General features: G+C 46.8%; 1 protein-coding gene across 1 annotated transcript; it reads right to left on the reverse strand.

Moving 5' to 3' along the window:
* Window positions 1-44,908: 44,908 nt before the first annotated feature.
* PLXNA3 (plexin A3) lies at window positions 44,909-178,250 on the reverse strand. Its single transcript, XM_063433160.1, has 32 exons — window positions 178,124-178,250; window positions 150,402-151,654; window positions 121,758-121,940; window positions 99,080-99,208; window positions 98,731-98,831; window positions 90,462-90,585; window positions 90,017-90,170; window positions 87,491-87,590; window positions 85,288-85,402; window positions 80,225-80,425; window positions 71,362-71,455; window positions 68,793-68,983; window positions 67,260-67,405; window positions 64,002-64,122; window positions 62,472-62,608; window positions 62,226-62,396; window positions 60,013-60,106; window positions 59,107-59,349; window positions 58,301-58,444; window positions 57,679-57,913; window positions 56,282-56,424; window positions 52,560-52,816; window positions 52,334-52,400; window positions 52,081-52,227; window positions 51,848-52,007; window positions 51,651-51,754; window positions 51,474-51,570; window positions 48,552-48,742; window positions 48,287-48,456; window positions 47,985-48,197; window positions 47,140-47,290; window positions 44,909-46,685 (listed from the first exon to the last, which is right to left on the reverse strand). Exons 2-32 carry the CDS (start codon window positions 151,545-151,547, stop codon window positions 46,590-46,592), a joined length of 5,625 nt encoding a protein of 1,874 aa, XP_063289230.1. The 5' UTR covers window positions 151,548-151,654; window positions 178,124-178,250; the 3' UTR covers window positions 44,909-46,589.
* Window positions 178,251-288,358: the final 110,108 nt, after the last annotated feature.

Genomic DNA, 288,358 nt, shown 5'->3' on the forward strand with positions numbered 1-288,358 from the left:
TCCTGGCGGTGAGTGGAGTGGACGGCCGCCGCTCCACTATCCTGCCTACCGGAGCCCGACAGACAAGCGGCACACCTGTGCAGGCCCGGTCCCGGCCCCCCCCCCCCCCCCTCTGGACCGGTGGGGGTGATCCCGGTCCCAACTTTAAGGCAAGTCATCCGAGGCACAGCAGCGCTGCCAATAAGATCTGCGGCCCATATCCCTCACCTAAGATGGCAGACGCCACGTGTGCTAACGGCACTGTGAGGGCCGGCAACTACACAGCACTGGCAACACAAAGCGCCCACAGACACAAGCTAGCCTACTACCCGCAACACCTGGAGGTTAAATCACATCAAGGGGCCCTGGCACGACATCAGCCTTCTGAGACGCATAACTGTATCTCTGCACCAACCCCAGGGCAGGCCCAAAAATGGCGAGAGAGACAAGGGCACAGCAAACCAGTACCCGCAGCAAAACGAACACTAAAGGCAAAAGGCCAGCAAAACTTACCCCTCGGATATGCAGGAGTGCCGGTCTCCCACATGAAGCACCACACGTCCCCTCACAGCCAACACAGGCGAAGATGCCCGTCACTACGACGTGCGGTCCGCGGTGGGGCCTCGCAAAGCCCCCTGAGGGAGGCAGCAAAGCAGAGACCCAAGAAGCCACACCGCTCCACTACCTTGCAACCATCTCACCAGCGACAGGTCCAGAAGCGACGGACTACTCCTTTAAGCCGCGACGTGGCGCGGGACGAAGTGTCCCTGAGCATACACGGGGCATTTGTTTCCGGACAGTACACACATGGAAGCGGAGCGCCCAACCAAGGCATCGGCTGACTCCCCGACTATAGTGGCTGGCTGTCATCCAAGCCACATCGGCCTGGGACTCTCGCCTGAGATGCAACAGATCCAGGGGCACACAAGTGACAACCGTTCTGTTATATGGTTTCATTTTTCCTTTAAAATATTATGTGCTGACAACCTGCCTTACTTCGCTCACTCTAACACCCATATTACGCTGCCCAAGACCTCATACTACTTACGGTACTCACTTACATAACCCACACCCTAGCATGCAGTCTAAACGTGGAACCTTAGCCTACATTATTACCACAGACAGTAAGAAAAGCCTGTATCCTCTGACTACGTTTTGCCTCTCCACTGTCTTTTCATCCTATCGTTACAAACAAAAAATTGTGCTGTATATCTGAACGTCCATAATGCTTGTACTTACTCTGATTGTCACGGCTATTGTGGCTAAACAAGTCTAATGTTATACCATGCACAACAAAAAAAAAGAATAATAAAAAAAAAAGAAATAACATTTAACAGTATAGCCACGCGTATCTTTAGCTGTTGTGCCTCATTTAGCGTGCTAGAGCCTGTAGCAATGCGTTATATATTATGCATGAGAGGTACTTGCATTTGCCTGGGTTTGCAATTATAACGTTCAACTTGAGCGTGGAATGGCCGATATAGGCCGGGGAACGCTCCTGGGTGGGCATCAGAATATTACAATGCAGTTCTATACGGTTCCCTGGGGTCCCCCAGGCTTAAGTCCCTCTTTGGGATTGCCTGCAGAAAGCTGATCGTTTTCCCGGTGTGGTGTAGCGTGCTGCGGCCGGTCTTCCGGTCGTGGACCCAGGTATGCAGTGCTCTTTAGATTCTTCAGCCGATGCCTCGTTGGGGCTGTGCTGGTACCTGCCACGGTTGCCCATGCTGTCGCAGTTCAATGCGGTGGTTCTGTGGACGTGATGGATGTCGCTTGGGTGAGTCAGTAGGCTGGGGTAGAGTTGCCCTTATAGTAGAGGGAGCCTGAGGTGTGCCCATGCTGCATCTTATTTGTGTTCGCAGTTTCGCCGCCCTGTATGGGTGAGCTGTTTGTTTGTCTCTCCGTTGTTTTGGGCCTCCCCTGGGGTGCCGTTTGTCGCTGCGGGTCAGGCGGTGGACGGCTTGGCGGGTGTCTTGAGGTGGGTGTTAGCAGAGCCCCTTGTCTCAAACTGTGCTCAAGCTTGAGCCAGAAGTTTGTGAATATTAGTTCCAAGCTGGACACAGGGGCTTGTTGTACCCCATGTCTGCTCGTAAACCGCGTGGTCGCCGCCATCTTGGGTGGGTCTCGCTAACCTCCGATATGTTCCACGTTTGTTTCTGCCATAGCTGGTAGTACTCCCAGTGGTGGACCGGCAGCACTTCTGAATCTACGGCTTCACAAATTCACGTATGTGACGGACCGCCTGGCAACCCAACTGGGTGCCTCCGCCAATCTCTGCTTCCTAGTCACCTTGAGTACTATAAGCACCGCACCGGACACCATAGCCAGTATAGTAATCCAAAGAGCAATCCCATTAGTAGGGATTATAGCTGTTCCCTACAATCACGAGACGATGCTACGTGTTGAAGGTGAAGTGGACGGACTTAAATGGTGCCACCCCTGGCCTTTTATGGCGATCCCCATGCAAGGGGCACTCCCATATGGACCTTGTGGGGAACTATGTTACAAAGTCAAAGACCAATAATAACAGTGTTACAATGCATGACACTCCCACACACCGTACACAGTCCCTCCCTTCTGCCTGGGAGATAATTGAGTTAATACAGTATCTGACTCAATTATGTCCAGGCAGAAAAGACATTATTATAAAGCCCCCAAAGTACCCCAAAACACATAACATCCCCACAAATGTTGCATCCCCTGATAGCCCTGATCTGGGTGACCAACAGATTAAAAAATCACCAAGATCAGTTCAGGAATTTCCTGGAAGTCATTTATTTGACCGACTGCAGGTATCATCCCATGCCCAAAACCGTTCCAGAGAATCAGGGCTTGCGATCGGTCTAGTTCAGTAGTTTGAAAATGAACAACCTACCAAACAGAGTCAATAGTCTTACCCTGGAGCTTGTTGCCTTCATCCGGACGAATGATTTTACCGAACAGTACCCTTCTAAGTTGTATAGAATCGAACGCAGGCGATGATGGAAGTCCAGCGGTGTTCGGGAGCTTCTGTGTCCAATTTCAGTTCCATTCATGCTTAAACACCGCTACCTGCGTTCATGCGAGCAAGATGGCCGCCACCTCGTGGTTGTCCATAGGAATTGTGGCCACTCAGACGAACGATTAGAACACTGCGGTGAGAAACGTTCCAGGTTAATAGGTGTTAACAAGCTCCAGGGTGGTCTCTGGTTCGTGCGGTTGTTCGGGAGTTCGAAGTGCTGCTTCGGGGTTCGAAGTGTAGACGTACAAGTCCAAAAGGCACAAACAGTGATTTTAACCAAGGTTTATCCCAGGGGCCAAAGTCACAGGGTAGGAGGCTGGCAAACAGGCCCCTCCAGGAACCAGTGGCGAAGTTACTTACGCCACAGTGTTTTTTTTTCCCTGGTCCAGCAGCTGTAATCCATAGATTTTTTCGCGAATGCTGTGAGGAAGTGAGGTCACACGCGATTACGTCGCTTCCTCCCAGCGCTCTTTGTAGACAGCCGCGCAGGAGGAAAGAAAGAGGAGCTCCCAGGACCAGGTAAGTGCATTAAAAATGAGGGAGGGGGTGAATTCTTTATCATGGACTCACTAATAGTGATTCCATGATAAAGATTTCACCCCTCTATTAAAGTTATTTTCTCTCCCGGACCGTAACATTATTGTCCATCTAAAATTTGCGCATTTTCAAAATTTGCCCCCTTAAAACTTACCCCCTGCGAATTTCCGAGGTATTACTGTAGTTAATAGTTAAATATATATGTAGAATAGGTGTGTGTATATATCTGAAGGCCTGGCCTGTAGTTGTGGGAGGGGCTTGGTTCCCCTTTAAAAGGGCTGCCAATCCACTCCCACCTTACCGTTGCTGGTCTGGCGAGTCTGAAACGTTTTACTTCCGGTTCAGATCGCCATCTTGGCTTTTCTTTACCTGTTTCCTCAAGGTCTCCTGGTCCGGTGCTTCCCTGGGTCTCCTTCCTGTCACCGGCGTCCGCACAGCCTGTTCCATTACTCACAACCACGGGGAAAAAACGTAAGTCAGGCCCGCCGTAAAGCAACCGCCGCAAACTTCCTAGCTTTACACAGCGGAGCCCTGTTCGTTTGAACCAACGTTCGGTTCTTTTTCTTTTTCGCACAAATATACTGTTCGGCTAAAAAATCCTTTATCTACTCGCATTGCTCACATTTCTTAAATCTAACTAACGATATCATTCGGTTATATAAATATTGAATTGCCGTTCGGTTTACGATTTACACTTAGGATGTATCCATTCGTATGTTTCAATACTCTATCTAGTTCTCTCGGGGATTACAACAACTCACCAAATAAGTACGAATTTCAAACGGTACGCCAACAGATTTTGCCCCTACTGGTTACAAACGTTATTACAGTCACTTATAAAATTCTACTAATATAAATGGTTAAACATGGATGATGTGTCCTGATTTTCCTGACCTTTTTTTCACAGGTTCATACCAGGGGTTCATACTAGGAATTGTGATTTCTGACACCTGTGTTAATTGTATTTACTTTATAGGTTGGTTGGAATTTAATTATGTTTCAATTTTGAAGGCCAACAATACACATTAAAATAGGTAAATGTGTAAATGTACTCTTTTGTTATTATACGTGGGACGGCAGCTTTTACAAGCATGGAAGCCGTCATCTTTTCGTTTAAATCTACCCTCTGCAGAGTGTCGGGTAGGTTCTTGTTTTAGGGCCCACGATCTGGCCAAACTACTACATTACAGTCAGACGTTTATATATCAAATCTCATGTCCACAGGTAAACATCTCAATACTTTTTCAGTCGCTGGTTACCTCTACTTTGACAACTCGGCCTGACTCACATATCAGGTAGTACGCCAGAACCCATTACTTTCTATGTTCTGAGTGGTACTGGTCCTATGTTACGTGACCCAATTAGGTATTAAATTTTCTGGTCTTAATCCATAGGCTAGTGGTCTCCCCAAGACCAACACCCCCATCCTCATACTCGGAGGAATACGTCCCTCGGGCCAAATCATAGCTAGCCGTTTCGCGTAGTTGCATAGAGAGGGCCTCACCTATCACTCCCATTCTATCTAATGCTTTAAACTGTCACCGAGAGGCCAACACCCCGCCACAACGTTCGGTGGCCTCATACTCTCCCCTCGGGCCCACGCATACGTAGTGCCTCTCAAGCTACTTGGCAATTAGTAGGGACTCATCTGTCACTATCACAAAGCATAATTGTTTCGCCGCTTGGTATTTAGCTAGCCTTACCAGTACCCACCTATTCATTACAGAGTGATTGATTCAAGCTACCTTATATTTTTCAGTTATGTCAAATACTCCTGATATCCCTGAGGAACTCTCGCTACCCTGCACGCCTGCTAGGCCTGGTACCCCTGTTCCTGGAACAGACGTTAATAGTCCTTTGTCACTCAGATCATGGACCATCCCATGTCTCACTGCAGAACTTAGAAGACGCTGCATCCCTTTCCCTGCTACTGCTAGGAAGGCGGAGTTGTTCAGACTTTTAAACACTACCACTGACAACTCTGATGCAGGGGAAGGCCCAAGTGCCACACAATTGCCAGCATTTCACACCATGATGACCTCTCTTATGTCATCCATCAGCACAATTAGTGATAGACTGGAAAAATTGGAAGCAAGTGGTGCTAAACAGACCACTACAAATCCAATTGTCGCCACTCAACCTCTTGCTGATATTATGCCTGGTAATTCATTGGAATCCATATCAATTATCGAAGCTATTAATCCTTCGCACATGGTCCCATCTCATCTCAAAAAGGACATTCTGGAAGGCAAGGATGTAAACCTGGTTTCATTGCTGATAGCCTCTCAGGATGTCCTAGAGAATAGGACCTTTGCATATGGGGATATATCAGTAGTGCTAAGGGCAAGAGACCTGAGGCTGAACAAAAAATTGACCCTCTCTGAATACGAACTAGGTTTTGGGATCTATAGGGATGTTTACTGCTCAGTATATCCGGGAAAAGAGCAGAGGTGGATGCATACATGCACAAGATGGTGGACCTGGGGCACAAATACGGTGGTACCGCTTTTTATGATTACCACCGTTCCTTTTCTGCAAAGGTGGCTCAGTTCAATTTAAGCATTAATTGGAGTAAATTGGACACCGAGTTATTCTGCTGGCATTTTGCAGGCCTCAGGCCTCCAGCTTGTGCACTTTGTGCATCTACAGCACATCACACAAATTTCTGCCCAAACACAGCAGGAATTGAACAAAATCAAACTACCTCTAACTTTCCTAAATCTGCTAGAGGATTAAAAGACAAACTGGGTAGGGATATTGTATTTCTTGGTAAATCTCAGGTTTGCAACAACTTTAATGCGGGGGATTGTGGTTTCAGTTCTTGCAGGCTGATGCATGTATGTTCCCACTGTTTCAGGGCCCATGCCCGAATAAAGCGTTCCCCAAACCGTATCACACGTGTGTGAACATCACATTATTGACCTCGCTATTACAGCTACATCCATCACATCATTTCATTGACTATATTATCACGGGAATGACTGAAGGGTTTCACACCAGGTTGGTCCATCTACCCTCCGGTACACTGGAATGCAGCAATCTAAAATCCACGTTAGACGATCCACAGTTGGTAAACACTCTTATCACGACCAAGGTGAAACAATGGTTTCTGTTGGGGCCATTCTTTTCCCCACCCTTCACATCTTGGAGAACCAATCCCATAGGGGTGGTCAGAGGGAAGACCTCACTTAAACCCAGACTGATAATTGATTTATCTGCACCACATTCCTCCACTGTCCCCCAGCCTTAACTCTCTAATACCCTCCGAAGAATTTTCACTTCACTTCGCCACTATCGACCATGCCATAGGGACCATTCTTCAAGCTGGCACAGGGGCATGGCTAAGTAAAACCGACGTGATAAACGCTTTTAAATTACTACCCATGCACCTTTTCCTATGGCATCTACACGGCATTAAATGGCAGGGGATGTATTATTTCTTCACCCGTCAAACTTTTGGCTCCAAAAGCAGCCAACGTATTTTTGACACGTTTGCAGAAGCTTTATGTTGGTTGTTACTTAATGTGTGTAAGTGCCCTTCGGTTATTCACTATCTGGACGATTTCCTCACGATTGAGAATAACACACTCCCACCCAGTAGTTTGAAACACATGTTGACTTTGTTTGAATCCCTCACTATTCCTGTCTCCCCTCACAAAACTTTGGGTCCAGATACTAACATGCAATTTTTGGGGATCCAACTAGACACGATACACATGCAAGCTAGTCTCCCTCAGGACAAGATTGAGCGTACCCTGGCAAGTATTGAACATTGTGTAAACCAAAAAAGAAGATTCGGGATATGGCTATGTAAATCTACAGAAGAAACATAAAACAAAACAGTGTGATATTGTTATAAAATACAATACTTCATGCGCAGCAATCTTTTGCACTCACAAGATATAGACGATAAAAGCGCTCTTAGGGTGCCTCCCCCTAGCTGGTATTTCTTATCACCTCTGGATCCTTGTTTCACCAAAAGACATCCACAGGTCAGGGTTCAGCAATAAAAAATTTATTCAAATAAAAAGTGTAGTCACCATATTCAGCATAGGATATAAATAACAAAAAGTTGTCCTACACGTTTCGTTCTGTAAGAACTTCCTCAGGGATCACAATTAAAAACAATAATAATGTATCAGTGTACAATACACAAATAAACATATCCTATACATCCTATAAGTATTGAACATTACCTGCTACAAGGTCATTGCAATCGCAAAGAACTTCAATCACTGCTAGGGTCGCTCAATTTTGCCATGAGGATCATGCCCCAAGGTAGATCCATTATATCCCACCTGCTATCTTTGTTCCCACTATTCACCTCAGACACCTCACGTATCACATTAGATGTACACGCAACCTCGGACTTACGCATGTGGGGGCATTTTCTCACCTCTTGGAACGGGTGAACCATGTTTATACCACCCCCCTCCTACACTTCACCTACACTTTGGACAGATGCCGCAGCTAATACAGGCTTTGCGGCCATCTGGGGTGATCAATGGCTTTGGGGCCCTTGGCCAACTGAAGTCAAATCACTACCCAAATTCTCTGATACCTCGGCTTTATTCGAGTTGTACCCCATTGTGGCAGCAGCCATTGCTTGGGGACCATATTGGTCTGGCCACATGGTCAGGTGCTTCTCAGATAATATGGCCACAGCAGCCACTAGTCAATTCTTTATAACATGTAAACACATCCTGGGGTACACAAACACCTCGGCTGTGTCAGGGTATTTATATCGGCAGACATTTTGTGCTATTATAGAAATTAAAAATGTATGTTCTGAAGTCACAATGAACAGACCAGACTCCATTTTGTTATTTTCAAACTAACAAAAGACACAAGATTTCTATCCCTTCTGTAAAACTGACCGCTTTGCCCGAGCTGAATGGAATGTGTAGTATAAACAACCTAGAGATAAGACATGAAGACAGGGGATGGACAGACTGTCTAAATGGTAATGGAATAGAATAAATTCTAAACCCAGACATAGGTGACAGAGAAGATTAAATAATTAATTTTACTTTCTATATGTACAAAGTCCCATTGTAAGTTTTGAGTTCATTTTTAGTTCACAAACTGTCATATTAGGAATTACTACAGTAAATGGAGACACATGAGAAAGACCCTTTGAAGTGAAAGGATAAAATAAAATATAGTAACCATAAAGATAACGTAAATGACGTCGAAATAGCCACCAGGGGGCCGGGGCCGGACTGCCGAGCTGGCTGGTCGCACACAGGACCAGCTCCTGCAACTTATAATGGAAACACACACAAACCTAAAGATTTTCGACCCCAAACTGACCGGCAACGGCGGCCCCCACCGGGCGGAGTATCCTGGAACCAGGGTGAGGCTGGCCTGATAGGCTTCAGTCCCCTGGTAGAGAAAGCCGACATGACTCCATTGAGGCCTACCCCGGTGGCGAGCGGGGCGGACGGCCGCCGCCCTGCAGCACACCGTCCAGCACTCGGAGTCAGACCCACGGGGACACCGGCCCCGTACCCCACCCCCTATGGACCGGGGGGGTGATCCCGGTCTACACAAACTCGAGGCCCGACCACTACAGCCGATCGGCAGGAAGCTCGACCTGAGACCGCATGGGGAGCAACAAAATGGCCGCCGCACCTAACATAAGCACTAGGCCCAAATCAAGATGGCCGCCAGAACTGGGCCCGCCCGCACACGAATCGGACAACCTGCGCCCACGACTCTGGATGAAGCTACAAATGAGCAAACAACCTCCTGCCCAGCAGTACCTACCTGCCGACGAACAAGGCATGGAGCGGCCCCAACTGTGTGTCCCTCAGTGATACCGCGGAGGTGCAGACGCAGACGGATGCCGCGATCTGAGCATCAGCCACGACGGCACAGCCCCCAAACCGGCCGCCTCTCACCTGAGCCGCGGGTTACCCGGGAGGGTCCCTGTCGGCGAGCATCCAGCAGAGCTGAACACGTGAGCCGGAAAGCCCACACGCTGCTGACCCAACGACCGATTAGGATCGGCCTCAGAGGGGCGCTGCATCGGAGCGGATGGCGGCTGCGGATCGTTGGAGCGATCTGCTCAAATATTCTGGACTCAGGTTACGCGGGTTACTCAGTGATCCTCTAAGAACAGCGGCTGAAAGAACTAAAGGCAATCTTTAATAATCTTTAGATCGTAGTCTGTAATCCAATCATATGCTGTGTTAGCGGTAGTCAGATCTATCAACCCCAGAGGCACCAACAGCCTGATATTTCACTCGTGATTCACTAGCCTCTGAGTTTAAATATAGCTGCAGTTGTTACACCAAGCTAGCTACCACTATAATTTAAAAATTGTGCAGTATAACGGACAGGCATAAAGCAACCTTGTCAACAACACCTATGGCATTAAGCCTCTTATTTTACTACACTTCTGTCAGTATATAGTTAGCTCTCACTATTCCTTCTGGTACCGGGCGACAACGCTTTGCATAGACTCTATGCGGCATAGGCTGAGCGCCACAAGCGAACTCACAAACGACCTAATGCAACCAGGGTATAAGCCAGTTATATCTCTTACCAGCGTGATCATTGATTTAAAAGCCTGATCTAAAGCCTGATTTAAAAGCCTGATTTACAAGCCTGATTTATAAGCCTGTTTTATAGGCCTGTTTCTAAGCCTGTTTTCTAAGCCTGATTTATATGCCTGTCATCTAAGCCTGTTTTATACGCCTGCTTTTCATGCATATTTCGTCTTTACAACTAACAAAAAAAGTGCATAGTCTATTTACCCCATACTGTAACTAATGTCTTGAAACCTGCATATGGACTGCCGTTGGGGTACCATATGTATGCCTGTGACTATTATACGCACTACAAAAATAAAGAATAAAAAAAAAAAAAAAAAAATAGCCACCAGGAAAAGTTAACTCTTTCCTGGATAGGTATGTTTAGTGGGATGAGACTGCCACCTACAGTCCAAATACTAAATTTATTATTTAGAAGGAACCACACCCACAGTGTTGTGATTGGTTTATTAGCCAGTGACGAACAGAGAAAACTTTCCCTTTAAAAAGTTAAGAGAAAGGGGAGATTTGGCATTCAAGCATTCAAGATCCAGGCATTAAGAGATCGATCAAGGCAGAGCCAGGAGGGGTAATGCAGAGAAAGAGACCCATGACAAACAAGTTCCTGAAGCTACCTGAGAATATCTGATGAGAAAATATCTACTTAACTGGTAAATATACTGGCTTCCATTAATTAATTTAAATTAATTAATATTTTCTAGTAGCATGATATATGACTGGATAAATCACGTTCAGATTTCCATATTTAGAAATCTTAGTAATAAGAAATACATTATTAAACTTTTTACTCTGCAGGTAAAAACGATGATTTTGTATTTATGTGACATATCACAAGTTAGCATATCGTGACATTTATCCAGCTGTATTGATTTGCTCTAAAATAAGATAAAATATCTGTTAGACAAATTAATTAAAATATCAGCTTATAGGGGGCGGGGCCGGACCGCCGAGCTGGACGGTCGCAAGGGAGACCAGCTCCTGCAACTTAGGTCCAGATAAGCCTAAAAAGACAAGATTACTGACGAAAAACCAACCGGCAACGGTGACCCTCAGTGGGTAGAGGGCTCTGGATCCAGGGTGAGGCTGGCTCTAAGGGCTTCAGTCCCCTGGAGGAAGATTCCTCACTGACATTTTCGAGGCCTACTCCGGCGGTGAGCGGGGCGGACGGCCGCTGCCCCGCTATCCTGCCAAACAGCGCTAAACCATATGTCAGCCCGCGGGGAATCGGCTCCGTACCCCCCCCCTTTGGACCGGGGGGGTGATCCCGGTCCCCACCCTCAAGACCGAACCACCGCGAAGCAACTCCGGTGCAACAACAGGGCCACCAAGACCCGTAAGCCAGGCACCAAAATCAAGATGGCGGAGGCCATGCGAGATGGCGCCGAAACCAGAGCCCCTACAAGCTACACACCTGCACTGGCAGAAACCGTTAACAATAGAGGCACAGATCCTAACTGCAGCCATCCGCCTGCACCCTCAGACCTCATCAAACTACCCACCTCCACCACGACTGAACTCACAGAGGCATCCCGCGGGGTCCCGGCGCTTCCTTCATCCTCCGGGCAGGGTCACAAGACGGCTCACAGATACATCGGCTGCTCGCAGCCTCTAACTCATCACGAGGGGAAGCAGAACACTCACCTACACCCCTGCTGGGGAGGATACCCCCTCTGGTGGTAAGCATACGGCAGAGAGCTCGCCCAACACCCAGCAACTGGCAGCAAACCGGGCACCCTGGCACAACAACTATGTGGTGGCTGAAGGGGCTACCTTTCACTCATTTCCAGAGGGACATTATATTCTGTCTCCAGCGCTCTCACCCGCTAGACCCCTGTGCCTCTATCGATTGGGAGAACGGTTCCCTGGTGGTATGTCTACCCCTAAGCTGACTTATAAATCGATCTATAATCCTGAGCACTCACCATGTCAGGTTAATTAGTCTGTCAAGATTGTTTTCGGTTTAATTACCATTACATGAGAATGAGCATACTAGCACCTGTATACCATAACACTAAAAAAAAAGCTTAGTGTAACTTGTGTGTTTCACCTATGACTCAATACACTAACTAACGTCAAGCTACTGTTACTACACAACAGAAAAATCAATATTGCTAAACCAGCATGTACCCAGCTTGATTCTGCTATTATTACCATATAAAATATGTGCGTACCTTCTGAATGCTATATAACAGTTCACACTCTTATATGTTCACATTGTCTATGTATGCTGTTGTGTCATTACTGTCATATGATTGTAACTCATGCACAACAAAAATAAAGAATTAAAAAAAAAAAAAAATATCAGCTTATAGAACAGATAGATTTCTTCTCATTGGATGAATTCAAGGAAATGACTAATGACTGATGACTGGTTAAATGTTATTTTATTTAAAATTACATAAGAATAGATCTTAATTACTTAGGAGGTCTAGCCAGCAATGAAAGGGTTACTCTGTCAGCTAAGTTTTTATGGCTTTACGCTGCAGCTCTAAGGAATTGTCGTCTCTCCGTGAAACTTTTTCTTTGTCTCTGTGAAAGAAAGTCGTAAAGCCTGTCCTGACGGCCTAATGCTGTAGATTCTAAACTACGTTAGTCATTAGGAGAGGTTTTTATATTACCATATCGTATTGCATACTCATGTTATACTGAATTTCCATTGATTATTGTCATGCATGTTACTCATTATTATTATTTAAATTGTTAAAAATAAACTATTTTTACAACAATTTGTGATTTATTATATGATATACATTTCACTTACAACGATAACGATCTTTGGGATCTGAGAATTAAAATAGTGGGTAATTCTCATCTGTTTAATATTATTATCCCATAAATATCCCCACAGCTGATCACTTGTCTCGGTTTCGTTTCCAGGCTTTCTTCTCAACACTACCCAACGCTTCCAGACGAGCGACACCTGCACCTCTATTCCAAGACATGATCATGGATTAAAGACTTTGTTAGATCACGCACGTCACATTTCTCATCTGGCACTCTCAGTAAACAGACACCATAACCACCGTAGACTCCTTCAGAGAGCAAGACAGGAACAAGCTCTTACAAGAACTTAGTAGTGATATAGCAAGAGAGTATGCAGAGCATAGCAATCCCTTGTAGCAGATTCCCCCAATAAGAGACGGCACTCCAAATTGAGGGTGAAGTAGAACTGTTTAATGGAAGCAAGCACTCACAATTTATACAATTCCTCAGGCCAGAGGCACACCCCCTGGACCTGGTGGAACACTGGCACACAAAGGACACAAACCAATCAAAACAATACAACAATGTCTGACACACCCAGTCATTACAGCAAAATTTTCCCCTCTGCCTGTGATATAATTACTGAACACAATGGGCTAACGTAATTATCACAGGCAGGAAAATACACAGTTTTACACAATATTCATAACTCTAAAAGTATACATCACATTCACATTACTTACATTTTAGGAATCAGCATACTCCAAATACAAACATAAGTCAAAATCATACAAATTGGTCCAGTGGTTCAAAAGTTAGTTGGAAGTCCCCTTTTGACCAACTGCAAGCATGGCTTGGGTGTGGTAAGCCAATTATCTCCAGCATACAGAAAAAATCTCTATTCACAACAACAGTAAAAATACATAATTCCTATTATACTGAACAGAACCCCCAAATTCCTATCCCCAGATAGCTTGTGTGACGAAGTGCCCTTCGCCACTTGGGCCTGGAGAGGACTGCTTGCCAGCCTCTTGCCATGTGATCATGGTCCCTGGGAGATTGGGCCCTTTAAAAACAGTATTCGGCCCTAACAGAGTGCATGTCACTCATTCTGGCCCTTTAAATACAGTGGGGCCATTCGGTACTTGCCCTGTATGAGCAGTGATACCCCCAGATAGCTATGCCATGGAGCCTATTTGATGTGGAATTATTAAAAATCTTTATTGTACTTGTATTGAATTATTGTACTAACTCCATTTTAACTTTATACTGTGACTTCGTCCTCCATTTTGTCCTCCTAACTTGACTTCTTCAATCCTCCATTTTGTCCTCATGACTTAACTTGTTCATTTTAAAACTACATTACGTGACTGAACTTCTCAACCCAATTAATACAGTAGACAAAGACCGTGTTTCCTTCAAGGACAAGTACCAGGAGGTGCTGGCTACTCCTTAAGACTTGCTGGCTACTCCTTAGAGCTTGTAAGATAGTACAGTTTGAAGGCCACAGAACACAGTAGTAATGAAATGTTCTATTCATAAGAGACCTTGCACCTGGACATAAAGCCTGATATCATTGACCGTGTAAAATGACGCTTAGGACCCCCTTGTCCCCCACCCGTGTCCAGAATAATCCCACCTCTGATGGGTGGGCACGGGACTAACCTCTTTATTTTACGAACCAATAGGTAAGACACTAACCCCGTCACTTAACAATTAATCCAATTGATGATGTTTATTTGCTGATATTCTAATAATCAATGATGACGCAAAATGCCTCTTAAAAGGGCCTGCGCGCCCGCTTTTTACTCACTTGCCAATAAACTTTCTCGAAGTTATTTTAACCTGAACCTCGTGTGTCAGACTTAATTACTTCAGCGTATATACGCAATTTAATTTTATTGATTTGGACAGGAACAGATAGACATTTGAACATTTTGGTTTACTTTCAAAAAGTACCATAACAACTTGGCGCCCAACGTGGGGCATCGGGCTATGTCCGGCCGGCGAGCCGTCCTAAGGAAGACAAGGGTGGACGGAGGAATCCAGGGGGAAGGAAGGGAGACTGATCACCTCCAAGTACACGGTAGAGACTTCTGCAGAGCCACCGGTATGTTCCGGCCCCTTTGATTGACCCGTCCACGTGTCTGTGACTGCTTTCCGGGAGGACATCAAAGACAGGTAATATCTTGCCCGGTGTCTCGTTACTCATTTGTTTACCTGCATTTTAGTCTATCTGTTGCCTGGGTGTGTTTGAATTGTATGCCTGTTTCCCCATTTTGAGATAAAGGGGGGGTGGACCTGCAGGGGATTTGCCTGGGGTTCTGTCTTGCTTGTTTTCCCCTTTTTGGGATAAAGGGGGGTGGACCTGAGGGGACTTGCCTGGGTCTTCAGTGTGTCTGTCTGTTTGTATTTTACCCCTTTTGGGATAAAGGGGGGTTGACCCGTGGATGTGTTCCTGGGGGGTCTTCTGTTGCCTGTTTTACCTCTTTTAGGAACCACGGTGCTGTGGTTGTAAGGAAAAAGAGGGGTTGACCCGTGGATATGTTCCTGGGGGGTCTTCTTTGCCTGTTTACTTCTTTTAGGAGCCTCGTGGCTGTGGCTGTAAGGAAAAAGAAGTTTTGTGGAACTGTGGGATCTGTGTAGAATCACAGTTTCCCTGTGATCCCGTTTTGTGTCACTTTGATAGCCTAGCTAGCTTCACTGTGCGCGTTCGGACTATCCAGCTCTGGTTGAGTTGGGGACGTCCTGACCCGGACCATCCAGCTCTAGTTGAGTTGGGGACGTCCTGACCCGGACCCTTCGGCTCTAGTTGAGCTGAGGGCCCACCGATTATTTAATTGTGGTAGGAGACTTAGCCTTGTGGCAGGGGACTTTGTTTCCTGGGGGAATTCAGGCAGGTATTGCTTGTTTTTCGCATCACGTAGTAGTGAGACTTATAAAGTGGGATTTATAGGGGCACTACGGGAGTGAGGATAGACGTGGCCACATTCTTGTGGACTGCAGAGTAGAGGGAGGCTGGAAAGGATTTTGGACCGGTGTTAGCTGTTATCCTTGGCCGCTGGTAGTGAGACTTATGAAAGTCGTTCTCCGAGCGGGGACACTACGAGGTTGAGAAAGGTGACTTTGGAGTAAGCACATGTAGAAGGAAAGGGATTATTGTTGATTTTATTTGAACTGTAATGCATGCACTGTATTTCAATTGTATTGTTGTCTTGTCTGTTTTATTAGGAGTCTCATGAACTCCTGTGTCTGTCTCTAAGGATTTTTCCTTGCCTTTCATCTTTTCTAAACTTCCTATATTATTATACTATCCACTCCCATTTCTCTTGAAAGAGAAGTGATTGGTCACACACTTCTCACCTCGCTCCAATCCGTGTCTACCACCCCGGGTAGGCGGATTCAGTGACTAGTCTACGTTTTGGGAAGACGCACCTGAGAAAATCCCACGATTCTCGGGTGGCAGTCGAGCATTGTAGACGTTCTTGTTCAGTTTTCCTTCTCTCTCCCTATATCTAGGACGCTGGTATAGGGGTAAAGGGATTATGGGACAGGATTTAAGCAAGCCCAGTAAGGGCTGGTTAGCATGTGATTTAGTCGAAGACAGAGAGGGTGAGGAAATGGTTAAAGGTGTTGAAAAGATTGCAAAAGTATGTAGAATTGCTGTACCGACATGTGGAAGATTGCAACCAGAAAGTTGGCGTAGGTTACTGACAGAAAAGAAAGGCAAACTTACAGATAATGGTTTATTAAAGACTGCTGAAGCATGGTATAGAGTAGCGAAGGCTATTCAGCTAGAAGGTTGGGTTGAGGAAGAGATAAATCACAAAGGTGTGAAATTGTTTGTGTATCATAATAATTGTGTTGCTGGGGTCTATCCTCAGCCAGCGCCCAAAACCGGCGCCCAGGGAATGTCTATCCCCAAGGTTCAGTCAGCAACTAGTGATAGCCAGCTGACTATGTTCCCCACTCCCAATACCCATCCCATCACCTCCCCTGTCTGCCCGGTCTTGAATTCTGATGGATCTTTCTTTTCCCCTGCCCCATCTTTAACATTCCCATCATCCTCATCCATCCCTACGCTACCTGCTATACCTTCCCCTAACATTTCATCTGCCATTCCTGCCCTACACTCTCTCTCTGTTCATGACCCCCTCCTCTCTTCTTCCACCCAACTAACCACCTCCTCCGCCCTTGCCCCGGCTCCTCCCTCTACACCCACCCCTACCAATCCCTCTCCGTTCCCTCCCATCTCCACCCCAGCTCAATACCCCACCTCCTTCCCCTCCCCAGCCTGGCCCTACCCCTTCCCATATCCCATGGCCCTGCCCTATCCCGGATATCCACTCCCCACTCCCCAAGCCACGCCCCAGGTTCCGGTCATGCCCAGTCCGGCACAGTCTGCCCCGGATGTGCCCTCTTCCAACATGGCCGCCACTTCTTCCCTTAACCCTAATGTAGTACCTTCTCCGGCCACCAATATGGCGGCCCCCAGTTCGGCCCTGATGCCGGTAATTCCCGGTGACTACCTATCCCCAGGTTATGACTCGCTAGCCACCCCTGCATCTAGGGCTCGTTCCCAACCACCGATCCTTTCACCTCATTCAGGCCCTGCACCACGCAAAAGAGCCAATATCATAGAATTCGATGATGACGAGATGGACAGGGTGTCCCACGTCTCATCGGAACTTGCCGCGGGAGCCCCAACTCATCGTTCTATCGATGACCCCTTTGGCCACAAGGGTCGGGGAGAACAGGCCCCTCCTAAATATGTTGCTTTTAACCCCACTCAAGCTAGTGCTCTAATGAAATCACTCCCTGACCCAGAAAAACAGCCTATGCCCTTCTACCGAGGGATAGTTCAAATTCAAAAAACTTATTCCGCAGCATGGCGTGATCTACTGAGCATTTGTGCTATAAAAGCAGGGGATGCGTATTGGCCAAGCATGGCCCGACACCTCAGTACAGATCTGCTCAGCAGTGATGTTGATTACCCCTCTGGAGTAACTTTTTGCACCCAATTAAGAGAATGGGCTAAGGACAAACTTGCGGATCAGGCTGCTGGCCTTACTGATGTTATTCAAGATAAAGGAGAATCAGTGGAAAGGTTTCATGCAAGACTGTATCAAATGTTCACAGATTTGGGGTTTGATCTTACAGATAAGATTCATTCACAAATGCTGTCAGGTGCGTTTGTCCAAGGTGTTAAAGACTCTATACGCAAAGGAATCATTGCTGCACGTCCTGAATACAAGGTTGTTCCCTTGGATACCCTGCTTTTAGTTGCTAGAGGTCTGGAATCTGTTCAGACCCCAAGAAGACCCAATCCAGCTCCACTCATGGTGGCCCGCGCTACCCCCATCACCTCTGGCACCAAGGGTGCCAGGTTAGAGGATGTAACTTGTTTTAATTGTGGGGCTCAGGGACACTACAGAAGTGATTGTCCGGAACCTAAAAAGGAACCCGGGGCACCCAGAAAGTTCTCTAAGCCTGCCCCAGGCCCCAAGACCGAGAAAAAGATTCCAATTATTGAAGAACCAGATGATTAGGAAACTGGCAAGCCTGTGTCTGTAACCCCTATAATGGCAGCGTCTATAGGGGATAAGGGAGGGCCACTTGCCACAGTGACTTTGCCCATTGAAGACCATCCTACTACATTTCTAGTTGACACAGGTGCAGCCCGTAGTGTTCTACGAGAACAAGACCTGCCAGACCCATCCTTCCTGTCCAGTATTGATGTCTCTTGTGTTGGAGTGGATGGCCAGCCAAGACGTAGCCCTTTAACAACTCCACTACGAGTTGGCTCTAGCCTGCTTGCTCGCTTTGTAGTATCCTCCACATGCCCCATTAACCTGTTAGGTGCTGATGTTCTCTCACGTCTGCAAGCATCCATCACCTTTACCCCGGATGGGCAGGTAGAAATGTTTACACCTCTGTCTGTATCAGACACTTCAGCCCTATGCTCTTTGCCTCTGATGCTGCATTTAGAAAAGCCCCGTGAGGAGGCAGCAGAATTAAGGTCCAATTTCCCAGAGGAATTAAAAACACAGGTGCCCGCTAAGTTATGGTCCTCAGGCCCAGAGGACATAGGTCACCTAAATGTTCCCCCTGTGGTGGTAAAGCTTATTTCAGGAGCTAAGTTACCAAGGGAACCACAATATCCATTAAAACCAGCACAGTCTGCTGCAATTTCTGTCCACATCAAGGCACTCTTGGAGAAGGGTGCCCTTGTCAAATGTAAATCTGAATGCAACACCCCGTTATTTCCTGTGAAAAAGAAAACTCCAAAGGGTGAGCCGGAAAAATACAGGATGGTCCAGGATCTCCGTGCCGTTAATGAAGCTACCGTCCTGGACACCCCTCTTGTACCAAATCCTCACACTCTGCTCTCTGGAGTCCCACCATCTGCAAAATTCTTCACAGTTATTGACCTGGCTAATGCCTTTTTCAGTGTCCCACTGGACCCATCCTGTCAATACCTGTTTGCTTTCACTCATGAGATGCAGCAGTATACCTGGACTGTCATGCCCCAAGGGGCACAAAATTCCCCAAGTCAATTTGCAAAGGCCATGGGCACCATCCTTGACCCATGGCAAGCTGAGCACCCAGAAGTTGTCCTGCTTCAGTATGTGGATGATCTACTGCTGTGTGGAGATGATATTCCCACTACTGAAAGGTGTTCAATCAGTCTTCTTTCCTATTTGGCAGAACAGGGATGCAAAGCTTCACTCATCAAGCTACAATTCTGTCAATCTTCAGTGATCTTCCTTGGACATTGCCTATCTCAAGGTACCAGACATCTTACTCGGGACCGGGTAAGAGCTGTTCTGGACATTCCACCTCCAAGGACTTCAAAGTCTCTTCATGCCTTCCTAGGCCTCATTTCCTACTGCAGAGCATGGATCCCAGAAGCCTCTCTGCTTATGCAACCTCTCTATGACGCTCTTAAGTCTGACCCGTTTTGTCTGACCAATGACGCTCTGGACAATTTCGACGCTTTAAAACGTGCCATTGCTTCAGCTCCTGCCTTGGGCCTACCTGACTACTCCAAACCTTTCAAATTATTCGTCTCTGAAAGACAAGGCCATGCTACAGGAGTCCTCACCCAAACTAATGACTCAAGAGGCCGCCAGAGGCCTATTGGATATTTCTCATGTCAACTGGACATTGTGGCCAGAGGGACTCCTTCCTGTCTCAGGGCTGTTTTTGCTGCAAGAGAACTCATAGAAAGAACCTCAGACCTGGTCCTTGGCCACCCTCTGGTTGTTTTGGCCCCTCATGACATTTCTGCCATCATCAACCAAGTCCAGCTCAAGCACGTGTCTCCAGCCAGACATCTGCGCTTACAGTGTCATCTTCTTTTGCCTGACAACATTTCCATACAAAGATGTCAAGTGCTTAATCCGTCCACTCTTCTTCCACTCCCTGAGGGGGGTATCTATTATGGATTTATCACGGATGAAACCTACATTCACCTGCTCTGTGGATGTATCAAGAAAGTCATGCATCCACATTTGACATTTTATGAAGGCGAAAAACCTCTCTGTGAGGGCCCAGATCACGCCTTCTGTACCATGTGGTACAAACCGAACATTACTCCTGAACCTTGCTATGAAGATGAGCTTTACCACCGGACCGATGTAAAGCTTACTGCACAAGACTTCTATTGTGACTCTGACGGCAATAGTATGGTCTTGATCCAGCTACCTCAACAACTTAACTACCTTTACCGTCATTGGGATACTGCTATCCCACATATTCCTGTTACCAAGTTGAAGACAAGGTCATGGAATGATCTTGGGCCCATGGCAAAACTATGGGCCACCATGAATGAAGAACAGCTACAGGAAAGTGGTATTGTCAAATACCCAACAACTGACCTCCTAGAAGCATGGCCACGCCATTTCCTGGAAAAGGAATTTCAAGATCTGGTCATAAAGAATGATTATGACCCAGAAACACCTCATGACTGTTTTGAACAGATGAAAATGGAAACAGTGCACTTACCAACTGTGCATGAGAACCCATTACCAGATCCGGATTTTACCCTGTTTGTGGACGGATCGAGATATGCCGATGAAGGTGGAACATATCACACAGGATATGCCGTAACCACAACAGATGAAGTCATTAAATCATCATCCTTACCGCCAGCAATGTCTGCGCAAGAAGCTGAATTACAGGCTCTGACTTCAGCATGCAAAATTTCCGAAGGAAAACGTGCCAACATCTATACAGATTCAAGATATGCCCTGGGTGTGGCACATGACTTCGGCCTAATTTGGAAGACTAGAGGATTTCTTACCACCGCCGGTACACCAGTCAAACACAGCACTGCAATCAAGGAGCTAATGGATGCCCTCCTACTCCCCAAAGAAGTGGCCGTTTTGAAAGTTAAGGCCCATGGGAAATTGGATACAGATGAAGCAAAGGGCAACCATTTGGCTGATCAAGCTGCTAAGTTAGCGGCCAGGGATCTGCAGGAAGTGGATGAAGAAGTGTCCGGACAAGAAGAAGAAGAAGAAGAAGAAGTCCCTATTTTTGCCCTGCAAACTCTTCCTACTGATTTGCGAATTTTACAAGAACAGCAAGCTGCAGTCACTCCTGAGGAAATCCAGAAATGGAAAAAGAAAGGAGCTGTCCAAAAGGACGGAATATATTACAACAACTTCAAATTTTGTCTTCCCAGAAATTTGTATCCAGCAGTTGTCCAATGGGCACATGGGCCTGCACACCTGTCAAAAGAATTGATGGCCGCCCTCATACAGAAGTATTATGAAGCACCCGGAATCACAACATTGATCAATAGCTTCTGCAAGGCCTGTGTCATTTGTGCAAAATGCAATCCAGGAAGACCAATTAAGGTGCCTGCGAAACACCTGGCAAAGCCCATGTACCCCTTCCAACGAATTCAAATTGACCACATCCAAATGCCCAAGAGTGGGCCCCATGAATATGCACTAGTCATAGTGGACATGTTCTCAGGATGGCCAGAGGCATACCCAGTGGCCAATATCACTGCAAAAACAACCGCAAAGCGCCTACTTACAGATATTGTATGTAGATTCGGACTCCCAGAGGTTATTGAGAGTGATCAAGGCCCAGCCTTTACAGCAACTGTGACTAAAGAAATTTGGACTGCTCTAGGGGTGACTCTAGCCTTCCATACCCCTTACCACCCACAAAGTAGTGGTAAAGTGGAGCGCATGAATGGCACTCTAAAAACCAGAATGTTAAAAATGTCACAAGAAACAAAGATGCCCTGGCCAGAAAGCCTACCAATAGCTCTATTCAGTGTTAGGCACACACCTAGAGGGAAGCATTCACTGTCCCCATATGAGGTTCTATTTGGGACAGCACCCAGACTAGGTTGTTATTATCCGCAGCAGTTGCAACTCCAATCAGATGTTTTAGTAGACTATGTAACTGAACTTGCAAATGTCCTAAACAAAATACATGCCCAAGTTTTCTCTTCAATTCCAGATCCCGAATTGGATACAGGTTCCCATAACCTACTCCCCGGAGATTGGGTCCTGGTTAAGAAGTTTGTGCGGAAAAATACCCTAGAACCGAGATTTGACGGTCCATTCCAAGTTCTCCTGATTACCGCAACCTCCGTCAAATTGGCCGGTAGGCCAAATTGGATCCACGCTTCCCACTGCAAGAAATCTCCTGCCCCAGAGGAAGCGAATATCGCACAAACATGTATCTCTGGTACATCTTCTCCTTAATTAGCCTTATGAAGGCCCAGCAAGTAGCCATTACCAAAGACATTAGTGGGTACACCTTCTGGTATAATTCATCATGCACCCAGGTGGCTACTTATACCTTTGACTACTGTGATATTGTAGAATGCCCATTTCCCACACCACAAATCCAGAGCATCTATAGAGATATCCCTCATTCGAAAGACCCATATGTTTGTGTAGTTGACAAACAATGGGGGCACAATTGTGACCATTGGGGGGCGGCGGGATGGAATGCCGGGCCTGCCTGGGGTTACAAACCAAAAAGTGCCGTAGCTAAAGTAGATGATCATGGTAGATCGCTTCTCCAGAGAATGACTTTAAGAAAGCCTGGAGGGAGTACACCAATGAAATTAATTCTTAATATTGAGCATCCAAGCCCAACAGATGCAGACCAATATGTGATGGGAATGTATTGGAAAAAGGGTTCCTATAAAAAGTTAGGGCATTTCTACCTAAAAGATATGTGCAACTCTTCTGAGTGGCAAGGGGCCACCCATATGGTCCCTAACCCATTAAAACCTCATATCCAGACCTTTCAAGACATGATGGCCATTGCTAACCCCACTTTTGAAGATACTTTTGAAGATACCATGGCCGCTGAAACAGGTTTTAATGATGTAAATTTATGGTTAGAATGGATGAAATGGATGAAATATAATGCTAATAAGCATAATAGAACCGCATGTTACTCAATGCACATCTTGTTGCATGTATGGATGCCTGGATGTACCCGTCCATGGTCCATACCTCTGTGATGGTTGTGTGCGAGTGGCTTCTCTGGAAGCTCAGATTGGAGATCTTGAGAGGCAAATCGCAACTTTGAGGGAGATCGACAATCTTGAGAGGAGTCTGCTGCTGACTGAGCAGAGTTTAGTGGGGACAGGTAGTGGAGAGGGAGGAGATATGACAGATGGGGAACAGGCATGTAGCTGGGTGACAGTGGGGCGAGGAAGCAGGGGGGGAGGGAAGAGGAAAGGGCTAGCTAGTCCTGATTTGGTGCAACCTAGCAGGTTTGCCCGTTTGAGGGAAGATGTTGGGAGCATCAGCTCAGGAGTAGCTGTATTAGAGGAAGCTGTTACTTCTAACAGCCGAGGTGACAGCCCCTCTAGTACGGGTGGGGATCAAAATGTAAGGAAGGCAAGACAGGTTGTGGTGGTAGGGGACTCTATCATTAGGAGAGCAGATAGGGCAATCTGCCACTCTGATCGGCTCAACCGGACAGTTTGCTGTCTCCCGGGTGCTCGGGTCCGGCATGTTGCTGACAGAGTGGATGGATTATTGGGAGGGGCTGGGGATGACCCAGCGGTCATGGTCCATATTGGTACCAATGACAAAGTAAGAGGAAGATGGAAGGTCCTAAAGAATGATTTCAGGGAATTAGGTAGCAAACTCAAGAAAAGGACCTCCAAGGTGGTATTCTCCGAGATATTACCTGTGCCACGTGCTACAGTGGAAAGGCAGCGGGAGATTAGAGAGGTTAATGCGTGGCTGAAGTCTTGGTGCAGGAAGGAGGGTTTTGGGTTTTTAGAGCACTGGGCCGACTTTGCGATTGGGTACAACCTATATAGTAGGGATGGATTGCACCTAAACGGAAGGGGGTCTGCAGTGCTGGGGGATAGGATGGCTAGAAGGTTGGAGGAGATTTTAAACTAGTAGTAGGGGGGGAGGGTCATAGCAATCTACAAAATGGAGATAGGACAGAAAGGAGATGGGCTTTAGAACAGTATAAGGAGGGTGGAGACGGGGGGAGGGGCAAGCTCAGAACAGAGAAGCTATGTAATGTTGGTAATTCACAAAATAAACAAGAGACGCATGATATTAAATGTATGCTTACTAATGCAAGGAGCCTAAATAACAAAATGGGGGAACTAGAGGCATTAGCATACACTAAACAATATGATATAATAGGCATAACTGAAACATGGTGGGATGAGACACATGACTGGGCAGTTAACTTAAATGGGTACACATTATTTAGGAAGGATAGGAAAAACAAGAAGGGTGGTGGGGTATGTTTGTATGTCAACCATGATTTAAAGCCAAATCTTAAGCAAATTGAATGCGATGAGGAAAATGTGGAAGCTTTATGGGTAAATATCTGCTTGGGGGAAAAGAAGGGAAACCAACTATTGGTTGGGATATGTTATAAACCACCTAATGTTAATATTGACGAGGAACAACAGCTGTTTGAGCAAATTGAGAAAGCTGCAAATCTTGGTAACACTTTAATTATTGGAGATTTTAATTACCCAGACATAAATTGGGACATAGGGACTAGTAGCTCAGCAAAGGGAATTAGGTTTTTAAACTTGTTAAATGACCACTTCATGTCACAACTTGTACAAGCACCAACTAGAATGGACGCTTGTCTGGACCTGGTTTTAACAAACAACGTTGATCTTTTGACCAACATTCAAGTAGGTGAGCACTTGGGAAATAGTGATCACAATATAGTGTCCTTTGAAATAAACTCAAAAAAACAAAAGCACATGGGGTATACTAAAACATATAATTTTAAAAAGGCCAATTTCAATAAGATAAGGGAAGCTTTACAATATATTGACTGGCATAAACTCTTTAGTGAAAAGAACACTGAGGATAAATGGATCATCTTCCAACAAATATTAGAAAGGTACATTTCTCAGTATGTACCATTGGGAAATAAGTATAAAAGAAACAAATTAAAACCAATGTGGCTTAGTAGAGAAGTAAAACAAGAGATTAAAAATAAGAAAAGGGCATTTAAAGCATTTAAATCAGACAAATCAGATGCATCTTATAAAAGATATAAGAAAGCAAATAATGCGTGCAAAAAGGCAATTAAACTTGCTAAACTTCAAAATGAAAAAATGATAGCTAAAGAGAGCAAAACCAACCCCAAAGCATTTTTTAAGTACATAAATTCCAAAAAACCCAAAAATGAAAGTATAGGTACACTTAAAACTGAAACGGGGGTGTTGGTTAATGAAGACCAAGAAAAGGCAGGAATTCTAAATAACTATTTCTCCTCCGTATATATTAAAGAAGAACCCATGGCAATAGATGTGCAAATGATTGCTACTAAAAACTTGCAGAATAATTGTAATTGGTTAACTCAAGACAATGTGCTGCAGCAACTAAAGAAAGTTAATATAAACAAAGCTCCAGGGCCTGACGGTATCCATCCACGTGTACTTAAGGAACTAAGTGTAGAAATAAGTGAACCTCTGTTTTTAATCTTTCAAGATTCTTTTCTTTCAGGAAGTGTTCCGGAGGATTGGAGGAAGGCAGATGTGGTTCCTATATTCAAAAAGGGTTCAAAATCCTTGCCTGGAAATTATAGACCTGTGAGCTTAACTTCTGTGGCTGGTAAAATATTTGAAAGGTTATTAAGGGATAATATTCAAGAATTCCTTGAGAAGAATATGGTTATCAGCAAAAATCAGCACGGTTTTATGAAGCACAGGTCGTGTCAAACTAACTTGATTGCTTTCTACGAAGAAGTAAGTAGAAGTATAGATCAGGGTGTTGCAGTGGATGTGATCTATTTGGATTTTGCCAAGGCATTTGATACAGTTCCACACAAAAGATTAGTGTTCAAACTCAAGGAAATCGGTCTCGATGAAAATGCTTGTTCTTGGGTAGAACATTGGCTTAAAAACAGAATACAAAGAGTTGTTGTTAATGGTAAATTTTCAAGCTGGACAGAGGTGGCAAGTGGTGTCCCTCAGGGGTCTGTTCTGGGACCCCTTCTATTTAACATTTTTATAAATGATCTTGAAGACAGCATTGAAAGTCATGTTTCAGTGTTTGCAGATGACACAAAACTTTGTAAAATAATACAATGTGAGCAAGATATTACTTTGCTGCAGAAGGATTTAGATAGACTGGGGGACTGGGCACTCAAATGGCAGATGAAATTTAATGTTGAAAAATGCAAAGTTATGCACTTCGGCGTAAAGAATACACAAGCAACGTATACCCTTAATGGAAGCGAATTAGGGATAACAACACACGAAAAGGACTTGGGAATTGTTATAGACAACAAACTATGCAACAATGTGCAATGTCAATCAGCAGTGGCCAAGGCCAGTAAGGTATTGTCATGCATGAAAAAGGGCATTCATTCTCGGGACGAGAATATCATTTTGCCTCTCTATAAATCACTGGTAAGACCACATATTGAATATGCTGTGCAATTTTGTGCACCTGTTCTAAAGAAGGATATCATGGCACTAGAAAAAGTGCAGAGGCGGGCTACAAAATTAATAAAAGGAATGGAACATATCAGCTATGAAGAAAGGTTAACAAATTTAAACCTATTTAGTTTAGAAAAACGTCGCCTGAGAGGGGATATGATAACATTATACAAATATATTCGGGGCCAATACAAACCATTGTGTGGAAATCTATTCACAAACCGGACTTTACATAGGACACGAGGCCATGCGTTTAGACTGGAAGAAAGAAGATTTCGTCTAAGGCAAAGGAAAGGTTTTTTTACTGTAAGAACAATCAGGATGTGGAATTCTCTGCCTGAAGAAGTGGTTTTATCAGAGTCCATACAGATGTTCAAACAGCTACTAGATGCATACTTGCAAAGACAGAATATTCAAGGATATAATCTTTCAATGTAGGGTAATAACTGCTTGATTCAAGGATAAATCTGACTGCCATTCTGGGGTCAAGAAGGAATTTTTTGTCCTAGCTTGTTGCAAAATTGTGCTTCAAACTGGGTTTTTTTCTTTTTTTTTTTTTTTTTTTTTCTTTTCTTTTGGATCAACAGCAAAAAACAGGTGTGAGGAAGGCTGAACTTGATGGACGCAAGTCTCTTTTCAGCTATCTAACTATGTAATCTATGTTATGTGTGTGGAGGTGCCCGGCCTCACCTGGGTACCGTACCTTTAATCCTACCCGTAGATATAGAAGAATGTGTTTTAAGCCTTTTTGCCTACCACTATAATTTTAACAGGTCCATATGTATTGCATGGACAAAGGAGTATCCTCTTCTAGCCAAAGATGTCAAACCCCCTGATGGTATTACCGTATATAAAGGTAATTACACTTGCTATGCCATGTACGATGGTATTGGTAAATTTGTAGGTAACTTTTCCAAAGGCTATTGTGCTACATACAGAACTGTCCCTGTACGTTTGCTGCAACATCACACTAGGTCACTAGGGGACATTTATTGGTTGTGTGGGGATTTACAGCTAAGATCCAGAATGGACACGGAATGGTGGGGAGAGTGTACGTTGACTAAGGCCATTATGCCTATACATATTATTTCTGACACACACCTCAACACCCATGAGTTCAGCCACACTAAGGTTAAACGTGACGCCCCAGTGAAAGGAAGTTTTGATCCTCATGTATACATTGATGCCATTGGAGTGCCCAGGGGGGTGCCCAATGAGTTTAAAGCTAGGGATGAAGTTGCTGCAGGATTTGAATCAATTTTTACCATAGTTACCGCAAACAAGAATCTAAATTGGATAAATTACATTTATTATAATCAACAGCGTTTTGTCAATTACACCAGAGACGCCCTCCAGGGGTTGGCCGAACAGTTGCAGGCCACATCCCAAATGACTTTCCAGAATAGAATGGCCCTAGATATGATCTTAGCCGAAAAAGGAGGGGTTTGTAAGATTTTGCCCGACACTATGACATGTTGTACCTACATCCCAGAAAACACAGGCCCTAATGGTAAAGTCACACTAGCTATAGAAAAGTTAAATGACCTGTCTGAAGAGTTAAAAAGGAATTCTGGGATAAAGGATCCCTGGGAAAGATGGTTTGGTTGGATGACAGGATGGCAAAAGGCTTTAATGCAGATTGGTATGGCTATACTAATTTTTCTTTTTATCTTTGCTCTTCTCTTTTGTTGTGTCCTCCCATGTCTGAGAAAATCCCTCATGAAGACTGTTGACCAAGCAACACCCACTTTGACCCATCTCGAAGTTGATGACCAAGAATTCCAAGACATCAACTCACCCTGTCTGCCGCTGCAAATTATCCCCTTTGTTGATAAAGTGCAGGAATTCTAGGAAGGGACTAGCTCAGGGACAGCATCTGTCAGTGAATGGTAAAGGCCCCATGCGGAGAAGTGGTGGGTTAGCTGCCATGGGATACCCTTGGGTGTGAAGCGTTCGAGAGCCATACTGACGGATGGTTAGCCTATTAGGGTCAGATCTAGGGACAGCCTTGCACTTTGCATTAACACCTAGCTAGCGGCCACGGGGTTTCTGTGCCTTTGGGTTAACACGTCTTCTGATACTAACATAATAAAGTTTATCTCTTAGAATCTAACATTTCATAGGGGGGACTGATGTGGAATTATTAAAAATCTTTATTGTACTTGTATTGAATTATTGTACTAACTCCATTTTAACTTTATACTGTGACTTCGTCCTCCATTTTGTCCTCCTAACTTGACTTCTTCAATCCTCCATTTTGTCCTCATGACTTAACTTGTTCATTTTAAAACTACATTACGTGACTGAACTTCTCAACCCAATTAATACAGTAGACAAAGACCGTGTTTCCTTCAAGGACAAGTACCAGGAGCTGGCTACTCCTTAAGACTTGCTGGCTACTCCTTAGAGCTTGTAAGATAGTACAGTTTGAAGGCCACAGAACACAGTAGTAATGAAATGTTCTATTCATAAGAGACCTTGCACCTGGACATAAAGCCTGATATCATTGACCGTGTAAAATGACGCTTAGGACCCCCTTGTCCCCCACCCGTGTCCAGAATAATCCCACCTCTGATGGGTGGGCACGGGACTAACCTCTTTATTTTACGAACCAATAGGTAAGACACTAACCCCGTCACTTAACAATTAATCCAATTGATGATGTTTATTTGCTGATATTCTAATAATCAATGATGACGCAAAATGCCTCTTAAAAGGGCCTGCGCGCCCGCTTTTTACTCACTTGCCAATAAACTTTCTCGAAGTTATTTTAACCTGAACCTCGTGTGTCAGACTTAATTACTTCAGCGTATATACGCAATTTAATTTTATTGATTTGGACAGGAACAGATAGACATTTGAACATTTTGGTTTACTTTCAAAAAGTACCATAACATATTCATATAATGAAAGACTATGGGAAAGACTTTGGCTCCATGGCAATTAAACTGTATTTGTGTGGTCTGCGTGCCATTCACCTAATAATGTGCACGCAGACCTGAGCTATATGAGGATATGTTACATGTCTGTGTTTAATGTATAAAAAGTAACTTTGTGTATTTTAAAGTGTTTTACTGTCTTTGTGTAACCATGTGCTCAATGGAGTCTGCCTCTATCCCTGGATAATTGGATTACTTCCCCCCCTTGTCTCCAGGATAGAGGCCTCTGTGAAACCTGTGTGAGCCAGATTTTGCCATGCTGCCAGGGGTTTCAAAATATACTTTACTAACTTTTGAACCCCTGGTCTGATTCATGCCATTTTTAATATGTTGTTCCCCTGAATGGATTGATTGTGGATATGTAATTTTATGTGAATGTGATGTATGGTTTTAAAGTTACCGAGTATGTGTGGAAACGGTATTTTTACTGTATGTAATAATTATGTTAATTGCTTATCTGAGGGGAGGGGATGTGTGGGTTGTACTGTTACTTGATTGGTTGTTTTATGCCTCCCCCTGGGTGTGTCCTGTATCAGCACAACTGTAATAAAAAGCAGGTTGGGTGTTCCAGACCTGAGACCACTGCTTGACCCTCAACACGGAGCCTTGTCTCGCTCTTGGGGGGATTCACTGTATGCTGTTGGAGATTGATTGCTAGGAGTGTAAGCCGATGTCTGCTTTTCCTGTTCGTCTGCTAGCAGCTATTCGTGAGGTTCCTCTTTGGAGTGCTATTTTGTATCCAGTTCGGGAGTTTGGTGTTCTGCAGTAGCTGTGCCTGTCTCTCAGAAAGGGGCATATCGCCTAAATGGACTTAAACCCCTTGTCTGCTGAAACGGTCCGTTACAATTGGAGCCTTGTCTCGTTCTTGGGGGGGATTCACTGTATGCTGCTGGAGATTGATTGCTAGGAGTGTAAGCTGATGTCTGCTTTTCCTGTTCGTCTGCTAGCAGCTATTCGTGAGGTTCCAGTTTGGAGTGCTATTTTGTATCCAGTTCGGGAGTTTGGTGTTCTGCAGTAGCTGTGCCTGCCTCTCAGAAAGGGGCATATCGCCTAAACGGATTTTAACCCCTTGTCTGCTGAAACGGTCCGTTACAGCTTGGATCTGAGTGCTCACTATATCCGAACAGCGCTCAGATCCCACAAACAGAATAAAATCGCCATGGGGTTAAAGTTTAGCAAGGGCCATACACAGTCCAATAGAAGTCCATAAGCCCCAAGACTGTTTTTAAAGTGTCCAATCTCCCTGGGGCCATAGTCCCAAGGCATGAGGCTGGCAATCAGTCCCCTCCAAAAACTAGTGGCGAGGTCCCTTTCGCCACATATCTCCCCTTTGCGGGGTAGACTAACCTTCTGTCGGTCAGTGCCTGAGTTAGTCTGACAACCCACCCACAATAACCAAGTACAAGAAGAGCCCCCCCCCACAAAAAATGGGTACACATGGGTACTTGGGGGGCAGAGGCCAGCTGCACTCTGCCCCGGTGTCAGCGCATCTGCTGGGGCACCTTGGTTAGGCCTTGGCCATGGGAGGGGAAATAGTACTTACCGCCTCCTCCTGGTATCCCTGGGAGGGTAGTTGGGGATCTGGATTGGCTGTCCATAATCCCTGCAGGTCAGGCACAGAGACCACGGTCCCATCTGCACCTTCTGGGAGATTAGTGTCTCCCCTTTGTATGGTAAACTGCCGCTTGGGAGAGGGGACGACATGCTCCTCTCCCTGAAGCACATGCGGCCGCTGGGGAGGGAGACCGACCGTCTCCACTCCCAATAAATTATCCTGCTGCTGGGGAGAGAGACCGAATGTCTCTGCTCCCTGTAACTCTCTTGGCTGCTGGGGGTAGAGACCGACTGTCTCTTCTCCCAAAGATACACACTGCCGCTGGGGAGGAAGGACGACACCTTCGGCTCCCTGGGCTGCACACTGCCGCTGGGGAGTGTGACCGCTTGTCTCCACTCCCTGTAACTCACTTGGCTGCTGGGGAGAGAGACCGACTGTCTCTTCTCCCAAAGATACACACTGCCGCTGGGGAGGAAGGATAACACCTTCAGCTCCATGGGATTCGCACTGCCGCTGGGGAGCAAGTCCAGTTGTCTCCACTCCCTGTAACTCACTTGGCTGCTGGGGAGAGAGACCGACTGTCTCCTCTCCCAAAGATACACACTGCCGCTGGGGAGGAAGGACGACACCTCAGCTCCCTGGGATTCGCACTGCCGCTGGGGAGTGAGACCGATTGTCTCCACTCCCTGTAACACACTTGGCTGCTGGGGAGAGAGACCGACTATCTCCTCTCCCAAGGATACACACTGCCGCTGGGGAGGGGGACCGCCTGTCCCTACTCCTGGTAACATTTGCGGTGGCTGGACGGTCTGCCCAGCATCCCTGGAGGACCGGTAGTGAGACCTCGGTCCCATCTCCACTTGCAGGCTGGGGGTCTTCCCGGGACCAATCTATGAGGTCCTGGTACCTCTGCTCCAGGTTCCATTCCTCGGTGACCAGATTGATCAGGTCTGCATCTAGGTCGGTAGCTCTAGGGAGATCCAGCATGTATTCATGGTAATAATGTATGTCCCAAAAACATGACTCGGTAGTACTCCCAAATTCTGGGTTGTCAAATATGTCCCAGAATAGGCCAGGGCCATTCTAATCCTCGCCCTCAGGGTTTTCGTACTCCGCAATCTCGGGAACACGCTGAACCGCATACCACAGTAGCGCCTGGTACGCATCGTCGAGCCGCAGTTCCTGCCACACTAGCAGCTCTAGGTTCTCCACCCATAACCCCAGGGGCTGCCTCCCCAGGAGAGGCATCCGCAGTGCCACTCTTGTCTATAGTCGTTGTTCCCTGCTGGGGAGACGCTCACCTCGCCAATGCTGTAGATCCTCCAGAGCTTCGTTCCACAGCTCTTGTCTGGCGGTATCTCTGTAAGCCAACCTGGCCTTCTCCGATACCGGTCCATAGTCCAGGACCATGAGGTTCTGCAACTTCCAGTGAAATGCTTCCTCCACTTCGAACGCTGTGCAAGGACTAGCTGGTTCCATATCGTGGTAGGTAGGGATGCTGCGCAGAGGCTAACATTGCCCTCAATAGACTTTCATACGATACCGGTGTCTCCAAGATGCTGCTTCTCGCACTAGGACGCCATCCCACTGCTGCCACCAATGTAAGGATCACCTGGCACCCCGACTGGGTACCTCCGTTGAAGGATGCTCCTAGCGCTTCCTGAGGGCTCCAAGTACTCCAGCCGACACCATAACCACCGTAGACTCCTTCAGAGAGCAAGACAGGAACAAGCTCTTACAAGAGCTTAGTAGTGATATAGCAAGAGAGTATGACTAGCATAGCAATCATTGTAGCAGAAAGAGAGAAAAGAGGCTGTCCCTAAATAATGTGTAAGAAAATAAATAAGTAAATGAAAAGTATTTTATTTTATTCGGTAAGACTAAAAACACACACAATTACTGACAAAGTTGCTAGTCACTACTGTCCCAATAATGGATACCTGGGGCAGACACGGTGGCTGCAACTAGACAAACTACGTAAAAAATAGATACAAACGGGAAGACAGTAAACAAAACGTAAATAGACAGAGACAGGGCAAGAACCACACAGAAGTTTGGTAAATAAGTCCCCACCCCAAGGATGGTACAATGCACGCGATACTATTGCCCTGGATTAGTTAACTGGCAAGATCGTAGGGTATGAGTGCAGTGTAACAAAAGTATCAAACAAAGTTCACAATAATGGCTACAATGTGCCAAAAGTGCCCCTTTTGAATAAGGGATTCGTGTAATTAACTAGAGGATCGTTGAAAGGTGCTATTGTTGGGCCCGGTGATTTATGTGCTGGGAGTTGTGAAATTGACTTTGTGAGTTCGTCTAGAGAGAAGGGTCGTGTCAGGGGTGCTAGATCGTCTTCTGTCAATTTGGGTAGGTTTAGATTAGACAGGAATTTGTCTATTTTATCTGGAGCTGGCATTACCACATTAGGGTCGTGTTTAAGGTTGTATAATTCGCCGTAGTATTGAGCGAATTGGTCTACAATGTTTTGGGGGTTTGTTATTTTTGTATCCTTGGGGTCATTGAGGAAGGCGATCCTGGAGGCGACATCTCTTCAGTTGCGATGCCAAAATAGCACCAGCTTTGTTGCCACTCGTGAAAAAATTGTGTTTAAGTTTCCTGAGTAAGTATGTTGTTTTAGCTAGTTCAATGTTGTTTAGTTTTTTTGGAGAGCTAAGAGTTTCGTTTTTGTGATAGGGTTTGGATCTCTTTTGTTTGAATGTGTTAGGGTTCGGATTTCTTCCAAGGGTTCGGCATATTCTGCCATCCTCTGTTTTTTAGCGTGGCTGGCATGTTTTATAAAGCTGCCTCTTATGAACGCCTTATGTGCCAGCCAGATTTGTTCGATCGCAGAGTCAGCGGTCATGTTTTCAGTAATATAGTTTTGTAAGTCTTTTGTTATCTGGGAGACTATCGATGGGACTGTTAAAAAAGACTCATTAAGTCTCCAGGAGCCTGATCCCTTATTGGCAAATGCTTCTCTAATGCTGAGCGTGATGGGAGCATGGTCGGACCACGTCAGTACCCCAATTGTTGCTCCATCTATTTGGGCCATCGATGTGGCGGGGATGAGGAATCTATCTATCCAATCTCATCGATTGCACTCCAGTTGGCTGACGTCTCACTCCAATTAGCTCTTGGAGATGTCATTAGTCTAGGGGTTCACATACTTTTTCCACCTGCACTGTGAATGTTTACATGGTGTGTTCAATAAAAACATGGCAACATTTCATTCTTTGTGTGTTATTAGTTTAACCCCTTAAGGACACATGACATGTGTGACATGTCATGATTCCCTTTTATTCCAGAAGTTTGGTCCTTAAGGGGTTAAGCAGACTGTGATTGTCTATTGTTGTGACTTAGATGATGATCAGATCACATTTTATGACCAATTTGTGCAGAAATCCATATCATTCCAAAGGGTTCACATACTTTTTCTTGCATCTGTATTGTATACATTATGTATGCCAGGTATACTATCTATATGATTTATACAGGGTATAGAGAGTGTGCGGTGTATACCACGTATATATTGTGTACATTATCTATGCCAGGTATACTATCTATATGATTTATACAGGGTATAGAGAGTGTGCGGTGTATACCACGTATATATTGTGTACATTATCTATGCCAGGTATACTATCTATATGATTTATACAGGGTATAGAGAGTGTGCGGTGTATACCACGTATATATTGTGTACATTATCTATGCCAGGTATACTATCTATATGATTTATACAGGGTATAGAGTGTGTGCTTTAAAAGCGAGATCGGGCCCCTTCTACACTGAAGAGAGATATGCAGACCGAGCCGTGTGGAAAGGGGGGAGGGGGCTTGCGTCCATCAAGTTCAGCCTTCCTCACATATGCTTTTGCTGTTGATCCAAAAGAAGGCAAAAAACCCAGTCTGAAGCGCTTCCAATTTTCAACAAACTAGGAAAAAATTCCTTTTAGACCCCAAAATGGCAGTCAGATGTATCCTTGGATCAAGCATCTATTACCCCACTAATTAGAAATTGTATCCCTGTATGTTATGTTTTTGCAAGTATTTATCCAATTGCAATTTAAACATCTGTATAGACTCTGATAAAACCACCTCTTCCGGCAGAGAATTCCATATCCTTATTGCTCTTACTGTAAAAAAACCTTTTCTTTGCCTTAGATGAAATCTCCTTTCTTCAAGCCTAAATGTGTGACCTCGTGTCCTATGTATAGCCCTGTTTATGAATAGATTTCCAGATAATGGTTTGTAATGGCCCCGAATATATTTGTATAATGTTATCATATCCCCTCTCAGGCGCCGTTTTTCCAAACTAAAGAGATTTAAATTTTGTAACCTTTCTACAGAACTAAAATGCTCCATTCCTTTTATCTATTTTGTAGCTCGTCTCTGCACTTTTTCTAGTGCCATGATATCTTTCTTTAGAACAGGTGCCCAAAATTGCACGGCATAGTCAAGGTGTGGTCTTACCAGCGATTTATAAAGAGGCAAAATTACATTTTCATCTCAAAAATTTATGCCCCTATTTATACATGACAAAACCTTACTGGCCTTATCAACGGCAGATTGACATTGCATATTGCTACCTAATTTGTTGTTTATAACAATTCCCAAATCCTTCTCGTGTGTGGTTATCCCTAGTTCACTACCATTTAGGGTGTAAGTTGCTTGTGCATTCTTAACCCCGAAGTGCATAACTTTGCATTTTTCTACGTTAAATTTCATCTTCCATTTTAGTGCCCAGTCCCCCAATCTATCCAAATCCCTCTGCAGCAAGGCAATATCCTGCTCACATTTTATTACTTTACAAAGTTTTGTGTCATCTGCAAACACTGATACATGGCTTTCAATGCCCATTTCAAGATCATTTATAAATATGTTAAATAGAAGCAGTCCCAAAACAGAACCCTGAGGGACACCACTTACCACTTTTGTCCAGCTTGAAAATTTACCATTTAGGACAACTCGTTGTACTCTATCCTTAAGCCAATGTTCTACCTAAGAACAAGAATATTCATCTAGACCAATTTCTTTTAGTTTGAAGACTAACCTATTGTGAGGAACCGTGTCAAATGCCTTGGCAAAATCCAAGTAGATCACATCCACTGCAACACCCTGATCTATATTTCTACTTACTTCTTCGTAGAATGCAATTAGGTTAGTTTGACATGACCTATGTTTCATAAAACCATGCTGATTATTGCTAATAACAGTTCTTCCCAATGAATTCCTGAATATTATCCCTTAATAGCCGTTCAAATAATTTCCCAGTCACAGAAGTTAAGCTCACAGGTCTTTAATTTCCAGGCAAGGATTTTGAAACCTTTTTAAGTATAGGAACAACATCTGCCTTCCTCCAATCCTCCGGTACAATACCTGAAACAAAAGAATCTTGAAAAATTAAATACAGAGGTTCACTTATTTCCCCACTTAGCTCCTTAAGTCCTCGTGGGTGAATACCGTCAGGCCCCGGAGCTTTATTTACATAATTTTTTTTTAATAGCTGTATCACCTTGTCTCGAGTTATCCAATCACAAGTTATCTGCAAGTTTGTGTAGATACAAATATCCATTTTGCTATCTATCCTAGCTGTTCATATAAGGGTTAATTTAAACAAAGAAGACATTTGGCATTTCATCTTCTATTCTCGGAAATAGGATTTATATAAAATCCTAGTTACGGGAAAAGTACTGATTTCGAAATGTTCTTGTTAATTGTGCAAGATATCAGTATTTGTAAATATCTGGTTTTAACGAAATATGTGATGCGTTATATGACGAAAGATTATAACTAGAAACAGCGGTTTATAACTTGTGAAAAACAAATGATGTCACTAATGCTCAAGGCCCCCACCGACATGAGAATGGGGTATAAATGCATATGACTGTATAATAAACTTTGAATTGGTTATAGAACACATCTCTTGTCTTCTTGGCTGATTCCCAGGATCCTGTCTATCACAGAGGGTGTGGCTCTAGCAAAATATCCATCTAACTAAGAGAGTTTCGTGTATAGCTGATTTTAACAGTTTGTTGCAGCAATCATTTGCATATCTCTTGCCATAGGATCCTCATTAATAAATACTGAAGAAAAAAAGTTATTTAAAATGTCTGCCTTTTCCTAATCTTCATTGACTAACAGACCCATCTCTGTTTTCAGTGTAGCTACACTTTCATTTTTTGTTTTTTTTAGAATTAATGTACTTGAAAAACATTTTGGGGTTGGTTTTGATTCTTTAGCTATCAATTTCTCATTTTCTAGTTTAGCCACTTTAATTGCCTTTTTTCAAGTATTATTGGCTTCCTTATATCTTCTATAGGATGCCTCTGATTTGTCCGATTTAAATGCTTTAAATGCCCTTTTCTTATTTTGAATCTCTTGTTTTACTTCTCCACTAAGCCACATTGGTTTTAATTTGTTTCTTTTATATTTATTGCCCAATGGTACATACTGTGAAACTTACCTTTCTAATATTTGTTTGAATAGTTTCCATTTATCCTCAGTGTTTTTATCACTAAGGAGTTTATGCCAGTCGATATGTTGTAGAGCTGCCCTAATCTTATTAAAATTGGCTTTTTTAAAATTATACGTTTTAGTATACCCCACGTGCTTATGCTTTTTTGAGTTTATTTCAAAAGTTACCATATTGTGATCACTATTTCCCAAATGCTCCCCTACTTGAATGTTGGTTAAAAGATTAACATTGTTTGTTATGAGATCCAGACAAGCGTCCTTTCTAGTTGGTCCTTGTACCAGTTGTGACATAAAGGTGTCATTTAACACATTCAAAAACCCGATTCCCCTAGCTGAAGTACTAGTCACTCTATCCCAATTTATGTCTGGGTAATTAAAATCTCCAATAATTAATGTGTTCCCCCGATTTGCAGCTTCACCAATTTGCTCTAACAGCAGTTCTTCCTCATTAATATTTACATTTGGGGGTTTATAACATATCCCAACCAATAACTGATTTCCCGTGGTTTTCCCCAAGCAGATATCTACCCATAAAGCTTCCACATTTTCCTCGTCACACTCCACATGCCTAAGATTTGACTTTAACTCATGGCTGACATATAAACATACCCCACCACCCTTCTTGTTTTTCCTATCCCTCCTAAATAACGTGTACCCATTTAAGTTAACTGCCCAGTCATGTTTCTCATCCCACCATGTTTCTGTTATGCCTATTATATCGTATTGTTTAGTGTATGCTATTGCCTCTAGTTCCCCCATTTTGTTATATAGGCTCCTTGCATTAGTAAGCATACATTTAATATCATGCGTCACTTGTACTTTTTGTGAATGATCAATATATGTGTGTGTTTGTATGAATGTATCTGCATGTGTGGCATTGTTTGTATCAGTGTATCTGCATGTGTGGCAGTGTTTGTATCAGTGTGCCTGTAGATCTGTATGTGTCAGTATTCTGTATCTGTGCATCTGTATATGTGTCTGTACATCTGTAAGTCAGTGTGTGTGTCTGTGTATCGTAATTTCTGTGTATCTGTATGCGTGTCAGTGTTTGTATCGGTGTGTATGTGCTTCTGTGTCAGTATCTGCATGATTGTCAGTGTGTGTCAGTTTTTGTATCTACATGATTGTCAGTGTGTGTGTGTCTGTATGTGTCAGTTTTTGTATCTACATGCTTGTCAGTGTGTGTGTCTGTATGTGTCAGTGTTTGCATCTGCATGATTGTCAGTGTGTGTCTGTATGTGTGTCAGTTTTTGCATCTGCATGATTGTCAGTGTGTGTGTGTCTGTATGTGTGTCAGTTTTTGCATCTGCATGATTGTCAGTGTGTGTGTGTGTCTCTTTTGAGCAGGGCCCTCTTCAACCTATTGTTCCTGTCAGTTTTTGTAATTGTCTTATTTATTGTTAAATTCCCCCCTTTGATATTGTAAAGCGCTACGGAATATGCTGGCGCAATATAAATACCAGTAATAATAATTGTGACAGACCCATCCGTATGGACTAAAAATACTGTGTTCGTCTGTTTTGCCATTTGCATGTATTCCCCGTTCGTATGCCTGATTAAGGGAATGCATTTGTTTCCCGACCGCAACTACCGAACGGACGGCCACCCAGGAGAGAAGTGTGCTGCTCGTTAACCTATTGATCCCAATTAGAACGTTGAGGTTAACCGCAGCCACTTCTCAATTAAGACCGAAGACAGGGTGGTCGTCGTTCGTATGTCGACCACGAGGTGGCGGACATTTTCACTATGCGAAAGCCCAGCGGTGTTCGACAGTTATTTCCTGGAACTCAAAACGGACACTTTTTCAACCGAACACCGCTGAAGCCATCGACCTCCCCTTCTCAAATCGACAGAGGTATACGAACGCCGGCCGTTCGGGAGCTTTAACAGCACGAATGGACTTGAACCCAGATAGCCGTCCCATGGAGTCAATCGCACACCGAAGGACTATAACCGACTTTGACTCCATGGCGATTGAACTATGCGTATGGGATCTGAGCGCTATTCGTCAATAATATGCACTCAGATCCAGGCTATCTGGGGATGTGTTATACGAATGCAATATGTTCGGCAGTTATAAAGTTATAGATTTTAATGTGTTTTATAACTTTGAGTTAAAATGCCTTCCCAATTATCTCCCGAGCAGAGGGGAGGAAACTGTGATGCATGCTGGGAATATTGGGGGGGATGTATGTCTGAAATGTCCCCATGCCCTTCTGTTATTCCAGTCTCCCATTTGGTCCCCTAGGGGAGTGTCCACCAGGTGGGAGACCTGCATAAATACAGGCAGGTAGCCCACAGTAAAGCCAGTTCGTGTTTTACCCTCATAATGGAGCTTGGTCTCGTTATTGGGGGGATTTTATTACCGGCGACTAGAGACTGCTTATGGGGATTATATGCCGCTTAGGACCTATTGCCGTTCGGCTGGAAGTGGCGATTCGTATGATTGGAGCTCAAGAAGGGAGAAAGCCGTACAGGTACCGTTCGAGAGTTTGGAGGATTCCCTAACTAGCGGTTCGCATGGTTATACTGCATACGCTACCGACTACAGTATTGTGACCGGAGAACATCCACTAAATGGCGGTTTGGGCATTTATTACTGGAGGTACCGTAACAATAATAATGAGTCTATCAATATCCTGTTGCTTTAACCCTGTGCACACTGTGTGTAATAAGGAGTCTCGGTATCCTGCTGCTTTAAAGGGACACTCCAGGCACCCACACCACTTCTGCCCATTGGAGTGGTCTGGGTGCCATCTCCCACTACTCCTAACCCTGCAAGTGTAATTCAATAATTACCTTTCAGGGTTAACTCCACCTCTAGTGGCTGTCTACTAGACAGTCACTAGAGGGCACTTCCTGCATCATAGCACAGAAAATCTGTGCTAGAGGGTCGCTGGACGTCCTCACGCTGTGTGGGGACCTCCAGCGTCGCTCAATTCAATTTTCAATGCTTTCCTATGTGGAGCACTAATGCGCATGCGCGGCAATGCCTCGCCCACCGGCCGACGATCACTGGGAGGAGCGGCGGTGGAGGAGGAAGCAGCGACGAGGGACATGCCGCTGCCTCTGGTAAGTAACTGAAGGGGTTTTCACCCCTTCAGCAACCAGGGATTGGGGGGTGGGAGGGAGAGGGGACCTGCAGTGCCAGGAAAACGGATTGTTTTCCTGGCACTGGAGTTTCCCTTTAACCCTGTGTACACTGTGTGTAATAAGGAGTCTCTCAGTATCCTGCTGCTATAACCCTATGCACACTGTGTGTAATACGGAATCTATCAGTATGCTGCTGCTTTAACCCTGTGTGCACTGTGTGTAATAAGGAGTCTCTCAGTATGCTGCTGCTATAACCCTATGCACACTGTGTGTAATACGGAATCTATCAGTATCTTGCTGCTTTAACCCTGTTGGTAATAAGGAGTCTATCAGTATCCTACTGCATTAACCCTGTGCACACTGTGTGTAATAAGGAGTCTATCAGTATCCTGCTGCTTTAACCCTGTGTACACTGTGTGTAATAAGGAGTATCAGTATCCTGCTGCTTTAACCCTGTGCACACTGTGTGTAATAAGGAGTCTATCCGTATTCTACTGTTTTAACCCTGTGTACACTGTGTGTAATAAGGAGTCTATCCGTATTCTACTGTTTTAACCCTGTGTACACTGTGCGTAATAAGGAGTCTATCCGTATTCTACTGTTTTAACCCTGTGTACACTGCGTGTAATAAGGAGTCTATCAGTATCCTGCTGCTTTAACCCTGTGCACACTGTGTGTAATAAGGAGTCTATCAGTATCCTGCTGCTTTAACCCTGTGTACACTGTGTGTAATAAGGAGTATCAGTATCCTGCTGCTTTAACCCTGTGCACACTGTGTGTAATAAGGAGTCTATCCGTATTCTACTGTTTTAACCCTGTGTACACTGCGTGTAATAAGGAGTCTATCAGTATCCTGCTGCTTTAACACTGTGCACACTGTGTGTAATAAGGAATCTATCAGTATCCTGCTGCTTTAACCCTGTGCACACTGTGTGTAATAAGGAATCTATCAGTATCCTGCTGCTTTAACCCTGTGCACACTGTGTGTAATAAGGAGTCTATCAGTATCACAATGCTTTAACCCTGTGTACACTGTGTGTAATAAGGAGTCTATCCGTATTCTACTGTTTTAACCCTGTGTACACTGTGCGTAATAAGGAGTCTATCAGTATCACAATGCTTTAACCCTGTGCACACTGTGTGTAATAAGGAGTCTATCAGTATCCTGCTGCTTTAACCCTGTGCACACTGTGTGTAATAAGGAATCTATCAGTATCCTGCTGCTTTAACCCTGTGCACACTGTGTGTAATAAGGAGTCTATCAGTATCACAATGCTTTAACCCTGTGCACACTGTGTGTAATAAGGAGTCTATCAGTATCCTGCTGCTTTAACCCTGTGTACAATACGTGCTGAGAGCTAATTGAGTAGCGGACATGTTTTATACCTGCAGCAATATTTAATACCAGATGAGAGACGGGAGAGCTGGAGCAATATACAGAGACATGTACAGTGCGATTTTGTATTATGCTCAGCACTGTGTAATGCATATGTATCTCTTTATTGTACATTCAGAATTACTCAATTCTGTGAATTGTACAAGGACTACCATTAGGGGTTGAGCAGACAGAGCCGGGTCAGGAGACCGCTACACCTCACCATGTTAAAAGAACACTCCAGGTACCATAAGCACATTTCAAGGTAACCTCAATAAGGCGGCCAGAGGTAGAAGCCATCCAAGAATCCATGGCAGGTTGTCACACAACTCACATGTACCAGCTGACCTCATCTCCCTAATCATTCCCAGAACTGCAGCAATCCTAGCTCCCCCTTCTGCTAATCAAACTGCCCTCATACCCCGCATCATCTGAGCCACTAGTGTGACAACCTAAGCAGCCCACCACATGACCCACCTGCCACACCAAGAAGCCCACCACATGACCCACCTGCCACACCAAGAAGCCCACCACATGACCCACCTGCCACACCAAGAAGCCCACCACATGACCCACCTGCCACACCAAGGAGCCCACCTTTCATTCCAAGAAGCCCACCATGCGGCACACCTCCCGCACCAAGAAGCCCACCACGGGGCCTACCTTCCATTCCAAGAAGCCAATGACGCCGCCCACCTGCCATTCCAAAAAGTCCACCACTCGGCCCACCTGCCATTCCAAGAAGCCCACCACGGGGCCTACCTTCCATTCCAAGAAGCCAGCGACGCGGCCCACCTGCCATTCCAAGAAGCCCACCAGCCAGTATAATCAAACTTTTTTTTTCTGGGCACAACTTGTGTTTTAACACTAGATGGCAGGATAACACTACACAATACAGAACCCACATTAAACTAATGGTTTTTTATTCAAGAATAAATTGATCTTTTAGATAGCTACCGCGCCTGTTATTTGCGGACAGACACCACAGTCCTGGACCCCCATTTGCCATTTTCCTGAAAGGGTCACTGTAGGCACTGTAACCATTTTATCGCATTGAAGTGGTTATACTCGGACATTTTTCTTTAAATGAACAGAAACTAACTTGAATTAAGAATCATTTATTTTGCAAAAGAACATGATGAAATAAAAGCCATGCTCACAGTAGTGGATCCTGTCACCCTGGACATAAAGTGCTAACCCTGCGTGTCACGTGTCACTTGTATCTGCAGGGATGTGGCAGGTCCTACGGAGTGAAATATGTCGCTAAGGCACCTAAACCGCTTGGTATGGTCGAGACTGTAACCCCTGACGCTGGACAAGATCACATTGTAGTGTAACCAATCACATTTTGTTCCAGCAGAAAAGGTGTTAAGATATGTTGACTTGTTCTTTGCGAAAATGCGAAAATGAGTAAAACCCTCTGATAGTGAAAGGGTTAAGCAGTATAATGAAGGGGATGGGCAGAGAACACACAGTGGCACAAATTTACAAAATAAGTACACAAATATATGTATTTACATATTTACAGAGTCACCCTGTGGGAGCTGCAAGATTTACTTGTCCCTGTGAGAGGGATTGTCAGAGACACACACACACACACACACACACACACACACACAGTGTAATTCAGCCACAGTTAGCCAAAATCACACAGTTCTATGGAATGTTTATAGTTTGGCAGTCAGAAACCAACCGTCCTCCCCAGGAGCAGGGATATGAACATTAGTGGTAAAACCTACAGCTAGCGTGTGCATGTGAATCCAAAAGTGGGCATAGCATTTCACAGACAACGTGTGAGCATCGACTACGCAGCGCGAGCGTCCGACTCCCGGAGTGAGAACAGAGTACGCAGCGCGAGCGCCCGACTCCCGGAGTGAGAACAGAGTACGCAGCGCGAGCGCCCGACTCCCGGAGTGAGAACAGAGTACGCAGCGCGAGCGCCCGACTCCCGGAGTGAGAACAGAGTACGCAGCGCGAGCGCCCGACTCCCGGAGTGAGAACAGAGTACGCAGCGCGAGCACCCGACTCCCGGAGTGAGAACAGAGTACGCAGCGCGAGCGTCCGACACCCGGAGTGAGAACAGAGTACGCAGCGCGAGCGCCCGACTCCCGGAGTGAGAACAGAGTACGCAGCGCGAGCGCCCGTCTCCCGGAGTGAGAACAGAGTACGCAGCGCGAGCGTCCGTCTCCCGGAGTGAGAACAGAGTACGCAGCGCGAGCGCCCGACTCCCGGAGTGAGAACAGAGTACGCAGCGCGAGTGCCCGACTCCCGGAGTGAGAACAGAGTACGCAGCGCGAGCGCCCGACTCCCGGAGTGAGAACAGAGTACGCAGCGCGAGCGCCCGACTCCCGGAGTGAGAACAGAGTACGCAGCGTGAGCGTCCGACTCCCGGAGTGAGAACAGAGTACGCAGCGCGAGCGCCCGACTCCCGGAGTGAGAACAGAGTACGCAGCGCGAGCGCCCGACTCCCGGAGTGAGAACAGAGTACGCAGCGCGAGCGCCCGACTCCCGGAGTGAGAACAGAGTACGCAGCGCGAGCGTCCGACTCCCGGAGTGAGAACAGAGTACGCAGCGCGAGCGCCCGACTCCCGGAGTGAGAACAGAGTACGCAGCGCGAGCGCCCGACTCCCGGAGTGAGAACAGAGTACGCAGCGCGAGCGCCCGACTCCCGGAGTGAGAACAGAGTACGCAGCGCGAGCGTCCGACTCCCGGAGTGAGAACAGAGTACGCAGCGCGAGCGTCCGACTCCCGGAGTGAGAACAGAGTACGCAACGCGAGCGCCCGACTCCCGGAGTGAGAACAGAGTACGCAACGCGAGCACCCGACTCCAGCAGTGAGAACAGAGTACGCAGCGCGAGCGTCCGACTCCACATGTTAGAAAATCAGATGGGATACTGCATGCATGTGTGTATGCACATGTGGAGAAATCGCACATAGAATAATATGTGACTGCACACGTTAGTAAAGATACAGTGCATACATGCGAGATAAATCGAGCATTGGGATGTTATGTGTCTGGTTAGCATGTGAAGTCACATGTGGGTTAGTGTATACACATACCAAAAACACGAGACGGCACTTGTGGAGCTAGCAAAGAAAAACCGATAGCGTGTGATGTCTCGTGTGGGGTTTATGTGTACAATAACAGATGGCGTGTGATTTACGTGTACAATGACAGAGAGCGTGTGATTTACGTGTACAATGACAGAGAGCGTGTGATTTAAGTGTACAATGACAGAGAGCGTGTGATTTACGTGTACAATGACAGAGAGCGTGTGATTTACGTGTACAATGACAGAGAGCGTGTGATTTACGTGTACAATGACAGAGAGCGTGTGATGTCTCGTATGGGGCTAGCATATAAAGTTATTGCTTTTACTATAGGCTTTGGTTTGTGTATGATGAAACAGCCAGCACAGCCTCTCCAGACACCAGAGAAAGTCACACCAAACCCTGTACACACGGCAAGCAGCCACGTAGTACCTGGCACTAGCCAACACACTAAATCAGGCATCATCAATGGACAGAACGGGGGAAACACATGGAGGACACGCCAGCTGCAGCTCGATATGTAAAAAACAATCAAATGTGTGTGTTTGCGTGTTTACAAAATGAAATGACCTGCAACAACCTTCCACGCACACACATTACAGATTAGAACATAACACACGCACACATAAATATATATGGAAAATACCGCACAGTCTGCAGCAAAGGGACAAAAATAAGTTAAATAAATAAAATAAAAACCAAGGTCTAGATACCAGAACCTGGAACACGCATTTAACCCTTTGATTCCCAGTGTGAGCTGCAATCTATAGCTTTATGAATTATTGTGTGTGGGGGCAGGGGTGTATTAAAAAAAATTAAAACATTAGCCACTCGCCCCAATCACCCTAAATGAGCACTAATATTGCATGGCACAAAATTGGAATAAACCAGCCATTTTAGCACAGGACATACAAGGGCCCCCCCCTATCTACCACAAAGTCTAATCACGGGAGACCCTCACCACAGCTACTAACAGGAAATGTCAGGCTGCCTCCCAACGATAGGATCGGACTGGGAACGAAAATGTCACAAGAGCAGCAGGAGCTGGGGTAACAATAGTGCAGTCAGATAGTGGGACATCCCTCTGGATTCTATGGCTTTACAAATACATGGGCAGGGGGCCTAGCGGATGGGGTTATGGCAGGGATCCCAGACACTAAGCACAAGGCACCTCGTGCAGAGCTGCGGCCGCTACCAAACCCTGGGATAGTGTAAGAGTCTGGCATCGATAATTCCATGAAGTCTCTGTGCCACCGCATGGCACGCTCCCCTCTCCTGGTAATGCAACAGTAGTTCAGACAACAAATCAGCTGCTACCGATACGCTTTTGGCTCATCTTGGGGTCCTTGGGAAATGAGGTTGGACCAAGAGAATAAGGGGTGCAACAGCCTCTTCCACCTCAGCTGTTACTTGATACCATGTTAATAACTTGCTCCAGCTTCTGGCGCAGTTTGTGTTTCCGGCAGTAGGAATCTCGGTCCATTGCAGTTAGAATCTGAAAAGACAGCAAAGTAGACAGAGCTACACACCAGACGCCAACATTTAATCTTTCAATTCTCAAAGTCACACCAGCTTTATTTTAACTATTAGCCAGTCTCTCTACACACCCTTACACAACCATAGTTACTATAGGAACTGCTGCCGCTGAGGGCAGTGGGGTAGCTATGGGAAGGGCTGCCGCTGAGGGCAGGGGGGTTAGCTATGGGAAGGGCTGCGGCTGAGGGCAGCTATGGGAAGGGCTGCGGCTGAGGGCAGCGGGGTAGCTATGGGAACGGCTGCCGCTGAATGCAGTGGGGTAGCTATAGAAGTGCCTCAGTAAGGGAGCAAACATTCACATTTTTCTCAGGATTATTCCTTATTTTACATTTTTATAGTAAGTGTGGTTTTAGGAAGGACATTCTCCACCGCCCCACATGTGCTAAGAACATATTAGAAGCAGTGGTACTGACCTCTTCCCGGTACTTATTCACATAGAAGTAGAGTTCACTGAGTGCACTCAATGAGTTGAACTCGTTGGAATGCAGTCTGGATTGCTCCACAAGGTAGGCATCCATGTCCTGGTCACTGATGGCCGCCATCTTGCCGATGTCTCTGTAATACCTGAAAAAACAGGAGAAACGCAGGGAAAGTGGGATTGGATTGCTGCTCCATCGCTGACCAGAGAGCCCAATCTTAGCTGGATAACCAGACTTCCATACGGAGATGCCAACCGTCATTGCTCATTTAACGGATTATTCACCATATTTGGATGTTTACTAGAATCTGATTTAGAACCAAAAAAACGGCAAACTAAATCACTATTTTCCTCACAAACTAAAAAGAGGAAAAAATAAAATAAAAAGAATACAGTAATTATAGACAGATAAATCCCAGAAAATTGAAGATTCTGTATCGGATCTCCTTTAAAAACATCTAAACATTTCCAAAAAGCGGCTGACTGAAGACTGATGGCGGGATCTGAATAAAAAAGTCTGCGGTTACTAGTAACACGGAAATATGGCCTAGCCACCCTCTCAACTTCATTCTGGGTGAGTGGACAAAATACTCCTCTGGCACCTGTGTCTACAGGAGAGCTCTTCAATAGCTTTGACCGATATTTCTGTGCCTGTACTTTGTACATTGGAGAGATTCTACTTCACCATAACATACGGCTGGCTGTATCTCCTGAGAAATCATTGACTCGCTGAGGGGGAGCAATATGGCTACACCCGAGGCATAGTGAGCATGGTAGAAGCTTTTACAGCTGGTAAATTGACTATTCTAATCTGCAAGAACTTTCTCCAGAAACACTCACCTCTCCACCCAGGTCTTGTAGTTGGGGATGTCCTTGGCATAGAGCAGTTTGTTGCTTGGAGAGTCTTTTCCCAGTCGATGCTCAGAAGTGGAACAGGAATCCATAAAGGTCTGAGCCACCACGGACAGACACGCATCCGTGATACTGCTCTTGTGAATGTCAAAGACAAACTGTGGATTCTTAATAACATTTACCCAGAAGCGCAATGGGAGGCTGTGGAATGAAAAGCAAATTCACAGTGAACATATAAATCTCTTTCTCCAGAACACAGTGTGTCCACCTCAATGCATTTCACCTCTTACCAGTTACTTTTCCAAGTGTGTCTGACATCTGGATCTGAAATCTGCCGGAGATCCGCTTGTTCATCTAAGAAGTCAAACATGTATTTGATGGCAAGTGGAAGGGCGCTGCCTCTGTGTGCTGTGCTAAACACAGTCTCAAAAAGATCATCCACAAACTTCTGGAGTGTCCCCTGCGGATGAAAAGAGTCTGTGAAAAGTCTCTGTCCGTTGCTCTGCTAGCAACAAAACAACAAGCTACACAGTCCCAGAGGTGGGAATGGCTCACCTTAGTGGCCAACAAGCGAGTCAGATAGATCTCAGACACCATTTTGCTTCCCCGGTCACCCTCCTTGTGATCAGTGTGGTCGTGATTCTTCACCAGATGCCACAGTTTGGTCCCAGTTTCCTGATCGGGTGTGATCATAGGGGCACGCGAGCGCAGGCTGTCCGGGCTGCTCGATGTTCTCAGAAGGCTCTCTGAGATGGAAAATAGATCATTTATTCACCCAACCAGCTCGGTTACAGAAGATATTACTACATATTGATAAACCCATACACATTCGCACACATATCACACACATCCATCCAAGCTGCAGAATCCGCTATAATGGAGTGAAACAGGTTTGTTTTAACCCGTAAATAAAATGAAACAAGTCAGCACACACACTTTACTGAATGGGCTTAGCTTAAAGGGACACTATAGCCACCAGAACTACAGCTTATTGTATAGTATACAGCTTATTGTACAGTATCCAGCATAATGTACGCTATACAGTTTATTGTATGGTATACAGCTTATTGTATAGTATACAGCTTATTGTACAGTATCCAGCATAATGTACGCTATACAGTTTATTGTATGGTATACAGCTTATTACATTTGTTCTGGTGAGTAGAATCATTACCTTCAGACTTTTTGCTGTAAACACGGTCTTTTCAGAGAACATGCAGTGTTTACATTACAGCCAGGGGCGTATTAGCCGCGAGGCAAACAAGGCATTTGCCTTGGGCGGCATTTTCCAGGGGGCGGCAAAAAACGCCGCCCCCAAATGCCCAAGGCAAATGTCTTGTTAGCCTTGCGGCTAACAGACATGCCGGGCTGGTTGCTGGTTGCTGGGCGGCCGGCGAGGGAGCTCTTCCCCTGAGCTCTCTGCTCAGCTCCCTCGCGCGCCGCCCGCAGAGTGAGACTGGGAGCCGGAATATGACGTCATATTCCGGCTCCGCCTCCCAGCCTCACTCTGCGGGCGGCGCGCGAGGGAGCTGAGCAGAGAGCTCAGGGGAAGAGCTCCCTCGCCGGCCGCCCAGCCTGCCCGCCAGTGCCGTCTTGCAGCCACTGGACCACCAGGGAATGGGAGAACCCCCCCACCCCCAGCATTCCCAAAGGTAGGGAGGCAGGGGGGGGAGAGGCGGGGGGGAGAGGGGGGGGAGTAAAAAAAAAAAAAAAATGTGTTAATGTGAGTGTGTGTGTCTCTGACTGTGTGTGTCTGATAGTGTGTATGTGTGTGTCTGATAGTGTGTATGTGTGTGTCTGTTAGTGTGTGTGTGTGTGTGTGTCTGTTAGTGTGTGTGTGTGTGTGTGTCTGTTAGTGTGTGTGTGTGTCTGTTAGTGTGTGTGTGTGTCTGTTAGTGTGTGTGTGTGTGTGTGTCTGTTAGTGTGTGTGTGTGTCTGTTAGTGTGTGTGTGTCTGACTGTGTGTGTCTGTTAGTGTGTGTGTCTGTTAGTGTGTGTGTGTGTCCGACTGTGTGTGTTTGTTAGTGTGTGTGTCTCACTGTGTGTGTCTGTTAGTGTGTGTGTGTGTGTCCGACTGTGTGTGTTTGTTAGTGTGTGTGTCAGACTGTGTGTGTTTGTTAGTGTGTGTGTCTGTTAGTGTGTGTGTGTCCGACTGTGTGTGTTTGTTAGTGCGTGTGTTTGTTAGTGTGTGTGTCTGACTGTGTGTGTTTGTTAGTGTGTGTGTGTTTGTTAGTGTGTGTCCGACTGTGTGTGTGTGTGTCCGACTGTGTGTGTTTGTTAGTGTGTGTGTGTCCGACTGTGTGTGTTTGTTAGTGTGTGTGTCCCCGACTGTGTGTGTTTGTTAGTGTGTGTGTGTCCGACTGTGTGTGTTTGTTAGTGTGTGTGTGTCCGACTGTGTGTGTCTGTTAGTGTGTGTGTGTCCGACTTTGTGTGTTCGACTGTGTGTGTTTGTTAGTGTGTGTGTGTGTCCGACTGTGTGTGTGTTAGCTAGTGTATGCGTATCTCTCAGTGAATGTGTGTGTATTTAGAAGGCGGGGCAGGGGGGAAGGGTTGGGAGGGGGTGGCGCGGGGGGAGGGGGGGTGTCTGAGTTTTGTCCTGCCTAGGGCAGCACAAAACCAAGATACACCACTGATTACAGCCTAGTGATAACGTCACTGGTCACTCCTCAAATAGCTGTTAGAGGTGCTTCCTGGGGCAGTGCTGCATTGTGTAACGGGCATTAAGTGTCTCCACCCTCTGCATGGAAACACTGCACTTTCCCAATAGAGATGCAGTGATTCAATGTATCTCTATGAGGAGATGCTGATTGGCCAGGGCTGTGTTTGAATCATGCTGGCTCTGCCCCTAATCTGCCTCCATGACAAGCTCAGCAAGTCCTATGGGAAAGCATTGTGATTGGATCAGGGCACAACTTCTGATGATGTCAACCAAGCAGGCAGGTCAGAGAGCAAGATTTTATTATATTTATGGGGGTAAGGGGGGCTATGTGGTAATTTTAACACTATAGGGTCAGGAATACATGTTGGTGTTCAATTTAATGCCTGTTTGTGTTCCTGATCCCAAAGTGTTCCTTTAAGCTCTCGGTGTCTACAGCTTGGCTCTCTCCTCTGGAAGTTATGTCTTTACAAAGGACGATAGGTAACAAAAAACGTGGAATTATCTGCCAAAAAAGGTAGTTTTACCAGATCCTGCACACACTGAACATTAGAGGTTTCAATAGATACAGTTAACAGCTTGACAAGGCGAAATCAGGCTGACATTTTGGAGTTAAGAAGCATTTTTCCCCGGTTGGTGGCCAATTACAAAATTGTAATTTTGTCCTTTTGGATCAATACCAGTAATATTTGAATAACTAGGTTTAGACGGTTTAGATGACAACGGACTCTTGACACCATAACCACAACCAGACAGTCTGCTCCAGGTGAGTGACGTAGAGCAGTAGCTGGGATTATTTTCAAGACAGAGTGGATTACTTACCATACCGGCTGAGAGAACGTGTGAAGGTGAAGGAGTTTGTGATGTTATAGGCAGACACCTGTTTGGGAATTAATGCCACAGTGGAACCATCTGTCACCTAAGAACGGAAGGGGAACGGATGAGTGGCTGCGGGATGGTGGGATAGAAATAGTTGTTTAGTGGCCAGATGATTGGTACCTGATAATGTGCAAGCGTGTTTAACCTTTTCCAGTCACATTCTATCTTTGTTGTAACATCCTCATCTTGCAGGATAATGCGTGTAATCCGCCCTTGACGCCACTCTGCAGTGAAGGCAAAATTAGAAAAAAATAAGTCGTAAGCTTTCTGAATTCCGGGTCAGCCGTTCTTCGTGCCACGGCACTGCTCCTCCTTACCTAAATCCATGTCTTCGGCTTTCGGTCTCTGGGTGTATGGGATCCCCTTGTAGACAGCATCAAGCAGCTTGTCTTTGGTCTGTGTGATGGTATCACAATTGATAACTTTAACTGGAATCTCCGTGCCACCATCACTGTCTGGACAGATGCAGCTCAGGGTCTGGAACAGAAACATGTTTGGGTTACACCAATATCACGGAGGGGTAAATGATTGTGGGCAGAATTAAACTCACTAGCACTTTGTAGTCAATCTGTTGTCGAATCAACTTGTCTTCGCTCAGAGAGTATCGAGCCTCGCCGGTGATGGCATCTATAGGTCCTTTCTCCATCTGTTGCTTGATGGCACAGAAGAGCATGAAGAGAGGCTCTCCGGCACATTCCTACAAGATACAGCAATCATTCATCAGCAGGCACAGTTAGTACATCGCAATCTGGGGCAATTGTTCAGCCCAAGTATATGGCCAGCATCCTCCCATCGCCACTCACCTTGAGGAACTTGTACAAGAGGAACGTGAACCAGTTGGTTAACATCTTCTCTGCGACAGACTCGGTCCTAAAGAGACACAAGTGTTGTTCAGGGTCCTAATACAAAAAATTACTCTCAAGCTACAATCAGCCTGAGTAACTAAAAAGAACCACGTGAGTGGATTATCACTCCACTACCGGAGAACCTCCTGTCCTGGTCCTGTGTCTGAGAAGAGCGGCCTCTCACCTGCGCAGCAGAAGCTTTGGATGGTTCTTGCTCTCCAAGTTTTTCTCAATCAGGTCACTTAGCAGTTGTTTAAGCAACACCGTGGCGTACTCCATTCGTCCTTGCAAGGTCACCATGGTGAGGGATGCCACATTTCCACGATCCCGCATTGAAAAGCTGCGCTGACTCTCAAGTGTATGAATAAATGTCAGAAGGAAAGTCTTGTTATTCAGGAGCTGCCCAAAGAGTCGGAGCGCCTTCTCTACATTGGGAGGAATCTGGAACAGGTGGAGGATGCAAACACATTAACATATGACCAGAGACAAGGAAGTGAGGAACCTTTACAGGGAGGGAGGGCATGGTGGAATTACAAGAAGTTTGACAGGAGGCTTTATATTTTGCATAATCTCTCTTTACTAGCTCCACAGCGGCAAATAAACACATAGAAAAAATAACCAATCTAGGTGGAAGGTTGCTTGATGGCACAGAAGAGCATGAAGAGAGGCTCTCCGGCACATTCCTACAAGATACAGCAATCATTCATCAGCAGGCACATTTAGTACATCGCAATCTGGTCATGGTGGTCGTTTTTTCCAATGCTTGGCGACGCTATCTAGGTTTCCTGTGACACGATCAACCTCGGCTCTTCACCGGATACCTCAGCTTGAATTCTTGGGGTCTTTGTTAAACTACAGAAACCAGTGTTTAACTTTGTGTGGGGAAAGCGAGGCATTATCTTCCTGGAAAATCTCCTTCGGGTAGATTCAGGGAACTGAAGACTTTGTCAACACCCACGATTCTCTGAGTTCGGATTGGAACTGTCGTATTTCGTAGTGGATGAGCCGCTTTTTAGGATTCGTAAGCAACTCCGCGCCTTGCACACGGAAGCTCCCCCTCTTCAAAGGTCTCCCCTATCCTCAAGGAATATTCACACGGTCTTCCACTGCAACACAGTGACCCTACATGTTGCATACCTAGAATTCTTTGGGCAATACTTCACTGTCTGTAGACTGCTAAAGAAGTACTCCATCTGTTACATCCTACTACGGATGGACAGAGCGTCGTCAGTCCGGTATACCATTTGCCTGGATGGAACCAACTCCCGCATTCTGTCAGACATCATGAAAGGCATCTTCGATTCCTGCCTTCCTCACAGAACCCCGAGGTCGGACTGTCTCCCGGGGAGACTCATATCAGAGGGACCACCAGAATGCACGACGGTGATCTCACTCCGGGCAACTGGGCGTCCCTGGGGGACGTATGTTTTCCCCTTCTTGCAAAGTTTGAAAAAATTCTCCATCATCTCGTTGTTCAGCGAATAACACCGCCTTGGCCGTCCCTGTCAGAATCCTGTCCTGACAAACAAGACTTTTGTTCCTTTTATTTCTAGTCCTTTAAAACAAGTTCCTGCTCTGATTAATTTCTACCACTAGTTACCTCACTTGCCTCTAGTTCTGAATACTCAGTTTCTTATCTTTGATGACTTTAGCTACAAAAGGCTACACCCAACTAACCTCATGGCCTTTACACTGAAGTTGGTTAATTATCTGAAACACTTCATATCCTGGCTCCTGTGAACCTGCTCCACCCTTACGTATACTTCAAACCAGCCTGTCACTGTTACCAGCCTGCCTTTGATACAACCCTACCTGGAAATTACAGACATTCTTTATTATTTAAAAAAAATGGAAAGAGAAAAATCAGCGCTAGATTGCCACACAAGAAAATAATAGTAAGGCTGCAATCCTTAAAGGGGAGTCCCCTATAATCCCCTAATGGTAAGAAATGATACAAAACAGAACAAAATAAGGTTGCACCTAAAATATACAGTAAAACATAAGAGTGTATATAAAAAGTAATATAAAATACAAATTAATATCAAATATTAAATGAAATATAAATGGATAATTGGCAATAGTCCAAAACACTTATAAGTCCGTAATGGTAGATGCTGGATTGCAAGTACACAATTGTGAAGACACACCTCATTTTACGCCTCAGGATCCCTGTTTTTATACATGGCATCTACCATTACGGACTTATGATAAGTGTTTTGGACTATTGCCAATTATCCATTTATATTTCATTTAATATTTGATATTAATTTGTATTATTTTATATTACTTTATATATACACTCTTATATGTTTTACTGTATATTTTAGGCGCAACCTTATTTTGTTCTGTTTTGTATCATTCTTTATTATTTGCAAGTAACCTGTTCTGTGGCAAGTATCCTGTTTTGTGGCATATTGCCTAAATTCTGTTTTCCCCCAAGTTTAATAATATGTCTAAAATCACTAATAAAGTACCTGAAGTCAATCCTTGCATTAGTCTCCTATCTCACCTGCTCAAGATCATGACAGTCCCACTGTGACAGAATCAACCTTGTTTCCCAAACCTTACGGAACTGACTGGTGAGGATCTCCTCCTTCTACATTCATATACTGCTATTTCTCTCGGGCCCGAAGGGTACCCACATCTTCTATTCCTAGAGGGTCGGCTGCCATGGTGGACTGGACTCTTTTTGGGGTTCTTGGCAGATCGGCGGATTATCGCAGGCTGCTGGGGACCTCTTGGGCCCCAAAGACGTGATGATGCTGCCTCTCCATCTGGGTGTTCCCGGTCTAATTGGTGCTTGGAATTGTACCTTGATCCATTATGTGGTGATTGGGATGGCTCAACGGCCCGTGTCCCGGTCTGAGGACTCCCAATGGACTAGGATCCTCTTTTTTATCAACTACCCAGTGACATTCACCTCCGGCTTATGGGATGTGGAGGTCGTTCTCCATTTTCTCTATGGGACAGGGCATCTGCTGACGAACTTTCATGCTTGATCTGGTGTGGCTTTTCATCAGGTACCGGATGTTCGGGCGTTCGACTGAGAGGTTTCTCCAGTAACCCCGACGTGCTAGGTCTCTCGTCGCACTTTAGAATTCTTCCTTAGTTTTATATTCTTTTCTCGTTAAAAATGCAAAATACAAAGCCTCCAGTCATGTTGTAAAATTGAAGATTATGCTAGCTTTCATGTACTAATAGTCTTAATTTTAGTAATGACAGGAGGCGAGTATTTTCCCTCCCTGCTTCGCTAACCCACCCTTTCTGTTAGTTTTCTTTGTATCTATCACGGGTCTAAGGTAGGTTTCACTCAGGTTTTGTGCTTACATTGATTATTGTATTTCCAATAATCTGGAATTCTCATTGGAGTTTTACATAATAGTTATTAAAATTTTATATCGTAATTAACAATATTCTTCTATGGGATGATGTATACGGTATGTTACATGTTCATGACTTTGTGCCTAAACCTGTCACACATTTTCTTTTCACTATGTTTCGTCTCTGAAGGCATTTAGTTGTTCGTGTGAAACTCTCTGGAATTTTAATCCTTCGGATTTGATTCGTCCCGAACACATTTTCGTTGTTTGTGTGGAATTCACGGGGCAGTTTGCGCCTTCGGATGTTGGATTTATGAGTTATTGTTATTGCTTGTTATATGTTTACTTCTTCTTGATGTCGCTTTCTGAAAGAAGAAATGATGAGGTCACGTTGCCTTACGCACATCCTGCTCTCCTGTGATTGGTTCTTTTTTCTATGTGTTTCTTTACTGCTGTATGGAGCTAGTAAGGAGAGATTATGCAAAATTAAGTAAAATTAAGATTAGTACACTACAGCTAGCATAATCTTCAATTATCATTAAAATGCACACAGCCACTGCTCAAAAACCATCTGAGAACAACGTACATCCAATTCCTTCAGTACAGGGTGGTCTTCAATCCCAGGGAACAACACTCGCATTGCGTACGTTTTGTAATCTAGAAATGGGATCTTCACTCCATCCATATTATTAGTCAACTCGTTAATGTCCGTCTGTAGCTCAGCGAACGCTAGGGACACAACAACAACAACAATTAGTGAGAATAAAGTCCATCACTCTATAGCTCAAAACATACTCTGTACTTAAAGCTCTGCGCCATTCCCCGCCAGGGGAGGGTAACGCTCTGCGCCATTGCCCCGCCAGGGGAGGGTAACACTCTGCGCCATTCCCCCGCCAGGGGAGGGTAACGCTCTGCGCCATTGCCCCGCCAGGGGAGGGTAACGCTCTGCGCCATTGCCCCGCCAGGGGAGGGTAACGCTCTGCGCCATTGCCCCGCCAGGGGAGGGTAACGCTCTGCGCCATTCCCCGCCAGGGGAGGGTAACGCTCTGCGCCATTGCCCCGCCAGGGGAGGGTAACGCTCTGCGCCATTGCCCCGCCAGGGGAGGGTAACGCTCTGCGCCATTGCCCCGCCAGGGGAGGGTAACGCTCTGCGCCATTGCCCCGCCAGGGGAGGGTAACGCTCTGCGCCATTGCCCCGCCAGGGGAGGGTAACGCTCTGCGCCATTGCCCCGCCAGGGGAGGGTAACGCTCTGCGCCATTGCCCCGCCAGGGGAGGATAAAGCTCTGCGCCATTCCCCGCCAGGGGAGGGTAACGCTCTGCGCCATTCCCAGCCAGGGGAGGATAAAGCTCTGCGCCATTCCCAGCCGGGGGGGGGATAAAGCTCTGCGCCATTCCCAGCCGGGGGGGATAAAGCTCTGCGCCATTCCCAGCCAGGGGGGATAAAGCTCTGCGCCATTCCCAGCCAGGGGGGGATAAAGCTCTGCGCCATTCCCAGCCACGGGGGGATAAAGCTCTGCGCCATTCCCAGCCACGGGGGGATAAAGCTCTGCGCCATTCCCAGCCAGGGGGGATAACGCTCTGCGCCATTCCCAGCCAGGGGAGGATAACGCTCTGCGCCATTCCCAGCCAGGGGAGGATAAAGCTCTGCGCCATTCCCAGCCAGGGGAGGATAAAGCTCTGCGCCATTCCCAGCCAGGGGAGGATAAAGCTCTGCGCCATTCCCAGCCAGGGGAGGATAAAGCTCTGCGCCATTCCCAGCCAGGGGAGGATAAAGCTCTGCGCCATTCCCAGCCAGGGGGGGATAAAGCTCTGCGCCATTCCCAGCCAGGGGGGATAAAGCTCTGCGCCATTCCCAGCCAGGGGAGGATAAAGCTCTGCGCCATTCCCAGCCAGGGGGGGGATAAAGATCTGCGCCATTCCCAGCCAGGGAATTCTGGATCCTCAGGAAATGACCCAAATCCACAGATCTGCCGGAATCTCACCTTCCTTACACTCCAACGCCACTCGCGACTCCAGGTTATCCATCTGCATTTGAAGTCTTTTTAATGTGCGGTCAGCATCTCGTGTTTTCCTCTTGTAAGCAATGAGCACAGCAATGATGGCGAGGAGTAGCAGACCTCCCCCAGCGCCAATTCCCACAATGGCTGGCAGGGTGAGAGAGCTGTCTGCGTAGATCCGCAGATTACCAGGCGAGAACTCCATACCGCCCACGAGGATCTGGACAAAAGAGGCAGAAACCACACAAACAAGAGGGTTAAAGCCAAGTGTAGGGAGAGGTTAAAGAAACATTTGTGGCACCATGACAACTTCATTGAAATACCATCAGGTATTAAACTGCTAAAAACTGCTGAGAAAATACATCCTTTTCTCACGGTCATCATTTATATTGTGCCAACATGTTCAGCGGTTATGGTGTCCAAGTGTTCCTTTATGGTAAATGTTGGAGGTCGTCATGGTTATTCTCTAAGGTGAGACTTCAAAATACATTTTAAATTAAGGCCAGAGAAGCCGAACTGGGAGCGTAGCCCAATTAGAGAATGTCACTTTATTGAATAGCCCTGTTATTATGTTGACATGGGGGGGCACATGAATCGGACTACTTACGATGACACGGTGCTCTCCCGTCTGGCTCGGAGAGTCACACACAAGCTGGGTGTCAGATATACTGAAAGGGCACGGCACGTCCCCTATAAGCACAGTGTAATTCAGTTTTCCGCCTCCGGGAGCAGCAGGCTGTAGATTTTTCCCCTGTAAGAACCAGATGGAATAACGGGCTTTAAAGAGTTCATTTTGCATGCGCAGAGACGAGAGAGGAGAACATTCTGGGCACCGAGACATCTTAAAGGACAACTGTCAAACTTATTTTTTATTAAAGTTCAAAATGTTTGATGATAATAAAATGATTCTGCGGCTGTGTGAACCTGCAGCTGCTGGCAAGTTAGACTGAGCGGCAAACCGTAAAGCCTGACACAACATGGCCGCTCAGCCAGATAAAAATTATTACAAAAATAGTGACTGTTAAAGTGCACGTGGCAGGGTTTGAATTACCGTAATTCTCTCAATGTTCAATCAGTAATTGGCTGTAGGGCGGGGATATGTCAGCAGCTAAGCTCACACTGATCTCTTATTGGCTGAGCCGAGTACGTACTAAGGAGTACGCCTAATAAGGAAGCTGTTTTGTGATAAGGGGGCAAGGCTGAGGGGGCGGAGATACCCAGAAAAAAAACCAAAAAAAGATTTAAGCAGGGAGAAAGTACAGTGTGAATATGGTTACCAAAACGTAAGAAATGCCTTTAACCCCTTAAGGACACATGACGTGTGTGACATGTCATGATTCCCTTTTATTCCAGAAGCTTGGTCCTTAAGGGGTTAATTTGGGTGGGTGCCCAGATTGTGATTTAAATACACACCTTGAGAATAACGTGGGACCCCGGCTTAATCTCCAGTGTCCCACTAGGCCCAAATGACTCCAGGCTGGGGTTGGGATAATAAGTAAATGAGCTGAAGTTAAGGATTCTCAGACTTCTCACATTATCCAGAATAAACCCAAACTCGTCTGGCGGCACGCCCTGCTCTGCTGTGAGGACATCACTTGGAAGAACAATCCCAGGAGCTTTGCACAGCATCAACGTGTCATTCATGATACGGCAGGTCTGGAAATTAGACAAAACAGGAAATAATGTCGGACGCTGGGGAGGAAACATGATGCGATAAACCACGTGCCACAGAAAACGTGGTCTGGCAGTCCCCAGCCACCTCCAGCTAGCCACGGTCTGGCAGTCCCCAGCCACCTCCAGCTAGCCACGGTCTGGCAGTCCCCAGCCACCTCCAGCTAGCCACGGTCTGGCAGTCCCCAGCCACCTCCAGCTAACCACGGTCTGGCAGTCCCCAGCCACCTCCAGCTAACCACGGTCTGGCAGTCCCCAGCCACCTCTAGCTAACCACGGTCTGGCAGTCCCCAGCCACCTCCAGCTAACCACGGTCTGGCAGTCCCCAGCCACCTCTAGCTAACCACGGTCTGGCAGTCCCCAGCCACCTCTAGCTAACCACGGTCTGGCAGTCCCCAGCCACCTCCAGCTAACCACGGTCTGGCAGTCCCCAGCCACCTCTAGCTAACCACGGTCTGGCAGTACCCAGCCACCTCCAGCTAGCCACAGTCTGGCAGTCCCCAGCCACCTCCAGCTAGCCACGGTCTGGCAGTCCCCATCCACCTGCAGCTAGCCACGGTCTGGCAATCCCCATCCACCTCTAGCTAGCCGTGGTCTGACAATCCCGATCTATATTACAGTATTATAGGACAGTCTTAGGACACTCACATTAACTGTTTCAATCCCAGAATACTTTGCTCGCACACGTGGCTCCTGGATCGTCATTAGGTGAGTTCCTGTTACAGTTATTTTTGTGCTGCCGCTAGAATAAGAACAAATAAATATGATGAGTATCATAATTCAAATAATCCGCCCATCCCCCTTGCAGAGAATGAGGGGGAGCGATATAACCTAGATAATCCACCCCACAGAGAATCGAGGGAGCGATATAACCTAGATAATCCCCCCACAGAGAATCGAGGGAGCGATATAACCTAGATAATCCCCCCCACAGAGAATTGAGGGAGCGATATAACCTAGATAATCCCACCCACAGAGAATCGAGGGAGCAATATAACCTAGATAATCCCCCCACAGAGAATCGAGGGAGCAATATAACCTAGATAATCCCCCCACAGAGAATCGAGGGAGCAATATAACCTAGATAATCCCCCCGCAGAGAATCGAGGGAGTGATATAACCTAGATAATCCCCCTTGCAGAGAATGAGGGGGAGCGATATAACCTAGATAATCCCCCCCACAGAGAATTGAGGGAGCGATATAACCTAGATAATCCCCCCCACAGAGAATTGAGGGAGCGATATAACCTAGATAATCCCCCCACAGAGAATCGAGGGAGCAATATAACCTAGATAATCCCCCCACAGAGAATCGAGGGAGCAATATAACCTAGATAATCCCCCCACAGAGAATCGAGGGAGCAATATAACCTAGATAATCCCCCCGCAGAGAATCGAGGGAGTGATATAACCTAGATAATCCCCCTTGCAGAGAATGAGGGGGAGCGATATAACCTAGATAATCCCCCCACAGAGAATTGAGGGAGCGATATAACCTAGATAATCCCCCCCACAGAGAATTGAGGGAGCGATATAACCTAGATAATCCCCCCACAGAGAATCGAGGGAGCAATATAACCTAGATAATCCCCCCACAGAGAATCGAGGGAGCAATATAACCTAGATAATCCCCCCGCAGAGAATCGAGGGAGTGATATAACCTAGATAATCCCCCTTGCAGAGAATGAGGGGGAGCGATATAACCTAGATAATCCCCCCACAGAGAATTGAGGGAGCGATATAACCTAGATAATCCCCCCACAGAGAATAGAGGGGGCAATATAACCTAGATAATCCCCCCACAGAGAATCGAGGGGGCAATATAACCTAGATAATCCCCCCACAGAGAATCGAGGGAGCGATATAACCTAGATAATCCCCCCACAGAGAATCGAGGGAGCAATATAACAGATAATCCCCCACAGAGAATCGAGTGAGTGATATAACCTAGATAATCCCCCTTGCAGAGAATGAGGGGGAGCGATATAACCTAGATAATCCCCCCACAGAGAATTGAGGGAGCGATATAACCTAGATAATCCCCCCACAGAGAATAGAGGGGGCAATATAACCTAGATAATCCCCCCACAGAGAATCGAGGGGGCAATATAACCTAGATAATCCCCCCACAGAGAATCGAGGGAGCGATATAACCTAGATAATCCCCCCACAGAGAATCGAGGGAGCAATATAACAGATAATCCCCCACAGAGAATCGAGGGAGCGATATAACCTAGATAATCCCCACACAGAGAATCGAGGGAGCGATATAACCTAGATAATCCCCCCACAGAGAATCGAGGGAGCAATATAACCTAGATAATCCCCCCACAGAGAATCGAGGGAGCGATATAACCTAGATAATCCCCCCACAGAGAATCGAGGGAGTGATATAACCTAGATAATCCCCCCACAGAGAATCGAGGGAGCGATATAACCTAGATAATCCCCCCACAGAGAATCGAGGGAGCGATATAACCTAGATAATCCCCCCACAGAGAATCGAGGGAGTGATATAACCTAGATAATCCCACCACAGAGAATCGAGGGAGCAATATAACCTAGATAATCCCCCCACAGAGAATCGAGGGAGCGATATAATCTAGATAATCCCCCATCTACCTGCAGAGAATGAGGGGGAGCAATATAACCTAGATAATCCCCCCCCATCCCCCCGCAGAGAATGAGCGGGAGCAATATAACCTAGATAATCCCCTATTTCCTCAAAGAGAAACATGTACAGTAGTACACAAATAATCCCTGCTCTGAATGAGGGGTGCAATGTAACCCCCCAAAAACCCATCTCACTGCAGAGACAGGGGAAGTATTATAACAAGGATTTTCCACAATAACCCACTAACTTGAAGATGCTCCAGGTGGGTTCTAGGCGAGAAATGGTCGGATCCTCTGTGTACAGGTAAGTGACGTTTGGGTTTCCCACATTGGCCTTGTCAATCCTCAGAGTAATGGAGGCCAGACTCGGGCCCTGAGAAGAGGCTGGTGAGGTGCAAATTATCTCCTGCGAATTCCTCCTGTGTCACAAACATCACGGGTGAATATCAGCACACAGACACTATGGGACAGAGACTGCACACACAATCACTCACCTGACAAACTGGCATTCTGAGTCTCTGAGCAGAACGGATACAAAGCTTCCAGCATCGAGATTGTGGCCACTGATAGTGATACGAGTGCCACCTGATGCCGGGCCTCTTAAAGGGCTCACACCATGGAAACTTGGAAGCTGGAAGGGGGGACAGAAAGATGCATTGTGATACATGTAGCATTGCCTCTGTATCTAAAACGAGCTTCAGCTGTGCCCCCCCGACTCACGCACACAGCTGTGCCCTCACCGACTCACGCGCACAGCCGTGTCCCCCTCACCGACTCACGCGCACAGCCGTGAACCCCCCCACAGACTCACGCGCACAGCCGTGAACCCCCCCACAGACTCACGCGCACAGCCGTGTCCCCCCCACAGACTCACGCGCACAGCCGTGTCCCCCCCCACAGACTCACGCGCACAGCCGTGTCCCCCCCACAGACTCACGCGCACAGCCGTGTCCCCCCCACAGACTCACGCGCACAGCCGTGTCCCCCCCACAGACTCACGCGCACAGCCGTGTCCCCCCCACAGACTCACGCGCACAGCCGTGTCCCCCCCACAGACTCACGCGCACAGCCGTGTCCCCCCCACAGACTCACGCGCACAGCCGTGTCCCCCCCACAGACTCACGCGCACAGCCGTGTCCCCCCCACAGACTCACGCGCACAGCCGTGTCCCCCCCACAGACTCACGCGCACAGCCGTGTCCCCCCCACAGACTCACGCGCACAGCCGTGTCCCCCCCACAGACTCACGCGCACAGCCGTGTCCCCCCCACAGACTCACGCGCACAGCCGTGTCCCCCCCACAGACTCACGCGCACAGCCGTGTCCCCCCCACAGACTCACGCGCACAGCCGTGTCCCCCCCACAGACTCACGCGCACAGCCGTGTCCCCCCCACAGACTCACGCGCACAGCCGTGTCCCCCCCACAGACTCACGCGCACAGCCGTGTCCCCCCCACAGACTCACGCGCACAGCCGTGTCCCCCCCACAGACTCACGCGCACAGCCGTGTCCCCCCCACAGACTCACGCGCACAGCCGTGTCCCCCCCACAGACTCACGCGCACAGCCGTGTCCCCCCCACAGACTCACGCGCACAGCCGTGTCCCCCCCACAGACTCACGCGCACAGCCGTGTCCCCCCCACAGACTCACGCGCACAGCCGTGTCCCCCCCACAGACTCACGCGCACAGCCGTGTCCCCCCCACAGACTCACGCGCACAGCCGTGTCCCCCCCACAGACTCACGCGCACAGCCGTGTCCCCCCCACAGACTCACGCGCACAGCCGTGTCCCCCCCACAGACTCACGCGCACAGCCGTGTCCCCCCCACAGACTCACGCGCACAGCCGTGTCCCCCCACAGACTCACGCGCACAGCCGTGTCCCCCCCACAGACTCACGCGCACAGCCGTACCACCCACAGACTCACGCAGGAAGGGGGGGCACATTCAACCAGAAGCTGTGTGTTCTTTGCGTGTGCTGGTTCTGATTCCTCCCCATTGGCACACGACATGGACGATACCTTACCACAAACGTATAAAGCTGGTCTGACTGGGTTCTATAATCCGCACTGCAGTCTCCAATACATAACTCCACCACGCCTGGAGCGGGATTGGGAACCAAAGACTCCTCCATCTCACAAACTATCCTGAAAGGCAAAAAGTAGACTGGATTGAGGTCACACAGCCACCAATCCAAGCACCATGTATACCAACATACAGTTACCAATCCCAGCACCCTGTATACCAAAATACAGCCACCAATCCCAGCACCCTGTATACTAACACACGGCCACCAATCCCAGCACCCGGTATACCAACATACAGCCACCAACCCCAACACCCTGTATACCAACATACAGCCACCAACCCCAGCACCCTGTATACCAACATACAGCCACCAACCCCAACACCCTGTATACCAACATACAGCCACCAATCCCAACACCCTGTATACCAACATACAGCCACCAACCCCAGCACCCTGTATACCAACATACAGCCACCAACCCCAGCACCCTGTATACCAACATACAGCCACCAACCCCAGCACCCTGTATACCAACATACAGCCACCAATCCCAGCACCCTGTATACCAACATGCAGCCACCAATCCCAGCACCCTGTATACCAACATACAGCCACCAATACCAACATACAGCCACCAATCCCAGCACCCTGTATACCAACATACAGCCACCAATCCCAGCACCCTGTATACCAACATACAGCCACCAACCCCAGCCCCCTGTATACCAACATACAGCCGCCAACCCCAGCACCCTGTATAACAACATACAGCCACCAATCCCAGCACCCTGTATACCAACATACAGCCACCAACCCCAGCACCCTGTATACCAACATACAGCCACCAATCCCAACACCCTGTATACCAACATACAGCCACCAATCCCAGCACCCTGTATACCAACATACAGCCACCAACCCCAGCACCCTGTATACCTACATACAGCCACCAATCCCAGCACCCTGTATACCAACATACAGCCACCAACCCCAGCACCCTGTATACCAACATACAGCCACCAATCCCAGCACCCTGTATACCAACATACAGCCACCAATCCCAGCACCCTGTATACCAACATACAGCCACCAACCCCAGCACCCTGTATACCAACATACAGCCACCAATCCCAGCACCCTGTATACCAACATACAGTCACCAATCCCAGCACCCTGTATACCAACATACAGCCACCAATCCCAGCACTCTGTATACCAACATACAGCCACCATTCCCAACACCCTGTATACCAACATACAGCCACCAACCCCAGCACCCTGTATACGTACATACAGCCACCAACCCCAGCACCCTGTATACTAACATACAGCCACCAACACCAGCTCCCTGTATACCAACATACAGCCACCATTCCCAACACCCTGTATACCAACATACAGCCACCAATCCCAACACCCTGTATACCAACACACAGCCACCAATCCCAACACCCTGTATACTAACATACAGCCACCAACCCCAGCACCCTGTATACCAACATACAGCCACCAATCCCAGCACCCGGTATACCAACATACAGCCACCAATCCCAGCACCCTGTATACCAACATACAGCCACCAACCCCAGCACCCTGTATACCAATATACGGCCACCAATCCCAACACCCTGTATACTAACATACAGCCACCAACCCCAGCACCCTGTATACCAACATACAGCCACCAATCCCAGCACCCTGTATACCAACATACAGCCACCAACTCCAGCACCCTGTATACCAACATACAGCCACCAACCCCAGCACCCTGTATACCAACATACAGCCACCAATCCCAACACCCTGTATACCAACATACAGCCACCAATCCCAGCACCCTGTATACCAACATACAGCCACCAACCCCAGCACCCTGTATACCAACATACAGCCACCAACCCCAGCACCCTGTATACCAACATACAGTCACCAATCCCAGCACCCTGTATACCAACATACAGTCACCAATCCCAGCACCCTGTATACCAACATACAGTAACCAATCCCAGCACCCTGTATACCAACATACAGTCACCAATCCCAGCACTATGTATACTAACATACAGCCACCATTCCCAACACCCTGTATACCAACACACAGCCACCAATCCCAACACCCTGTATACTAACATACAGCCACCAACCCCAGCACCCATGTATACCAACATACAGCCACCAATCCCAGCACCCTGTATACTAACATACAGCCACCAACTCCAGCACCCTGTATACCAACATACAGCCACCAACCCCAGCACACCAACATACAGCCACCAATCCCAACACCCTGTATACCAACGTACAGCCACCAATCCCAGCACCCTGTATACCAACATACAGCCACCAACCCCAGCACCCTGTATACCAACATACAGCCACCAATCCCAGCACCCTGTATACCAACATACAGCCACCAATCCCAGCACCCTGTATACCAACATACAGCCACCAATCCCAGCACCCTGTATACCAACATACAGTCACCAATCCCAGCACTATGTATACTAACATACAGCCACCATTCCCAACACCCTGTATACCAACATACAGCCACCAACTCCAGCACCCTGTATACCAACATACAGCCACCAATCCCAAAACCCTGTATACTAACATACAGCCACCAACACCCTGTATACCAACATACGGCCACCATTCCCACACTTAATGTTGGTGAGGAACAGCAATGACCTCATACAATGCTTTGTGTTTAACCCACGCAGGACTTTATGCATTGAGGATGATAGGCTAGCTGTGCTCACGGCACATCCATTTCATAGGTTGGAATTCATTTGAATCATTAGGTCTGCATCACTGAGCTCTTTAGAAACCCACAATCAGGTCCGTGTCAGCCACAGAGGTGAAAGGAGCACATTAATTAGGAAAGGAGATACTTAACCAGGAAACCACTAAAAACGTCCTACGAGAGGCACAATCCAGAGAGAGGAGAGACACACCACAGCAAGAGGCTCCCAATGACTGGAACGTGGGCTTAGCAGTAAAGACTGTGCACAATACAGAGGAAGGCTTGGTTTAGCAAATTGCCCCCTGCCCTTGGGGTGGGCTGACAATGCCTGGAGTTTCTACTAGTAGCAAGGGGGGAGGGCAAGCTACATGGTTTAGGGCACTATTAAGAAATTGTGTATAGTGTCTATCCAATATTGATAAAATATTGATAAAATGCACAAGATTTACCCCATACGTTTCCCTCCAACCGCACCTCAAAATAACAACATTCAACCCATGGAGACTCACCTCTCAGCGCTGATGTACTGCGATGGTACTGGCACACATTGCACCCCTGCCACCTGTACCCACACCTCCCTGGAGAGCAGGCCCAGGTTGGCTCCGGTAACGGTCACTCTGGTCCCACCCTCTCGAGGGCCCGTCAGAGGATGGACCTGAGGAGACAGAATTCAAGCTTTGGATCTGAGCTCTGTACCTTATAGTGACCCTATTACAATAATCTATACATTTGCATCTCCTGAGTCCTGCGTCAGTCTTAAACCCAATTACATGAAAGTTTAAAATGCAGCTCCGGTTAGACAGTGCATAGTGTGTGATTAAACACTGAACAAGGCTCACAGGTCTCAATTCCTGCCATACTTAAGTGTATAAAAGATTTCAGTATTCTATCAAACTACAAAATTAATCTAAGTAAATCTTATGGCATTTTTTACAATGTATAGGATTCAGAGTTAAACAGTCTAAAAGAGAAATATAACTTAAATTGGAGTGCTGAGTCTTTGTATTACCTGGGAATTTATTTAGGATTTCATTTGAATAAACTACACGTTAATCAAATGGAAACGTATGTATATCATGGTTGGGTAGAATGAGTAATTAGAGATTATACCTAAACTGCGCTCTATTCCACTGAGGAAGATCCTGAGCGAATTTCAAGAAATTTGTATGGGGATTCTAAAAATCTCGTAACCTAAAGGACGGTGGAGTTTCATTCCCAAATGGATTTATGAAACACGATGCATATGATCACGCATCTTTTGGCTTTAAACTATAAAAATCCAAATCAACAGCCTGGAGAGAGATTGAAAACACGTTTTGAATACTTAGAGCCTTGCTGGATAATATGGCTAGATACTTTAACCTTAAAAAAAAAGTTGAACGTTCAAATTAAAATGGTTATAGACCTATTTAGGTCAATGAATTATCTAAAAAGGAAAGAAAATGTAAAATCATTTCTCAGTCTTGGCACCTGTAGATACTCTCACGGGGTATCTATCGGATATAAATCTACGCAAATGGAAAGAGGCAGAATTGAAACTTCTGGGTGACTTCTATATCGGCAATAATATAAAATCCTTCCAAGAATCCAGGAAAGGAACATGCCTTTAAAGACAGAGTTCTTAACCTACCTGAAAATAAGACATCTCGAGAAATAACAAAATAGCTCTAGACCTCTTTGATAAAATATTTTCGTTAGAGGGAAACCATTTAATCTCAAAAACAAACAAGTTACTCTATAAACATAAAACTAACGGGAAATTAAACCGTATCATTAAATGGGAAGAGCAACTGGAAGTTGAATTCTCAGATGAATAATGGGTAAAAGCATTCAAGATAACCAAAAGTACAATTGAGAATATAAATATCTCTGAAAATTACATTAAGATTCTACACAGATGGTATATGGTTCCTGCAAAAGTATTTTCTCATTTTTCGAGTATCACCTGTAACTCTTGCTTGGTCTATTGCTACGTTCCCCTATATTGCTCTTCACATCCAGGAGGCCTAGAGGGGTTTTACATCACCCAGAAATGGACTTACCTCGAAGATGCGTGGGTTGGTGCATCGTGTGTTCCTCTTACTAAGATGCATCCAGTTAGATTTGGCATTTGAACAGTACTGCCGCAAGAGGCATCGTCCCTCCGATACGCACCAGCCGCACTCAAAGCGAGGGTCCGCTTTCAGGCAGAGCCCACAACTCTCCCTCTGGGCTGGACACTTGTACAACAGAGCTAAGAGGAAAAAGGAATCATGTAGTCAGTAACAGGGCTGACAAGTTTGGAGGGGCTATTTCATTCCATTTAAAATCGGGGAGGCTGAGAGTTCTAGAGTTGTGGTTTTCAGGTCAGTATAAAGGTCAGTATAAATCCTGGACCACTGGCATGAAAAGCACTGCATTAGAAGATATAGCACAGCAAGGGGCAGGGACCCAGAACAGCTTGGTGTCAAGGAAAGCACGGACCCAATAGGGCAGCCTTAAAGGAACACTACACAAAAGTGGATTCCTGACAGTGCTAAAAACACTGCCTGCCCCCTCCCCACCCCCCCATTTCCAGCGACACACTGATCACATAGAAACAAAGAATGTGACGGCAGATAACCATTCGGCCCATCTAGTCTGCCCAATTTTCTAAATACTTTCATTAGTCCCTGGCCTTATCTTATAGCTAGGATAGCCTTATGCCTATCCCACGCATGCTTAAACCCCCTCACTGTGTTAACCTCTACCACTTCAGCTGGAAGGCTATTCCATGCATCCACTACCCTCTCAGTAAAGTAATACTTCCTGATATTATTTTTAAACCTTTGCCCCTCTAATTTAAGACTATATCCTCTTGTTGTGGTAGTTTTTCTTCATTTAAATATAGTCTCCTCCTTTACTGTGTTGATTCCCTTTATGTATTTAAATGTTTCTATCATATCCCCCCTGTCTCGTCTTTCCTCCAAGCTATACATGTTAAGATCCTTTAACCTTTCCTGGTAAGTTTTATCCTGCAATCCATGAACCAGTTTAGTAGCCCTTCTCTGAACTCTCTCTAAGGTATTAATATCCTTTTGAAGATACGGTCTCCAGTACTGCGTACAATACTCCAAGTGAGGTCTCACCAGTGTTCTGTACAATGGCATGAGCACTTCCCTCTTTCTATTGCTAATACCTCTCCCTATACAACCAAGCATTCTGCTAGCATTTCCTGCTGCTCTATTACATTGTCATCAGAAATAATCACCCCTAAATCCCTTTCCTCAGATGTTGAGGTTAGGACTCTATCAAATATTTTGTACTCTGCCCTTGGGTTTTTACGTCCAAGATGCATTATCTTGCACTTATCCACATTAAATGCCAGTTGCCACAACTCTGACCATTTTTCTAGTTTACCTAAATCATTTTCCATTTGGCTTATCCCTCCTGGAACATCAACCCTGTTACATATCTTAGTATCATCAGCAAAAAGACATACCTTACCATCAATACCTTCTGCAATATCACTAATACAAATATTAGAGAATGGGTCCAAGTACAGATCCCTGAGGTACCCCCCTGGTGACAAGCCCAAGCTTCGAATATACTCCATTGACTACAACCCTCTGTTGCCTGTCACTCAGCCACTGCCTTACCCATTCAACAATATTGGAATCCAAACTCAAAGATTGCAGTTTATTGATAAGCCTTCTATGTGCAACAGTGTCAAAAGCCTTACTGAAATCTAGGTAAGCAATGTCTACTGCACCACCCTGATCTATTATTTTAGTTACCCAATCAAAAAAATCAATAAGATTAGTTTGGCATGATCTCCCTGAAGTAAACCCATGTTGTCTCTGATCTTGAAATCCATGTGTTTTTAGATGTTCAACAATCCTATCCTTTAACATGGTTTCCATCACTTTCCCCACTACTGAAGTAAGGCTTACTGGCCTCTAGTTGCCCGACTCCTCCCTATTACCTTTCTTGTGAATGGGCACAACATTCGCTAACTTCCAATCTTCTGGGACTACTCCTGTTATCAATGATTGGTTAAATAAATCTGTTAATGGTTTTGCTAGTACACCACTAAGCTCTTTTAATAGCTTTGGGTGTATTCCATCAGGTCCCATTGACTTATTTGTCTTTACTTTTGACAGTTGAAATAGAACCTCTTCCTCTGTAAACTCACATGTAATAAATAACTAATTTGTCCTTTTTACTAACTGAAGTCTCACTGTGGCTGGCCATGCCTCCATGGCTGTTATCAAATTTGACGATCTCCACCAATCCAATGCTTTCCCATGGTATAGTAGTAAGAGGCCAATGTGCATGCACGTCAAAACGTCACACTGCGCCAATCAGCATCTCATCACTGAATCCATTGAATCAAGGCATCTCTATGAGGAACGTTCAGCATCACAGTGTGCAGCACTGGGCTAGGAATCACCTCTAGTGGCTGTCTGAGTTACTGTCACAAGAGGTATTACTAGGAAGGAAAGTAGACTCTGCCTTCTCTCTGAAATGGCAGAGCTGACAATGAAAAGACTTCTGGGACAGGCTATAGGCACCAGAACGACTACATTAAGGGAGGGCCGTTAAAGAGGTAGTTAGGGAGATAGGACAGCAGCGATGGAGTCCATGTTTTACCTCTGAATGCATCAGGTTTATCGATGTGAAAATGTCCATCCCATACAATCGAGAAATCTACGGAGAGGTCAGACTCGTTCCCTTCATAGGTGTACTGCAACGCAAGAACAAAGAATTATACACAGATATATGCAACGGTATGATCAACAAAAAAACACTCACAGATACCTGCAATGGTATGATCTACACACAAACACACACACAGAGATACCTGCAACGGTATGATCTACACACAAACACACACACAGAGATACCTGCAACGGTATGATCTACACACAAACACCACACACAGATACCTGCAACGGTATGATATACAAACACCACACACCGATACCTGCAACCGTATGATCTACAAACACCACACACCGATACCTGCAACGGTATGATCTACAAACGCACACCGATACATGCAACCGTATGATCTAAAAACACACACACACACACACCTGCAACGGTATGATCTACAAACACACACAGATACATGCAACTGTATGATCTACAAACACACACAGATACCTGCAACGGTATGATCTACAAACACACACATACATGCAACCATATGATCTAAAAACACACACACAGATACCTGCAACGGTATGATCTACAAACACACACAGGTATGATCTAAAAACACACACACACAGAGATACCTGCAACGGTATGATCTACAAACACCACACACAGATACCTGCAACGGTATGATCTACAAACACACACAGATACCTGCAACGGTATGATCTACAAACACATACAGATACATGCAACCGTATGATCTAAAAACACACACACACACACAGATACCTGCAACGGTATGATCTACAAACATGCACAGATACCTGCAACTGTATCATCTACAAACACACACAGATACATGCAACTGTATGATCTACAAACACACACAGATACATGCAACGGTATGATCTACAAACACACACAGGTATGATCTACAAACACACACAGGTATGATCTACAAACACACACAGGTATGATCTACAAACACACACAGGTATGATCTACAAACACACACAGGTATGATCTACAAACACACACACACAGAGATACCTGCAAGCGTATGATCTACAAACACACACAGATAAATTGCAACGGTATGATCTAAAAACACAAACACAGAGATACCTGCAACGGTATGATATAGAAACACACACAGATATGATCTACATACATACACACATATACATGCAACAGTATGATCTAGAAACACACTGTTGTGGACAGAATATTAATTTTTGGTAAAATGTCTATTTACTCTGTGCTCATTATTTACTGTGTTAAATACAATAGAGTAACTATGTGTCCAAATCTCACTAGAAGTGAAGAATCGGATACACAGAGGTCAGTATGGTGGTTCCAGATCCACCAAATAAAGGGCTTGAACCCAAAACCTAATATAGAAAATAAAGTAATACAGTCTCAAGAAGAATGGGACTCAAAACTGGTTTTAAACAGAGTAAAAGAAAAAAAATATACATATTGTGACTCAGGAAATCAGCACTGAGTACTGGTCGTGGGAATTGGCAACATAATGAATCCCCTAACGGTTCCAAAAATTGCCGAAAAAATAAATACTTAATTTGTAATCGATAAAGAGGCACTATATATGGAACAAATACTGTGAGGCAAGGAAATAAAAAAATAGATATATATATATAGTAATCGTAAGACTATGGCCGTGTCTGTGTCTAATAGTAAGGCACAGATCCAATTAGTGATCGCACACGTACCAAAGTCAATAGGGGAGGTTAATAAGGTTAATAAGACTCAGTAAAAAAACTGACAACGAACTGGGACAGAATGGGTGGCTATAGGACCAGTAAATCAGGTTAGCATAGAAAAACCAAAGGAGAAAGAAATACTAAATTCCTCAGCAGTGAGCAACAACTGCTAAATATGGCAAAAAAGCCACCAGCTGGATATATACAGAGCTAGGCTGCCCTATTACACCTTCGGGGGGGGGGGGGGGGAAACTCAATGGGCATCAAATGTGCTGAAAACAGCAAGTAACTTGGGACTGTGCAAATAGCTAATATCCCTATTACTCCTAAGCCAAACACCTTCGGGGTGTTCTATGCTGTCCCTAGTAAAGGGTCGAGACAAAACACTCCCAATTACCCACTAGACCACATAACTTCAGCGTATTTTTTCGGCAATTTTTGGAACCTTTAGGGGATTCATTATGTTGGCAATTCCCACGACCAGTACTCCGTGCTGATTTCCTGAGTCACAATATGTATTTTTTTTTCTTTTACTCTGTTTAAAACCAGTTTTGAGTCCCATTCTTCTTGAGACTGTATTTATTACTTTATTTTTTTATTTACTGTGTTAACCTGGCTGCTAAAGTAACTGCTTCCCCTTCAACCCCTCCCCTCCTGTTCAAACTGGCTGCTAAGAGTTACCCCTCCCCTCCTGTGTTCAGTAACTGCTCCCCCTCTAACCTCCTCCCATCGAGTAACCACCCAATTTAACAAAATGGCGCTGGAATGTGGAGGAAAACTGCATGATGACAATGACATCACACCCTGTAGGCTGTGCATCAGATGAGCCACTTAACACCTAACCAATTGTTGATGTATGTAGCGGAGAGCTGATTTCCCACAGCCTAACTCCACCAGTATATCCAGAGGATGCAGGAACAAGTAGTAAATCCCAGAGAATATCCAGCACAATGTTCCTTCTCCCATTGGTCGGCACAGACTTCCACGCTGCCACCGGTGCCCTGTGGCCTTGAGTACGACTCACAGCCCCAGGGATTCCCTGTTGGCGCACGTCCCTCTCTTGGGTGGATATCCCTACGCTGGTATCCACCCGAGAGATCGCTTTCCTGAGCAGCGGCTCAGCCTAGCTTCTGGGCTCCCAGGTAGGGGTGTAAAGGTATAGACACAGGGATCGGAGACAGTGCGCGTAGGCCAGTTCAGGATGCGAATGCTCCCTCTGGTGGGTGTTCGGTGATACGAACCGGTGGCCACCCAGGGGAGGCACTCGCTGCTTGTTTCCCTTGTGGTCTGCGGCTGTCACACGTTGTCGACGAGGTGTGAACGTTCTAACCACACATTCAATATGGAGTATCGGGGTGGTCCGGCACACAGGACTCCATGCGCTGGAGCGCCCCGTGTGGTTAAAAAGCAATTTGTAGAATTCAATGCACAGCTGGCACTGTACAATTCACGCACACTCACAGCTGGCACGGTACAATTCACAATATACACAGCGGGCACTGTACAATTCACGCACACTCACAATGGGCACTGTACAATTCACAATATACACAGCGGGCACTGTACAATTAATGCACACTCACAATGGGCACTGTACAATTCATGCACACTCACAATGGGCACTGTACAATTCACAATATACACAGCGGGCACTGTACAATTCACGCACACTCACAATGGGCACTGTACTATTCTTGCACACCCACAGTTGGCCCTGTACAATTCATGCACACTCACAATGGGCACTGTACAATTCATGCACACTCACAATGGGCACTGTACAATTCATGCACACTCACAATGGGCACTGTACTATTCTTGCACACCCACAGTCGGCCCTGTACAATTCATGCACACTCACAGCCAGCACTGTACAATTCACAATACACATGGAATTATAAGAGTTATGCATATTTACAGGAGTTGATGGGTCAGACATTGTACTACTTTACTTTTCGATTTATCAGGAATCAAGGGCCACTCAGACTGTACCATAAATACAGCAAGTGGAGAGGATAGGCATAGCTATCTTGTTCATGTTCCCATAGCAACAGGAGAGACTGTTCCCCTGGCAACCTTCGACATCCCCATTTCATTCACTATATTCTCCACGCCTTCCCTGGTAGGTGATCAGGGAGGAGGGGTGTAAATAACACTCACAGAGCATTCACAGAGACATCAATTTCTCGAGTTTTAGAAAGACGCTCAAAGAAAAACGAAGGTGTGACACAAAGCAAATACTGTTCACATGGGGCCCCCAGGTTAGTGTGATATTACAGGGGCCCCCATCCCTTTCCATGCGAGCCCCAAATATTTTCTATAAGAGGATCACGGGGGCCCCATCATTTACTATACAAGGATCACAGGGCCCCCATCACTTTTTATATGTGGAAACAGGGGCCAGATCAGCAGAGAGATCATAGGTATTCTAACGCTGGACACTATAGCCCCACTCACTGAGGTATTCTAACACTGGACCCTATAGCCCCACTCACCGAGGTATTCTAACACTGGACCCTATAGCCCCACTCACCGAGGTATTCTAACACTGGACCCTATAGCCCCACTCACCGAGGTATTCTAACACTGGACACTATAGCTCCACTCACCGAGGTATTCTAACACTGGACACTATAGCCCCACTCACCGAGGTATTCTAACACTGGACACTATAGCCCCACTCACCGAGGTATTCTAACACTGGACACTATAGCCCCACTCACCGAGGTATTCTAACACTGGACCCTATAGCCCCACTCACCGAGGTATTCTAACACTGGACCCTATAGCCCCACTCACCGAGGTATTCTAACAGTGGACCCTATAGCCCCACTCACCGAGGTATTCTAACACTGGACACTATAGCCCCACTCACCGAGGTATTCTAACACTGGACCCTATAGCCCCACTCACCGAGGTATTCTAACACTGGACCCTATAGCCCCACTCACCGAGGTATTCTAACACTGGACACTATAGCCCCACTCACCGAGGTATTCTAACACTGGACACTATAGCCCCACTCACCGAGGTATTCTAACACTGGACCCTATAGCCCCACTCACCGAGGTATTCTAACACTGGACCCTATAGCCCCACTCACCGAGGTATTCTAACACTGGACACTATAGCTCCACTCACCGAGGTATTCTAACACTGGACACTATAGCCCCACTCACCGAGGTATTCTAACACTGGACACTATAGCCCCACTCACCGAGGTATTCTAACACTGGACACTATAGCCCCACTCACCGAGGTATTCTAACACTGGACCCTATAGCCCCACTCACCGAGGTATTCTAACACTGGACCCTATAGCCCCACTCACCGAGGTATTCTAACACTGGACACTATAGCCCCACTCACCGAGGTATTCTAACACTGGACCCTATAGCCCCACTCACCGAGGTATTCTAACACTGGACCCTATAGCCCCACTCACCGAGGTATTCTAACACTGGACACTATAGCCCCACTCACCGAGGTATTCTAACACTGGACACTATAGCCCCACTCACCGAGGTATTCTAACACTGGACCCTATAGCCCCACTCACCGAGGTATTCTAACACTGGACACTATAGCCCCACTCACCGAGGTATTCTAACACTGGACACTATAGCCCCACTCACCGAGGTATTCTAACACTGGACACTATAGCCCCACTCACCGAGGTATTCTAACACTGGACCCTATAGCCCCACTCACCGAGGTATTCTAACAGTGGACCCTATAGCCCCACTCACCGAGGTATTCTAACACTGGACACTATAGCCCCACTCACCGAGGTATTCTAACACTGGACACTATAGCCCCACTCACCGAGGTATTCTAACACTGGACACTATAGCCCCACTCACCGAGGTATTCTAACACTGGACACTATAGCCCCACTCACCGAGGTATTCTAACACTGGACCCTATAGCCCCACTCACCGAGGTATTCTAACAGTGGACCCTATAGCCCCACTCACCGAGGTATTCTAACACTGGACACTATAGCCCCACTCACCGAGGTATTCTAACACTGGACACTATAGCTCCACTCACCGAGGTATTCTAACACTGGACACTATAGCCCCACTCACCGAGGTATTCTAACACTGGACCCTATAGCCCCACTCACCGAGGTATTCTGACACTGGACACTATAGCCCCACTCACCGAGGTATTCTGACACTGGACACTATAGCTCCACTCACCGAGGTATTCTGACACTGGACACTATAGCCCCACTCACCGAGGTATTCTAACACTGGACACTATAGCCCCACTCACCGAGGTATTCTAACACTGGACACTATAGCCCCACTCACCGAGGTATTCTAACACTGGACACTATAGCCCCACTCACCGAGGTATTCTAACACTGGACCCTATAGCCCCACTCACCGAGGTATTCTAACACTGGACACTATAGCCCCACTCACCGAGGTATTCTGACACTGGACACTATAGCCCCACTCACCGAGGTATTCTAACACTGGACACTATAGCTCCACTCACCGAGGTATTCTAACACTGGACACTATAGCCCCACTCACCGAGGTATTCTAACACTGGACACTATAGCCCCACTCACCGAGGTATTCTAACACTGGACCCTATAGCCCCACTCACCGAGGTATTCTAACAGTGGACCCTATAGCCCCACTCACCGAGGTATTCTAACACTGGACACTATAGCCCCACTCACCGAGGTATTCTAACACTGGACACTATAGCTCCACTCACCGAGGTATTCTAACACTGGACACTATAGCCCCACTCACCGAGGTATTCTAACACTGGACCCTATAGCCCCACTCACCGAGGTATTCTAACACTGGACACTATAGCCCCACTCACCGAGGTATTCTAACACTGGACACTATAGCCCCACTCACCGAGGTATTCTAACACTGGACACTATAGCCCCACTCACCGAGGTATTCTAACACTGGACACTATAGCTCCACTCACCGAGGTATTCTGACACTGGACCCTATAGCCACACTCACCGAGGTATTCTAACACTGGACACTATAGCCCCACTCACCGAGGTATTCTGACACTGGACACTATAGCCCCACTCACCGAGGTATTCTGACACTGGACACTATAGCCCCACTCACCGAGGTATTCTAACACTGGACACTATAGCTCCACTCACCGAGGTATTCTGACACTGGACACTATAGCCCCACTCACCGAGGTATTCTGACACTGGACCCTATAGCCCCACTCACCGAGGTATTCTAACACTGGACACTATAGCCCCACTCACCGAGGTATTCTGACACTGGACACTATAGCCCCACTAACCGAGGTATTCTAACACTGGACACTATAGCCCCACTCACCGAGGTATTCTAACACTGGACACTATAGCCCCACTCACCGAGGTATTCTAACACTGGACACTATAGCTCCACTCACCGAGGTATTCTAACACTGGACACTATAGCCCCACTCACCGAGGTATTCTGACACTGGACACTGTAGCCCCACTAACCGAGGTATTCTAACACTGGACACTATAGCCCCACTCACCGAGGTATTCTAACACTGGACACTATAGCCCCACTCACCGAGGTATTCTAACACTGGACACTATAGCTCCACTCACCGAGGTATTCTAACACTGGACACTATAGCCCCACTCACCGAGGTATTCTAACACTGGACACTATAGCCCCACTCACCGAGGTATTCTGACACTGGACACTATAGCCCCACTCACCGAGGTATTCTGACACTGGACACTATAGCCCCACTCACCGAGGTATTCTAACACTGGACACTATAGCCCCACTCACCGAGGTATTCTGACACTGGACACTATAGCCCCACTAACCGAGGTATTCTAACACTGGACACTATAGCCCCACTCACCGAGGTATTCTAACACTGGACACTATAGCCCCACTCACCGAGGTATTCTAACACTGGACACTATAGCTCCACTCACCGAGGTATTCTAACACTGGACACTATAGCCCCACTCACCGAGGTATTCTAACACTGGACACTATAGCCCCACTCACCGAGGTATTCTGACACTGGACACTATAGCCCCACTAACCGAGGTATTCTAACACTGGACACTATAGCCCCACTCACAAGGTATTCTAACACTGGACCCTATAGCCCCACTCACCGAGGTATTCTAACACTGGACACTATAGCCCCACTCACCGAGGTATTCTAACACTGGACACTATAGCTCCACTCAGCGAGGTATTCTAACACTGGACACTATAGCCCCACTCACCGAGGTATTCTAACACTGGACACTATAGCCCCACTCACCGAGGTATTCTAACACTGGACACTATAGCCCCACTCACCGAGGTATTCTAACACTGGACACTATAGCCCCACTCACCGAGGTATTCTAACACTGGACACTATAGCCCCACTCACCGAGGTATTCTAACACTGGACACTATAGCCCCACTCACCGAGGTATTCTAACACTGGACACTATAGCCCCACTCACCGAGGTATTCTAACACTGGACACTATAGCCCCACTCACCGAGGTATTCTGACACTGGACACTATAGCCCCACTCACCGAGGTATTCTGACACTGGACACTATAGCCCCACTCACCGAGGTATTCTGACACTGGACACTATAGCCCCACTAACCGAGGTATTCTAACACTGGACACTATAGCCCCACTCACCGAGGTATTCTGACACTGGACACTATAGCCCCACTCACCGAGGTATTCTGACACTGGACACTATAGCCCCACTCACCGAGGTATTCTGACACTGGACACTATAGCCCCACTCACCGAGATATTCTAACACTGGACACTATAGCCCCACTCACCGAGGTATTCTGACACTGGACACTATAGCCCCACTCACCGAGGTATTCTGACACTGGACACTATAGCCCCACTCACCGAGGTATTCTGACACTGGACACTATAGCCCCACTCACCGAGGTATTCTAACACTGGACACTATAGCCCCACTCACCGAGGTATTCTAACACTGGACACTATAGCCCCACTCACCGAGGTATTCTAACACTGGACACTATAGCTCCACTCACCGAGGTATTCTGACACTGGACACTATAGCCCCACTCACCGAGGTATTCTGACACTGGACACTATAGCCCCACTCACCGAGGTATTCTGACACTGGACACTGCTGCTGTTAAACCTCACGGCTGGGACGCGTTGAAACTTGCCCTCAATATGGAAGATACACTCATAGTTCTTCTGTCCAGACTGCGGCTGTGGCAAGTTCTTGGCTTTTAGAGTGATTGGCTGGACCACCCCAACTGGGATGAGGATCTCACCTGTGGGGATGATTTCTGGGCAGCCCTGAAACACAAGGTATTAATTGAATGATGAGGTAGCTATAGCAGTTGTGAGACGTGTACTAATACTTGCTAGAGGAACACAGAATAGATTATTGAATTATTTATATCAAACAAAACCCACGACGGAGCTAGCCACTCTGCCAGGAACTGGGCGGGAAAAGGAAATCAAACCAAAGCTCAGGTTAATGGCTTAATCGCTCCAGTAGAAAGCACTATAAACTCTGCACACTTCAGGGGAGGCCGGCACCGAGCCATTAGAGGGGAGGCTGGCACAGAACCATTATAGGGGAGACCGGCATGGAATGTTACAGGGGAGGCCGGCACAGAGCCATTATAGGGGAGATCGGCATGGAATGTTACAGGGGAGGCCGGCACCGAGCCATTAGAAGGGAGGCTGGTACAGAACCATTATAGGGGAGACCGGCATGGAATGTTACAGGGGAGGCCGGCACGGAGCCATTAGAGGGGAGGCTGGCACAGAACCATTATAGGGGAGATCGGCATGGAATGTTACAGGGGAGGCCGGCACGGAGACATTATAGGGGAGATCGGCATGGAATGTTACAGGGGAGGCCGGCACCGAGCCATTATAGGGGAGATCGGCATGGAATGTTACAGGGGAGGCCGGCACAGAGCCATTATAGGGGAGATCGGCATGGAATGTTACAGGGGAGGCCGGCACAGAGCCATTATAGGGGAGATCGGCATGGAATGTTACAGGGGAGGCCGGCACGGAGCCATTATAGGGGAGATCGGCATGGAATGTTACAGGGGAGGCCGGCACGGAGACATTATAGGGGAGATCGGCATGGAATGTTACAGGGGAGGCCGGCACCGAGCCATTAGAGGGGAGGCTGGCACAGAACCATTATAGGGGAGATCGGCATGGAATGTTACAGGGGAGGCCGGCACAGAGCCATTATAGGGGAGATCGGCATGGAATGTTACAGGGGAGGCCGGCACCGAGCCATTAGAAGGGAGGCTGGTACAGAACCATTATAGGGGAGATCGGCATGGAATGTTACAGGGGAGGCCGGCACGGAGCCATTATAGGGGAGATCGGCATGGAATGTTACAGGGGAGGCCGGCACCGAGCCATTAGAAGGGAGGCTGGTACAGAACCATTATAGGGGAGACCGGCATGGAATGTTACAGGGGAGGCCGGCACGGAGACATTAGAGGGGAGGCTGGCACAGAACCATTATAGGGGAGACCGGCATGGAATGTTACAGGGGAGGCCGGCACGGAGCCATTATAGGGGAGATCGGCATGGAATGTTACAGGGGAGGCCGGCACCGAGCCATTAGAAGGGAGGCTGGTACAGAACCATTATAGGGGAGACCGGCATGGAATGTTACAGGGGAGGCCGGCACGGAGCCATTAGAAGGGAGGCTGGCACAGAACCATTATAGGGGAGACCGGCATGGAATGTTACAGGGGAGGCCGGCACGGAGCCATTAGAAGGGAGGCCGGCACGGAGCCATTATAGGGGAGATCGGCATGGAATGTTACAGGGGAGGCCGGCACCGAGCCATTAGAAGGGAGGCTGGTACAGAACCATTATAGGGGAGACCGGTATGGAATGTTACAGGGGAGGCCGGCACGGAGCCATTAGAAGGGAGGCCGGCACGGAGCCATTATAGGGGAGATCGGCATGGAATGTTACAGGGGAGGCCGGCACCGAGCCATTAGAAGGGAGGCTGGCACAGAACCATTATAGGGGAGATCGGCATGGAATGTTACAGGGGAGGCCGGCACCGAGCCATTATAGGGGAGACCGGCATGGAATGTTACAGGGGAGGCCGGCACCGAGCCATTAGAAGGGAGGCTGGCACAGAACCATTATAGGGGAGATCGGCATGGAATGTTACAGGGGAGGCCGGCACTATAGTAGCATGTTTAAGATAGCTGATACTGGGGTACAAAGCAGGAACGTCAGTTAGACTGGCTACAGCTCTTGCAGGAAGGGATCATGAAGGCTGCTTGGTTACCGAATATAGATTCTAATTGTGGGCTTTGGCTCATTAAGTACATCACACACCCCCACACAGTGTGACTTCTCACTTTCACAGTGCGCACCACAGCCATCAGTCCAACCTGCCAACAGGTACACTGGGGAGGGGGCTGGATGCACCTTAATGAAACATCAGAGGATTCACTATATACATTAAACCAACACAAAATACACAGACACATTATTATTTTATCAGGGAAATAAAATAAATGTAAAGGATATGGAAGTAACAGCTACAGGGTCAAACAGTCATGCTGTGTGGGGGAAGGGAGCATGGAGGCGTGCAAGGGTTTCAGCCCAGAGATCAAAATCCTAAACCTTCCCCACATGATACCCCCTTCCTGTGTGCAACACAAAAGGTGTGGGGATAAAGGTTCCAGTTTAGGAGGAGCGATGGGGAGAGCAATGTGTGTGAGGGTTCCAGTTTAGGAGGAGCGATGGGGAGAGGGAGGTGTGTGAGGGTTCCAGTTTAGGAGGAGCGATGGGGAGAGCAAGGTGTGTGAGGGATTCCAGTTTAGGAGGAGCGATTAGGAGAGTGAGGTGTGTGAGGGTTCCAGTTTAGGAGGAGCGATGGGGAGAGTGAGGTGTGTGAGGGATTCCAGTTTAGGAGGAGCGATGGGGAGAGGGAGGTGTGTGAGGGTTCCAGTTTAGGAGGAGCGATGGGGAGAGCAAGGTGTGTGAGGGATTCCAGTTTAGGAGGAGCGATTAGGAGAGTGAGGTGTGTGAGGGTTCCAGTTTAGGAGGAGCGATGGGGAGAGTGAGGTGTGTGAGGGTTCCAGTTTAGGAGGAGCGATGGGAGGAGCGAGGTGTGTGAGGGTTCCAGTTTAGGAGGAGCGATGGGAGGAGCGAGGTGTGTGAGGGTTCCAGTTTAGGAGGAGCGATGGGAGGAGCGAGGTGTGTGAGGGTTCCAGTTTAGGAGGAGCGATGGGGAGAGTGAGGTGTGTGAGGGTTCCAGTTTAGGAGGAGCGATGGGAGGAGCGAGGTGTGTGAGGGTTCCAGTTTAGGAGGAGCGATGGGAGGAGCGAGGTGTGTGAGGGTTCCAGTTTAGGAGGAGCGATTAGGAGAGTGAGGTGTGTGAGGGTTCCAGTTTAGGAGGAGCGATGGGGAGAGTGAGGTGTGTAAGGGGTTCCAGTTTAGGAGGAGCGATGGGGAGAGTGAGGTGTGTGAGGGTTCCAGTTTAGGAGGAGCGATGGGGAGAGTGAGGTGTGTGAGGGGTTCCAGTTTAGGAGGAGCGATGGGGAGAGGGAGGTGTGTGAGGGTTCCAGTTTAGGAGGAGCGATGGGGAGAGTGAGGTGTGTGAGGGTTCCAGTTTAGGAGGAGCGATGGGGAGAGGGAGGTGTGTGAGGGTTCCAGTTTAGGAGGAGCGATGGGGAGAGCAAGGTGTGTGAGGGATTCCAGTTTAGGAGGAGCGATGGGGAGAGAAAGGTGTGTGAGGGATTCCAGTTTAGGAGGAGCGATTAGGAGAGTGAGGTGTGTGAGGGGTTCCAGTTTAGGAGGAGCGATGGGGAGAGCAAGGTGTGTGAGGGGTTCCAGTTTAGGAGGAGCGATGGGGAGAGCAAGGTGTGTGAGGGGTTCCAGTTTAGGAGGAGCGATGGGGAGAGGGAGGTGTGTGAGGGTTCCAGTTTAGGAGGAGCGATGGGGAGAGTGAGGTGTGTGAGGGGTTCCAGTTTAGGAGGAGCGATGGGGAGAGGGAGGTGTGTGAGGGTTCCAGTTTAGGAGGAGCGATGGGGAGAGTGAGGTGTGTGAGGGTTCCAGTTTAGGAGGAGCGATGGGGAGAGGGAGGTGTGTGAGGGTTCCAGTTTAGGAGGAGCGATGGGGAGAGCAAGGTGTGTGAGGGATTCCAGTTTAGGAGGAGCGATGGGGAGAGAAAGGTGTGTGAGGGATTCCAGTTTAGGAGGAGCGATTAGGAGAGTGAGGTGTGTGAGGGGTTCCAGTTTAGGAGGAGCGATGGGGAGAGCAAGGTGTGTGAGGGGTTCCAGTTTAGGAGGAGCGATGGGGAGAGCAAGGTGTGTGAGGGGTTCCAGTTTAGGAGGAGCGATGGGGAGAGGGAGGTGTGTGAGGGTTCCAGTTTAGGAGGAGCGATGGGGAGAGTGAGGTGTGTGAGGGTTCCAGTTTAGGAGGAGCGATGGGTAGTGTGAGGTGTGTGAGGGTTCCAGTTTAGGAGGAGCGATGGGGAGAGGGAGGTGTGTGAGGGTTCCAGTTTAGGAGGAGCGATGGGGAGAGGGAGGTGTGTGAGGGTTCCAGTTTAGAAGGAGCGATGGGGAGAGTGAGGTGTGTAAGGGGTTCCAGTTTAGGAGAAGCGATGGGGAGAGTGAGGTGTGTGAGGGTTCCAGTTTAGGAGGAGCGATGGGGAGAGTGAGGTGTGTGAGGGTTCCAGTTTAGGAGGAGCGATGGGGAGAGTGAGGTGTGTGAGGGTTCCAGTTTAGGAGGAGCGATGGGGAGAGGGAGGTGTGTGAGGGTTCCAGTTCAGGAGGAGCGATGGGGAGAGGGAGGTGTGTGAGGGTTCCAGTTTAGGAGGAGCGATGGGGAGAGTGGTGTGTGTGAGGGTTCCAGTTTAGAAGGAGCGATGGGGAGAGTGAGGTGTGTAAGGGGTTCCAGTTTAGGAGAAGCGATGGGGAGAGTGAGGTGTGTAAGGGGTTCCAGTTTAGGAGAAGCGATGGGGAGAGTGAGGTGTGTGAGGGTTCCAGTTTAGGAGAAGCGATGGGGAGAGTGAGGTGTGTGATGAGTTCTAGCCCCAGGAAGTTGATTTTATTACATGACATATTTCCTAAAACCCTAAGCCAGAAAATGCATCTGGAAATGTAAACATGAAAACTAAAACCCCAAAGCTTGCAGAGGTGCATTTTTACCTCTGTGCTGTTGATGCGGCCCTCGATGAAGAAGCACTCCTCGGCATTGTGTGTGCATATGTGGCGGTATTTGCACCAGTGACAGGGATACAAGCTGCTCACACATGACAAACACCTGGAAAATGAGCAGCCACAGAAATCACAATCAGTGAGACATTATGTGACACCATTATTCCCTCACGATCAACACAAGCTCTCATTTTATCTGGATCCATCTTCCCCTCCCGGGTTAGTTTATCTGGCTCAATACCCATGTGCCCCTCTCACCTGACCCAGCACCGATGCGCCCCTCTCACCTGACCCAGCACCATGTGCCCCTCTCACCTGACCCAGCACCGATGCGCCCCTCTCACCTGACCCAGCACCGATGCGCCCCTCTCACCTGACCCAGCACCGATGCGCCCCTCTCACCTGACCCAGCACCGATGCGCCCCTCTCACCTGACCCAGCACCGATGCGCCCCTCTCACCTGACCCAGCACCGATGCGCCCCTCTCACCTGACCCAGCACCGATGCGCCCCTCTCACCTGACCCAGCACCGATGCGCCCCTCTCACCTGACCCAGCACCGATGCGCCCCTCTCACCTGACCCAGCACCGATGCGCCCCTCTCACCTGACCCAGCACCGATGCGCCCCTCTCACCTGACCCAGCACCATGTGCCCCTCTCACCTGACCCAGCACCATGTGCCCCTCTCACCAGACCCAGCACCATGTGCCCCTCTCACCAGACCCAGCACCATGTGCCCCTCTCACCAGACCCAGCACCATGTGCCCCTCTCACCAGACCCAGCACCATGTGCCCCTCTCACCAGACCCAGCACCATGTGCCCCTCTCACCAGACCCAGCACCATGTGTCGTTGTCCCCCCTCTCTCCCACCTGATCCAGCAACCATATGGCCATCTCTCTCTCTTGCCCCCATTATGGGCACTATCAACTATTACAAGTATTTAAGAAATACAACTTTTCATTCTAAAATGTGTACTTTTTGCAAACTGACAAATTGTTAGAAATGGAACATATTGATTTCCATACAATGTTTCTCTAATAAATGACCTCTTGTCCAAAATCAATGCATTAGATATTTAGATGCCATCTTGTCCTAAGCAAGTGTAACACCAAGTCAGGGCGTTATCTATGTTTAGACTAAAACATTACGTAGGTTAAGATGTTCCTATTTGGAATGACCAAGTTATGGCCTTGTATCTTTGCCAAGTTAAGGTAGGTCCTAAATTGACCCAGGTATAAATATGTGTGCTTATTAATGTTGGACACAGAGCCGATGTTCCATATTATCATGACAGAGAGGTTGACATGTTCAGGAGGGTATGTTATTCTGTTACTGATATTGCAAGCATATACTTTAATCGTATAAACTCTGCTATAAATTATTGTAATGGCTTATTAAGTTTTTATATGTCTATATTTATATTTATATTTAATAAAATATTTTAAAAGACAAAACAATCCCTGACAAAACAATATTTTGTATTCTAGCCCTGCTAAGTTCTATGCTTTAAGACATTATAGTGGTAAATACGGGAACCAGCAGCGGATACACATGACCCAGCACCCACGTACCCCGCTCTCTCGTTTCACCCAGCACCCACGTACCCCGCTCTCTCGTTTCACCCAGCACCCACGTACCCCGCTCTCTCGTTTCACCCAGCACCCACATGCCCCGCTCTCTCGTTTCACCCAGCAACCACGTGCCCCGCTCTCTCGTTTCACCCAGCAACCATGTACCCCGCTCTCTCGTTTCACCCAGCAACCACGTACCCCGCTCTCTCGTTTCACCCAGCAACCACGTAACCCGCTCTCTCGTTTCACCCAGCAACCACGTACCCCGCTCTCTCGTTTCACCCAGCACCCACGTACCTTGCTCTCTCGTTTCACCCAGGACCTACGTATCCCTCTCTCTCTCTCCTGACTTGGCAACCACGTGGCCCTTTCGGTCTAATCTGACCCAGCATGGATCTTGACCCACGTGCCACACACCACGTGGCCCAGCACCCGTGTTTGTTCATATCATGTGACGCAGAACTCATGCCTCCTTTTCACATTTGTTCTAGCACTCACGTTACTCTCTCATCTGAAACGTACCTCTCCCTCCTCCCTCACTGTATCACAGGCTCTCTATATAAGCTCACACAGACATTTCTAAATAAATTGTAGCAACACGTGCGAGGTGCAGAGACTTACGACTGGAGAATGCTGCAGTTGAAGAAAACAAAATCTGTACTGGCAAATCTCAGGCCTGTCTCCTTTGATTTGAGGTGGAGCTGGATGGTTTGCATGGAACCTGTAATATGGGCAGAAACCTACATCAACATTACACTGAATGAGAGGCAATAGCAGTGTTGGGTGCAGGAGGGGAGGCAATAGCAGTGTTGGGTGCAGGAGGGGAGGCAATAGCAGTGTTGGGTGCAGGAGGGGAGGCAGAGGGTGTTGGGTGCAGGAGGGGAGGCAGAGGGTGTTGGGTGCAGGAGGGGAGGCAGAGGGTGTTGGGTGCAGGAGGGGAGGCAGAGGGTGTTGGGTGCAGGAGGGGAGGCAGAGGGTGTTGGGTGCAGGAGGGGAGGCAGAGGGTGTTGGGTGCAGGAGGGGAGGCAGAGGGTGTTGGGTGCAGGAGGGGAGGCAGAGGGTGTTGGGTGCAGGAGGGGAGGCAGAGGGTGTTGGGTGCAGGAGGGGAGGCAGAGGGTGTTGGGTGCAGGAGGGGAGGCAGAGGGTGTTGGGTGCAGGAGGGGAGGCAGAGGGTGTTGGGTGCAGGAGGGGAGGCAGAGGGTGTTGGGTGCAGGAGGGGAGGCAGAGGGTGTTGGGTGCAGGAGGGGAGGCAGAGGGTGTTGGGTGCAGGAGGGGAGGCAGAGGGTGTTGGGTGCAGGAGGGGAGGCAGAGGGTGTTGGGTGCAGGAGGGGAGGCAGAGGGTGTTGGGTGCAGGAGGGGAGGCAGAGGGTGTTGGGTGCAGGAGGGGAGGCAGAGGGTGTTGGGTGCAGGAGGGGAGGCAGAGGGTGTTGGGTGCAGGAGGGGAGGCAGAGGGTGTTGGGTGCAGGAGGGGAGGCAGAGGGTGTTGGGTGCAGGAGGGGAGGCAGAGGGTGTTGGGTGCAGGAGGGGAGGCAGAGGGTGTTGGGTGCAGGAGGGGAGGCAGAGGGTGTTGGGTGCAGGAGGGGAGGCAGAGGGTGTTGGGTGCAGGAGGGGAGGCAGAGGGTGTTGGGTGCAGGAGGGGAGGCAGAGGGTGTTGGGTGCAGGAGGGGAGGCAGAGGGTGTTGGGTGCAGGAGGGGAGGCAGAGGGTGTTGGGTGCAGGAGGGGAGGCAGAGGGTGTTGGGTGCAGGAGGGGAGGCAGAGGGTGTTGGGTGCAGGAGGGGAGGCAGAGGGTGTTGGGTGCAGGAGGGGAGGCAGAGGGTGTTGGGTGCAGGAGGGGAGGCAGAGGGTGTTGGGTGCAGGAGGGGAGGCAGAGGGTGTTGGGTGCAGGAGGGGAGGCAGAGGGTGTTGGGTGCAGGAGGGGAGGCAGAGGGTGTTGGGTGCAGGAGGGGAGGCAGAGGGTGTTGGGTGCAGGAGGGGAGGCAGAGGGTGTTGGGTGCAGGAGGGGAGGCAGAGGGTGTTGGGTGCAGGAGGGGAGGCAGAGGGTGTTGGGTGCAGGAGGGGAGGCAGAGGGTGTTGGGTGCAGGAGGGGAGGCAGAGGGTGTTGGGTGCAGGAGGGGAGGCAGAGGGTGTTGGGTGCAGGAGGGGAGGCAGAGGGTGTTGGGTGCAGGAGGGGAGGCAGAGGGTGTTGGGTGCAGGAGGGGAGGCAGAGGGTGTTGGGTGCAGGAGGGGAGGCAGAGGGTGTTGGGTGCAGGAGGGGAGGCAGAGGGTGTTGGGTGCAGGAGGGGAGGCAGAGGGTGTTGGGTGCAGGAGGGGAGGCAGAGGGTGTTGGGTGCAGGAGGGGAGGCAGAGGGTGTTGGGTGCAGGAGGGGAGGCAGAGGGTGTTGGGTGCAGGAGGGGAGGCAGAGGGTGTTGGGTGCAGGAGGGGAGGCAGAGGGTGTTGGGTGCAGGAGGGGAGGCAGAGGGTGTTGGGTGCAGGAGGGGAGGCAGAGGGTGTTGGGTGCAGGAGGGGAGGCAGAGGGTGTTGGGTGCAGGAGGGGAGGCAGAGGGTGTTGGGTGCAGGAGGGGAGGCAGAGGGTGTTGGGTGCAGGAGGGGAGGCAGAGGGTGTTGGGTGCAGGAGGGGAGGCAGAGGGTGTTGGGTGCAGGAGGGGAGGCAGAGGGTGTTGGGTGCAGAAGGGGAGGCAGAGGGTGTTGGGTGCAGGAGGGGAGGCAGAGGGTGTTGGGTGCAGGAGGGGAGGCAGAGGGTGTTGGGTGCAGGAGGGGAGGCAGAGGGTGTTGGGTGCAGGAGGGGAGGCAGAGGGTGTTGGGTGCAGGAGGGGAGGCAGAGGGTGTTGGGTGCAGGAGGGGAGGCAGAGGGTGTTGGGTGCAGAAGGGGAGGCAGAGGGTGTTGGGTGCAGAAGGGGAGGCAGAGGGTGTTGGGTGCAGGAGGGGAGGCAGAGGGTGTTGGGTGCAGGAGGGGAGGCAGAGGGTGTTGGGTGCAGGAGGGGAGGCAGAGGGTGTTGGGTGCAGGAGGGGAGGCAGAGGGTGTTGGGTGCAGGAGGGGAGGCAGAGGGTGTTGGGTGCAGGAGGGGAGGCAGAGGGTGTTGGGTGCAGGAGGGGAGGCAGAGGGTGTTAGGTGGTGAATGAGAGATGAATTGAAGTAAATTGTTACCATGTCCATTTATTATGGTGGGAACATCACGTAGCGAGGGAGAGAAACAATGAATGCCCGACTCTCCCAGCTCGGCTTCAGTTTCAGCAATTTCCCCAAAAGAACAGATGACACCAGCGGAGAGATCAGGAACATTCAGCACAGAGAGGGTCAGCTGAGGAGAGAAGAGATCAGAAAAGAACAAATGTAATTACATAATTTTAGCAGAAACAGTGATTGTCTGAGTCAACGGACTCCATATCATCGCACTAATGTATACAGCGCCCTCCTTACAGTCACACTATATAATGTATACCGCGCCCTCCGTACTGTCACACTATATAATGTATACCGCGACCTCCTTACTGTCACACTATATAATGTATACCGCAACCTCCTTACTGTCACACTATATAATGTATACCACACCTGTCAAACTATATAATGTATAACCTATCTTCCTTACCATTAACTCTGGGACATTGACAGAAGCGTTGTTCGGTGTCACCTCCAGACGGACGCACTGATTCAAGTCACTAGTGAACCGATGAATTTCTTCCGAGCGCTCACATTCACTCTCACGGCAGCACCTTTGTAATATGATAGCAACATACCCAAAATAAACGAAATTTTCAACAAATACACAACAGAAGAGGGGAAACACGTTAGCTGCTCACAAAAAAAGATAAAAGCACAAACAGCAAAATAAATAAAAAAGAAAAAAAAGAAAAAGGCATGTATAGTGTGAAGAAACTACTCTTTGTGTTCAGTCATTTAGATTTTTCTTAGTTTGGTAGATAAAACTACCGAACACCAACCACCCCCCGAGCTCATTAACTACAAAGCAGACCGCAAATGAAGTGCTCTCTGTGTGGCCGCCGTTCGTATAACCGAACGCCACGTGGTCGTCGAGTTTCTGGAACTAAAATCGGACACTCTACTTCCTGAACGTCTGTCAACTTCACAAACACCAGCTTCCTTTCACAGACCAGCCAGGAGAGTGCTATTCAGTAGGTTTGTTGCCACGAACTAGGGGGAACACCTGTGGCGGAACCCGCCTCGCCACTGGGCATTGGAGAGGCCTGGCTGCCCGCCTCCTACCTGCTGACTATGGTCCCGGGTAAATTTGTACCTTTGAATGCAATATTCGGGCATGTGGTATTTTATATTGCTGCTACTGGCCCTTTTAGGGCCATCCGTGGACATATTATGACTTTTAGGAACAATGCCCCTTTAAGACTGTGTAGCAGATTGCATTCAGGCTGTCTTTAATATTATGTATGTTATTATGTGTTCGGTAAACTGTGTTATGTGTATGCAGCATTCGTCTGATTGTTCGGTAGAATCACTCCATTCATTATATTGAGTGAAACTACCGAACAACCAGACCACCCAGGATTAAAGTGTGCCTCCAATTACCGTTCGCAACAATGTTGCAAACGGGTAATTGGCAATGTGTGCAATGTGTGGTTTTGTCCTCTGGGTGGCCGCCATTCGGGAAACGAACACGTGGCGGCGGCCATCTTAAACTCCCGAACAGCAGTGTTTTGCCGTCGAGTGTCTGGAACTAAAATCGGACACTCGACTAGGCAAACACCGCTGAGACCTCCAGACTTCCATGAATTGGTGTATAAACTACCGAATGGCCCGCCGTTCGGTAGAAAGAACCCCACGAACAAGGGGATTTATTCGAATCCTCCCCAGGCTCCATAACCCATGCAATTCGTGTGTTTTCATTCCCTTTTCTGTGACCGACTGCAGGGCCAAAATACATGGAACTATTTTCGGATACTTTTGCCATGTGGTCGGTCAAAACTTTAACCCTCCATAATTCCCGAACCCCTGGTCCGATCTGGGTGATTTTGGGATATGTGTCTCACCCAGCTCAGGGCTACCAGGGGATGTAACATTTAAAGGGGTAACCCTATGTTTAGGGGCACATCCAGAAACCCAGGGAATTTGTGTCTGGAATAGTGGGATTATGTGTCACACTAAGAGGAGGAGATGTGTGGGAGGTAACTGGTACATTATTGGCTGTGGTACTAATTGTTGTGGATCCCTCTCTTGCACGGGAGAATGTCTTAAAAGGAGGTTGTGTGAATAAATCTGGAGTTCCTGCTTAACCCTCAAAGTGAAGTGTCGTCTCATTATTGGGGGAGGATTTATTGTATGCTGTTCCAGTTTGACTGCTAGGAGTGTAAACCTATTCGCATGTTTTTTCCTATTCTGCTGTATACAGTATTCATATGCTTGAGAGAATGTATATGTGTCTCCGGTTCGGTGATTGTGGTGTCTGCTGCAGTGCTTGGAGTCCTCAGGAAGTGCTAGGAGCATCCTTCAACGGAGGTACCCAGTCGGGGTGCCCGTCGATCCGTTACAACACCGCTACCTATGAGCCAGGTAAACCGCTTGGGGATTTATTTGTTTTTTAGACTTCCCGAAAGAGACTGACCGCATGGAATTATTTCTGGGCAGGAGCCTCGTGTTCGGTCTGCCAAGTTAAGACTTTTATAGAACTCCCGAAACCCTGAACTGATCTGGGTGATTTTTGAATATGTTGGTCCCCCAGATCAGGGCTATTAGGGGATATGACTTTTGTGGGGTTTCCATGGGGTTTGTGGTACTTTCTGTGTTTTGTGGATATGTGTGCTTTTTTTGGTTTGGAGATAATGTAGTTTAGTGCTTGACTCAATTATTTCCACAGTATAGGGGAAGTATTATATTATAGTATGTAGGAGTGTCCTGGACCTGTATTTTGTCATTGTCCCCGCTCAGGTCCAGTGGGGAATGCCCCTGGAATATGTCAAAGTAAACCCTGTACATTTGTAACTGCATATAAACCAGGCAGTTATCCTGAATAAATTCATTCCTGTTCTACCCTTCATCTAGTCTAGGCTGATGTTTGGGTATCCATTTGATTTGCTTGGTGAATATACTTGGATGCTGTATTTCATCTGAAGAACATTCTCATCAACACCCGAACTGAGAGCTACAATCACTCTAGCTGCCTCCAGCAGTTCGGGAGGAAACAGACGAACGGGTATCGGAAATACCAGTGTTCGTTAAATATAGGATCTAGCCCAGGGAGAGCGAGTGTAACATTCCATCTTTTCACTTTGTTTACATACTTCTCTCTCCCATTAATATAAAGCCCTTTCATAGCCAACCACCTACACCTGGCGAGACACACAGAGAATACCACCTACACCTGGGGTGACACGCAGAGAATACCACCTACACCTGGACTGACACGCAGAGAATACCATCTACACCTGGCGTGACACACAGAGAATACCACCTACACCTGGCGTGACACACAGAGAATACCACCTACACCTGGGGTGACACGCAGAGAATACCACCTACACCTGGACTGACACGCAGAGAATACCACCTACACCTGGACTGACACGCAGAGAATACCACCTACACCTGGACTGACACGCAGAGAATACCACTTACACCTGGCGTGACACGCAGAGAATACCACTTACACCTGGCGTGACACGCAGAGAATACCACCTACACCTGGCGTGACACGCAGAGAATACCACCTACACCTGGTGTGACACGCAGAGAATACCACCTACACCTGGGGTGACACACAGAGAATACCACCTACACCTGGACTGACACGCAGAGAATACCACCTACACCTGGCGAGACACACAGAGAATACCACCTACACCTGGACTGACACGCAGAGAATACCATCTACACCTGGCGTGACACACAGAGAATACCACCTACACCTGGGGTGACACGCAGAGAATACCACCTACACCTGGACTGACACGCAGAGAATACCATCTACACCTGGCGTGACACACAGAGAATACCACCTACACCTGGGGTGACACGCAGAGAATACCACCTACACCTGGACTGACACGCAGAGAATACCACCTACACCTGGACTGACACGCAGAGAATACCACTTACACCTGGCGTGACACGCAGAGAATACCACCTACACCTGGCGTGACACGCAGAGAATACCACCTACACCTGGTGTGACACGCAGAGAATACCACCTACACCTGGGGTGACACACAGAGAATACCACCTACACCTGGACTGACACGCAGAGAATACCATCTACACCTGGCGAGACACACAGAGAATACCACCTACACCTGGACTGACACGCAGAGAATACCATCTACACCTGGCGAGACACACAGAGAATACCACCTACACCTGGACTGACACGCAGAGAATACCATCTACACCTGGTGTGACACGCAGAGAATACCACCTACACCTGGCGTGACACGCAGAGAATACCACCTACACCTGGCGTGACACGCAGAGAATACCACCTACACCTGGCGTGACACGCAGAGAATACCACCTACACCTGGCGTGACACACAGAGAATACCATCTACACCTGGGGTGACACACAGAGAATACCATCTACACCTGGACTGACACGCAGAGGATACCACCTACACCTGGCGTGACACGCAGAGAATACCACCTACACCTGGCGTGACACACAGAGAATACCACCTACACCTGGCGAGACACACAGAGAATACCACCTACACCTGGCGTGACACGCAGAGAATACCATCTACACCTGGCGAGACACACAGAGAATACCACCTACACCTGGACTGACACGCAGAGAATACCATCTACACCTGGTGTGACACGCAGAGAATACCACCTACACCTGGCGTGACACGCAGAGAATACCACCTACACCTGGCGTGACACGCAGAGAATACCACCTACACCTGGCGTGACACACAGAGAATACCATCTACACCTGGGGTGACACGCAGAGAATACCACCTACACCTGGGGTGACACGCAGAGAATACCACCTACACCTGGCGTGACACACAGAGAATACCACCTACACCTGGGGTGACACGCAGAGAATACCACCTACACCTGGGGTGACACGCAGAGAATACCACCTACACCTGGGGTGACACGCCGAGAATACCACCTACACCTGGGGTGACACGCAGAGAATACCACCTACACCTGGGGTGACACGCAGAGAATACCACCTACACCTGGGGTGACACGCAGAGAATACCACCTACACCTGGCGTGACACGCAGAGAATACCACCTACACCTGGGGTGACACGCAGAGAATACCACCTACACCTGGGGTGACACGCAGAGAATACCACCTACACCTGGGGTGACACGCAGAGAATACCACCTACACCTGGGGTGACACGCAGAGAATACCACCTACACCTGGGGTGACACGCAGAGAATACCACCTACACCTGGGGTGACACGCAGAGAATACCACCTACACCTGGGGTGACACGCAGAGAATACCACCTACACCTGGACTGACACGCAGAGAATACCATCTACACCTGGTGTGACACGCAGAGAATACCACCTACACCTGGGGTGACACGCAGAGAATACCACCTACACCTGGGGTGACACGCAGAGAATACCACCTACACCTGGGGTGACACGCAGAGAATACCACCTACACCTGGCGTGACACGCAGAGAATACCACCTACACCTGGGGTGACACGCAGAGAATACCACCTACACCTGGACTGACACGCAGAGAATACCATCTACACCTGGGGTGACACGCAGAGAATACCACCTACACCTGGACTGACACGCAGAGAATACCATCTACACCTGGTGTGACACGCAGAGAATACCACCTACACCTGGCGTGACACGCAGAGAATACCACCTACACCTGGCGTGACACACAGAGAATACCACCTACACCTGGGGTGACACGCAGAGAATACCACCTACACCTGGGGTGACACGCAGAGAATACCACCTACACCTGGGGTGACACGCAGAGAATACCACCTACACCTGGGGTGACACGCAGAGAATACCACCTACACCTGGACTGACACGCAGAGAATACCATCTACACCTGGTGTGACACGCAGAGAATACCACCTACACCTGGCGTGACACGCAGAGAATACCACCTACACCTGGCGTGACACGCAGAGAATACCACCTACACCTGGCGTGACACACAGAGAATACCACCTACACCTGGGGTGACACGCAGAGAATACCACCTACACCTGGGGTGACACGCAGAGAATACCACCTACACCTGGACTGACACGCAGAGAATACCATCTACACCTGGGGTGACACGCAGAGAATACCACCTACACCTGGGGTGACACGCAGAGAATACCACCTACACCTGGGGTGACACGCAGAGAATACCACCAACACCTGGGGTGACACGCCGAGAATACCACCTACACCTGGGGTGACACGCAGAGAATACCACCTACACCTGGGGTGACACGCAGAGAATACCACCTACACCTGGGGTGACACGCAGAGAATACCACCTACACCTGGGGTGACACGCAGAGAATACCACCTACACCTGGTGTGACACATAGAGAATACCACCGACACCTGGCGAGACACGCAGAGAATACCACCTACACCTGGCGTGACACGCAGAGAATACCACCTACACCTGGCGTGACACGCAGAGAATACCACCTACACCTGGGGTGACACGCAGAGAATACCACCTACACCTGGGGTGACACGCAGAGAATACCACCTACACCTGGGGTGACACGCAGAGAATACCACCTACACCTGGGGTGACACGCAGAGAATACCATCTACACCTGGGGTGACACGCAGAGAATACCATCTACACCTGGGGTGACACGCAGAGAATACCACCTACACCTGGCGAGACAGAGAATACCACCTACACCTGGGGTGACACGCAGAGAATACCACCTACACCTGGCGTGACACGCAGAGAATACCACCTACACCTGGGGTGACACGCAGAGAATACCACCTACACCTGGGGTGACACGCAGAGAATACCATCTACACCTGGGGTGACACGCAGAGAATACCATCTACACCTGGGGTGACACGCAGAGAATACCACCTACACCTGGCGAGAGAGAATACCACCTACACCTGGGGTGACACGCAGAGAATACCACCTACACCTGGCGTGACACGCAGAGAATACCACCTACACCTGGGGTGACACGCAGAGAATACCACTTAAACATGGAGAAAGTCATTCACACTAAGCATTTTTGAGAGAATACTGATTGCACCCTTCTTGTGGCACAAAGTGTGACGAAAGTAACCTTGCCACGGGCTCTTGGAGGGGCCTGCTGGCCAGCCTCTTGTCAAAAGACTATGGGCCCTATAAAAACGTGTGTGATTTATGTACTTTTATCCTCCAGAAAGAAAGACAGACTGTTAGCCCTCATTCCCTGCAACGGTTTTGGGCACTGGACCATGTACAAGGTCGGTCAAAATTATGACATCCATGGAAACCCCGAACCCCTGAACCGATCTGGGTGATTTCTGGATATCCTGGTCCCCCAGATTGGGGCTATCAGAGATGTGACTTGTGGTTTCTATGTGTTTTGGGGGTTCTTTCTGGGTGTTGAAATGTATGTTTTCTGTGCCTTGAGATAATTGAGTTTAGTACAGTTCCTGTCTCATTTATCTCTCAAGCACCGAGGAGGAATTATCCTGTTTTGTGTGGGAGTGTCCTGTACCTGATAGCCAATGTAATTACAGTGTGTACTTTGTCACAGTCCCCTCTAACTTCCAGTGGGGAATGCCCCTGGAATATGTTATGGAAAACCCCTTGCATACAAGGCTGCATGTGGCTCCCATTACAATTTACAATCAACATAGAGCCTAGTCTCATGTGTGGATGGAACAGCTATATTCACTCTGGGGATTGCTATACTCCGTATACTCCATTGGATTACAACACTAGCTCTTGTAAGAGCAATCCTGCTTTACTAAGAGAGGTCTACCCACTGGAAGCTGGATCCTGGTCTTGGTCCAGGGTGGGTGGAGGACAGCAAGAAGCTGTAACGCTAGATGTGGGGTCTGCGGTGGTTATGGTGTCTGGTGGAGTGCTTAGGAGTATTCTGTGTTGCTAGAAAGCAGCAATAGGCAGAGGCACCCAGTCTGGGTGCCAGTCGGTCCGCCACACAAAGTAAATATAAAGTAGTAATTTATGGGGTGGGGTGAAAATTTTAAAGGTTCAGCACACACATACAACATAGCTTGCCTGACCTCCTTTTATGATTAGCAGTGTGTGCCCGGAGGGGCCACAAAGACCACTTTTAGAGATGCCTCTTATAAGGGACAGTCATCCACAAGGTTCCCCCTCACTCAGCTGTCTACTCAGACTGAAAAATTTCTTGGAAATCAGAAATAGACTTGTGCTCTTGTCAGAACAAATGCCAACACTGCTGACATTAGCACCTGCTCGGCACATGAGTGACAGTGGCTGAAAGGTGACAAAATGTCCACGGAATGCCGGGAAATCGTAGAAAAGCAAATAAACAGAGGGACAAACATAGCAGGCGCACAGGAAAAATCTTGAGAAAATTAGCCAGCATTGGTATAGTTAAACATGCAAAACGTAAAAAAAAGGATCCCAATTAATTATCATATCAATCATTAGAAAGATGGGACGTAATCAGCTAGCACTGCATGTTTGTCTATAGAGTGCTTTTAACATGTGTATATGAGCAAACCAGGCTGATATAGTTCACATCGGGATTGAAGATGCAGCCTGATGGCAGTTTGTAAATTACAACACCCATAATCCTTCAGCAGCCAGTGATGCCATAAGGACCTATATCTGGCCAAACATGCGAGCCTTAATATGGCCATTTCTTTAGGTTTCCTATACAGGAAACATATCTATGAATATAATGAATTGCCTTTACCTGTTGTGAAGGACGCACCAGCCGCAGTGTGGGTCTCCAGACCCCAGGCAAGAAGCACACGTCTCATATATGTGGCAATGCTCCACAGGGACACGACTCACCTGCAAGGAGCAGAGAAAATATTCCAACTGAATATAGAGACTAACTTATTTACTCAGTCACTGACTCTATCATACCCACCACCCATAGCCGTGAGACTGTCCATCGCAGTCACTGGCCCTATCATAACCATCACTCATAACCCGGAGATTGTCCATCTCAGTCACTGGCCCTATCATAACCATCACTCATAACCCAGAGACTGTCCATCTCAGTCACTAGACACCATTCTGCATGTTTCCACACTCACCTGTTTCTCGCTAAGGAGGTAAAGGGACTGCCAATCAGGACTGAACACCATGTCTCTCAGAATGGGTCTACCCCAAACCACTGGTATACTCTCATATAAAGCAGCTTCAGAGGGACTGTCGACACGGATCTGCAAAAGTAAGAAGACCGTATGAGACCAAAAGAAATGGGCACCAGAGAGGTAGGAGAATGGACAAACGAAAAGGCTGGTAACAATGTGTGTTGCTCATTGATGTCTAGACAAATCTTTAAAACCATGGTGGGCAGGATTCTATGAACTTTACTAAATATATACCTTTTTATGCTTTGTCTTTGTAGACAACAAACAGTGCAGTCAAAGTATCAAAGCCAAAAATGCATGGAAGGAAAAAGATAAAAATCGGACATTAATTTCAAGCATAGCCTCTCTTGTGTGTAGTAAGGTGTGGATGATGACAATCGAAACAGCTGTGACCAAAGTATACAATGATCTCATCACTGCTAAATCCAATGGCCACCACTCTATCCTAATTCTCCTTGACCTTTCTTCTGCTTTTGACACTGTTGATCACCAGCAGTGTCTTCTCATCCTCTGTAATCTCGGTCTATGTGATACCGCTCTTTCCTGGTGCTCCTCCTACCTCTCCCAGCGTTCATTCAGTGTTTCTTTCTCTGGCTCTGCCTCTTCTCCCCAATCCCTCTCTGTTGGTGTCTGTCCTTGGTCCCCTATTGTTCTCAATCTACACTGCCTCCCTTGGTAAACTCATCAGCTCCTTCGGCTAGGGATCGACCGATTATAGGTTTTACCAATAGAGATACCGATATTGCCGATAATACAGACCAGAACCACCGGGCTCATGACAAGTCCGGCGGTCCTGGGGGCCCGCAGCAAGCTGTTACTTACCTTCCCAGCAGCTCCCTTCAGCTCCCCAGTGTAAATCTTGCAAGTGTTACCATGGCAACGCTCGGTGCGGCACACAGGCCGCGAGATTTCCACTGGGAGGCTGAAGGGAAGGTAAGTAATAGCTTGCTGCGGGCCCCCCCACTGCACAGTACATGCCACTGGACCACCAGGGAATGCCATAGAACGGTGTTTCGTCCGGTTACTGGGGGATTCGGGATATTGCCTTCATTTCCAGCGCTTTACTTTGGATTACCTTCTATACCAGCGGAGATATTGGGATTTAACATTGCAGCTCTGCTACAGTAGCACTTTGCTTTTTGGTTATTCTCTACAATATATTTTAATGTTTTTCTAATAAAGTTTATTATTTGTATGTATTGATATTTTCTTAGCCTTGGATTTTGAGTTATTTACTCTATTTTTGTTGGGAGTTAGACTTCTGTTCTTCCTCCCAATAATATTGACTTCAGGGATTTCTTTGTCTATTTTCTTGGGTTATGCCCATTTCTGTTGCCCATTCAGTCCACCTTTGACTCCTGAGTTAGCGTAGTCATACTCTGCAGTCATTTTTCCTTTCTATATATACACACACTACACAAACACTCACTGCATTCGCTATACACACTACACAAACACTCACTGCATTCGCTATACACACTACACAAACACTCACTGCATTCACTATACACACTACACAAACACTGCATTCACTATACACACTACACAAACACTGCATTCACTATACACACACACACACACACTCACTGCATTCACTATACACACTGCATTCACTATACACACGACACAAACACACCCTGCATTCACTATACACACGATACAAACACACCCTGCATTCACTATACACACGATACAAACACACCCTGCATTCACTATACACACGACACAAACACACCCTGCATTCACTATACACACACACTACACAAACACACCCTGCATTCACTATACACACACACTACACAAACACACCCTGCATTCACTATACACACACACTACACAAACACACCCTGCATTCACTATACACACACACTACACAAACACACCCTGCATTCACTATACACACTACACAAACACACCCTGCATTCACTATACACACTACACAAACACACCCTGCATTCACTATACACACACACTACACAAACACACCCTGCATTCACTATACACACACACTACACAAACACACCCTGCATTCACTATACACACACACTACACAAACACACCCTGCATTCACTATACACACTACACAAACACACCCTGCATTCACTATACACACTACACAAACACACCCTGCATTCACTATACACACTACACAAACACACCCTGCATTCACTATACACACTACACAAACACACCCTGCATTCACTATACACACTACACAAACACACCCTGCATTCACTATACACACTACACAAACACGCCCTGCATTCACTATACACACTACACAAACACACCCTGCATTCACTATACACACTACGCAAACACACCCTGCATTCACTATACACACACACTACACAAACACACCCTGCATTCATTATACACACACACACTACACAAACACACCCTGCATTCATTATACACACACACACTACACAAACACATCCTGCATTCATTATATACACACACACACACACACACACACACACACACACACACACAGCTAGTCTGTCTAAACACACTACATGTGGCATGTATATTTTGTGCATTTACCTTTAGAAATAGGTTATTTTTTCAAAATGGTAAATGTACAGAATATCGGCAAGTTATCGGCTATCGGCCTGAAAGTTCACAGATTATTGGTATCGACTCTAATAAAACAAATATCGGTCGATCCCTACCTTCGGCTTCCAGTATCATTTCTATGTGGAGGACACACAAATGTATCTGTCCTCCCCCGATTTCTCACCACCACGCTTGACTTGTGTCTCTGACTGCCTCTCTGCTATTGCCAACTGGATGGCTGCTCATTTCCTTAAACTGAACCTGTCTAAAACAGAACTTCTGGTCTTCCCTCCCTCAAGTGTTGCTACTCCCTTGTCTGTGTCCCTGCAAATCAATGGCGCTACCAACCGCTCTACCTTTAAGGCGCCTTGGTGTTCTCTTTGACTCTGACCACTCCTTCACCCCTCACATCCAATCAATCGCCAAATTCTGCTGATTCCATCTCAAACATTGCGCACATCCGACCCTATTTAAAACCTGATATGGCAAAGATGCTTGTCCATGATATTGTCCTCTCTCGCCTTGACTACTGTAATCTGCTGCTCAGTGGTCTTATGTGCTCCCAACTTGCCCTGTTACAGTCTATAATGAATGCGGCAGCGAGTCTCATCTTTTTGTCTGCCCGCATCTCTCATGCCTACTACCCTCTTTGTCCATCCCTACATTGGCTTCCCGTAAGATATAGAGCTCAATTTAAGATCCTGACACTTGCTTTCAAATCTCTACACAATGCTGCTCCCACCTACTTATTCTCACTAATACACAAATATGTCCCGTCTAGGCCCCTACGCTCTGCCGGAGACCTACGTCTAACCTCTGCTCGTACTCCTACCTATGATGCTCACCTTAAAGACTTCTCTAGGGCTGCACCGTTCCTATGGAACGCCCTTCCCCTCTCTGTTCATAGACTTTCACCCAATCTCCATTCCTTCAAACATATCATCTAAACTGTAAACAGCTTTCCGTCCCGAGCAACCTGATTCCTCTCCTGAAACGGTCATCAAAACAAAACACTAAGCTCTCAATGAATACTATCCTAGCAACCTACTTTACTACCCTACCCTTACCTTTTGTGTCACATTACCCCACTACCTCTAGCATGTAAACTCACTGAGCAGGGCCATCAATCCCTCTGTTACTGTCACTATACCCCACTCCCTCTAGCATGTAAACTCACTGAGCAGGCCCTCAATCCCTCTGTTACTGTGTCACTATACCCCACTCCCTCTAGCATGTAAACTCACTGAGCAGGGCCCTCAATCCCTCTGTTACTGTGTCACTATACCCCACTACCTCTAACATGTAAACTCACTGAGCAGGACCCTCAATCCCTCTGTTACTGTGTCACTATACCCCACTCCGTCTAACATGTAAACTCACTGAGCAGGGCCTCAATCCCTCTGTTACTGTGTCACTATACCCCACTACCTCTAACATGTAAACTCACTGAGCAGGACCCTCAATCCCTCTGTTACTGTGTCACTATACCCCACTCCCTCTAACATGTAAGCTCACTGAGCAGGACCCTCAATCCCTCTGTTACTGTGTCACTATACCCCACTCCCTCTAACATGTAAACTCACTGAGCAGGGTTCTCAATCCCTCTGTTACTGTGTCACTATACCCCACTCCCTCTAACATGTAAACTCACTGAGCACGGCCCTCAATCCCTCTGTTACTGTGTCTCTATACCCCACTCCCTCTAACATGTAAACTCACTGAGCAGGGCCCTCAATCCCTCTGTTACTGTCACTATACCCCACTCCCTCTAACATGTAAGCTCACTGAGCAGGCCCTCAATCCCTCTGTTACTGTGTCCCTATACCCCACTCCCTCTAGCATGTAAACTCACTGAGCAGGGCCCTCAATCCCTCTGTTACGGTCACTATACCCCACTCCCTCTAACATGTAAACTCACTGAGCAGGCCCTCAATCCCTCTGTTACTGTGTCACTATACCCCACTCCATCTAACATGTAAACTCACTGAGCAGGACCCTCAATCCCTCTGTTACTGTGTCACTATACCCCACTCCATCTAACATGTAAACTCACTGAGCAGGGCCCTCAATCCCTCTGTTACTGTGTCACTACCCCACTCCCTCTAACATGTAAACTCACTGAGCAGAGCCCTCAATCCCTCTGTTACTGTGTCACTATACCCCACTCCCTCTAACATGTAAACTCACTGAGCAGGGCCCTCAATCCCTCTGTTACTGTGTCACTATACCCCACTCCCTCTAACATGTAAACTCACTGAGCAGGCCCTCAATCCCTCTGTTACTGTGTCACTATACCCCACTCCCTCTAACATGTAAACTCACTGAGCAGGGCCCTCAATCCCTCTGTTACTGTGTCACTATACCCCACTCCCTCTAACATGTAAGCTCACTGAGCAGGCCCTCAATCCCTCTGTTACTGTGTCACTATATCCCACTCCCTCTAACATGTAAACTCACTGAGCAGAGCCCTCAATCCCTCTGTTACTGTGTCACTATACCCACCTCCCTCTAACATGTAAACTCACTGTGCAGGGCCCTCAATCCCTCTGTTACTGTGTCATTATACCCCACTCCCTCTAACATGTAAACTCACTGAGCAGGTCCTCAATCCCTCTGTTACTGTCACTATACCCCACTCCCTCTAGCATGTAAACTCACTGAGCAGGCCCTCAATCCCTCTGTTACTGTCACTATACCCCACTCCCTCTAGCATGTAAACTCACTGAGCAGGGCCTCAATCCCTCTGTTACTGTGTCACTGTACCCCACTCCCTCTAACATGTAAGCTCACTGAGCAGGCCCTCAATCCCTCTGTTACTGTGTCACTATACCCCACTCCCTCTAACATGTAAACTCACTGAGCAGGCCCTCAATCCCTCTGTTACTGTCACTATACCCCACTCCCTCTAGCATGTAAACTCACTGAGCAGGCCCTCAATCCCTCTGTTACTGTCACTATACCCCACTCCCTCTAACATGTAAACTCACTGAGCAGAGCCCTCAATCCCTCTGTTACTGTGTCACTATACCCCACTCCCTCTAACATGTAAACTCACTGAGCAGGCCCTCAATCCCTCTGTTACTGTCACTATACCCCACTCCCTCTAGCATGTAAACTCACTGAGCAGGGCCCTCAATCCCTCTGTTACTGTGTCACTATACCCCACTCCCTCTAGCATGTAAACTCACTGAGCAGGGCCTCAATCCCTCTCTTACTGTGTCACTATACCCTACTCCCTCTAACATGTAAACTCACTGAGCAGGGCCCTCAATCCCTCTGTTACTGTGTCACTATACCCCACTCCCTCTAGCATGTAAACTCACTCAGCGGGGCCCTCAATCCCTCTGTTACTGTGTCACTATACCCCACTCCCTCTAGCATGTAACCTCACTGAGCAGGGCCCTCAATCCCTCTGTTACTGTGTCACTATACCCCACTCCCTCTAGCATGTAAACTCACTCAGCGGGGCCCTCAATCCCTCTGTTACTGTGTCACTATACCCCACTCCCTCTAACATGTAAACTCACTGAGCAGGGCCCTCAATCCCTCTGTTACTGTGTCACTATACCCCACTCCCTCTAACATGTAAACTCACTGAGCAGGGCCCTCAATCCCTCTGTTACTGTCACTATACCCCACTCCCACTAACATGTAAACTCACTGAGCAGGGCCTCAATCCCTCTGTTACTGTGTCACTATACCCCACTCCCTCTAACATGTAACCTCACTGAGCAGGCCCTCAATCCCTCTGTTACTGTGTCACTATACCCCACTCCCTCTAACATGTAACCTCACTGAGCAGGCCCTCAATCCCTCTGTTACTGTGTCACTATACCCCACTCCCTCTAACATGTAACCTCACTGAGCAGGGCCCTCAATCCCTCTGTTACTGTGTCACTATACCCCACTCCCTCTAACATGTAAACTCACTGAGCAGGGCCCTCAATCCCTCTGTTACTGTGTCACTATACCCCACTCCCTCTAACATGTAACCTCACTGAGCAGGGCCCTCAATCCCTCTGTTACTGCATGCTTTATGAAATGGCAGCCATTTTGTCTCCCGAATGCAGGCAGAGGTACTTGGTCGTTGAACGCCTGGAGCTAATTCCAGATAATTCCATCTCGCGAGCCCCAGTGAAATTGTACCGCCGCCTGCTCCTCTCACAGACAAGCCAGGAGAGAGCACTTTTCGGGGAAAATACGGGTTCATCTGAGGGGAGCAGCCACTGCCTCTTTCTTCCTGGAACTGTTTTGGGCTACAACCTCGTGGTCAGATAGTCAAAACTGTGCCTCAATGGCGATTCCCTTACACTGAATGGATCTGAGAGCTATTTGGACAAATTGGGTGCCCAGACCCGGGCTATTCGGGGATATAGGACATGTGGAGTGTAGTTTGAATGTGTTTATTTATTTTATGTATATTTCCCTGTAACAGAGATAATTGAATTACCAGTCTTTGACCCAATTATATCCCAGACACAGGGATGCCTGGGAGAGGTTTGTGTTCTTTTGTATGGTGACCCCATGCTGAGGTCTGTGAGTAAAAGGCAGAGTGTGTGGTACAATACAAACTCCCAGAACTCTGTCGTCCATTTACTGGGAGAGGAAAGGGCTATTCACTGCTCAACATAGTGTTCTAGCTTGTGCAGGATCCATTGGGGGAAGTCCTTGTAAGGACTATAGCTTCCAGGACTGTGTGTCGTCCAGTCTCTGGGAGGGAATAGAGCTGGTCTATCCTGGTCCAGGAAGGAGAAGCTCCAGGAGGACCCCAGTCAAGCCACATCAATTGGAGCACTGAGGTTTTCCCCTGTTCCAGATAGGAAGAGATTCTTACAGGGAGATCCGCTACAGTAAGTATTGGGAATTCATTTATTTATACTAAAACATTAATAAATAAAATAAAAAAAATTGCAACGGTCCAACCCATTTCTTCCAAAACATGGACTTCTTTATAAAATCAGTCAATAACCATGCAAAATCCCACAAACATGCAGCCCAATAGCGATTCTAAGTTTCTCCTTCCAATCCTTCTCAGATGACGGCACGCCTTCCCATCTTGTGAGGATCTGTGCACATGGTGATTGGAGTGGCTGTTTGCATTCCGTTTGCCCTCCCTTTGCTTTCCATTGCAAGCTTCCACTTTCCTGTCAATCACGTTTGTGTTCAAACTATGGTTCTTCATGCTTGCCACTTTTTGTATCATATGGTTATCGATTATAGAAATGACACAACAGCCAGTGGAAGAAAGTAAATAAATGAATAGATACAGTCCTACGCTGGAGTTGGTAGGGGTTGCAGGGTATAACGGGCATAACCCATAAGACATAATATAGAAAAGAGAAAGGCTGACAAAAGGGATTACAAACAGGTCCTCCCAATCATCGGTCTCAATACCCCTGGATGGATTTGTTCATAGTAGTGGCTAGGAATTGCCAGTATGGAACATACATACGAAAAATATGAAAAATAAAAAAAATTTATTAGTCCCTTCTAGGGAAGAAAAAACACGACAAAATATAAAGTTAAAACAAAAGCAAAAAACAGTGTATATACAGTATGTGTATATACAGACAGAGTAGGGATCCTCTGTCGAAAGCTGACCTCCCAATATACCTTGTTATCAAATAAATAAATAGATAAATTGCAACAAAGTTACAGACGCTAAGAGTAGCTATTTTAATGTATCTAGGGACAGACAGTAGTGTTGCCCTAATAGAGTTGCAATATATCAAAGTCGCTAGAGGGGGGAGGAAACAAAAGGCTCCCCTCACAAGGTATACTAAGGCGATAGAGTATTAAACAATGTATGGTTATATACGGCACTCTAAGGCTAGCCCCAGATACGGCATAGATTCCCCCTTAGTAAATGATAGAAAGTGGACCCCTGATATTGATAGCCCACTGACTATGCATAGAGGGTAGAGCTTCCTAATGTTGTATATGGAGGGTAGAGCTAAGCATCCCATGTGAGAGCCTGTAAAAAAATTTCGTTGGCTCCTAATATTATTATATCGCTTGGATGTATAGCTCAAAATGCAACAAACAGACCTAAGTCCTAATGTATAGTTCTAGTCTTGAAAGGTAAATAGAGCGATGGAAAACCCCCCCCCCATCAGATAGCCCAACAAGTAACTAAAAAAACTGGTAGATTCATGAGCTTAAACTGAAGGAAAGCTCCCTGCTTCCTCTAGGTATGAATTCCGGTAAACAGTCTGCGTAGGCAAAGTAAGGCAAGTGCTGGCTAAACATAAAATCCTAAAGTTTAGAGGCATAGACTTCCCTATTGTTACTGCTAACGTCTGTCTAGGTATGAACTCCGGTAAACAGTCTGCGTAAGCAAAATAAGGCAAGTGCTGGCTAAACATAAAATCCTAAAGTTTAGAAGCATAGACTTCCCTATTGTTACTGCTAACGTCTGTTAAACGAGCTCGGTGCTGGCTCGTACTAACTAAACACACATTCCTATCTTATTCGAGGAGAAAGCTTCCATAGTATTGAATACTTAGTAGACAGATCCCTAAATAAATCTCGGACCAAGTGGTCCCGGTACTGGCTCAACGCGCGTTTCGGCGCTTAGATTTGCGCCTTTGTCAAGAGCTTACCGGGATGAGTAAGCCCGCCGTATTTTTAAAGCACATAAGCCCGCCCCTCAAGCTACCGACGTCATCATCACGCTCGAGCGGCATTGGTCGGTGGGCGGGGACTAAATGTTTGAATGGCATAAGCAGCCGTCCGGCAAAGGGGTAACGAAAAAGTTAACCCTATGTTTGCCAGGATCCTGGATGCATGCCAGAAAAAATGTCCCAAGGGGGACAATGGTAGAAAGTATCATATTTTGAGATAAATTGAAGCCTATTACTGCAGGAAAAGTAACATAAATGCTATTAAGAGTTGGAGATGCAGAAACTCTAGATATTTAGAGGGATGAACAATTGAACAGATAAATTGAACAAATTAAAACAACTGAATAAAGTATATTCCAGAAAGTAAATAATGTATAGAGAAGATATAATTATATACTACAAATGTATATGCAAAAATTGTTAGAATGGCTTTAAAAATATAATGACAGTGAACTGTTCATATATATATGGGAGACATATCCCAAAGGGTGCCCAAAAAGGAGGGGGGGGCTGTGTCCCCAGGGGGCCAGTAATGCATGTATGTAGATATTGGATAAAGTTTTTGGACCTTTTTCGAGTTTCAGATGATGACCACATGAAGGGGTCATAAATTTGATGTAGTGGTAAAGTGAATATCATCACTCCGTTTGACTGTCCTACCCCGGATATTTGGGTATTCACAGATTTTCTGATAGTGGCCATAAGGAGGGATCACTTATAATGGGTCTATTTATTCTTAGGCCCTTCTTATCCTTTTTGTAGGGGATCCTTGTGAGATGCCGTGATGTATTTATATGAATGGTGCAAATGAGAACCCTTCATTTAAACCCCTAGGTTGTAGAGTCTTGAGCCTGTATATCCAAAAACTTTCACGTTGCCTGAGGAATCTATCGTAGTCACCCTTCCTCTTGTCCCGTTTCACCAGTTCAAGGCCACAGAAACGTAGACCATGTGATTTGCCTGAATGTTGTTCCCTTAGGTGACGAGCAATTGGCGTTTCAATAGTTAATTTGGGTGATCTAACGTGTTCCTTAATCCTTTCTTTAAAGGGGCGAAAGGTTTTGCCTACGTATTTACAGTTGCATTCGCAAGTGAGTAGATATACCAGACCTGAGGTGTTGCAGTTGAAAAAAGATGCAACATTAAAGGTCTGTTTGTTATCACTATCGGTCACTTTCTTAGAGTCTCGTTTAATATATTTGCAGGCGACACATCGCCCGCATTGGAAAGTGCCAGTGATGGGTCTATGGAGCCATGTTTTGATCCCCGAGCGTACTGGTTGGAAATGGCTGGGGACCAAGAGATCTCTTAGGTTCTTGCCTCTACGTGCCGTCATGTCTACTCTTGGACCCAAAATCTTTTTAAGATGCACATCCCCTGTTAGGAGTGGCCAGAATTTTTGTATTCCGGATTTCACTTTGTTCCAGCCAGCGTCATAGGTTGCGATCAAACGGGGGCTGGAGATGGCAGGTGGTGTAGGTTGACTCGCACTCAAGAGGGTCTCTCTCTCAGACTCCAAGGCTCGTCTATAGGCTCTCTTTAGGCACCGATTGGGGTAGCCTTTGTCCTTGAATTGTGATCTCAGGATGTCAGCCTGAGTCTTAAACTCCTGCAAAGAACTGCAATTTCTGCGTGCCCTAAGGTATTGGCCTATGGGGATGCCTTGTTTGAGGGGTTTAGGGTGAAAACTGTCCCAATATAGAAGACTGTTTGAGGCAGTTGGTTTTTTAAAAAGTGTAGTTTGAAGCAGTTGGTTTTCAATCGAGACAGTCAGATCCAGGAAATTGAGGGTTTTTCCTCCAAACTCGGAAGTAAATCTCAGATTGTGGACATTCTCATTTAGGAGGGCTACAAACTGATTGAATTCATCAATTGTGCCTTTCCAAACTATTAAGATGTCATCTATATACCTAGCCCAAAGATGTATCAGGGGGGCAAAGGGTAAAAGTCTGGTTGATTTAATGACTACTTCCTCCCACCACCCCAGGTGCAGGTTTGCATATGATGGGGCACAAGCTGTCCCCATCGCAGTGCCCTGCACCTGGTGATAGAATTTGTCATTAAAAAGAAAGTAGTTGTGCGTCAAAACAAATCTAAGTAGTTCCAATGTGAACTCAGAATGAGTAGAGAGGTTAACGCCTCTTTTTTCCAAGTAGTATTGGACATGTTGTAAGCCCCCCTCATGGGGTATGGAGGAATAAAGAGCCTCTACATCCAAGCTACATAGGTTTACAGGTTCTGGTAGAGTGAGATTAGAGAGGAGAGCCAAAGTCTGTTTTGTGTCCTGAATGAAGGATGGCAGTGACTCGACAAAAGGGCGTAAAATCTGGTCCAAATAAATACTCCCGTTTTGTGTGAGACAATCATTGCCAGAGACAATTGGGCATCCTGGTGGGTCTAGTTTTTTTTTGTGGATTTTAGGTAGGCAGTAGAAAGTCGCTATCCTAGGGTTCTTATTAAGAATGAATTCGTATTCTTCCCTGGATAGCAGACCTCTACTGCGTCCCTTATCCAAAATCCGTTTATACTCCTCCAAAAAGGAGTTTGTAGGGTCCGTAGAGAGTATTCTATAGGTTTCCCTATCATCCAGGATTTTAAGGGCCATTTTGATGTAATTAGCTGACTTTTTGATGTAATTAGCTGACATTTTGATGTAATTAGCTGACTGCTGGTTTTATGATTGTCTCCCTATCCTCTCTAAGTGATTGTAAAGCCTTCCCCTCAAGTTTGGTCAAATTCATATTGGGCTGAAAGTCGAGATCACTGTTTTTAATGCTTTCGATTTCGAATTTGACTGCTTCCAAGAAAACCTCAATATTCCTGTAGCTGCCTATGTGTGGTGTGAAACGGCTTTTTGGTTTCAGATTTGTCAGGCTCTTGCTCTTGGTGACGGTGGGATCATTTTCATCTAATAAGGACACTAGAGCCATCAGGCCATTATAGTCATCCTCAGATATACCCAGGTCTTTAGTTTTTCTTTCAATCTGTAATTGATGGTATTTACAGAGAGCCAATTTTCTCACGAACAAATGTATATCTTTGACCCATGTAAATTTGTTGTATGCTGGGGTGGGTACAAAGGAGAGGCCCTTTTTAAGGACATTCATCTCGTGAGGGGTTAAGGTTATCGATTATAGCCCCAAAACCTCCTGCTAGGCACATAAAATCAAAGATACATGCGGGAAGCAATGCCTTATATTAAAGACCCCAAATCAATATTACAAGAATTAAGTAATATTGAGGGGAGGAAGAATTATAGTTGGGCTACATTGGATGTCACAGCTCTTTTTACCGTGATCCAAAGTGATTTGGGAGTAGAAGCACTAACTATATATATATATATAATATAATTGAAAGATATCAGTATCATTGAAATATATCATAACAGCTTGAGAGAGAGTTCATTCTAGCCTCCATCTATTTTATACTGGAACACAATTTCTTTGAAGATAAATGTTATTTACAGATTACCAGTGATGTTTATGGGCACCAAGTTTGCCCCCAGCTATTTTAACATCTTCATGAGACGATCAAAAAATGTAACCTTCTAGTCGAGACTTGACTGAGAGGCGAATTTGGTGCTGTGGTGGAGATTTATTGATAATATTGTTAGGAGTGATTTTGAAGGATATTTTAGGGATGTTGGTTACCTAAATAACATGAATTAGATTAAAAGAATGGAATAAAAATACCATCAATTTTCTGTTTGTTTACGCGACACTAGCCACAACTCTCTCCATATGGCTTGCACAGTCTTTCTAAACACTTCCTGTAAAGAGAGATCTAATGTTTATACTTCCTTTATAGCACACTGTTTAATCTAAAACATTTAATCAACCGCTTTGTTAAAAGCCTTCTAGACCCTGCAGAAACCTCCTGTGTGTGATCAATTTACACAGTAGGAGAATAAACTTCTAAAGCAAGTTAATATCTGATTGAAAATGAAAAGTATTTTTCATGTAAGCTATTACAGTCACACACAGGGGAGGTGTGGCTAGGTATAAACAGAAACAAAAACACAAAGTTATTTAAGTCCTAAATCACAGAAAATTCAACCATGAGACACCAGGGACATGACCCTAAAACCGTTTCATTAGGCAAATGTTGTTTTGATGCCTATAGTGTCCCTTTCTGTTATAGTGAATTGCAGTACCTTGTCCTGTGTTTAGTTTGAAAAATTTTAGTTTGATGGGTATTGGACACGCTGAAGCTCACTGGAAAGGGGAGGACCGGTATAAAAGATTAGTGTGGCGGACCACCAAGGTATCACCTCCACGGATGCCCTTTCCCCAATAAAGGAACGCCAATAACCCAGAGGTTAAAATATCGTCTGTAACGGAGCTCCGTGTACTCCAACCAAGTACCCTCCGTTGATGGATGCTCCTAGCGCTCTCAGAGGACTCCAAGCACTGCAGACGACACCACAACCACCGCAGACTCCACAACTGCCGTAGCTTAACTGGAGCCGCGCCGTCTTCCTTCCACCCTGGATCGGCTTCTGTCCTCCAGGACCGTGTGGGGGAAGACCTCTCCTCCAGGAGAGCGTATCCGGAACAAGCTCTTAAAAGAGCTAAGTGATTAAGCTCAGGGGAATATGCAGAGCATAGCAATCTCCAGTGTGATACAGCAATTCCCTCCAATAACGAGACAAGGCTACGTTTTGAAGGGTCAAGAAGAACTGAGGACTGGGACACCCAGCCTGCTTTTTATTACAAAAAGGTACACACAGGACACTCCCAGGGGGAGGTTGAAATTAACCAATCACATACATGGTACCACCCCCACGTCTCCTCCCCTCAGATAAACACATAACATAATTATAGCATACAATAAAATACAGTTTTCACACATACACTGTAACTTTAAAACTATACATTCAATCTCCATAAAAATTACATATTCAGACTCAGCATACATCAAACATACACCCTTCCAAAAATCCCAATCAGCCAAATCCCTCCAGTGGATCAAAAGTTAGCTGGAGGTCCCTTTAGGACCGACCGCAAGCACAATTTCCTGCCCAAAACAGTTCCATAGATTTGGGCTGTGCGGCCGGTCATTTCGAACGGGACTTAGTCTCTGGAGCTGAAAAACGAAGTGAAGGAGAAGGTAAGGGTCAGCGGTGTTCGGTAAAATGTGTAGCCGATTTCAGTTCCACAGAATCTTTAGCATACACCGCTGACCGCATTCGAATGAACAAAGATGGCCGCCGCCACGTGCAATTAACCTGCAGTAACCTCACAGCCTGGGAGGTAAATTGCCTGCACAGTTTAACTTCTGGGTGGTCCGCCTGTGTGGTACTTGGTTCAGTAAGCCCTATTTACTGAACCAAGTGGGGGAAAGCCAGGGGCAAGTTATTTTACAGGTCTGGGGACATAGTCTTAAAGGGGTATTGTTCATCAAAGTCACAATATGTCCCCAGACGGTTCTTAAAGGGCCATACACACCCAATAAAAGTTCATCAGTTTTCAGGGGCACAATCTTCCAGGGGCCATAGTCATGAGGAAGGAGGCTGGCAAACATGCTTCTCCACAATCCAGGGAAGCAGGGCAATTTCTCATTTAAAGGGCCAGTTACAAATAGCGATTTGTAACATCGTCCGTGTCGTATAACCCCCCACCCATGAGCCAAGGCTTAATGCTGGGAGAAGAACTGTTTTATTCAGGCCACACACAGCCTTTTATGCAAAAGCCCCAACATGGGGTTTCTCACACAGAAATGCAGGGAAATCCTTCCCATGAGCCTCTGTGCCTGAGAGATAATTATCTAAGTAAACATTTATAATTACATTATCTCTCAAGGACAGAAAAATCTAAATTCTTAACCACTCTAACAGTACCCCCAAAAAGCCCGGATCTGAGTGAACATAATATTGAAAAAAATCACTCTGATCTGTTCAGTAGTTTTGGATCGCCATCTCGGGGAAGTTTTGACCGGTCTGCCACAAGGTCGAAGCCCAAAATAGTGCCAGGGAAGTTGTGGCAACACCCGGTCTCCATTCGTGGGGTTTTGTACGAAAACCACATAAGTTATACAAAAATGGATTAGTGTAGAATGCTCCCCTCGTTTGGTAGTACATATCTCCCGAATGCCGTCTGTGTAGGTGAACTTGAACGGCCAGCAGGTGTTCGCGGGAGTGCCTGGTCAAAATCAGTTCCAGGCACTCGACAACCAAGTGTCGCTGCCTGCGTTCGGGAGACAAGATGGCCACCATCCATTGTCCCATTCACGTGCGTTTGCTTCTATTAATTCATTCCGTTGCGGTTTTCGTATGGGATACTTAACGTTCCAAGTTCTATTTGAGGCTCTGGGGTGGTCCTCGTTTGTGAACCGAACCAAATAAACAAACAAATAAAAAACAAATATATTTCTGTGAAATGTACCGAAAGAAGTGATGGGGCTATTCCTTCACAATTAGTACAGTGGGAAACCCACCGGATTGACAAATTAAACAATTAAAGGGACACATTATTTTATATAGCGCCATCAAATTCCGCAGCGCTTTACAATGGGTCTGATCTAATTCTAATCGAATCTGATTCCCTCTGTTTTTACTACAAACTGGGAGGACCAAGGAACCCACTGCAAATGTCTCATGAAAATGTGAGTGGTACTTATGAAGATTTAGATCTACTTTATTTATAGCTAGATTGTATTTCCCTATGCGAGCTTTTATTTCTTGCAGCACTACTGGGAAGTAGTTTTACATGGTATATGAATTTTAGATATTACCACATTACTCTCCATCCACCTGTGCATGCTTCACTAGTGCGCTAGCCACTTTTTTCTGTGTTTTTTTGTAGTTTTGTGTGAAATTGTGTGGTTGATTTCACAGTGGAATTTTAGCAGCACTGCCACTTGTGTATTTCTTAGTGCCTGGGTATACAACACACTGTTGAACAGTTACCTTCCAGAGAACTTCAACTATTCAAACAAATAGAAGCCCACGAACAAGAGACGCACTTTAACCATGACCATTCACCTTTCCGTTCGGTAATTTGACGGTTTTAAATAGACCGGCCGTACAGCCCAAGCTGCTGTGCAGTAGTGGAGTTGCTTTATCCCATCCGCTGGATCCAAGTAGAGAGCAATGCAGAGCTCTTAAAAGAGCTAGTGATTATGCCGAGTAGGTTCCCTTTCAATAACGAAGACAAGGCTATGTTTTAAAGGGTCAAGAAGAACTGAATTTTAATGGCAGGTATTCTCCTTTTATGTGATGCTCCCATGCAAGGGAAACACCCGCACAATTATTACAGTAACCAATAAAACACAAGGTACAACCCACACATCTCCGAATATCTGGTATCCACTGATAGCCCTAATCTGGGTGAGCAACATATTTAGAAATCCCCCAGATCGGGCCAGGGGTTCGGGAATTATGGGGGTTTAAAGTTTTGACCGACTGCACAGGCACAGTAGCCGAAAACAGTTCCATAAGTTTTTGCCTTGCGGTTGGTCTCTGTTCATGTAATAAAAAGTCCCGAACGGCTTGCCATCCATGAATATCCTGGCGTTCGTACGAATCCCCATGATTAACTTAGTCTTTCTACCGAACGGCGGGACGTTCGGTAGTTTCGGCATGAATTTATGGAAGTCTGGAGGTCTCAGCGGTGTTTCCCTAGTCGAGTGTCCGATTTTAGTTCCAGACACTCGACGGCAAAACACCGCTGTTCGGGAGTTTAAGATGGCCGGCGCCACGTGTAAACTCCCGAAATGACGGCCAATATGAATACATTAGCCGAACAGGGAGGTAAATTGAAGCATAACTAGGCATCAGGGTGGTCCGGTGTTCGGTAGTTAATTCGGGATTTTTGAACAGTTCACATAAAATACAGATCCCGCGAACGAGCACAGAGGGGATCTGTTACACTCTGGAACGGTTTTGGGCATGAAACCATGCGTGCGGTCGGTCAAAAGAGACTTCCAGGAATTTCCTGAACCCCTGCTCTGATATGGGTGACTTTTGGATATGTTCACCCAGATCAGGGCTATCAGAGGATGGGGATATGTTATGTTTTGGGGTGTTTTCTATACTTTGTGTAAAAATGTGTTTTTTCTGCCTGGGGATAATTAAGTTAGTACATTATCTACCTTAGTTATATTACAAGTAAGAGCTGTTCCTGCTACGCTCTCCTGGAGGAGAGGTCTTTCCCACACGGTCCAGGATGTCAGCGGTTGGTCCAGGTTGGGAGGAAGACGGCGAGATTCCAGTTTTGGAGTCTGCGGTACTTGTGGGGTCTGGTGCGGTGCTTATAGTCCTTGACGTCAGCTAGGAAGCACCCGTTGATGGAGGTGCCCAGTTAGGGTTCCAGGTGATCCGTTACAGGGGATTTTACACATTACATTACATTGGCATATTTATAAGACATAATTTGTTTTGTATAAAAAAACAAAAACGTATGTATGCTTTCACAATCACAATATATAATTTATCAATTTTTATATCGATATTGGATTTAATTTTACTACATGACAGGAGGCTTTATATTTTGAATTGAAATCTCTTTACTGAACTCCAAGAGCAAACATACCTTACATTAAAACAGCCAATCAGAACAAAGGTCAGCAGGGTATATAAAGGCCTAACACAAGCTCCTCCTCTTTTTTTGCTGCTTCGGCTGTATTTGGTTCTCTCTGGTATTGTCTATTGATTGCATTGATGGTTGTTTTCTTTATTTTGTACTGCATTTATTACACTTTTGCTGTGCCCCCATCTGTCTTATTCCCCCTAGTTTATATATTTGTGTACTTTTCTCTGATTTCCTTTCAGGACCTCCTGCTCGGTTTGCTTGCATTACTGTATATTATCGGCCTGGGGGACTGGGAGGATTATGGGTGGCTGGGGTACCCTTCCTCTCATTTCTATACTTGCTTGAAGGTCCACTGGAGAGGACTCACTGGCCCTTGCGTGCGCACAGTGGGCATCTTAAATCTCCAGAGATTCCCTGCAGCCATTTTATTTTTGGTTTAGATCAGGATTCACCGTCAACCTCTAGCAAACAAGATCTCTTGAATGCATGCCAGCTATACTATAGATATTTGATTCTACTTTTCCACTATATCTACAGAAAACATATGGAGTTATTGGGGAAGGTAACAACCTCATTTTAGGTCTGGCTGTTGTGATACTAGAAGTTGCCTTGACAAACCCACACAGCCCTATCACAGACTACTCCCATATAAATACTACCCTTTCCATGGGCAAGATGATTGGCAAGACATCTTTGAGGATACCGTTATGTTAAGCTTCCAAGAGGGTGACACCCACACGAACTCTAGCATTCCAAGGAAGATGTCTTTCTGGACACTCAAAGGGTAACTATTTGAACCATGTTCAATCCAAATGCCCCCAATCTCTACTCCCAGATAAGATGGCTAATATGCCAGAATTCAACGCCACTGTGGTGGTTTTTATGAATAGGCCCAACATTACCTCAATAGTTATGCAGCCCTATGTTCAAACAGCACATAGCCGTGCTCCTATGGATTGATACAAAACTGCTCAAGTTGGGTTCTAAGGAGCTGGGATCCATGGTCAAGGGTCTTCTCTTCGGGGAGCCTTTCATTGTTGAAGTAAAAAGCATGTCACTCTTCACTACGTTGAATAAGGCGAGGACCTCTATGAGGCTATGTTCAAAGCATCACCCGAGAGGGTAGTTTTTGGGAGGGTTTGGCGGTAGTAGGGCAGTGTTGCCAGCCGCTTTTGGACATCCAGCCCCAGGACCAACCTGCCTTCATCATCCTCCTATCCTGCCGTTTCCAATCGGATCACCTCCTTCCACAGAGGATCGGATGGAGCAAGAAATCAAGCTTGCCTTTCCCCAGGTAGGTCCTGTACAGATATCCCTTTTAACTGGGCTAACTGCGGGCAGGTTGTCCCAGTGTTACAGAATTGGACAGCAATTTCCATGGATGCCTGTGTCCTCTGTGGGAAAACAATGCTACGTCATAGAATTCCATTCACCACCCAGTCAGGCGCTGCCTCAGCCTGTGCCTCCCTTACATGTTTCCAGAGCCCACAGTATCCTCACCAAAGGCACAGTTCAATTTGTATCGGACAAAGGCGGCTGTAACGGAGCTTCGAGTACCCCGGTATGGTGCCTCGGCCAACTGATGCTCCTAGTGCTCACCGAGGACTCCAAGCACTCCACCAGACACCATCAGCACCGCAGTCCCCACGTCCAGCGTTACAGCTTGGCTGGGAACTTGCCGTCTCCTATCCACCCTGGACCTACGACAAGGCTCCAGGTTCCAGTGGGTGAACCTCTCTTCCTCCAGAGAGTAAAGCAGGAATAGCTGCTAAAAGAGTTTAGTGATTATAATCCCTGGGGAGTATAGTGATATAGCAATCCCCAGGGTAGATGCAGCCTTTTCCCCCCACACATGAGACGAGACTATGTTGAGGGTAAAACAGGAACTCTTTAATGCAAAGCAAGCACTTACAATTTATACACCCATTTAACCCCCCCCCCCACCCCACCCCACCTCATACAGCCTCATTTACATACAATAGGTTACATAGAGCACTATAGTACAAGGAAGGGTGGGTTCAGACATTAGCAAGGGCTGATGGGAGATTGAGGAGAGACAAAGCAGCTAGTTTAAACTGGTCTGGCAGTGTCCCTGGGACAACGCCCTGCTGGAGAAACAAAAGGACCGGAAAAAGGGGGAGGGGAAGAGGCACATTTTCACATGGAAGTCACTTTTTAACATTTATTTTTGCAGGGACCATAGTCCCAGGGCAGGAGGCTGGCAAACAGCCCCTCCAAAAACCAGTGGCGAGGTCATTTTCACCACAGCGGCTTTTTCAGTAAAGAAGCCTACTGACCCGTCAGAAATTATGCCATCTCAATGCGTTGGTTCTTATCGCTTCCGCAGCTTTCGGCTTAGCTCACACTTTTGTCTTGTTCAGTCAGGTCGAGGACGAGCGAGTGTGTGATATTGTCAGTTTCTTGTTTTCGCCGGAGGGAGTATCGATTTCGATATGGAAACAGATTATATCTCGTTTAGCTTTTTTACCGTTTTTCCAAACGGTGCCCCCTTTTTGCATGGTTAAATTGTTGCTTCGATGGAGATGACCAGACCTAGATGAGTGGTGAACGCCTCATGTCAAACTGCACAAGCCAGTTTCAATCACTATATTGGCGAGACAGATTTGATGGCTGTTGTCGCTTGCAGGTGTGGATTCGTGGTTTGGAGTCCACTTGGTCCGCAGGGCGTCGACAGGTTTCTTGGCAGGGGCATCTTTTGCCGATGAAAATATTTACCTCCTGTCATTACTAAAATTAAGATTATAGGTACACTACGTTAACATAATCTGCAATTTATATCAATGATACAAAGTGGATTTCATTATATGTGTGTGTGTGTGTGTGTGTATATAAATATATATCAAAAAACCAAAGCATACAATGAGGCTTAAGTTATACTAGTAGTAGCAAGTCGGTTGAGGTGTGCTGAAACAGACGAATGGGATAGGGCCTGAAAAATTTGGGAATATACATATAAATATGGGAGAGGTGGGAGAGTTTCCAAAACGTAGGCTCTTGCCGCGCATGCGCATTCAGCCGAGGAGGAGAGCTTCCTGCCCGGCGCTGGAGAAAGAGGTAAGTTTAACCCCTTCCTCCCCCTAGAGCCAAGCGGGAGGGGGCACCCTCAGGACACTATAGTGCCAGGAAAACTAGTATGTTTTCCTGGCACTATAGTGGTCCTTTAAGACCATTCCCACTGAAGCACCAATAGGACTGAGAGGTTAGCATTTGCAGAATTTTGGATGGTTGTTTTTATGTATTATTTGGTCCCTGAAGAAATTGGTTGGACCTTTGTATTTTATTTTTATTTCTAAAGTGTTTTAATAAAAACCACTTCTCCAGACCGCCCCCACACCCCCAGAAAAACAGAATTAATTCCCTTACAGTACAGGCGTCAAATGGAGTGGAGTGTAAACAATGTCTGCTACGACCAGAGGAAGGAAGAAGCAGTGAGACTACGCAGCACTATGTGCTGTCTGCGAATTGAATGCATAAAGCCAGGATTTACAGCATAGGAAGATATATTCTTTATCCTTTCCCCCAGCCAAGGTGAAGGGCAAACTATAAAAACCGTTAGTAATTGCGTGCCAAGACCTCTCTGGCACTCCCCCACGCAGGCACACATCTGTCTAGCTCAGCCTTCGAATCCCTTCACCGCTTCCACCCGTTACAATACATGCCTCCCGTGCAACCTACTACCAATGCATTCACCATCAGCAAACCCCTTCCAATACATCTTGCCTCTCACAGTACACCCCACATCCCCTTTCAATACATCCCCCCCTCTTCCCACCACCCTTTCAATACATCCCCCCTCTTCCCACCACCCTTTCAATACATCCCCCCTCTTCCCACCACCCTTTCAATACATCCCCCCTCTTCCCACCACCCTTTCAATACATCCCCCCCTCTTCCCACCACCCTTTCAATACATTCCCCCCCTCTTCCCACCACCCTTTCAATACATTCCCCCCTCTTCCCACCACCCTTTCAATACATTCCCCCCTCTTCCCACCACCCTTTCAATACATTCCCCCCCTCTTCCCAACACCCTTTCAATACATTCCCCCCCTCTTCCCACCACCCTTTCAATACATCCCCCCCCTCTTCCCAACACCCTTTCAATACATTCCCCCCCTCTCCAATACATTCCCCCACTTCCCACCACCTTTTTAATACACTTCCAGCCTCTACTCACTCAGTTATAATATACATACGAGTTTCCAATCTGTTTATCTCTGCCTTTTCTCGAACCTCTGCCTTTTCATCCATCTTACAAAACATTAAAAGACCACTGTAAGCACCCAGACCACTTCAGCTCAATGAAGTGGTCTGGGTGCCGGGTCCCTCTAGTTTTAACCCTGCAGCTGAAAACATAGCCGTTGCAGAGAAGCGGCTATGTTTCACTAAGTGTTAATCCAGCCTCTAGTGGATGTCTCACTGAGCCGCTAGAGGAGCTTCCGCGATTCTCACTGTGAAATTACAGCGAGAAGACGCTGGACGTCCATAGGAAAGCATTGAGTAATGCTTTCATTTGGGCTGTTTGAATGCGCGCGCAGCTCTTGCCGCTCATGCACATTTGGATCTGACGTCGGCAGAGCAAGGAGAGTTCCCCAGCAAAGAGGAAGCCTGGCGCTGGAGAAAGGTAAGTGGCTGAAGGAGTTTTAACCCCTTCAGCCCAGCAGGAGGGGGACCTAATGACCCTATAGTACCTATAGTTTCCTGACACTATAGTGCTCCTTTAATCCAAACACCTTTCAATTAGGCTCTCATAGTCAACCACCTTCAAATCTGCCCTCCTTTTAGTTCTTGCTTCTCCAATCTGTTCCCCCACTATCACTCCATTACAAAGCTTGCATAGAATTCACTGCCACGCTACAAGAGACATTTCACAAAGGGACTTACCTTCTTAAGAGTACCAGCACGAGTACCCACAAACACCACAGAGTGCCCCTTATAATTGTAAGCTGCCACACTGGCCATGCCATCCGTCTTCTCCTCAAACAAAGCCATCCCCTCAATCACCTGCAGACCGCCGATTGGTTGGTTCAGAGCCAGGCCACAAAACCCATCGTGAATAAGGATTGGCTGAAAAAAAAACAAAAACAAAGTGGCATCAACAAGAGGGAACAGAGACAGTACCAAGCAAAGAGACATCAACAATAGAGAACAGAGACAGTCCCGAGCAACAAGACATCAACAAGAGAGAACAGAGACAATACCGAGCAACAAGACATCAGCAAGAGAGAACAGAAACTGCACTGGGCAACGAGACATCAACAAAACACAACAGACAGTCCCGAGCAACAAGACATCAACAAGAGAGAACAGAGGCAATACCGAGCAACAAGACATCAACAAGAGAGAACAGAGACAATACCGAGCAACAAGACATCAACAAGAGAGAACAGAGACAATACCGAGCAACAAGACATCAATAAGAGAGAACGGAGACAATACCAAGCAACAAGACATCATCAACAAGAGAGAACGGAGACAGTACCGAGCAACAAGACATCAACAAGAGAGAACAGAAACAGACTGAGCAACGAGACAAGAAAAAAAAAAAGCAAAAAAAAAAAAAAGCGCAAATCGGGGGCACACCCGGAACATGCATTTTCAGCAATGGTACAGTCAGAGACAAATGTTTATATAAAATACAGATTAAGGAACAGCGCACACATAAAAATACAGTTTTCAATTTGTCAAGGCTATTTAAAATCACCAATCTCCGCAAACAAATATGTGGATTCAGTTCCACCATATGGCCATATTGTGTTAAGCCCACAACTATGTCACAATACCCCAATATTGATGGGTCCTACACCAACTCCAACGTTAGAGAAAAATTAAATAGTGCTTGTAACGGCACCCCCAGGCATAAAAAAGGGGTTAAAAGCCGTTTAGTAGATCTTCCCTTCCAGAGACACAGGCACAGCTACTGTTGACACCACTACACCGAACCGGAGAAGCATATGAATGCTCTCAAACATTCGAATGCTGTAAACAGCCGAATAGGAAAAAACATACGAATAGGTTTACACTCCTAGCAGTCAAACTGGAACAGCATTCAATAAATCCCCCCAAGAACGAGACAAGGCTCCGTGTTGAGGGTCAAGCAGTGGTCAGACAGAGCTGTGGGTTTATTGTTCTTATATACACGTTAGTACCACCCACAGGGTTTTGGAAAACAACCAATAAACACGTACAATACACTCAGACACTCCCACACAAAATCCTCCCCTCTGCCTGTGATACAATTACCTTACACAATGGGTAATGTAATTATCACAGGCAGAGAAATACAGTTTTTCCACATTATTCATAACTTTAAAAGTATGCATCACATTCACATTTTACTTATCAGTTTATTATTATCCTTTGTCACCTTATGGATTTTATCAATTAGTCATCACTTGTATTGTATTATTAAATATCTTTTATTACTTGATAGACATCTCCTTATTTTTAGGCGCGCTCACACTATAGTTTTAATAAGAAAGAACAGACGGCACTGAGCAATGTAACAGAAGAAAACAAACAGCAGGAAACGGAGACATCAACAAGACTTTAAAAAGAGTGAACGTATTCAACACTGAGCAAACAGACAGCAGAGAAAGGCAGTGTTTACATTGCTGCCTACCAAGACCTCTAGTGACAGTCACTCAGATGGCCACTAGAGGGTCCTGTGTCCGTACTCTGCATGGAGGCGCTGAATGTTACCCATAGAGAACATACGTAATATCCTCCCACTGCTTTCCTATAGGAAAGCATTGGCTTAGCTGAGATCATTACGATCTCCGCTATGGAGGCAGAACAAGCAACAGTAAGGTTCATCTATGGCAGGGGTTCCCAACCCGTGGTACGTGTACCCCCAGGGGTACAATTCAGTGCCCCAGGGGGTACGCAAAATGATTTAGGTAATTGCGGCCACACGGGTTGGAAACCCGGCATTCGGGCAAATGCCCAGTTTGCTGTGATGGCACAGGATCTCCCCTGCAAACCCTAGCTGGGCCAGCGCTATCCGAGCACCGGTCCTGCTGTGTGTCTTCATGGGCCCCACCGGCCCACAGGCACTGACAGGCAGCCTGGAGAATGAGGGAGGAGCCGGGAGGCAGAAGGTTCCTCCTGCGAGTTTGGCAAATATAGCACCCCTGACACACACACACACACGCGCGCGCAGCACCCTTCACACGCAGCACCCCACACACACACACGCAGCACCACACACACACACACACACACGCAGCATCCCTCACACACACACGCAGCATCCCTCACACACACACACGCAGCATCCCTCACACACACACACGCAGCATTCCTCACACACACACACGCAGCATTCCTCACACACACACACGCAGCATTCCTCACACACACACACGCAGCATTCCTCACACACACACGCAGCATCCCTCACACATGTGTGTCAGGGTATGTATCCTTAAGTTTGTCAGAGTATGTATATATGTGTCTGTGTATCTGCATGTGTGGCAGTGTATGTATCGCTGTGCATCTACATGTGTGTCAGTGTGTGTATCTGTATGTATCTCTGTGCATCTGCACGTTTGTCTGTGTATCTGCATGGGTGTCAGGGTGTGAATCTGCGTGGCAGGGTTTGTATCTTTAAGTGTGTCAGTGTGTATCCAAGTGTGTGTATCTGCTTGTGTGTGTGTGTATCTGCATGGGTGTCAGTGTGTCAGGGTATGTGTGTCAGTGTATGTATATATGTGTGTGTATCTGCATGTGTGTCAAGGTATGTATCTGTGTCTGACACACAGATACATACCCTGACACACATACAAATACACACCCTGACACACATGCAGATGCACAGACACATAGATACATGCACTGACAAACTTAAAGATATAGACACTGAACACACAGATACACACTTTGACACACATACAGATACACAGACACACACGGGCACACATGCATATACGTAGATACATATATACAATCACTGACATACAGCCTGGGGCAGAGGGGAGAGCACGGAGAGCCGGGGGCAGAAGGGTGAGCAGGGAGAGCCGGGGGCAGAAGGGTGAGCAGGGAGAGCCGGGGGCAGAAGGGTGAGCAGGGAGAGCCGGGGGCAGAAGGGTGAGCAGGGAGAGCCGGGGGCAGAAGGGTGAGCAGGGAGAGCCGGGGGCAGAAGGGTGAGCAGGGAGAGCCGGGGGCAGAAGGGTGAGCAGGGAGAGCCGGGGGCAGAAGGGTGAGCAGGGAGAGCCGGGGGCAGAAGGGTGAGCAGGGAGAGCCGGGGGCAGAAGGGTGAGCAGGGAGAGCCGGGGGCAGAAGGGTGAGCAGGGAGAGCCGGGGGCAGAAGGGTGAGCAGGGAGAGCCGGGGGCAGAAGGGTGAGCAGGGAGAGCCGGGGGCAGAAGGGTGAGCAGGGAGAGCCGGGGGAAGAAGGGTGAGCAGGGAGAGCCGGGGGCAGAAGGGTGAGCAGGGAGAGCCGGGGGCAGAAGGGTGAGCAGGGAGAGCCGGGGGCAGAAGGGTGAGCAGGGAGAGCCGGGGGCAGAAGGGTGCCAGGGTCAGGGCCAGTATAAAGATTCCTCTAGGGGATAATCTCCGCCAGGGTCGGGGACAGTAAAGATTTAACTAGGGGGATAATCTCCGCCAGGGTCGGGGACAGTAAAGATTTAACTAGGGGGATAACCGTTGCGAAGGTTAAGGTCAGTTTGGGATTCTTCGTGTGGTTAATCTTTGTGAGATCTTTAAACAGAGACGGGAGTGCTTGGCTCCATGGTGGTCTGTTACACTTTGAAGATATATATCAGGACTGGGATCAGGGGTCGCATGTTACTACAGTAATATTCGGCTGCCAAGGAAACCAAAGTGCAGATAGGAAGGGGACGGGGGAGGGGAATTCATTCACAAAGGGTTTTACAGGAACAATATATGGCCACTTCGCTTGTTTTAAAGTGCATCTGGGACCCACCAACAACACAACATGTTTCCTTGAATTATAAAGGAAACGAAGAATAAAACATTGATACAGGGGGTGGACATAAGATGTAATCACAGATCTGGTCAGATTTCAGTCTGGTGGACATTATTCACAGATAGCGCACGGCAGTTTAAACCAACTTCATAAACTAATCGAGCAAATTAATAATTGCACGGGAATAGGTAGTTACAGGAGTGTGAGGAGCTGCAGTGTGTGTTACAGGAGGTGTGAGGAGCTGCAGTGAGTGTTACAGGAGGTGTGAGGAGCTGCAGTGAGTGTTACAGGAGTGTGAGGGGCTGCAGTGTGTGTTACAGGAGTGTGAGGAGCTGCAGTGTGTGTTACAGGAGTGTGAGGAGCTGCAGTGTGTGTTACAGGAGGTGTGAGGGGCTGCAGTGTGTGTTACAGGAGGTGTGAGGGGCTGCAGTGTGTGTTACAGGAGGTGTGAGGAGCTGCAGTGTGTGTTACAGGAGGTGTGAGGAGCTGCAGTGTGTGTTACAGGAGGTGTGAGGAGCTGCAGTGTGTGTTACAGGAGGTGTGAGGGGCTGCAGTGTGTGTTACAGGAGGTGTGAGGGGCTGCAGTGTGTGTTACAGGAGGTGTGAGGAGCTGCAGTGTGTGTTACAGGAGGTGTGAGGAGCTGCAGTGTGTGTTACAGGAGGTGTGAGGAGCTGCAGTGAGTGTTACAGGAGGTGTGAGGAGCTGCAGTGTGTGTTACAGGAGGTGTGAGGGGCTGCAGTGTGTGTTACAGGAGGTGTGAGGGGCTGCAGTGTGTGTTACAGGAGGTGTGAGGGGCTGCAGTGTGTGTTACAGGAGGTGTGAGGGGCTGCAGTGTGTGTTACAGGAGGTGTGAGGAGCTGCAGTGTGTGTTACAGGAGTGTGAGGGGCTGCAGTGAGTGTTACAGGAGGTGTGAGGAGCTGCAGTGTGTGTTACAGGAGGTGTGAGGGGCTGCAGTGTGTGTTACAGGAGGTGTGAGGAGCTGCAGTGAGTGTTACAGGAGGTGTGGGGAGCTGCAGTGAGTGTTACAGGAGGTGTGGGGAGCTGCAGTGAGTGTTACAGGAGTGTGAGGGGCTGCAGTGAGTGTTACAGGAGTGTGAGGAGCTGCAGTGTGTGTTACAGGAGGTGTGAGGAGCTGCAGTGTGTGTTACAGGAGTGTGAGGGGCTGCAGTGAGTGTTACAGGAGTGTGAGGGGCTGCAGTGAGTGTTACAGGAGTGTGAGGAGCTGCAGTGAGTGTTACAGGAGTGTGAGGAGCTGCAGTTTGTGTTACAGGAGGTGTGAGGAGCTGCAGTGTGTGTTACAGGAGTGTGAGGGGCTGCAGTGAGTGTTACAGGAGGTGTGAGGGGCTGCAGTGTGTGTTACAGGAGGTGTGAGGAGCTGCAGTGAGTGTTACAGGAGGTGTGAGGGGCTGCAGTGAGTGTTACAGGAGTGTGAGGGGCTGCAGTGAGTGTTACAGGAGTGTGAGGGGCTGCAGTGAGTGTTACAGGAGTGTGAGGAGCTGCAGTGTGTGTTACAGGAGGTGTGAGGAGCTGCAGTGTGTGTTACAGGAGGTGTGAGGGGCTGCAGTGTGTGTTACAGGAGGTGTGAGGAGCTGCAGTGAGTGTTACAGGAGGTGTGAGGAGCTGCAGTGAGTGTTACAGGAGGTGTGGGGAGCTGCAGTGAGTGTTACAGGAGTGTGAGGGGCTGCAGTGAGTGTTACAGGAGTGTGAGGGGCTGCAGTGAGTGTTACAGGAGTGTGAGGAGCTGCAGTGAGTGTTACAGGAGTGTGAGGAGCTGCAGTGTGTGTTACAGGAGGTGTGAGGAGCTGCAGTGTGTGTTACAGGAGTGTGAGGGGCTGCAGTGAGTGTTACAGGAGGTGTGAGGGGCTGCAGTGTGTGTTACAGGAGGTGTGAGGAGCTGCAGTGAGTGTTACAGGAGGTGTGAGGGGCTGCAGTGAGTGTTACAGGAGTGTGAGGGGCTGCAGTGAGTGTTACAGGAGTGTGAGGGGCTGCAGTGAGTGTTACAGGAGTGTGAGGAGCTGCAGTGTGTGTTACAGGAGGTGTGAGGAGCTGCAGTGTGTGTTACAGGAGGTGTGAGGAGCTGCAGTGTGTGTTACAGGAGGTGTGAGGAGCTGCAGTGTGTGTGTTACAGGAGGTGTGAGGAGCTGCAGTGAGTGTTACAGGAGGTGTGAGGGGCTGCAGTGTGTGTTACAGGAGGTGTGAGGAGCTGCAGTGTGTGTTACAGGAGGTGTGAGGAGCTGCAGTGAGTGTTACAGGAGGTGTGAGGAGCTGCAGTGTGTGTGTTACAGGAGGTGTGAGGAGCTGCAGTGAGTGTTACAGGAGGTGTGAGGAGCTGCAGTGAGTGTTACAGGAGGTGTGAGGAGCTGCAGTGTGTGTTACAGGAGGTGTGAGGAGCTGCAGTGAGTGTTACAGGAGGTGTGAGGAGCTGCAGTGAGTGTTACAGGAGGTGTGAGGAGCTGCAGTGTGTGTTACAGGAGGTGTGAGGAGCTGCAGTGTGTGTTACAGGAGGTGTGAGGGGCTGCAGTGTGTGTTACAGGAGGTGTGAGGAGCTGCAGTGAGTGTTACAGGAGGTGTGAGGAGCTGCAGTGAGTGTTACAGGAGGTGTGGGGAGCTGCAGTGAGTGTTACAGGAGTGTGAGGGGCTGCAGTGAGTGTTACAGGAGTGTGAGGGGCTGCAGTGAGTGTTACAGGAGTGTGAGGAGCTGCAGTGAGTGTTACAGGAGTGTGAGGAGCTGCAGTGTGTGTTACAGGAGGTGTGAGGAGCTGCAGTGTGTGTTACAGGAGTGTGAGGGGCTGCAGTGAGTGTTACAGGAGGTGTGAGGGGCTGCAGTGTGTGTTACAGGAGGTGTGAGGAGCTGCAGTGAGTGTTACAGGAGGTGTGAGGGGCTGCAGTGAGTGTTACAGGAGTGTGAGGGGCTGCAGTGAGTGTTACAGGAGTGTGAGGGGCTGCAGTGAGTGTTACAGGAGTGTGAGGAGCTGCAGTGTGTGTTACAGGAGGTGTGAGGAGCTGCAGTGTGTGTTACAGGAGGTGTGAGGAGCTGCAGTGTGTGTGTTACAGGAGGTGTGAGGAGCTGCAGTGTGTGTGTTACAGGAGGTGTGAGGAGCTGCAGTGAGTGTTACAGGAGGTGTGAGGGGCTGCAGTGTGTGTTACAGGAGGTGTGAGGAGCTGCAGTGTGTGTTACAGGAGGTGTGAGGAGCTGCAGTGAGTGTTACAGGAGGTGTGAGGAGCTGCAGTGTGTGTGTTACAGGAGGTGTGAGGAGCTGCAGTGAGTGTTACAGGAGGTGTGAGGAGCTGCAGTGAGTGTTACAGGAGGTGTGAGGAGCTGCAGTGTGTGTTACAGGAGGTGTGAGGAGCTGCAGTGAGTGTTACAGGAGGTGTGAGGAGCTGCAGTGAGTGTTACAGGAGGTGTGAGGAGCTGCAGTGAGTGTTACAGGAGGTGTGAGGAGCTGCAGTGAGTGTTACAGGAGGTGTGAGGAGCTGCAGTGAGTGTTACAGGAGGTGTGGGGAGCTGCAGTGAGTGTTACAGGAGGTGTGAGGAGCTGCAGTGAGTGTTACAGGAGGTGTGGCAAGCTGCAGTGAGTGTTACAGGAGGTGTGGCAAGCTGCAGTGAGTGTTACAGGAGGTGTGGCAAGCTGCAGTGAGTGTTACAGGAGGTGTGGCAAGCTGCAGTGAGTGTTACAGGAGGTGTGGCAAGCTGCAGTGAGTGCTACCGGAGGTGTGGGGAGCTGCAGTGAGTGCTACCGGAGGTGTGGGGAGCTGCAGTGAGTGCTACCGGGGGTGTGGGGAGCTGCAGTGAGTGCTACCGGAGGTGTGGGGAGCTGCAGTGAGTGCTACCGGAGGTGTGGGGAGCTGCAGTGAGTGTTACCGGAGGTGTGGGGACCTGCAGTGAGTGTTACCGGAGGTGTGGGGACCTGCAGTGAGTGTTACCGGAGGTGTGGGGACCTGCAGTGAGTGTTACCGGAGGTGTGGGGAGCTGCAGTGTGTGTTAACGGAGGTGTGGGGAGCTGCAGTGTGTGTTACCGGAGGTGTGAGGAGCTGCAGTGAGTGTTACAGGAGGTGTGAGGAGCTGCAGTGAGTGTTACAGGAGGTGTGAGGGGCTGCAGTGTGTGTTACAGGAGGTGTGAGGGGCTGCAGTGTGTGTTACAGGAGGTGTGAGGGGCTGCAGTGTGTGTTACAGGAGGTGTGAGGAGCTGCAGTGTGTGTTACAGGAGGTGTGAGGAGCTGCAGTGAGTGTTACAGGAGGTGTGAGGGGCTGCAGTGAGTGTTACAGGAGGTGTGAGGGGCTGCAGTGAGTGTTACAGAAGGTGTGAGGGGCTGCAGTGAGTGTTACAGGAGGTGTGAGGGGCTGCAGTGAGTGTTACAGGAGGTGCGAGGAGCTGCAGTGTGTGTTACAGGAGGTGTGGGGAGCTGCAGTGAGTGTTACAGGAGGTGTGAGGAGCTGCAGTGAGTGTTACAGGAGGTGTGGGGAGCTGCAGTGAGTGTTACAGGAGGTGTGAGGAGCTGCAGTGAGTGTTACAGGAGGTGTGGCAAGCTGCAGTGAGTGTTACAGGAGGTGTGGCAAGCTGCAGTGAGTGTTACAGGAGGTGTGGCAAGCTGCAGTGAGTGCTACCGGAGGTGTGGGGAGCTGCAGTGAGTGCTACCGGAGGTGTGGGGAGCTGCAGTGAGTGCTACCGGAGGTGTGGGGAGCTGCAGTGAGTGCTACCGGAGGTGTGGGGAGCTGCAGTGAGTGTTACCGGAGGTGTGGAGACCTGCAGTGAGTGTTACCGGAGGTGTGGGGAGCTGCAGTGTGTGTTAACGGAGGTGTGGGGAGCTGCAGTGTGTGTTACCGGAGGTGTGAGGAGCTGCAGTGTGTGTTACAGGAGGTGTGGGGAGCTGCAGTGAGTGTTACAGGAGGTGTGGCGAGCTGCAGTGAGTGTTACAGGAGGTGTGGCGAGCTGCAGTGAGTGTTACAGGAGGTGTGGCGAGCTGCAGTGAGTGTTACAGGAGGTGTGGCGAGCTGCAGTGAGTGTTACAGGAGGTGTGGCGAGCTGCAGTGAGTGTTACAGGAGGTGTGGCGAGCTGCAGTGAGTGTTACAGGAGGTGTGGCGAGCTGCAGTGAGTGTTACAGGAGGTGTGGCGAGCTGCAGTGAGTGTTACAGGAGGTGTGGCGAGCTGCAGTGAGTGTTACAGGAGGTGTGGCGAGCTGCAGTGAGTGTTACAGGAGGTGTGGCGAGCTGCAGTGAGTGTTACAGGAGGTGTGGCGAGCTGCAGTGAGTGTTACAGGAGGTGTGGCGAGCTGCAGTGAGTGTTACAGGAGGTGTGGCGAGCTGCAGTGAGTGTTACAGGAGGTGTGGCGAGCTGCAGTGAGTGTTACAGGAGGTGTGGCGAGCTGCAGTGAGTGTTACAGGAGGTGTGGCGAGCTGCAGTGAGTGTTACAGGAGGTGTGGCGAGCTGCAGTGAGTGTTACAGGAGGTGTGGCGAGCTGCAGTGAGTGTTACAGGAGGTGTGGCGAGCTGCAGTGAGTGTTACAGGAGGTGTGGCGAGCTGCAGTGAGTGTTACAGGAGGTGTGGCGAGCTGCAGTGAGTGTTACAGGAGGTGTGGCGAGCTGCAGTGAGTGTTACAGGAGGTGTGGCGAGCTGCAGTGAGTGTGCTGCTCAGGTAGTGTGGGTTATAGGACGTGTGGGGAGCTGCAGTGAGTGTGCTGCACAGGTAGTGTGTTATAGGAGGTGTGGGGGGCTGCAGTGAGGGTGCTGCTCAGGTACTGTTGGTTATAGGAGGTGCTGGGAGGTGCAGTGAGTGTGCTGCTCAGGTAGTGTGTTATAGGATGTGTGGGGGGCTGCAGTGAGTGTGCTACTCTGGTAGTGTGTGTTATAGGTGGTGTGGGGAGCTGCAGTGATCGTGCTGCTCAAGAAGTGTGTGTTACAGGAGATGTGGCGAGCTGCAGTGAGTGTGCTGCACAGGTAGTGTATGTTATAGGAGGTGTGGGAAGCTGCAGTGAAAGGGCTGCTCAGTTAGTGTGTGTTATAGGAGGGATGGGGAGCTGCAGTGAATGTGCTGCTCAGGAAGGGAGTGGGTTATAGGAGGTGTGGGGAGCTGCAGTGTGTGTTACAGGAGGTGTGGGGAGCTGCAGTGTGTGTAACAGGAGGTGTGGGGAGCTGCAGTGTGTGTTACAGGAGGTGTGGGGAGCTGCAGTGAGAGTTATAGAAGGTGTGGCGAGCTGCAGTGAGTTACAGGAGGTTTGGGGAGCTGCAGTGAGTGTGCTGGTCAGGTAGTGTGTGTTATAGGAGGGATGGGGAGCTGCAGTGAGTGTGCTGCTCAGGAAGGGAGTGTGTTATAGAAGGGATGGGGAGCTGCAGTGAATGTGCTGCTCAGGAAGGGAGTGGGTTATAGGAGGGATGGGGAGCTGCAGTGTGTGTTACAGGAGGTGTGGGGAGCTGCAGTGTGTGTGCTGCTCAGGAAGGGAGTGGGTTATAGGAGGGATGGGGAGCTGCAGTGTGTGTGCTGCTCAGGTAGTGTGTGTTACAGGAGGTGTGGGGAGCTGCAGTGAGTGTGCTGCTCAGGAAGGGAGTGGGTTATAGGAGGGATGGGGAGCTGCAGTGTGTGTTACAGGAGGTGTGGGGAGCTGCAGTGTGTGTGCTGCTCAGGAAGGGAGTGGGTTATAGGAGGGATGGGGAGCTGCAGTGTGTGTGCTGCTCAGGTAGTGTGTGTTACAGGAGGTGTGGGGAGCTGCAGTGAGTGTGCTGCTCAGGAAGGGAGTGGGTTATAGGAGGGATGGGGAGCTGCAGTGTGTGTTACAGGAGGTGTGGGGAGCTGCAGTGTGTGTGCTGCTCAGGAAGGGAGTGGGTTATAGGAGGGATGGGGAGCTGCAGTGAGTGTGCTGCTCAGGTAGTGTGTGTTATAGGAGGGATGGGGAGCTGCAGTGAGTGTGCTGCTCAGGAAGGGAGTGTGTTATAGGAGGGATGGGGAGCTGCAGTGTGTGTTACAGGAGGTGTGGGGAGCTGCAGTGTGTGTGCTGCTCAGGAAGGGAGTGGGTTATAGGAGGGATGGGGAGCTGCAGTGTGTGTGCTGCTCAGGTAGTGTGTGTTACAGGAGGTGTGGGGAGCTGCAGTGAGTGTGCTGCTCAGGAAGGGAGTGGGTTATAGGAGGGATGGGGAGCTGCAGTGTGTGTTACAGGAGGTGTGGGGAGCTGCAGTGTGTGTGCTGCTCAGGAAGGGAGTGGGTTATAGGAGGGATGGGGAGCTGCAGTGAATGTGCTGCTCAGGAAGGGAGTGGGTTATAGGAGGGATGGGGAGCTGCAGTGTGTGTGCTGCTCAGGTAGTGTGTGTTACAGGAGGTGTGGGGAGCTGCAGTGAGTGTGCTGCTCAGGAAGGGAGTGGGTTATAGGAGGGATGGGGAGCTGCAGTGAATGTGCTGCTCAGGAAGGGAGTGGGTTATAGGAGGGATGGGGAGCTGCAGTGTGTGTTACAGGAGGTGTGGGGAGCTGCAGTGTGTGTGCTGCTCAGGAAGGGAGTGGGTTATAGGAGGGATGGGGAGCTGCAGTGTGTGCTGCTCAGGTAGTGTGTGTTATAGGAGGGATGGGGAGCTGCAGTGTGTGTGCTGCTCAGGTAGTGTGTGTTACAGGAGGTGTGGGGAGCTGCAGTGAGTGTGCTGCTCAGGAAGGGAGTGGGTTATAGGAGGGATGGGGAGCTGCAGTGAATGTGCTGCTCAGGAAGGGAGTGGGTTATAGGAGGGATGGGGAGCTGCAGTGAGTGTGCTGCTCAGGTAGTGTGTGTTACAGGAGGTGTGGGGAACTGCAGTGTGCGTTACAGGAGGTGTGGGGAGCTGCATTGAGTGTGCTACTCTGGTAGTGTGGGTTATAGGAGGTTGGGGGGCCTGTAGTGAGTGTGCTACTTAGGTGGTGTGGGGAGCTGAAATGACTGTGTGGCTCAGATAGTGTTCTATATATAGTTACATAGCTGAAAAGAGACTTGCATCAATCCAGTTCAGCCTTCCTCACATATGTTGTTGCTGTTGATCCAAAAGAAGGCAAAAAACCCAGTCTGAAGCGCTTCCAATTTTGCAACAAACTAGGAAAAAATTCCTTCTTGACCCCAAAATAGCAGTCAGATGTCTCATTGGATCAAGCAGCTATTACCCCACTAATTAGAAATTATATCCTTGCATGGTATGTTTTTGCAAGTATTTATCCAATTGCAGTTTAAATATATGTATGGACTCTGATAAAACCACCTCTTCAGGCAGAGAATTCCATATCCTTATTGCTCTTGCTGTAAAAAAAAACAACCTTTTCTTTACCTTAGATGAAATCTCCTTTTTTCCAGCCTAAATGTGTGACCTCGTGTCCTATGTATAGCCCTGTTTATGAATAGATTTCCAGATAATGGTTTGTACTGGCCCCGAATATATTTGTATAATGTTATCATATCCCCTCTGAGGTTGGTCGCAGGGCAATTCCCAGTGGGTCGCGCTGACCCACACATCCAGGGCCGCCGGGGAGTCAGGTAGGCAGACTGATCAGGAGGGGGCCCGGCGGCTTGCCCTGTATGCCGCTGGGCTCCCTTTAATCAGTCTGCCCAGCAGCTCCGGTCTGCAGCTCCGCCGGGTGCAGAGCTGTAGACCGTGTCATTAAAGTCTAACGAGCACCCAGAGCGTTACAATGGCAACATTCTGGAAGCTCGCAAGACTTCTATCACACAGTCTGCACCCGCCGGAGTTGCAGAACGGAGTGTTAACCCACTGGACCACCAGGGAATTAAATAAAGGTAGGAAACAGCCCCCAGACCCTGCCCCCCTTCCCTTCTCTCCCTGTCCCCCTCCCACACTGTAACCCCTTCTCTCCCTGCCCCCCTCCCACACTGTAGCCCCTTCTCTCCCTGCCCCCCCTCCCACACTGTAATCCCTTCTCTCCCTGCCCCCCCATCCCACACTGTAACCCCTTCTCTCCCTGCCCCCCCATCCCGCACTGTAACCTCTTCTCTCCCTGCCCCCCCTCCCACACTGTAACCCCTTCTCTCCCTGCCCCCCCCCACACTGTAACCCCTTCTCTCCCTGCCCCCCCCTCCACACTGTAACCCCTTCTCTCCCTGCCCCCCCCTCCACACTGTAACCCCTTCTCTCCCTGCCCCCCCTCCCACACTGTAACCCCTTCTCTCCCTGCCCCCCCCCCCCACACTGTAACCCCTTCTCTCCCTGCCCCCTCTCCACACTGTAACCCCTTCTCCACACACACTGTAACCCCTTCTCTCCCTGCCCCCCCTCCCACACTGTAGCCCTTTCTCTCCCTGGCCCCCACACTGTAGCCCTTGCTCTCCCTGCCCCCCACACTGTAGCCCTTTCTCTCCCTGCCCCCCACACTGTAGCCCTTTCTCTCCCTGCCCCCCACACTGTAGCCCTTTCTCTCCCCTGCCCCCTACAATGTAGCCTCCCCCCCCGCCATTGTTACCCTTTCACCCCCTACCCACCCACTGTAACCCTCTCCCCCTGCCCTCACACTGCCCCCCACCCTCCCCACTGTTACCGGCACACACACTCCCTCCCACACTCACCCTCACCTGTCCCACACACTGTCACCCTCACCTCCTGTCTCTGCGTGCATGTGTATCTGTGACCTTTTGTGTCCATGTGTGTCAGCGTGTATCTGTGTACATGAGTGTCTGAATCTGTGTGTGGGAGACCAAGTGTCATTGTGTGTCTTGGTATGTGTGTGTATACACTGCACACATACTCCATACACAAAAACATGCTTAAACAGCATCCACTACACACGCACTGCAATCAAACATTACATAAAAACACACGCCTGCATTAAAACACTAAAATTATATACAAACACCCCTTCATTCAAACACTAACACTACACACAAAAAGCACACCTGCATTTAAAGTCCTACACTACATACAAACACCTCTGAATTCAGACGCAAACATTACAAACAAGTACACCACTACATTCCAATGGCAACAGTACATACAAATACACCCACACATGCACACATATACTTAATACAAAAACATGCTTACATTCAAACGCTCAAACACTGCTCACAAATATAACCCTGCAACGATGCGCAAATGGCAGATCCCCAGCTGGCATAGCATTGGTGAAGTTCTCCGACAAATGGAGATATACCTTTTGGCCACACTTGCAGTGGGGGGGGGGGGGGGGGGGGCAGAAAACATACTTGCACCAGGGCCCTCTCTACATTAGTTTCACCCCTGGGATAATCAACGTGAGGTGCCTGGATGAAAGAGCAGGACACAGCGCTTCTGATTCGGAGTCTGTGAGTAAGCAGATGTATGCAGATGTATGCCTCTAAAACTGATTGCCATGATGTGCCAAGTTTCTGCCTCTAAAACTGCCATGACAGTATCTAAAGCAGATTGCCATGGTGTGCCAATTGTATGCTTTTAAAACGGATTGCCATGGTGTGCAAGTTGTATGCCTCTGAAGCTGATTGCCAAGATGTGCCAAGTTTATGCATCTAAAAATTATTGCCATTATATGCCCAGTTTATGCCTCTAAAACGGATTGCCATGATGTACCAGTTTTATGCATCTAAAGCTGCCATAATGTTCCAATTGAATGCCTGTAAAGCCGATTGCCGTGGTGTGCCAATTGTATGCCTCTAAAACTGATTGCCGTGGTGTGCCAATTGTATGCACCTAAAGTGGATTGCCATGGTGTGCCAACTGTATGCCTCTAAAACTGATTGCCATGGTGTGCCAATTGTGTGCATCTAAAGCAGATTGCTATGGTGTGCCAATTGTATGCCTCTAAAGATGTGTGACAAACTACACTTCGCCACTGGCTTTTGGAGGGGCCTGATTGCCAGCCAGGACCATGGCCCATGTCTAAAACGTTGTCCCCAGACTGTGTAAAGGCTTGTTCGTGCCTTTTCCCCTATGTGGTTCGGTAAATGGGATTTACCTAACAAACTGTCGAACAGCCAGACCACCCGCAAGTGGAGTGTGCTGCTTGTTTACCCCCCAGAAGCTGTGGTTAACCGCAGCTAATTGACGAACGGCTGAGTGGTCGCCGTTCATATAGTCGAACACGTGGCGGCAGCCATCTTGTTTAGTCGAACGCATTCAGCGGTGTTTGGTCGTCGAGTTCCCTCGCCGCCTCGGATTAGAAATCTGCCGCCCGTCGAAGTGAAGCCCCACTGGACCCCAGGGACAGATCCACAACAGCTCTCCAGTTAGGGAGGCTGGGTGGACATTTAATAATAATTTGTGTCTGTAAGTATATGTGTGAGTGTGGGTCTGTTTGTCTGTGAGCAGAGTACTTGTAGAATAGGAGAAAGAAGGAGCAGAGTACTTGTAGAATAGGAGAAAGAAGGAGCAGAGTACTTGTAGAATAGGAGAAAGAAGGAGCAGAGTACTTGTAGAATAGGAGAAAGAAGGAGCAGAGTACTTGTAGAATAGGAGAAAGAAGGAGCAGAGTACTTGTAGAATAGGAGAAAGAAGGAGCAGAGTACTTGTAGAATAGGAGAAAGAAGGAGCAGAGTACTTGTAGAATAGGAGAAAGAAGGAGCAGAGTACTTGTAGAATAGGAGAAAGAAGGAGCAGAGTACTTGTAGAATAGGAGAAAGAAGGAGCAGAGTACTTGTAGAATAGGAGAAAGAAGGAGCAGAGTACTTGTAGAATAGGAGAAAGAAGGAGCAGAGTACTTGTAGAATAGGAGAAAGAAGGAGCAGAGTACTTGTAGAATAGGAGAAAGAAGGAGCAGAGTACTTGTAGAATAGGAGAAAGAAGGAGCAGAGTACTTGTAGAATAGGAGAAAGAAGGAGCAGAGTACTTGTAGAATAGGAGAAAGAAGGAGCAGAGTACTTGTAGAATAGGAGAAAGAAGGAGCAGAGTACTTGTAGAATAGGAGAAAGAAGGAGCAGAGTACTTGTAGAATAGGAGAAAGAAGGAGCAGAGTACTTGTAGAATAGGAGAAAGAAGGAGCAGAGTACTTGTAGAATAGGAGAAAGAAGGAGCAGAGTACTTGTAGAATAGGAGAAAGAAGGAGCAGAGTACTTGTAGAATAGGAGAAAGAAGGAGCAGAGTACTTGTAGAATAGGAGAAAGAAGGAGCAGAGTACTTGTAGAATAGGAGAAAGAAGGAGCAGAGTACTTGTAGAATAGGAGAAAGAAGGAGCAGAGTACTTGTAGAATAGGAGAAAGAAGGAGCAGAGTACTTGTAGAATAGGAGAAAGAAGGAGCAGAGTACTTGTAGAATAGGAGAAAGAAGGAGCAGAGTACTTGTAGAATAGGAGAAAGAAGGAGCAGAGTACTTGTAGAATAGGAGAAAGAAGGAGCAGAGTACTTGTAGAATAGGAGAAAGAAGGAGCAGAGTACTTGTAGAATAGGAGAAAGAAGGAGCAGAGTACTTGTAGAATAGGAGAAAGAAGGAGCAGAGTACTTGTAGAATAGGAGAAAGAAGGAGCAGAGTACTTGTAGAATAGGAGAAAGAAGGAGCAGAGTACTTGTAGAATAGGAGAAAGAAGGAGCAGAGTACTTGTAGAATAGGAGAAAGAAGGAGCAGAGTACTTGTAGAATAGGAGAAAGAAGGAGCAGAGTACTTGTAGAATAGGAGAAAGAAGGAGCAGAGTACTTGTAGAATAGGAGAAAGAAGGAGCAGAGTACTTGTAGAATAGGAGAAAGAAGGAGCAGAGTACTTGTAGAATAGGAGAAAGAAGGAGCAGAGTACTTGTAGAATAGGAGAAAGAAGGAGCAGAGTACTTGTAGAATAGGAGAAAGAAGGAGCAGAGTACTTGTAGAATAGGAGAAAGAAGGAGCAGAGTACTTGTAGAATAGGAGAAAGAAGGAGCAGAGTACTTGTAGAATAGGAGAAAGAAGGAGCAGAGTACTTGTAGAATAGGAGAAAGAAGGAGCAGAGTACTTGTAGAATAGGAGAAAGAAGGAGCAGAGTACTTGTAGAATAGGAGAAAGAAGGAGCAGAGTACTTGTAGAATAGGAGAAAGAAGGAGCAGAGTACTTGTAGAATAGGAGAAAGAAGGAGCAGAGTACTTGTAGAATAGGAGAAAGAAGGAGCAGAGTACTTGTAGAATAGGAGAAAGAAGGAGCAGAGTACTTGTAGAATAGGAGAAAGAAGGAGCAGAGTACTTGTAGAATAGGAGAAAGAAGGAGCAGAGTACTTGTAGAATAGGAGAAAGAAGGAGCAGAGTACTTGTAGAATAGGAGAAAGAAGGAGCAGAGTACTTGTAGAATAGGAGAAAGAAGGAGCAGAGTACTTGTAGAATAGGAGAAAGAAGGAGCAGAGTACTTGTAGAATAGGAGAAAGAAGGAGCAGAGTACTTGTAGAATAGGAGAAAGAAGGAGCAGAGTACTTGTAGAATAGGAGAAAGAAGGAGCAGAGTACTTGTAGAATAGGAGAAAGAAGGAGCAGAGTACTTGTAGAATAGGAGAAAGAAGGAGCAGAGTACTTGTAGAATAGGAGAAAGAAGGAGCAGAGTACTTGTAGAATAGGAGAAAGAAGGAGCAGAGTACTTGTAGAATAGGAGAAAGAAGGAGCAGAGTACTTGTAGAATAGGAGAAAGAAGGAGCAGAGTACTTGTAGAATAGGAGTGTGGCAGAACCAGCCCCGCCACTTGTGCCTGGAGAGGACTGCTTGCCAGCCTCTTGCCCTACGACTATGGCCCTGGGATGTATTGCCCTTCTAGGAACTGATTTGGGCATGTTGTATTGTATTATGCTGCTACTGGCCCATTAAGAACCAGCTGGGGACATACTGTGGAGTTACTGGGTGGCCACCATTTCATGTATCAGAGGCACATGGTGAGAACAATGGATGGTGGCCATTTTAACTCACAGACATTTTTGTGACTTTTCTACACGGTGCCATCTCGCCGGTATTTGGTACACAAAGACATCGTGCAGTAGTTTTAAACTATACAACAGGGGACACATTATACAGTAATTATTTTTCATATAGCCTGTATATGTTCTGCGGTATCTGCTTTAAACTGTATCTTCCAAACTACCGAACGGATCTCGGTGAATTTTGGATATGTGGTTCACCCAGATCCCCCGGTTCTGATGATATACTGAGATATACCCCATTTATATGGGGTTATTGCATGTTTTGGGGTCCCTGTGATATGTTTTATAAAACTGTATTTCTCTGCCTGTGATAATGAGATTACCCATTGTGTTCAGTAATCATATCACAGGCAGAGGGAAGGATTTTTTGTGGGAGTGTCTTTGTGTATTGTACAGATTGATCGGTTGTATTTAAAAATCCTGTGGGCAGTACTATGTTTGTGGATTGTGAATAAAAGAGGCTGTATGTGCCAGTACAGTCAGTTCTGCTTGACCTCAAAACGAAGTGTCGTCTCATTATTGGGGGAATTGGATTGTATGCTGATTGCCAGGAATGTAAGCTGATTGTATGCTTTTCCTGTTCAGCGGTTTAGAGCATTCATATGCTTGAGAGCATTCGTATGCTTCTCCAGTTCGGTGGTTGTGGTGTCTGCTGCAGTGCTTGGAGTCCTCAGGAAGCGCTAGTAGCATCCTTCAACGGAGCTACCCAGTCGGGGTGCCCGTCGATCCGTTACAAGGAGAAAGAAGGAAAAGGAGAGAATTGTTGTTGGCTAAGAATAGTAAGTGGGCTACCTAGCTCAGCCTTCCGACTGGGCATTGCTATAAGGAAGGTTAAAAAATAGAAAAAAAGGGAGAAGAGGAAAAAAAAAAAGTGGGGAGGGGAATTGAGGAGGGAGAGGAGGGGAGCTGATGCACAGATGAGAAATCATATTATGAGCAAACAGAGAAGTCGTCTGAATATCACCGAAAGAGGAGACCTTCGTTTGTGCCTTACGAAAATCGAACCAGATATCAAATATTTAGTCTCGCAGCATCAACCTCAAGGATCTCATTAATAACTAGTAAAGGTAATTTCAATTTACTTTATTGTTTTCTCATTAAACTTTATAAAGTTAAAAACATTATAAAAAATATATACAGGTAAGGGCTGCGCTTAGATAAAACCTTAAATAGTACAGAGAGTCCAAATAAAATCAGTACATAAAAGGAGAGAGAGTCTTATCTGACAATGTCCTTTGAAATCGTGTAGTAAGACGGTGCTTGGTCTGAAGCAGTAGTATTTCTTGTTATCTTCTCTATAGGACGTCTCATATATAAGAGATAAAAACAAATACAAAGCCACAATAGTGTAGTATGTTCGAAAGTAGAGGAATTGGAAGAATAAAACTTGATTGCCAACTCACATTTAAAAGAGCTAGAACCAGCTCGAGTATAACAGGCGTGCAGCGATATAGATCCCCGCTTCTAGGATATAAGGTGACTTTCCTTCACGTCCTTCCTCCTTCCGTGGTACGAGAGGCACTCAAATGAAAAAGAACAACCAATAGTGTTCTCTGTATGGAACTTGAAATAAAATATGTAATAAAAGTGGATACTCACAAGACAGGAGCAGATCAACTGCTCCTGATAGTTCGCGTTGGTGGTTTAATCCCCACCTAGGATACCTTGGAGTCCAACGAATAAAAGGGAATAATGCCAGGTAGCAACAATAAATATATGTGTATAAAAAGATAAATGGTACAATAAAAGTTACCAAATATACTTTAATATAAAATAACACAATATAAAAACCATAAACGCGTTTCGCCAATCGGCGTTATCAATATGGGTATCATTTCAAAGGACATTGTCAGATAAGACTCTCTCTCCTTTTATGTACTGATTTTATTTGGACTCTCTGTACTATTTAAAGTTTTATCTAAGCGCAGCCCTTTCCTGTATATATTTTTTGTGTTCTCATCCTGAGGGTTTTTGGGGGATTCCCTTATAGGGTTGCTGCTAATCTGTGTTATCTAGCGCTTACTCATTGTTCTGTTTTTAAAACATTATAAACATGCATTAAGTAGAAATAAAAAGATAAATGTACGTTCATTCATTTTTTTTTTTAAACACCCTCATTTCTAAAAAATATTCCGCACTTGCGCGAAAACTGGTGGGCGGTAAGGACATTTTTCCATCAAGAAAGATGCATTAGTGGGCGGTAGGTAGAAAAAGGTGGACTACCCCTGGTGTACAGTAACTGGGAGCGTTCAAATGTAAAACTCTGTTTTTATTGGATTGTGCATTTCAGGCCCACCTGGGCGGTAACCTTGTGGGGAAATACTGTATAAAAGAAGCAGCTGTCCCATTAAACCTTCCGTTCTACTTGAGCCTCAACTCGCAGCCTCGTCTCGTGTTTGGAGGGGACAGCTATAATCACTTCCGGGGGTTGCTAGACTCTGTATACTCCCTTAGCTTCACTGAGCTCTTGTAAGAGCTGTTCCTGCTTCGCTCTCTGAAGGAAGAGACGTTCACCCACTGGAGCCTTGTCGTAGGTCCAGGGTGGGTAGGAGACAGCGAGACCCCAACCACGCTGCGGCGGTTCGTGTGGTCTGCAGTGCTTATGGTGTCTAGGTGCGGTGCTGATGGTCCTTGGGAAGCACTAGGAGCATCAGTCGACTGAAACCCTCAGCTAGCCTGGGGCAACCATAACAAGCTGTGTTACAGAGACCCCCTCTGTCTGCTACAAGATCGCTACTTTTGTCACTACAATGGATACTTTTATAATATTGCTTATTTTGTTACCACCTGGATACTTTTCTATCCCTGTTTATACGAACGAGCCTTGTTACCCATTTGTATATATGAACAGCCGACCACCTGGCCCTTGTCGTGTGCCGCCAATTAACCCCGTCACCTCTTAAACAACCGAAAGAATTGGCAAACAGCTGACCACCCTACGTGAGGAGTGTGCCGACCATCAACCTCCCGGGAGCTGCGTTTTTTGGCTAACCGCACCCTTATTGACTGGCATCAAGGTGGTCACCGTTCGGATACAATCCCCCCCCAAACCTACGAAAGAACTGCCAAACGACGACCACCTATAGTCTGGCGTGTCTCCAATTAACTTGCGGTTTCTGTGGTTAACTGCAGTATAAATCACTTATCCCAAGGTGGTCGCCGTTCGAATGAAGAACACGAGGCGGCGCCCATCTTTTTGTCGTTGAATGCTCAGCGGGACTTGATCGTAAAACCCCTGGAACTATAATCGGCTACGGGGTTGCATGAATACCGCTAAGGTGCTGGTTGTCCCATCCGTTCGTGCAAAAACATACGAAAGACATACAAACTTTAATTTCATGACTTCCATACACCATTTGTGAGATCTGAGCGCAATTAGTATATTTTGTGCGCTCAGATCCGAGTTGTCTGCCTGGAGAAGGGTCGAATGGGATGTGTTAGTATTAAAATATAAAATGTATTTTTATGCTGTTTTCATGTGTGTAATAAAACGTGGGTATTTCATGGGCCTTGAGATAATTAGGTTAGTGTAACCGTTGGGACCAATTATCTCCAGGGCAGGGGGAAGTGTTTCCATAAAATGCACTTTACTTCTATTGCTTGGGACATTGCATTGTCCACTGTACCCTCAGGTCCAGGGGCGTTGTCCTCTGGCCTAAAAACTTGTATAAATTACTGTGCCAGAGTACCCATTAAACCAGTTAGTTTTACCCTCAACTCCCAGCCTCGACTCGTGTTGTAGGGAAAGGTGTATCCTAGTTTGCTACAGCTAGTGGGATGTTCTACATTTCCAGGAATTAATACTGTATGCTGATCGGAGCGGCGTTCTCACTCTCCAAGTTCGGAACCAGGATATCCAAGCGCTCCAACTTACAGCCAGCTTGGAGACAATTGTAACAAGCTGCTTGCCATGGTGTACACATTTTACAATATGCATTAAAAGCAAGTGGGTCTCGAAAAATTCCCGTTTTGAAAAGTGGGTCTCGGCCCATAAAAGTTTGGGAAGCCCTGATCTAGACCAATTTCTTTTAGTTTGAAGATTAACCTATTGTGAGGAACCGTATCAAATGCCTTGGCAAAATCCAAACAGATCACATCCACTGCAACACCCAGATCTATACTTCTACTTACTTCTTCGTAGAATGCAATTAGGTTAGTTTGACATGACCTATGTTTCATAAAACCATGCTAATTATTGCTAATAAAGTTCTTCCCAATAAATTCCTGAATGTTATCCCTTAATAACCCTTCAAATATTTTCCCAGTCACAGAAGTTAAGCTCACAGGTCTATAATTTCCAAACAAGGATTTTGAACCCTTTTTAAATATAGGAATGACATCTACCTTCCTTCACTCCTTCGGTACAATACCTGAAACAAAAAAAAAGCGGGTTATAGGGGGTGTGGGGAGCTGCAGTGAGTGTGCTGCTCAGGTAGTGTGGGATTTAGGAGGTTGGGGGGCTGGAGTGAGTGTGGCTTAGAGATTGGTATGGAGACGCAACATGGGACCCAGAGTGGCGCTGGGTTCTGTGGGAACCAACTAAGAAAAGCTGGTGTAACATGTTCAGACAATAGGAATAAAACAATAGCTATTTCCTTATGATCGACAGGTTTAAATGTCCAGTAGGTGTGCACCCCCCCCCCCCCCCCCCATCAGTGTACAATGGGGTTGCAGAGAAGTAAATCAGACTCGGTTTCTCTCCTACTGCACAAGTAATGCAAAATCAGAGAATGAGGTCATGGAAGCAGCTTGAATTCTCAGACGGATCCATCACGCCAGTGGTTTCTGGCAAAGAGTCCCATAGATGCCCCGTCAAACTTTACAAAGAGCACAGCAGAACACAAACCACTTACACTTCTTGCATGGTTTAAACAAGGCTCAGCCACCTTTTTACACATCAGGGCCAGATGCCATATCTGTGTATGTACGGGGATGCATACATCCATATAACTAAAATGCTATATAGTAATGTTAAGAATAGTGGTAATAAAACACAAAATAGCCCATTTCAGAATTCTAAACTTTCAACAGTTGATGGCCTCTACTAATGAGTCAAAGATCAAAAGTAAGAAAGACCCTTTTCTACTCCCCAAGTCTCTTCCCATCTTCATATCACCTTCCCCGTGTCCCCTGTCCTCTCCCGATCCAAGTCACCTTCCCCATGTCCCCTCCCGATCCATGTCACCTTTCCCCATGTCCCCTCCCGATCCATGTCACCTTTCCCCATGTCCCCTCCCGATCCATGTCACCTTTCCCCATGTCCCCCATCCTCTCCCGATCCATGTCACCTTTCCCCATGTCCCCTGTCCTCTCCCCATCCATGTCACCTTTCCCAGTGTACCCTGTCCTCTCCCCATCCATGTCACCTTTCCCTATGCCCCGTCCTCTCCCCATCCAAGTCACTTTTCTGTGCGTCTCCTGTCCTCTCCCGATCCATGTCACCTTTCCACATGTCCCTTCCTCTTTCCATCAGTGTCCCCTTCCCCCATTTCCCTTCCCATCCATGTCACTTCCTCTCCCGATCTAGGTCAGCTTTCTCCATGTCCCCTGTCCTCTCCCCATCCATGTTACCTTTCCTCATGTCTCCTGTCCTCTCCTGATCCATGTCACCGTTCCCAGTGTTCCCTGTCCTCTCCCCATTCATCTCCCCTTCCCCAGTGTCTCCTCTGTCCTCTCCCCATCCATGTCCCCTTTACCCATGCCCCCGTCCTCTCCCGATCCATGTCACCTTTCCCCATGTCCTCTCCCGATCCATGTCACCTTTCCCCATGTCCTCTCCCGATCCATGTCACCTTTCCCCATGTCCTCTCCCGATCCATGTCACCTTTCCCCATGTCCTCTCCCGATCCATGTCACCTTTCCCCATGTCCTCTCCCGATCCAGGTCACCTTTCCCCATGTCCTCTCCCGATCCAGGTCACCTTTCCCCATGTCCTCTCCCAATCCATGTCACCTTTCCCCATGTCAGCTCCCAATCCATGTCACCTTTCCCCATGTCCTCTCCCGATCCATGTCACCTTTCCCCATGTCCTCTCCCGATCCATGTCACCTTTCCCCATGTCCTCTCCCGATCCATGTCACCTTTCCCCATGTCCTCTCCCGATCCATGTCACCTTTCCCCATGTCCTCTCCCAATCCACGTCACCTTTTCCCATGTCCTCTCCCAATCCACGTCACCTTTCCCCATGTCCCGTTTCTCCAAGTCCCCTGTCCTCTCCTCATCCATGCCACCTTTCTCCAAGTCCCCTGTCCTCTCCTCATCTATGTCACCTTTCCTCATATCCACTGTCCTCTCCCATCCATTTTACCTTTCCTTATGTCCCCTGTCCTCTCCTGATCCATGTCACCTTTCCCATGTCCCTTCCTCTTCCCATCAGTGTCCCCTTTTCCCCATTTCCGTTCCCATCCATGTCACCTTTCCCTATATCCCCTGTCCTCTCCCAATCCATGTCACCTTTTCCCATTTCTCTTCCCATCCATGTCACCTTTCATCCATGTCCCTTCTGTGACAAATGCACCTTCCCACGTACGTTTGTCAGGGACTCCTGGAGGAGTGTAGAAGCCGGCCTCCTGCCTACAGACTATGGTCCAGGTCTGGGACACCATCGGGAAGTTACCCCGCCCAGCTGCCATTAACAGTTTTCCCTGGGTGCCCCTGGTTCGGCACTTTCCCTTCATGCGAATGGAACCGAACGCTGGCACTCTGGTGTCCGTTCGCATGAACCAAACCCACAATAGTCCCAGCGGTACGTAGCCGCGACCACTATGGAACTAGATTTGACAAAGACTTTGTGGGTTCCCAGTCACCTCAGCGGGACTTAGCCGCGAATGTTATGGGACGGTTTTCGGCATTAGGTGACAATGCGGTTCCCGGGCAACTTGGTTCACAGTTTTGAACCACTTTGAAACCAGCCAGCAGATCGCTTTTTGGAAAGAAGGTGCCTGAGACTAAGGGGAGCAAACGCTACCTAAGAACAAGGCGGAGCACTCCATATTGCGGCAGCAGGAACTCCAGAAAGTTAACCGGCAAAAGCACCAAGTGTGCAGCCGTTCCGAACTTTAACACGATGACGTTTCCCCTACATTGCATAGATCTTAGTGCTATTTGGATAACTTGGGCGCTCAGATCAGGGCTATTTAACAATGTATTATTTGTGTGGTTATTTTAAGTTTTTATTATGTTTTTGGGTACTTATGTTTTTATATTATTGTGTTTGCCCTTTAATGCATGTGGTGGACCGCCTGGCACCCCGACTGGGTGCTTTAGACGATCGGTGCTTCATAGTGTTCACCGAGTACTCCAAGCACTCCACAAGACATCATAACCACTGTTAACCCCACAGTCAGCGTTACAGCTTGGTTGAGGTCTCGCTGTCCTCCACCCAGCCTGAACCCAAGACCAGGATACAGCTTCCAATGGGTAGATCTTTCCCAATCCAGAGAGTAAAGCAGGATAGCTCTTACAAGAGCTAGTGATTATAATCCAAGGGAGTATAATGAGTATAGCAATCCCCAGAGTGAATATAGATGTTCCCTCCATACACGAGTCGATGCGCTCTATTGAAGGTGAAGAGGAACTGATGTCTTGGCAGCTACAACTGGCCTTATTTGCAGGTCCCCATGCAAGGTGTTTAAAATAACATATTCCAGGGGCATTCCCCACTGGACCTGCGAGGGGTCAATGACAAAGCACACCACTTAATGACATTAACTCTCAGGTCCAGGACATCCACATCAATAACACCCCATAATATACATTTAGCAACAATGTACCCTCAAGTCCAATATCCCCGAATAGCGTGGATCGGAGTGCCCAACATATCTCAAAAGTACTCAGATCCCAATAACATAGCCGCAACGCCACCAGGGTATAATTTAGACCAACCGCGTCTGCCCAGAATCGTTCCATAGAATTAGGCTGTGCGGCCGGTCTCCTTCGGGGGTATAAAACACACAAAATATACAAATGAAACAGTTCGTACATGTTCTCAATCTGTGTCCCTCGTTCGGGAGCTTGATCCCACCAAACTCCACTCTTCTCATACGAATCCAGCCGAACGGACGTAGAGATGGAAGTCCCAGCAGTGTTCGCGCCATTCGCACTCGACGACCAAAACACTGCTGTACGTGTTCGCGGATAAAGATGGCCACCGCCACGTGTTCGTCCATACGAACAACGGCCACCCAGCCGACCGTTCAGAACGTTGGGTTAATTGCGGTTACTGAGGTGACAACAAGGGTGAACGAGCAGCACACGACTCCCCTGGGTGTATACGAACAGTATAAGTCTAATCCTTTCCCATACACTGAACCAGCCAAGGAAAAAGGCACGAACAGAGCCTTTTTAAAGTACATTGGCAAAGGTGCATCACAAGGGCCATAGTCCTAAGGCAAGAGACTGGCCAGCAGGCCCCTCCAAGAGCCTTTGGCGAGGTTCTGTTCACCACATCGCAAGTATCTCCCAGGCCCAAGATTCCTGGGTGGGGCTTGTGGTGAAGACAATGGAGACCCCCTGCTGGGGTCTGTGTATAAAAAGGCTGTGTTTGGATGCATTAAACCAGTTGTACTTCCAGAGCTATGTGTCGTCTAGTTACTGGGAGGGGAAGGACTATAATCACTGCTTAACACCTTGTTCCAGCTTGTGTAGGATTCGGCAGGGCAAGTCCTTGTAAGGACTAGAGCTCCCACGACTGTGCCCCCTATCCTATAGAGCTAGTCCCCTATCCTGTTCAAAGACAGAGAGGCTCCAGGAGAACCCCAGACAAGCCACAGCGATTAGGGCAGAAACGCTGAGGTTTTTCCCTGTTCCAGCTAGGAAGCGGTCCTTGACGGAGATACCCAGCCAGGGTACAGGGAGCTCCTCTACACCTTCCTCTCCCCATCATCTTTCCCCATCCGTGTCACCTTCCCTTATGTCCCTTGTCCTCTCCATATCGATGTAATTGCCTTTTTTCCCCCCTATGAAACAGATTTCTCCAACAGTTACTTTTGAAAACACTTACATATCCTCCATTGAGTCATACAGACACATACACAGTGTTTTATAACTACAGCTTGACGGTGATTGTGTAAGGAGGCCCCCTGTCTCCCTGCCCACAGTGTTTTATACCTACAGCTATAAGGTTATGGTGTAAGGAGGCCCCCTGTCTCCCCGCAAACAGTGTATTATAACTGCAGCTATAAGGTTATGGTGTAAGGAGGTCCTCTGTCTCCCCGCACACAGTGTATTATAACTGCAGCTATAAGGTTATGGTGTAAGGAGGTCCCCTGTCTCCCCGCACACAGTGTATTATAACTGCAGCTATAAGGTTATGGAGTAAGGAGGTCCACTGAGTAGATTATATATTATAACTGTAACCATAAGGTTATGGTGTGAATGGAACGTTGAGAATGGAATTGTGAATCTATTGAGCCAGGGGTCAAGAAAATTATTTAGCTCTCTCCTCCCTGGACTACTCAAGGATTAGTGAAACAATTGTATGGTGGTGACAGTGGCATGTAGGAGGGTAGTATTGAATGAAGGACAGTGGCATGTAGGTGGGTAGTATGGAATGAAGGACAGTGGCATGTAGGTGGGCGGTACGGAATGGAGGACAGTGGCATGTAGGTGGGCGGTACGGAATAAAGGACAGTGGCATGTAGGTGGACGGTACGGAATGGAGGACAGTGTCATGTAGGTGGGCAGAACAGAATGAAGGACAGTGGCATGAAGGTGGATGGTACGGAATGGAGGACAGTGGCATGAAGGTGGGCGGTACAGAATGGAGGACAGTGGCATGAAGGTGGGTGTAGCGGAAACCCCGCTAAACTGTGTACAGACCAGATTACCCGGTAATGTGTGTGCTGTCCCAACATCCCTTTCGTGTTGTTCCCTATCCCCACCCTGTTTCATTCATTGCACTTATAAGTGATTTGTAAGTGATCTGCTCCCCGTTCGGGAGAGCTCATACGAATGGGTTCCATTCATCTCCTGAACGGGGACCACCCCAAGACCCCATTTAGAATGTTTCATTAGAACGTTCACACCTCGCTAACAAGGTGTGAAAACCACAAACCACCAGTGAAGCCTCGGCGCGTGCCGACCACTGTGTTAGATGCCCTCGGGAATGAAGGACAGTGGCATGTAGGTGGGCGGTACAAAATGAAGGACAGTGGCATGTAAGTGGGCGGTACGGAATGAAGGACAGTGGCATGTAAGTGGGCAGTACCGGAATTAAGAACAGTGGCATGTAGGTGGGCGGTATGGAATGAAGGACAATGGATGGGAATGAAATCCTGACTGCTCTTTCCTGTGGACCAATTTACAAAGTGGTTGGACATCTGATGGTTTATTCTGTTAGAACTGGATAAGCCAGTGAATATATCGCCCATATATTGAGCAGTGTGTGCACAGAACACTCTTGCAATCGCATGGGGCCTCAGAGCCATTAATATCTCTCCAGTTCTCAACACAGGGTCTGTAACAAACTACAATCATACAAGGGAATTGAATTAGCTGCTACGCATCTCGCAGAGCAAAGCTCACTCTGGATGAAGGAAAAAATTAATTTTTAATAATGTTGAACATTAAGCATGTGCCAGAGACACATAAGGGCGACCATTTTTGTAAGTTGGGCATTCAGCCACAATAACCCCTTCAGTCAATTGGGTTGAATATAAATGATCAAATTAGGGGACCATGTGCTCTCTTAACCCCTTAAGGACCAAACTTCTGGAATAAAAGGGAATCATGACATGTCACACATGTCGTGTGTCCTTAAGGGGTTAAGCATATACAAGCCCAAAGCCCTTTCTTACCGTATTGATACAGTGAAGCTCTTTGTTTAGTAGCCAAGGCAGGGACAGACGCCCCTCTCCACGGTAGCAGGATTGGATACGCTCCTTGATGCGCTTGTTAATCTGGCTGAGGGTGAAAAGGCAAAGCACAGACTCCCGGGGAGGATTTGACCGGTTTTTCTGCCCCTGTGAGAACACTGTGTACAGCACTTCCTCATCCTCCGCTATCTCCAGTTCCAGGGCCAGCTTTCGCCCCGGTCGGCTGAGGTACGCACTCTGGATGAGTCTATATTCCACCCCATCCTTCATGCAGCCAATAGGGAACTCTACATACGAGTAAAACTCCGGGTCTCCCGAACACATGCGCACAATCTTTGACGTGAAGAACTTCTCACCAGTTGCATCCAGTAATGTCTGCTGAGTGTCCAGCTGAAGCGTCAGGAAGTAGACAAATCCACCACTAACAAAGCCATACACATAATAAATATCAAAAGAGGGGTGAAGGGAAAGTGTGTCAGAGGGGACTTTGATCTGGGAGGAAACAAATTCATCTTGGTACACTAAACGAAACATCTCTGAGTTCTCCACATCTCTTACAAGCTTGCGACTAGATAAAGTGGGGAAATACTCAGACTTGCCATCAATGGATGTGCCAATGAAAAGTTTACTCTGCTCGTGATCTTGCTCGACAATAACGCCAGCCATGGAGTCAGGCTCACGGGCTCCTGACAGGTAGTGCTCCTTGCGATGATGAGGCTCACCCAATTTGAAGAGATCATCGAGTCGAAGGAACTGGCAAATTCCTTGCCATACACTTCCACAAGCAACCACACGTTGCCCTGTGTAGTCAATAAGAAGAAGTCTGTTTACATTGTCAGACAAAGAAAGCTTGTGGGCACAGGCACGAACACTTGGTGGGGGGTAGCAGCGGGTGTTATCTTCAATAGGGCCAGTCAAATGTGAACGGAGTTCTGTCAAATTGTCTGAAAGCCGGTATACTCTATTTACTGCCCCAACGTAGACATCTCCAGTGTCCCTGTGCACGGCTAGGTGAGTAAGAGATGTATCTGACACAATGAAACTGGGAAAGGAGGAGCTTGACCCCTCTCCGAATGAGCAGCACAAGAGGAAAATGAATGACGGGAATAAACTCCGAACAGGTCCCATTGCTTGTCCGATGACAACAGTCAACTTGTGGCACCAAGGGGTGAAAAATATAAAGAGATCCAAAGCTGATTCTCGTCTCCCCACATCTAGCAGTATGTTCAATGGACCTGGAAAAAGAGAGAATTTTGTTACATACAGATAGATTATTGAGTAGTTTGTCTCAGGGAGAGGCAGATGATATTCTGTGGGCTTAAGTAACAATTCCCCGTAATTCATACATTCAGGGTCATTTACCAAGGAAACAAAAGGCAAAGCTCTAAAATGGGAAAAGCCCAGAGTCCAGAGTTTGAGTAAATTTACAGGATTATAAATGTTCCCCATGGTGTACCAAAGATTCCTCAATCCAGCTTACAGAGAATTTCTTAACAAACACTACAAACCGTGCACTTAGCCAACCAGTCACATAGTACCAACCTGTATTGAATTAAATTAACCCCCTATATTACCAACAAGTAGTGCTGGTTAACCAATCCGGGAGAACCTACCTGTCACATATAGAAACATAGAATGTGACGTAAGATAAGAACCATTCGGCCCATCTAGTCTGCCCAATTTTCTAAATACTTTCATTAGTCCCTGGCCTTATGCCTATCCCACGCATGCTTAAACTCCTTTCCTGTGTTAACCTCTACCACTTCAGTTGGAAGGCTATTCCATGCATCCACTACCCTCTCAGTAAAGTAATACTTCCTGATATTTTTAAACCTTTGCCCCTCTAATTTAAGACCATGTCCTCTTGTTGTGGTTGTTTTTCTTCTTTTAAATATAGTCTCCTCCTTTACTGTGTTGATTCCCTTTTTGTATTTAAATATTTCTATCATATCCTCCCTGTCTCGTCTTTCCTCCAAGCTATACATGTTAAGATCCTTTAACCTTTCCTGGTAAGTTTTATCCTGCAATCCATGAACCAGTTTAGTAGCCCTTCTTTGAACTCTCTCTAAGGTATCAATATCCTTCTGGAGATACGGTCTCCAGTACTGCGTACAATACTCCAAGTGAGGTCTCACCAGTGTTCTGTACAATGGCATGAGCACTTGAGGTTAGGACTCTATCAAATATTCTGTACTCTGCCCTTGGGTTTTTACATCCAAGATGCATTATCTTGCACTTATCCACATTAAATGTCAGTTGCCACAACTCTGACCATTTTTCTAGTTTACGTAAATCATTTGCCATTTGGCTTACCCCTCCTGGAACATCAACCCTGTTACATATCTTAGTATCATCAGCAAAAAGACATACCTTACCAGCAAGACCTTCTGCAATATCACTAATAAAAATATTAAAGAGAATGGGTCCAAGTACAGATCCCTGAGGTACCCCACTGGTGACAAGCCCAAGCTTCGAATATACTCCATTGACTACAACCCTCTGTTGCCTGTCACTCAGCCACTGCCTTACCCATTCAACAATATTGGAATCCAAACTCAAAGATTGCAGTTTATTGATAAGCCTTCTATGTGCAACAGTGTCAAAAGCCTTACTGAAATCTAGGTAAGCAATGTCTACTGCACCACCCTGATGTATAATTTTAGTTACCCAATCAAAAAAATCAATAAGATTAGTTTGGCATGATCTCCCTGAAGTAAACCCATGTTGTCTCTGATCTTGAAATCCATGTGTTTTTAGATGTTCAACAATCCTATCCTTTAACATGGTTTCCATCACTTTCCCCACTACTGAAGTAAGGCTTACTGGCCTATAGTTGCCCGACTCCTCCCTATTACCTTTCTTGTGAATGGGCACAACATTCGCTAACTTCCAATCTTCTGGGACTACTCCTGTTAACAATGATTGGTTTAATAAATCTGTTAATGGTTTTGCTAGTACATGTTTTGTGCTGAAAACCCCCCACTCGTCTTATACTCGAGTCAATGTCTGTATTATGGCAACTTACATTGCCATAATACAGACCAGGACCGCCAGGCTCATTACAAGCCCGGCGGTCCTGTTGGGGGCTGGCAGCGAGCTGTAACTTACCTTTTCTGCAGCTCCTGTCAGCTCCATACTCATGCGTGCCGGTCAGCTCCCCTGTCAGCTCCACTGTAAGTCTCGCGAGAGCCGCGGGGTAAGAGCATTGCCACAGGTTACCGTGGCAACGCTCCGCGCGGCAGTCACACCGCGAGACTTACAGTGGAGCTGACAGGGGAGCTTACCAGAACGCAGGAGTAGGGAGCTGACAGGAGCTGCAGAAAAGGTAAGTTACAGCTCGCTGCCAGCCCCCCTCCTACACAGCCCATGCCACTGGACCACCAGGTAATGAGAGCCCCCCTCCCTGACCATGTATCAAGCAGGGAGGGGGGACGAAAATAAATAAATACAAATTTAAATAATAATATAATAAAAATATATATATATATATATATATATATATATATATAAAATTAATATTAAAATAATAATTTAAAAAAAAATAATAAAAATGCCCACCCCCCACCAAGGTTATACACTGCATACACACACACACACACTGCATTCATTATATACACAAAATAAATATTCAATTAATGTAATTTTTGGGGGATCTAATTTTATTTAGAAATTTACCAGTAGCTGCTGCATTTCCCACCCTAGTCTTATACTCGAGTCAATACGTTTTCCCAGTTTTTTGGGGTCAAATAGGGATCGCGACTTACGTTATAGTTGACTTATACTCGAGTATATACGGTAATCCTTGTTTTACTTTCCTTTTCTCATTTATGTATCTAAAAAATATTTTGTCCCCTTTTTTTACTGACTGTGCTATTTTCTCTTCTGTGTGTGCTTTGGAAGCTCTTATAACTTGCTTAGCCTCTTTCTGCCTAATATTATAGATCATTCTGTCTTCCTCACTCTGGTTTTTTTTTTTTTTATAATTACTAAATGCTAACTTATAATTTTTTACTATTTTGGCCACATCTGCGGAGTACCACAGTTGTTTCATCAACTTTTTGCTTTTACTGACAAGCCTAATGCAGTTTTCTGTTGCCTTCAGCAGTGCAACTTTTAAAGGACCACTATAGGCACCCAGACCACTTCAGCTCAATGAAGTAGTCTGGGTGCCAGGTCCATCTAGGGTTAACCCTACAGCTGTAAACATAGCAGTTTCTGAGAAACTGCTATGTTTACAGTAGGGTTAATCCAGACTAGTGGCTGTCTCATTGACAGCCGCTAGAGGCGCTTCCGTACTTCTCACTGTGAAAATCACAGCGAGAAGACGCTGACGTCGATAGGAAAGCATTGAGAAATGCTTTCCTATGGACTGATTGAATGCGCGCGGGGTTCTTGCCGTGCATGCGCATTCAGCACTGATGTCGGAAGAGGGAGGAGAGTTCCCCAGCGCCGAGGGAGCCCGGCGCTGGAGAAAGGTAAGAGTTTAACTCCTTCCTCCCCCTTCAGCATGGCGAGAGTGGAACCCTGAGGGTGGGGGGGACCTACAGACCCTATAGTGCCAGGAAAACAAGTTTGTTCTCCTGGCACTATAGTGGTCCTTTAAATAATCCAATTTCTCTTAGACTCCATTTAAATTGCTCCAGTCTGCTAATGACTCCTTTACACATATTCTAATTTTAGAAAAGTCTGTTTTCTTTAAAGTCTAAAACTTTTGTTTTTGTGTCGTGTGACTCAGTCACTGTTCTTATATTAAACCACACTGACTGATGATCACTGGATCCTAAACTTTCACCTACAGTAATATCGGATACCAAATCTCCATTTGTTAACACTAAATCTAGTATGGCCGCCTTACGAGTTGGCTCCTCAACGACTTGTTTTAGAGACAATCCCAGTAGGGAGTTTAGAATATGTGTTTTCCAATTCACATCAGGAAGATTAAAGTCACCCATGATTATAACTCTGTCACTAGGTCTGTGTTTGTGTCTGTCACTAGGTCTGTGTGTGTGTGTGTGTGTGTGTCTGTCACTAGGTCTGTGTTTGTGTCTGGCAATAGGTCTGTGTGTGTGTGTGTGTGTGTGTCAGTAGGTATGTGTGTGTGTCAGTCTGTCTGTCACTAGGTCTGTGTTTGTGTCTGGCAATAGGTCTGTGTGTGTGTGTGTGTGTGTCAGTAGGTATGTGTGTGTGTCAGTTTGTCTGTGTGCCTGTCAGTAGATCTGTGTGTGTGTCTGTCAGTAGGTCTGTCTGTGTGTGTGCCAGTATGTATGCCTGGGTATCAGTATGTCTGTGTGTGTGTGCCACTATGTCTGTCTGTGTGTGTGTCAGTATGTGTCTGTGTGTGCCAGTATGTCTGTGTGTGCCAGTATGTCTGTGTGTGCCAGTATGTCTGTGTGTGCCAGTATGTCTGTGTGTGCCTGTGAATGTATGTCAGTATGTCTCGGTATGTGTCTGTGTGTGTGTCAGCATATGTGTCTGTCAGTGTACGTGTCAGTGTCCATATGTCAGTATGTGTGTGTCAATTTGTCTGTCTATATGTGTCTGTATATCTGTGTGTCTGTATGTGTATCAGTGCGTATCTGTATGGTGTCTTTGTGTGTTTCGGTGTATCTGCATGTGTGTATATGTGTCTGTATATCTACATGTGTGCCAGTGTGTATATCTCTGTGTCTGCATGTGTTTCAGTGTGTGTGTGTGTATATATATATATATATATATCTATCTCTGTGTGTGTATATATGTGCATAAATCTCAGCATTCACACACTAACACTACATATAAATACACCCCTGCATTCAAACTCCAACACTACGTACAAACACACGTCTGTGTTACACACCAAAATTATATGTAAACACACCCCTGCATTCAAAAACCAACACTACACATAAATACATGCATGCAAGTACGCCAACACCACATACAAACATATTCCATACAAAAACCTGTTTACATTCAAACACATAAAAACAGCTTAGTGCTAAATACAAACCTTCAAACACGGGTAAATGGTAGAGCCCCAGCTGTCAATGCATTGCTGGAGTTGCACGACAGATGAGGAACTACCTTTCAATCACCCGTGCAATAGGGAGGCTCAAAAAAAATTCTTGCACCTCTCTACTTTAGGTCTGCCACTGCGTTGGGGTGGAGGACGTGACTGCACACCTAGGGAGAGGCCACAAAGAGCTTGACCACAAAGAGCCCAGAGACAGCCTCAGGGATCCTTGTGGCGGAACCAACCTCGCCACTGTGCACTGGAGAAGCCTGGTTGCTAGCCTCATGCCCTGCGACTATGGCCCTGGGGTGTATTAACCCTTTAAGAACTGTATTTGGGCACAGTGGCTTTGTATAATGCTGTTCCTGGCCCTTTAATTACTTTGGAGCCATGTTACAACTTTTAAACTGGCACTTCGGATGCAGTCGAAGTGCCGAGAGGCCGCCATAAGGGAGATGAACCCCTCTCCCCAGCTGCAGCCTAGCCCACCAAGGGGAGATGATAAGCCCCACACCCGTGCAGATGGGACCGTGGTCTCTGCACATGCCTCACAGGGGCTAGGGACGGTCGGTCCTGTCCCCCGGCAGCTGGGAGGTTCATCCAAAGGGGAGACAGCCTGTCGTGCCCTCCAGCAGCAGTACCAGGTCCAGAGTGAGGAGCCTACTACGACATTTCCTCGTGTGTTCCAACCGGGCTACTCTCTGCCCACACAGCAACCCACCGATCCTGAGCGCCAGTAACCCCCAGAGCCGAGGTGGAGTTCCTGGACATGGACAAGCTACCCACTACCCCAGGTGTAGGAGGTCAGATACCCTGTTAGTCTGGATAGTAAAGGGGAGAAATGTGGCAGAACCAACTTCGCCACTGTGCACTGGAGAAGCCTGGTTGCTAGCCTCCTGCCCTGCGACTATGGCCCTGGTGTATATTAACCCTTTAAGAACTGTATTTGGGCACAATGGATTTGTATAATGCTGTTCCTGGCCCTTTAATTACTTTGGAGCAGTGTTACAACTTTTAAACTGGCACTTCGGATGCAGTCGAAGTGCTGAAGTCGAAGTGGCCGCCATTCGACAAACCAACACATGGCGGCGGCCATTTTAACTTATTCGAATGCGGTCAGCGGTGTGTGCAGCCAAATCTATGGAACTGTTTGCGGCTACCCAATTGCTAGAACACCGCTGACCCGTACCTTCTTCAACACCGCGGCTGGAGACTAAGTCCCGTTCAGAGATACAAACACTCGTTCGAATGGGACTTAGTCGTTTTCTCGGTGTAAAATAGACCGACCGCACAGCCCAAATCCATGGAACTGTTTTGGGCATGAAAATGTGCTTGCGGTCGGTCAAAAGTGATTTATACCTATCTCCCGAACGGCTGAACGGATTCGAATGATTTTTGGGTATGTTTGTATTTGGAATGTGCTGATTAATAATATGTAACTGTTATTAATATTGGATGTATGGTTTTAGAGTTATGAAAGTTGGGTAAAAAGTATGTTTTAACTGTACGTATAATTGGGTTACCTCTCAGGCTAAGGGGAGGGAATCTGTGGGTTGTAACCATTGTGTGATTGGGTAATGCATAATTGTATGTGGGCGGCTCCATTGCAGGGGAGAATTGCATAAAAGCAGAGTGTGTGTCATTAAACCTGAATTCTACTTCACCCTCAATTTGGAGTGCCGTCTCTTATTGAGGGAATCTGCTACAAGGGATTGCTATGCTTGTCATACTCCCTTGCTAAATCACTGCTAAGCTCTTGTAAGAGCTTGTTCCTGTTTTGCTCTCTGGAGGAGTCTACAGTGGTTATGGTGTCTGCTGCAGTGCTTGGAGTCCTCAGAAAGCGCTAGGAGCATCCTTTAACGGAGGTACTAAGTCGGGGTGCCCGTCGATCCGTTACAGTCCTCTCCTGTATTGACCTCCCAGAGCCAGCTTCATGGATCCTCCCCTGTACTGACCACACAGAGCCCATTGACAGCTTCAGGGATCCTCCCCTGTACTGACCACACAGAGCCCAGATACAGCTTCAGGGATCCTCCCCTGTACGAACCTCACGGAGCCCAGAGACAGCCTCAGGGATCCTCTCCTGTACTGACTACACAGAGCCCAGAGACAGCTTTAGTGATCCTCTCCTGTACTGACCACACAGAGCCCAGATACAGCTTCAGGGATCCTCCAGGGATCCTCTCCTGTACTAACCACACAGAGCCCAGAGACAGCTTCAGGGATCCTCTCCTGTACTGACCACACAGAGCCCAGAGACAGCTTTAGGGATCCTCTCCTGTACTGACCACACAGAGCCCAGATACAGCTTCAGGGATCCTCCAGGGATCCTCTCCTGTACTAACCACACCGAGCCCAGATACAGCTTCAGGGATCCTCCAGGGATCCTCTCCTGTACTAACCACACAGAGCCCAGAGACAGCTTCAGGGATCCTCTCCTGTACTGACCACACAGAGCCCAGAGACAGCTTTAGGGATCCTCCCCTGTACGAACCTCACGGAGCCCAGAGACAGTCTCAGGGATCCTCCCCTGTACTGACCACACAGAGCCCAGAGACAGCTTTAGTGATCCTCCCCTGTACGAACCTCACGGAGCCCAGAGACAGCCTCAGGGATCCTCTCCTGTACTGACCACACAGAGCCCAGAGACAGCTTCAGGGATCCTCTCCTGGGGGTAGAAAGACATAAATCTCTCCAGGCTGCAGTGATAGGGGTAGAAAGGTGTTACGGCTAGCTGAGGGTTGGACCGCTTTGATGTCCTTTTCCCTGATCCTGGAGAGCAGTAGAGAGTTCCAATTCCATATCTAGCGATATGCCTGTAAAGTATCCATATAGTTCTTGGAGTCAGCGATCAGCATTTCCCTACAACACGAGTCGAGGCTGCGAGTTGAGGGTAAGAAGTCTGGTTTATTGAATGGCAAGGCACTGCTTAAAATACACATTTTCAGGACAGAGGAACACCCCTCTGGACCTGATGGTACACAGGGTGACAAGTGACAACAACCAATGGTGACAAAGTGCATCTTTTTCAAACCCTCTCCTCTATACTGGAGATAATGAGTTTTTCAACTGTTACAATAACCTAATTATCTCCAGGTACAGACAATATTCTATTTTTACAGATACATGAAAACTATATAAAAATCCGTAACTCATACATCATATTCTTTAATTGGTGCATTCAACATATCCCCAGACAGCTTGGATCTGAGCGCACAAAATATCCAAAAGGCGCTCAGATCTCACGAATGCAGTGGAAACACCATGGGGATAAACATTGTCTCTAGAGCTGTTTGGCAACCATCAGCCCAGACATACTCTTCCATAGTGTCCTGTATGGGGTCGGTATAACTTGCATAGTCCCAAAGTACCGAACGGTAAGGTGTTCAGTGCATTATGCACGAACGGACATGGCACGGGGCATCCCAGCGGGGTTCGTATGAACTAGTGTCCGAAAATAGTACCACGTGATCGTCGACCAGATCCCGCTGGGTGTTCGGCAGTTAAAGATAGCCGCTGCCACGTGTTCGTGCATCCGAACGACGACCACCCTGTCGATGGCCAGTTAGGCTGCGGCTAACCACAAAACCGCCACTCCTGGGTGGTTAATAAAGGGCACACTCCTCAGGTAGGGTGGTCGGTCGTTCGATACTTTGTTCGGTATTGTAGAGGTGAATAAGGTTAAATAGCGGCACACGTCAAGGCCAGGTGGTCGGTCATTCGTACATACGAATGACCTGGGAAGGTTTTTCGTGGGTTTTAACAACAAATTAGTAAAAAAAATAGCATACAGAGGGGCTTTGTAACAAAAGGCATTAAGCTCTCCAGGCTGCCGTGTGGGTGGGCACCAAGGAAGTGCCAATGTTTGTGGTGAGGGGCATATTACGGTAATAAAGATGTACAGGTGATTTACGGTGACTGTATGTACTGCTGAAAGTGTGCTTGGTTCTTGATGACTGTTTAGAGCTCCTGTCTCCAATTCAGGATACGAGGTACATGGAGATACCATCACATCCTCTATGGAGCTCTCCTGAGGAAGGTCTGCAGATACGACCCAGAGTCCCTGCTCCATTCATCATGTGGTCAAAGAACATTCCCAGTAAAACATTTAGAGGAATTCTGGCAGTGGCCGAGGAAATGCTTAAACCCTGCGCAGTGCACAAGAACAGTGACTAACTACATAATAGGAAACATGTGTCCGACTCATGCAGCACACAGAACGCAAGGTGACCCAGTCCTGCCTCTCACAGGGCTAACCCCCCCAACCCCCCGTCACTCAATGGACACACACACACACACACACACTACTAGCTGCCAGAACTAATGTAATAAATTCATTCTTTAAAAAACAAATCTGTGATTTAACAATATAAATAGTACCTGCTGCCCTACTTAACAACCTAGACATTTAATACTAAATATTGCATGAGATGTTATTTGAAAGATATCAAGGAACATTTACTGTTCAAGGCCCAGCAAAGCTGTATATCCAGACACTAAACTCCATTATTGTACACATGCTGCAAACTGGAAAACCAGATTATTTACACGTTCTTGGTTAGCAAAGGGAACCACTCAAAACAATATCATGCCTCCCAATGGTCCCTTATTTAGGCAGACAGTCCCTATTTTGGTCCTCAACAGCAATAATACTCCCAGTAATGTGTCTGAGTGTATAACAGACCTCCACAGTAATAATACTCCCAGTAATGTGTCTGGGTGTATAACAGACCTCCACAGTAATAATACTCCCAGTAATGTGTCTGAGGGTATCACAGACCTCCACAGCAATAATACTCCCAGTAATGTGTCTGAGTGTATAACAGAGCTCCACAGCAATAATACTCCCAGTAATGTGTCAGAGTGTATAACAGACCTCCACAGCAATAATACTCCCAGTAATGTGTCTGAGCGTATAACAGAGCTCCACAGCAATAATACTCCCAGTAATGTGTCTGAGTGTATAACAGAGCTCCACAGCAATAATACTCCCAGTAATGTGTCTGAGTGTATAACAGACCTCCACAGCAATAATACTCCCAGTAATGTGTCTGAGTGTATAACAGAGCTCCACAGCAATAATACTCCCAGTAATGTGTCTGAGTGTATAACAGAGCTCCACAGCAATAATACTCCCAGTAATGTGTCTGAGTGTATAACAGAGCCCCACAGCAATAATACTCCCAGTAAGTGTCTGTGTGTATAACAGAGCCCCACAGTAATAATACTCCCAGTAATGTGTCTGGGTGTATAACAGACCTCCACAGCAATAATACTCCCAGTAATGTGTCTGAGTGTATCACAGAGCTCCACAGCAATAATACTCCCAGTAATGTGTCAGAGTGTATAACAGAGCTCCACAGCAATAATACTCCCAGTAATGTGTCAGAGTGTATAACAGAGCTCCACAGCAATAATACCCCCAGTAATGTGTCTGAGTGTATAACAGAGCTCCACAGCAATAATACTCCCAGTAATGTGTGAGTGTATAACAGAGCTCCACAGCAATAATACTCCCAGTAATGTGTCTGAGCGTATAACAGAGCTCCACAGCAATAATACTCCCAGTAATGTGTGAGTGTATAACAGAGCGCCACAGCAATAATACTCCCAGTAATGTGTGAGTGTATAACAGACCTCCACAGCAATAATACTCCCAGTAATGTGTCTGAGTGTATAACAGAGCGCCACAGCAATAATACTCCCAATAATGTGTGAGTGTATAACAGAGCTCCACAGCAATAATACTCCCAGTAATGTGTGAGTGTATAACAGAGCGCCACAGCAATAATACTCCCAGTAATGTCTGAGTGTATAACAGAGCTCCACAGCAATAATACTCCCAGTAATGTGTCTGAGTGTATAACAGAGCTCCACAGCAATAATACTCCCAGTAATGTGTGTGTGTATAACAGAGCTCCACAGCCCCACAGAACAGTCCCACCCCCTGGCCACAGCCCCACAGTACAGAATCACTACAGCTTATTGTAGTAGTTCTCGTGTCTTTAATCTGTCCCTGCACACTTAAATGAAAACCCTGCCTTTTCAGAGAAAAGGCAGTATTTACATTGCTCCCTTGTAACACTTCTAGTGACAGCCACTATAGGAAAGCATTGGATTGGCTGAGATCATCAATATAGATGATCGCAGTCATGGAGGCAGGGCCAGCACAGCATGGGGGAAAAAGGTGAGTAGAATCCCCTTTCCCTTGTGATTGGAGGGGGAATGGTCACCTACACTCACTCACTGACACGCGCGCGCGCGCACACATTAAGGTGACCACCCAGCCTCCCTACCTTTGGGTGAGATGGAGTAGTTTGTCTTTCCCTGTGGTCCAGTGGGGCTTCAGCCAACTCTCTGCACTGCTCTATAGAGAGCGGTTTAGTGATGTCGGGGCCGGAATGACGTCATATTCCAGCTCCCGGCATCACTGGAGGCCGAGGGAGGGAGCAGAGCAGGGAGGTTACAGCCTCCTCATGCGCCTGCCTTAAACCTCCAGGAGCCTCCCGCCCATGCAGGGTTTACATTATAGCCTAGGGATACCTCCACTGGCCCCTACTCAGATGGCTACTAGAGGTGCTGACATTCAGTATCTCCTCCCTCTGTATGCAGACACTGAACTTTCCTCATAGAGATTCATTGATTCAATGTATCTCTATGAGGAGATGCTGATTGGCCAGGGCTGTGTTTTAATCATAATGGCTCTGCCCCTGATCTGCCTTCTTGACAGTCTCAGCCAATCCTATGTTTTCCTATGTAAAAGCATTGTGATTGGCTCAGAACACCACTTCTGATGATGTCAGCCAAGGAGGCAGATCAGGGGCAGAGCCAGCAGCTGACTTTAATAAAAGCAAGATTTTATTATATTTATGGGGGGGAAGGGTGGGGCTACATGGTGGTTTTAACACTATCGGGTCAAGAATACATGTTTATGTTAGATTTAATATAGGTTTGTGTTCCTAGCCCTATAGTGTTCCTTTAATTATTAGATCAAAACAGACATAGGTCATTAAAAAACCATCAGGACAAAGAATTGAAAGTAAAAATGTAAAGCGAAATCAGGGCAGGTAGCAGAATGGAGATCACAGAGTTTAGTCAAAGCAGGTAGCAGGATGAAGGTCACAGTGTGAGGTCAGGGCAAGTAGCAGGATGGAGGTCACAGTGTGAAATCAGAGCAGGTAGCAGAATGGAGTTCACAGTGTGAGATCAGGGCAGGTAGCAGAATGGAGGTCACAGTGTGAGATCAGGGCAGGTAGCAGAATGGAGGTCTCAATGTGAGGTTAGGGCAGGTAGCATGATGCAGGTCAGTGTGAGGTCAGGGCAGGTAGCAAAATGAAGGTCACGGTGTGGTCAAGGCAGGTGGCAGGATGGAAGTCACAGAGCAAAGTAGGGAAAGTAGGAGGAAGAAGGTCACAGTATGAGGTCAGGTAGCAGGATGGAGGTGAGAGCGGGATCAGGCAAGGTAGCAGGGTGGAGGTGAGAGCAGGGTCAGGCAAGGCAGCAGGATGGAGGAGAGAGCAGGGACAGGCAAGGCAGCATGATGGAGGTGAGAGCAGGGACAGGCAAGGCAGCAGGATGGAGGTGAGAGCAGGGATCAGGCAAAGTAGCAGGATGGAGGTGAGAGCAGGGATCAGGCAAGGCAGCAGGATGGAGGTGAGAGCAGGGACAGGCAAGGCAGCAGGATGGAGGTGAGAGCAGGGACAGGCTAGGCAGCAGGATGGAGGTGAGAGCAGGGACAGGCAAGGCAGCAGGATGGAGGTGAAAGCAGGGACAGGCAAGGCAGCAGGATGGAGGTGAAAGCAGGGACAGGCAAGATAGCAGGATGGAGGTGAGAGCAGGGACAGGCAAGATAGCAGGATGGAGGTGAGAGCAGGGACAGGCAAGGCAGCAGGATGGAGGTGAGAGCAGGGACAGGCAAGGCAGCAGGATGGAGGTGAGAGCAGGGACAGGCAAGGCACAGGATGGAGGTGAGAGAAGGGACAGGCAAGGCAGCAGGATGGAGGTGAGAGCAGGGACAGGCAAGGCAGCAGGATGGAGGTGAGAGCAGGGACAGGCAAGGCAGCAGGATGGAGGTGAGAGCAGGGACAGGCAAGGCAGCAGGATGGAGGTGAGAGCAGGGACAGGCAAGGCAGCAGGATGGAGGTGAGAGCAGGGACAGGCAAGGCAGCAGGATGGAGGTGAGAGCAGGGACAGGCAAGGTAGCAGGATGGAGGTGAGAGCAGGGACAGGCAAGGCAGCAGGATGGAGGTGAGAGCAGGGACAGGCAAGGCACAGGATGGAGGTGAGAGAAGGGACAGGCAAGGCAGCAGGATGGAGGTGAGAGCAGGGACAGGCAAGGCAGCAGGATGGAGGTGAGAGCAGGGACAGGCAAGGCAGCAGGATGGAGGTGAGAGCAGGGACAGGCAAGGTAGCAGGATGGAGGTGAGAGCAGGGATCAGGCAAGGTAGCAGGATGGAGGTGAGAGCAGGGACAGGCAAGGCAGAAGGATGGAGGTGATAGAGCTAGGTAGGTAAAAGTAACAGGGTGAGAACAGGAGAGGGAGCAAGCTAAGGGATAAAGCAGAACAAAGGAACAATATCAAGATTTGGCGGAGGGAAGTTCTCCATAGGTAGCATGATTCAACGAAGAGCAAGGGCAGGTAAGGCAGCAGGATGAAGAAAAACAAGGAGAGGTAAGGTAACAGAATCTAGGGGAGAATGAGATCAGAGAAGGTAGCAGAATCTAGGGGAGAATGAGGTCAGAGAAGGTAGCAGAATCTAGGGGAGAATGAGATCAGAGAAGGTAGCAGAATCTAGGGGAGAATGAGATCAGAGAAGGTAGCAGAATCTAGGGGAGAATGAGATCAGAGAAGGTAGCAGAATCTAGGGGAGAATGAGATCAGAGAAGGTAGCAGAATCTAGGGGAGAATGAGATCAGAGAAGGTACCAGAATCTAGGGGAGAATGAGATCAGAGAAGGTAGCAGAATCTAGGGGAGAATGAGATCAGAGAAGGTAGCAGAATCTAGGGGAGAATGAGATCAGAGAAGGTAGTAGAATCTAGGGGAGAATGAGATCAGAGAAGGTAGCAGAATATAGGGGAGAATGAGATCAGAGAAGGTAACAGGATATAGGGGAGAATGAGATCAGAGAAGGTAGCAGAATCTAGGGGAGAATGAGATCAGAGAAGGTAGCAGAATCTAGGGGAGAATGAGATCAGAGAAGGTACCAGAATCTAGGGGAGAATGAGATCAGAGAAGGTAGTAGAATATAGGGGAGAATGAGGTCAGAGAAGGTAGCAGGATCTAGGGGAGAATAAGGTCAGAGAAGGTAGCAGAATACAGGGGAGAATGAGATCAGAGAAGGTAGCAGGATCTAGGGGAGAATAAGGTCAGAGAAGGTAGCAGAATACAGGGGAGAATGAGATCAGAGAAGGTAGCAGAATACAGGGGAGAATGAGATCAGAGAAGGTAGCAGAATACAGGGGAGAATGAGATCAGAGAAGGTAGCAGAATACAGGGGAGAATGAGATCAGAGAAGGTAGCAGAATCTAGGGGAGAATGAGATCAGAGAAGGTAGCAGAATCTAGGGGAGAATGAGATCAGAGAAGGTAGCAGAATCTAGGGGAGAATGAGATCAGAGAAGGTACCAGAATCTAGGGGAGAATGAGATCAGAGAAGGTAGCAGAATCTAGGGGAGAATGAGATCAGAGAAGGTAGCAGAATCTAGGGGAGAATGAGGTCAGAGAAGGTAGCAGAATCTAGGGGAGAATGAGATCAGAGAAGGTACCAGAATCTAGGGGAGAATGAGATCAGAGAAGGTAGCAGAATCTAGGGGAGAATGAGATCAGAGAAGGTAGCAGAATCTAGGGGAGAATGAGGTCAGAGAAGGTAGCAGAATCTAGGGAAGAATGAGATCAGAGAAGGTAGTAGAATATAGGGAAGAATGAGGTCAGAGAATGTAGCAGAATTTAGGGAAGAATGAGATCAGAGAAGGTAGCAGAATCTAGGGGAGAATGAGGTCAGAGAATGTAGCAGAATTTAGGGAAGAATGAGATCAGAGAAGGTAGCAGAATCTAGGGGAGAATGAGGTCAGAGAAGGTAGCAGAATCTAGGGGAGAATGAGATCAGAGAAGGTAGCAGAATCTAGGGGAGAATGAGATCAGAGAAGGTAGCAGAATCTAGGGGAGAATGAGATCAGAGAAGGTAGCAGAATCTAGGGGAGAATGAGATCAGAGAAGGTAGCAGAATCTAGGGGAGAATGAGATCAGAGAAGGTAGCAGAATCTAGGGGAGAATGAGATCAGAGAAGGTAGCAGAATCTAGGGGAGAATGAGATCAGAGAAGGTAGCAGAATCTAGGGAAGAATGAGATCAGAGAAGGTAGTAGAATATAGGGGAGAATGAGGTCAGAGAATGTAGCAGAATCTAGGGGAGAATGAGATCAGAGAAGGTAGCAGAATCTAGGGGAGAATGAGATCAGAGAAGGTAGTAGAATATAGGGGAGAATGAGGTCAGAGAATGTAGCAGAATTTAGGGAAGAATGAGATCAGAGAAGGTAGCAGAATCTAGGGGAGAATGAGGTCAGAGAAGGTAGCAGAATCTAGGGGAGAATGAGATCAGAGAAGGTAGCAGAATCTAGGGGAGAATGAGATCAGAGAAGGTAGCAGAATCTAGGGAAGAATGAGATCAGAGAAGGTAGTAGAATATAGGGGAGAATGAGGTCAGAGAATGTAGCAGAATTTAGGGAAGAATGAGATCAGAGAAGGTAGCAGAATCTAGGGGAGAATGAGGTCAGAGAAGGTAGCAGAATCTAGGGGAGAATGAGATCAGAGAAGGTACCAGAATCTAGGGGAGAATGAGATCAGAGAAGGTAGCAGAATCTAGGGGAGAATGAGATCAGAGAAGGTAGCAGAATCTAGGGGAGAATGAGATCAGAGAAGGTAGCAGAATCTAGGGGAGAATGAGATCAGAGAAGGTAGCAGAATCTAGGGGAGAATGAGATCAGAGAAGGTAGCAGAATCTAGGGGAGAATGAGATCAGAGAAGGTAGCAGAATCTAGGGAAGAATGAGATCAGAGAAGGTAGTAGAATATAGGGAAGAATGAGGTCAGAGAATGTAGCAGAATTTAGGGAAGAATGAGATCAGAGAAGGTAGCAGAATCTAGGGGAGAATGAGGTCAGAGAAGGTAGCAGAATCTAGGGGAGAATGAGATCAGAGAAGGTACCAGAATATAGGGGAGAATGAGATCAGAGAAGGTAGCAGAATCTAGGGGAGAATGGAGGTCAGAGAAGGTAGCAGAATATAGGGGAGAATGAGGTCAGAGAAGGTAACAGGATCTAAGGGAGAATGAGGTCAGAGAAGGTAGCAGAATATAGGGAAGAATGAGATCAGAGAAGGTAGCAGGATCTAGGGGAGAATAAGGTCAGAGAAGGTAGCAGAATACAGGGGAGAATGAGATCAGAGAAGGTAGCAGAATCTAGGGGAGAATGAGATCAGAGAAGGTAGCAGAATCTAGGGGAGAATGAGATCAGAGAAGGTAGCAGAATCTAGGGGAGAATGAGATCAGAGAAGGTAGCAGAATATAGGGGAGAATGAGATCAGAGAAGGTAGCAGAATATAGGGGAGAATGAGATCAGAGAAGGTAGCAGAATATAGGTGTGGCGAAAGTACGGTAACCTCGCCACTTGTATTTGGAGGGGCCTGCTTGCCAGCCTCCTATCCACAGACTATGGGCCCTGCAGGGAAACCTATAAAAAACTACCGAACTTGACCGACTGTTAGCACTGATTTCCCTGGAATTGTTTTGGGCATAGGACCATGTGCATGGTCGGTCAAAACTATGACTTACAGGAAATCCCTGAACCCCTGAACTGATCTGGGTGATGTTTGAATATGTTGTTCACCCAGATAGGGGCTATCAGGGGATGTAACTTGATTTATGGGGTTTTATGTGTTTTTAAGGTACTTTTGGGGGTTTCATAAAATCGTATGTTTTTCTGGGCTTGGAGATAATTGGGTTAGATTAGTACAGTTCCTGATTCCATTATCTCCCAAGCACATAGGAGGGATTCTATTGTTTGTGTATGGGAGTGTCTCACTGTATGACTGTTTTTATTGGTTTATTTACTTTGTGTCCCTGTGCCCAACAAGGTCCACCTGGGTGTCACCCTTGTTGGGAAACTTGCATAAAAGGCCAGTGTGCCTCCATTAAAATTCTGTTCCTGCTTACCCTCAACATAGAGTCTCATCTCATGTGTGGGGGAAACAGCTGTATCTATCCTGGAGATTGCTATATCACTATACTCCCCGGGAATTATAATCACTAGCTCTTATAAGAGCTGTTCCTGCTACGCTCTCTGGAGTAGGAGAGGTCTGCCCACTGGAAGCTGGATCCTGGTCTCGGGTCCAGGGTGGGTGAAGGACGGCGTGACCCCGGCGCAGCTGGATTGCTGGAAGTGGGGTCTGCAGTGCTTATGGTGTCTGGTGGAGTGCTGGGATTCCTCGGTGAGCACTAGGATCATCGATTGGCGGAGGCACTCGGTCGGAGTGCAAGGAGTTCCTTCACAATAGGGGAGAATGAGGTCAGAGAAGGTAGCAGAATATAGGGGAGAATGAGGTCAGAGAAGGTAGCAGAATATAGGGGAGAATGAGGTCAGAGAAGGTAGCAGAATATAGGGGAGAATGAGGTCAGAGAAGGTAGCAGAATATAGGGGAGAATGAGGTCAGAGAATGTAGCAGAATATAGGGGAGAATGAGGTCAGAGAAGAGGTCATGATGCATAGGATATGGCCAATGATGGTATAATGGCAGAGGCTCTATAATAATGTCAAAATTATTAACTACTAATATTTTCAAAACCAAAAAAGAACACACAGACTGATCTAATAAAACATTCCGGTTATGTGACCAAACACGAACATCCTTTAAAAGGTTACAAACATTTAATAAATTCGTAACAAATGTATCTGTATCTTCCACCTGAGCTGCCACGGCCCCCGGGGACCTTCCTGGAGGCTCTTGGTTAGGTTTCCAGGTGTTCTGATCTTATTTAACGAGCTCATTAATAAAGCCAACCATACAGGGTTTTGTGCACATGTTACGACTGTCAGGAATGTAAAGGCCAAAAGTAGCTAAACCACTAGCAGAGCAGATTCATGTACACGTCGACATCACAATACAGCGAGAACAGCCATTAACGCCCACAATGCATCACACTGCCCTCACCATACAGCAAGAACAGCCATTAACACCCACAATGCATCTCACACCGACCTCACCATACAGCGAGGACAGCCATTAACGCCCACAATGCATCACACTGCCCTCACCATACAGCGAGGACAGCCATTAACGCCCACAATGCATCTCACACCGACCTCACCATACAGCAAGAACAGCCATTAACGCCCACAATGCATCACACTGCCCTCACCATACAGCGAGGACAGCCATTAACGCCCACAATGCATCTCACACCGATCTCCCCATACAGCAAGAACAGCCATTAACGCCCACAATGCATCTCACACCGACCTCACCATACAGCGAGGACAGCCATTAACGCCCACAATGCATCTCACACCGATCTCCCCATACAGCAAGAACAGCCATTAACGCCCACAATGCATCTCACACCGACCTCACCATACAGCGAGGACAGCCATTAACGCCCACAATGCATCTCCCACCGATCTCACCATACAGCAAGAACAGCCATTAACACCCACAATGCATCACACTGCCCTCACCATACAGCGAGAACAGCCATTAACGCCCACAATGCATCTCACACCGACCTCACCATACAGCAAGAACAGCCATTAACACCCACAATCCATCTCACACCGACCTCACCATACAGCAAGAACTGCCATTAACACCCACAATGCATCTCACACCGACCTCACCATACAGCAAGAACAGCCATTAACGCCCACAATGCATCTCACACTGCCCTCACCATACAGCAAGAACAGCCATTAACGCCCACAATGCATCACACTGCCCTCACCATACAGCGAGGACAGCCATTAACGCCCACAATGCATCTCACACCGACCTCACCATACAGCAAGAACAGCCATTAACGCCCACAATGCATCTCACACCGACCTCACCATACAGCAAGAACAGCCATTAACGCCCACAATGCATCTCACACCGACCTCACCATACAGCGAGGACAGCCATTAACGCCCACAATGCATCTCCCACCGATCTCACCATACAGCAAGAACAGCCATTAACGCCCACAATCCATCTCACACCGACCTCACCATACAGCGAGGACAGCCATTAACACCACAATGCATCTCACACCGATCTCACCATACAGTGAGGACAGCCATTAATGCCCACAATGTATCACACTGTCTTCCCCATACAGCGTCGACAGTCATTAATTGTCCATCCCATTTCATCATGGCCTCCATCATACCGCCACACTCTCCCTTTAATCATGGCCTCCATCATACCGCCACACTCTCCCTTTAATCATGGCCTCCATCATACCGCCACACTCTCCCTTTAATCATGGCCTCCATCATACCGCCACACTCTCCCTTTAATCATGGCCTCCATCATACCGCCACACTCTCCCTTTAATCATGGCCTCCATCATACCGCCACACTCTCCCTTTAATCATGGCCTCCATCATACCGCCACATCTTCCCTTTAATCATGGCCTCCATCATACTGCCACACTCTCCCTTTAATCATGGCCTCCATCATACCGCCACATCTTCCCTTTAATCATGGCCTCCATCATACCGCCACACTCTCCCTTTAATCATGGCCTCCATCATACCGCCACACTCTCCCTTTAATCATGGCCTCCATTATACCGCCACACTATCCCTTTAATCATGGCCTCCATCATACCGCCACACTCTCCCTTTAATCATGGCCTCCATCATACCGCCACACTCTCCCTTTAATCATGGCCTCCATCATACCGCCACACTCTCCCTTTAATCATGGCCTCCATCATACCGCCACACTATCCCTTTAATCATGGCCTCCATCATACCGCCACACTATCCCTTTAATCATGGCCTCCATCATACTGCCACACTCTCCCTTCAATCATGGCCTCCATCATACCGCCACACTATCCCTTTAATCATGGCCTCCATCATACCGCCACACTCTCCCTTTAATCATGGCCTCCATCATACCGCCACACCTTCCCTTTCATCATGGCCTCCTCCTTGTAATTTCACATTCATCACCCCTTTGACATACCCGCTAGCAAGCCTCACTGCTGATGGCTAGCATAATGCATAAAGAGCCATTACTGCACACAACCCAAGAAACACCAGAACCACGACAGATTATTAATATTATTATTATTGTTATTTATATAGCGCAAACTAGTTAAAGTGAAAGGTAAATTCCTACTTTAGTGACATCACATGCTAAGAGTTTAAATGGGAAAGCTAAAATAGAAACTGGGTGCTAATAGAAAAGGGACCGAGCTAATATGCAGAACAAGTTCGCACCCTTTACATTGGTTCACATGGCTACCATCTGCCTCGGTTGGTTTTCCTCCTGGCGTTCACCCACACACTGAATATTCTGTATAGATTTTCATTTATTTTTACTTATTCTCACATTTACTTGAACTCCATTTATATTTTTGTTGAATCACATAACGTTCACCAATAACTACACACTTTGTGTGGCCAGAGGCCATGGAACACAGTCACCCCGATGGGGAGCCCTGTACTAACCCAGCAGCAGCCACAATGACCCCGGCTCACAGGGTACACGTGGCAAATAAACAATGAAATAGAGGTTCTTCTTACACCAAACAACTTGTTCTGCTGTTTTTGAGCGGTTAAACCTATCAATGTCCGAAATGAAAGCTCTAATTAATGCAAAAAATAAAATTAATAATTAATGGCCAATAAAGGATGTAATTAAAGTATTGCTTTCACACTGACGAGGGCACTTAAACATAATCCAAAGTGTGTTCTGCCTCCACATTCAAAGCACCGCATCAGCAGATTTCTACAGAAAGTACTTCAGATTTAATAATATCCAGTTTTTGGTTTTAAATACCTTTCCCCTCTTTGCCCCCTGTCCTTTCCACTTTCAGAAACTACTGATTGATGGAGTCACAAAACAATTTCTGTGTCACGGGCATTGGGAAACCACCTCAAAAAGAACAAAATGAGGCTTAATAAAATGGAAAAAACACACTCTGACCGCTAGATCACACAGCACTTCACCCACACTCTTCATTAAGGTTTTAATTACCAGCCTTTATGAAAACCAGGGGGGGGGGGGTGAACCAGGTATCCCAGGACTGTGCGCAAACAGAGGGGGTTGTAAAACGAGTATCCCACTACTGTGCGCAAACAGAGGGGGACTGTAAACCACGTATCCCAGGACTGTGCGCAAACAGAGGGGGACTGTAAAACGAGTATCCCACTACTGTGCGCAAACAGAGGGGGGACTGTAAAACGGGTATCCCACTACTGTGCGCAAACAGAGGGGGGCTGTAAAACGGGTATCCCACTACTGTGCGCAAACAGAGGGGGACTGTAAACCACGTATCCCAGGACTGTGCGCAAACAGAGGGGGACTGTAAAACGGGTATCCCACTACTGTGCGCAAACAGAGGGGGGACTGTAAAACGGGTATCCCACTACTGTGCGCAAACAGAGGGGGACTGTAAACCACGTATCCCAGGTCTGTGCGCAAACAGAGGGGGACTGTAAAACGAGTATCCCACTACTGTGCGCAAACAGAGGGGGGACTGTAAAACGGGTATCCCACTACTGTGCGCAAACAGAGGGGGGCTGTAAAACGGGTATCCCACTACTGTGCGCAAACAGAGGGGGACTGTAAACCACGTATCCCAGGACTGTGCGCAAACAGAGGGGGACTGTAAAACGGGTATCCCACTACTGTGCGCAAACAGAGGGGGACTGTAAACCACGTATCCCAGGACTGTGCGCAAACAGAGGGGGACTGTAAAACGGGTATCCCACTACTGTGCGCAAACAGAGGGGGATGGTAAACCGGGTGTCCTAGGACTGTGCGCAAACAGAGGGGGACTGTAAAACGGGTATCCCACTACTGTGCGCAAACAGAGGGGGACTGTAAACCACGTATCCCAGGACTGTGCTTAAACAGGGGGGATGGTAAACCGGGTATCCCAGGGCTGTGCGTAAACAGGGGGGATGGTAAACCGGGTATCCCAGGACTGTGCGCAAACAGGGGGGATGGTAAACCGGGTATCCCCGGACTGTGCGCAAACAGAGGGGGGCTGTAAAATGGCTATCCCACTACTGTGCGCAAACAGAGGGGGACTGTAAACCACGTATCCCAGGACTGTGCGTAAACAGGGGGGATGGTAAACCGGGTATCCGAGGACTGTGCGTAAACAGGGGGCATGGTAAACCGGGTATCCCAGGACTGTGCGTAAACAGGGGGGATGGTAAACCGGGTATCCCAGGACTGTGCGTAAACAGGGGGGATGGTAAGCCGGGTATCCCAGGACTGTGCGTAAACAGGGGGGATGGTAAACCGGGTATCCCACTACTGTGCGCAAACAGAGGGGGACTGTAAAACGGGTATCCCAGGACTGTGCGCAAACAGAGGGGGGCTGTAAAACGGGTATCCCACTACTGTGCGCAAACAGAGGGGGACTGTAAAACGGGTATCCCACTACTGTGCGCAAACAGAGGGGGACTGTAAAACGGGTATCCCACTACTGTGCGCAAACAGAGGGGGACTGTAAACCACGTATCCCAGGACTGTGCGTAAACAGGGGGCATGGTAAACCGGGTATCCCAGGACTGTGAGTAAACAGAGGGGATGGTAAACCGGGTATCCCAGGACTGTGAGTAAACAGAGGGGATGGTAAACCGGGTATCCCAGGACTGTGAGTAAACAGAGGGGATGGTAAACCGGGTATCCCAGGACTGTGAGTAAACAGAGGGGATGGTAAACCGGGTATCCCAGGACAGTGCATAAACAGGGGGGGGGGGGGGGGACTGTAAACCGGGTATCCCAGGACTGTGAGTAAACAGAGGGGATGGTAAACCGGGTATCCCAGGACTGTGAGTAAACAAAGGGGATGGTAAACCGGGTATCCCAGGACTGTGAGTAAACAAAGGGGATGGTAAACCGGGTATCCCAGGACTGTGCATAAACAGGGGGGGGGGGGACTGTAAACCGGGTATCCGAGGACTGTGCGTAAACAAGGGGGACTGTAAACTGGGTATTCTAGGGCTGTACATAAACACGGTATCCCAGGACTGTGTGTAAACAGGGGGGGACCCGAGGGATCAGGGTGGTAGATTTAAAGGGACCCGAGTGGTAGATTTAAAGGGACCAGAGTGGTAGATTTAAAGGGACCAGAGTGGTAGACCTGGGGGAGCGGGTTGGTAGACTTGAAGGGACCTGGGGGAGCGGGTTGGTAGACTTGAAGGGACCTGGGGGAGCTGGGTGGTAGATTTGAAGGGACCTGGGGGAGCTGGGTGGTAGATTTGAAGGGAACTGGGGGAGCTGGGTGGAACTGGGGGAGCTGGGTGGTAGATTTGAAGGGACCTAGGGGAGATGGGTGGTAGATTTGAAGGGACCTAGGGGAACTGGGTGGTAGATTTGAAGGGAACTGGGGGAGCTGGGTGGTAGATTTGAAGGGAACTGGAGGAGCTGGGTGGAACTGGGGGAGATGGGTGGTAGGTTTGAAGGGACCTAAGGGAGATGGGTGGTAGGTTTGAAGGGACCTAGGGGAACTGGGTGGTAGATTTGAAGGGACCTATGGGAACTGGGTGGTAGATTTGAAGGGACCTGGGGGAGCAGAGCGGTAGATTTGAAGGGACCTGGGGGAGCAGAGCGGTAGATTTGAAGGGACCTGGGGGAGCAGAGCGGTAGATTTGGGGCGACCCGTGGGGTGCACAGTGAAAGATTTGAGGCAACCCAAGGGGTGCACATAGGTAAATTTGAGGCGACCTGAGGGAGCAGGGTGGAACATTTGAGGCGACCTGAGGGAGCAGGGTGGAACATTTGAGGCGACCTGAGGGAGCAGGGTGGAACATTTGAGGCGACCTGAGGGAGCAGGGTGGAACATTTGAGGCGACCTGAGGGAGCAGGGTGGAACATTTGAGGCGACCTGAGGGAGCAGGGTGGAACATTTGAGGCGACCTGAGGGAGCAGGGTGGAACATTTGAGGCGACCTGAGGGAGCAGGGTGGAACATTTGAGGCGACCTGAGGGAGCAGGGTGGAACATTTGAGGCGACCTGAGGGAGCAGGGTGGAACATTTGAGGCGACCTGAGGGAGCAGGGTGGAACATTTGAGGCGACCTGAGGGAGCAGGGTGGAACATTTGAGGCGACCTGAGGGAGCAGGGTGGAACATTTGAGGCGACCTGAGGGAGCAGGGTGGAACATTTGAGGCGACCTGAGGGAGCAGGGTGGAACATTTGAGGCGACCTGAGGGAGCAGGGTGGAACATTTGAGGCGACCTGAGGGAGCAGGGTGGAACATTTGAGGCGACCTGAGGGAGCAGGGTGGAACATTTGAGTCGACCTGAGGGAGCAGGGTGGAACATTTGAGTCGACCTGAGGGAGCAGGGTGGAACATTTGAGTCGACCTGAGGGAGCAGGGTGGAACATTTGAGTCGACCTGAGGGAGCAGGGTGGAACATTTGAGTCGACCTGAGGGAGCAGGGTGGAACATTTGAGTCGACCTGAGGGAGCAGGGTGGAACATTTGAGGCGACCTGAGGGAGCAGGGTGGAACATTTGAGGCGACCTGAGGGAGCAGGGTGGAACATTTGAGGCGACCGGAGGGAGCAGGGTGGAACATTTGAGACGACCTGAGGGAGCAGGGTGGAACATTTGAGGCGACCTGAGGGAGCAGGGTGGAACATTTGAGGCGACCTGAGGGAGCAGGGTGGAACATTTGAGGCGACCTGAGGGAGCAGGGTGGAACATTTGAGGCGACCTGAGGGAGCAGGGTGGAACATTTGAGGTGACCAAAGGGAACGGAGTGATAGATGTGAGTGAACCTAAAGGGAGTGCAGTAGTAGATTTGAAGGGACCACATGGAGTGGAGTAGTAGATTTGAAGGGACCACATGGAGTGGAGTAGTAGATTTGAAGGGACCACATGGAGTGGAGTAATAGATTTGAAGGGACCCGAAGGAGCGAGGTTGTAGATTTAAAGGCACCCAAGGGGTGCAGGTGGTTGATTTGAGGGCCTATTTGCATTGTGGGCCTATAATACAAAATAATACACAGGTGGAATGGGCTTGACATGTGGCTACCCACTGAACAACACTGTAGGTGCCCCTACACGCATGCGCAAAGCCCATATTAAGGATGATGAAGTCACACAGGGAGCCCACATTCTGGAGGACAGATTCACTCTCCACACATGCGGGGAGCCCACATTCTTGAGTACGGGGTGTCCATACGTGCATGAAGGGAGGCAACATTTTGGTGAACAGGGTGCCCCTCCGAGCACCCGGAGAGTCCACATTCTGGAGGATGTGATGCCCCTATGTGCATGGCGGGGAGCCCACATTCTGAAGGATGGGGTGTATCTACGAGCACGCGGAATGCCCTTATGGACGACGTGGTGCTCCTCCGGACAAGCGGAGAGCCCACATTCTGGAGGACGGGGTGCCCCGACGAGCGCGCGGGGAGCCCACATTCTGGAGGTCGGGGTGCCCCGACGAGCGCGCGGGGAGCCCACATTCTGGAGGTCGGGGTGCCCCGACGAGCGCGCGGGGAGCCCACATTCTGGAGGTCGGGGTGCCCCGACGAGCGCGCGGGGAGCCCACATTCTGGAGGTCGGGGTGCCCCGACGAGCGCGCGGGGAGCCCACATTCTGGAGGTCGGGGTGCCCCGACGAGCGCGCGGGGAGCCCACATTCTGGAGGTCGGGGTGCCCCGACGAGCGCGCGGGGAGCCCACATTCTGGAGGTCGGGGTGCCCCGACGAGCGCGCGGGGAGCCCACATTCTGGAGGTCGGGGTGCCCCGACGAGCGCGCGGGGAGCCCACATTCTGGAGGTCGGGGTGCCCCGACGAGGTCGGGGTGCCCCGACGAGCGCGCGGGGAGCCCACATTCTGGAGGTCGGGGTGCCCCGACGAGCGCGCGGGGAGCCCACATTCTGGAGGTCGGGGTGCCCCGACGAGCGCGCGGGGAGCCCACATTCTGGAGGTCGGGGTGCCCCGACGAGCGCGCGGGGAGCCCACATTCTGGAGGTCAGGGTGCCCCGACGAGCACGCCGGGAGCCCACATTCATGTGGAGAACACCTTAGTGTATGTGAAGCACTACATGTTAGGGTAACATTTACAAGGGAGGCAATAAAAGAGGAGTGAAAGGAAGCACAGGAAGATGAGGGGGCCTGATAAGGAATAGGGGAGCAGGTGTTTAACTGTGGAGACCCCACCCAATATAGGGGGCAGATTATTAGCTAATCGAACAGGACCCCTGGGTGGGGGGTCGATTACTGCCAGAGACACACCCTGTGTAAATACTCAGCCCCCCCCAATTTAAACCCTCAATGCCCCCTCCCCAAACAGCACTATCCCAGCATGCATCCTGCCCAGCACCCCTGTACCCCATCACCCCCTCCCCCAAACAGCACTATCCCAGCATGCATCCTGCCCAGCACCCCTGTACCCCATCACCCCCTCCCCCAAACAGCACTATCCCAGCATGCACCCTGCCCGGTACCCCTGTACCCCCTCATTCCCCCCACCAAACCCCTTACCTTGCTGGGGGGCTGCTTCCTCCACTCAGCCCGACGGACACTCAGCTCTCAGCCCGCTCTCCCTCCTCCTCCTGCTCACACTGAGCTCCTCCAGCCCTCCTGAGACCCTTTAAACACGGACCGTACCAAGCGCTGAATGGGGGGATTATCCTTCTCCCGACACCCCGAGCTCGGCTAAACCCGGCCAGGCAGCCAGACAGCGGCAGCACAGCTCCGGGGAGGGAGACAATCCACCCAAACCGGGAACAACGGACTAATTAGTCAAACAAGACAACTCCGGACTCCACCTCTGCAGACCCCTACACCCCCGAAATGGGGTGGTATCGTCCTCAGTTATCCTACAGCAGGTCTCTCTCCACTAGAAACCACAGACCTGGGGGGAGGGGGAGGGTCTGGGGGTCCAGGAGTAACCATTACTGAGAGTGGGGGGATAGTACTAACCATTACTGAGAGGGGGGGGGGGATAGTACTAACCATCACTGAGAGGGGGGGGGGGAGTACTAACCATTACTGAGAGGGGGGGGGGGAGTACTAACCATTACTGAGAGGGGGGGGGGATAGTACTAACCATTACTGAGAGGGGGGGATAGTACTAACCATTACTGAGAGGGGGGGATAGTACTAACCATTACTGAGAGGGGGGGGGGGTAGTACTAACCATTACTGGGGGGGGGGGGGGTAGTACTAACCATTACTGGGGGGGGGGGGAGTACTAACCATTACTGAGAGGGGGGGGGTAGTACTAACCATTACTGAGAGGGGGGGTAGTACTAACCATTACTGAGAGGGGGGGGGATAGTACTAACCATCACTGAGAGGGGGGGGTAGTACTAACCATTACTGAGAGGGGGGGGTAGTACTAACCATTACTGGGGGGGGGGGGGGGAGTACTAACCATTACTGAGAGGGGGGGGATAGTACTAACCAATACTGAGAGGGGGGGATAGTACTAACCATTACTGAGAGGGGGGGGGGGTAGTACTAACCATTACTGGGGGGGGGGGAGTACTAACCATTACTGAGAGGGGGGGGGAATAGTACTAACCATTACTGAGAGGGGGGGGGGAATAGTACTAACCATTACTGAGAGGGGGGGTAGTACTAACCATTACTGAGTGTGAGGGAGGGATAGAACTAACCATTACTGAGTGTGAGGGGGGATAGTACTAACCATTACTGAGAGGGGGGATAGTACTAACCATTACTGAGTGTGAGGGGGTAGTACTAACCATTACTGAGTGTGAGAGGGGGGGTAGTACTAACCATTACTGAGTGTGAGGGGGATAGTACTAACCATTACTGAGTGTGAGGGGGGATAGTACTAACCATTACTGGGGGGGGGGAGTACTAACCATTACTGAGAGGGGGGGGGATAGTACTAACCATTACTGAGAGGGGGGATAGTACTAACCATTACTGAGAGGGGGGGTAGTACTAACCATTACTGGGGGGGGGGAGTACTAACCATTACTGAGAGGGGGGGGGGAATAGTACTAACCATTACTGAGAGGGGGGGTAGTACTAACCATTACTGAGAGGGGGGGATAGTACTAACCATTACTGAGTGTGAGGGGGGATAGTACTAACCATTACTGAGTGTGAGGGGGTGATAGTACTAACCATTACTGAGAGGGGGGATAGTACTAACCATTACTGAGAGCGGGGGGTAGTACTAACCATTACTGAGAGGGGGGGATAGTACTAACCATTACTGAGTGTGAGGGGGTGATAGTACTAACCATTACTGAGAGCGGGGGGTAGTACTAACCATTACTGAGAGGGGGGATAGTACTAACCATTACTGAGTGTGAGGGGGGATAGTACTAACCATTACTGGGTGTGAGGGGGGATAGTACTAACCATTACTGAGAGGGGGGATAGTACTAACCATTACTGAGTGTGAAGGGGTGATAGTACTAACCATTACTGAGAGGGGGGATAGTACTAACCATTACTGAGAGGGGGGGTAGTACTAACCATTACTGAGAGGGGGGATAGTACTAACCATTACTGAGTGTGAGAGGGGATAGTACTAACCATTACTGGGTGTGAGGGGGGGATAGTACTAACCACTACTGAGAGGGGGGATAGTACTAACCATTACTGAGAGGGGGGATAGTACTAACCATTACTGAGTGTGAGGGGGGATAGTACTAACCATTACTGAGTGTGAGGGGGGGATAGTACTAACCATTACTGAGAGGGGGGATAGTACTAACCATTACTGAGAGGGGGGATAGTACTAACCATTACTGAGGGGGGGGATAGTACTAACCATTACTGAGTGTGAGGGGGGGGGGTAGTACTAACCATTACTGAGAGAGGGGATAGTACTAACCATTACTGAGAGGGGGGATAGTACTAACCATTACTGAGTGTGAGGGGGATAGTACTAACCATTACTGAGTGTGAGGGGGATAGTACTAACATTACTGAGTGTGAGGGGGGGATAGTACTAACCATTACTGAGAGGGGGGGTAGTACTAACCATTACTGAGAGGGGGATAGTACTAACCATTACTGAGAGGGGGATAGTACTAACCATTACTGAGAGGGGGATAGTACTAACCATTACTGAGTGTGAGGGGGGGATAGTACTAACCATTACTGAGTGTGAGGGGGGATAGTACTAACCATTACTGGGTGTGAGGGGGGGATAGTACTAACCATTACTGAGTGTGAGGGGGGATAGTACTAACCATTACTGAGTGTGAGGGGGGATAGTAATAACCATTACTGAGAGTGAGGATAGTACTAACCATTACGGAGAGGGGGGGATAGTACTAACCATTACTGAGTGTGAGGGGGATAGTACTAACATTACTGAGTGTGAGGGGGGGATAGTACTAACCATTACTGAGAGGGGGGGTAGTACTAACCATTACTGAGAGGGGGATAGTACTAACCATTACTGAGAGGGGGATAGTACTAACCATTACTGAGTGTGAGGGGGGGATAGTACTAACCATTACTGAGTGTGAGGGGGGATAGTACTAACCATTACTGGGTGTGAGGGGGGGATAGTACTAACCATTACTGAGTGTGAGGGGGGATAGTACTAACCATTACTGAGTGTGAGGGGGGATAGTAATAACCATTACTGAGAGTGAGGATAGTACTAACCATTACGGAGAGGGGGGGATAGTACTAACCATTACTGAGTGTGAGGGGGATAGTACTAACCATTACTGAGTGTGAGGGGGGGTAGTACTAACCATTACCGAGAGGGGAGGATAGTACTAACCATTACTGAGTGTGAGGGGGGTAGTACTAACCATTACTGAGAGGGGGGATAGTACTAACCATTACTGAGTGTGAGGGGGGATAGTACTAACCATTACTGAGTGTGATGGGGGGTAGTACTAACCATTACTGAGTGTGAGGGGGGATAGTACTACCCATTACTGAGAGGGGGTGATAGTACTAACCATTACTGAGTGTGAGGGGGGGTAGTACTAACCATTACTGAGTGTGAGGGGGGGTAGTACTAACCATTACTGAGTGTGAGGGGGGGTAGTACTAACCATTACTGAGTGTGAGGGGGGGATAGTACTAACCATTACTGAGTGTGAGGGGGGTAGTACTAACCATTACTGAGAGGGGGGATAGTACTAACCATTACTGAGAGGGGGGGATAGTACTAACCATTACTGAGTGTGAGGGGAATAGTACTAACCATTACTGAGTGTGAGGGGGGATAGTACTAACCATTACTGAGTGTGAGGGGGGGATAGTACTAACCATTACTGAGTGTGAGGGGGGTAGTACTAACCATTACTGAGTGTGAGGGGGGGGTAGTACTAACCATTACTGAGAGGGGGGATAGTACTAACCATTATTGAGTGTGAGGGGGGGATAGTACTAACCATTACTGAGTGTGAGGGGGGATAGTACTAACCATTACTGAGTGTGAGGAGCGGATAGTACTAACCATTACTGAGAGGGGGGATAGTACTAACCATTACTGAGTGTGAGGGGGATAGTACTAACCATTACTGAGAGGGGGATAGTACTAACCATTATTGAGTGTGAGAGGGGGGATAGTACTAACCATTATTGAGTGTGAGGGGGGATAGTACTAACCATTACTGAGTGTGAGGGGCGGATAGTACTAACCATTACTGAGAGGGGGGATAGTACTAACCATTACTGAGTGTGAGGGGGGATAGTACTAACCATTACTGAGTGTGGGGGGGGGGTAGTACTAACCATTACTGAGTGTGAGGGGGGGATAGTACTAACCATTACTGAGTGTGAGGGGGGATAGTAATAACCATTACTGAGAGGGGGGATAGTACTAACCATTACTGAGTGTGAGGGAGGGATAGAACTAACCATTACTGAGTGTGAGGGGGGATAGTACTAACCATTACTGAGAGGGGGGGGATAGTACTAACCATTACTGAGTGTGAGGGGGTAGTACTAACCATTACTGAGTGTGAGAGGGGGGGTAGTACTAACCATTACTGAGTGTGAGGGGGATAGTACTAACCATTACTGAGTGTGAGGGGGGATAGTACTAACCATTACTGAGAGAGGGGATAGTACTAACCATTACTGAGAGGGGGGGATAGTACTAACCATTACTGAGTGTGAGGGGGGATAGTACTAACCATTACTGAGTGTGAGGGGGGGTTAGTACTAACCATTACTGAGTGTGAGGGGGGATAGTACTAACCATTACTGAGTGTGAGGGGGTAGTACTAACCATTACTGAGTGTGAGGGGGGATAGTACTAACCATTACTGAGAGGGGGGATAGTACTAACCATTACTGAGTGTGAGGGGGGGATAGTACTAACCATTACTGAGTGTGAGGGGGGGATAGTACTAACCATTACTGAGAGGGGGGATAGTACTAACCATTACTGAGTGTGAGGGGTGTAGTACTAACCATTACTGAGAGAGGGGATAGTACTAACCATTACTGAGAGGGGGGGATAGTACTAACCATTACTGAGTGTGAGGGGGGGTAGTACTAACCATTACTGAGTGTGAGGGGGGATAGTACTAACCATTACTGAGTGTGACGGGGGGATAGTACTAACCATTACTGAGAGGGGGGATAGTACTAACCATTACTGAGTGTAAGGGGGGATAGTACTAACCATTACTGGGTGTGAGGGGGGTTAGTACTAACATTACTGAGTGTGGAGGGATGGTACTAACCATTACTGAGTGTAAGGGGGGGATAGTACTAACCATTACTGGGTGTGAGAGGGGGGGTAGTACTAACCATTACTGAGTGTGAGAGGGGGGTAGTACTAACCATTACTGAGTGTGAGGGGGGATAGTACTAACCATTACTGAGAGGGGGGGATAGTACTAACCATTACTGAGTGTGAGGGGGGGTAGTACTAACCATTACTGAGTGTGAGAGGGGGGGTAGTACTAACCATTAGTGAGTGTGAGGGGGGATAGTACTAACCATTACTGAGAGAGGGGATAGTACTAACCATTACTGAGAGGGGGGGATAGTACTAACCATTACTGCGTGTGAGGGGGGGTAGTACTAACCATAACTGAGTGTGAGGGGGGATAGTACTAACCATTACTGAGTGTGACGGGGGGATAGTACTAACCATTACTGGGTGTGAGGGGGGTTAGTACTAACATTACTGAGTGTGGAGGGATAGTACTAACCATTACTGAGTGTGAGGGGGTTAGTACTAACCATTACTGAGTGTGAGGGGGGGATAGTACTAACCATTACTGAGTGTGGGGGGTAATAGTACTAACCATTACTGAGTGTGAGGGGGGGATAGTACTAACCATTACTGAGTGTGACGGGGGGATAGTACTAACCATTACTGAGAGGGGGGTAGTACTAACCATTACTGAGTGTGAGGGGGGGATAGTACTAACCATTACTGAGAGGGGGGGTAGTACTAACCATTACTGAGTGTGAGGGGGGGATAGTACTAACCATTACTGAGTGTGACGGGGGGATAGTACTAACCATTACTGAGAGGGGGGGATAGTACTAACCATTACTGAGTGTAAGGGGGGATATTACTAACCATTACTGGGTGTGAGGGGGTTAGTACTAACATTACTGAGTGTGGGGGGATAGTACTAACCATTACTGGGTGTGAGGGGGGGATAGTACTAACCATTACTGGGTGTGAGGGGGGATATTACTAACCATTACTGGGTGTGAGGGGGGGATAGTACTAACCATTACTGAGTGTGGGGGGTAATAGTACTAACCATTACTGAGTGTGAGGGGGGATAGTACTAACCATTACTGAGTGTAAGGGGGGGATATTACTAACCATTACTGGGTGTGAGGGGGGGATAGTACTAACCATTACTGAGTGTGGGGGGTAATAGTACTAACCATTACTGGGTGTGAGGGGGGGATAGTACTAACCATTACTGGGTGTGAGGGGGGTTAGTACTAACATTACTGAGTGTGGAGGGATAGTACTAACCATTACTGAGTGTGAGGGGGGATAGTACAAACCATTAGTGTGTGAAGGGATATAAAACTAATCAGTTTATGGGGGGTAGGGTGGATATAACTGTAACCAATAATTGGTGTATGAGGGAGATCCCATTGTACAGAGCTGTCAAATTTGTTGGTGCTTTTTAATAATAATAATAATAGTCTAACAATAACCACTAATCAGTATATGGATGAGGTGGATATAAGACGAACCACTAATCCGTGTAAGGGGCGGTTATAACACTACCTATTGATCAGTGAGTGAGAGAAGGTTTAACACTAACCAGTAATCAGTATGTGAGGAGGAGGTATATAATACTAACTAGTAGTATGTAAGGGGGGATAGAACACTAACCAGTAATCAGTATGTGAGGGGGGATATAACACTAACCATTAAGCAGTATGTGAAGAGGGGATATAACACTGACCAATAATCGGTGTGTGAGGGGGTGATATAACACTAACCATTAAGCAGTATGTAAGGGGGGGATATAACACTAACCATTAAGCAGTGTTTGAGAGGGGATAGAATACTAACCATTAATCAGTATGTAAGGGGGGGATATAACACAAACCAATAATCCGTGTGTGAGGGGGGGGGATATAACACTAACCATTGATCAGTATGTAAGGGGGGAAATAACACTAACCATTGATCAGTATGTAAGGGGGTGATATAACACTAACCAGTAATCAGTGTTTGAGAGGGGATAGAATACTAACCATTAAGCAGTATGTGGGGGGGGGGGGGGGTATATAACACTAACCACTAATCATTATATAGGGGGGATATAACACAAACCAATAATCGGTGTGTGAGGGGGGGGATATAACACTAACCATTGATTAGTGTGACGGACCACCTGGCACCCCGACAGGGTACCTCTGCTGCTTCCTAGTACTAACGAGTACCATAAGCACTGTGCTGGAACACTATAACTACTGCAGACCCCACAAACCGCCGCAGCTTGGTTGGTGTCTCGCTTCCTCCTACCCACCCTGGACTTAAGACCAGGATCCAGCTTCCAGTAGGTAGACCTCTCTTAATCCAGAGAGCAGGAACAGGAACAGTTCTTACAAGAGCTAGTGATTATACTCAGGGGAGTATAGTGATTATAGCAATCCCCAGAGTGTAGTTCTCCAGTCCCCCAAACATGAGCCAAGACTTCATGAAGGTGCAAGATGATCTGATCTTTTATGGTTCAGGTTGGCTTTTATATAATTCTCCAGGCCAGAGGAACACCCCCTGGAGCTGATGGGGTACAGGAACACAAAGGACATAAACCAATCAGAACAAACATACAGTCTGTGACACGCCCATGTACAGCACACGGTCCGTCCCCTCTGCTTGGGAGATAATTGAGTAAATTCCTGTAAGTAACTCAATTATCTCCAGGCAGAAAAACCAAATTTTCGCAAAGTTCAGAAAGTACCCCAAAATCCAACATATTCCCATATCAGTAACCATGAAACCGTGTGTGAGGGGGTATATAACACTAACCAATAATCAGTATGTGAGGAGGAGGTATATAACACTAACTAGTAGTATGTAAGGGGGATATAACACTAACCAATAATCAGTGTTTGAGAGGGGATATAACACTAACCAATAATCAGTGTGTGAGGGGATATATAACACTAACATTAATCTGTGTGTGTGGGGGGAGGGGATAATGTGTAGTGTGAGCAGTGTATTGGTTTAAGCGGTGTGTTTGTGTCAGCGGTGTATTGCTATGAGCAGTGTGTTTGAGTGAGCGGTGTGTGTGTGTTAGTGGTGAATTGGTGTGAGCAGTGTGTTTGTGTTTATTGGTGTGAGCGGTGTACTGGTGTTTGTATGAGCGGTGTATTGGGTTGAATGGTGTACTGGTGTTTGTGCGAGCGGTGTGTTTGTGTGAATGGTATATTTGTGTGAGCGGTGTATTGGTGTGAGTGGTGTGAGTTTGTGTGAGCGGTGTATTGGTGTGAGCGGTGTATTGGTGTTTATTTGTGTGAGCGGTGTGTTTGTGTGAGTGGTTTATTGATGTGAGCAGTGTACTAGTATGAGTGGTGTACTGGTGTTTGAGTGAGCAGTGTATTGGTGTAAGTAGTATAAATGTAAGTAGTGTGTTTGTGTGAGCAGTGTGTTGGTGTGAGCGATGTATTGGTGCGATCGGTGTGAGTTTGTGTGAGCGGTGTATTGGTGTAAGCGGTGTGAGTTTGTGTGAGCGGTGTATTGGTGTTTATTGGTGTGAGCAGTGTGTTTGTGTGAGTGGTGTTTTTTGCATGAGCAGTGTGTGTGAGCGTTGTGTTGGTGTTTGTGTGAGCGGTGTATTGGTGTGAGTGTGTTCTGGTGTGAGCGGTGTGTGTTTGTGTGAGCGGCGTGTTTGTGTGAGCGGTGTATTGATGTGAGCAGTGTACTGGTGTGAGTGGTGTACTGTTGTTTGAGTGAGCAGTGTATTGGTGTAAGTAGTGTAAGTGTAAGTAGTGTGTTTGTTTGTATTGGTGTTTGTGTGAGAGGTGCATTGGTCTGAGCGGTGTACTGGACTTTGTGTGAGCGGTGTGTTGATGTGAGCAGTGTATTGGTGTTTGTGTGAGCGATGTGTTTGTGTCAGCGGTGTATTGGTGTGCGCAGTGTGTTTGAGTGAGTGGTGTATTGGTGTGAGCAGTGTGTTTGTGTGTGCGGTGTATTGGTGTGAGTGGTGTACTGGTGTTTGTGTGAGCGCTGTGTTTGTGTTTGCGGTGTACTAGTGTTTATGTGAGCGTGTAAGTAGTGTGTTTGTGTGAGCAGTGTATTGGTGTGAGCGTGTATTGGTGTTTGAGTGAGCGGTGTGTGTTTGTGTGAGTAGTTTGTTTGTGTGAGTGGTGTATTGGTGTAAGTAGTGTTAGTAGTGTGTTTGTGTGAGTGGTTTGTATAAGAGGTGTATTGGTGTGAGCAGTGTGTTTGTGTGAGTGGTGTTTTTTGTGTGAGCGATGTGTGTGAGCATTGTACTGGATTTTGTGTGAGCGATGTATTGGTGTTTGTGTTAGCGGTGTGTTTGTGTAGGCGTTGTATTGGTGTAAGTAGTGTAAGTATGTTTGTGTAAGCTGTGTTTGTGTGAGTAGTGTTTTTGTTTGTACTGGTGTTTGTGTGAGTGATGTGTTTGTGTGAGCGGTGTATTGGTGTGAGTGGTGTGTTTGTGTGAGTGGTGTATTGGTGTTTGTGTGAGCAGTGTGTTTGTGTGAGTGGTGAATTGGTGTAAGTGGTGAATGGTGTTTGTGTGAGCGATGTGTTTCTGTGAGCAGTGTATTGGTGTGAGCGATGTGTTTCTGTGAGCGGTGTATTGGTGTGAGTGGTGTGTTTGTGTGAGCAGTGCATTTGTGTTTATTGGTGTGAGCAGTGTCTTTGTGTGAGAGGTGTATTGGTGTAAGTGGTGAATGGTGTTTGTGTGAGCGATGTGTTTCTGTGAGCAGTGTATTGGTGTGAGCGGTGTGTTTGTGTGAATGATGTATTGGTGTTTGTGTGAGCAGTGTTTTTGTGTGAGCGGTGAGGTTGTGTGAGCGGTGTGTTTTTTTGAATGATGTATTGGTGTGTGAGCGGCGTATTGGTGTGAGCGGCATGCTGTGTGAGCGGCGTATTGGTGTGATCGGTGTGAGTTTGTGTGAGCGGTGTATTGGTGTAAGCGGTGTGAGTTTGTGTGAGCGGTGTATTGGTGTTTATTGGTGTGAGCAGTGTGTTTGTGTGAGTGGTGTTTTTTGCGTGAGCAGTGTGTGTGAGCGTTGTGTTGGTGTTTGTGTGAGCGGTGTATTGGTGTGAGTGTGTTCTGGTGTGAGCGGTGTGTGTTTGTGTGAGCGGCGTGTTTGTGTGAGCGGTGTATTGATGTGAGCAGTGTACTGGTGTGAGTGGTGTACTGTTGTTTGAGTGAGCAGTGTATTGGTGTAAGTAGTGTAAGTGTAAGTAGTGTGTTTGTTTGTATTGGTGTTTGTGTGAGAGGTGCATTGGTCTGTGCGGTGTACTGGACTTTGTGTGAGCGGTGTGTTGATGTGAGCAGTGTATTGGTGTTTGTGTGAGCGATGTGTTTGTGTCAGCGGTGTATTGGTGTGCGCAGTGTGTTTGAGTGAGTGGTGTATTGGTGTGAGCAGTGTGTTTGTGTGTGCGGTGTATTGGTGTGGGTGGTGTACTGGTGTTTGTGTGAGCAGTGTATTGGTGTGAGCGTGTATTGGTGTTTGAGTGAGCGGTGCGTGTTTGTGTGAGTAGTTTGTTTGTGTGAGTGGTGTATTGGTGTAAGTAGTGTTAGTAGTGTGTTTGTGTGAGTGGTTTGTATTCTTGTTTGTATAAGAGGTGTATTGGTGTGAGCGGTGTACTGGATTTTGTGTGAGCGATGTATTGGTGTTTGTGTTAGCGGTGTGTTTGTGTAGGCGTTGTATTGGTGTAAGTAGTGTAAGTGTAAGTATGTTTGTGTAAGCACTGTTTGTGTGAGTAGTGTTTTTGTTTGTACTGGTGTTTGTGTGAGCGATGTATTGGTGTGAGCGGTGTGTTTGTGTGAGTGGTGTATTGGTGTTTGTGTGAGCAGTGTGTTTGTGTGAGTGGTGAATTGGTGTTTGTGTGAGCGGTGCATTTGTGTTTATTGGTGTGAGCAGTGTCTTTGTGTGAGAGGTGTATTGGTGTAAGTGGTGAATGGTGTTTGTGTGAGCGATGTGTTTCTGTGAGCAGTGTATTGGTGTGAGCGGTGTGTTTGTGTGAATGATGTATTGGTGTTTGTGTGAGCAGTGTTTTTCTGTGAGCGGTGAGGTTGTGTGAGCGGTGTTTTTTTTTTTGAATGATGTATTGGTGTTTGTGTGAGCGGCGTATTGGTGTGAGCGGCATGCTGTGTGAGCGGCATGCTGTGTGAGCGGCGTATTTGTGTGATCGGCGTGCTGGTGTGAGCGGGTTATTGGTGTGAGCAGCGTGCGGGTGTCAGCGGCGTACTGGTGTGAGTGGTGTGTTTGTGTGAACGACGTGCTGGTGTGAGCTGCCTATTGGTGTGAGAAGCATATTGGTGTGAGCGGCGTATTGGTGTGAGAAGCATATTGGTGTGAGCGGCGTATTGGTGTGAGCGGCGTATTGGTGTGAGCGGCGTATTGGTGTGAGAAGCATATTGGTGTGAGCGGCGTATTGGTGTGAGCGGCATGCTGGTGTGAGCGGCGTATTGGTGTGAGCATCTTACTGGTGTAACCGGCTTACTGGTATGAGCGGCGTACTGGTGTGAGCAGTGTGTTTGTGTGAGCGGCTTACTGTTGTAATTAGTGTGTTTGTGTGAGTGGTGTGTTTGTGTGAGTGGTGTGTTTGTGTGAGCGGCGTGTTTGTGTGAGTGGCATACTGGCGTAAGTAGTGTGTTTGTGTGAGCGGCGTACTGGTGTGAGCGGCGTACTGGTGTGAGTGGCGTACTGGTGTGAGTGGCGTACTGGTGTGAGTGGTGTGTTTGTGTGAACGGCGTACTGGTGTGAGTGGTGTGTTTGTGTGATCGGCATGTTTGTGTGAGCAGCATTTTTGTGTGAGCGGCGTACTGGTGTAAGTAGTGTGTTTGTGTGAGTGGTGTGTTTGTGTGAGCGGCATGTTTGTGTGAGCGGCATACTGGTGTAAGTAGTGTGTTTGAGTGAGCAGTGTGTGTGTGTTAGTGGTGAATTGGTGTGAGCAGTGTGTTTGTGTTTATTGGTGTGAGCGGTGTACTGGTGTTTATTGGTGTGTTTGTGTGTTTGTGTGAGTGGTGTTTTTTGCGTGAGCAGTGTGTGTGAGCGTTGTGTTGGTGTTTGTGTGAGCGGCATGTTTGTGTGAGCGGCATACTGGTGTAAGTAGTGTGTTTGAGTGAGCAGTGTGTGTGGTGTAAGAGGTGTGTTTGTGTGAGCGGCGTACTGGTGTGAGTGGCGTACTGGTGTGAGTGGTGTGTTTGTGTGAGTGGCGTACTTGTGTAAGTAGTGTGTTTGTGTGAGCGGCGTGTTTGTGTGAGCGACGTACTGGTGTAAGTAGTGTGTTTGTGTGAGCCGCATACTGGTGTAAGTAGTGTGTTTGTGTGAGCGGCGTGTTTGTGTGAGCGGAATACCGGTGTAAGTAGTGTGTTTGTGTGAGCGGTGTGTTTGTGTGAGTGGCGTACTGGTGTAAGTAGTGTGTTTGTGTGAGCGGCGTACTGGTGTAAGTAGGGCGTTTGTGTGAGAGGCGTACTGGTGTAAGTAGGGCGTTTGTGTGAGCGGCGTACTGGTGTAAGTAGTGTGTTTGTGTGAGCGGTGTACTGGTGTGAGCGGCGTACTGGCGTGAGTGATGTGTTTGTGTGAGTGGTGTGTTTGTATGAGCGGCGTGTTTGTGTGAGCGGCCTGTTTGTGTGAGCGGCGTATTGGTGTAAGTAGTGTGTTTGTGTGAGCAGCGTATTGGTGTAAGTCGTGTGTTTGTGTGAGCGGCCTGTTTGTGTGAGCGGCGTATTGGTGTAAGTAGTGTGTTTGTGTGAGCGGTGTATTGGTGTAAGTAGTGTGTTTGTGTGAGCGGCGTATTGGTGTAAGTCGTGTGTTTGTGTGAGCGGCGTACTGGTGTAAGTAGGGCGTTTGTGTGAGCGGCGTACTGGTGTAAGTAGGGCGTTTGTGTGAGCGGCGTACTGGTGTAAGTAGTGTGTTTGTGTGAGCGGTGTACTAGTGTGAGCGGCTTACTGGCGTGAGTGATGTGTTTGTGTGAGTGATGTGTGAGCGGCGTGTTTGTATGAGCGGCGTGTTTGTGTGAGCGGCCTGGTTGTGTGAGCGGCGTATTGGTGTAAGTAGTGTGTTTGTGTGAGCAGCGTATTGGTGTAAGTCGTGTGTTTGTGTGAGCGGCCTGTTTGTGTGAGCGGCGTATTGGTGTAAGTAGTGTGTTTGTGTGAGCGGCGTATTGGTGTAAGTAGGGCGTTTGTGTGAGCGGTGTGTAAGTGTAATGATAGTGTATTCTAGGGATTCCCCTTGATGCGGTTTGAGTATTGATCTGTATTGGAAATTGGCCTGTGATTAGCCCCTCTCTGGTCTGCACGGAGCTCCCAGCAGCCATCCCAGAGTTCCTGTGTTTGTGTTCATGATGAACAAATTGAATCAAAAAGCGATTTGCATTTTCTGGTGACATTTTATTGAAGGCTGAGGCTTGTGTGGATGCGATACTAATTCAATTTCCAGTGACAGCAGAGAATAGAGAGCACTAACTGCATTACACTGCATTACACTGCATCACTAAACAGGGCAAATTCCTTCACCTGGCTTTAATTCCATGGAGGGGGCCGGCTATTTTAACCTCTTCTATGCTGGGGAAAGGGGCAGGCCGCGTTTAACCTCCTGTGTCCTGTGTGCTGGCGAGTGCCACAAGTCATGTTTAACCTCCTGTGTGCTGGGCAAGGTTACAGGCTGTGTTTAACCTCCTGTGTGCTGGGCAAGGTGACAGGCTGTGTTTAACCCCCTGTGTGCTGGGCAAGGTGACAGGCTGTGTTTAACCTCCTGTGTGCTGGAAAAGGTGACAGGCTGTGTTTAGCCTCCTGTGTGCTGTGCAAGGTGACAGACTGTGTTTAACCTCCTGTGTGCTGGGCAAGGTGACATGCTGTGTTTAACCTCCTGTGTGCTGGGCAAGGTGACAGACTGTGTTTACCTCCTGTGTGCTGGGCAAGGTGACAGGCCGTGTTTAACCTCCTGTGTGCTGGGCAAGGTGACAGACTGTGTTTAACCTCCTGTGTGCTGGGCAAGGTGACAGGCTGTGTTTAACCTCCTGTGTGCTGGAAAAGGTGACAGGCCGTGTTTAACCTCCTGTGTGCTGGGCAAGGTGACAGACTGTGTTTAACCTCCTGTGTGCTGGGCAAGGTGACAGACTGTGTTTAACCTCCTGTGTGCTGGGCAAGGTGACAGGCTGTGTTTAACCTCCTGTGTGCTGGGCAAGGTGACAGGCTGTGTTTAACCTCCTGTGTGCTGGGCAAGGTGACAGACTGTGTTTAACCTCCTATGTGCTGGGCAAGGTGACAGGCTGTGTTTAACCTCCTGTGTGCTGGACAAGGTGACAGACTGTGTTTAACCTCCTGTGTGCTGGACAAGGTGACAGACTGTGTTTAACCTCCTGTGTGCTGGAGAGTGCCACAAGTCATGTTTAACCTCCTGTGTGCTGGGCATTGTGACAGGCTGTGTTTAACCTCCTGTGTGCTGGGCAAGGTGACAGGCTGTGTTTAACCTCCTGTGTGCTGGGCAAGGTGACAGACTGTGTTTAACCTCCTGTGTGCTGGGCAAGGTGACAGGCTGTGTTTAACCTCCTGTGTGCTGGGCAAGGTGACAGGCTGTGTTTAACCTCCTGTGTGCTGGGCAAGGTGACAGGCTGTGTTTAACCTCCTGTGTGCTGGGCAAGGTGACAGGTTGTGTTTAACCTCCTGTGTGCTGGGCAAGGTGACAGGCTGTGTTTACCTCCTGTGTGCTGGGCAAGGTGACAGGGTGTGTTTAACCTCCTGTGTGCTGGGCAAGGTGACAGACTGTGTTTAACCTCCTGTGTGCTGGGCAAGGTGACAGGCTGTGTTTAACCTCCTGTGTGCTGGAAAAGGTGACAGACTGTGTTTACCTCCTGTGTGCTGGGCAAGGTGACAGGCTGTGTTTAACCTCCTGTGTGCTGGAGAGTGCCACAAGTCATGTTTAACCTCCTGTGTGCTGGGCAAGGTGACAGGCTGTGTTTAACCTCCTGTGTGCTGGGCAAGGTGACAGGCTGTGTTTAACCTCCTGTGTGCTGGAAAAGGTGACAGGCTGTGTTTAGCCTCCTGTGTGCTGTGCAAGGTGACAGACTGTGTTTAACCTCCTGTGTGCTGGGCAAGGTGACATGCTGTGTTTAACCTCCTGTGTGCTGGGCAAGGTGACAGACTGTGTTTACCTCCTGTGTGCTGGGCAAGGTGACAGGCCGTGTTTAACCTCCTGTGTGCTGGGCAAGGTGACAGACTGTGTTTAACCTCCTGTGTGCTGGGCAAGGTGACAGACTGTGTTTAACCTCCTGTGTGCTGGGCAAGGTGACAGGCTGTGTTTAACCTCCTGTGTGCTGGGCAAGGTGACAGGCTGTGTTTAACCTCCTGTGTGCTGGGCAAGGTGACAGACTGTGTTTAACCTCCTGTGTGCTGGAGAGTGCCACAAGTCATGTTTAACCTCCTGTGTGCTGGGAAAGGTGACAGACTGTGTTTAACCTCCTATGTGCTGGGCAAGGTGACAGGCTGTGTTTAACCTCCTGTGTGCTGGACAAGGTGACAGACTGTGTTTAACCTCCTGTGTGCTGGACAAGGTGACAGACTGTGTTTAACCTCCTGTGTGCTGGAGAGTGCCACAAGTCATGTTTAACCTCCTGTGTGCTGGGCATTGTGACAGGCTGTGTTTAACCTCCTGTGTGCTGGGCAAGGTGACAGGCTGTGTTTAACCTCCTGTGTGCTGGAAAAGGTGACAGGCTGTGTTTAGCCTCCTGTGTGCTGTGCAAGGTGACAGACTGTGTTTAACCTCCTGTGTGCTGGGCAAGGTGACAGGCTGTGTTTAACCTCCTGTGTGCTGGGCAAGGTGACGGGTTGTGTTTAACCTCCTGTGTCCTGGACAAGGTGACAGGTTGTGTTTAACCTCCTGTGTGCTGGACAAGGTGACAGGCTGTGTTTAGCCTCCTGTGTGCTGTGCAAGGTGACAGACTGTGTTTAACCTCCTGTGTGCTGGGCAAGGTTACAGGCTGTGTTTAACCTCCTGTGTGCTGGGCAAGGTGAAAGGTTGTGTTTAACCTCCTGTGTGCTGGGCAAGGTGACAGGCTGTGTTTAACCTCCTGTGTGCTGGGCAAGGTGAAAGGTTGTGTTTAACCTCCTGTGTGCTGGACAAGGTGACAGGCTGTGTTTAACCTCCTGTGTGCTGGGCAAGGTGAAAGGTTGTGTTTAACCTCCTGTGTGCTGGACAAGGTGAAAGTCTGTGATTAACCTCCTGTGTGCTGGGCAAGGTGAAAGGTTGTGTTTAACCTCCTGTGTGCTGGGCAAGGTGAAAGGTTGTGTTTAACCTCCTGTGTGCTGGACAAGGTGAAAGGCTGTGTTTAACCTCCTGTGTGCTGGGCAAGGTGAAAGGCTGTGTTTAACCTACTGTGTGCTGGGCAAGGTGAAAGGTTGTGTTTAACCTCCTGTGTGCTGGACAAGGTGACAGGATGTGTTTACCCTCCTGCGTGCTGGACAAGGTGACAGGTTGTGCTTAACCTCCTGTGTGCTGGACAAGGTGACAGGTTGTGCTTAACCTCTTCTATGCTGGAGAAAGGACAGGCCATGTTTAACCTCCTGTGTGCCTAGGAAGGGTGCCAACCATACTGGGATCATTTGGCAGTAAAATACTGAGAAAGCCCAGCTCCAGACACTGCATATATTCCCAGTGTGGTCTGGCTAATATATAGTGGGCTGGTCATGGTTAATTTCAGCTGCTTCCTCCTGCAGTGACAGTAATATGGCCCATAAATCCAGTGAGATTATCCCATCTCCCAGTGATGTCAGAATAATTACATCAATGACATCCTCACCCAGCAGCACTGCAAGCGTTGAGCATGTGTGTGAATTTCTGATTTGTAATCACTGTGTTGCAAAATGGAGATTTCAGGGGAGTTTAAAACGGTTTGGGGAATGTTTAGTGAGTTTGAGATTAGAAGATTACAATGAATGTGACTATAAACTTGGACGAACACACGGATTTGGCTAATGTGGCCTTTGATTGAGGATATCTGGCATTTCACGACTGTGAAGCAGGAACGTATGCAGGACTTGCACTAAAAGCACAGGACGGTTGATTGGCCAGGAATAGGAGATTGTCAGAAAAGGCAGGGCAGTTGGGCAGCCAGAGACCGTGAGCACGGGGCAGTTGGGCAGCCAGAGACCGTGAGCACGGGGCAGTTGGGCAGCCAGAGACCGTGAGCACGGGGCAGTTGGGCAGCCAGAGACCGTGAGCACGGGGCAGTTGGGCAGCCAGAGACCGTGAGCACGGGGCAGTTGGGCAGCCAGAGACCGTGAGCACGGGGCAGTTGGGCAGCCAGAGACCGTGAGCACGGGGCAGTTGGGCAGTCAGAGACCGTGAGCACGGGGCAGTTGGGCAGTCAGAGACCGTGAGCACGGGGCAGTTGGGCAGCCAGAGACCGTGAGCACGGGGCAGTTGGGCAGTCAGAGACCGTGAGCACGGGGCAGTTGGGCAGCCAGAGACCGTAGGCACGGGGCAGTCCGGCAGCCAGAGACCGTGAGCACGGGGCAGTTGGGCAGCCAGAGACCGTGAGCATGGGGCAGTCCGGCAGCCAGAGACCGTGAGCATGGGGCAGTCCGGCAGCCAGAGACCGTGAGCACGGGGCAGTTGGGCAGCCAGAGACCGTGAGCACGGGGCAGTTGGGCAGCCAGAGACCGTGAGCACGGGGCAGTCCGGCAGCCAGAGACCGTGAGCATGGGGCAGTCCGGCAGCCAGAGACCGTGAGCAGGGGGCAGTTGGGCAGCCAGAGACCGTGAGCATGGGGCAGTTGGGCAGCCAGAGACCGTGAGCACGGGGCAGTTGGGCAGTCAGAGACCGTGAGCACGGGGCAGTTGGGCAGCCAGAGACCGTGAGCACGGGGCAGTTGGGCAGTCAGAGACCGTGAGCACGGGGCAGTTGGGCAGCCAGAGAGAGGGTGTGGGAGGTTTAGAGGGGCTATTGAGGTTACGAAGTAAAGCTGTTGCTTTGCATCAGGTTGATGATACAGAGCGTTGGTCTTCGTACACAGTAAGTGAGGCTGTAATCAGCTGAATCCAGCCGGCAGAGCTGGTTCCAGAATCTGTTTCTATGGTAACAAGACTGGAGAGTGTTGATGGGGAGATGGAAGCGATGGATGGATGGGGGGTAGTGAGCACAGTGTGAGTGAGGTAATGATGGGGGTCAGTAAATATCAGAAAGGAAAAGATCATGGTGTCAGGGCTGGCGGTCAGTTAACACAGTAAATGTGAGTGAGAGAAGCAAGAAAGTGTAAAGAAGTCATTAAACAGTGAGTGTGAGTGTTAAACAGTGAGTGTGAGTGAGGGAAGGATCCATAGTGTAGGAGGATGAGTAAACACAGTCTGAGTGAATGAGAAAAGGATAAGGCACTGTGCAGAGAGTCAGCAAACTCACTGAGTGTGAGCGATCGGAGGATGAAGCAAGCTATAAGGGAGGTCAGTAAACACAGTGAGTGTGAGTAGGCACTCACTGTATGAGGAGGAGATGTCAGTAAACGCAGTGAGTGTGAGTAGGCACTCACTGTATGAGGAGGAGATGTCAGTAAACGCAGTGAGTGTGAGTAGGCACTCACTGTATGAGGAGGAGATGTCAGTAAACGCAGTGAGTGTGAGTAGGCACTCACTGTATGAGGAGGAGATGTCAGTAAACGCAGTGAGTGTGAGTAGGCACTCACTGTATGAGGAGGAGATGTCAGTAAATGCACTGAGTGTGAGTAGGCACTCACTGTATGAGGAGGAGATGTCAGTAAACGCAGTGAGTGTGAGTAGGCACTCACTGTATGAGGAGGAGATGTCAGTAAACGCAGTGAGTGTGAGTAGGCACTCACTGTATGAGGAGGAGATGTCAGTAAACGCAGTGAGTGTGAGTAGGCACTCACTGTATGAGGAGGAGATGTCAGTAAACGCAGTGAGTGTGAGTAGGCACTCACTGTATGAGGAGGAGATGTCAGTAAACGCAGTGAGTGTGAGTAGGCACTCACTGTATGAGGAGGAGATGTCAGTAAACGCACTGAGTGTGAGTAGGCACTCACTGTATGAGGAGGAGATGTCAGTAAACTCCAGTGAGTGTGAGTAGGCACTCACTGTATGAGGAGGAGATGTCAGTAAACGCAGTGAGTGTGAGTAGGCACTCACTGTATGAGGAGGAGATGTCAGTAAACGCAGTGAGTGTGAGTAGGCACTCACTGTATGAGGAGGAGATGTCAGTAAACGCAGTGAGTGTGAGTAGGCACTCACTGTATGAGGAGGAGATGTCAGTAAACGCAGTGAGTGTGAGTAGGCACTCACTGTATGAGGAGGAGATGTCAGTAAACGCAGTGAGTGTGAGTAGGCACTCACTGTATGAGGAGGAGATGTCAGTAAACGCAGTGAGTGTGAGTAGGCACTCACTGTATGAGGAGGAGATGTCAGTAAACGCACTGAGTGTGAGTAGGCACTCACTGTATGAGGATGAGATGTCAGTAAATGCACTGAGTGTGAGTAGGCACTCACTGTATGAGGAGGAGATGTCAGTAAACGCACTGAGTGTGAGTAGGCACTCACTGTATGAGGAGGAGATGTCAGTAAACGCACTGAGTGTGAGTAGGCACTCACTGTATGAGGATGAGATGTCAGTAAATGCACTGAGTGTGAGTAGGCACTCACTGTATGAGGAGAAGATGTCAGTAAACGCAGTGAGTGTGAGTAGGCACTCACTGTATGAGGAGGAGATGTCAGTAAACGCAGTGAGTGTGAGTAGGCACTCACTGTATGAGGAGGAGATGTCAGTAAACGCAGTGAGTGTGAGTAGGCACTCACTGTATGAGGAGGAGATGTCAGTAAACGCAGTGAGTGTGAGTAGGCACTCACTGTATGAGGAGGAGATGTCAGTAAATGCACTGAGTGTGAGTAGGCACTCACTGTATGAGGAGGAGATGTCAGTAAACGCAGTGAGTGTGAGTAGGCACTCACTGTATGAGGAGGAGATGTCAGTAAACGCAGTGAGTGTGAGTAGGCACTCACTGTATGAGGAGGAGATGTCAGTAAATGCAGTGAGTGTGAGTAGGCACTCACTGTATGAGGATGAGATGTCAGTAAATGCACTGAGTGTGAGTAGGCACTCACTGTATGAGGAGAAGATGTCAGTAAACGCAGTGAGTGTGAGTAGGCACTCACTGTATGAGGAGGAGATGTCAGTAAACGCAGTGAGTGTGAGTAGGCACTCACTGTATGAGGAGGAGATGTCAGTAAACGCAGTGAGTGTGAGTAGGCACTCACTGTATGAGGAGGAGATGTCAGTAAACGCAGTGAGTGTGAGTAGGCACTCACTGTATGAGGAGGAGATGTCAGTAAATGCACTGAGTGTGAGTAGGCACTCACTGTATGAGGAGGAGATGTCAGTAAACGCAGTGAGTGTGAGTAGGCACTCACTGTATGAGGAGGAGATGTCAGTAAACGCACTGAGTGTGAGTAGGCACTCACTGTATGAGGAGGAGATGTCAGTAAACGCACTGAGTGTGAGTAGGCACTCACTGTATGAGGATGAGATGTCAGTAAATGCACTGAGTGTGAGTAGGCACTCACTGTATGAGGAGAAGATGTCAGTAAACGCAGTGAGTGTGAGTAGGCACTCACTGTATGAGGAGGAGATGTCAGTAAACGCAGTGAGTGTGAGTAGGCACTCACTGTATGAGGAGGAGATGTCAGTAAACGCAGTGAGTGTGAGTAGGCACTCACTGTATGAGGAGGAGATGTCAGTAAACGCAGTGAGTGTGAGTAGGCACTCACTGTATGAGGAGGAGATGTCAGTAAATGCACTGAGTGTGAGTAGGCACTCACTGTATGAGGAGGAGATGTCAGTAAACGCAGTGAGTGTGAGTAGGCACTCACTGTATGAGGAGGAGATGTCAGTAAACGCAGTGAGTGTGAGTAGGCACTCACTGTATGAGGAGGAGATGTCAGTAAATGCAGTGAGTGTGAGTAGGCACTCACTGTATGAGGATGAGATGTCAGTAAATGCACTGAGTGTGAGTAGGCACTCACTGTATGAGGAGAAGATGTCAGTAAACGCAGTGAGTGTGAGTAGGCACTCACTGTATGAGGAGGAGATGTCAGTAAACGCAGTGAGTGTGAGTAGGCACTCACTGTATGAGGAGGAGATGTCAGTAAACGCAGTGAGTGTGAGTAGGCACTCACTGTATGAGGAGGAGATGTCAGTAAACGCAGTGAGTGTGAGTAGGCACTCACTGTATGAGGAGGAGATGTCAGTAAATGCACTGAGTGTGAGTAGGCACTCACTGTATGAGGAGGAGATGTCAGTAAACGCAGTGAGTGTGAGTAGGCACTCACTGTATGAGGAGGAGATGTCAGTAAACGCAGTGAGTGTGAGTAGGCACTCACTGTATGAGGAGGAGATGTCAGTAAACGCAGTGAGTGTGAGTAGGCACTCACTGTATGAGGAGGAGATGTCAGTAAACGCAGTGAGTGTGAGTAGGCACTCACTGTATGAGGAGGAGATGTCAGTAAATGCACTGAGTGTGAGTAGGCACTCACTGTATGAGGATGAGATGTCAGTAAATGCACTGAGTGTGAGTAGGCACTCACTGTATGAGGAGAAGATGTCAGTAAACACAGTGAGTGTGAGTAGGCACTCACTGTATGAGGAGGAGATGTCAGTAAACTCCAGTGAGTGTGAGTAGGCACTCACTGTATGAGGAGGAGATGTCAGTAAACGCAGTGAGTGTGAGTAGGCACTCACTGTATGAGGAGGAGATGTCAGTAAATGCACTGAGTGTGAGTAGGCACTCACTGTATGAGGAGGAGATGTCAGTAAACGCAGTGAGTGTGAGTAGGCACTCACTGTATGAGGAGGAGATGTCAGTAAACGCAGTGAGTGTGAGTAGGCACTCACTGTATGAGGAGGAGATGTCAGTAAACTCCAGTGAGTGTGAGTAGGCCAGGAGCAGCAAGTTTGAGGAGGGTGTGGCCATGGGGCAGTAAGTTTGAGGAGGGTGTGGCCAGGGGGCAGCAAGTTTGAGGAGGGTGTGGCCATGGGGCAGTAAGTTTGAGGAGGGTGTGGCCATGGGGCAGTAAGTTTGAGGAGGGTGTGGCAATGGGGCAGTAAGTTTGAGGAGGGTGTGACTAGGGGCAGTAAGTTTGCGGAGGGTGTGCCTAGGGGCAGTAAGTTTGATGAGGGTGTGGCCATGGGGCAGTAAGTTTGAGTAGGGTGAGGCCATGGGGCAGTAAGTTTGAGGAGGGTGTGGCCATGGGGCAGCACGTTTCAGGAGGGTGTGGCCATGGGGCAGTAAGTTTGAGGAGGGTGTGGCCATTGGGCAGTAAGTTTGAGGAGGGTGTGACTAGGGGCAGTAAGTTTGAGTAGGGTGTAGCCAGGGGCAGCACGTTTCAGGAGGGTGTGACCAGGGGCAGCAAGTTTGAGGAGAGTGTGGCCATTGGGCAGCAAGTTTGAGGAGGGTGTGGCCATGGGGCAGCAAGTTTGAGGAGGGTGTGAACAGGGGCAGTAAGTTTGAGGAGGGTGTAGCCAGGGGCAGCACGTTTCAGGAGGGTGTGGCCATGGGGCAGTAAGTTTGAGGAGGGTGTGGCCATTGGGCAGTAAGTTTGAGGAGGGTGTGACCATGGGGCAATAAGTTTGAGGAGGGTGAGGCCATGGGGCAGTAGGTTTGAGGAGGGTGTGGCCATGGGGCAGTAAGTTTGAGGAGGGTGAGGCCATGGGCAGTAAGTTTGAGGAGGGTGAGGCCAGGGGCAGTAAGTTTGAGGAGGGTGAGGCCAGGGGCAGTAAGTTTGAGGAGGGTGTGACCATGGGGCAGTAAGTTTGAGGAGGGTGTGACCATGGGGCAGTAAGTTTGAGGAGGGTGTGGCCATGGGGCAGTAAGTTTGAGGAGGGTGTGACCAGGGGCAGTAAGTTTGAGGAGGGTGTGGCCGTGGGGCAGTAAGTTTGAGGAGGGTGTGGCCGTGGGGCAGTAAGTTTGAGGAGGGTGAGGCCATGGGTCAGTAGGTTTGAGGAGGGTGTGACCATGGGGCAGTAAGTTTGAGGAGGGTGTGACCATGGGGCAGTAAGTTTGAGGAGGGTGTGGCCATGGGGCAGTAAGTTTGAGGAGGGTGAACCCATGGGGCAGTAAGTTTGAGGAGGGTGTGGCCATGGGGCAGTAAGTTTGAGGAGGGTGAGGCCATGGGGCAGTAAGTTTGAGGAGGGTGAGGCCATGGGGCAGTAAGTTTGAGGAGGGTGTGACCATGGGGCAGTAAGTTTGAGGAGGGTGTGACCAAGGGCAGTAAGTTTGAGGAGGGTGTGGCCATGGGGCAGTAAGTTTGAGGAGGGTGTGACCAGGGGCAGTAAGTTTGAGGAGGGTTTGGCCATGGGGCAGTAAGTTTGAGGAGGGTGAGGCCATGGGGCAGTAAGTTTGAGGAGGGTGTAGCCATGGGGCAGTAAGTTTGAGGAGGGTGAGGCCATGGGGCAGTAAGTTTGAGGAGGGTGAGGCCATGGGGCAGTAAGTTTGAGGAGGGTGTGGCCGTGGGACAGTAAGTTTGAGGAGGGTGAGGCCAGGGGCAGTAAGTTTGAGGAGGGTGTAGCCATGGGGCAGTAAGTTTGAGGAGGGTGAGGCCATGGGGCAGTAAGTTTGAGGAGGGTGTGACCATGGGGCAGTAAGTTTGAGGAGGGTGTGGCCGTGGGGCAGTAAGTTTGAGGAGGGTGAGGCCAGGGGCAGTAAGTTTGAGGAGGTTGTAACCATGGGGCAGTAAGTTTGAGGAGGGTCAGGCCATGGGGCAGTAAGTTTGAGGAGGGTGTGGCCATGGGGCAGTAAGTTTGAGGAGGGTGTGGCCATGGGGCAGTAAGTTTGAGGAGGGTGAGGCCATGGGGCAGTAAGTTTGAGGAGGGTGTGGCCATGGGGCAGTAAGTTTGAGGAGGGTGAGGCCATGGGGCAGTAAGTTTGAGGAGGGTGTGGCCATGGGGCAGTAAGTTTGAGGAGGGTGTGGCCATGGGGCAGTAAGTTTGAGGAGGGTGAGGCCATGGGGCAGTAAGTTTGAGGAGGGTGAGGCCATGGGGCAGTAAGTTTGAACAGGGTGCGCTAGTATGGCTGCGTGGAGTAAGGTAAATTGTGGGTGCAGATAACTGAGGTCAGGTTCTTAAAGATGGAGGTTTCTGCTGTGATTCCAGGTATTCGTTTGATAAGATGGAGGTAGGAGTAGTGACCCCAGGCCTTGGTTCAGTAAGAAGGAGGAAGGGAATTCTAAATGAATTTCAATTTTACAGTCAATGTAGTGGAACTGCAAGCATAGCATAGTTTGGTTATGTTGGTATTAAAATGTACTTTTAATTCCCGTTATTTAGTGAATAGCCCTGTGTGACTCTCTAGGCCGTTTACTAGAGGGAGATATAAACAGCTGTGACCCCTAGCTGGGTTCGGGAAGGTAAGGTCCTTGCTTTGGACAGTGACGTGTCTTACACGCCATGGGCGGGGTTACTGCCTGCACGATGATGCAGTAATGGAGACACATGTAGCTCTCATTCCACAATTCGCCTACAAAGTCCAGGTCTCCCTTCTCTCCCCAAACCAGCCAGCAGCAGGAGGTTTGCCAGGAATAACAGCGAGAGCTGGAGGATTTTCCCCAATATGGTCATAGAGGTAATGACAGTGTTAATCAGAAAGGATATAGAACGAGAGGCATTTCCTCTGTGCTGACCGGTTCGGAGAGCTAATGACACGACTCTGCACAAAAACACACAATTTCTATTATTCCACACGGTGGCTGTGTCACTGCATGCTTCCTTAGCATACCAAGGGTTAATTATACCAGCTGCTTTAGCGGTAAAAACTGAAAGTCAAATTGGATTTGCTGCAATTAAAGGCGTATGAGTCATAGCTTTAGGATTGTGTCCAGACCACGGCCACGTTTTGCATACCTTGGGAGGGCTGCCAGTGCTTCTATGGATGGAGATTGTTGCTCTTGGACAATATTTGATTCAAATAACTATTATTAGGGGAATCTAAATCGAATTGTTTAATATATAAGGCTAACAGGGCTGAAAGCAGAAAATGGTCTCTGTGCACTATCCACAATCACTACAAACATTTAAATAAAATAAGGTTTTGGTAACCCTACAATACTTGTGTAAGCTCACCTTCCAAAATCAAGACAAATCTCTCAACTGAATCCTGCACCAATAATTCATCTCTCGTCGTTCAGCTAAAAAGGCAAAATCTCTAATGAGACAGAATAGGGTAATTATTGACCCCTCAAAATGTTTAAACCTTAACAGGGCACACATTGGTTTAATAGTAAAATTTAGGTTTAGTGTTGGCAGTAAGAGGTGTGGGATTAAGGTTTGTGTTGGCAGCAAGAGGAGTGGGGTTAAGGTTACTGTTGGCAGTAAGAGATGTGGGGTTAGAGTTAGTGTTGGCAGCAAGAGGTGTGGAGTTAAAGTTAGTGTTGGGAGTAAGAGGTGTGTAGTTAAAGTTAGTGTTGGCAGTAAGAGGTGTGGGGTTACAGTTAGTGTTGGCAGTAGGAGGTGTGGGGTTACAGATAGTGTTGGCAGTAAGAGATGTGGGGTTACAGATAGTGTTGGCTTTAGGAGGTGTGGGGCTACAGATAGTGATGGCAGTAGGAGGTGTGGGGTTACAGTTAGTGTTGGCAGTAAGAGGGGGGTTAAGGTTTGTGTTGGCAGTAGGAGGTGTGGAGTTACGGTTAGTGTTGGCAGTAAGAGGTGTGGGGCTACAGATAGTGATGGCAGTAGGAGGTGTGGGGTTACAGTTAGTGTTGGCAGTAAGAGGGGGGTTAAGGTTTGTGTTGGCAGTAGGAGGTGTGGAGTTACGGTTAGTGTTGGCAGTAAGAGGTGTGGAGTTACGGTTAGTGTTGGCAGTAAGAGATGTGGGGTTAGTGTTGGCAGTAAGAGGTGTGGGGTTAAGATTTGTGTTGGCAGTAGAAGGTGTGGGGTTAAGGTTTGTGTTGGCAGTAAGAGGTGTGGAATTACGGTTAGTGTTGGCAGTAAGAGGTGTGGAGTTACAGTTAGTGTTGGCAGTAAGAGATGTGGGGTTAAGGTTAGTGTTGGCAGTAAGGTGTGGGGTTTCAGTTAGTGTTGGCAGTAAGACGTGTGGAGTTACAGGTAGAAGTGTTGTCAGAAAGAGGTGTGGGGTTACAATTATTATTGGCAGTAAGACGTGTGGAGTTACAGGTAGTGTTGGGAGTAAGAGGTGTGGTGTTACAGTTATTGTTGGCAGTAAGACGTGTGGAGTTATGGTTAGTGTTGGCAGTAAGAGGTGTGGGGTTACGGTTAGTGCTGGCAGTAAGCGGTGTGGAGTTACGGTTAGTGTAGGCAGTAAGAGGTGTGGGGTTACGGTTAGTGTTGGCAGTAAGAGGTGTGGGGTTACGGTTAGTGTTGGCAGTAAGAGGTGTGGAGTTACGGTTAGTGTTGGCAGTAAGAGGTGTGGAGTTACGGTTAGTGTTGGCAGTAAAAGGTGTGGGGTTACGGTTAGTGTTGGCAGTAAGAGGTGTGGGGTTATGGTTAGTGTTGGGAGTAAGAGGTGTGGGGTTACAGTTATTGTTGGCAGTACGAGGTGTGGGGTTACGGTTAGTGTTGGGAGTAAGAGGTGTGGGGTTACGGTTAGTGTTGGCAGTAAGAGGTGTGGGGTTACGGTTCGTGTTGGCAGTAAGAGGTGTGGGGTTACAGTTATTGTTGGCAGTAAGAGGTGTGGGGTTACGGTTCGTGTTGGCAGTAAGAGGTGAGGTGTGGGGTTACGGTTCGTGTTGGCAGTAAGAGGTGTGGGGTTACAGTTAGTGTTGGCAGTAAGAAGTGTGGGGTTACGGTTCGTGTTGGCAGTAAGGTGTGGGGTTACAGTTATTGTTGGCAGTAAGAGGTGTGGGGTTACGGTTCGTGTTGGCAGTAAGAGGTGTGGGGTTACGGTTCGTGTTGGCAGTAAGAGGTGTGGGGTTACGGTTAGTGTTGGCAGTAAGAGGTGTGGGGTTACAGTTATTGTTGGCAGTAAGAGGTGTGGGGTTACGGTTCGTGTTGGCAGTAAGAGGTGTGGGGTTACGGTTAGTGTTGGCAGTAAGAGGTGTGGGGTTACAATTAGTGTTGGCAGTAAGACGTGTGGGTTAAGGTTAATGTTGGCAATAAGAGGTGGAGTTAGCATTATGTTTTTCAGTGAGAGATGTAGATTGCGATTAAGTTATTTAGTGCCGTATTTGCCTTTTCAGAAGACCAATGTAAGTTTATTATGTAGAATGCTTTATTAAAGATTAAAACACTAAATGACAATTCCTAGCCGGCTAAGGCTAAACGATTCTCTACTTTAAATTATGGTGCATATTAGACATGGCTCATACTGTGGAGCAAGGCCCCTCTGCTCAGAACTCGACCCCTGATCACACACTTGACCTGGTTTGAAAATCTCCAGTTTCACAATAGATGCCATTGTGTGCTGTGATCACCCTCCGCATTCCCTGCACACAAACGTCTGGAGGCAGATGGCTGATGTCATATTTTAGGACTGTGAGGATCTCATTACCCCTTCTTCTTTGAAATGCTCTGATTCTTAATATCCTCTTCCTGCAACTTTTAAAACATTCACTTTCTTTAGTGAAGCCACTTGGCAGAAATAGATATTAGGCAAAAGTTATAGGTACACGTTACGGGTTCAGTTACTGGGATATGGTTTTGGTACACGTTACGGGGTCAATTACTGGGATATGGTTTTGGTACACGTTACGGGGTCAGTTACTGGGATATGGTTTTGGTACACGTTACGGGGTCAGTTATTGGGATACTGTTTTGGTACATGTTACGGGGTCAGTTACTGGGTAAATGGTTTTGGTACACGTTACGGGGTCAGTTACTGGGATATGGTTTTGGTACATGTTACGGGGTCAGTAACTGGGATATGGCTTTGGTACGCGTTACGGGGTCAGTTACTGGGATATGGTTTTGGTACACGTTACGGGGTCAGTTACTGGGATATGGTTTTGGTACACGTTACGGGGTCAGTTATTGGGATACTGTTTTGGTACATGTTACGGGGTCAGTTACTGGGTAAATGGTTTTGGTACACGTTACGGGGTCAGTTACTGGGATACTGTTTTGGTACATGTTACGGGGTCAGTAACTGGGATATGGCTTTGGTACGCGTTACGGGGTCAGTTACTGGGATACTGTTTTGCTACACGTTACGGGGTCAGTTACTGGGTAAATGGTTTTGGCACACGTGACGGGGTCAGTTACTGGGATACTGTTTTGGTAACTTGTTACGGGGTCAGTTACTGGGATATGGTTTTGGTACACGTTACGGGGTCAGTTACTGGGATATGGTTTTGGTGCACTGTAACGGATCGCCTGGCACCCCGACTGGATACCTCCGTTAAAGGATGCTCCTAGCGTTTCCTGAGGACTCCAAGCACTCTGGCAGACACCACAATCACTGTATCGGAGAAGCATATGAATCCTCTCAAGCCTCTGAATGCTGTAGACAGTTGAATAGGAACCATACGAATAGGTTTGCACTCCTAGCAGTCAAACTGGCACAGCATGCAATAAATCCTCCCCCAATAATGAGACGACACTTCACTTTGAGGGTTAAACAGGAACTCTGGACTGGCACATCCAGCCTGGCTTTTATTACAAAAAGGTACAAACAGAACACACCCAGGGGGAGGTTGAAAATAACCAATTACATACATGGTACAACCCCCACGTCTCCTCCCCTCAGATAAACATATAACATAATTAGAGCATAAACATTTTACCCAAGTTCTGGATGTACCCCAAACACAGGGTGTACACCTTTAAATAGCTCTTATTCAGGGGGACAACATATCCAAAAATCAGTTCATTCGGATAAACGGTTCGGGAGTTATAGGGTTCCAAAGATTTGACCGACCGCACAGACCAACTAGCCGAAAACAGTTCCATAAGTTTTGGCCTTGCAGTCGGTCCTCGTTCGTACGATGAAAAGGGATGAAATTCGTGCCATCCAGTCGAATCTCGGTGGTCGCTAGACTCCCCATGGCAAATTAAGTATAACTACCGAACGGCCGGTCGTTTCGGTAGTTCCAGCACGAAGTTATGGGTGTATGGAGGTCTCAGCGGTGTTCGCCTATTTGCGTATCCGTTTTTAGTTCCATGCGTTCACAGGCAAACACCGCTGTTCGTGCGCAAGATGGCTGCGAACACGTGTAAGTCCCGAAATGGCGGCCACCCAGACACTGAGACAAAGGGAATGATTAAAACGACACAAAAGTTTTTTACTACCGAAGTATTTAAACATATTCCCGGTGTCCATAGTCTCTGTACAGCCCATTTAAAGAGCCAGAGACAGCAATATAAAAATCCATTAAGCCCAGATATAGTTTTTAAAGTGCAATATGTCCAGGGGCCATAGTAGCAGGGCAGGAGGCTAGCAACCAGGCTTCTCCAGTTCACAGTGGCGAGGTTAGTTCTGCCACATTTCTCCCCTTTACCAACTCGACTAACAGGGTATCTGACCTCCTGCCGGTCAGTGCCCTGGTTAGTCCAGCAACCCACCCACAAAACAGAAACAGCAGTACAGCCCACCCACAATAACTGGTTACTACACCTGAGTAGAGGAGAACTTTGTCCATGTCCAGGTGCCTCACCACAGCTGTGCTGGGGGCTGGTAGACTGCCTTGGTGGGTTGCTGAGTGGGCAGAGACCAGCGGTACTCTGCCCTGGTGCCAGCACTACCACGGAAGTAGCCTGGTTGGAGCCTGGTTGCTGGAGGGGGAGACCCACCATCCTTACCCCTTGTGTTGCGAGTGCAGAGACTACGGTCCCATCTGCATCGTTGGGGGGTCATCAGGAGACCTGCATTCGGTACCTCCTACTCCCCAACCAGCCCCAGAAATTAGGGACCTTATCGACGGGTCCTGGGAAGACCCACAGATGGCAGGTGGAAATGGGACCGAGATCTCTCTACCGGCCATACAGGGATGCTGGGCAATCGGCCCAGATCCCCAGCGGCAGTGTGAAGCGCAGGGAGTGGAGAGCATCGTATCCCCTCCCCAGCAGCAGTGTACATTGCAGGGAGAGGAGAGCAGCATCCTCCCTCCCCAGCGGCAGGGTGAGCTACAGGGATGCTGGGCGGTCGGCTCAGATCCCCAGCGGCAGTGTGAAATGCAGGGAGTGGAGAGCGGTGTCTCCCCTCCCCAGCGGCTGAAAGTGTGTAAGGGAGAGGAGCTTGTTACCCCCTCTCCCCAGCAGCAGCTTGGCCCACCAAGGGGAGACACTAAGTTCCCCACTGGCGCAGATGGAACCAGGGTCTCTGCGCCCAGGCTACAAGGACAGTCGGTCCTGTTTCCCAACAGCAAGGCAAGGTATTGGAAGGGAAGGCAGTCGGTTTTCCCGTCCAGCAGAGAGAGCATCAGGGAGAGGAGCCTGTTACCCCTTCTCCCCAGCGGCAGTTTACAGTGCAGAGAGAGGAACTTGTTACACCCTCTCTCCAGCGGCAGCCTAACCCACCAAGGGGATATGGTTTTGGCACACGTTACGGGGTCAGTTACTGGGATATGGTTTTGGTACACATTACGGGGTCAGTTACTGGGATATGGTTTTGGTACACGTTATGGGGTCAGTTACTGGGATATGGTTTTGGTACACGTTACGGGGTCAGTTACTAGGATACTGTTTTGGTACATGTTACGGGGTCAGTTACTGGGTAAATGGTTTTGGTACACGTTACGGGGTCAGTTACTAGGATACTGTTTTGGTACATGTTACGGGGTCAGTTACTGGGTAAATGGTTTTGGTACACATTAAGGGGTCGATTCTGGGATACTGTTTTGATACAGTTACTGGGATATGGTTTTGGTACACGTTACAGGGTCATTTACTGGGACACTGTTTTGGTACACGTTATGGGGTCATTTACTGGGATGCTGTTTTGGTACACGTTACGGGGTCAGTTACTGGGATACTGTTTTGGTACATGTTATGGGGTCAGTTACTGGGTAAATGGTTTTGGTACACGTTACGGGGTCAGTTACTGGGATACTGTTTTGGTACACGTTATGGGGTCATTTACTGGGATACTGTTTTGGTACACGTTACGGGGTCAGTTACTGGGATACTGTTTTGGTACATGTTATGGGGTCAGTTACTGGGTAAATGGTTTTGGTACACGTTACGGGGTCAGTTACTGGGATATGGTTTTGGTACATGTTAAAGAGTCAGTTACTGGGATATCGTTTTGGTACACGTTACTGGATCAGTTACTGGGTAAATGGTTTTGGTACACGTTATGTGGTCAGTTACTGGGATATCGTTTTGGCACACGTTACGGGGTCAGTTACTGGGATATGGTTTTGGTACATATTACGGGGTCAGTTACTGGGATACTGTTTTGGTACATGTTACGGGGTCAGTTACTGGGTAAATGGTTTTGGTACACGTTACGGGGTCAGTTACTTAGTAAATGGTTTTGGTACACGTTACGGGGTCAGTTACTGGGATATGGGTTTGGTACACGTTACGGGATCAGTTACTGGGATATGGTTTTGGCACACGTTACGGGGTCAGTGACTGGGATATGGTTTTGGTACATATTACGGGGTCAGTTACTGGGATACTGTTTTGGTACATGTTATGGGGTCAGTTACTGGGTAAATGGTTTTGGTACACGTTACGGGGTCAGTTACTGGGATATGGTTTTGGTACACGTTACAGGGTCATTTACTGGGATACTGTTTTGGTACACGTTATGGGGTCATTTACTGGGATACTGTTTTGGTACACGTTACGGGGTCAGTTACTGGGATACTGTTTTGGTACATGTTATGGGGTCAGTTACTGGGATATCGTTTTGGTACATGTTGTGGGGTCAGTTACTGGTTAAATGGTTTTGGTACACGTTACTGGGTCAGTTACTGGGATATGGTTTTGGTACACGTTACAGGGTCATTTACTGGGATACTGTTTTGGTACACGTTACGGGGTCAGTTACTGGGATATCGTTTTGGTACATGTTACTGGGTAAATGGTTTTGGTACACGTTACGGGGTCAGTTACTGGGATACTGTTTTGGTACACATTACAGGGTCAGTTACTGGGATATGGTTTTGGTACACGTTACGGGGTCAGTTACTGGGATACTGTTTTGGTACATGTTATGGGGTTAGTTACTGGGATACTGTTTTGGTACACGTTACGGGGTCAGTTACTGGGATACTGTTTTGGTACATGTTATGGGGTCAGTTACTGGGATATCGTTTTGGTACATGTTGTGGGGTCAGTTACTGGTTAAATGGTTTTGGTACACGTTACTGGGTCAGTTACTGGGATATGGTTTTGGTACACGTTACAGGGTCATTTACTGGGATACTGTTTTGGTACACGTTACGGGGTCAGTTACTGGGATATCGTTTTGGCACACGTTACGGGGTCAGTTACTGGTTAAATGGTTTTGGTACACGTTACGGGGTCAGTTACTGGGATACTGTTTTGGTACATGTTACGGGGTCAGTTACTGGGATATTGTTTTGGTACACGTTACGGGGTCAGTTACTGGGATATCGTTTATGTACACGTTACGGGGTCAGTTACTGGGATATCGTTTATGTACACGTTACAGGATCAGTTATTGGGATATCGTTTTGGTACACGTTATGGGGTCAGTTACTGGGATATCGTTTTGGTACACCTTATGGGGTCAGTTACTGGGATATCGTTTTGGTACACGTTACAGGATCAGTTACTGGGATATCGTTTTGGTACACGTTACCAGATCAGTTACTGGGATATCGTTTTGGTACACGTTATGGGGTCAGTTACTGGGATATCGTTTTGGTACACCTTATGGGGTCAGTTACTGTGATATTGTTTTGGTACACGTTACAGGATCAGTTACTGGGATATCGTTTTGGTACACGTTACCAGATCAGTTACTGGGATATGGTTCTGGTACATGTTATGGGGTCAGTTACTGTGATATGGTTTTGGTACATGTTAAAGAGTCAGTTACTGGGATATGGTTTTGGTACACGTTACGGGATCAGTTACTGGGATATGGTTTTGGTACACGTTACAGGGTCAGTTACTGGGATATCGTTTAGGTACACTTTACGGGATCAGTTATTGGGATATCGTTTTGGTACACGTTACGGGGTCGGTTACTGGGATATCGTTTTGGTGCACCTTATGGGGTCAGTTACTGGGATATCGTTTTGGTACACGTTACGGGATCAGTTACTGGGATATCATTTTGGTACACGTTACGGGATCAGTTACTGGGATATGGTTTTGGTACACGTTACCAGATCAGTTACTGGGATATGGTTTTGGTACATGTTATGGGGTCAGTTACTGTGATATGGTTTTGGTACATGTTAAAGAGTCAGTTACTGGGATATCGTTTTGGTACACGTTACTGAATCAGTTACTGGGATATGGTTTTGGTACACATTACGGGGTCAGTTACTGGGATATGATCTTGGTACACGTTATGGGGACAGTTACTGGGATACTGTTTTGGTACCAGTTACGGGGTCAGTTACTGGGTAAATGGTTTTGGCACACGTTACGGGGTCAGTTACTGGGTAAATGGTTTTGGTACACGTTAGGGGGTCAGTTACTGGGATACTGTTTTGGTATACGTTACGGGGTCAATTACTGGGATCTGGTTTTGGTACACGTTACGGGGTCATTTACTGGGATACTGTTTTGGTACACGTTATGGCGTCAGTTACTGGGTAAATGGTTTTGGCACACGTTACGGGGTCAGTTACTGGGATACTGTTTTGGTACATGTTATGTGGTCAGTTACTGGGATATCGTTTTGGTACATCTTATGGGGTCAGTTACTGGGATATCGTTTTGGTACACGTTACAGGATCAGTTACTGGGATATCGTTTTGGTACACGTTACCAGATCAGTTACTGGGATATGGTTTTGGTACATGTTATGGGGTCAGTTACTGTGATATCGTTTTGGTACACGTTACAGGATCAGTTACTGGGATATCGTTTTGGTACACGTTACCAGATTAGTTACTGGGATATGGTTTTGGTACATGTTATGGGGTCAGTTACTGGGATATCGTTTTGGTACACGTTACAGGATCAGTTACTGGGATATCGTTTTGGTACACGTTACCAGATTAGTTACTGGGATATGGTTTTGGTACATGTTATGGGGTCAGTTACTGGGATATCGTTTTGGTACACGTTACGGGATCAGTTACTGGGATATCGTTTTGGTACATGTTATGGGGTCTGTTACTGTGATATGGTTTTGGTACATGTTAAAGAGTCAGTTACTGGGATATCGTTTTGGTACACGTTACTGGATCAATTACTTGGATATGGTTTTGGTACACATTACGGGGTCAGTTACTGGGATATGGTCTTGGTACACGTTACGGAGACAGTTACTGGGATACTGTTTTGGTACACGTTACGGGGTCAGTTACTGGGATATCGTTTTGGTACATGTTACGGGGTCAGTTACTGGGATATCGTTTTGGTACACGTTACGGGGTCAGTTACTGGGATATCGTTTATGTACACGTTACGGGGTCAGTTACTGGGATATCGTTTATGTACACGTTACGGGATCAGTTATTGGGATATCGTTTTGGTATACGTTATGGGGTCAGTTACTGGGATATCGTTTTGGTACACCTTATGGGGTCAGTTACTGGGATATCGTTTTGGTACACGTTACAGGATCAGTTACTGGGATATCGTTTTGGTACACGTTACCAGATCAGTTACTGGGATATGGTTCTGGTACATGTTATGGGGTCAGTTACTGTGATATGGTTTTGGTACATGTTAAAGAGTCAGTTACTGGGATATCGTTTTGGTACACGATACTGGATCAGTTACTGGGATATGGTTTTGGTACACGTTAAGGGGGCAGTTACTGGGATATGGTTTTGGTACACGTTACGGGGTCAGTTACTGGGATACTGTTTTGGTACATGTTACGGGGTCAGTTACTGGGTAAATGGTTTTGGCACACGTTACGGGGTCAGTTACTGGGTAAATGGTTTTGGTACACGTTACGGGGTCAGTTACTGGGATACTGTTTTGGTACACGTTACGGGGTCAATTACTGGGATATGGTTTTGGTACACGTTACGGGGTCAGTTACTGGGATACTGTTTTGGTACATGTTATGGGGTCAGTAAATGGTAAAATGGTAAAATGGGTAAATGGTTTTGTTACGCGGTCAGTTACTGGGATATGGTTTTGGTACACGTTACGCGGTCAGTTACTGGGATATCGTTTTGGTACACATTACGGGGTCAGTTACTGGGATACTGTTTTGGTACACGTTACGGGGTCAGTTACTGGGATATGGTTTTGGTACTCGGGATACTGTTTTGGTACATGTTATGGGGTCAGTAAATGGTAAAATGGTAAAATGGGTAAATGGTTTTGTTACGCGGTCAGTTACTGGGATATGGTTTTGGTACACGTTACGCGGTCAGTTACTGGGATATCGTTTTGGTACACATTACGGGGTCAGTTACTGGGATACTGTTTTGGTACACGTTACGGGGTCAGTTACTGGGATATGGTTTTTGTACTCGTTACGGGGTCAGTTACTGGGATATCGTGTTGGTACACGTTACGGGATCAGTTACTGGGATATCGTTTTGGTACACGTTACCAGATCAGTTACTGGGATATGGTTTTGGTACATGTTATGGGGTCAGTTACTGTGATATGGTTTTGGTACACGTTAAAGAGTCAGTTACTGGGATATCGTTTTGGCACACGTTACGGGATCAGTTACTGGGATATGGTTTTGGTACATTTTACGGGGTCGGGTTACTGGTAAATGGTTTTGGTACACGTTACCGGGTCAGTTACTGGGATGTGGTTTTGGTACACGTTACAGGGTCAGTTACTGGGATACTGTTTTGGTACACGTTACGGGGTCAGTTACTGGGTAAATGATTTTGGCACACGTTACGGGGTCAGTTACTGGGATATCGTTTTGGTACACGTTACCAGATCAGTTACTGGGATATGGTTTTGGTACATGTTATGGGGTCAGTTACTGTGATATGGTTTTGGTACACGTTAAAGAGTCAGTTACTGGGATATCGTTTTGGCACACGTTACGGGATCAGTTACTGGGATATGGTTTTGGTACATTTTACTGGGTCGGGTTACTGGGATATCGTTTTGGTACACATTACGGGGTCAGTTACTGGGATACTGTTTTGGTACACGTTACGGGGTCAGTTACTGGGATATGGTTTTGGTACTCGTTACGGGGTCAGTTACTGGGATATCGTGTTGGTACACGTTACGGGATCAGTTACTGGGATATCGTTTTGGTACACGTTACCAGATCAGTTACTGGGATATGGTTTTGGTACACGTTACCGGGTCAGTTACTGGGATGTGGTTTTGGTACACGTTACAGGGTCAGTTACTGGGATACTGTTTTGGTACTCGTTACGGGGTCAGTTACTGGGATATCGTGTTGGTACACGTTACGGGATCAGTTACTGGGATATCGTTTTGGTACACGTTACCAGATCAGTTACTGGGATATGGTTTTGGTACATGTTATGGGGTCAGTTACTGTGATATGGTTTTGATACACGTTAAAGAGTCAGTTACTGGGATATCGTTTTGGCACACGTTACGGGATCAGTTACTGGGATATGGTTTTGGTACATTTTACGGGGTCGGGTTACTGGTAAATGGTTTTGGTACACGTTACCGGGTCAGTTACTGGGATGTGGTTTTGGTACACGTTACAGGGTCAGTTACTGGGATACTGTTTTGGTACACGTTACGGGGTCAGTTACTGGGTAAATGATTTTGGCACACGTTACGGGGTCAGTTACTGGGATATCGTTTTGGTACACGTTACCAGATCAGTTACTGGGATATGGTTTTGGTACATGTTATGGGGTCAGTTACTGTGATATGGTTTTGGTACATGTTAAAGAGTCAGTTACTGGTATATCGTTTTGGCACACGTTACGGGATCAGTTACTGGGATATGGTTTTGGTACATTTTACTGGGTCGGGTTACTGGTAAATGGTTTTGGTACACGTTACGGGGTCAGTTACTGGGATATGGTTTTTGTACATGTTACCGGGTCAGTTACTGGGATGTGGTTTTGGTACATGTTATGGGGTCAGTTACTGTGATATGGTTTTGGTACACGTTAAAGAGTCAGTTACTGGGATATCGTTTTGGCACACGTTACGGGATCAGTTACTGGGATATGGTTTTGGTACATTTTACTGGGTCGGGTTACTGGTAAATGGTTTTGGTACACGTTACGGGGTCAGTTACTGGGATATGGTTTTTGTACATGTTACAGGGTCAGTTACTGGGATATGGTTTTGGTACACGTTACATGGTCGGTTACTGGGATTGGATATAGGGGAGGTTGGCAGTTACTGAGTTCTGGTTTCAGGTTAGGTCGGTGGGAGTTGCTGGGTATTGAGTAGCGGATAGCAGAGCAGTTGGTTACTAGGTAATGGGTGCTGAGTACGGAGTAATGGGATATGTGCTACAAATGATTCTGGGATACTAGATCCATGGCGATCTTCTCTTATATAAATCCTCTTTCTTTAACCTGCTCATTACCAGATGCGTGTCACATTCTTTGGAGCGTGCTGTCACTGCATGGGATGTGTAATGCTCAGTAAACGGCTGGACATGTCAATCAGTACAGGATAAATAATGTCTTTTTATGGAGCTGTTAAATCTGTGTCTGCCAATTTGGTGACCACGCTGTGTCAGAGTCCTCTTATATGGGCGGTTACATATACCTTCCACCAACAATCAATACCCTGTCCATCTGTGACCAGCTGACCCCTGCCTGACCCTAAATACTAACTCTGTCAGTCCCATTGCAAACATAGAACGGTGATGCCAACACCCAGTTTCCATGGTCACCGTGTGGCCATCAGTTGGCATCTTCAGAATTTTCATAGGAAGAAGGCAATGTTTGTGTTGTGAGGGTTAAGCAAGCCCTGGAATCAGACCGCATATTGCGTGGCGCTATGGGAGGTGAGATTTCAAATAACAGCACAGATACACATTTCAAACTAAACTCCATTTATTAGCAGTTTCTACAGAGATTATATTGTAGTAGATTATAGCATATGTCAGACGACGGGTGAATTCCATAATTAATTAATTACATTCTTTTATGGCAAACTAACATATGGTAAAATTATAGAAAAACATTGTTTGATCTTTTGCAATATCATTGTCATAGGTCACGCTAACCTAAAGTCTACATTCAACAAAGCCTGGACACGTTTTATAATGTTTTTACAAAGTAAGCCCTCCGATATATTGAATAGAGTCATTTACTGTATCAGTGATTACCGGAATCAAATAATTAAATATAGCAATATACGCCATATCTAAACTATTAGAAGATTATACACTTGATGTCACGCTAAATGGTTATATGTAGGCTTATCTACTAAATGTTGCACTACGTCTCTTTATCACATACAGAATGGTTTTATTTCATAGTTATACTTGGACTGTGTGCCCTCGGCCCTGCTGGATATGGACTAAATGGGCTGACAATGGGTGCCATTTTTGTACTATCCTGCAGATTATAACATCGTTATAATAACTGATTATCAAGCATTAACCGTATGTTTACTGCTTTTTCTGGAGAACTGAGACTTGGGACTTTAAGATTAATTATGCCCATTCACCCTCAGAATGTGTCCATTCACCCTCAGAATGTGTCCATTCACCCTGAGAATCTGCCCATTCACCATGAGAATCTGCCCATTCACCCTGAGAATCTGCCCATTCACCCTGAGAATCTGCCCATTCACCCTGAGAATCTGCCCATTCACCCTCAGAATCTGCCCATTCACCCTGAGAATCTGTCCATTCACCCTCAGAATGTGTCCATTCACCCTGAGAATCTGCCCATTCACCATGAGAATCTGCCCATTCACCCTGAGAATCTGCCTATTCACCCTGAGAATCTGCCCATTCACCCTCAGAATCTGCCCATTCACCCTGAGAATCTGTCCATTCACCCTCAGAATGTGTCCATTCACCCTGAGAATCTGCCCATTCACCCTGAGAATCTGCCCATTCACCCTGAGAATGGGGTATATATAATCCATTCGCGAGAGGGTGCAGCATTCATGTACCGAAGTCATAATATACAAAATAGTCAATATAATCCTGGTTGGTAACAGTTTTGTAACAGTGCTCCCTTTTTGTGGAACACTATGGCAGACACCGTCTGACCCCTTTTCGGGGCAGACTAAGGCTGTCCAGACCGCTGGTTATGCTGGGCTGAGGTCTGTTTGTCTGGACAACCCGTCGGCGTTGCCATTCTGTTTCCCAGGTCTGTAGGTAATGGTGAAGTTAAAAGGTTGTAACGATAAACTCCACCGTAACAGTCTGCCATTATCCCCAGAGACCCGGTTTAGCCACACCAACGGGTTATGGTCTGTAACCAGAGTGAACTCTTGTCCATACAAATAGGGAGTCAATTTCTTTAGTGCCCACACCAGAGCCAAACACTCCTTTACCACTGCGGCATAGCTGACTTCTCGTGGCAGGAGTTTTCGACTGATGTAGGCAATCGGGTGTTCGTTCCCATCGTCTCCTACTTGGCTGAGGATAGCTCCCAGCCCGAACATGGAAGCATCTGTATGAACAATAATACGCCGGTTAGGGGCTGGGGCAGCCAAGACAGGAGCATTACTTAGAGCAGTTTTTAGTGTGTTAAACGCTGTTTCACAGTGGGGAGACCACAGGACCTGTCGAGGAAGATTTTTCTTTGTTAAGTCAGTCAGGGGTTTGGCAATAGTACTGTAATCTGGTACGAACCTTCTGTAGTACCCTGCTGTGCCCAGAAAGGCTAATACCTGGGTCTTAGTGGTGAGAGTGGGCCAGTTTGCGACCGTCTCTATCTTAGATGGCTCTGGTCGCTGCTTCCCGCATCCCACCCGGTGACCCAGGTATTGCACCTCAGCCATTCCAAAATGACATTTCTCTGGTTTCAGGGTCAGGCCCGCGGCCCGAATCTGATCCAGAACCATTCCTACATGTGCTAAGTGTTCCTCCCAGGACTCACTATGGATCGCTATGTCGTCCAGGTATGCGCAGGCAAAATCCTGGAAGCCATCAAGGAGTCTATCTACCAAGCGCTGGAATGTGGTGGGGGCATTCTTCATCCCGAATGGCATGACCTTAAAGTGGTATAAGCCAAACGGGGTGACGAATGCCGACTTGGGGATAGCTTCCCTGGCCAGGGGAATTTGCCAATAACCTTTACCGAGGTCAATGATAGTTAGATAGTTCCCCCTGGCTATGCAATCCAGCAACTCATCTACCCTGGGCATGGGGTATGCATCGGTCACGGTTTTATCATTACGTTTCCGATAGTCCACACAGAATCTGGTAGTACCATCTTTCTTGCGTACCAGTACTACCGGGGACGCCCAAGGACTATCGGATGACTCAATGACCCCTAGCTTGAGCATCTTAGTGATCTCTTTTTTCATCCCTGCCCAGACCGCCTCGGGGATCCGGTATGGGGCCTGTCTTAAGGGTTGTTGCCCTGGGGTGTCTACTTGGTGAGTAGCTAAGTTGGTGTACCCTGGTTCCTGTGAGAACATCGCCTGTTTCTCTTGGAACAGTTTGTGTAGCTGCTCCCTTTCCACTGGGTTAGGTCGGTCCCCTATCTGTACTTGGCTCACTATATCAGACGGGCCATACGGGACTAACAAGTCGGGTATGGGCAGGCTATCGGGGTCTTTGGCTGCGGGGCTACATATGGCCAATACATCTTCTGGTCGTTGAAGATATTCTTTTAACATATTCACGTGGAATATCTTTCTTAGGTTCTCATCGTGACAGCTGGCAATCACATAGGTAGTGCCCCCTCTTTTCTCTACTATCTGGTAAGGTCCCTGCCAGGCTGCCTGCAACTTGTCTGCTTTAACCGGCTTGAGTACCATCACTTTCTGCCCTATACAAAAACTCATTTTTCTCGCTCCCCTGTCATACCATACTTTCTGTCGCTTCTGGGCCGCCTGAAGGTTAGCCTGGACTGACCTGGCTAGTTGTTTTCGGTGTGCCCATTCGGTGTGCCCATTCGGCATGGGTATCATTCGTTTTCTTTTTAGTGTCGCGGAATTATCGGCGGTACGTGTCAGGGGTTACCGCGTACCGTTTTAGTAACGTGTCTTTGACAAGCGGGTATTGGGCCACTTCCTCAGTGCTAAGAGTCCTGAAAGCCTCCATGGCTCGACCGACCAATTTCCCTGACAGTATCCGCGGCCAAGCTGTGGTGAGGATTTGATGCAAGGCACATTGCCGCTCGAAGTCGGTTAAAAACTCGTCGATCCCCATCTCGTTCTCCACGAAAGGTTTAAATGCCGCGAACGGGATCTTCGGTTGTCCTGTCCCTTCCGTGGAGTTGCTGTTTGCGTTGACGGTGTTCTTAGGTTGTGCGGTTCTCATGCTGCACTCACGGGCTCGAGCTCTTTCGATATCCGCCTCTGCCTCCGCCATCAACTGTCTCACTAGTTCCACGGAAGGGTTCGGCCCGTATAGGGGGAGCCTTTCCCTGACAATTCTTGTCTTTTCATCAGTGGGTAGTGCCGTGGGTTCTGCCATGGTGAAACTCTGATCCATCTCGGTTAGGTCCGCGATTAGCTCTCTCCTTGGACGATTGCTCGCGTTCCCACCTCGGCTTTCGAGTAAGTCTTTGAATGTGGTACGTTTCAACTTATCGTAATTGCTCTCCATCCGTTCCGTATCTCTCTTAGGAATTCCAGGATGATCCCGCCGCTGCCACCAATTGTTATGATTGCCTCCGGTCTAGCAGGAGGTTGGATCGCTTGGATGTCCTGGTTCCCGAAGTCAGAGAGGCGAACGATGCTCCAGTCGGTAGAAACCTGCAAGTGTAGAATCTCCCACTAGCTATAGCAAAGCTAGGATTCCCGGATCCCTACAACACGAGTCAAGCCTACGAGTTGAGGGTAAAACTAACTGACTTTACTGGCACGTAAGCATGGCAATTTATGCAAGTCCCCAGGTCCAAGGACAGCCCCCTGTGGACCTGGTGAGATACAGGTACAATGCAACAAGTTAACCAATCATAAGACATCATAAGACATTGTATCATTTGCACTTGCTACCGCCCAGCTTGGAGATAATGAATCCAACGGTTACAGTGATACAGTAAAACAGATTAAAAATACATAACTCTAACAGTTTAATAGCTACTTCGGTACTGTCACCACTCATTTTATAGCTCCAGTCCGTGTGCACTAGTTCACCGAATAGCGACTCAAACTCACGAACCCGCTGCTGTATTTCGTCGAAGGAAAGTCTGTTCGTGTATTTGGGTCGCAAGCTGAAAATGGCGGCCATGTTTTTAGGTTCAACAATAGGCAGCGGGACCTCGGCGTCAACTCGTGGAACTAATAACGGCCAGAGTTGTGCCCGAATCCCCGCTCTCTGGCTGGATGTCGTCGCTGTTCTGGATACGAATTTAGCCCGCCGTGAAGGGGCACTTAACCTGCGGTTAACCGCAACATTCCACATTCTAATTGAGGCCACACACCAGATTGAAGGTGGTCCCCGTTCGTGCCTCTTTCGGTAGTTTAACCATCGGTAGATAAGACACGAACGGATATATACTGGGGCCGTCAATTAGCCTGCGGTTAACCGTAACCGCAACTCCCTGGGAGATCAATTGGTGGCACACGCTCTCAGCCGGGTGGTCGACCGTTCGGTAGTTTGAGAGGTGACCAGGGTTAAGTGGTGGCACACGCCAGGAGCCGGGTGGTCGGTTGTTCGTTTGACGAACTGGGGTATATATAATCCATTCGGGAGAGGGTGCAGCATTCAAGTACTGAAGTCATAATATACAAAATAGTCAATGTAATCCTGGTTGGTAACAGTTTTGTAACAACCCCAAATACCTGGGGTACATGCATAAATCCGGTGTCCCTATTCTGGGGGACCAACAAATAAAAAAATCAGCTCATTCGGTTCAGTGGTTCGGGAGATATGGGACTTTAAAGTTTTGACCGACCGCACCGACAAAGTAGACAAAATTAGTTCCATGAATTTTGGCCTTGCGGTCGGTCTTTGTTCGTGTGTTAAAAGTCACAAAAAGGCTTGCCATCCGTGCGTAACTCGACATTCGCTAGCATCCCCTTATGCTATCAAGTCTTTCTACTGAACGGCAGGGTGTTCGGTAATTTTGGCACGAAGTTCCGGTGCTATGGAGGTCTCAGCGGTGTTTGCCTACTCGAGTGTCTGATTTTAGTTCCAGACACTCGACGGCAAAACACCACTGTTCGGGAGTTAAGATGGCCGCGAACATGTGTAAAAGTCTCGAAATGGCGGCCACCCAGGAACTGAAACAACGCGTTTGTTTAAAAGTCCTGAACTGCTGTATAGCAATATCCACACGAAAACAGGTAAGGATCTTCAATTTGTTACAATCCCATTATGCAGGACACAGTTCCCCTTGTTTTCTGGATGTACCCCTAAACCTAGGAGTACCCCTTTAAATATTACATCCCCTGGTAGCCCTGATCTGGGTGAGACACATATCCAAAAATCACCCAGATCGGACCAGGGGTTTGGGAAATTCCTGGAGGTACTAAACAGACCGACCGCGCTGGGATTAACAGCCGGAAAGGGTTCCATGTACTTTGGCCCTGCGGTCAGTCACAGAAAAGGGAATGAAACACACGAATGGCTTGGGTTATGAGAGCTGGGGAGGATTCGGGTAAATCCACTTGTTCGTGGGGTTCTTTCTACCAAACGGGAAGCCGTTCGGTAGTTTTTACACGAATTGACGGCAGTGTGGAGGTCTCAGCGGTGTTTGCCTAACCGAGTGTCCGATTTGGGTTCCAGACACTCGACAGCAAAACACCGCTGTTGGGAGTTTAAAATGGCCGCCACGTGTTCGTCTCCCGAATGGCGGCCACCCAGAGGACAAAGAACACACTACACGAATTGCCAATTACCCATTTGCAACATTGTTGCGAACGGTAATTGAAGGCACACTTACTCCTGGGGTGGTCTGATTGTTCGGTAGTTTCACTCACATAATAACTGGAGTTTTTTTACCGAACAATCAGACGAATGCTGTATACACTTTACATACACATGGTACACTTTAACCGAACACATAGGAATACACATAATTTTGAGGACAGCCCAATGCCATCCGCTACAATAGGCAAATCAGAGACTGAAATAACCTGCTCACACTATAGGCGAATCTAAAACTGAAATAACCTACTCACACTATAGGTGAATCAGAGAATTAAATAACCTGCGGAGACTGAAATAACCTTCTCGCGCTATCGTCGAATCGGAAACTGCAATAACCTGCTCACACTATAGGTGATTCGGAGACTGAAATAACCTGCTCACACTATAGGCGAATAAGAAACTGCAAAAACCTCACACTATAGGCAAATTGAAAACTGCAATAACCTGCTCACACTATAGGAGAATCGGAGACTGAAATAACCTCACACTATAGGCAAATTGAAAACTGCAATAACCTGCTCACACTATAGACGAATCTGAACCTGAAATAACCTCACACTATAGGCGAAGTGGAGACTGAAATAACCTTCTCGCTCTCTAGGCGAATCAGAGACTGCAATAACCTACTCTCACTATAGGCGAATCGAAGACTGAAAAAAACCTGCTCACACTATAGGCGAATCGGAGACTTAAAAAACCTGCTCACATTATAGGCGAATCGGAGACTGCAATAACCTGCTCACACTATGGGGGAATCGGAGATTGATAAACCCTGCTCACACTATAGGTGAATCGAAGACTGAAATAACCTACTCGCACTATAGGTGAATCGGAGACTGCAATAACCTGCTCACACCATAGGTGAATCGGAGAATGAAATAACCTGCTCGTGCTATAGGCGAATCGGAAACTGTAATAGCCTACTTGCACTATAGGCAAATTGGAAACTGAAATAACCTGTTCGCGCTATAGGCGAATCGGAGGCTGAAATAACCAGCGCACACTATAGGTAAATCAGAGACTGAAATAACCTGCTCACACTATAGGCGAATCGGAGGCTGAAATAACCTGCTCACACTATAGGTAAATCAGAGACTGAAATAACCTGCTCACACTATAGGCGAATCAGAAACTGAAATAACCTGTTCGCGCTATAGGCGAATCGGAGGCTGAAATAACCAGCGCACACTATAGGCGAATCGTAAACTGCAATAACCTGCTCACACGATAAGTGAATCGGAGACTAAAATAACCTGCTCGAGCTATAGGCAAATTGGAAACTGAAATAACCTGCTCACACCATAGGTTAATCGGAGAATGAAATAACCTACTCACACTATAGGCGAATCAGAGACTAAAATAACCTGCTCACACTATAGGCGAATCGGAGACTGAAATAACCTGCTTGCGCTATAGGTGAATCGGAGACTGCAATAACCTGCTCACACTATAGGCGAATCAGAAACTAAAATAACCTGTTCGCGCTATAGGTGAATCGGAAACTTAAATAACCTTCTCGCACTATAGGCGAATCGGAAACGGAAATAACCTACTCGCACAATAGACGAATCGGAAACGGAAATAACCTGCTCACACTATAGGCGAATCAGAGACCGAAATAACCTACTCGCACAATAGACGAATCTGAACCTGAAATAACCTCACACTATAGGCGAATCAGAGACTGAAATAACCTGCTTGCGCTATAGGCGAATCGGAGACTAAAATTACCTGTTCGCGCTATAGGCGAATCGGAAACGGAAATAAGCTCACACTATAGGCGAAGTGGAGACTGAAATAGCCTACTCGCACTATAGGCGAATCGGACACTAAAAAAACCTGCTCACACTATAGGCGAATCGGAAACTGCAATAACCTGCTCACACTATAGGCGAATCGGAAACTGCAATAACCTGCTCACACTATAGGCGAATCGGAAACTGCAATAACCTGCTCACACTATAGGCGAATCGGAAACTGCAATAACCTGCTCACACTATAGGCGAATCGGAAACTGCAATAACCTGCTCACACCATAGGTGAATCGGAGAACGAAATAACCTACTCGCACTATTGGGAAATTGGAAACTGAAATAACCTGCTTACAATAAAGACGAATCGGAGGCTGAAATAACCTGCTCACACTATAGGTGAATCGGAGAACGAAATAACCTGCTCACACTATAGGCGAATCAGAGACTGAAATAACCTGCTTGCGCTATAGGCGAATGAGAAACTGAAATAACCTGCTCACACTAGCGGAGAATCGGAGACTGAAATAACCTTCTCGTACTATAGGCGAATTGGAAACTGAGATAACCTGCTCACACTATAGGAGAATCGGAGACTGAAATAACCTACTCGCACAATAGACGAATCTGAACCTGAAATAACCTCACACTATAGGCGAAGTGGAGACTGAAATAACCTTCTCGCTCTCTAGGCGAATCGGAAACTGAAAAAACCTGCTCACACTATAGGCGAATCGGAGACTGAAAAAAACCTGCTCACACTATAGGCGAATCGGAGACTGAAAAAAACCTGCTCACACTATAGGCGAATCGGAGACTGAAAAAAACCTGCTCACACTATAGGCGAATCGGAGACTGCAATAACCTGCTCACACTATGGGGGAATCGGAGACTGAAAACCCTGCTCACACAATAGGCGAATCAGAGACTGAAATAACCTGCTTGCGCTATAGGCGAATCAGAAACTGTAATAACCTGTTCGGCCTATAGGCGAATCGGAAACTTAAATAACCTGCTCACACTAGCGGAGAATCGGAGACTGAAATAACCTTCTCGTACTATAGGTGAATCGGAAACTGAGATAACCTGCTCGCACTATAGGAGAATCGGAGACTGAAATAACCTCACACTATAGGCGAATCAGAGACCGAAATAACCTACTCGCACAATAGACGAATCTGAACCTGAAATAACCTCACACTATAGGCGAATCGGAGACTGAAATAACCTACTCGCACTATAGGCGAATCGGGACACTAAAGAAACCTGCTCACACTATAGGCGAATCGGAGACTGAAAAAAACCTGCTCACACTATAGGCGAATCGGAGACTGAAAAAACCTGCTCACACTATAGGCGAATCGGAGACTGCAATAACCTGCTCACACTATGGGGGAATCGGAGACTGAAAACCCTGCTCACACAATAGGCGAATCGGAGACTAAAATAACCTACTCGCACTATAGGTGAATCGGAGAATGAAATAACCTGCTCACACTATAGGCAAATCGGAGACTGCAATAACCTGCTCACACAATAGGCGAATCGGAGACTGAAATAACCTACTCGCACTATAGGCGAATCGGAAACTGCAATAACCTGCTCACACAATAGGTGAATCGGAGACTGCAATAACCTGCTCACATCATAGGTGAATCGGAGAATGAACTAACCTGCTCGTGCTATAGGCGAATCAGGTACTGAAATAACCTCACACTATAGGCGAAGTGGAGACTGAAATAACCTTCTCGCTCTCTAGGCGAATCGGAGACTGCAATAACCTGCTCACACTATAGGCGAATCGGAGACTGAAAAAAACCTGCTCACACTATAGGCGAATCGGAGACTGCAATAACCTACTCGCACTATAGGCGAATCGGAGACTGCAATAACCTGCTCACACTATAGGCGAATCGGAGACTGAAATAACCTGCTTGCATTAATGGCAAATTGGAAACTTAAATAACCTGTTCACACTGTAGGCGAATTGGAGACAAAAATAATCTGCTCGCAATCTAGAGGAATCGGAAACAGAAATAATCTGCTCGCAGTGTAGGCGAACCAGAGACTGAAATAACCTGCTCGCAATCTAGACGAATCGGAAACTGAAATAACCTGTTCACACTATAGGCGAATCGGAGACTGAAATAACCTGCTCTCACTATAGGCGAATCGGAGACTGCAATAACCTGCTCACACTATAAGGAATCAGAAACTGAAATAACCTGCTCACAGTGTAGACGTATCGTAAACTGCAATAACCTGCTCACACCATAGGTGAATCGGAGAACGAAATAACCTACTCGCACTATAGGCAAATTGGAAACTGAAATAACCTGCTCGCACTATAGGTGTGGCGAAACCAACCTCGCCACTGGGCCCTGGAGAAGCCTGTTTGCTAGCCTCCTACCTGCTGACTATGGCCCCTGGGTTATTTGGGGCATATTGTACTGTATATCGCTGCTACTGGCCCTTTTAACAGCATCTATGGACATATTGGGACTTTTGGGACTACTGTCCCTTTAAGACTGTGATACATATTCTAGTATATTGCCTGTAATATTATATGTGTATATGTGTATTAAGTTTAACCTGGGATATGTATGCAGCATTCAACTGATTGTTCGGTAGAATCACTCCATTTATTATATTGAGTGAAATTACCGAACAACCAGACCACCCAGGAATAAGTGTGCCTCCAATTACAGTTTGCAACAATGTTGCAAACGGGTAATTGGCAATCAGTGTAATGTATCCTTTGTCCTCTGGGTGGCCGCCATTCGGGAAACAAACACGTGGCGGCGGCCATCTTAAACTACCGAACAGCGGTGTTTTGCCGTCGAGTGTCTGGAACTAAAATCGGACACTTGACTAGGCAAACACCGCTGAGACCTCCATACTTCCAGAAATTCGTATGGAAACTACCGAATGACCCGCCGTTCGGTAGAAAGAACCCCACAAACAAGGGAATTCATTCAAACCCTCTCCAGGCTCTATAACACAGGCAATTCGCCTGTTTTCATTCCCTTGTTTGTGACCGACCGCAGGGCCAAAATGCATGGAACTGTTTTCGGATACTTTACCCATGCGGTCGGTCAAATCTTTGGAACCCCATATCTCACGAACCATTCATCCGAATGACCTGATTCTTGGATATGTTGTCCCCCTGAATAAGGGCTATCCAGCGATGCTGGATTTAAAGGTGTACCCCCGGGTTTTGGGGTACATCCAGAACTTGGCTGAAAAAGTGTACCGGATAATTGAGTTTAATGTTATCTGAGGGGAGGGGATGTGTGGGCTGAACCATGTATGTGATTGGTTATTTTATGCCTCCCCCTGGGTGTGGCCTGTATGTGGATTAGTGTAATAAAAGCCAGGCTGGATGAGCCAGTCCAGAGTTCCTGTTTTACCCTCAAAGTGATGTGTCGTCTCATTATTGGGGGAAGGATTTATTGCATGCTGTTCCAGTTGACTGCTAGGAGTACAAGCCTATTCGTATGGTTCCTATTCAATGGTCTACAGCATTCATATGCTTGGGAGAATTTAAAGGTTTCTTGGATTCGGTGATTATGGTGTCTGCCAGAGTGCTTGGAGTCCTCAGGAAGCACTAGGAGCATCCATTAACGGAGGTACCAAGTCGGGGTGCCAGGCGATCCGTTACAATAGGCAAATTGGAAACTGAAATAACCTGCTCGCACTATAGGCAAATCGGAGAATGAAATGAATGAAATAACCTGCTCACACTATAGGCAAATCGTAATCTGGAATAACCTGCTCACACCATAGGTGAATCAGAGACTGAAATAACCTGCTCACACCATAGGTGAATCGGAGACTGAAATAACCTGCTCGCGCTGTAGGCGAATCGGAGACTGCAATAACCTGCTCACACTATAGGCAAATCGGAGAATGAAATGAATGAAATAACCTGCTCACACTATAGGCAAATCGTAATCTGGAATAACCTGCTCACACCATAGGTGAATCAGAGACTGAAATAACCTGCTCACACTATAGGTGAATCGGAGACTGAAATAACCTGCTCGCGCTGTAGGCGAATCGGAGACTGCAATAACCTGCTCACACTATAGGCGAATCGGAGACTGAAATAACCTGCTCACACTATAGGCGAATCGGAGACTGAAATAACCTGCTCACACTATAGGTGAATCGGAGACTGAAATAACCTGCTCACACCATAGGTGAATCATAGAACGAAATAACCTGCTCGCACTATAAGCAAATCGGAGAATGAAATAACCTGCTCACACTATAGACGAATCGGAGACTGAAATAACCTTCTCGCGCTATAGGCGAATCGGAGACTGAAATAACCTGCTCACACTATAGGCGAATCAGAGACTGAAATAACCTGCTCGCGCTATAGGCGAATCGGAGACTGAAATAACCTGCTCGCGCTATAGGCGAATCGGATACTGCAATAACCTGCTCACACTATAGGCGAATCGGATACTGCAATAACCTGCTCGCGCTATAGGCGAATCGGAGACTGAAATAACCTGCTCGCGCTATAGGCGAATCGGAGACTGAAATAACCTGCTCACACTATAGGCGAATCGGATACTGCAATAACCTGCTCACACTATAGGCGAATCGGATACTGCAATAACCTGCTCGCGCTGTAGGCGAATCGGATACTGCAATAACCTGCTCGCACTATAGGCGAATCAGAGACTGAAATAACCTGCTCTTACTATAGGCAAATCGGAGACTGCAATAACCTGCTCACACTATAGGCGAATCAGAGAATTAAATAACCTGCTCTTACTATAGGCAAATCGGAGACTGCAATAACCTGCTCACACAATAAGGAATCAGAAACTGAAATAACCTGCTCGCACTATAGGCGAATCGGATACTGCAATAACCTGCTCACACTATAGGTGAATCGGAGACTGAAATAACCTGCTCACACCATAGGTGAATCATAGAACGAAATAACCTGCTCGCACTATAAGCAAATCGGAGAATGAAATAACCTGCTCACACTATAGACGAATCGGAGACTGAAATAACCTTCTCGCGCTATAGGCGAATCGGAGACTGAAATAACCTGCTCACACTATAGGCGAATCAGAGACTGAAATAACCTGCTCGCGCTATAGGCGAATCGGAGACTGAAATAACCTGCTCGCGCTATAGGCGAATCGGATACTGCAATAACCTGCTCACACTATAGGCGAATCGGATACTGCAATAACCTGCTCGCGCTATAGGCGAATCGGAGACTGAAATAACCTGCTCGCGCTATAGGCGAATCGGAGACTGAAATAACCTGCTCACACTATAGGCGAATCGGATACTGCAATAACCTGCTCACACTATAGGCGAATCGGATACTGCAATAACCTGCTCGCGCTGTAGGCGAATCGGATACTGCAATAACCTGCTCGCACTATAGGCGAATCAGAGACTGAAATAACCTGCTCTTACTATAGGCAAATCGGAGACTGCAATAACCTGCTCACACTATAGGCGAATCAGAGAATTAAATAACCTGCTCTTACTATAGGCAAATCGGAGACTGCAATAACCTGCTCACACAATAAGGAATCAGAAACTGAAATAACCTGCTCGCACTATAGGCGAATCGGATACTGCAATAACCTGCTCACACTATAGGCGAATCGGATACTGCAATAACCTGCTCACACTATAGGCGAATCGGATACTGCAATAACCTGCTCGCACTATAGGCGAATCGGATACTGCAATAACCTGCTCACACTATAGGTGAATCGGATACTGCAATAACCTGCTGTAATGCCTTAACTATGGTATCCTCTTACTTCCTGGTTCCACGGAGCCTAGCCACACCCCTGTATGACACGGTCTGCCTATTTAATCTGACTGCACCAGCTGATCAAGGCTGGATTATTGAACTACGTTCCTTACTCACAACCCAGCTACAACTTCATGGTGAAAGCCTCTGCTACCAAACCGGACTGAAAGACTCTGCAAAGTTCCCTTCACCTCTCCTCATCCACGACTAAAGATTAAACACTCTTCATACGCCTCTGAGGAGATCTCGGGAACCAGTGTTCTATGTGCCGGAAGCTAAGTAAAACCAATGTGATAAGCGTTGCATCTAAAAGCTGTTATTACCTGTCTCCAAAGTCCTTCGGTAAAACCAACCCCGTTACAGCTAACTTCAACTCATACTTCATATCAGTTATCTGCATCTGTCTTGCTTCAGTTAAAGTATGGAACAGCTATTGTAATTACTTATCACCTAAACCGTTAACTCTACTAAGAGACTCTTTATTAATTCAGTGTCTGCAATTTACTATCGTTTACTCCTTAAAGCTACAGTGCCTATAATTGTGGACTTCAGTTATCGTTTACTCCTTAAAGCTACAGTGCCTGTAATTGTGGACTTCAGTTATCGTTTACTACTTAAAGCTACAGTGCCTGTAATTGTGGACTTCAGTTATCGTTTACTACTTAAAGCTACAGTGCCTGTAACTGTGGACTTCAGTTATCATTTACTACTTAAAGCTACAGTGCCTGTAACTGTGGACTTCAGTTATCATTTACTACTTAAAGCTACAGTGCCTGTAATTGTGGACTTCAGTTATCGTTTACTACTTAAAGCTACAGTGCCTGTAACTGTGGACTTCAGTTATCGTTTACTACTTAAAGCTACAGTGCCTGTAATTGTGGACTTCAGTTATCGTTTACTAATTAAAGCTACAGTACCTGTAAATTGGAATTAAAGTCATTACCTTTTACTTTTTATAATAAATATTCAAACTATACGAAATCTGCAGTTGTGTTCCTTCATAACAAATGTTTAGACGTGACACCTGCTCGCACTATAGGCAAATCGGAGACTGCAATAACCTGCTCGCGCTATAGGCGAATCGGAGACTGAAATAACCTGCTCACACTATAGACGAATCGGATACTGCAATAACCTGCTCGCACTATAGGCCAATCAGAGACTGAAATAACCTGCTCTTACTATAGACGAATCGGATACTGCAATAACCTGCTCACACTATAGACGAATCGGAGACTGAAATAACCTGCTCACACTATAGACGAATCGGATACTGCAATAACCTGCTCACACTATAGGCGAATCGGATACTGCAATAACCTGCTCGCGCTGTAGGCGAATCGGATACTGCAATAACCTGCTCGCGCTGTAGGCGAATCGGATACTGCAATAACCTGCTCGCGCTATAGGCAAATCGGATACTGCAATAACCTGCTCGCACTATAGGCCAATCGGAGACTGAAATAACCTGCTCACACTATAGACGAATCGGATACTGCAATAACCTGCTCACACTATAGGCGAATCGGATACTGCAATAACCTGCTCGCGCTGTAGGCGAATCGGATACTGCAATAACCTGCTCGCGCTGTAGGCGAATCGGATACTGCAATAACCTGCTCGCGCTATAGGCAAATCGGAGACTGCAATAACCTGCTCACACAATAAGGAATCAGAAACTGAAATAACCTGCTCGCACTATAAACTAATCGGAGAGTGAAATAACCTGCTCGCGCTATAGCAATTCGCCCACTACACAAAAGAATATACGAACATGTGAACAATATTATGAAGGGTTACGATAATCACAGTGTCTCTGCACATTTTAAGAAATACCATAATAAGGATCCAAAGGGCTTAATATTTTTAGGGATAGAGATAGTTAAAAGGTCTTGCGAGGAGGAAATCACATTATAGATATAGGTAAAAAAGAGATGCAATGGGTCCACAGATTAAAAACTCTAGAACCTAGGGGGCTCAACATAGAATTTGACTTGTTTAATTTTTTTAGGTTAAAATATTAATAATTTAGGCTTCTATAAAAAAGAGAAAAGAGAGAAATAATCCTTCATTTTTATAAATATAATTTTTAGATAATTTTTTAGACATACTTTCAGTGTTTCAAAAATGTATTATTATATATGTACTAATCTTTATCTTTTATATTTCATACAGCTACTATGTAATTTTCTAACATATTTTTTATCAATTGCAATAATATAGAACTTCTAAGGTATAATTATCACCTTTTTTACTGTTTCCATATGTTGTATACTGTCTCTTTAAATGTTAAAAGTATTTTCGTGTATTAGGGTTTTTCTGGATTATAATACACTGATATTGGCCATATATAAGTTTAAGCCAATGGACTTTGATATAAATAGGTTTTAACAGATTTATATGTGAAATAAAGTTGATTTTTAAATATATACTCTAATGTATTTAAGAAGTATATACTGTTAAGAAGGGTTTGTGTGCTCAGAATAAAGACTTTTTGATGCCAATCAGCTGAACACACCCATGGAGGTGTGTATAAAAGACTAAAGAGGACGTGAACGGACAGATCTGATGAAGCCTTGAGTACGGCGAAACGCGTCATCACGCAAATTACGCACCACGTGTTACGCACGATTGGAAGCCCCTCCTCCCGGAAGTCGGAATCAGCAATAGCGGCGAAAACAGCGGCGGAATACTAATGGACTTGTCGACACCCCAAAGTATACACGACCCATTCCGTTTGACTATACACTGTCTGCAGAGGAAGGTGGAGTACCTGTGCTGAGTTGGGCATTAAAATACATGAAAAGAATCTTTTGTCCGTGCTGTCTTTTTCCTTAAAGGAAATATTTGAAGAAGCTGATACAGCGAGAGCAGGCTTTTACTGCTCTATCTTTGTGAGTGAAAATTTTCTATAAACACCGTATTAATACGTTTTTTAAATAGATTTACACTATTATTGTTTCTTATCTCTCCCTTTTATATGTTCATTGCTATTGGAGAGGACGCATATATGTATGTATAAATTTGTTTAACACTTTAAATGCACTCTTGAAATTTTTGCACTTTATCACATATTGCACATTTGGCACTTTTGAGATTTTGGTCTTAAAGACACAGCGCACCTTTATTTGGAATTGTTCTGCTCGCGCTATAGGCAAATCGGAGAATGAAATAACCTGCTCACACTATAGACAAATTGTAATCTGGAATAACCTGCTCACAACGTAGGTGAATCGGAGAATTAAATAACCTACTCGCACTATAGGCGAATCGGAGAATGAAATAACCTACTCGCACTATAGGTGGATCGGAGAATGAAATAATTTGCTCGCACTATAGGCGAATCAGAGACTGAAATAATCTGCTCACACTACATACGAATCGGAAACTCAAATAACCTGCTCACACTATACACGAATCGGAGGCTGAAATAACCTTCTCACACTATAGGTGAATCGGAGAATGAAATAACCTGCTCACACTATAGACGAATCGGAAACTTAAATAACCTGCTCCCAACCTAGGCGAATCGGAGAATGAAATAACCTGCTCACACTATAGGCGAATCAGAGAATGAAATAACCTGCTCACACTATAGACGAATCGGAAACTTAAATAACCTGGTCACACTATAGGCGAATCAGAGACTTTTTTTTTTTTTTACCAGTTAGCTCTATTTTCTTTTTATTCTTTATTTAATATCATGTCCAGTGTAGTGAAAACACATCGGTGACAAATTGCGCAGAAAAAAAATCTCCATATTAACCATGTTTTCAGCTAGTTTAGTCTAAAATGTTATAATTACTTTGAACTCACAAGAATTTCCTGAAAACTCACTCTTCAATAACCCCATCTGCATATTATTCACTTCTGAGTTTTCATTCCTGTCCCTTTCACAGCACACCACACCAATCTTGCTTGTTGTCTCTGTCCCTTTCACTGTTCTCTGTAATTTGCAACCAGTCATTGTAACCAGCTCCGAGCTCCACAACCAGCTCCATTACTAGCTCCAGCCTTCATCACTAACTCCATTACCAGCTCCGGGCTCCATCACTAACTCCATTATGTGGGGATATTTATGGGATAATAATAGTAAACAGTTGAGAATTACCCACTATTTTAATTCTCAGATCCCAAAGAACGTTATCATTATAAGTGAAATGTATTCCATATAAAGAAAATCACAAATTGTTATAAAAATAGACAATTTATTGTGACATTTTAAAATAATAATAATAAGTAACATGCGTGATAATAATCAATGGAAATTCAGTATAACATGAGTATGTGTCAGGATCGGGTCAGGGATCCAACACGCAGAGTACAAAGAGTAGCAGATACGTATACCGGTCCTTAGAATGGCCGGACTTAACGTATAACTACGATAGAATGGTCAGAGACAAGCCGAGGTCGAGGGAACGAGAAGACAGGTAAGCGAGAGACAAGCCGGGTCAAGGATAACAGAAAGACAGGAGAGTAAATACCAAAGCCGGGTCAGAACCAAAAGACAAGAGAATAACAAAGCACTGTGTGACTAGGCGGACTAGAACCACGACAGGGCAATGAGTGAATGAGAGAGCCACTGTTAAGTATCCTGGCTAGGGAGAGAAGACACGCCTCCGGCGAGTCCTGATTCGTCTCCCGAGATTTGAGTGACAGGACGTTCCGGGTTGGCGTCATGGCGTCTACCTCCGGTCCTCCTGTTATAAAAGGAAGTGACTCCCTCGCGGCCGGCGTTAGCAAGACCGAGTGAACCGCGAGGGGCCGAGGAGACATGCCGTCCGGACGGATAAACTTCTAAGTCTCTACCTCTCTCAGAGGTAGAGACCTCAGGTACCCTGACAGTATGGGACTGCAGAGCTGAGAGGAAGCAAACCTCAGCAGCTCCTCCTGAGTACAATGATTACTGTAGAATTTAACTACCCTAATGACAATTCAGCGAAGCAGAAAGATCATCAAATGAGGGGTGACTTCAAGCAGCATAATGATATCACTAGAGCAGCAGTGGGGGCAACCCTCGCCCAACAGGCCTACAAGCAGGGCAGGCGCAGGAGAGGCGGCCGCTCTCCTGCTGCCAAAACAGCATGGATCTCTGCGTCTGGGCCCTCGTTCCCCCCCCTTTGGACCGGTGGGGGTCATCCCAGTCTGCCTTTTGGAGGAGAGCACTCACCGACAACCGACTGCTGGGCACATATCAGATAGGTGGAAGCCACGAAGCCGAACCAAGATGGCCGACGGCACCACTTCCAACACAATGCCATCCACACCCAGCGACTGGGCAGCAGCTTTCCCAGCACGATTTGACGCTGTATGCCAGCGATTCTGGGAACGCTTGGAGAACAGGCGCCAGCCACCAGCCCCAACACAGGTCTGCTTTATGACCAGAGCAACACAGGCACAACAGCCAGCCAGCTGTCCTCAGTATGGCTAAAGACCGAGGCGCAGCCGGAGGGGCACCGACCAGGCAAAGCATCCAACGGAGCTAGCTACTCTCACCATGATGGCCCATCGGGGACTAGAGCCACCCAGGGGGCAACCCCCAATCACCACCCACACCTGCAAAGGAGAGCGCGACGCCAGCAGAAATATGTAGCCCCACGCAGCCCCACACCGGGGAAGGACTCAGCCCCAGTAAAGAGGCAAGTCCGTGGAGCAGGAGGCTCACAGAAAGTCCCCGAGCAGGAGGTGTGCTTCACCGGCACTGCGCTGTGAAGCTCAAGCGGAGGCACAGGATATCAGGGCGCAGCTTAAGGGGCACGCCGTCATCCTTTCCAGGCACGCCAACAAGACCTCCAGAGTGGGCATTGGCTGAAACGGCATGGACTGTCTCGTTATGTGGCCCACAGCTTTTGACCCGGCTCTCACAGTGAGGACTCTCTCCACCTACTAGAGGCAACAAACGCTGACTAGCTTAATGTGTGTATTTATTGTTTTTTAGATGCTGAACTAATGTAGACAAGTTAAGTCTCCTTCGATAACTGAAACGTACATGTGGCCTATAATGTTTTGCAGATCAGTCGCTTGACATGGTGCTGACACAAAATATGATTATTATAACTAGCCTGTGCCTTAAATAGCAGCCAAGAGGACCTACCTAGATAGCACTCATACATTATACTGTATATAACATGCGACTAAACAAGGTTTTTGTCTTGCTTCTGCACGGGCTGTGTATGTCTCACTTAACTTGCCACAGCCTAACCCTAAGAACCCCATTCCAGACACGCCTGGTCTGGAAGACTCGGGCTAACACACCCTTAAACGTAGAGATATACCTATGTCCAGGTTCAGCATGTGTAAGGTTCTAATATGTACCAGATGTTTAAATATTACCAAGTTTTATATTACTTATAGGAGGCTATGTCAAACCATGTTTAAACAAATCTCATTAAAAATTCTTGATTGACACACCTATGTTTAAGTTTAAGCAAAGTTCAGAATGATTGTTGTATGCACTCGTGTTTCTCACAATATTAAAAAAAAAAAAAAAAAAAAAGTGCAAGCTCACTCTAATACCCCAAACGTAACGCTTATTATGGGGCCAGAGAATTGCCGTTGGGGTACCTCAGGCATGTATGTAATTACTTCATGCACTGCAAAAAAAAAAAAGCATTAGATTTTTAAAGACCACCCTCAATCTTGCATTTTATGTAGATAATAAAACAAATCTAATTTCGGGAAAAAACACGATGAACAATATTAAGAAATCTGATATGTACCTTTTGATCATCACAAAATAAAGTTACAAAAAACTTTTAAAAAAAACAAACAAAAAAATAAAAAAAAACATCAGTATGCAATACAAATGGTAATATAAAAACATCTCCCAATAGTTAACGCAGTTTAGAATCTACACATTAGCCATCAAGACAAGATTTACGACTGTCTTCACAGAGAAAGAATGTGAAAGTTTCACAGAGAATAGAATGCAACGTAAGGTCGTAAAAACTTAGCTGACAGTTAGAATAACCCTTTCAATGCTGGCTAGACCTCTTCTAGGCATTTAAGATCTATTCTTATGTAATTTTAAATAAAATAACATTTAACCACTCATTAGTCATTTCCTGGATCCATCCAATGAGAAGAAATCTACATTATTCTACAAGCTGATATTTTTATTTTTATTTGCCTAAATAGATATTTAATCTTATTTTAGAGCAAATCAATAAAGCTGGATAAATGTCACGATATGCTAACATGTGATATGTCACATAAATACAGAATTATCGTTTTTACCTGCAGAATAAAAAGTGTAATAATGTATTTCTTATTAACTAAGATTTCTAAATATCGAAATCTGATCGTGATTTATCCAGTTATATATCATGCTATTAGAAAATTTTAATTAATTAAATGAAGCCAGTATATTTACCAGTTAAATAGATATTCTCACCAGATGTTCTCAGGTAGCTAAGTGTCAAGGAATGTTTCTCTGGCTTTTCTTTCTTAGCCTGCTTCCGACTCTTTTGCCCCCGACTGCTTTCTCTGCTCTTGATTTTCTTGATTAATGCATACCTCCTTGCATCTGCCTTGATCAGTGGCTAATAACCCAATAGGAACACTGGGGTGTGGTTCCCTTCTAGATAACCATTTTAGTATTTGGACTATAGATGGCAGTCTTGTCCCACTAAACATACCTATCCAGGAAAGAGTTAACTGAGTTAACTTTTCCTGGTGGCTATTTTGACATCATTTTCGTTATCTTTATAGTTGCTATAACTTAAGTTTACTCGTCAGATCAAACGGTTTCTTTAAGCTTTGTCCAGACTATGTGTCTCCAAATTCTGTAGTAATTCATAATATGACAGTTCTTAAACTTAATTTCAACTTCCACTCACAATGGGATCTTGTTAGTATAGAAAGTAAAATTTAATTATTTAATCTTCTCTGTCACCTATGTCTGGGTTTAGAATTTATTCTATTCCATTAGCAATTTAGACAGTCTCTTATCACTTGGTTTGTTTATACTATGCATTCCATTTAGCTCTGGCAAAGTTTTAGAGAAAGGATAGAAATTTCGTGTCTCTTTGTTAACTTGACAATAACAAAATGGATTCTGGTCTGTTCAGAGTGACTTCAGAATATACACTTTTAATTTCTATCATAGCACAAAATGTCTGCCGATATAAATACCCTGACAATTACCAGATCAGGGCTTCATCATTAACTCCATTACCAGCTCCGGGCTCCATCATTAACTTTATTACCAGCTCCAGACTCCATCATTAACTCCTTTACCAGCTCCAGGCACCATCATTAACTCCATTACCAGCTTCAGGCTCCATCATTAACTATATTACCAGCTCCGAGCTCCACAACCAGCTCCATTACCAGCTCCAGCATTCATCATTAACTCCAATACCAGCTGCGGGCACCATCATTCACTCCATTACCACCTCCGGGCTCCATCATTAACTATATTACCAGCTCCGAGCTCCACAACCAGCTCCATTACCAGCTCCAGGCTCCATCATTAACTCCATTACCAGCTCCAGACTTCATCACTAACTCCATTAGTGAGTTAGCTCCAGGCTCCATCACTAACTACATTACCAGCTCCAGGCTTCATCATTAACTCCCTTACCAGCTCTGGTCTCCATCATTAACTCTATTACCAGCTCTGAGCTCCACAGCCAGCTCCATTACCAGCTCCAGCATTCATCACTAACTCCATTACCAGCTCCAGGCTCCATCATTAACTCCATTACCAGCTCCGGGCTCCATCATTAACTCCATTACCAGCTCCGGGCTCTATCATTAACTATATTACCAGCTCTGAGCTCCACACCCAGCTCCATTACCAGCTCCAGACTCCATCATTAATTCCATTACCAACTTCCAGGCTTCATCACTAACTCTATTACCAGCTCTGAGCTCCACAGCAAGCTCCGTTACCAGCTCCAGCATTCATCACTAACTCCATTGCCAGCTCTGGGCTCCATCATTAACTATATTACCAGCTCTGAGCTCCACAACCAGCTCCATTACCAGCTCCAGACTCCATCATTAACTCCATTACCAGCTCCGGCCTCCATCATTAACTTTATTACCAGCTCCAGGCTCCATCATTAACTCCTTTACCAGATCCAGGTTTCATTACTAACTCCATTACCATCTCTGGGCTCCATCATTAACTCCATTACCAGCTCCAGGCTTTATCACTAACTCCATTACCAGCTCCGGGCTTCATCACTAACTGCATTACCAGCTCCAGGCTTTATCACTAACTCCATTACCAGCTCCAGGCTCCATCACTAACTTCATTAACAGCTCCAGGCTCCATCACTAACTTCATTACCAGCTCCAGGCTCCATCACTAGCTCCATTACCAGCTCTGAGCTCCATTACCAACTCCGGATTCCATCACCAGCTTCAGGGTCCATCACCAGCACCATTAGCAGCTATGAGCTCCATCACCAACTCTAATACCAAGCTCCAGGCTCCATTACTAGCTCCAGGCTCTTTTACCTACCCACAGTCCCTGTCACAGTTGTTGTTTATGTGACCAGTCTCTAGCCCTCTCTCTGCCCCATGATGCTATCTTATTTGATTATACAGAGATGGATCAATTTCCTGTGTATTAAATTAATGGTCTGGGGCTGTAACACCCCCTTCTCATAGCTCCTAGTGAGAGAGCTGCTATCCATTTGTTCACAGCCCCCTGGGGGTTTTAATTCACAGATGTTCTGACTTTATAACATCTAAACCTGCAGCACCACTGTTATGGATAGAAATTGTAGATTATGCTAGCTTTAGTGTACCTATAATCTTAATTTTATTAATGACAGGAGGCGAGTATTTGCTTTAGTCTCTTTACTAGAACTCCACAGCAGCACAGAAAAAATAACCAATCAGAAAAAATAACCGATCAGAAAAAAGTTAGGTACTATAAACCTCCCCTCCCCATGCATCATTTCCTCTTTCAAGCTGCGACAAAAACAGAATAAAAGGCAGAAAACATAATGGGGAAGAAACAAAGTCCTAGATACGATGAATACAACGATGTCCACCATCCGAGAAGAACTGCCAAACCAGATAGAGTTGATGGACTGTAAACTGAAACGAGAGAAAAACAGAATCGAACAGGTTGATTATCCAATGAAAAAGTACTCTGAATAAACATGTGTGCACCCAATGTAGCAACCAAAATTACCTTAATATGTAGATATCCTCGTTTTACCCTTCTTCCGACCCCTACTTCGCATGACTCACCTGCGAGGTGCCAGCCTTGGGGTGGACAGGAGCAGAAGGGACGGTGGTGGAACACCTGCACGACGTTATACACTACCAATTCCTACCTCACAGCACACGAGGCCTTGGGCCACTATTAATCACCTCCAACACCTCATCTCTAAAAACTTAAGATGCACACTGACCGCTACACTACATACAGTGATTTATAGTACTACCTTATCTGGCCACGGCCCCTACACCCCTTTAACCCCGCCCCACCCCCTCCCCTCCCCCCCCCCCCTCCCCCACCAAATGACCCAAGCGCATGCACTACAGCTTATACTCTTGAACTACCTGCACCATGGCGACATTTACATGGCTTTCTCCATCACGACCTTCATATTACTCATGACACAATTAAGCAGTAGATGGGAAGGTATTGTTCACTTCATTAACACATTCTATACCCCATTATTCCATACAGGACCTCAGGCTAGGGGGACTAGGGCACAGTGGAATGATACTCCGACGAATTTATATCTCACAATACGACTGATTGCATCCACAACCCATGACCCTCCACATTCGAGCACCGACAGACCCAAGACAGAATCACTTCTGGTGAGGGCACAAGCATGCGGACCAGACCCGGTTACTGACTTCAGACAGAAGGGATATCCCCGCTTCCCTCCGTTAGGTTAGGGGTAACGATAACTGCTGCTCCTATGGAGGGCGGTTTGGTTGAGATATGCGAGACCCAGGATAAGGCCAGTCTCATGAACTCGATTACTATAGCTCGACCCTAGTGAGTAATACCTGGCTAATTGTCACAGATACCTGGTCCACTCCAATTGTTGACTATAGAACACCTAGTGGACCCCCCTATGCTATGTCCTACATTTGCATTATGGAATTATTCTTAATTGCACTAGCAGGTACGATCAGTTTAATATCCACTGCCGACCATGTGCCACACCCTTACCTTTCAACGTTTGGCAATGCCATTCATTGCGATACAATCACCCACAAATTCTTCTTCATATATGTATAAATGAGAAAACACGGGGTGAAAGGAAAAAAAAAAAAAAAAAAAACCAAGCGCACAAGTTGAAAATTAAGTTGTAAATGTGGTTATTCACGCATTCATGGTTCAGATACATTGTCTGTCTGCTCATGGTAAATTTGAGTCTATAACTGTAATTGTATCATTACCAGTTGTACCTAATCGTTATCTTTATTTCAATAAAGAATTAAAAAAAAAAAAATATGTAGATATCCCAACCCTACGTATGAAAAAATAGACATAACATGCGACAGGTAGCAGAGACAACAAGCAGAGTTGCATACGTACCTGATTAATCCAAACTATTAACATAAAACAAGGGAGGGACAAGAATGGGTGGGAAATACTCGCCTCTTGTCATTAATAAAATTAAGATTATAGGTACACTAAAGCTAGCATAATCTACAATTTTATAACATGACAGGAGGCTTCGTATTTGCTATTTTAACGCTCAGTCAACAAATCCAACGCTGTTTGTTTCGCTGGTACCTATTCTCGGAGCTACCCGAGCAATCCTAAATGGACTTTCCAACTACGATAGATGACAATACACCAATACACCGATGGAGATGCCAGTTGATGAAGTATCTCAAAAACTGAAAAAACATCGTCCGTTGATAGATCCAATGTATGTGGGGTTGCGACCTGTTACCTACCAGCTGGTCCATGAGCTGACAAGCCGACCTATTAGCCATTTCCCTGCAGTTATAAAATGTTGAAGGTCATTTGCGGACTTAGGGCCGCGATAAGACACTGCCACCATGTCTCAACTCTTGATGTGTAAGGTTGCTCCACCGATCATGCCAGGGTCACCCGGCAATTTGGACTTGCAGGCAGATCTTCAATCTCAAGGAATGCGCCTAAGTCCACCACCAAATCGCAATAGAACCGAGTAGGATCTTTCGTTCCCTCCTGGCCTACCCGGTGAGATGTCTCATCCGAGAATACATTTATAATGCAGGCAAGAGTGTGGTCAAACTAGCCGTATCCTAAGTGATTCCAATATTCCAAGTGGACTGTGTAATCCTCGGATGCGGTAGAGGAAAGACTCCAAAAGGACGTCCATTCAGGGTTCCGAACTGAACTTGTGTGGAGGAACGGTGGTCGACTATTCTGGGAATAGTGAATCCCAGAAATATTCAAAGGGATGGGAAGTGCAAACCGGAGTGCAGATTTCCTTCCAGATACGTCCTCGTCTAAGCGTGAAAGATGTCTGTGTAGGAGTAGGGGCACACCAGGTACCCCCATAAAGTCTCGTAGGTCTCCTTGACGGTAGTTGAAAAGTAGGTTAGCGCGAATCCAAAACAAAACGGCTCCCGTGAGGGATAAATAGAGTATAGACGGAGGACCCACCATCTCCGAACCCTGTTCACCAGTTATGCGTACCGAGGAGATGGGGCAGTCCTGCCAACTTATCCCAAGATCGTAATGACCGGGGAACTCAAGACAACCGGGATTTCCGGTCTTACCATGTGATCCACGCGAACGGTTTACCTTCCAGGTAATAGGCCTTCCTTAATCTTGTTACTCGAGCAAGGCAGTGCCCGTTTGCTCCATGAAGGTCTCCGTATCTCCTGTCATCTAAATATGGGAGAAACTGTCTGCGCAGTTGTACGTAATGGTCTGGATATCCAAAACAGAAAGCAATCCTCTGTTTTATATGGTGCAGAATATACCAAAACCTGCACTCACGCAATACCTGAGGTCCATCCGTTAGCCGTACCATCTCCAGGAGTGTGTGTAAATAAGTGGGAGTCTCCCCCCCGTTATACCTCTGTGAGAATGTCTTCCGTGTGTTACAGCGGTCCGGATCCAGTAGATCCACTACAGGATATAGAATAAGTCTTGCACAAGTACAAGCCTGTGTGATGAACAAATGGCCGGCACTGTAGAGCGTCGAGTGTATGAGAGAGCCGCGATCTCTACTAATGTGATCGAATATCGTGATAGCGTCCGGCTGATAGCCTGAGCGGGCCGTACCCATAAATATCCAAACAGTAGAGTCTACATCCGTGACTGGTTCTCTCTATGAGAATGTGTCCTCCAAACATGTCCTCTGTATCCAGCTTAGTATCTGGCTGAGGTTGAGGGAGGGCTGCGCCCTCTAATAACAAATCAGTGTCCGGTTCCGTATCTGAGAGGGGTTTGCTCTCTGTACCTGAAGATAAAATATTCTTGGATCGAGGTGATGGAGGGCCGCACCCTCCTGTGATCCAAACTAGAGTCCCTAGAGACTCAGGGTGACCAACTGCAAGGTACACCAATTACTAATGTCAGCATAAGGCTGAGGGCAATCTTCAATGGAAAACTACCAACTGACCGTCCGGATCCCGTGAGCGCGTGCAGGGTCCAGGATGACCGTTGGTAGTCTGAGGAAAGTCTGGAGATGTTCTCCGCAATCCACGAGCGCCCGGGAGGTCGGAGGAGGTCAAGTCCGGCCTCTTGACGACCCGAGTGAAAGGAAAAGGAAGTCACGAAAACAAAAAAACAATAACGTAGATAAGAATAAAAATGCAAATTCTATCTCAGCTAGAAGGCAAATAGCAGGCCGGAAGGTAAGACAAGTAAGCCCCACTGAACAGGGCCAGGAGCTAACCTTGTATAACTACTGATACCTATATGGATACCGGGAGGCAGATACGGAGTTAGTTGTAAAGACAAGGAAAACCTGCGTTCTTCTGTAGGTGTCTGAGTACCGGTCCTTGCCTGTGCGAAACTCTTCTTGGAGATGTGCCGCCAACGGTCTGGCGTAAACCATGGATGTGTGTCTGGGGTCTTCATAAGAAACCTTGCCCTTCAGGCATGAGGTTTAGGGCCTTCACCCTTCCCACCATATTCAGATGGCCGTATACTGGTGTCCTCTTGGATAGCATGGCAATGGTGCTTGTCTGGACACCTGCCTATTTCCATGTCACTGGTGGGCACTGGCTTTTCCTCAGTGATATTCCCCCAGGCCTGCGGCCAAAAGGGGTTCGGCACCAATAGAGCAGGCCCGTCAGAAGGGCACAGGCCCAGCAGGCCAAACGAATGGACACAGAATAGTTGGCCAATCAATGGGGCACAGGCATAGCAGGCCGTTTAAATGAGCACAGACATAGCAGGCCGTATTAATGGGCACAGACACAGCAGGCCGTATTAATGGGCACATACACAGCAGGCCGTATTAATGGGCACAGACATAGCAGGCCGTTTTAATGGGCACAGACATACCAGGCCGTTCCAATGGGCACAGACATAACAGGCCGTTCTAATGGGCACAGACATAGCAGGTCAATCAATGGGGCACAGACATAGCAGGCCAATCAATGTGGCACAGACATAGCAGGCCAACCCTGGGTTGTGTATTATTATTATATTATTATTATGTTATTTATATAGCGCCATCCAATTCCGCAGCGCTTTACAATGGGTATTGAATGAGTAATGGGGACCTCTGAGTTTGGGTAGAGGTCCCTAAAGAAATTGTAGATACTCAGAGCATCCTGTGACATAGGACCCCTAGACACCAACCCTTTTAGACAGCGTAATGCCGTGGGAATAACCTGAACCGGGACTAGCAGTCCCTAAATGCCCAGCAGGCAAATAGTGGTATTCCAGCTGTATTGGGTATAAGCGGAAGTTGTTCCAGTGACTATCATGTCCATGAATGTAAGATACACTGAGCAATACTCTCCTTAAACTGTGAATTGGTATGCCCATGCTCACACAGATCTGTTTGAAATTTCTTATCATTATTATAGATTACCATCATCATACCGCCTGAAGGGTATTGTAACCATGGACACTTCCAGGAGTAGGGCTAACGATAGCCAACTCAATGAATTCCCCCGAGAATCTGATAAAATTGTATAGTATCAGTGTAGACTGGTCTCCCTTACCAGTTTGAGTCCGAGCCAGGTCTGTTAGCGAAATATATATGCCATGGACAGAGAATTCATACCAGAGTAGTCTCATCTGAGATCTCCTAGCTGGACCAGAAAAAATATATCCTGAAAAGCACATGATTCCTAGAGCTAACTGGCACTGTATACACCCTGTACAGAAATTGTACAAGTGAGTTCATATATACCTGTAACTCGCAGTAATCTGTGATATACCCTGTCAGTAGAACTCACAGAAATCTGTGATATACACCGTCAGCAAAACTCACAGCAATCTGTGATATACACTGTCAGCCAACTCACAGCAATCTGTGATATACACTGTCAGCAAAACTCACAGCAATCTGTGATATACACTGTCAGCCAACTCACAGCAATCTGTGATATACACCGTCAGTAAAACTCACAGCAATCTGTGATATACACTGTCAGCCAACTCACAGCAATCTGTGATATACACTGTCAGTAAAACACACAGCAATCTGTGATATACACTTGTTATAGAATTATTAAAGCCTTTATTAAATTTCTTTAATTAAAATTCTCATTAACTCCATTGTCTTCATAATATGACAGATTTTCCTAACAGCATTTAGAATATTAGAAAGAGAATGTATGGAGATCAGAACCCCGTCTGTTGGAGATGTGGAGAAGAGATAGGAGACTATCTCCATATCTGGTGGCACTGCAGAAATTTAAAAAATACATGGCAGACTGTATACAGGCAGATTTATAAGGTGTGTCAGCTACATATACCCTTCACACCACAAAGTTTCTTGTTACACCTGGGGTGGCCCTCTCTATGCCAATTGAGAAATGTAGGATGATAATTCATATTTTGATGGCAGTCAAGATGGTTTTGGCCAGATACTGGAAGAGTAATAAAACATTAGAGTGGAGGGAAATAAAAAAACAAGCAATTTACCAATGTAGGATGGAAACGGGAATTATGCTAGACAATTCGGTCGGTTTAAAGAAATTCAGCAAATGGGAAACAATGGTTGATAACTTCACTGCCAATAATGATATATGAATATGGAGTGCCTGGGTCCCCCGCAGTATGTCTGCTTCCAGTTGAATACCAGTAAAACTATTACTTCCTAGGAATAGGTAGAAAGGATAACACGGGAATGGATTATCTGGAAGGTATGAGTGTTTGAGTATGAATGTGACATGGTTTTAATATACCACAATGGTAATGTATACAAAGGATGAGATATTTGGATATGCTTATTTAATTTGGGAAGCCAGTTGTAATATTGTTTGTGTTAATATTGGTTTTTAAGCATGCCCATTGATGTATCATTATTATAGTGGGAATGTATGTATTTGTTATATGGAAAAATTGGAAAATAAAATAAAGATAAAAAAAAAAAAAAAAAAAGAAAGAGAATTTATTGTATGTATTTTCTAGAAGGATATGACTAACACCGGAATCATCAAGTTCCTGTAATATGAAACAAAGTATACTATAGCTAGCTCATGAGAAACTGCTCTAATGAAATGCCCATTCTCTAAAAAGCCTTGAACCTAACCTCGAATATAACATCACTAAACACTCAAAATGGCGCCTAAAGCACCCTCCCATCGAGTAAAGCCTCGTGCTAAGCAAGATGGCGCCTGAACCATCGTGTCCACACCCGTGTCCAAGATGACGCCACCTCCCGGTGGGAGGACACTTAGCCAGCCACTTAGTACTTGAGCCAATTATTAATATTGATGGGTGGATATTGACATAACCACTTAACACTTAACCCAATTAATGATGTTTATTTGTTGTTATCTTGATATTCAATGATGATGTAATATTGCTCTTATAAGGGTCTGCGAGCCCGCTTTTTAACCAGATGCCATTAAATTTTCTCGAAGTTCTTTTAACCTGAACTCCGTGTGTCAGTGTGAATTTACTTCTGCGTATACGCAATTTAATCATCTCAGATTTGAACAGGAACAGATAGACATTCAAACATATTTGTTTGCTTAAAACAATCTATATCACACTGTCAGCAAAACACACAGCAATCTGTGATATACACTGTCAGTAAAACTCACAGCAATCTGTGATATACACTGTCAGTAAAACACACAGCAATCTGTGATATACACTGTCAGCAAAACTCACTGCAATCTGAGATATACACTGTCAGCAAAACTCACTGCAATCTGTGATATACACTGTCAGCAAAACTCACTGCAATCTGTGATATACACTGTCAGCAAAACTCACAGCAATCTGTGATATACACTGTCAGCAAAACTCACTGCAATCTGTGATATACACTGTCAGCCAACTCACAGCAATCTGTGATATACACTGTCAGCCAACTCACAGCAATCTGTGATATACACTGTCAGCCAACTCACAGCAATCTGTGATATACACTGTCAGTAAAACACACAGCAATCTGTGATATACACTGTCAGCAAAACTCACTGCAATCTGTGATATACACTGTCAGTAAAACACACAGCAATCTGTGATATACACTGTCAGCAAAACTCACAGCAATCTGTGATATACACTGTCAGCAAAACTCACAGCAATCTGTGATATACACTGTCAGCCAACTCACAGCAATCTGTGATATACACTGTCAGCAAAACTCACAGCAATCTGTGATATACACTGTCAGCCAACTCACAGCAATCTGTGATATACACTGTCAGCAAAACTCACTGCAATCTGAGATATACACTGTCAGCAAAACTCACTGCAATCTGTGATATACACTGTCAGCAAAACTCACTGCAATCTGTGATATACACTGTCAGCAAAACTCACTGCAATCTGTGATATACACTGTCAGTAAAACACACAGCAATCTGTGATATACACTGTCAGTAAAACACACAGCAATCTGTGATATACACTGTCAGCAAAACTCACAGCAATCTGTGATATACACTGTCAGCCAACTCACAGCAATCTGTGATATACACTGTCAGCAAAACTCACTGCAATCTGAGATATACACTGTCAGCAAAACTCACTGCAATCTGTGATATACACTGTCAGCCAACTCACAGCAATCTGTGATATACACTGTCAGCCAACTCACAGCAATCTGTGATATACACTGTCAGCAAAACTCACTGCAATCTGAGATATACACTGTCAGCAAAACTCACTGCAATCTGTGATATACACTGTCAGCAAAACTCACTGCAATCTGTGATATACACTGTCAGCAAAACTCACAGCAATCTGTGATATACACTGTCAGCAAAACTCACTGCAATCTGTGATATACACTGTCAGCCAACTCACAGCAATCTGTGATATACACTGTCAGCCAACTCACAGCAATCTGTGATATACACTGTCAGCCAACTCACAGCAATCTGTGATATACACTGTCAGTAAAACACACAGCAATCTGTGATATACACTGTCAGCAAAACTCACTGCAATCTGTGATATACACTGTCAGTAAAACACACAGCAATCTGTGATATACACTGTCAGCAAAACTCACAGCAATCTGTGATATACACTGTCAGCAAAACTCACAGCAATCTGTGATATACACTGTCAGCCAACTCACAGCAATCTGTGATATACACTGTCAGCAAAACTCACAGCAATCTGTGATATACACTGTCAGCCAACTCACAGCAATCTGTGATATACACTGTCAGCAAAACTCACTGCAATCTGAGATATACACTGTCAGCAAAACTCACTGCAATCTGTGATATACACTGTCAGCAAAACTCACTGCAATCTGTGATATACACTGTCAGCAAAACTCACTGCAATCTGTGATATACACTGTCAGTAAAACACACAGCAATCTGTGATATACACTGTCAGTAAAACACACAGCAATCTGTGATATACACTGTCAGCAAAACTCACAGCAATCTGTGATATACACTGTCAGCCAACTCACAGCAATCTGTGATATACACTGTCAGCAAAACTCACTGCAATCTGAGATATACACTGTCAGCAAAACTCACTGCAATCTGTGATATACACTGTCAGCCAACTCACAGCAATCTGTGATATACACTGTCAGCCAACTCACAGCAATCTGTGATATACACTGTCAGCAAAACTCACTGCAATCTGAGATATACACTGTCAGCAAAACTCACTGCAATCTGTGATATACACTGTCAGTAAAACACACAGCAATCTGTGATATACACTGTCAGTAAAACACACAGCAATCTGTGATATATACTGTCAGCAAAACTCACTGCAATCTGAGATATACACTGTCAGCAAAACTCACAGCAATCTGTGATATACACTGTCAGCAAAACTCACTGCAATCTGTGATATACACTGTCAGTAAAACACACAGCAATATGTGATATACACTGTCAGTAAAACTCAATGCAATCTGTGATATACACTGTCAGTAAAACACACAGCAATCTGTGATATACACTGTCAGTAAAACACACAGCAATCTGTGATATACACTGTCAGCAAAACTCACTGCAATCTGTGATATACACTGTCAGCCAACTCACAGCAATCTGTGATATACACTGTCAGCCAACTCACAGCAATCTGTGATATACACTGTCAGTAAAACACACAGCAATCTGTGATCTACACTGTCAGCAAAACTCACTGCAATCTGTGATATACACTGTCAGTAAAACACACAGCAATCTGTGATATACACTGTCAGCAAAACTCACAGCAATCTGTGATATACACTGTCAGCAAAACTCACAGCAATCTGTGATATACACTGTCAGCCAACTCACAGCAATCTGTGATATACACTGTCAGCAAAACTCACAGCAATCTGTGATATACACTGTCAGCCAACTCACAGCAAACTGTGATATACACTGTCAGCAAAACTCACAGCAATCTGTGATATACACTGTCAGTAAAACACACAGCAATCTGTGATATACACTTGTTATAGAATTATTAAAGCCTTTATTAAATTTCTTTAATTAAAATTCTCATTAACTCCATTGTCTTCATAATATGACAGATTTTCCTAACAGCATTTAGAATATTAGAAAGAGAATGTATGGAGATCAGAACCCCGTCTGTTGGAGATGTGGAGAAGAGATAGGAGACTATCTCCATATCTGGTGGCACTGCAGAAATTTAAAAAATACATGGCAGACTGTATACAGGCAGATTTATAAGGTGTGTCAGCTACATATACCCTTCACACCACAAAGTTTCTTGTTACACCTGGGGTGGCCCTCTCTATGCCAATTGAGAAATGTAGGATGATAATTCATATTTTAATGGCAGTCAAGATGGTTTTGGCCAGATACTGGAAGAGTAATAAAACATTAGAGTGGAGGGAAATAAAAAAACAAGCAATTTACCAATGTAGGATGGAAACGGGAATTATGCTAGACAATTCGGTCGGTTTAAAGAAATTCAGCAAATGGGAAACAATGGTTGATAACTTCACTGCCAATAATGATATATGAATATGGAGTGCCTGGGTCCCCCGCAGTATGTCTGCTTCCAGTTGAATACCAGTAAAACTATTACTTCCTAGGAATAGGTAGAAAGGATAACACGGGAATGGATTATCTGGAAGGTATGAGTGTTTGAGTATGAATGTGACATGGTTTTAATATACCACAATGGTAATGTATACAAAGGATGAGATATTTGGATATGCTTATTTAATTTGGGAAGCCAGTTGTAATATTGTTTGTGTTAATATTGGTTTTTAAGCATGCCCATTGATGTATCATTATTATAGTGGGAATGTATGTATTTGTTATATGGAAAAATTGGAAAATAAAATAAAGATAAAAAAAAAAAAAAAAAAAGAAAGAGAATTTATTGTATGTATTTTCTAGAAGGATATGACTAACACCGGAATCATCAAGTTCCTGTAATATGAAACAAAGTATACTATAGCTAGCTCATGAGAAACTGCTCTAATGAAATGCCCATTCTCTAAAAAGCCTTGAACCTAACCTCGAATATAACATCACTAAACACTCAAAATGGCGCCTAAAGCACCCTCCCATCGAGTAAAGCCTCGTGCTAAGCAAGATGGCGCCTGAACCATCGTGTCCACACCCGTGTCCAAGATGACGCCACCTCCCGGTGGGAGGACACTTAGCCAGCCACTTAGTACTTGAGCCAATTATTAATATTGATGGGTGGATATTGACATAACCACTTAACACTTAACCCAATTAATGATGTTTATTTGTTGTTATCTTGATATTCAATGATGATGTAATATTGCTCTTATAAGGGTCTGCGAGCCCGCTTTTTAACCAGATGCCATTAAATTTTCTCGAAGTTCTTTTAACCTGAACTCCGTGTGTCAGTGTGAATTTACTTCTGCGTATACGCAATTTAATCATCTCAGATTTGAACAGGAACAGATAAACATTCAAACATATTTGTTTGCTTAAAACAATCTATATCACACTGTCAGCAAAACACACAGCAATCTGTGATATACACTGTCAGCCAACTCACAGCAATCTGTGATATACACTGTCAGCAAAACACACAGCAATCTGTGATATACACTGTCAGTAAAACTCACAGCAATCTGTGATATACACTGTCAGCAAAACTCACAGCAATCTGTGATATACACTGTCAGCAAAACTCACAGCAATCTGTGATATACACTCTCAGCAAAACTCACTGCAATCTGTGATATACACTGTCAGCCATCTCACAGCAATCTGTGATATACACTGTCAGCCAACTCACAACAATCTGTGATATACACTGTCAGCCAACTCACAGCAATCTGTGATATACACTGTCAGCAAAACTCACAGCAATCTGTGATATACACTGTAAGCAAAACTCACAGCAATCTGTGATATACACTGTCAGCAAAACTCAGAGCAATCTGTGATATACACTGTCAGCAAAACTCACAACAATCTGTGATATACACTGTCAGCAAAACTCACAGCAATCTGTGATATACACTGTCAGCAAAACTCACAGCAATCTGTGATATACACTGTCAGCAAAACTCACAACAATCTGTGATATACACTGTCAGCAAAACTCACAGCAATCTGTGATATACACTGTCAGCAAAACTCACAGCAATCTGTGATATACACTGTCAGCAAAACTCACAGCAATCTGTGATATACACTGTCAGCAAAACTCACAGCAATCTGTGATATACACTGTCAGCAAAACTCACAGCAATCTGTGATATACACTGTCAGCAAAACTCACAGCAATCTGTGATATACACTGTCAGCAAAACTCACAGCAATCTGTGATATACACTCTCAGCAAAACTCACTGCAATCTGTGATATACACTGTCAGCCATCTCACAGCAATCTGTGATATACACTGTCAGCCAACTCACAGCAATCTGTGATATACACTGTCAGCCAACTCACAGCAATCTGTGATATACACTGTCAGCAAAACTCACAGCAATCTGTGATATACACTGTAAGCAAAACTCACAGCAATCTGTGATATACACTGTCAGCAAAACTCACAGCAATCTGTGATATACACTGTCAGCAAAACTCACAACAATCTGTGATATACACTGTCAGCAAAACTCACAGCAATCTGTGATATACACTGTCAGCAAAACTCACAGCAATCTGTGATATACACTGTCAGCAAAACTCACAACAATCTGTGATATACACTGTCAGCAAAACTCACAGCAATCTGTGATATACACTGTCAGCAAAACTCACAGCAATCTGTGATATACACTGTCAGCAAAACTCACAGCAATCTGTGATATACACTGTCAGCAAAACTCACAGCAATCTGTGATATACACTGTCAGCAAAACTCACAGCAATCTGTGATATACACTGTCAGCAAAACTCACAACAATCTGTGATATACACTGTCAGCCAACTCACAGCAATCTGTGATATACACTGTCAGCCAACTCACAGCAATCTGTGATATACACTGTCAGCAAAACTCACAGCAATCTGTGATATACACTGTCAGCAAAACTCACAAAAATCTGTGATATACACTGTCAGCCAACTTACAGCAATCTGTGATATACACTGTCAGCCAACTCACAGCAATCTGTGATATACACTGTCAGCCAACTCACAGCAATCTGTGATATACACTGTCAGCAAAACTCACAGCAATCTGTGATATACACTGTCAGCCAACTCACAGCAATCTGTGATATACACTGTCAGCCAACTCACAGCAATCTGTGATATACACTGTCAGCAAAACTCACAGCAATCTGTGATATACACTGTCAGCCAACTCACAGCAATCTGTGATATACACTGTCAGCCAACTCACATCAATCTGTGATATACACTGTCAGCAAAACTCACAGCAATCTGTGATATACACTGTCAGTAAAACACACAGCAACCTGTGATATACACTGTCAGCAAAAGTCACAGCAAACTGTGATATACACTGTCAGCAAAACTCACAGCAATCTGTGATATACACTGTCAGTAAAACTCACAGCAATCTGTGATATACACTGTCAGTAAAACTCACAGCAATCTGTGATGTACACTGTCAGCCAACTCACAGCAATCTGTGATATACACTGTCAGTAAAACTCACAGCAATCTGTGATATACACTGTCAGCAAAACTCACAGCAATCTGTGATATACACTGTCAGCAAAACTCACAGCAATCTGTGATATACACTGTCAGCCAACTCACAGCAATCTGTGATATACACTGTCAGTAAAACACACAGCAATCTGTGATCTACACTGTCAGCAAAACTCACTGCAATCTGTGATATACACTGTCAGTAAAACACACAGCAATCTGTGATATACACTGTCAGCAAAACTCACAGCAATCTGTGATATACACTGTCAGCAAAACTCACAGCAATCTGTGATATACACTGTCAGCCAACTCACAGCAATCTGTGATATACACTGTCAGCAAAACTCACAGCAATCTGTGATATACACTGTCAGCCAACTCACAGCAAACTGTGATATACACTGTCAGCAAAACTCACAGCAATCTGTGATATACACTGTCAGTAAAACACACAGCAATCTGTGATATACACTTGTTATAGAATTATTAAAGCCTTTATTAAATTTCTTTAATTAAAATTCTCATTAACTCCATTGTCTTCATAATATGACAGATTTTCCTAACAGCATTTAGAATATTAGAAAGAGAATGTATGGAGATCAGAACCCCGTCTGTTGGAGATGTGGAGAAGAGATAGGAGACTATCTCCATATCTGGTGGCACTGCAGAAATTTAAAAAATACATGGCAGACTGTATACAGGCAGATTTATAAGGTGTGTCAGCTACATATACCCTTCACACCACAAAGTTTCTTGTTACACCTGGGGTGGCCCTCTCTATGCCAATTGAGAAATGTAGGATGATAATTCATATTTTAATGGCAGTCAAGATGGTTTTGGCCAGATACTGGAAGAGTAATAAAACATTAGAGTGGAGGGAAATAAAAAAACAAGCAATTTACCAATGTAGGATGGAAACGGGAATTATGCTAGACAATTCGGTCGGTTTAAAGAAATTCAGCAAATGGGAAACAATGGTTGATAACTTCACTGCCAATAATGATATATGAATATGGAGTGCCTGGGTCCCCCGCAGTATGTCTGCTTCCAGTTGAATACCAGTAAAACTATTACTTCCTAGGAATAGGTAGAAAGGATAACACGGGAATGGATTATCTGGAAGGTATGAGTGTTTGAGTATGAATGTGACATGGTTTTAATATACCACAATGGTAATGTATACAAAGGATGAGATATTTGGATATGCTTATTTAATTTGGGAAGCCAGTTGTAATATTGTTTGTGTTAATATTGGTTTTTAAGCATGCCCATTGATGTATCATTATTATAGTGGGAATGTATGTATTTGTTATATGGAAAAATTGGAAAATAAAATAAAGATAAAAAAAAAAAAGAAAGAGAATTTATTCTATGTATTTTCTAGAAGGATATGACTAACACCGGAATCATCAAGTTCCTGTAATATGAAACAAAGTATACTATAGCTAGCTCATGAGAAACTGCTCTAATGAAATGCCCATTCTCTAAAAAGCCTTGAACCTAACCTCGAATATAACATCACTAAACACTCAAAATGGCGCCTAAAGCACCCTCCCATCGAGTAAAGCCTCGTGCTAAGCAAGATGGCGCCTGAACCATCGTGTCCACACCCGTGTCCAAGATGACGCCACCTCCCGGTGGGAGGACACTTAGCCAGCCACTTAGTACTTGAGCCAATTATTAATATTGATGGGTGGATATTGACATAACCACTTAACACTTAACCCAATTAATGATGTTTATTTGTTGTTATCTTGATATTCAATGATGATGTAATATTGCTCTTATAAGGGTCTGCGAGCCCGCTTTTTAACCAGATGCCATTAAATTTTCTCGAAGTTCTTTTAACCTGAACTCCGTGTGTCAGTGTGAATTTACTTCTGCGTATACGCAATTTAATCATCTCAGATTTGAACAGGAACAGATAGACATTCAAACATATTTGTTTGCTTAAAACAATCTATATCACACTGTCAGCAAAACACACAGCAATCTGTGATATACACTGTCAGTAAAACTCACAGCAATCTGTGATATACACTGTCAGTAAAACACACAGCAATCTGTGATATACACTGTCAGCAAAACTCACTGCAATCTGAGATATACACTGTCAGCAAAACTCACTGCAATCTGTGATATACACTGTCAGCAAAACTCACTGCAATCTGTGATATACACTGTCAGCAAAACTCACAGCAATCTGTGATATACACTGTCAGCAAAACTCACTGCAATCTGTGATATACACTGTCAGCCAACTCACAGCAATCTGTGATATACACTGTCAGCCAACTCACAGCAATCTGTGATATACACTGTCAGCCAACTCACAGCAATCTGTGATATACACTGTCAGTAAAACACACAGCAATCTGTGATATACACTGTCAGCAAAACTCACTGCAATCTGTGATATACACTGTCAGTAAAACACACAGCAATCTGTGATATACACTGTCAGCAAAACTCACAGCAATCTGTGATATACACTGTCAGCAAAACTCACAGCAATCTGTGATATACACTGTCAGCCAACTCACAGCAATCTGTGATATACACTGTCAGCAAAACTCACAGCAATCTGTGATATACACTGTCAGCCAACTCACAGCAATCTGTGATATACACTGTCAGCAAAACTCACTGCAATCTGAGATATACACTGTCAGCAAAACTCACTGCAATCTGTGATATACACTGTCAGCAAAACTCACTGCAATCTGTGATATACACTGTCAGCAAAACTCACTGCAATCTGTGATATACACTGTCAGTAAAACACACAGCAATCTGTGATATACACTGTCAGTAAAACACACAGCAATCTGTGATATACACTGTCAGCAAAACTCACAGCAATCTGTGATATACACTGTCAGCCAACTCACAGCAATCTGTGATATACACTGTCAGCAAAACTCACTGCAATCTGAGATATACACTGTCAGCAAAACTCACTGCAATCTGTGATATACACTGTCAGCCAACTCACAGCAATCTGTGATATACACTGTCAGCCAACTCACAGCAATCTGTGATATACACTGTCAGCAAAACTCACTGCAATCTGAGATATACACTGTCAGCAAAACTCACTGCAATCTGTGATATACACTGTCAGTAAAACACACAGCAATCTGTGATATACACTGTCAGTAAAACACACATCAATCTGTGATATATACTGTCAGCAAAACTCACTGCAATCTGAGATATACACTGTCAGCAAAACTCACAGCAATCTGTGATATACACTGTCAGCAAAACTCACTGCAATCTGTGACATACACTGTCAGTAAAACACACAGCAATATGTGATATACACTGTCAGTAAACTCAATGCAATCTGTGATATACACTGTCAGTAAAACACACAGCAATCTGTGATATACACTGTCAGTAAAACACACAGCAATCTGTGATATACACTGTCAGCAAAACTCACTGCAATCTGTGATATACACTGTCAGCCAACTCACAGCAATCTGTGATATACACTGTCAGCCAACTCACAGCAATCTGTGATATACACTGTCAGTAAAACACACAGCAATCTGTGATCTACACTGTCAGCAAAACTCACTGCAATCTGTGATATACACTGTCAGTAAAACACACAGCAATCTGTGATATACACTGTCAGCAAAACTCACAGCAATCTGTGATATACACTGTCAGCAAAACTCACAGCAATCTGTGATATACACTGTCAGCCAACTCACAGCAATCTGTGATATACACTGTCAGCAAAACTCACAGCAATCTGTGATATACACTGTCAGCCAACTCACAGCAAACTGTGATATACACTGTCAGCAAAACTCACAGCAATCTGTGATATACACTGTCAGCAAAACTCACTGCAATCTGTGATATACACTGTCAGCAAAACTCACTGCAATCTGTGATATACACTGTCAGCAAAACTCACTGCAATCTGTGATATACACTGTCAGCAAAACTCACAGCAATCTGTGATATACACTGTCAGTAAAACACACAGCAATCTGTGATATACACTGTCAGCAAAACGCACTGCAATCTGTGATATACACTGTCAGCCAACTCACAGCAATCTGTGATATACACTGTCAGCCAACTCACAGCAATCTGTGATATACACTGTCAGCCAACTCACAGCAATCTGTGATATACACTGTCAGCCAACTCACAGCAATCTGTGATATACACTGTCAGCCAACTCACAGCAATCTGTGATATACACTGTCAGTAAAACTCACAGCAATCTGTGATATACACTGTCAGCCAACTCACAGCAATCTGTGATATACACTGTCAGCCAACTCACAGCAATCTGTGATATACACTGTCAGCCAACTCACAGCAATCTGTGAAATACACTGTCAGCCAACTCACAGCAATCTGTGAAATACACTGTCAGCAAAACTCACAGCAATCTGTGATATACACTGTCATCAAACTCACAGCAATCTGTGATATACACTGTCAGCCAACTCACAGCAATCTGTGATATACACTGTCAGCCAACTCACAGCAATCTGTGATATACACTGTCAGCCAACTCACAGCAATCTGTGAAATACACTGTCAGCAAAACTCACAGCAATCTGTGATATACACTGTCATCAAACTCACAGCAATCTGTGATATACACTGTCAGCCAACTCACAGCAATCTGTGATATACACTGTCAGCCAACTCACAGCAATCTGTGATATACACTGTCAGCCAACTCACAGCAATCTGTGATATACACTGTTAGCCAACTCACAGCAATCTGTGATATACACTGTCAGCCAACTCACAGCAATCTGTGAAATACACTGTCAGCAAAACTCACAGCAATCTGTGATATACACTGTCATCAAACTCACAGCAATCTGTGATATACACTGTCAGCAAAACTCACAGCAATCTGTGATATACACTGTCAGCCAACTCACAGCAATCTGTGATATACACTGTCAGCAAAACTCACAGCAATCTGTGATATACACTGTCAGCAAAACTCACAGCAATCTGTGATATACACTGTCAGCAAAATTCACTGCAAACTGTGATATACACTGTCAGTAAAACTCACAGCAATCTGTGATATACACTGTCAGCCAACTCACAGCAATCTGTGATATACACTGTCAGTAAAACACACAGCAATCTGTGATATACACTGTCAGCAAAACACACAGCAATCTGTGATATACACTTGTTATAGAATTATTAAAGCCTTTATTATATTTCTTTAATTAAAATTCTCATTAACTCCATTGTCTTCATAATATGACAGATTTTCCTAACAGCATTTAGAATATTAGAAAGAGAATGTATTGTATGTATTTTCTAGACGGATATGACTAACACCGGAATCATCAAGTTCCTGTAATATGAAACAAAGTATACTATAGCTAGCTCATGAGAAACTGCTCTAATGAAATGTCCATTCTCTAAAAAGCCTTGAACCTAACCTCGAATATAACATCACTAACCACTCAAAATGGCGCCTAAAGCCCCCTCCCATCGAGTAAAGCCTCGTGCTAAGCAAGATGGCACCTGAACCATCGTGTCCACACCCGTGTCCAAGATGACGCCACCTCCCGGTGGGAGGACACTTAGCCAGCCACTTAGTACTTGAGCCAATTAATAATATTGATGGGTGGATATTGACATAACCACTTAACACTTAACCCAATTAATGATGTTTATTTTTTGTTATCTTGATATTCAATGATGATGTAGTATTGCTCTTATAAGGGTCTGCGAGCCCGCTTTTTAACCAGATGCCATTAAATTTTCTCGAAGTTCTTTTAACCTGAACTCCGTGTGTCAGTGTGAATTTACTTCTGCGTATACGCAATTTAATCATCTCAGATTTGGACAGGAACAGATAGACATTCAAACATATTTGTTTGCTTAAAACAATCTATATCACACTGTCAGCAAAACACACAGCAATCTGTGAAATACACTGTCAGTAAAACACACAGCAATCTGTGATATACACTGTCAGTAAAACACACAGCAATCTGTGATATACACTGTCAGCAAAACTCACTGCAATCTGTGATATACACTGTCAGCAAAACTCACTGCAATCTGTGATATACACTGTCAGCCAACTCACAGCAATCTGTGATATACACTGTCAGCCAACTCACAGCAATCTGTGATATACACTGTCAGCCAACTCACAGCAATCTGTGAAATACACTGTCAGCAAAACTCACAGCAATCTGTGATATACACTGTCATCCAACTCACATCAATCTGTGATATACACTGTCAGCAAAACTCACAGCAATCTGTGATATACACTGTCAGCCAACTCACAGCAATCTGTGATATACACTGTCAGCAAAACTCACAGCAATCTGTGATATACACTGTCAGCAAAACTCACAGCAATCTGTGATATACACTGTCAGCAAAATTCACTGCAATCTGTGATATACACTGTCAGCCAACTCACAGCAATCTGTGATATACACTGTCAGCAAAACACACAGCAATCTGTGATATACACTGTCAGTAAAACTCACAGCAATCTGTGATATACACTGTCAGCAAAACTCACAGCAATCTGTGATATACACTGTCAGCAAAACTCACAGCAATCTGTGATATACACTCTCAGCAAAACTCACTGCAATCTGTGATATACACTGTCAGCCATCTCACAGCAATCTGTGATATACACTGTCAGCCAACTCACAGCAATCTGTGATATACACTGTCAGCCAACTCACAGCAATCTGTGATATACACTGTCAGCAAAACTCACAGCAATCTGTGATATACACTGTAAGCAAAACTCACAGCAATCTGTGATATACACTGTCAGCAAAACTCACAGCAATCTGTGATATACACTGTCAGCAAAACTCACAACAATCTGTGATATACACTGTCAGCAAAACTCACAGCAATCTGTGATATACACTGTCAGCAAAACTCACAACAATCTGTGATATACACTGTCAGCAAAACTCACAGCAATCTGTGATATACACTGTCAGAAAAACTCACAGCAATCTGTGATATACACTGTCAGCAAAACTCACAGCAATCTGTGATATACACTGTCAGCAAAACTCACAGCAATCTGTGATATACACTGTCAGCAAAACTCACAGCAATCTGTGATATACACTGTCAGCAAAACTCACAGCAATCTGTGATATACACTGTCAGCAAAACTCACAGCAATCTGTGATATACACTCTCAGCAAAACTCACTGCAATCTGTGATATACACTGTCAGCCATCTCACAGCAATCTGTGATATACACTGTCAGCCAACTCACAGCAATCTGTGATATACACTGTCAGCCAACTCACAGCAATCTGTGATATACACTGTCAGCAAAACTCACAGCAATCTGTGATATACACTGTAAGCAAAACTCACAGCAATCTGTGATATACACTGTCAGCAAAACTCACTGCAATCTGTGATATACACTGTCAGCCAACTCACGGCAATCTGTGATATACACTGTCAGCCAACTCACAGCAATCTGTGATATACACTGTCAGCAAAACTCACTGCAATCTGAGATATACACTGTCAGCAAAACTCACTGCAATCTGTGATATACACTGTCAGTAAAACACACAGCAATCTGTGATATACACTGTCAGTAAAACACACAGCAATCTGTGATATATACTGTCAGCAAAACTCACTGCAATCTGAGATATACACTGTCAGCAAAACTCACAGCAATCTGTGATATACACTGTCAGCAAAACTCACTGCAATCTGTGATATACACTGTCAGTAAAACACACAGCAATATGTGATATACACTGTCAGTAAAACTCAATGCAATCTGTGATATACACTGTCAGTAAAACACACAGCAATCTGTGATATACACTGTCAGTAAAACACACAGCAATCTGTGATATACACTGTCAGCAAAACTCACTGCAATCTGTGATATACACTGTCAGCCAACTCACAGCAATCTGTGATATACACTGTCAGCCAACTCACAGCAATCTGTGATATACACTGTCAGTAAAACACACAGCAATCTGTGATCTACACTGTCAGCAAAACTCACTGCAATCTGTGATATACACTGTCAGTAAAACACACAGCAATCTGTGATATACACTGTCAGCAAAACTCACAGCAATCTGTGATATACACTGTCAGCAAAACTCACAGCAATCTGTGATATACACTGTCAGCCAACTCACAGCAATCTGTGATATACACTGTCAGCAAAACTCACAGCAATCTGTGATATACACTGTCAGCCAACTCACAGCAAACTGTGATATACACTGTCAGCAAAACTCACAGCAATCTGTGATATACACTGTCAGCAAAACTCACTGCAATCTGTGATATACACTGTCAGCAAAACTCACTGCAATCTGTGATATACACTGTCAGCAAAACTCACTGCAATCTGTGATATACACTGTCAGCAAAACTCACAGCAATCTGTGATATACACTGTCAGTAAAACACACAGCAATCTGTGATATACACTGTCAGCAAAACTCACTGCAATCTGTGATATACACTGTCAGCCAACTCACAGCAATCTGTGATATACACTGTCAGCCAACTCACAGCAATCTGTGATATACACTGTCAGCCAACTCACAGCAATCTGTGATATACACTGTCAGCCAACTCACAGCAATCTGTGATATACACTGTCAGCCAACTCACAGCAATCTGTGATATACACTGTCAGTAAAACTCACAGCAATCTGTGATATACACTGTCAGCAAAACTCACTGCAATCTGTGATATACACTGTCAGCCAACTCACAGCAATCTGTGATATACACTGTCAGCCAACTCACAGCAATCTGTGATATACACTGTCAGCCAACTCACAGCAATCTGTGAAATACACTGTCAGCCAACTCACAGCAATCTGTGAAATACACTGTCAGCAAAACTCACAGCAATCTGTGATATACACTGTCATCAAACTCACAGCAATCTGTGATATACACTGTCAGCCAACTCACAGCAATCTGTGATATACACTGTCAGCCAACTCACAGCAATCTGTGATATACACTGTCAGCCAACTCACAGCAATCTGTGAAATACACTGTCAGCAAAACTCACAGCAATCTGTGATATACACTGTCATCAAACTCACAGCAATCTGTGATATACACTGTCAGCCAACTCACAGCAATCTGTGATATACACTGTCAGCCAACTCACAGCAATCTGTGATATACACTGTCAGCCAACTCACAGCAATCTGTGATATACACTGTTAGCCAACTCACAGCAATCTGTGATATACACTGTCAGCCAACTCACAGCAATCTGTGAAATACACTGTCAGCAAAACTCACAGCAATCTGTGATATACACTGTCATCAAACTCACAGCAATCTGTGATATACACTGTCAGCAAAACTCACAGCAATCTGTGATATACACTGTCAGCCAACTCACAGCAATCTGTGATATACACTGTCAGCAAAACTCACAGCAATCTGTGATATACACTGTCAGCAAAACTCACAGCAATCTGTGATATACACTGTCAGCAAAATTCACTGCAAACTGTGATATACACTGTCAGTAAAACTTACAGCAATCTGTGATATACACTGTCAGCCAACTCACAGCAATCTGTGATATACACTGTCAGTAAAACACACAGCAATCTGTGATATACACTGTCAGCAAAACACACAGCAATCTGTGATATACACTTGTTATAGAATTATTAAAGCCTTTATTATATTTCTTTAATTAAAATTCTCATTAACTCCATTGTCTTCATAATATGACAGATTTTCCTAACAGCATTTAGAATATTAGAAAGAGAATGTATTGTATGTATTTTCTAGACGGATATGACTAACACCGGAATCATCAAGTTCCTGTAATATGAAACAAAGTATACTATAGCTAGCTCATGAGAAACTGCTCTAATGAAATGTCCATTCTCTAAAAAGCCTTGAACCTAACCTCGAATATAACATCACTAACCACTCAAAATGGCGCCTAAAGCCCCCTCCCATCGAGTAAAGCCTCGTGCTAAGCAAGATGGCACCTGAACCATCGTGTCCACACCCGTGTCCAAGATGACGCCACCTCCCGGTGGGAGGACACTTAGCCAGCCACTTAGTACTTGAGCCAATTAATAATATTGATGGGTGGATATTGACATAACCACTTAACACTTAACCCAATTAATGATGTTTATTTGTTGTTATCTTGATATTCAATGATGATGTAGTATTGCTCTTATAAGGGTCTGCGAGCCCGCTTTTTAACCAGATGCCATTAAATTTTCTCGAAGTTCTTTTAACCTGAACTCCGTGTGTCAGTGTGAATTTACTTCTGCGTATACGCAATTTAATCATCTCAGATTTGGACAGGAACAGATAGACATTCAAACATATTTGTTTGCTTAAAACAATCTATATCACACTGTCAGCAAAACACACAGCAATCTGTGAAATACACTGTCAGTAAAACACACAGCAATCTGTGATATACACTGTCAGTAAAACACACAGCAATCTGTGATATACACTGTCAGCAAAACTCACTGCAATCTGTGATATACACTGTCAGCAAAACTCACTGCAATCTGTGATATACACTGTCAGCCAACTCACAGCAATCTGTGATATACACTGTCAGCCAACTCACAGCAATCTGTGATATACACTGTCAGCCAACTCACAGCAATCTGTGAAATACACTGTCAGCAAAACTCACAGCAATCTGTGATATACACTGTCATCCAACTCACATCAATCTGTGATATACACTGTCAGCAAAACTCACAGCAATCTGTGATATACACTGTCAGCCAACTCACAGCAATCTGTGATATACACTGTCAGCAAAACTCACAGCAATCTGTGATATACACTGTCAGCAAAACTCACAGCAATCTGTGATATACACTGTCAGCAAAATTCACTGCAATCTGTGATATACACTGTCAGCCAACTCACAGCAATCTGTGATATACACTGTCAGCAAAACACACAGCAATCTGTGATATACACTGTCAGTAAAACTCACAGCAATCTGTGATATACACTGTCAGCAAAACTCACAGCAATCTGTGATATACACTGTCAGCAAAACTCACAGCAATCTGTGATATACACTCTCAGCAAAACTCACTGCAATCTGTGATATACACTGTCAGCCATCTCACAGCAATCTGTGATATACACTGTCAGCCAACTCACAGCAATCTGTGATATACACTGTCAGCCAACTCACAGCAATCTGTGATATACACTGTCAGCAAAACTCACAGCAATCTGTGATATACACTGTAAGCAAAACTCACAGCAATCTGTGATATACACTGTCAGCAAAACTCACAGCAATCTGTGATATACACTGTCAGCAAAACTCACAACAATCTGTGATATACACTGTCAGCAAAACTCACAGCAATCTGTGATATACACTGTCAGCAAAACTCACAGCAATCTGTGATATACACTGTCAGCAAAACTCACAACAATCTGTGATATACACTGTCAGCAAAACTCACAGCAATCTGTGATATACACTGTCAGCAAAACTCACAGCAATCTGTGATATACACTGTCAGCAAAACTCACAGCAATCTGTGATATACACTGTCAGCAAAACTCACAGCAATCTGTGATATACACTGTCAGCAAAACTCACAGCAATCTGTGATATACACTGTCAGCAAAACTCACAGCAATCTGTGATATACACTGTCAGCAAAACTCACAGCAATCTGTGATATACACTCTCAGCAAAACTCACTGCAATCTGTGATATACACTGTCAGCCATCTCACAGCAATCTGTGATATACACTGTCAGCCAACTCACAGCAATCTGTGATATACACTGTCAGCCAACTCACAGCAATCTGTGATATACACTGTCAGCAAAACTCACAGCAATCTGTGATATACACTGTAAGCAAAACTCACAGCAATCTGTGATATACACTGTCAGCAAAACTCACAGCAATCTGTGATATACACTGTCAGCAAAACTCACAACAATCTGTGATATACACTGTCAGCAAAACTCACAGCAATCTGTGATATACACTGTCAGCAAAACTCACAGCAATCTGTGATATACACTGTCAGCAAAACTCACAACAATCTGTGATATACACTGTCAGCAAAACTCACAGCAATCTGTGATATACACTGTCAGCAAAACTCACAGCAATCTGTGATATACACTGTCAGCAAAACTCACAGCAATCTGTGATATACACTGTCAGCAAAACTCACAGCAATCTGTGATATACACTGTCAGCAAAACTCACAGCAATCTGTGATATACACTGTCAGCAAAACTCACAACAATCTGTGATATACACTGTCAGCCAACTCACAGCAATCTGTGATATACACTGTCAGCCAACTCACAGCAATCTGTGATATACACTGTCAGCAAAACTCACAGCAATCTGTGATATACACTGTCAGCAAAACTCACAACAATCTGTGATATACACTGTCAGCCAACTTACAGCAATCTGTGATATACACTGTCAGCCAACTCACAGCAATCTGTGATATACACTGTCAGCCAACTCACAGCAATCTGTGATATACACTGTCAGCAAAACTCACAGCAATCTGTGATATACACTGTCAGCCAACTCACAGCAATCTGTGATATACACTGTCAGCCAACTCACAGCAATCTGTGATATACACTGTCAGCAAAACTCACAGCAATCTGTGATATACACTGTCAGCCAACTCACAGCAATCTGTGATATACACTGTCAGCCAACTCACATCAATCTGTGATATACACTGTCAGCAAAACTCACAGCAATCTGTGATATACACTGTCAGTAAAACACACAGCAACCTGTGATATACACTGTCAGCAAAAGTCACAGCAAACTGTGATATACACTGTCAGCAAAACTCACAGCAATCTGTGATATACACTGTCAGTAAAACTCACAGCAATCTGTGATATACACTGTCAGTAAAACTCACAGCAATCTGTGATGTACACTGTCAGCCAACTCACAGCAATCTGTGATATACACTGTCAGTAAAACTCACAGCAATCTGTGATATACACTGTCAGCAAAACTCACAGCAATCTGTGATATACACTGTCAGCAAAACTCACAGCAATCTGTGATATACACTGTCAGCCAACTCACAGCAATCTGTGATATACACTGTCAGTAAAACTCACAGCAATCTGTGATATACACTGTCAGCAAAACAGCAGGGCAACATGAGCCTAGATCCGACCATCGTGGACGGAGGAGGGGCCGCGAGTAGGTGCACTCTCCTCCACCCGGTCGGCCGCCCACGGCTCTTAGAAGGAGTTGAGCGCGGCGGGCGGCCACGTGGCGAGCGGGGCGGCCACGTGGGTGAGCGGAGAGGCCGCGGGGAACTCGCGTCCGACCGCGAGTACCTTGGTTGCCGGTAGAGGCAGAAAGGGGTTCGGGGAAATCAGGAGGCAGCCAGAAGCTAGTCTCCTGAAACCCCGATACAACGCGTGCAGCCCGCGGATAGTAATGGCGGGACAAAGAGAGTGGGGTAGCGAGGGGGAGCGGTGGGGAAGGCATGACTGAAAAGGAATCCCCAAGAACTCCACCAAAACCACCACATAAAAAGAAAAGAATCCCCAAGAAGACAGGGGAAGCAAAAATCAAAAGGTAGGAGTCAAGAACATAATAAATATATCTAAATACAATATACATAACCTACCTAAGCAGTAAGAAGTAAAAATATATCAGAAATAAATAACTAAACACAAAATATATAACCTATATATATCTAGTAAGTAGAAAAAATATGACACTGAATAAATAAGTACAGTATAACAAAATAAGTAAATATACTAAGATACCAAATATAAATCATAATAAATCATAATAAAACCCAAAGCCACCCACTAGAAGCAGGAGGCAGTGGTACTCTGACCTGTACTGACTGCGGAGCAGCAAAGAAAGAGGAAATGATGCATGGGGAGGGGAGTTTTATAGTACCTAACTTTTTTCTGATTGGTTGTTTTTCTGTGCTGCTGTGGAGTTCTAGTAAAGCGAGACTTAAGCAAATACTCGCCTCCTGTCATGTTATAAAATTAATGTAGGTAAAATGGCTATTTACTATGTATTCAGTATTTACTCAAAATGGCTGCTAGAGCACCCCCCCTCCCATCGACCAAACACCTCATGTAACAAGATGGCGTCTCCATCCGGAGTAAAATCCCGAGATGATGGTAACATCACATTTTGGAGGAAGTGCATTAGATAAGACACTTAACACTTGACCAATTAAAGATGTACTTTCTATGTTATCTCATGTTTTGCATATTTTGTGCTTTATAAGGGACTTGCCGCCCCTCTAAGTAAACATTCCGAATTTTTTCATTTACCTGAAACCTGTGTCTCAGTGTGATTTACTTCAGTGTGCACGCACCTTATTTCAAACAATCTGAACAGGGACAGATATTCAAGCACAGGCCCACTCTATATATATCAACGTATTGACCCCCTCTAACAGTGCAAACCCACCCTATATATTTCACTGATGAGGCCCCCTATCACAGCACAGGCCCACGCCATATATATCAATGGAGAGACCACATAACACAGCATAGGCCCACCCTATATATATATATATATATATATATATCAAAAGAGAAACCCCCTATTACAGCACAGGCACAGGCCCGCACCATATATATCAACGGGGAGACTCCCTATCAGAGCACAGGCCCACCCTATATATATATCAACAGGAAGACACCATAACACAGCACAGGCCCACCCTGTGGATGTCAGCAGAGAGACCCCATATCACAGCACAGGCTCACCCTGTGCATATTGGCAGAGAGACCCCATATCACAGTGATACCGGAGAAACTGACGGAAGCAAAGCACAGAGAGATGGACACAGGTTTCTTCAGGAAGGAAGAGATTCTTTATTGGATCACCGATCGGGACTCAGAGGGACTAACGTCACCAAAATACAGCAAGTTCTGAGCCCCGGACAATAGTGCAGGCTCCTTATATAGGCACATAACTCCTCCCATATTAAGCTCCACCCGCACATTCTCTTGACCAATCAATACAAATGAGAATTAACTTCCTGCTTGACCGCATGGCCTGTCCAGCACAATGGAGGAGGGGAATACTACATCCTGTATTCTTGCACATGCTCCGTACACTACTGATCGTATCTTGCCTCGTGCAACCAACTGATCGATACGTCAGCATATGCACGTACACATGCCACGTGGTAATCTCGGCCTACTAAATTTATTTTTACCGAGATTCCACCACATTCCCCCCTTTGATGCCTCTTGATATTTCACAATTACTTGAGGCATCACTTAACCTTAGTTTGCATACACCGCAAGTTACCTTGAATCAGACCAGACTTATCTTATGATGTGAATCTTCAACACTCATCTTCCTGCATTGGTTCTCCCTGATCTAGACCCTTATATTTATAAATTGCCATTATCTGTGCAGCAGCCTTCCTCTCTGCTATATTTTCTATCAGGCTTTGCACAGACCTAACTACTAAGGGTATAAGACACGGCAGGAGTAGACACAACATTAAAATCAGTAGGACTCCACCTACCACTGCCTTAAGCCCTCCAAACCACTCATACCAGCTACCAAACCAACTACTTGGATTATACCCTTTCCATACCTGAGTAGGCACATGCGCTAGTTTACCCATATGGCTAGTAAGCTCAGCTATTGCTTGCCCTTCGTCATCTATTTGAAGACAGCAATTGCTCAGGTTAAACTTCCCACATACACCTCCTTCTACTGCCAAAAGGTAATCCAAGGCTAATCTATTTTGGTAGACTGCTGTCCTCATCCTGGTATTATGCTTCGCTAGAAGATTGAGCGCTTGTGATGTCTCGTTAGTAATAATCTCAACCACCGCCTGTAATCGTATAATACGGTTGAGCATATAAATAGGGGTTCTATAACCAAAAGTACCATCTTCTGCCCACGTGGCTGGCCCATAATAATCTATAATACGCTGGGGAGGCCATTCATTATCTTCCCAGGCGCCTATCTCTATAGGTCCCCTTTTCTTCCTATGATTCACATCATACACTTTAACACCTAAAGTCTCACCTGTTTCAATAGGTAACAAGAAGAAGGATGGTTTGAGCATACCCAACACACATGCCCCTTCCCAGTCCTGTGGCAACTCCGAATAGGCTTTCTTACCACAGATCCAGTACAAATTTGCTGGGGCTCTCCAGGTAGATGTGATAGATAGGTCAAACCACACATCCTTTAAATTGGCGTATCTAGCAAACGGGTTAGATGGTTCTGAGACATTTGAAGCCGACCACCAAGTTGTATTCTTTGTATCATCATCATAAGCTTTTTGCCCTAGACAAGTTAATTCTCCTACAGAAGTATTATACATCATTCCTTTCCTTGCTATGCAAACATAACATATGATGGAGGTCTTTAATCTCCACTCAGATTTACCTCTAACACTCATATGATAATCGGCTTGTGTAGATATTAATTGGTCAACTGCCTCAGAACCGGACATTACCTCCTTTGCTTCCCAAGGCCATTGGTCTCCCATGTTAGTACCTCCACACACATAGCAGTTGGTAACATTAAGACTACCGGCAATACTTTCGGCTAAATCAATGAACAGGTTTTTAGCATTATGGGGGATCTTATTATCTATACTCATCTCTTCATAAAAGGAATGGTATACTTGATGAGTCTGGGAGGATACTGTATCAGTCTCTATCCCTATAAACAATACTGTCCCAGGATCTAAACCTGTCCCATATATTTGAAACCCAAATAAATTACCATACTTGTCTAAGAACTTGTCGGGGTTATTTATAAGTATATGGACTGGATTGCATTCCATAGACTTACAATATGGGCTGGTAGGCAACTTAGTCACTATCATGTCCTTGTCTACTGTCTGTCCCCAAGTTGCCCACCCCACACAAGACCAATATGGGCAAAAGTTATAGTCTCTATTTGGGCATCTAGGACTCACATATTTATTTTTACTACTGGGACAAATATATTTATCGTTAGACCCATACGTCCTCTCCCATCTAAGATCCCCACATACATTCCACGGCTTTCTACCACTTGATATCGCCTTACACGCATCAAATAGCAGAACACCCGAAGAATGTACGGATTCTAATACTGTCTTGTTAATTAGGGTCCCCTGAGGATCTCCATTCCTGAGAGTCAACCAAATTGTACGAGGTTGATACTCTGGACTGAAGCACTTAGGTTCTCCTACTCCTAAATGGCACACACTATATTCTATATTTAGGTATCTACATCTTGATACATCTCCTTTACACTCGTATTGTGAATGCCAAATTAGGGTCTGGGATATATGGTTACCTGTTCTTGTAGTCTTAATGCATACCTCACAGCTAGGAGTGTCGGTACCTCTACCTTCCTGAATATAAAAATACACATAAATAAACATTATCATAAACACATCTTTCGTCGTCATCCTCAGTCTTCGTCCGTGCGAAGGCACCTCAGCTTCCAGGATGTAAGGGCTGCAGGGAATGGAGTTCTGCTCGTCTTCACAGGAGTCCCTTCGAGACTTTTCCTGGCTTATACACTATACGTCGGTGGGCGGACAGGCTTTATTATGGCCTTCTCACTCACGTACCAAATCTCTGAAACAATAAAATTTTGTAATCCAAAAAGTTCCTCGTCACTCCGACTGAGTCGTGCGTTTTAACCGGATCTTGCAGGGATTCTCTGGATCTGCTGTAACTTGCCAAGAATCGACTGCTGCTGGTTTAACCCTGGAGTGATGTATCCACGGAGTCACTTCGGCTACTTTTATCGCTGTAGGGGTAGACAAAAGAACAACATAAGGACCTCTCCACTTGGGCCCTAACGGTACATTATTCCACTCTTTAATCCACACTTGGTCTCCTGGGTGGTAACTATGAACTGGGGGATAAATATTCACAGGTAATCTATCTTGTACCCATTTCTGTACCTCCTCCATAGTCTTACCCAACTCTACAACCTGCTGCCGGGTAATTCCTTCTCCCAACTGACTCAAATCCCCCCTTAAGTTACCAAGTACGGGAGGTGGTCGCCCATACATAATTTCAAAAGGAGAGAGGCCTATCCTTCTGGTAGGGGTACTGTGGATTCGCAATAGAGCTATGGGTAAGAGAACGTTCCACTTAAGTTGGGTTTCCTGACACATTTTAGCCAACTGATTCTTAATAGTTCTATTCATTCTCTCTACCTTACCAGAACTCTGGGGTCTATATGCCGTATGAAGCCTCCACTTTATACCAAGCATATGAGTCAGTTGTTGTAGGCACTGATGAACAAAAGCTGGACCATTGTCCGATCCTATAGAGCAGGGTAGTCCATATCGGGGTATTATTTCTCGTAGCAGGAATCTCACAACTTCTCCTGCTTTCTCTGTACGAGTAGGACATGCTTCTACCCAGCCTGAATAGGTGCACACAATTACCAGCAGGTAACGATGTCCACCCGATTTAGGCATCACTGTATAGTCTATTTGTAAATCGGACATGGGGAGTCCCCCCATAAACTGGACTCCTGGTGGCTTTACTGGTCCTTGTCTTGCATTATTTTTAGCACACGTTACACATCTTCGTACAATGGCCTGAGTCAAGTTGGACAATCTTGGTATGTAGAAATGTTTTCTGAGAGATTCCTCTGTGCTGTCTCTCCCAAAATGTGTCCCGTTGTGATAGTTTTGGACAATTTCTACCGCTAGTGATGCTGGAATGACTATTCTTCCATCTTCTAGCTGATACCACTTGTTCTCCAAATACTTTCCAGGTTCAGTCTTTAACCACTCCTCTTCTTGAGCTGTATAAACTGGAGTCCATTGAGACAGTGGAGTTGGTATAAGAGCTGCTATATGCCCCACATATTCCTGTCTTCCCGATTCAGCGGCACGCTTAGCTGCACTGTCTGCCATCCGATTTCCCTTGGTTACATCACCATCTCCTCTCAGATGCGCTCGGCAATGTATAATACCGACTTCTTTCGGCTCCCACACTGCTTCCAATAGTTGTAGGATTTCAGCTGCATATTTGATTTCTTTGCCTTCTGAATTCAATAGTCCTCTTTCTTTATACAAAGCTCCGTGGGCATGAGTGGTTAAAAACGCATACTTGGAGTCCGTGTAGATGTTCACTCTTAAACCTTCAGCCAATTGTAACGCTCGTGTTAGTGCTATCAATTCTGCCTTTTGTGCTGATGTTCCTTTTGCCAGTGGCCGAGCTTCTATCACCTTGTCAATTGTTGTTACTGCATATCCTGCATAGCGGATCCCTTCTTTCACATAACTACTGCCGTCGGTGTAATATTGAACATCGGGGTTCTGGATGGGAAAATCACGAAGATCTGGTCTACTTGAAAATACTTCATCCATTACTTCCAAACAATCATGTTGACTTTCAGTAGGTTGTGGCAAAAGGGTAGCTGGATTTAAGGTGTTTACAGTCTCTAAATGCACTCTTGGGTTTTCACACAACATTGCTTGATACTTGGTCATACGGCTATTACTAAACCAATGATTTCCTTTGTAATCCAACAACGTCTGTACTGCATGTGGGACTCGTACATAAAGTTCTTGACCCAGAGTGAGTTTATCGGCTTCAGCTACTAGCAGGGCGGCTGCAGCTACGGCTCTTAGACAAGGTGGAAGTCCGCTGGCCACTGCATCCAGTTGCTTAGACATGTAGGCAACAGGTCTTTGCCATGATCCCAAGTACTGTGTCAATACTCCCACAGCCATTCTTCTTTGCTCATGTACATACAGGTAGAATGGTCGTGTGTGAACAGGTAGACCTAATGCTGGGGCACTCATCAAAGCCTTCTTCACATCTTCAAATGCCGTTTGCTGTTCTTGAGTCCATATGAAGGGGTCATGCTCTGTACCTTTGATAGCTGCATACAGAGGTTTTGCCAGTATCGCGTAGCTGGGAATCCATATCCTACAGAAGCCTGCTGCCCCCAAGAATTCTCGCACTTGTCTTCTATTCTTGGGTATCGGTATTTGGCACACAGCTTCTTTTCTCTCTGGCCCCATAATTCTTTGACCTTCAGAGATATGGAATCCCAGATATTTGACAGTTGGCAAACACAACTGAGCCTTCTTTCTAGACACCTTGTATCCTGCCTTCCAGAGAATGTGTAGTAGATCGTGCGTTGCTTGCTGACATATTTCCTTTGTAACTGCTGCTATCAACAAGTCATCTACATATTGTAACAATACACACTCTCCTGGGATGGACTCGAAATCCAGTAGATCTTGACTTAGGGCTGAACCAAATAGGGTAGGTGAATTTTTAAACCCTTGGGGCAGTCTTGTCCAGGTCATTTGGCGTTTTGAGCCCGTTACAGCGTTTTCCCATTGGAAAGCGAAGATACATTGACTTTCTGCGGCAATTCGGAGGCAAAAGAAGGCATCTTTGAGGTCTAAGACTGTAAAGTAAGTAGCCCCGCCCGGAATTAAAGCAAGCAGGTTATATGGATTGGGTACAACTGGATGTATACTAACAACCGCATCATTGACTGCTCTCAAGTCCTGCACAGGTCGATACTCATCTGTACCGGGCTTTTGAACAGGCAGCAATGGGGTGTTCCAGGGGGAAGTACAGAATTTTAGGATACCATACCGTATGAACTTATCCAGATAAGATTGGATGTTCTTCTTAGCCTTCTGCGGGATGTGATATTGTCTTAGGCTCACTGGATAAACCCCAAGTTTTAGTTCAATTTTAATAGGTGGAATATTGCTGGCCAGTCCTGGTGGGTTGTTCTCTGCCCAAACTCCTGGTATGTTGAATAAGGATTCATCACTCCTAGGGTTTTGGCTAGTCAACGCTGTATAAAGTCGCCACTCTTCTTCCTTTGGTACGGATAATGTCATAATACCTGAAGGTCCATTAAACTTTAAGGATGTTGTTCCATTTGGTAGGAACGTAATCTGCGCTTGTAACTTAGATAGCATATCACGTCCCAGCAATTGGACTGGACATTCAGGCATATAAAGGAATTGATGTTTTACTACGTGGCCTCCCAATGTACAGAGTCGACTTTTAAGAACCGGTTTTTCAGCACTTCTTCCAGTTGCTCCTATTACAGTAATAGTCCTTCCAGATGGAGGAGCAACTAGATTAGTCACCACTGAATGTTCAGCACCAGTGTCGATCATGAACGCACTCCTTTTTCCCCCTATTGATACATCGACCATAGGCTCCGCTCGACCAAGGGGGATGGAGCCCGGTCAGTATCAATAGTCCTCCATGACCGTGTCAGCCAATCCTACAAAGTCCCTACCTTCTCTATCGCGGGACCTTTGCGCTGCTGGAAAATACTTATCTTCCCTAACACTTCCTCTGTTCCCATTGCTCCCTCTATTACCATTACTCCCTCCGGGGCCTCCTCTACCTCTCGCTCTGCCTCTAAAGTTTCCGTAACCTGCCCTGGGTTGGTCTCTCTCGTACTGCTCTCTTTGTGGACACTCGTTCCTCCAATGCCCTTCTTCCTTGCAATACGCGCACTGATTCCTACTCAAAGGCTCCCTACTCCATCTACTATCGCCTCTATCTGGGCCCCGTCTATCTACGCCTGCGATCGCTACCGCTAGCATATCAGCCTTTTTACGCATCTTGCGCTCTTCCTCTTTCTTACTTTCTGTTTCCCTGTTCATATACACTTTATTCGCTACCTCCATTAGTTGGGTGATAGACATACCTGCAAACCCTTCTAACTTCTGTAGCTTGCGCTTAATATCTCCGTAAGCTTGGCTGACAAAGGCGGAGTTCACCATTCGGGAATTATCTGCGTCTTCCGGATTAAAGGGGGTATACAAGCGGTATGCCTCCAATAATCGGTCATAAAAGACACTGGGCGCTTCATCACTTTTCTGAATCACCTCAACTGTCTTCGACATATTAATGGCTTTCTTTCCTCCGGCTTTCATGCCAGCAATTATAGCGTCTCTATAGGCTCTGAGTTGAACCATATCAGCACCATTTACATTCCAGTCGGGATCGGTGTTAGGATAATGTGTTGCGGCCCATGCTGCTGGATTGGCTTGATTCAAAGCACGGGCTCTATCCTCTAGCGCTTTAATGGCCGCTTGATTAATCCTTGTCCTTTCCTCATTATTGAACAAAGTCATTAATAACTGCTGGCAATCAGCCCATGTCGGGTTATGTGTCTGAACTATTGAGGTGAACAGATCAGTCATAGCTTGTGGTTTCTCAGTATACGAGGAATTGTGGGTCTTCCAATTCAAGAGATCGGTTGTCGTGAACGGGACATATACGAAGACTGGGTCAGCATGTGCCATTTGACCTGCGGCATCGATATAGGCTGACCCGGGATTCAGACGAAGAGGCATCTGATAATGTTTTAATTGTTGGGTACCGGTCAGTTGTCGGGTTAGTATGGGGCTACGTAGAGGGGCGTCAGTTAGAGGTTCCGGTCGGGGGGTAATAAAGCATGAGGATGTGGGAGCTTGGTTTTGGGAAAAGTTAGTAAATAGAACACTTCGAGCCGAGCTAGAAGAAGCTTGACCGGAAGTCTGAAGTGGCGCCAAATCAGGATATTCAGATCTAATGGGGGTTGGTTCTGGTTCCGGAAGGGGAGATTTAGTACGAGAGGGGGTGGATTCTGTACTGGAGGAGGAAGCGGAAGTGGATGGGGGCAATGGGGGAAGGGGTGCAGGACTTCCTGCATTCGCGTCACTTCCTCTTAAAGGAAAGTAAGGGGGCGGCAAAGGGATCTCGGACTCGGGGGGCGTGTCCAAAATGGGCCTTGTTACGGACCGTTTCAGCATAAAAGGGGAAAAATCCGTTTAGGCGATAATCCCCTTTTCACAGAAAGGCACAGCTACTGTAAAAGCACCAAAACGCACGAATTTGGATTTAGGTGAATGCATCAAACTCCCGAACTGCATACAAGGGAATAAGGTAGCACTCCAAACTCCCGAACTGGAACCTCACGAATTGCTGCTAGCAGACGAACAGGAAAAGCTCCCAAGCGGCTTACACTCCTGGCAGTCAGTCCCTATCAGCATACAGTGAATCCCCCCAAGAACGAGACAAGGCTCCGTGTTGAAGGTCAAGCAGTGGTCTGTTTATTCAGGGCTACCTGCCCCTGTATTTATGCAGGTCTCCCACCTGGTGGACACTCCCCTAGGGGACCAGATGGAAGACTGAAACAGCAGACAGACATGTATCATTTTCGTACACACAGCCACAATACTGTCCCATAATGCATCTTGGTTTCCTCCTCTCTGTCCTGGAGATAATTAATGAAGTAATTCAATTATCTCCTAAGACAAAGGCCAGACTTCATTATGCACATGGTGACACAGAAACAGACTATCACTTTAAAATACATACAGACACATTTTATACATAAAACACAGACATGTAACATATCCCCAGATAGCTCAGGTCTGGGTGCACATTATTAGGTGAATGGCACCCAGATCACACAAATACATTTTAATTGCCATGGAGCCAAAGTCTTTAATTATACGAACAGGCTCCATGGCATAGCTATCTGGGTTACTACAGTTCACATAAAACAAACTACCGAATTTCCCTGCATTCACCAAATCCATACGAATGAGAACCAGGGGCTGGAGGTTCAGCGGTGCCTGCACGGAAAAGTGTCCGATTTTGGTGCATGAAAGCCGGGCAGAAAAGTGTTGGCTGCCCGGGGAGCTCCAGAACAGCGCCACCTAGCGGCCGCTAAGTGTAACAGCGGCCACACAGTTAACAGGCAATTAACCGCAGCTTCAGGGAGGTAAATTGGCAGCACACTCCAGCTTCTGGGTGGCCAATTAACAACGCCGGCCGGCTTCCCACGGCTCTGGGGAGGTTGGTGAACGGCTGTTTGTTCGGTACATGAAATCTACCGAACTGCTGTGCAGAAAGGGAGAAATAAATCCTTCTGCACAGTAAAATTAACCCTTTAGCTGCCGGTCCATAGTCCAGAGGCAGCAGGCGGGCAACCAGGCTCCTCCAATACAATGTGGCGAGGTTGGTTTCGTCACAGGCCTAACGCCAGTCCTAGTGGACAAACAAGTCCTAGCCACCATGAGGCGACATTGCTCCTCGTGGCATGTCTGAATCCATTTTGGCGAGTCATTTACGGCCTGTCTCCAACAATCAATATAAGGAAACTGCCCGTGAAGTTCAGGCCTACCCGATACAGCCACGTGTAAGCGCTGTACCAGAGTTGGATCCAAACTGCCACGTGGCGGCCATGCCGCAACCAAAGTAGGCCACTCCCTAGTACACAAAGTGACCAAACGTACAGGAGACATTTTAACCCCAAAATCACAAGTTTTGAATCCCTTTTTAAAATTCTTCACCATACAACCTAAGGGATCCGGAATCGTTGACTGCGACGCACCCATACTTAACAATGGAACGTCGTCGACAACGAATACTATACACGCGTACTATTCAACAGTCACACCCGTTTCCTCTGGCAACAGCACCACGTGGTACGGTTACCAAGTGAAACGTACACAATAACACAATAAACACTCAGGGAATTCCCGTACACACACAGCTGTTACACCAGTCACTAAATAATCAATATTATGCCCTTTGGCGAAACTATACAGTCACCCACGCTATAATTCTCTATATATGAATTACCCGTCTATAACACACCCCAGTAACATCGTCTTTTACAAATAGCGGTTACAGTACGGTTAGCATAGGTCAAAGCACAATTTAAGGTCACAATACAATTATTAGTGGTTATGGTGTTAAACATGCAATAGACGACAATGATTAGTACTTATATACAGTGTCAGTAAATATACAGGGTTATGGTACCGTGCACTATGATACAGCAACACACTATTAACACTCTCGCTAGACGGCTGAGCTCGCGCTATCTAACAAGATATACACTTTACTAAACAATCTTTAACACATTTACAATTCCCAACTAAACTATTGGCCAGTACATTGAATGGACTACCTAAAACTATGTACACCCGTTTTGGTTAGCCACACTGCCCAAGCACCACATATAGCGAGCTAGAGGACCGAATTTACACAGGCGCCTCTTAGTCGATTACTATCAAAAATCTAGTGGGTTCCAAATTTACACGCCTTCCCACTTAGCCAAGATAGGTTGAGAGCTAGTGAACCGAATTTACACAGGCGCCGCTTAGTCTCCCGGTCCCTCCGACCTAGCGAACGTAATATACACCCTAGAACGCTAGTCTAGACAAGACACCGGTGTCCGGCTAGGGCTATTTACACCAGAACCCCGCCTGACTAACCAAATCAAACGGTCTGACTAAAGAGCGTTTGATTGAGCGGTGCGCCTTCGCTCCTTCCCTCCGACAGAGGGGGCAGATTCCATACACAAATAACCCCTTATGGGCCTACCGCACAATCGGTATACCCCTAGTGGGTCTGCCGTCTAAAACAGCAGTTGTCTTACCTCCTCGTTCCTGAACCTGAGTTCACACTCATCGACGGGGACACCCCAGCACTTCTTACGTAGAGGCCGATGATCTCCTGGACAACAGACCAGTGGCGCCGAGACGAAGGGAGGTCCACGCAGAAGTTCAGGGGTGCAGCCGTAGAGAACGTGGGCAAAGATAGACCGTCTCACGCCTCTGCCTCTCAGCTACCGTTGAACGATGAGCTTCCCGGCCAATGCACCAAATGATACCGGAGAAACTGACGGAAGCAAAGCACAGAGAGATGGTTTCTTCAGGAAGGAAGAGATTCTTTATTGGATCACCGATCGGGACTCAGAGGGACTAATGTCACCAAAATACAGCAAGTTCTGAGCCCCGGACAATAGTGCAGGCTCCTTATATAGGCACATAACTCCTCCCATATTAAGCTCCACCCGCACATTCTCTTGACCAATCAATACAAATGAGAATTAACTTCCTGCTTGACCGCATGGCCTGTCCAGCACAATGGAGGAGGGGAATATTACATCCTGTATTCTTGCACATGCTCCGTACACTACTGATCGTATCTTGCCTCGTGCAACCAACTGATCGATACGTCAGCATATGCACGTACACATGCCACGTGGTAATCTCGGCCTACTAAATTTATTTTTACCGAGATTCCACCACAACAGCACAGGCCACAGTCACCCTGTGCATATTGGCAGAGAGACCCCCTATCACAGCACAGGCCGCCCTGTGCATATTGGCAGAGAGACCCCCTATCACAGCACAGGCCCACCCTGTGCATATTGGCAGAGAGACCCCATATCACAGCACAGGCCGCCCTGTGCATATTGCCAGAGAGACCCCCTATCACAGCACAGGCCCACCCTGTGCATATTGACATAGAGACCCCATATCACAGCACAGGCCGCCCTGTGCATATTGACAGAGAGACCCCCTATCACAGCACAGGCCACCCTGTGCATATTGACAGAGAGACCCCCTATCACAGCACAGGCCACCACGTGCATATTGACAGAGTGACCCCCTATCACAGCACAGGCCACCTGTCCATATTGACAGAGAGACCCCCTATCACAGCACAGGCCACCACGTGCATATTGACAGAGTGACCCCCTGTCACAGCACAGGCCCACCCTGTGCATATTGGCAGAGAGACCCCCTATCACAGCACAGGCCCACCCTGTGGATATTGGCAGAGAGACCCCCTATCACAGCACAGGCCCACGCCATATATATCAATGGAGAGACCACATAACACAGCATAGGCCCACCCTATATATATATATATATATATATATATCTCAACAGAGAAACCCCCTATCACAGCACAGGCCCACCCTGTGTATATTGGCAGAGAGACCCCCTATCACAGCACAGGCCCACCCTGTGCATATTGACAGAGAGACCCCCTATCACAGCACAGGCCCACCCTGTGCATATTGGCAGAGAGACCCCATATCACAGCACAGGCCCACCCTGTGCATATTGGCAGAGAGACCCCCTATCACAGCACAGGCCCACCCTGTGCATATTGGCAGAGAGACCCCCTATCACAGAACAGGCCACCCTGTGCATATTGGCAGTGAGACCCCCTATCACAGCACAGACCCACCCTGTGCATATTGGCAGAGAGACCCCCTATCACAGCACAGGCCACACTGTGCATATTGGCAGAGAGACCCCCTATCACAGCACAGGCTCACCCTGTGCATATTGGCAGAGAGACCCCCTATCACAGCACAGGCCCACCCTGTGCATATTGGCAGAGAGACCCCCTATCACAGCACAGGCCCACCCTGTGCATATTGGCAGAGAGACCCCCTATCACAGCACAGGCCCACCCTGTGGATATCATCAGAGTGACCCCCTATCACAGCACAGGCCCACCCTGTGCATATTGGCATAGAGACCCCCTATCACAGCACAGACCCACCCTGTGCATATTGGCAGAGAGACCCCCTATCACAGCACAGGCCACACTGTGCATATTGGCAGAGAGACCCCCTATCACAGCACAGGCCCACCCTGTGCATATTGGCAGAGAGACCCCCTATCACAGCACAGACCCACCCTGTGGATATCATCAGAGTGACCCCCTATCACAGCACAGGCCCACCCTGTGCATATTGGCAGAGAGACCCCCTATCACAGCACAGGCCTACCCTGTGCATATTGGCAGAGAGACCCCCTATCACAGCACAGGCCCACCCTGTGCATATTGGCAGAGAGACCCCCTATCACAGCACAGGCCCACCCTGTGCATATTGGCAGAGTGACCCCCTATCACAGCACAGGCCCACCCTGTGTATATTGACAGAGAGACCCCCTATCACAGCACAGAACACCCTGTGCATATTGGCATAGAGACCCCATATCACAGCACAGGCCACCCTGTGCATATTGGCAGAGAGACCCCCTATCACAGCACAGGCCCACCCTGTGCATATTGGCAATGAGACCCCCTATCACAGCACAGGCCCACCCTGTGCATATTGACAGAGAGACCCCATATCACAGCACAGGCCCACCCTGTGTATATCGTCAGAGAGAACCCCTATCACAGCACAGGCCCACCCTGTGCATATTGGCATAGAGACCCCATATCACAGCACAGGCCACCCTGTGCATATTGGCAGAGAGACCCCATATCACAGCACAGGCCCACCCTGTGCATATTGGCATAGAGACCCAATATCACAGCACAGGCCACCCTGTGCATATTGGCAGAGAGACCCCCTATCACAGCACAGGCCCACCCTGTGCATATTGGCAATGAGACCCCCTATCACAGCACAGGCCCACCCTGTGCATATTGACAGAGAGACCCCATATCACAGCACAGGCCCACCCTGTGTATATCGTCAGAGAGAACCCCTATCACAGCACAGGCCCACCCTGTGCATATTGGCATAGAGACCCCATATCACAGCACAGGCCACCCTGTGCATATTGGCAGAGAGACCCCATATCACAGCACAGGCCCACCCTGTGCATATTGGCATAGAGACCCCATATCACAGCACAGGCCCACCCTGTGTATATTGGCAGAGAGACCCCCTATCACAGCACAGGCCCACCCTGTGTATATTGGCAGAGAGACCCCCTATCACAGCACAGGCCCACCCTGTGCATATTGGCAGAGAGACCCCCTATCACAGCACAGGCCCACCCTGTGTATATTGGCAGAGAGACCCCCTATCACAGCACAGGCCCACCCTGTACATATTGGCAGAGAGACCCCCTATCACAGCACAGGCCCACCCTGTGCATATTGGCAGAGAGACCCCCTATCACAGCACAGGCCCACCCTGTGCATATTGGCAAAGAGACCCCCTATCACAGCACAGGCCCACCCTGTGGATATCGGCAGTGAGACCCCCTATCACAGCACAGGCCCACCCTGTGCATATTGACAGAGAGACCCCCTATCACAGCACAGGCCCACCCTGTGTATATTGGCAGAGAGACCCCCTATCACAGCACAGGCCCACCCTGTGTATATGTCAGGATCGGGTCAGGGATCCAACACGCAGAGTACAAAGAGTAGCTGATACGTATACCGGTCCTTAGAATGGCCGGACTTAACGTATAACTACGATAGAATGGTCAGAGACAAGCCGAGGTCGAGGGAACGAGAAGACAGGTAAGCGAGAGACAAGCCGGGTCAAGGATAACAGAAAGACAGGAGAGTAAATACCAAAGCCGGGTCGGAACCAAAAGACAAGAGAATAACAAAGCACTGTGTGACTAGGCGGACTAGAACCACGACAGGGCAATGAGTGAATGAGAGAGCCACTGTTAAGTATCCTGGCTAGGGAGAGAAGACACGCCTCCGGCGAGTCCTGATTCGTCTCCCGAGATTTGAGTGGCAGGACGTTCCGGGTTGGCGTCATGACGTCTACCTCCGGTCCTCCTGTTATAAAAGGAAGTGACTCCCTCGCGGCCGGCGTTAGCAAGACCGAGTGAACCGCGAGGGGCCGAGGAGACATGCCGTCCGGACGGATAAACTTCTAAGTCTCTACCTCTTTCAGAGGTAGAGACCTCAGGTACCCTGACAGTACCCCCCCTCTCAGATACGCCCACCGGGCGGAAGGAGCCGGGGCGAGATGGAAAGCGGGAGTGAAATGCCCTGCGAAGGCGAGGAGCATGAACATCCTCTTGTGGTACCCAACTCCTCTCCTCAGGACCATATCCCTTCCAGTCAACTAAATATTGTACTCTCCCCCGGGAGACACGAGAATCAATAATGGAGTTAACCTCATACTCCTCCTGACCCTCCACCTGAACAGGGCGCGGAGGGGCGATTGTGGAGGAGAATCTGTTACAGATTAGAGGTTTCAGCAATGACACGTGAAAGGAGTTCGGGATGCGTAAAGTAGCAGGAAGGGCTAGACGATACGCCACTGGGTTAATTCGAGTCAAGATCCTGTAGGGACCAATATAACGAGGAGCGAATTTCATGGAAGGAACTTTAAGACGAATATTCCTAGTACTCAACCAAACTCTATCGCCTGGAACAAAATTCGGAGCCACCCTTCTACGTTTGTCAGCATGTTTCTTAACCAGTACAGAATTGTGTAGAAGAATCTGTCGAGTCTGATCCCACAACTTCCTCAAATTGGCCACATGGACATCAACCGACGGCACTCCTTGGGAAGGAGAAACCGAGGGAAGAATAGATGGATGAAAGCCATAGTTCATGAAGAAGGGGCTTGAATGCGTAGAGTCACAAACGAGATTGTTGTGCGCAAACTCCGCCCAAGGAATCAAACCGACCCAATCGTCCTGGTGTTCGGAAACAAAACAACGTAAGTATTGCTCAATCTTCTGGTTGGTTCGTTCGGCAGCTCCGTTAGACTGAGGATGATAGGCGGACGAAAAATTCAATTTGATGCCTAATTGAGAACAGAACGACCTCCAAAAACGTGAAACAAATTGGGAGCCTCTATCAGAAGTGATCTCCGAGGGAATCCCATGCAAGCGAAAAATCTCTTTAGCAAAGATTTCCGCCAATTCAGGAGAAGTCGGGAGTTTAGGCAAAGGTACGAAATGTGCCATCTTGGTAAATCTATCGACTACGGTGAGGATAACCGTGTGCTTTTTAGAAACAGGCAAATCCACAATAAAGTCCATTGCCACACAGGACCAAGGTTTGTCAGGAATTTCCAGAGGTTGTAGAAGGCCACACGGAAGTGAGTGCGGTAGTTTAGTTTTAGTACAGACCACACAAACTCCGATAAAATCCTTAATATCCTTCCGTAACGAAGGCCACCAGAAATCCTTGGAGATCAAAGAATACGTCTTGCGAACACCCGGATGACCAGCCACCTTACTCTCGTGAAGACACTGTAAGAGCTCCAATTGGAGTTCAGGAGGAACGAAAAGTCTGGAAGCCGGGGTCAGTCTGGGTGCCAGATGCTGCAAGCTCCTTATCTGATCAAGTAGGGGAGAATGGACTTTGAGAGTAGTGTTAGCGATAATGTTACACTTGGGTACTATAGTGGACAAAACCGGCTCAGATACGGCAGCTGGTTCATATTGGCGAGATAAGGCATCGGCTTTAGAATTCTTAGAACCTGGCCTATATGTGAGTACGTAGTTGAAGTGAGTGAGAAATATGGACCAACGAGCCTGTCTAGATGATAGATGTTTAGCCTCTCCAATATAGGATAAGTTTTTATGATCTGTCAAAATAGTAACAGGATGCAAAGTACCCTCCAATAAATGTCTCCACTCCTTCAAGGCCATTATAACCGCTAGTAGTTCCCTGTCACCAATGCCATATCTGCTTTCAGTACCTGACAATTTTTTGGAAAAGTATCCACAAGGATGTAAAGGCTTATCTACACCCAACCTTTGGGACAGAACAGCACCTATACCAGTCTCAGAAGCGTCAACTTCGAGTAGGAAAGGTAGTGTAGTATCAGGGTGAACTAAAATTGGTGCGGAAGCAAACAGCTCCTTGAGTGTCCTAAAAGCCAGAAGTGCTTCAGTAGACCAATTCTTAGTATCAGCCCCTTGTTTGGTCATATTGGTGATGGGAGCAATGATAGAGGAGTAACCCTTAATGAAACGTCTGTAGTAATTGGAGAAACCAATAAATCTCTGGATAGCCTTGAGACCCTTAGGTAAAGGCCAATCTAATATGGATTGGAGCTTCTCTGGATCCATTTCAAACCCCTCCCCAGAAATTACATAACCAAGAAAGGTAGTTTGGGATTGGTCAAAGCTGCATTTCTCTAGTTTGCAGTATAAGCCATGCTGAAGAAGTTTATGTAAAACCCTTCTGACTTGTCCGTGGTGAGTTTCAATATCCCTGGAATGTATAAGTATATCATCAAGGTACACAATCACACAGTCATCTTGAAACTCCCTAAGAACCTCATTAATAAGGTCCTGAAATACCGCCGGAGCATTGCAGAGACCAAAAGGCATTACAGTATACTCATAGTGCCCATAACGAGTATTGAATGCAGTTTTCCACTCGTCACCGTCGTGGATTCTCACCAAATTATAAGCACCTCTAAGGTCTAACTTAGTGAAAATTTTAGAACTTTTTAATCGATCAAAAAGCTCGGTGATCAAGGGGATCGGATATACATTTCTGATGGTTATCTTGTTAAGACCTCGGTAGTCAATGCAGGGTCTTAAAGAACCATCCTTCTTTTTAACAAAAAAAAATCCAGCCCCAGCAGGCGAGGAGGATCTTCTAATGAACCCCTTGTCTAGGTTTTCACGAATGTACTCCTCTAGAACTAAGTTTTCATTCGTAGACAAAGGGTATACATGACCCCTGGGGGGCATGGTACCAGAAAGTAAATTAATTTTGCAATCAAAAGGCCTATGTGGTGGCAAGGTATCAGCCTTTCCTTTGTCAAATACTGCCTTTAAATCTTGATATAAGGACGGTATCTGTACTTTGGTAGAGTCAGTAGCGTTATTAAGTGAGTTGACACTACAAAGAGGTGACACTTTCTTTAAACAATTCTCTTGACAATCCTGACCCCACGAAACTATTTCCCCTGATCTCCAATCTATAACGGGGTTGTGTCTTTTAAGCCAGGAGTATCCCAGGACTATGGGAACAGAAGGAGATGAAATGAGTAGTAGGGATATTTCCTCCTTGTGTAGAATACCAGTAGTTAAGTAAAGAGGTGTGGTCTCTTGGAAAATCACAGGCTCAACTAAAGGTCTACCATCAATGGCTTCAACAGCCAAGGGTGTCTTCCTTAACTGGGATGGGATAGTGTGTTTGGTGAGAAACTTTTGGTCGATAAAACTCTCAGCAGCGCCGGAGTCTATCAATGCCATAGTCTCTAAAGTTCCCTTCTCCCAAGTTAAAGAGACCGGTAATAGGAGTCTATGTTCTTTGTAATTATGAGTAGAGGACAAAATCGAAACACCCAAGGTCTGTCCTCTAGAGAAACTTAGGTGCGAGCGTTTCCCGGACGACTGGAACAGCTCAAACGTACATGACCTCTGGCCCCACAATACATACACAGTCCCTCCCTTCTCCTGTACTGTCTCTCCTCCTCTGAGAGACGAGTAAGGCCTAACTGCATAGGTTCTGAAGCCTGTGGATTTTTGGTTTCAGAAATTTGAAATGATGGTGCTGGTCTAAAGGAAGATTTACCGGTTCTATCTCGAGTATTTTGTCTCTCCCTTAGACGTTCGTCAATACGAGAGATAAAGGAAATTAAGTCCTCCAGGTTCTCGGGAAGCTCTCTTGTCGCTACCTCATCAAGTATTACATCAGATAATCCATTTAAGAATACGTCTATATAGGCCTGTTCATTCCATTTTACCTCTGCCACCAAAGACCTGAACTCTAGTGCGTAATCCACAAGTGTTTGGCTGTCTTGTCTAAGGCGCAACAGTAATCTGGCTGCATTGACCCTCCTGCCAGGAGGATCAAAAGTTCTTTTAAAAGCAGCTACAAAGGAATTATAGTTATAGACTAATGGATTATCATTCTCCCACCTCGGATTAGCCCATCTCAGAGCTTTCTCAATGAGTAAGGTAATAATAAATCCCACTTTTGCCCTATCGGTAGGGTATGAACGAGGCTGTAGCTCGAAATGAATACTGATCTGGTTCAAAAAGCCACGACACCTCTCAGGAGAACCAGCATAACGTACAGGTGGGGTAAGTCGGGAAGAAGCACCTACAGTAGCTACCTCTAGCCCTGAACCCACAGAAGGAGCAGGGATATTACGCATCTCCTCAGGTGGATTAATAGGACGAGACAGCAGCGCCTGCAGTGCTAGAGCCATCTGATCCATCCTATGATCCATGGCGTCAAACCTAGGATTAGGAGAACCAAGCTGACAATTTGTACCTGCAGGATCCATGGCCCTGTCGTAATGTCAGGATCGGGTCAGGGATCCAACACGCAGAGTACAAAGAGTAGCTGATACGTATACCGGTCCTTAGAATGGCCGGACTTAACGTATAACTACGATAGAATGGTCAGAGACAAGCCGAGGTCGAGGGAACGAGAAGACAGGTAAGCGAGAGACAAGCCGGGTCAAGGATAACAGAAAGACAGGAGAGTAAATACCAAAGCCGGGTCGGAACCAAAAGACAAGAGAATAACAAAGCACTGTGTGACTAGGCGGACTAGAACCACGACAGGGCAATGAGTGAATGAGAGAGCCACTGTTAAGTATCCTGGCTAGGGAGAGAAGACACGCCTCCAGCGAGTCCTGATTCGTCTCCCGAGATTTGAGTGGCAGGACGTTCCGGGTTGGCGTCATGACGTCTACCTCCGGTCCTCCTGTTATAAAAGGAAGTGACTCCCTCGCGGCCGGCGTTAGCAAGACCGAGTGAACCGCGAGGGGCCGAGGAGACATGCCGTCCGGACGGATAAACTTCTAAGTCTCTACCTCTTTCAGAGGTAGAGACCTCAGGTACCCTGACAGTATATTGGCAGAGAGACCCCCTATCACAGCACAGGCCACCCTGTGCATATTGGCAGAGAGACCCCCTATCACAGCACAGGCCCACCCTGTGCATATTGGCAGAGAGACCCCCTATCACAGCACAGGCCCACCCTGTGGATATCATCAGAGTGACCCCCTATCACAGCACAGGCCCACCCTGTGCATATTGGCAGAGAGACCCCCTATCACAGCACAGACCCACCCTGTGCATATTGGCAGAGAGACCCCCTATCACAGCACAGGCCACACTGTGCATATTGGCAGAGAGACCCCCTATCACAGCACAGGCCCACCCTGTGCATATTGGCAGAGAGACCCCCTATCACAGCACAGACCCACCCTGTGGATATCATCAGAGTGACCCCCTATCACAGCACAGGCCCACCCTGTGCATATTGGCAGAGAGACCCCCTATCACAGCACAGGCCCACCCTGTGCATATTGGCAGAGAGACCCCCTATCACAGCACAGGCCCACCCTGTGCATATTGGCAGAGAGACCCCCTATCACAGCACAG

Source organism: Pelobates fuscus, chromosome 9 (genome assembly GCF_036172605.1).
Source record: "Pelobates fuscus isolate aPelFus1 chromosome 9, aPelFus1.pri, whole genome shotgun sequence".
NCBI lineage: Eukaryota > Metazoa > Chordata > Amphibia > Anura > Pelobatidae > Pelobates > Pelobates fuscus.

Excerpts from the sequence above, each read along its gene's own strand:
- PLXNA3 (XM_063433160.1), bottom strand. The coding sequence starts at position 151,547 with ATGGGACCTGTTCGGAGTTTATTCCCGTCATTCATTTTCCTCTTGTGC. Across the intron at positions 62,397-62,471 it reads TCAGAATGCCAGTTTGTCAG|GAGGAATTCGCAGGAGATAA; the intron begins GTGAGTGATTGT and ends TTTGTGACACAG. Across the intron at positions 58,445-59,106 it reads GGTCCCACGTTATTCTCAAG|GGGAAAAATCTACAGCCTGC; the intron begins GTGTGTATTTAA and ends TGGTTCTTACAG.